The sequence below is a fragment of the Vipera berus genome, assembly GCF_964194415.1.
Source record: "Vipera berus genome assembly, chromosome: 2".
Classification (NCBI taxonomy): domain Eukaryota; kingdom Metazoa; phylum Chordata; class Lepidosauria; order Squamata; family Viperidae; genus Vipera; species Vipera berus.
Genome location: NC_138203.1, coordinates 211,696,598 through 211,984,955, shown reverse-complemented (window position 1 = coordinate 211,984,955; position 288,358 = coordinate 211,696,598). Strand labels below are relative to the sequence as shown.

At 38.7% G+C, this 288,358-nt stretch overlaps 1 protein-coding gene across 1 annotated transcript; it reads right to left on the bottom strand.

The window, feature by feature from the left end:
- Positions 1-73,079: 73,079 nt before the first annotated feature.
- SGCD (sarcoglycan delta) lies at positions 73,080-269,733 on the bottom strand (the record flags this gene model as incomplete). Its single annotated transcript, XM_081321261.1, has 7 exons — positions 73,080-73,253; positions 76,233-76,356; positions 125,920-125,992; positions 160,616-160,735; positions 167,281-167,368; positions 214,205-214,306; positions 269,548-269,733. The coding sequence occupies 7 exons, from the start codon at positions 269,731-269,733 to the stop codon at positions 73,080-73,082; spliced, it is 867 nt and encodes a 288-aa protein (XP_081177387.1).
- Positions 269,734-288,358: the final 18,625 nt, after the last annotated feature.

Here is a 288,358-nt window from a genome sequence, read left to right as displayed (position 1 = left end):
TTGCTCATGGATGGGACATAAGGCCTTGGACTGGGGCGATGGCATGCGTGCCCACAGAGAGGGCTCTGCGTACCACCTGTGGCACATGTGCCATAAGTTCGCTACCATGGGCCTAAGAGATGCGTTACTCTGAGTTCCCAAATAGCTTAAATATTTTTGAGTTAATTGGCACCTGTAGGTGAAATCCTTCTGTCTGAAGTGACTGGACATATTCTGAAGCAGTACATTCTTGAAATTTTGAAAAGGCACCGGAAAAAATAAGAATCCACAGAAAATAAAAAAATAGTAATTAAAAAAACACAGATTTCTGTTGAGCATCAAACCAGCCATCATATATTTGCAAAACAAGTGCCATAACCTTCTGCTACTAGAGCATTTGTAGTAAAGTTAGCTCTAACAGGTACGAGAGACTATGATAAGCATTAACTCAGATGAACTGGCATCCCTACCTCTGGAAAGTAGCCAGTGAATTGCTGAGGATAGTAATCAATCAATCAATCAATCAATCAATCAATCAATCAATCAATCCCAGTAATAAATTGTAGGGTGCCATCTAAAATGGACAGGAATGTTCTAGGCAATATAGCATGGAAAAGTATTATTTGGCAGTGGAACAGAAAAACACACTCTTAAGTCACTTTGACAGTGAGTGGGAGTTTATTAGGGAGCAATGTTTTATCTGACTTGGCAGGAAGGCCATGTTGCAGGCCCTGTCAGTCAAGGAGTGTTGGCTGGTGGGAGTTCAGTAGGAATGCTTTTTCTACTGTGGCACTGACCTCTGGAACCTCATCCCTCTGGGGATAAAGTTAACTCCAATCCTGCTGGCCTTGGCCTCGCTCAAACCTGTGGCCCCAGGTATGTGACTATTACCTTGGTTTTTATAATTCTCTAGCTGCTATGTGTATTATTTTGCATTTGTATATATTTATAAATATTCTGTGTGTGTTGTCTGTCTGTCTGTCTGTCTGTCTATTGTAAGTGCGGGGGAAGTATGTGGCTAAGAACTGGTAGCCAGTGAATAGGTGTAGATTTTATGCACCCAGTAATTAATCTCATCGTATGGTTGAGTTGAACATCAACAAGTCTTGTATGTGAGCTGTTTATCCATACAGGTGTGCAGTATTCCGCTACAGAGTAGCAAAGCCCAAGGGCTGCACATCGAAGAGTTGGAGCTGAAGCTCCCCAAGTTGTTCCGCATAGTTTTGGCAGAATGTTGTTTCTGCTGTTAACCTTGGCAGCCATATTCTGAATATGTTTTTTAAAAGACAGGGTCCTGTCTAAGGTGACCCCCAGATATTTTGGAGTTGCCTCATATGGGAGCAATTTGTTATTTAGGTATACATTGAGTTCTCTTTTTGCCAGTTTATTATTAAGGTGGAAACATGATGTGACTGTCTTACTTACGCTTGGGATTAACCTCCATTGGTGGAAGTATGTGCTCAGAGTTGTAAGGTCGGCTGTAAGTGCACCTTTTGTAACTTTGATGTCCTTGTGGCTATATGCTAATGCCAAGTCATCAGCGTAAGAGAACTTTGTTGATAGCGTGGGTGGTATATCGGAAATATATAAGTTGAATAAGGATAGGGCCAATACAGAGCCCTGAGGGAGTCCATTATTCAGATGTCTTTGCTTACTAATTTTATCGCCCATGATGACTTGAAAGGTCCTTGCTGAGAGCATGTTATTTATTAGGCGGCCCATGGTACTACAAGGGACAGCGTGGAGGAATTTACTTAATAGACCATCCCTCCACACTGTATCATATGCTGCTGTCAGATCCACAAATACAACAGATGTTTTCAATTTATTCTGATAGCTGCTTTCAATGTGGCTAGTAAGACTAAGGACTTGATCGGCACAGCTCCTCACAGCGCTTAAGCTGCTGGCTGAACATCAGAGCACTATACAAAAGTGGATGGAAGCATGGAGTACTATACTTCCCAAGATATTTCTGAGCATATGAATCCTAATAGTATACCTCCAGGATTTAATCTACCCCGACACATATGGGTGACATACAAAGGAATTAGAATGACTCATGGGGTGTGTGCTGATTCTCTGTATAAATGGGGAAAGACACCTTCAGCACAATGTGATTGCGGGGCTCCCCGACAGACTATCCAACATATAGTGAGGGAATACACTAATAGAAGATACCCAGGAGATTTTAAGGACTTCCTCTGCGTAACAACGGCAGCTACTGACTGGATCTCCAAACTCGACATTAAACTCTGAAATGTTATTTCTGTTTTCCTCTTAGGTTTTATAATTGCTTCTTTTTTAAAAAAAAATTGTTTTAACTGTTCTAACTTGTAAATATGAAGTGCTTTTAATTCTGTGTGTGACCAGCCATACACTAAATAAATAAATGTCTATCTATCTATCTATCTATCTATCTATCTATCTATCTATCTATCTATCTATCTATCTATCTATCTATCTACTGTACAGGTATAGTATAGTATAGGGGGTACCTTGCTCAATAGTAGTAACTGTGAGAGGGATCTTGGAGTCCTAGTGGACAATCACTTAAATATGAGCCAGCAGTGTGCTGAAGCTGCCAAAAAAGCCAACACAGTGCTAGGCTGCATTAACGGAGGGATAGAATCAAGAATAAAGAATCAAGATCACATGAAGTATTAATACCACTTTACAATACCTTGGTAAGGCCACACTTGGAATACTGCATCCAGTTTTGTTCACCATGATGTAAAAAAGATGTTGAGACTCTGGAAAGACTACAGAGAAGAGCAATAAAGATGATTAGAGGTCTGGAGGCTAAAACATATAAGGAACGGCTGCTGGAATTGGGTATGTCTAGTTTAATGAAGAGAAGGACTAGGGGTGACATGATAGCAGTTTTCCAATATCTCAGGGGCTGCTGCAAAGAAGAGGGAGTCAAGCTATTCTCCAAAGTGCCCAAAGGCAGGACAAGAAGCAATGGATGGAAAATAATCAAGGAGAGAAGCAACCTAGAACTAAGGAGAAACTTCCTGACAGTTAGAACAATTAACCAGTGGAATAACCTGTCTCCAGAAGCTGTGAATGTTCCAACACTGGAGGTTTTTAAGAAGAGACTGGACAGCCATTTGTCTGAAATGGTATCGGATTTCCTGCCTGAGCAGGGGGTTGGACTAGATGACCTCCAAGGTCCCTTCCAACTTTACTATTGTGATTATGATCTATCTATCTATCTATCTATCTATCTATCTATCTATCTATCTATCTATCTATCTATCTATCTATCTATCTATCATCTATCTATCTATCTATCTATCTATGTATCTATCTATCTATCTATCCATCCATCCATCCATCCATCCATCCATCCATCCATCCAAGTATACATACACACAAATGTGTGTGTGTGTGTGTGTGTGTGTGTGTGTGAATCTAAATTATTTTGGCCATGTTATGTGGGGAATTCACTGGAGAAAGCAATTCTGTTGGGAAGAATTAGTGGTAAAAGGGTATCAAGCCACCAAGGAACACAATGGCTCTGTTGACACCAGCCAGAGCATAAGGAAAACTCAAGCAGTGCAAGATCGAAAGATGTGTAGAAACCTGGTCCATAGAATCACTAAGAATTGGATATTACTGAATGGATAAAACTATCATATATTTTTATTTGTTTTAATGTTGTGAACCACCCACAGTCTACCCCTGCAAAAAATATTATAAAATTAGTCATGGTCACGTGATGACCCACTTAACGGCTGACATGACTTAGAACTATAATTCCGGGCTCAATTATCATTGTAAGTCAAAGGTTACCTCTAAGGTTACCTTTAGACCAGGGGTAGGCAACCTCAGCTCTTTTATGACTCATGGACTTCAACTCCCAGAATTCCTGAGTCAACTATGCTGACTCAGGAATTCTGGGAGTTGAAGTCCATGAGTCATAAAAGAGCCGAGGTTGCCTACCCCCTGCTTTAGACTTAATAATTATGATTAGTCAGGGGCTTGATTGCAACAGATTTAAAATTGCACCTTGCTGTGATCCATCCCTTTTATGTCTTCCCCATAAGTATGAATACTGAACAACAGAGATATCCTTTTAGTTGTATATTCTGAATTTGTCAAGCTGTATATAGTTTAGATTTTTCAGAGAGCTCTGTCCATTAATCTTTTTTAAAAAACCAGGAACAGTATATTTTATTGCAAATTATGCACTAGAAAAGGAATTGTTTTTGAAAGCAGAGCAGTTATGACATACAAGCACAAGGAGGATAATAAACCTGTTAGGCTTCTGTATTTACAAAGAGCTTTGGCAGCAAACAGGCATTCAAGCTTGGTTTAACTGTGAATGTCTCTCCTTTGTGTGTTTATAGTTTTTCCCCATCATTCCACTGATCTGTCCCAGGAGATTTATGTTTGCTGATAAGGGTGACTAACAGGTAAAAGGCTAAAATGATATATAGAATTTAGCAAACAATTTTTCCAAGTTAAATTGGCCCTGTGGAAGAGAGCAAAAATATCTATGATAATCCATGATAATCTCTGAATGCACAGCAATAGATATTTGCTTAATACAATATATGACTCTTAGTGATTCTGCCCTTCCTCTCATAACACTTCTATGAATCTCAAGAAAGATAGAGCACTCTGGGAATTTAATTGTTCAGAGCACAAGTTTCTGGCTTCTGAGATACTTCTTTGAAATGTGGGTCTAATTTAGATATTTTTCTTTACTTGCAAATATAGGCTTTGAGCTATGGTATTTTCTGAAAGCCTGTGTTTGCCTGCATGAATGGAAAAGAAATGTTAAAGTAGTCAGCAGAGCTGAACATCTTGCACTGTTCTAGAATGATTGATGGGCAAATTATTTTTTTTCCAAAAAAAAAGATACAAACCTGAGACAAATCATAGTTACCAGTTACCAGTGACATTTTGGTGCTGGATTCTCTTTTAAATTGTGTATTATGCACCTTGTTCAAATGTATGCAATGAACTCGGTGTGTGTGGGGGAGGAGTATGCTGTCAGCTATTGCCTCTTGCTGGTTCTTCATGTATTTATATATACTATGTCTACAGATATTTAAACTAGCTCTCTATACAATCTTCTAATCTTTGCTCATAAGTATGGGGAATAGAAAAGTTGGATTCTCATAGGGCTCATAACAAATACTAGGCAACCTGTGACCTGCTGGGTCACTGTTTCAAAGATATTTCCTTACTTAAACAGAGAAACAAAATGTCCATGAGTGGGCAAAAAGCAGTGGGAGTGGAGGTGATTTCCAACTTCCTGCTAGCTTCCCCATTGAGTTTCCTTGTGAGAAGCTTCCAGGGTGCCTCTGAAATCTCTTCTCTTCTCTTCTCTTCTCTTCTCTTCTCTTCTCTTCTCTTCTCTTCTCTTCTCTTCTCTTCTCTTCTCTTCTCTTCCCTTCCCTTCCCTTCCCTTCCCTTCCCTTCCCTTCCCTTCCCTTCCCTTCTCTACTCTTCCATTCCATTCCATTCCATTCCATTCCATTCCATTCCATTCCATTCCATTGAGCTTCCCCATTGAGTTTCCTTGTGAGAAGCTTCCAGGGTGCCTCTGAAATCTCTTCTCTTCTCTTCTCTTCTCTTCTCTTCTCTTCTCTTCTCTTCTCTTCTCTTCTCTTCTCTTCTCTTCTCTTCTCTTCTCTTCTCTTCTCTTCTCTTCTCTTCTCCTCTCCTCTCCTCTCCTCTCCTCTCCTCTCCTCTTCTCTTCTCTTCTCTTCTCTCATCTCCCCTCCCCTTCCCCCTCTCATCTCCTCTCTTCCCTTCCCTTCCCCCTCTCCTCTCCTTCCCTCCTGTCCTCTCTCCTAATTTTCTGCTGGCTTCCCAATTTATTTTGCTTGTAGGAAGCTTGCACAGAGCAAGTCAGTATAGAAGTTGGCAGGAAATTGCAGGTTCGAGGCTAACAGGCAGGTAAGTGGATCCTTCTGCGTGGGGGAGTGAGTGAGGAGGTTGTTGGTGTGTGGTGCTGAATGAGGTTCAGATAAGGAGTTCATGAGAAATGGGTAGCATACATGTTGCATGAGTGGACAGCAACGCATGAGTGCAGAGCAGCTGGGGAAATTGCACAGGTGGGGGAGATTTACTCAAGCAATTGCACAGGTGGGGGAGATTTACTCAAGCAATTTGTGACCATCCTTGCCGGCTTCTCCATTGACTTGTGGGAAGGGAACATTGGAAATGAGGCTCATGTGACTGTGGCTAATGGTGGCAGTGTGGCAGCACTGAAGCAACAGCAGCATGATGGCAGTTGAAGCTGCTACAACTTTCCCACATTTTATTCCCATGGAAGTAATGAGTCCTGGTGGAAATTACCTCGTTTGAGGTACCATATTTCAATAATTGTCACCCTATGATGCACTGGTTTACCCAACCATTCCCCCCCAAATTTGTCTGATTATAAAAGATATATAGGGATTAATCTGAAACATAAGGGAGTCCATTTGCTTCAGCCTCTTATCTGAACTGTATAAAATAATAATAAGTATATTTAACCGTTCAAGGATTTCCTTGAAAGAGAAAGGGCAAAAATGCATTCCATGTTTCCCCCTCCCACTTTTCCCCAATAAGTTAGTTTTCTTTGAATTAGCATTTACACTTAATAGAAAATATGTAAATAAAATATTTGGAGATGGAATTTGTTTTTAGGAATGAGAGAACAAGCAGGAAGTTGGGGGGAGGGAAGTCAACTGGAGTCCCAAAGACATGTCACTTTCTTCACCAATTGATACAATTCTCCAGTACACGTCATTGGTTCATCTCCATTTGATAGTGAAGCTATGGGTCACCAGGGTGTTTCTACTAACAAAATACATTATTGTCCTTGCTTTCCTTTGATATTCCATGGTCATCCATCATCAAAGTTGATTTCCTTCCCCCTACTTATTTACGAGATCTTTATTTTCTCTTAAAAGCTCTAACATACCTGACATCTTTTAAGCAGTTATGACTGAATCAAGAACAAGATTTCTTTTGCCTTCTGCCTTCTTTCTTCACAAACAAACAAACAAACAAGCAAACAAACAAACAAACAAACAAACAAACAAACAAACAAACAAACAAACAAACACTACTGTCACTTAAGGGTAAAAGGGAATCCATACTAGTAATCTGGAAACAGATGCATTATACTGGTATAAGCATCCATGGCTGGTATCTGTTGGGTAAGGAGCCAGTTTGGGGTAGCAGTTCAGGCGTCAGGCTAGAAACCAGGAGGCCGTGAGTTTTGGTCATGCCTTAGCACAAAGCCAGCTGGGGAACCTCGGGCCAGTCCCATTTTCTCAGCCTTTAGAAGAAGGAGGCAAAGGCAAAGGCACTTTTGAAATCTTGCCAGGAAAACTGTAGGCAGTTGCTAGGAGTCAACACTGACCTGAAGGCACATACGTACAAATAGACTTCCCCCACCAACCCCCAACCCAGTTGGGCAGTGTTGAGCTTCAGGGTTTCATGACAGTGGTCTAGACTGTGTATTTCCTGAATGATTACACCACAACTGTGGCTAGTATCTTCAGAGGAAGCTGGCCTACTATGTAGACCATGATTAGCAGATACAGGGACTGTCTGCACTCCTTTCTTTATAGTAAGGTGACTTGTCTTCTGATTTGTATTCAGCTGATTTGTGTATATAGGGAATACACCAAATATTTAAAAAAGAGAGTCCCAAGAGCCACGTGTATATAAATGCTATGTTCCTTTTGCACTTTCAACTAGAAGTGCAAGAAGTGTGGCCTGGGAGGATGGGAAATGTGACCTTTAATGTGTCCATGCTCCCAACTGTCCCAGGCTTCAAAGTCTTCTGTCAGCCATTCACTGTGACCACCTCTTATCACTATGATTGCCTTTGCCTCCTCTGTGTTCAGTTCCTTCTCTTTCTCTCCACACTTCTGTAAGTTTTGTGGACAAAATGTACACATATCTGATTTATGTATTTAGATTTTTTTTAAAAAAATATCATTAATGCTGATAAGAGTTCTTTTCTTTTTTCTAAATTGGAAAATCTAATCAAAGAAAAGAGCTCTGATAATGGGCATTTAATTATAAGATTAAAGTTACAACACAAGAATTACAATGAGGCCCCACTTTAAAAAGAGACACCTATAATAGGGAAATGATGCCATCAAAATTCTTCTTTGTTTCTTCTTTCTTATTCAAGGTATTCAGTGTTCATTGACAGCATGGATACCTTCTGGAACTTTACATTGTCTAGCATTTGAAAAAGGCGATGTCATGGTTCTGATGAATAAGAGAAATCAAACAAATTGCAGGCATATTGTTTTTCTAAAAAGTCTTAGTAATGATATGTAACATCGGCATGGAGGAATGCCAGAATCTGAAATCTCCTCCTCCCCAAACCCATCATATACACACACAATCCCCGCCCTTATCTACACGTTATAAATCACATTATCCAATTAGTTTTACATATGAGGGTTCACTTCCCATTCTGTACGTGGCTTTTTGCAATCTTATCACAACTTCCGGGTGATTCCTCCCTCCCAAATGAAGCAATTAAAATAACAGGCTGTCTCTTATATTGTCAGTGCAAAATCATGTCAATGTTTGCAGCATTGACATCCGGCTCCCCTTACAAAAGAACAGATCCTGTAATGTAAACAAACACAAGTTAGGAGCTGGCTTTTGGTTTGTTGGGGTGTTTCTCATAAAACTTTTTGATAAGTCTGCCAGCTTTCACATCGCTAGATTTCACCCAAATGGCTTCAGACAATGGGTATCCCTTCCATTGTTGTAGGTATTGTAATTTTCCCTTAAAGATTCTAGTGTCAACAATACATTTCACTTCATAATGTGTCTGACCCGCTACTATGAGGGGTCCAGTTGCTTTCTTAGGGGGAGGTCTTAAAGTGGAGGCTCGAAAAGTTTTCAGTAAGGTACAATGGAACACTGGGTGAATTTTCCCCAAAAGTCTGGGGAGTTTCAATTTTACTGCGACCGGGTTGATGATTTTCACAATGGGGAAAGGCCCCAAGAATTTCGGTCCCATTTTCTTGCTGAGTAATTTGAGATGTAAATATTTAGTTGACAGATAAACCTTCTCCCCCACGTGGAATGTTCTTTGGGGAGCCCTCTTTTTATCAGCTTGTTTTTATAAGTCTCAGAAGTCTTTTCTGATGCCGTTTTCATGTTTCTCCAAACCTCTTCCCACCCCCTCACCCATTGGTCAAGTGTCTGGGAAGCAGAGGTCAACTGAGGATAGTCAGGCATCAGGCTGAACTCTTTTCCTGTGGCTACTCTGAAAGCTGTGTAGCCAGTGCTGCTGTGAAAAGAATTATTGTAGGCCACCTTGGTGAAGGGGAGGAGGTCAGTCCAGTTTGTCTGTTGGTAAGAAACATAGAATCTGAGGTATTGCTTCACCATTTTGTTAGTGGATTCTGCAGCCCCATTGGTAGCTGGATGAAAAGCAGATGATAAGCCTTGAGATGATCCAATTAATTTAAGGAAATTCCTCTAAAATTTCACTGTGAACTGTACTCCTCTATCTGAAATTATTTGCTTAGGGGCGCCATGCAGTCGGTAGATAAGTTTCAGGAAAAACTTAGTCAATTGTTGTGTAGATGGGAGTCCTTTACAGGCGATAAAGTGAGCCTTCTTTGAAAACAGATCTATCACAGTCCAGATGACAGTATTTCCTCTACTGTTGGGTAGGTCTACAATAAAGTCCATAGCTATTTCTTTCCATGGTTGGGAAGGGTCTGCCACCAACTGCAGTAGCCCAGGGGTTTTCCCTGGAATTCTTTTCATGATGGCACATACGGTACAACTCTTGACATAGTTTTTCCACATCTCATTTTAGCCCCGGCCACCAAAATTCCCAGCGGATGAGGTGTAGAGTTTTTAAGTATCCAAAGTGTCCAGCCTGTTTTACATCATGGCTGTGTCTGAGAGCATTGAAACGAAAGGTTTCAGGTAGATACAATTTTCCCTCCATGTATGCCAAACCATCCCTGCATGTTAGGGAGGTTTGATTATCTTTGAACCATTGATCGGTAAGGAGCTCTCATTTTATCTCCTTCACTCCTGGGTCATCAGGATTAGGGGTTCTGCGAGGTGTGAGTTGTGCTGCAGGTTGTGTACTGGGGATAATTGCCTCTTCGCGTTCACTTTTGTACTGTGGCAGTTGGGATAGCGCATCAGCTAGGAAGTTTTTCCTTCCCGGTATGTACTTTAAATAGGGACGCGGTGGCTCAGTGGGTTAGGACGCTGAGCTTGTCGATCAGAAGGTCGGCAGTTTGGCGGGTCGAATCCCGAGTGCCGCGTAACAGAGTGAGCGCCTGTTACTCGTCCCAGCTTCTGCCAACCTAGCAGTTCGAAAGCACGTAAAAATGCAAGTAGAAAAATAGGGACCACTCCGGTGGGAAGGTAACAGCGTTCCGTGCGCCTTTGGCGTCTAGTCATGCCGGCCACATGACCACGGAGACGTCCTCGGACAAGCGCTGGCTCTTCGGCTTTGAAACGGAGATGAGCACCGGCCCCTAGAGTCGGAAACGACTAGCACGCATGTGCGGGGGAACCTTTACCTTTACCTTTTTATGTACTTTAAAGTAAAGTTAAAATGGTTAAAGTACTGTGCCCATTGCACTTGCTTTGGGGACAATTTGTGGGGGGTTTTTCGTGCCTCTAAATTTTTGTGATCTGTCCATACTTCAAAAGGCACCTTGCTCCCTTCTAAATAGTGTCACCAGGTTAATAACCCCCACCTAATTGTAAAGGCCTCCTTCTCCCAGACTGTCCATCTCCTTTCGCCTTCCGTAAACTTCTTAGAGGTGTAGACACAAGGTTGTAAGATTCCACTTTTATTCTTTTGTAGTAACACAGCTCTGACTGCCACATCACTGGCATCTGCTTGAATTACAAAGGGCTCTCCGGGGCAGGGGTGCTTTAGGACTGGTTCAGCCACAAATAGTCTTTTTAAATTCTCAAAAGCTTTCTGACAACTCATAGTCCGTGCTAGTGGTTGACCAGGTCATGGTTTTCCCCCTCCCTTACCTGTTTTGACTAGTTCTGTAAGGGGTAGAGCAATCTCAGCAAAAGATGGAATGAATTTACAGTAGAAATTGGCAAACCCTAGAAAGCTTTGGAGCTGTTTGTGAGTCTTTGGGGGTTACCATTCAATTATAGTTTTAAATTTGGCTGGGTCCATTTCGATGCCTTCATTGGAAATTCTATAGCCAAGATAATCTAATCGGGTTTGGTGAAATTCACATTTCGACAATTTGACATAAAGTTTGGCATTCAATAGTTTCTTTAACACTTCTCTGACCAGTCTTATGTGATCAGTCATATTCGTACTGTATATCAGAATGTCGACAAGATACACCAGAACCCCTTTGTATAAATGTTCATGTAGGACCTCATTAATCAACTGCATAAATACGGCTGGAGCCCCCTGCAGTCCAAATGGCATGACTTTGAATTGGTAGCTTCCCAAGGGGCAGTTGAAGGCCATTTTCCACTCATCCCCCTCCTTTATTCTTACCTGGTAACATGCTTCTCTCAGATCTAACTTGGTGAAGATGCTCCCCTTCGCCAGGTGGGTTAGTAAGTCTTTCAGGAGGGAAAGAGGGTATTTATTTTCCACACTCACAGTGTTTAGGCCTTTATAGTCCATGCAGAGATGCAGAGACCCATCTTTTTTTTCTTTGAACGACACAGGGGCTCCCACAGAAGACTTGGCCCATTCGATGAATCCCCTTAGTAGGTTTGTATCCACATATCACTGCATCTCCTCCATTTCAAGGGGGGACATAGCGTACATTCTTGGTTGGGGGAGTTTGGCCCCTGGTAACAGTTCAATGGAACAATCATTGTGGCAGTGAGGAGGCAAGGTATCACATTCTTTCTCACTAAATGCCTCTGCTAGGTCCCGGTACTCACTGGGGATGAGTGGCTCACCTGATGGCCGTAGGACAGCCATGTGCGCTTGCTCATTGGGTGGCTAAAATCCCCTGTAACATCTGTTGAATCAATGGGGGGATCGGGCCCTATGGGTAATCTCACAGTTCTCATTCCTTTTTCCCACCAGATAAATGGCTTCCATTTGTCTAGCCAGGCTAGTCCTAGGATCACAGTCTCAGACATCTTTGGAGCTACCATGAAGCAAATAAACTCCCAGTGCTTGCCTATTTCCAGGCGTAAGGGCTCCATTAATTGCGTGACTAAAGTCACTCCTATTAGGGAGCCATCGGCTTGCTCAAACCTCATAGGTTTGGACAGCAGCTTAGCCCTATGTCCAGTCTTAAGGCACATGAAAGGCTAATGATGCATTGGGAGCAGCCAGTATCAACTAGCACTTTCAGATCTACTTGTGCCCCTGCCTTAGGGATTATGAGTTTAGCAGGCAATAAAAAGGGTAGGATGCGTCGACGCACCATCGGGTCATTTTCTCCTTCATTGTCACTGTCAAAAGAGGGTAGAATGGGGGTGGATCCAGTCTGAGTTTCGGCCTCCTCCCGTGTGGGGGATGTGACCTGGATAACAGGTTCCTGTGTCATCTTGTTGGATTTCTCTCCCTTTAGCCGCTGTGCAGGTCTCTTTCTCATTGCTGGTCCTGGTCTGTTCTGCTGTTGGGGGAAGGGGACCGGGCATTTCGCTGCTCGATGTCCCTGCTGTCCATATTGGAAACACTTAATTGCCAGGTCTACAGGTGGCTTGGGTCTTTCAGCCATTACAGTAGTTGGAGATCTTTGTGGAGGTGATTGCCATTCAGGTTGTTCTGACCTTGGTTTGGGTTCAGGTAGGAGAGGCTTCTTATAGCGGGTGAGCTGAACATAGTGTCTTTTTTCAAGCAGAGGCATTTACAGGACCTAGTAATTTCATTAGAATAATTGAATTAGTAGCATAAGGCCACAAGCTTTGGCCCCCTTTGTGCATCTGTGCAATGTCATGATGTATGTCCCAAAGGGACAGAGTTTGTGTCATGATGGCATTTCATTATTCCCCACCCCCACCCCCATGCTTCCTTCTCAATGGATATTGCTGCTTGTAGGACTGACACAAGCTTCTGTATTGAATATTGAAATGTTGAATATTGAAAAAAATGTTCTATATATGTAAGTCCTTAAGCTTGTTTAGTTTGGATGAAAGTTGAAAAACGGAATTCTATCCCAAGGCACTGATTTACTTAAAAATCTTTGTTCATGTAACTGTGACTGTGTCAATGAATGAATGAATGAATGAATGAATGAAGCAATCAGCTGTGATGTTTCCAGTTCTGATGGTTTCAATTCAGATGGCAGAAAATACATTTGCTAATTGGAAAAAGGGTGTGGGAGACTTAAAAAGCAGTTTCTCTTTTTGGGTGGGTTATCAAATATATTTCTTCCCTCACTTGCCAGCTTGATTCAAATTAACTGGAAACCAATGGAAATATTAATCAGAACCTGTTTCATTCATCTCAGTCATGGGAAAGCAGGTGAACATTAAACATGATATTTTACAATGAAATTGATCTGCTGTACAGATATAGTTATTAAGGTTTCAGAACAGCACATTATTTTAATGGATAAAATGCGTGCTTTAAAGGCTATTAGGAAAGAGAACTCTTGAATTCCTTTCTCTCCACCCTTGAACGGCTACTGGGGTTAATTTTGTATACACTGTCTCAAATGCATGGCACATTAATGAAATGATAATTGAGCTGAGAGATGTGTCTCAAAAGCAAAGAACAAACAAAATGTTCTTCAGCTGTGGTTTTTAGTCAACTGAGGTACAGGTGCCACTATGAATAATAAACAGTTACGGCTGTTAACAAATCTTGCAAGGCAAGATTTGCAAGAGCAGAGGGATATAATTAGTTTTTCTCTATTGTTGTTTTTATCCATTTTTTATTATGCTCTTAATAAGTTATTAATAATTAACACACTTCAGATAAGCTTTTGGCACTTCCCCCCCCCCCACACACAGTAGCAGAAATAGTGGCCTTATGCGGTCATATCAGCGGTGGGATTCAAATATGTGAACAAACAGTTCTCTGTGTGGATGTTGCTTCCAGAAGTCCATTCTGGGCCTGGGCAACAAAAAATTAGCTACCAGTTCTGCCAAACTGGTGCGAACTGGCTGAATCTCACTGTTAAATAGCGGGTTCTTTGGTGCAGGAATGAAAATGAGGAACTGAGTACAGGGTAACTCATAGTTTATTTCGTGCAGAAACTGTACTGGGGAAAATGGCTACAACTAGCTGCAGTATATAGTCTAACCCCTAGGTGGCAGCCAATAGCTTTGAATCAACCATTGCCGCCTGGAGATAGCCAATTGCAGCACAGGAGACTTGTAGTCTGGGTTGCTGGAGAGCCATTAGCTGCTCCAGCAACCCACGTGGTATTCCTCAAGAGCCCAGTACATAACACCCCTCCCCTCTTAGAACAGACCATAATAACACCAGTTAGTCTCAACAATTATCAAGACACATTATCCAACACACTAAAGTAAAAGTGATAATAATAATAAAAAACAAAAAACAATGCAGGTTACAATGTTACTAAACAACGTCTGAATGAATAGGCTTTAAAGATGGCACTTTTAGACAGTTACATCATAGCACTAGTTTCTGTAGTATAGTGGCAAACAGGAATTACAACAATATATAGCTCTTTATTTTACAACGTAATCTGCAAGATATGAAGGAGGCTTGTTTCCCCTAGAGGAACTCTCGGAGTTCCTATGACTTTGTGGTCTACCAGCTTACCCAGTGGGCTGGGTAGGTTTGTGTCCCTTTGTGCTCCTGAGTCAAGGGGATTCGATGCACTCTGGCTGGCCTCTCCAGGTTGGCCCACCCCAGAGTCAGACTGTTCAGCAGAGTAGGCACAGTGGTTGCTGAAGTTTGGTTGGCTTGCTTCTTCAGGGGATCCATGTTGCATTCCAGGGCTCCCCAGTTCTCCCTCCGGTTCCACCTCAGTTAAGAAGGAAAAGTCCTGATAGTCCATGTGAGGACTGGCTTGGCCGCAAGTTTGAGGACCTTGGGAGGGACCTATGATGCAGTCCTCACTTAGTGGCCATTCTGGAAACCGTTTCCTGAGCTGATCAATGTGTCATCTGACAACTTGCCCTCCCTCCAAACCCCACTTCTTAAAATAGGGGTCCGGATGCCTTGGTAATTTGACCAGGAACCCACAGATTCCCATGTCCATAGTTCCTGGCCCAAACCCAATCGCCCATGTGCAGCCCCCTAGGGGGTTTTGGTCGAGAGGCTTCTGCTGCCACTCTATCTGGATGCAACCTGTCCAGTTTCGTGATCAAACGCCTCCCCCAACGTAGATCTGCAGGACTTTTGCCTGTAGCAGTGCAGGGCGTAGAATGCTGGCAGAGTAAAAAAATATGCCAATCTGTGATGCCAGTCACCTGTGACAATGAGCTTAAGTGATTCCTTCGTTGTCCTCACCATGCGTTCAGCTTGACCATTAGAAGACGGATGAAAAGGCACAGACGTTGCATGTCTGATGAGATTAGCTCTAAGGAAGACCTGAAATTCAGCAGCAGTGAATTGGGCCCCATTGTCTGAAACTAAGACATCTGGCAACCCATGTGTGGCAGAGTTTTCTCAGCACCTGGATGGTCCTAGCAGTAGTCATGTTAGGAACTGGAATTACTTCCAGCCATTTGGAGTGGCTATCCACTACTATAAGAAAGAGCTGTCCCTGAAAGGGCCTAGCGTAGTCTATGTGAATCCTAGACCAGGGTGTGTGCATTTCCTCCCACCTGTGAACTGGAGCCTGTGGCATTTCAGGCCTAGATTGCTGGCATGTATAACAACCATGGACTTGAGCCTCAATGGCCTTATCAAGGCCAGGCCACCAGAAGTAGCTTCTAGCTAAAGCTTTCATTCTGACAATGTCTGGATGGCCTTCATGTAATGACTATAAAACCCTGTCTCTTAGGGAAGTGGGAATTATGACTCTGTTTCCCCATAAAATGCAGCCTTTATGTGCAGATAACTCATGCCTCCTGACAAAATAGCTCTGAAATTCTGAGCCTGGACTTTTATCCAACCAGCCCGTGTATACCCATGACAACACTCTACTAAGTATTTTATTTGTGGCAGTTTCAGCAGCAATGTCCCCTGCATGGTGGGGAAATTCAGGTATGTATGGACAATATTCTAGCAGCTGGAACTGGATCTGGATCCATTAGTGGCAGTGGTGGTCTGCTGAGGCCATCAGCATGGCCCATTTCCTTGCCCGGTTTGTGAATTAATTTAAAATTGTATTCAGATAGGAAAATAGACCATCTCAACATTCTTGGAGATAGTATGTGGGGGGTTTGTTTGTCTGTTGTGAACAGTCCCAACAGAGGTTTGTGGTCAGTGTAGACCATGAAATCCCTGCCATATAAATAGTCACGGAATTTTTTTATTCCAGCAACGATGGCTAGGGCCTCTTTGTCAATCTGAGCATAGTTGTGCTCAGCAGAGGACAATGTCCTTGAGTAAAATGCTATAGGAACCTGTTTCCCATTTTTTTACATGTGACTTAAAACTGCCCCCACCCCATAGGGAGATGCATCACATGCAAGGCATACTGGTTTAGACTCTTTGTAGTGAGTTACAGTGGACTTTTCTGACAATAGTGCTTTTAAGTCCTGGAAACTTTTTTCATGTAAGTTAGTCCATTTCCATGGAGCTTTCTTATCTAGAAGCCTGTGGAGGGGCTCTGCTATTGCTGCCTTATGAGGTAGAAATGTGTGATAGAAGTTTAGGAGGCCCAAGAATGCTTGTAGCTCTCCTTTTGATTTGGGCCTAGGAGCCATTTTAATGGCCTTCACTTTAGAATCAGCAGGGTGAATGCCGTTAGCATCAATTCGGAAACCCAGGAATTCTGTTGAAGAAACCCCAATACTACACTTGTTCTTTTTTAATTTGAGGCCTGCTTCGCGAAGCCTCTGCAAGATAGCCCTGAGCCTATTGGCCAACACTTCTGGGGATTCCCCTGCAATAAGAACATCATCAAAATAAGGGCAGATGCCCTGAATACCCTTGAGTGTACGCTCCATGATTCCCTGAAAAATACCCAGTGCAACCCTGACTCCAAACTGTAAGCGTTTAACTTTGAAAGCCCCCCTGTGAGTCACAATCATTTGAGCTGCGGCTGTGGCCTCATCAACCGGCAATTGCTGATAGGCCTGTGCTAAATCAAGTTTAGCAAAAAATAGTACCCCCTGGCAAGGAGGCTAAAGTATGGTTGATCACTGGGACTGGGACAGCGTGTTGCTTGAGGGCTTTATTTAGAGTGCATTTATAGTCAGCGCAAATGCGAATTTCCCCATTGGCTTTAAGTGGAGTGAGCCCACTCCTCACCATCAACAGGCTGTAACATGCCCTGTTCTATGAGCTTATCGATTTCAGAATCAATTTTATGTTTTAAGGCAAAGGGGACCCTATGAGGCTTAACCCTGATTGGAACTATTTTGGTATCTAGCTTAAACGAGATAGGCGGGCCTGTGTATGTTCCTAGGGTTGAATCAAAAACATCCACATAGTCCTCGCATACTGACGTGAGGTCTGTAGTTTGTGTCCAGTTTATGCCAGTAATCTGAATACCTAAGGCATCAAACCAATCGAGTCCAATGAGACTCGTTCTCTGGCCCCCTACTACTATTACATCCAGGTGCCCCAAAAACCATTTAAACTTTATCAACAAAGTGGCTTCTCCCTTAACTTTAATGTGAGCATTTTGAAAGTCCATTAGGATTATATCTGAGGGTCTTAGTTTGGCCCAATTGTTACTGCGCCTACACACGAAGTTAAAAGTGTCTTGAAAAATAATTGAGACTGCAGATCCAGAGTCCAATTCCATCTTACATGGAACTCCTTGTAGCTCTACCATGAGCTTATGTTTGAGTTTGAGGGGGCGTCGAGCCCCGGTGCGGCATATGCTTCTACGGCTTCTGAAAAACCCCACACTAACTGGACCCTGGGCCCCAGTACCTCTCCTAGTCAGTTCCTCCAACTGGTCTTTGGGTGGTCGGTCTCTCTGGCGGGCTCTGCAAACCACTGCGATGTGGCCTGTCCTTCGTAAGCTCTGCACGTGGCTGATCGAACCCTGCAATTGGCTGCACCCCTTACATCTCGGTAAGAGAACTGCCTTGTAACTGTCCTCTCGCTGCTGGCTGTTGCGGTGTTGCGCGTTGGGTTGCTTTTGGAGTCAGTTGATTTCAGGTTCTTCTTCCTTGGAAGATTCTTCGGTGCGTTTGGCATCCTCAAGGTGGACCGTTTCTTCAAACTTTGTCGATTTGGCGGGCTGTACTGTTTGAACTGCACCCCCGGTGACTTCGTCAGCCATCACTTCGTCTTGTGCTTCAGAAAACGTTAAGTTTGGCCTAGCAAAGAGTCTCTGCTGAAGCGTTCTGTCCTGTAGGCCACAGACGAACCGGTCTCGTAGTTCTAAATTTGAAAATTTGCATAGGCGTGCAGCCTGCCTTAGGCCCACTATGAATTCCGAAGCTGATTCACCGGGTAGCTGCACTCTTTGGTCAAACTTGAACTGCCAAGCTATTTCAGACATCTTGGGCTGGAAATGCCAGGTTAGCTTCTTTTTGAGATCTGCGTAGGAGACTGCTTCAATCGGTGTCGGTGCAAAAAGGTTCTCGGCCAAATCAAAGGTTGCTGGGCCGCACACGCAGAGTAGCGTTGTGTCCTTCAGTCCTTCTTCCGTGATCTGATTGGCCCTGAGGTAGTTTTCTACTTGTGATAAATATGATGGCCATTCCTCCGGGTGTTTCACGTCGAATTCTCGCAGTTTTCCAACCTTCGGCATTCTTTCTTGCTGGTTCCTGTGTTCTTCCGAATCCTGCTTCCAGGCTCAGGGAATGAGTCCACTGAGCACGAGGTTGCTAGCGTAGCTTGCTAGCCGACCTTGAGGGTGGGGGAAATGCCTATTCCCTCCGGCATGCGCTGCCTTTCCCTCGTAGACTTCAACTCTTTATTCAGTGAAGCAGGGGATTTCTGTTCATGAATTGTGTAATGTATTGGGCCTTTTACTTGTACTGTTTTCACATGTCTTTGAATGCTGCTTGAGATTGCTTAATTGGGGTGTCTATGTAAGGGTTGCTGGCTGCCCAGACATGCAGTCTCCAGGACAATCATTGGTTGGCTCTGGGGTGGGAATAGGTTCCTTTAAACCTATTGGCCATCACCTAGTGGTCAACTGTATAAATAGCTGCATAGAAGTCTCTGTTCTCAGTTCTGTTCCTCTTACTACAATAAAGCAATGTTCCTCTTTGAACCCTCTTGTCTCACCTCTTGCTTCCAAAGAACTCACTACACAAATTGCTTACTTAAAAATGGTCTGCAGCAAATAATCAATTCAGAAATGAATATTCTTTGAGGATGACTGCAGGGAAAAGCTGATTATAGTCTTGATTCCTACAGGGGGAGAGCAAATAGGTCTTGTTAAGTCCGGAATGACGAGCGTAGACAGCGAGGTTGAACAAGAGAACGTTTATTGAATGCACATGGGTCAACTGGCTAGCAGCCGTTGAACCCTATCTTATATACTAAGGTGCCTTTTAACATAACCAATCCCCAGCCCAGAATCTCCCGCCGAGAAGGTAACAACCAATAACTGCCCCAGGTTTTCCCACCTAGGGAAACCACTCCCATTAACTATGGACACAACAGGTCTACAATGTTTTTCCCAGATTAATACACAGGAGTTGTTGATAAGGGGATGTGGGATGCAGATGAAACCAACTTTAAGCTAAAGTAGCATTTCAAAGAACTGAACAACAATTGTGTTTCCTTGTAACAATTGGATGTGAATAGTTTTTTATGTGTGAGAGTCAAGGCCATCCCCGGGAGAGTCTACCCCATCTTCTTATTTTCTCGTGGTTGCTTAGACATTAATAGAATCATTGTCATAATCTGGGACATAATCTCTAATTATAGCAAAGCAATGTTGAAGAACATTGGCTCACTATCCTTACGCATGCTAAGTATGCTTCTCAGCCAAATTTCATCTAAATTAAGGAAATTCAAGAGATAGCCACTCATCTCATTTCTGTGATTTGGGGCAACTAGCAATACATTAAAAAACAACCATTTTTTAAATAGTTACTATGATAAGGGATGCGGTGGCTCAGTGGGTTAGGACGCTGAGCTTGTCGATCAGATGGTCGGCAGTTTAGCGGGTTGAATCCCGAGTGTCGCGTAACAGAGTGAGCACCTGTTACTCGTCCCAGCTTCTGCCAATCTAGCAGTTCAAAAACACGTAAAAATGCAAATAGAAAAATAGGGACCACGACGGTGGGAAGGTAACAGCGCTCTGTGTGCCTTTGGCGTCTAGTCATGCTGACCACATGACCACGGAGATGTCCTCAGACAAGCGCTGGCTCTTCAGCTTTGAAACAGAGATGAGCACTGGCCCCTAGAGTTGGAAACGACTAGCATGCATGTGTGGGGGAACCTTTACCTTTACCTTTTACCTATGATAACATTTATACAATGCAGTTAAAATTCTAACCAAGTACCAGTGGGAACAGTCAAGTTTTTAAAGCTTTTGGGGATTATGTCACAAATCTGCATGTATGGCTCTGGAAACAGAATTCTTTGTATTTTACCAGAGTGTATATAATTTATTATTCTTTTAAAGTAGCAAGTTTGTAAAAAAGTAGCAAGTTGTAAAAAAGATTAATGAATTATGATTCATTAATCTGCATAGATCTATTACAGTGAATTTTCTTTGAAGTTTTAAACAAAAGAACATTACAGGAGAGAATGATTGGCTGTTTGTAAATAATGAAGAAATTGCTTTTATTGTGGTATTGCTAAAAGAAAGCTTCTTGATCTGCCTGGAATATTCGGTATAAAAAAGGCAATAGCAGTCTGAGCAAAATGAACTTCTTATTCCTGGTGACATTTCTGTGTGTTTATGAGAAAAAGCAGAAGATCAATTCAAGTCTGAGAATGAAAAATAGAGTAAGGGCAGCCAAGAGAACTGAAGTGAATTGGGGAGACATATTGGATTTAAGGATCTGATATGGGACTAATAATCTAACTAGTGTTCTTTCTGTTCAGTTTGTATGTTTGTGAAATGGACCCTAACATTTTTGGATGGCTGCATCTTTATAATTTCTCTTTCTTAAAGAAACAAAAGCAAGATCAGCATTGAGTCTGCAAGACTTTATCTTTCGGAGAAGTGTAAAATGGGCAAAGTTGATATGATGGGGTTTATTGTAGCTGTAGATGATCAGAAGTATTTTAGTTCTTGCCCTAAAACATAATTACAAAGAGGTGAGACCCTTTCTTTCTCTGATGTTTAAATCCTATGCAAAAATAAAACAAAACACACTTACTTTGTTCTGTAGGATATCAATTAGAGCTATGGTAATTCAAAAGAAATGTATGTTTATTATTTATGTGCATTTTTCTTTAGAATTAATTCAATTTGTTCAAAGCTGTGTACTGTCTCTACACCAGTGCAGCAGATTGTTAAACGTTTAAGAAATAATACATTGTTTGTCCAAAGGAAAAGACCATTATCTGCCTTAAAAAATGCTTTATAATTTGACCAGTGGGTGCCACTATTTTCCTATAGTTCAATTCAGAACTACAAGTTTAAAAGTAGCATGTTTATAATTTTGTTTATTGCCATTTTCCTGTCATATAAGTGAGAACAAGAATAATGACACTCATCATAAGATTACACCTTGAAATATCACTAGTAAAAAAAAGCTCGCTTAATTTTCTGAAAGTCATCTGTATAATTTCTCCCCCATAGTTTCGCTTTATATAAAATAGAGGACACCACTCTCATAAATTGCAGACAATTCCAAAACGACTCAGAGAAGCACAGAATTCTATCAACAAACACTAACATATAAACAATAAAATATAATTTTGGAAGACCAAGTTTGATGTAATATAGTGGTTAGGGTGAGAGATTACAAACAGGGCCACTGAGTTCTCATCTTATTTTAAGAATGAAAGTCAGTTTGGTGACTTTCACACTCTCTCAGTCCAACCCATCCCACAAAGTTGTGGAAAGTGAGACCATGAAGTATGCTATCTGGAGTTTTACAAAACAAACAAACCAACAAGTAATAAAAGCAGGATAACAAAGAAGAAAGAACAAGACGGAAAACAAACTCTGCTGAAGGAATCTATGTCATGCAAATGGAAGCAAATGGATGTCATGGCTATATTAATACACCTAACTTGCCCTTCTAAATACATAAAAAGGGTATTTGCTTACTCATATTTTGCAATACAGTTTTCCATGTCTCCCTAAAAAAAGAAAAGAAAATGTACACGTTAGAGAAAATGCCTTCCAAGCAGTGGTGGGATTCAGCCGATTTGCACTGGTTTGGCAGAACCGATACCTAATTTTTTGTTGAGTTCGGCAAACTGGTTATGATAAATCTGTATTTTCTGGAACACATCTGGTTGGAAAGGCTTTCTTCAGTCCCCACCACCCCCGCTTCGCCCTGCAGATCACCTGCCCAGGGGCAGTTACGCCCGCAGACTCTTTCTCTGCCAACTCTCCTGACCGGGGGGCACAAACCTTCCTCTGCCAGCCCTGGTATCCTTCCGCCAGCCTTCTGTTTCCACCACCAGACTTTCTTGCTGCACTTTCTTGCCACCCAGCACTGGCGCGCGTTTCCCTTCTCTGGGAAAACTACGCCAGCTGGAACTGGGTGAGGAAGGCCAGGCTCCCCTTCCTCAATGGAAGGAAGAAAAGAAGGAAAGAAGACTTAAGGACACCTGGAGAGGTGAAGGAAGTTACCATAAACCACCTTTCTCCCTTTCCTGGCTGGGATGGAAGCAGCCTATACAGGCTGCTGCTTTGTGGAAGCAGGTGCGAGCCTGGTGACCAAGGATCCTCAGGGAGGCTTGAGAAATTTTGTTCCTGGGTGGTGTTGGTTGAAACCAAACACCCTGTAGCAGTTTTCCATCTCTGCCTCTTCCTCAGGCGGCTTACTCCGCCGCCCACCCCTTTACTTTTAGCATTCAGGGAAGCCCGTGCTTTTATGTGTTCTTTAGTTGCTCTTCGGGCAGAGAACTGGTTATTAAATTATTTGAATCCCACCACTGCTTCCAACATACCTATAATAGGTAAAACTGTTCTTACTGAAGTTAGACCTTAAGAAATGTGGATAGAAAAATGAGAAGTTTTTTCAACTGCAGGTTGATTTAGAAATGGGACGGGACCAGTTTATGTTTGGGAAAATGAGAAAGTAAACAGAAATAAACAATGGATTTATATGTATCTGGTCACTCTGGGTAATGGGAAGCAGGAAAACCCACCTGCAAATTTGTAGAGATAGAAAATAACATAAAGATTGTAGAGAATGTATACTTCATAATAGAAGGAAAGAGCTAAGCATCTGATTTAAAGCAGGATTTGCTGGATTACTCACAATCTGAATCTACTTTCTGATTAATATTCAAAATGGTGTTGGTCATACAATTCTGGATTTACCTTATGTCTTTCTTTTTCTTCCTCTTTTTCTTGCTCTTTGTTGCTTGGAGATTTGTGAAAGTTGCCAGCATATATCTTTAGTGTGGAGATTTCCTGCCTGTGCATGGAATTGCCCAGAAAGATCTGCTGGTGGCTCATCAACTCAGTACCAAGCCAGTTTTCTGGCTTCCTTCAAGAACTCCAAGGGCAATGTCACCATGGTGAGTCTTTTCTCATCTGCCTTTGAAATCAATTCCCACCAGAATTATTTTGGGCAACAGTTCTCTCAAACTTTGAAAAGCAGAAATGGCATGGATTTTTCTTGAGCTTTTAAAATTTAAAATGAAAAAGGGTTAATTTGATTATATAGATGCTGATTGTGTTATAGGTCACAGGTCTTTTCATCAAGACTTTTCTTCTTTTATACTGTAATGTTGACAATTATTAGTCTTGGTTATAATTTAGTCCTATGTCTGTACTATAACATACTTAGTTACAGTCCCATGATAAACTTACTACTATTACTTCTACTAGATCATATAAATGTCTTTATGTTTCCTATCAGAGTAAAAAAAATCTCATTATATCTCATTCTACATGGCAAATCCTGCCATACATCAAAAACATTTCAGAAGCAGTAGAATGCAGCTTCCGAGATCTGCAAGTGGGCATCACACACTGCCCAGAGGCAACCATACGAGGATAAATTACACATTGTACAGATTGTTGAGCCCCATGGGCCTGACATACAGCGAGGGGGGAGGAAGAGCCCCACATCGGCTCCCCGCACTGCCTCTGAACTGACTGCCTATGAGCTGACTGCTGCGGGCCACACTGGGGTCCTGGAAGCTTCAGAGGGCGTCGCTGGGCTGCTAACCATGTTGCTGCCTCCCTGCCGGCCGCCGCTGGATCTCTGCTGGCCCCACTGCCTTCCAGCTGGCAGCCTGACACCTGGAAGGGCCGCTGTCACCGTAGCGAGCCTCCGGGCCTTGAATTGCATCAGATAAGGCTTGGGGACAGTTGTAGCCACACCGCCTCTCATGGAACCAAAAGCAGTGGGGCTGGCCATCTGGGCTTAAGGGTGGGGTTTGCCTGGACTACTTACCTGGTTTACAGCAGACTGTTGGACATTGGAGGGGGAGGCTGGTAGGACACGCGGAGGGTGGTGGGCAGAATAGAGCAGCATGAGCTGTTTTGCAAAGGATATTGCAAGGGAGAGGAGGGATTATAAAGGGTTGTGGGCAGATGCTGGTTTATGGCCTAGGGGTGGGGTCCTGTCTCCGGATGGCTATTGTAAGCGCTGGGAGCAATTTACTCCCAGTGCTGACTTTGCTTTTGTGCTTTTGAGCTGAATAAAGTCTTTTGTTTGTTGCATGTTCCTGCTTGTAAATTCCTGCTTTCATCCTACAAAGGATGTGTTTGACACAGATAGCTTGGAGGTGGGAGATGCTGCTAATGTATTCTACCAGATCCCCTCCATGGATTGCCTCTGCAACTATGGAGGACAGGTGGGGAGGAAGCTAGCCCTAACCACCAGATTGCAAAAACACAAGTGAGCAGTCAGACAGGGGAGACCTGAACTCATTGGTAGCCTCACATTGCAATGAACAAGGAAATACATTCAATTTTGCAGTTTTGTTGGATGAGCAGGTATTAAAACAGCCAGGGAAGTGATTGAAGCCTGGAAAATGGGCCCCTCATCAGTTAACAGGAGTGCTGATTTACCACCAGCTATCAAGTACTTAGGAGGCAAGGGCTTGGCAGCACATGGAAACAACAGCCAATGACAATAGCCAGCCATTGACACCTCAATCAACAACTAAAAAGCCACACATAACCAGGCACCATATAAATACCACACGCAGAATAGCCCAAAGCACACACTCTGCTAGAGAGAAGTTTCCTGACAATGGGTTCCAGCATGAGTCCAAAAACTCAGAAGACTAAATCTCTGGTCCTGGTGACTGACCCAGATCGGATCCTGTAGATTCTGGGACATGTATATTCGCCTTCATTTGTGATATATCTTTCAGTTTTAGAGGGCAGCTGAATAGGTACTCTGATAAACTACTGTTTTGTCCCAAGGATACAGTACATATTTGAATACATTTTATTTATTCATGCATATATTATGGAACGCTTTCATTACCTTGAATACTACGCAAACATTCTCTGGAACCTCTTTTTAATTAGTTTGGAAAGCAGCCGATCTTCAATGCTTTAATCAATTGCAAACTGCTGAAGTGTGGAACTCCGAGCCATGTTCCTTGAGCCAGGGGTCCAGCAGGTGGGAGTGTATTATTGTTTTTCCTGTAATTTGCACTCAGCAAGAACTGAACAATGGCTAAACTAGCAATAGGCTCACAATAGAGACACCTTGATGGTACCCCAATGGGGTTTTATTTTAAATAGCATAAAGATAATAAAGCTTGACAGAGGTGACAGACATAAATTTGATTTCCGCTGGGATTGCGTGTTATTCCTTTCTTGTTTTAAAAGTGAGTTTGAATACTAATACTATTGTTGGGTTGACTTTGTGTACTCACACACTTCTCACTCTGGGCTAACGTGGCAGAACTTTAGAGAACTAATGAGGAAACTTGCAGTTTATTAGAATGAGAATAACATTTTGGGTACTCATTGCCTTCTCTATGTAAAATTATATAGGCTTATTTTAAATAAACCAACTCCAGGGGTATCAAGCTGCCAGCCCATGGGCCAGACACATCATGGGGAAGCAGCGCCCACCCCACTGCAGGCAATGGAAAAACAATCCCAATACATCATGTGATGTCACGTGACATCGCGAGTTTGACATGTCTGAACTAGACTAAAGAAAGAAAAAGAAATCAAGAAGTGAACTTTAATGTTGTTTTGGACACACAGTGGTTATATTGCAAGTACTTCATTATCTTTATATCTGCTTCCTGACTGCCTAATTTTATCAGTTGATCAATTAGTTGTTGCATTCTGAAGCAAACTGGATTTCTTCAGCTAAGGACTTGCTCTGGTTCCAGGCTATTAAGACATTTTTAACTCTTAACTAGTTAATCAGTTTCTTGCCCTGTATTTTTACCCTCTCTCCTTTTGAAAATATCGAAATATAGATTGGAAGATTGTATTTGACTAAAAGAAGTATAGGTAAAAAGAAACATCTTTTAATTAACTCTTTCCAGTAATTTTTCAATTTTCTTTTTTCACATGCTGAAAATGCTGCCCAGAGTCACCTTGAAGGGGAGATGGGGGGCATAAATAAATCAAGTAAAAATATGTATTTTTTATTTTGTAGGAAAAGATAGTTTCTTTTTAAAAGTGAGGGTTCTTTCTCATTTATTACTGGAAACATTTCTTCCAAAAACACTAGGCATCGGTGTTGCCCACATGCTACATAGAAACCAAAAAACCCCTAAATTGATGTTTATAAAAATCACCTGAAGGTGGCAACATTTTATATAAATCCTGTATGGCTTCAGGCTGTGAGTTAATTATCATAGTTCAGAGGGCAGACAGAAAACCATATTTAAATGTATCATCCAGATATAAAAAGGTTTGAGGTATTATACGCAGAAACACACAGATGCACTTATGTGATATGTGAGTAATATTCTCCATTTATGCCTGCTTATTCTCAATAATTACAGCCAAATTATAACCTATAATAACTATGGGGATGTAGAAATGAGAACTGAAAATATTCAAACTATAACTGTGAGTTTCACAATGTATTCTTGATTAGTTGGGTAGATATCTATTGTGGATTCAGGAACTATCACTACAGTATTTTTTCTAAAAGAGGACTGTTATATTATCAGTTATTTAAAATACCATCTGTAATGTATGGGTCTGATTACAGTACAAGAACTACAGGAGGCGCTGTTGCTGGACAGCTCCGTTAAGGAGCAGGACTGGTGGGAAAACCGCGGAAGCCTATTGGCTGACAGCCAGGCGGGAAACCAAGGTTTAAACTTATTAGTCAGTGCCCACCTGGACAGGTATAAGAGGACCCAGGTAACCCCAGTTCCCCAGTCGTTACTACTACAACCTGCCATCCAATAAAGATTCTGTTGCAGCCATCGCCTATGCGTTTCATTGCTCCACGACTTAACAGTGGCGACGAGGATGGGATCCTGCTTCAATCGACACTGAGACAGCCGCAGCGGCAGCTGCGCACACCGGTCACCCCAGCGAGGGATAGAAGCAGGATCGGAACCCAGGAGCACGATCGCGGATGGATCAGACACTATGGCACAAATCGGACAGATACTGGTGTTCGATATCACACACCCAGAGCGATGGGAGTCGCATGTGAGTCAAGTCGAGCTGTTCATGAAGATAAATTGCATCAAGGACGATGACTTAAAGGTGGCAGCCCTACTCTGCACAAGCAGTTTGGACGTTTACGATGTAGCAGTGGGGTTGTGCGTGCCGACAGCTCCCGACAAAGTTCCCTACAGCGATCTCCTGGCGAAGCTGAACCAGCACTTCAGCCCGCGAATGTCAGAACTGGCATGGAGGTTCCAGTTTGTGAAGCAAGACCAGCAGCCGGGTGAATCAGCCGCTAACTTCATCGCAGGAGTCAGGCAAGTGGCTCTGTTGTGCAAATTCAATAATCTGGATGAGAGGTTATGAGACAGGATCATCTTCAGTCTCCGGGACCGAAAACTGCAGCAGAAACTCTTCGTATGACCGAAGCTGACGCTACAGGAGGTCCAAGATGAAATTCTGGCCCACGACATGGCTGAAGGACCAGAACAGACCGGAGCCCACACCAGCAGCCCCAGGGGAGGTGTTCACCAGGCAAGCGTGTACAGGGAAAGTGGTGACACCAATGACCAGGCCGAAGTGGACGCGATTCAGCCAAAGCAGGGCCAGTCACTGGCGCGACACAACAACCAGAGAGGCCAACAGACGATGGCAACCAACCAGGAGTGGAAGTTCTCCAGATGCAGCTGCTGCATCTCCAAGCAGAAATGCACCAGGTGTGGTGGCAACAATCCTTGGGCCACCTGCAAATTCTGGACAGCCAAGTGCAGGGCTTGTGGCAAGACCAGCCACATTGCAGCCGTCTGCCGGAACTATAACCGTAGCAGCCTGCACAACGTGGACGCGGAAGAGCATCAACCAACAGGTACCGGGGGCCAACAACAAATCACAGCAATTGACTGTTCCGAAGGCCGGCAGGCCATCTGTAACACAGGGACCCGCCATCCGCTAACTCAAAAAATCAGGCTGGACATCTGGCTACAAGGCGTCCCCTGTAAAATGGAGCTTGACTCCGGCTCGGCAGTCTCAGTGATCTCACACGAGACATTTACTCAAATATTCAGCCGGAGCAAGCAGAGGGCCACCTTGAGGCCATCCAGTCTCACGCTAACCGATTTCCAACAAATACCGATCAAAATCAGGGCGGAGGCTACCCTTACAGTGCGGTACAGGGGGTTCCAGGGGCAATTGGATGTCCAGGTGGTCAAGGGCCAGAGGACTAGCCTCGTGGGGTTGAACTGGTTCAAGGCCCTAGGCACTGGCATCACTGGAATCAATAAGACCCAAGCCCACAACATCGAATCCATTTGCAATGCATTTGCAGACGTATTCGATGAGACTCTAGGGAAATACACAGGGCCACCCATCGCCTTCAAATTAAACCCCAACGTTCCCCCCATTAAAATCAAGCCCCGGAGGGTACCATTTGCCCTGAAGCAAAAGATAGAGTGGGAATTAGATAAACTGGTTGCACAGGGAGTTCTAAAACCAGTCAAGGGAGCCGAATGGGAGACTCCTATAGTCACCCCACTCAAGGCAAATGGAGAGGTGCGGATCTGCACTGATTATAAATGTACTATAAATCGAGCATTAAATCAGCATCCTTACCTGGTCCCGACGGTCAGCAGCATACTCGCTTCCCTGCAGGGCGGCGCCATCTTTGCCAAACTCGATCTCGCACAAGCGTATCAGCAGCTACCCGTCGACAGGAAAACAGCAGATGCACAGACCATAGTCACCCACAAGGGGGCGTTCCGGGTAGACCGGTTGCAGTTTGGAGTTAGCGTAGCTCCAGGCATTTTTCAGGAGATCATGGAGCGAACGCTCAAGGGCATCCCAGGAGTATGCCCTTACTTCGATGACATCCTAATTGCAGGGGACAATGAGGAGGTATTGGTTGAGCATTTAAAGTCTGTTTTGGAAAGATTCAGGGCTGCAGGTCTCAAACTTAAAAGAGACAAATGCAGCATTGGGGTGACAGAGACTGAGTTCCTGGGATTCAGGATAGATGCATGCTCCGCGACTTAACACCATCCAATTGAGTTCTGCTGCCCTGGCTATTCATTCACACTGGATTATGAATTTCTCTTCCATGCTTTTCTGAGTTCAGCAAGCGTTGCACATTTGTAGCAACTGCTTGTCATTTCATTGTAAGATTGCAACATACATTTTTGTATGATTGCATCTCCAGCAGAAGGGGTCACAGGGTGCTAAGCAAAACTATGACAGCTTTTGTGGAAAATATAACACACTGGACGTTAATGTGTGAAGGCTCTTATTCTGAATTTCTGTATGTGTGAAGGTAATAATCATTTATAGTTCTGAAGCAGAAAGTTGAATTAGCATTATCTTTTCTTATAGTCCACACCCAGACTCTGGACACTGTGCCTCCACCTCTCTGACTGCAGCCTTTCTATTCACAGAATGAGGAAACAGTAAATCTGAATATATATAAGTAATATACTGAAGTACATATAAGCAGGGCGATAGAATCAAGTTCAGCTGAAGCATTAGTACCACTTTATAAAGCCTTGGTAAGACCACACTTAGAATACCACTTCCAATTTTGGTCACCATATTATAAAAAAAAGATATTGAGACTCTGGAAAAAGTGCAGAGAAGAGCCACAAAGATGATTAGGGGACTGGAGGGTAAAACATATGAAAAATGGTTGCAGTAATGGGGTATGTGAAAAGAAAAACTAGAAGTGTTTCAGTATTAAATTATTTGAGGAACTACAACAAAGAAGAAGGGCCAACCTATTTTCGAAAGCACCAGAAAGCAAAGCAAGAAACAATAGATAGAAACAAATCAAAGAGAGAAGCAACCTAGAACTACGAAGAAATTTAGAACAATTAACCAGTTAGAACAATTAGAACAATTAACCAGTGGAACGGCTTGCCTTCAAAAGTTGTGGGTGCTTCACCACCGGAGGCTTTTAAGAAGAGACTGGACAGCTACTTATCTGGAATGGAATAGGGCAGGGGTAGGCAACCTCAGCTCTTTTATGACACATGGACTTCAATTCCTAGCATAGGAATTACTGGGAATTGAAGTTTATGAGTCATAAAAGAGCCGAGGTTGCCTACCCCTGGTATAGGTTGAACTAGAAGACCTCCAAGGTCCCTTTCAACTCTGCTATTCTGCTAAATGTGAGAAAACAAGTGAAACCAAAACTGATAGTTTAATTCTTTCCTAGAACGTGTTCCAATTTCCTGTATGTGAACTGCCATGAAAGGCTGAGTGAATGATGACACCAGATTTTAGACATAGGTAACACATTAATACAATTCTCCATTCAACATTTAGTGCCTTGATATACACATCACAGGAAATGAAATGGATGTTGAACAAAACATGAAAGTGATTATTAAATTATTTATTTACCTGTATAGGTTGATCCCCAGTACCTTCTGTGGGAAAGGACTACCAGGCTTTGAATATCAGAGTGGCTTGTCCCATTAGATTTTCTATCTACCATCTCAATGAAGGTGATATTCATGTTGACTTTTCTTCTGTTTTGAGAGAAAAGTGGCTTTATTCTGAAGATCTTTGCTATTTGCCCTGCTACACAATAAAAAAAATCAAATTACAGTTTAGATATGCACTAGGTGTCTTTTTAGCAATAATTCTATAATTATTTCTTATTAATTCTAATCTGAATACCAATTATAACATTGCTTTTAAAGTACTAAACCCTTATTTTCCAAGAAAATTTTAAAAGATGTGTGCTGCTTGCAACATGTACTGTGAACAGTTGGAATGTGCCTAGAGACAAAGAACATGGATATTTGCCTAATTATTTTTTTAAGCTGGATTTTTTTTATTTTAATACAGTAAATGCAAGAATTTCATTTTTGCATTGCTAATTCTTTAGCAGACTGTCAGTATGGTAACCACATTTGGAAGCCTTCTGCTTGTTATACAGCTTACTGATGAATCATTAGGAAAATAAATTAATTCACTTTGCTAAATTAGAGGCATTGCCATAAGCACGGGAAATGTTAATAGGCATGTAGTCATGCAAAAATATTTGGATTTTATCAGTAATAAACACTTTGCAGATGAAGTAAGCATAACACATCCATAATCTAAATACAGAGCATGGAAGGAAAATAAAGTCTCTGTTCTCTTTGTCTTCAGGTTGTAATTTTCATGCAGTTTTCTCCCTAGGAACTGAACCTGATATGTGTATATTGAATTTCTAGGAAAATAAGTGCTTAGAGGTTAAATTCTTTTCTCCTGGTGAATACGAACATGGTCTATACAGCAATATAGTAAAGAATGATAAATGTTTTACAATCCTGTCAGCTCTGTTTACATTCTCCTTTTTCTTGTAATGTTGTATAACTGTATGATTGAATTTCTCAGATGTGGTATGTTCATTTTTCGGTTACTTCTCACACATCTAGAGGTTTCATATCTTCAAGGGATATTAGTTTATTGATGCAATCAGGTGGGGGCTTTTAGAAATAAGTGATGGAAAAGGACACTGCATTGCAGTTGTATTGGGAAGCAGCAGATGACTTTATTTTTTAAATGTTCACTGACTGAAAAACAAATTGGGACAAGAAAAGGAGAGAAACCCTAGAAAGTAATATTTTTGCATCAGATATATTCAGTGCTTTTTTTTGTAAAAGAAAAAGATGCCGGAACTCACACATGTCATACAACCCACCTTGCCTACCCTACAAGGTAGGGTAGAGAAAAAGGTGCCGGAACTCCGTTCTGAGCGTTCTATGACAAAAAAAGCCCTGGATATGTTTATCTCAGGAAAGAGTGGTATTTAGAAAATTCATCAAGTGTGGGTGTCCTCATTATATAATGAACAGCTAAAATTTTGCTAATATTGTGGCAGAGTCTAAGATAGACAATTCCTATTCTGGTATGTTTGATTTCAGCTATCGTAAGACCATCTTAGGTAGGAAATGTAGAAATTAAAGTCCAACACATTTGAGGGGCCTCAGGCAAGGGAAGTCTATTTTGAGACAAAATGACTTGTTGTGTAATAGAACTGTCTCAGTGAAATTCTTGGATACGACTTGTCACTGCTATCTTTTCCCAAACATTAATAGTACTATCATAAACCACTGAAAATTATTATACTGATGTTTGAGGTGTGGGGTGGCTAGAGAATAGAAAATCAGTGACTGAACTGGGCAACAATTTTTTTTCAAATTTTTTCCATTTTTTTTGCTTCCTGAAAAACTTTTGTTGATTATGATAGATTCCTTCAAACTGAACACACAACTATGATTTCAGAATGACAGTATCATGTAGGAATCTTGAAAAATTTGAAATTAATAACATCTCTTTTTTGACATACTGTGTGAGCTCAACAAGTCTGAAAGTATTTTGCTGGTGATTTTTATTTGTATTCAAGTGTCTGATGTATCTCACTGCAATGGTCAACCAACACTGATGAATTCCAGTTGCCCTGATACCACTTTTCCATTGAGGCAAAGTCCTGGTGAAATCTTTCACCATACTATCACTCACTGTACCTAGATTTTCAGGAAAGAAGTCCAAGTGTGAATTCAGAAAATGAATCTTCAGTGACACATTGCACTTCATGGTCTTGTATGTTGTAAGAAGTTTGTCAATCAGCTGAATGTAATTTGGTGATCTGTAGTTGCAAAGAAAATTCTCAATGACATCCTTAAATGCTTTTCAGGCATTTTTTTTGAACTGCTTGTCATTGATGAGACATCTGATGTGTGGACCAACAAAAATGTCTTCCTTAATGTTGACTTCAGTTACTCTTGGAAGCATCTGTCTTCATTAGCAAAAACCTTTACCTTCGTTATTCATCACATTTTTTTTATCAGTCTAAGGAAATGGAGGCAAAAATATCTTTGTTGGGTCAACAAGTGGTTCATTGTCAGGTTTTTCTGTGCTGGAATCAAATTCAGCATAGCTATTTTTTTAAATGTGACTCTTTTGCACACCTGTTCCATTCACATCTGTAACAACAGTACTTGGTATATCTGAACTACATTCCAAGTAGAAAAGACACTACTTTTAGATCCATTGCAGAAAAAAATTTCTAAGTAAATTGCAGGGATTTGTCCAGGCAGTGGTCAAGAATGAACACTTACTTAGAGGAACACACACACACACACACACACACACACCTATCTAGTGCTGTACATCTGAGTTCCCATGGGGTCATCCAGTAAGTATGAATATGGCCTCTGGGGGGCTAACCTTTCTGTTTGCCTTTTTCTTTTATAAAACTTCTCAGCACTGATTTTTATTTTCTTCCTTGAATGAAAATAACTGCTATACCCATCCAAAGTCTTACCAGGAATCTGGAGCGGTGATGAAACATACTTTATGCCTTTTTCCAGACTAAATGGTGATTATCCTTGGCTATTTTCTGAGCTGATCCTTTTTGTGGTCATATCAATATTCTTCAGATAGAAAATGCAGAAGCAAGTTTAGCAGATGGGAAAATATAGATCTTCCTAATATATTTGCTCTGATGAAGTAGTGGCTCTCCCTCTTAAACACACAACACACTCACAATTTTCTTGCACATAGAACATAATACTCAACATCTAGTGGTGTCTGGCAGATGGGTGTCAAAATGTGCAAGATAGCAGATACAATGTCTCACACATGAACAAAAGGAGCAGATTTCAATTACACCATCTGCCATCTTGCACAATTTAACACCCATCTCCCTGCAGACACAAAGGCACACATCCAGACCCAGATAACAAGCTAGGAGACTTAGCATATTTAAGACTGCCATCTTTTGATCCAAAATTTCAACAGCTCTGTTAAAACAAACAGAAACCAGGCATCCAGTTGTGGAAAGAAAGAAAGAATCTTCATCACCATTAAATACTGATAAACAAAGCCTGTGTTGCACTTTGCAAATCCCAAATCTGTTAAAAATATAAATATATATATATACAGTATATTGCTCAAAAAAATAAAGGGAACGGAAAATAAGACATCCTACTATTAAATACAGTACATTGTGCTGTTTAAGTGTTCCCTTTATTTTTTGAGCAATATATATGTATGTATGTATGTATGTATGTATATATATATATATATATATATATATATATATATATATATATATGTGTGTGTGTGTGTGTGTGTGTGTGTGTGTGTGTGTGTGTGTGTGTGTATATATATATATATATATATATATATATATATATATATATATATATATATGTATGTATGTATGTATGTATGTATGTATGTATGTATGTATATGTATATGTATATATACACACTTCTCCCAGAAGAACAAAGCTGAAGCCACCAGCCTGAGGATGAAGGATGAGATTTCGTCGAAACGTTGCTCTTACACCTTCAATTCTACGTGGGAAAAAACCAAAATGACCAAAGATCTACATACAAACACCCGCGAAAACCTCAGAAAACATATATTATAACATATATATATGTTATAAGTTATATATTTGGATGTTAGAATTTGGGATAAGTTGCTCATTGACCAATGATGCAAATCAGCAAGTGGCTGATCTTACCAAAACTTTAAAGCAGACATGTCAAATTCAAGGCCCATGGGCCAGATCTGGCCTGTGATGTGTTTGAGTATGTAGCAGGTGATTGAGTATGTAGCAGGGGGGGTTGAACTGAAGGGGTGGCAGTGCCAGAGAGGCCTCAGAGAGGGTCAGCTAAAGCTGCAGGTTTGCTGGGGCTCTACTGAGGCCCCAGGATTGGTGCATGTGGCTCCAGCTGATTGGAGCTTCTGGTGACCTCGGGGGTGGCCGACAGCCACCTACAGTCTTTGGGGGAAAAGTCAGATGGAGCTGTGGGAGATAGAATTACCAGTTCTAAAATGCAAAAATTCAGATCACCCCTATATTGTTGAAGAGGGTTTTTAATATCTTGCTGTCCTCAAATGGTTGTCCAGATTTTTGCAGCTGCTGAAATAAAAAGGAGATGAATGGATCAAACTAGACCATTCTTGACAATGTGCCATTGCATTCTACTAGCTCGAGTAGAGAGTTAATACTTTTGGCATTTCTTACCTACCATCATTTCTCATGCTAGTAAAGTTATGCTTAAAATCCTACAAGCTAGACTCCAGCAGTATGTGGATCGAGAACTACCAGAAGTACAGGCAGGATTTCGAAGAGGCAGAGGAACTAGAGATCAAATAGCCAACATACGCTGGATCATGGAGAAAGCTAGAGAGTTCCAGAAAAACATCTACTTCTGCTTCATTGACTATGCTAAAGCCTTTGATTGTGTGGATCATAACAAACTGTGGCAAGTTCTTAAAGAGATGGGAGTACCAGAACATCTTATTTGTCTCTTGAGAAACCTATATGCGGGCCAAGAAGCAACAGTGAGAACTGGACACGGAACCACTGATTGGTTCCAAATTGGGAAAGGAGTCCGGCAAGGCTGTATACTGTCGCCTTGCCTATTTAACTTATATGCAGAGCACATCATGAGAAAGGCAGGGCTAGATGAATCAAAAGTTGGAATTAAGATTGCTGGAAGAAATATCAACAACCTAAGATATGCAGATGATACCACTCTAATGGCAGAAAGTGAAGAGGAACTGAAGAGTCTCTTGTTGCGAGTGAAGAAGGAGAGTGCAAAACTTGGGTTGAAACTAAACATTAAGAAAACCAAGATCATGGCATCCGGCCCTCTCAATTCCTGGCAAATAGATGGGGAAGAAATGGAGGTAGTGACAGATTTTATTTTCCTGGGCTCCAAGATCACTGCAGATGGGGACTGTAGTCAAGAAATTAAAAGACGCTTGCTCCTCGGGAGGAAAGCCATGGCAAATCTAGACAGCACACTAAAAAGCAGAGACATCACCCTGTCAACAAAAGTGCGTATAGTCAAGGCTATGGTCTTCCCAGTTGCAATGTATGGCAGTGAAAGTTGGACCATAAGAAAGGCTGAGCGCAAAAGAATTGAGGCCTTTGAACTCTGGTGCTGGAGAAGACTCCTGCGAGTCCCTTGGACTGCAAGGCGATCAAACCAGTCAGTCCTAGAGGAGATCAACCCTGACTGCTCTTTAGAAGGCCAGATCCTGAAGCTAAAACTCAAATACTTTGGCCACCTAATGAGAAGGAAGGACTCACTGGAGAAGAGCCTAATGCTGGGAAAGATTGAGGGCAATAGAAGAAGGGGACGACAGAGAATGAGGTGGCTGGATGGAGTCACTGAAGCAGTAGGCGTGAGCTTAAATGGACTCCAGAAGATGGCAGAGGACAGGAAAGCCTGGAGGAACATTGTCCATAGGGTCGCGATGGGTCGGACACGACTTCGCAACTAACAACAACAACAACACCTACCATCCAGTGGTTCCAGATTGTTGCAACTCACATCTGGTAGCCCTAAATGAGGAAGGAGATAAATGGAACAAACCAACCTTGGAAACAATTTCTGATAGTATGTTTGGAAAGTGCCAGATTGGAGTACTGTTTTCCAATATATAATTCTGTATTTTGTTTTTTTCCCCTGGTCTTCCTTCATTTATGCTCATTAAGCAGTTATTACTAGTATTGGCAGTATTTTTTTCTATACCTAGCTTTTTTATAATGGAGCCTAGAGGTAAGGAATCTTTATTGTAAGCTACTCAGACTTACGTGAGATGTGAGGGGAAGAAATGTGATGGATGGATGGATGGATGGATGGATAAACAAATCTGAAAGCCTGTTGGAGTGGCCTATTCCCAATGTCAACAGAATCACTTTTCTTTCTCTTCTTCTCTTACCAATGCTGACTTGTTTTGATATGGCCTCAATATCCAGCCTTCTATACTTAGCAGGTTTGTGATGACTTTTAGGAAGTTGGAATCTTCCTGCAAAGTCGTATGAGCACAGAGCAGTCTCATTATCACAGCTACAGCATCTGCAGCTTAAGCTATTGCTTTGAGAAGGCTGCACAGTTTTCTCATCTCAAAACTAAAAGAAAAATCTAACCTGAGCAGCAATATCAAGGATGTCTTTAACGTTTCCTCTGTTGTTTTTTTCAGCTGCAATGACATTCCGGAGATTTTTTTAAAAAACTGTATCTTTTTAGGTGATCCTCTGTAGCTTTAGACCCGTGCTTTTCAACCAGTGGTACAGCTTTTCAACCTGTGGCAGGTGTTACGCAACCATGCTAGAAAAGTGGTAGCGGGCGAGGGGAATGGCAGCACCACACAAGCCTGAGCCAGAGATGGCTGGAGCTGCAGGACTGTCAGGGCTCAGTGGAAGCGCCAGGATCAGTGCTTCTTTGGGGCTGTCAGGGCCCAGTGGAAGCACCAGGACCAGCACCAGGCTCCAGCTGGAATGTGGCACTGATCCTGGCGCTTCTGCTGAATCCAGAAGTGCCGATCAGCTGGAATGTTGCAGCATCTCCAGGGTCTGGTGATTTTACATTCAGATGCTTGGCAACTGATTCATGTTTATGACGGTCACAGTGTCCCAGGGTCATGTGAAGTGACCAAAACCTGCTGCAACCACCCAGAAGACAGGGGGAATAAAAACCAAAAACTCACCCACCCCACCCCCGCTGCCAATCCTCAACAGAAATGCTCACAATAATGAAAACCTTGCTTGATGTCTTGCTCGGCTGTGGCTTGGGGGGCACTTTTTTCAGTGCCATTGTAACTTCGAACAGTCATTAAGTGAACTGTTGTAAGTCGAGGACTACCTGTACTTTATCACTTTTTTCCTTTTTTTTTTTTGGTCATCAGATTTTTGACACCTTGCTAGACAACGTGGTACTCGGATGTTGCCATATCCTAAAAGTGGTAAAATGGGTGAAAAGGCTGAAAAGCCCTGCTTTAGACCAAACATTCCAGCTCTCACAGCTTTAAAGGCTGTCTACTGGTGTGTATCCCAGCAGGCAGAACAATTACAAGGAGTTTGTGAGTCCTAGTTCTGCTTTAGTTACAAAGCCAGCTGGGTTGAGTTTAGGTACCATTTTCTCTCAGCCCTAGGAAAAAGGCAATGACAAACCACTTCTAATTTGATTAAAAGTTTAAAAAAACAAAGATAAAAACTAATGGAAACTAATATAAAAAGAAAAAAGAAAGAAATTAAAAAGAAAGTTAAACATGCAAGAAAAAAAGTAAAAGAAAAAATAGAAAAGGAAGAAAAAAAGATGTAAAGAAACGGCCTCCAGTCTTCTCTATGCCAGTTCGAAGTATCATTCTAAATTTACCTCTTTCTCTAAAGTTACCTCATAACTCTCATTTTTCTATAATTTTTGTTTCTTTGGTTTCCTAATTTTTAAAATCATTTGAATCGGTGTATGTTACTGGATTTTATAGCATAATAAAATGACCCTTCTTGTCACATTTCCAACATGTATTTGAAGTCCCTTTATACATTCTAGACAGTTTCTCTGGTGACATATACCAACAGTACATCGTTTCATAAATGTTTTCTTTAAGATTATAATAGTGAAAATTTCAATCCTTTCCCTTAGAATATATGTATATTCTCACCAAAACTTTTAGCCCATTTTTTGGTACATTCTTTCAGTTATTCTTGTTCTGTTTCAAATTTCAATAAAAGTTTATACATTTTAGTAATTATATGTTCATTATTTGTATACAATTCTATTTCAAAATCAGCCTTACAATGTTCAGTGCCATATTTTTTTTGTCTTTTAAATCCTTCTGATAATGGTAAATTAAAAAAAAAACCATTAGCAACTATACTGTATCTGCCACCAATTGTTCTCTTGATTTTATTTTGTATTCCTCTTGATAACATTCTAGTATCTTGTGATAAGTTAGCCATCTGTTTTTTGCCTATTATTTCTTGTCTGTAAAATGCTTCTTGAACTAAGAACCACAAAATTGTTTTTAGATTCAACCTAGATTTCTATTTGCTCCATATTCTCAATGTGGCATGTTTAACATAATGATTTTTAAAATCCACATTAACCTTGACTTTATGATGCTGCAAATATCCAACCAAATCCAGTGGTGGGATTCAAATATGTGAGCAACCATATGTGTGGATGCCACTTCTGGAAGTTCATTCTGGGCCTGGGCAACAAAAAATTAGCTACCGGTTCTGTCGAAGTGGTGTGAACCAGCTGAATCCCACCACTGCCCAAATCTCTTATCATGTCCTTGCCAACTCTGAAAGTCTTCTGTTTCTCAGCAACAGCCACTCTGTCTTTCAAACCAACAGCAAATCAGGTCTACCCAATCTTGCTCTTCCCTTTACATTTGAAGAACCTTATATTTAACTCCATGATTTTTTTTCCTTACCACATAAAGTAAGCTTAGATGCAATATATCCTTTTGTCACTGTTTAAGTAGCACATCAGTTGTCAAAACAGGTATAGTCTGAAACAAAAACATCATTCTAGGCAAGACATTCGTTTTTATCACAGAAATTCTCCCTAGCAACGACAGCTGTAGTTTTTCTCATCTTAACATGTCTTTTTAAAACTTCATTCCATATTTTAACACAGTTTTTAAAAACTAATATACAATTTATGTTTGTAATGGTGATAGCTAGATATTTCATTTTATTCTTAATCATAAAACCCATTTTATTTATCAATTCTGTCTGCTCCTTTATTTTCATGATTTTTTAGTTAACATTTTAATTTTCTGTTTGTTAATCTTAAAACTACTAATGTACTGAATTCTTTTAGTTTTCCCATTAATGTTTCAATTCCCTTTAAAGGGTCTTTCAAAATCAACACTAAGTCATCTGTAAAAGCCTTAACAAGTTTCTTTTTTACTCTTTACTCTCACAATCCTCTCATCTTATATTATATCCCTACTCAATATTTCAAGGACTAAAATAAACAAGAGATGGGCATCTCTGTCTTGTTCCTTTTTGTACCTCAAAAGGCTTTGCTAGATCTCCATTAATAATGATTTGTGCTTCCTGCAAAATATAGATTGATATGATCCATTTTATAAAGTTCTATCTTCCAAAACTTTCAGCAAGAAATCCCAGTTCAAATTGTCAAAGGCCTTCTACATGTCTAAGAAAATCAATGCAGCTTGTTTTTTTTTCATTATGTTGCTTCGGTATTCCAAAATGCTCAACACATTTCTAATATTGTTTTTAACTGTTTTTTAAGGTAAAACCCACATCAATAACATGTGAATAAATTCTTGCAAAATTATTTTCAATCCATCAGCCAAAATAGTTGTAAACAACTTGTTGCCATTATTCAATTAATGATATCAGACTAGATAGGACAGTCCTAAGAGAATTTGTAGTATTGAGGTCAGATATGGGCCAAGACTTGTTCATTCGCAGTAACCACTACATCCATTAACATTGTCCCTTTCTTCTCCCACATTTATTTGCAAGAAGAGATGGGATGGGGAGTAATTGCCAGCTTCAGAACTAATAAAGGTACACATTCAGAATGGGACAAGGAGAAGTTGCCACATGAGATTTAATTTTGCTTCATAAATTATATGTGGCTGAGTTTATGATTTGGTGATGTATGATTTGTATATTTACCCAATGACTTGTTAAATATATACAGACTTTTTCTTGGTTCACAGGTATATTGTTAGCATGCATGAGTTGCCAGAATAAATTTCTGGCATAGCTTGCTAGGTCTGAGAAGGATTCCTTCTTCAAATCCTTCACAGTCAGATCTTTTCCAAATAGGCTGGGGGAAAAAAAAAGAGCTATAATGAAGACATGAACTACAATGAACCATATTGGATCTTTCTTTAACGAGCTTCCACCCATTGCTTCTTCTCCTACACCCAGGAGATTTGGAAAATAAATCCACCCCCACCTCTTTGTGGCAGCCCCCATGTACCAGAAGACAGCTATCACGTCACCCCTAATTCTTCATCTTGTTAGGCTAACATAAATAATTCCTTTAATTGTTCCTCATACAATTTATCCTGCGGACCTCTTATTATCTTAAGTGCTCTTTTCTGCACTCTTTCTAGGGTCTCAGTATCTTTTTGTGTTGTGGTGACCAGACTTGGACGTAGTATTCCAAGTGTGGTCTCACCAGTGGCATTATTACTTCTTGTGATTTTGATGCTATCCCTCTTCTGATGCAGCCTCGGACTGCATTGCTTTTTTGGCAGCTCCAGCACACTGCTGGCTCAAACTTAAGTGGTGATCAACCAGGACAACTAGATCCCTCTCACAGTTACTACTGTTTAGCCAGGTACTTCCTATACTATACTTGTGCATTTGGTTTTTCTTGCCTAAGTACAGGACCTTACTTTTCTTATCACTGAACTGCATCTTGTTGGCTAGGGCCCTACGCTCAAGTCTGTCAAGATCCTTCTGAATCTTTAGTTATCATCCAAAGTGCTAGCAATTCCCCCCAACTTGGTGTCATCTGAAAATTTGATGAGCTCTCCTTCTATCCCCTCATCTAAATCATCTATGAAGATGTTGAAGAACACTGCCCCCAAAACAAAACCTTGAGGTACTCCAGTGCATGCTTCCCCCCATGTAAATTTAGTTCCATTGGGGAATACATGCAGAGAAGCATTTTATATTTTAAATATTTTATGTTTTCTGGTTATCCCAACTTTATCTCCAGTAATATTATGGGTGATAAGGCTTGTACTGTAACTGGGATAATCTGATATATTATTGATACATTAGTGGATTGAGATGGCTAATGTGATTGAAGATGAGTTAAAGGATGGGCTTGTAGCACCACCTAGACTCAGTTGTGACACATGGAGATTCAAAGTCAATGAGACAGCCACAAGGGAAGTTTTCTTTGGAAATACTTTGTCAATTTGGAAATATGGAGACTTTTAACAGACTCTGATGCAATCAATTTTGGATGCAATGAATTAAATTCCATCGGTAATTGTTATACAATTGTGTGCAGCAAAATTGATTTTTGGAAGATCATGACTTTTAGTCCCATCTTAGCCATGAAAGCCAGCTGTGTGACCAGTGCCAGTCACTCTTTCTTAGCTCAACCACCTCACAAGTTTGCTGTTGTCGAGTAAATAGGAAGAGAAGGTGTATTGGATATGTTTATCTCCTTATTTGTAAAAATAATAAAGGGATACAAATAAATAAATTCATCAACTTGTGTCACTTTCTATAATTTGTGTAATGATGTTCTCATAGATGATGTATTTTTGAATTTAATACACAGCTGCTCCCTCAACCAATTCATTCAACTAACATTTCATGGGTACATTCTTTTTTTCCAAAGAGGCTATCAATTTGAAGCAGACTAATATGGAAAGAATGTTTGATTTTGATCCAATAGCTCAATAGTTGCAACTTAATTTTCAGTCCTCATTTGCATCCCTTCCTGTGTGATCCTTTGGACTGTGCTCAATTGCAACTCTTTCTTGGTTCCTGATGTTCTAGTTCTGCATCTGTTTGGAAGGCTGAAAGATATTATAGGTAGCATACTTGGCTCATAAAAAGCAATAGTAGCCATATTGTGCTGTAAGGCAGAAAAAAAATAGCCAATATCTTTCTAGGATAACCTAAGATAACAGAAAAAAGGGACAAATTTTACAATTTACAGAACCATTGATTGGTATTGTACTGCAGAATTCATGCTATTTGAATGAAGCAAAAACATTCAGAAAGAGGTTTTATACGCTCCATTACATGGATTCCGCAATTCACAAGGTACAGTAGTCCTGGGATATTAGGTGAAATTGGATCCTTGTTGCACCTAATGCTAACAAATACATTCAGTCAAGGAACATTGTTTTAAGCCTGGATAACAATGGAATAATGGATATGGTCACTTAACTGGTTTATAAGCCAAGCCATAAGTAACTTGTATTCCATAAACAGCTCTAACAAATATATACATTAATTTTGATGGATTAATGGAAAAAGGTATGCCTGGATGACATCCTAATATTAGCAGGCAACCACAAACATTCACAAGCAGCATCCAAGTCATGCTTTCAAAACTAGTTTCCAGGAAACAAAAACACACTTTACCAGACATTTTTTTCTCTTTTTGTTCATAACGGCTTGGGCTATTCTAATATTTTAACCTTTCATTGCTTTCAGTCTTGAGAAAAAAATAACCACGAGCAAGGCAGTAATTATTTTCTGCAAGTTATACATGCATAGTTAAAGAAAAAGGATGCACTACCTGAGAGACCAAATAAGAATGGAAGTAATGAATGCTTTGCCTGTAAATTGAGTAGCAGGAGGTGAGGAATCTCTGCACCTCTGTGAGACATGTCTGCAAGACCCCTGGATAAAGCTATGTGCTGCAATCAGGACCGTCTGTCTGCTTTCTCTTTTGTCCTTGAAACACAATGGAGCAATCAAGTTGTGATCCCACTTTTAGCATGTCTGAATTGCACCCAGGAACAGCTGCTGACCATGAGATTATCAATAATGCCTTGGTGACCATTGCTATTTTTGGGGAGGTAGGTGGGTGAGGAAGAATATAGGGCTCACAGTACCCCAGGCCTGTCAGATGACTTTGCAATGTACCAAAACAATGGATTGCAGAGTGCATCTGCCTATTTTCCTTTTCACATACAGATGCGCAGTATTTGCTGAGCAAATATTTGGTAGGAAGAAAGGAAAATGTTGAGTTTCCAGTGCTTTGTTTTCTTTTGTTAACAGCCTTGTCAGTCACTGTTTTTCATAAGATGAACTGCCTTCATCTCAAAGGTTTTATTGAGCTGTCTAGCAAGAAAAAAAAATTCACTAAAATTTATACTTTCCCAGATTTCAGTGGGACATCAGTATTATAGATAATTTATTTGTTGTATTTTAGCACTTTGGGCTCATAATTATGTGGCAAATTCAACACGTCTGGGAGAGATTGTTATGTTACATATAATTTGTACTGGCCACACTTGATTTGCCTATTTAGGATCAAGTGTAATGACAGATACTACTATTACTAAATATTACATATGGTGACATGAACAATGTGTCCCAAACTGAACATATGTTATGTTTGAGCTTAAAATAAAACAGTAAGCATATTCGTGTAACATTCCGAGGGCTACTTACCACTAAAACTTTGCCTCCTCAGGGTGCCTCCGGTCAGAGAATGTCGGCTGGTGGCCCCCAGGGGGAGGGCCTTCTCTGTGGGCGCTCCGGCTTTATGGAACCAGCTGCCAGTCGAGCTCCGGATGGCACCGGACCTTCCCTCCTTCCGACGCGGTCTGAAGACTCATCTATTTGAACAAGCCGGCCTGGCCTGATGGGGGACGTGTTCGGGTTTTAATGGGTTTTTTATATTGTTATTGTTTTTAACTGGGCTATTATTTAATTCTTTTTAATTTTTGTATTCTCTATTTATATGTGCCCTGTTCACCGCCCTGAGTCCTTCGGGAGAAGGGCGGTATACAAATATAATAAATGTTAAATGTTAAATGTTAAAACTGCAGAATGATTTTAACAGACTGACAGAGTTGGAAGGGACCTTGGAGGTCTTCTAGTCCAATCCCCTGCTCCGGCAGGAAACTCCTGTACCATTTCAGACAAATGGCTGTCTAATATCTGCTTGTAAACCTCCAGTACTGAAGCATTCACAACTTCTGGAGGCAAGTTGTTCAACTGATTAATTGTTCTAACTGTCAGGAAATTTCTCCTTAATTCTAGGTTGGTTCTCTCCTTGATTAGTTTCCATCCATTGCTTCTTGTCCTGTCTTCAGGTGCTTTGGAGAATAGACTGACCCCCCCTTCCTTGTGGCAGCCCCTCCAATATTGGAACACTGCTATCATATCATCCCTTAAACTAGACATATCCCATTCCTGAACCAATTTTCATAGGTTTTAACCTCCAGTCCCCCAATCATCTTTTTAGAGAAATGGGTGAATGCTAGAACTGATTTTTTTAAAAAAATGTATTAAAATAAATTTCCATCGAAAACAGAGACAACTGTTCTTCTCCCACTGATTGAACCAACAGATCTGAAGTTAATAGGAATCACAAAGTTACCCACCTCTAGTCATCTCTAGCTGGAGTTTGTTCCCAGTGTAAGTGACCAAGAAATTGCAAGACATACATAGCAATTAAACTATTTAACATTTTCTTCAACTAGCACATCCTCTCTTTGAAATTATCTTATTCTATAATAATAATAATAATAAATTTGGAAGGGACCTTGGAGGTCATCTAGTCCAACCCCCTGCTCAGGCAGAAAACCCTATACCATTTCAGACAAATGGCTGGCCAGTCTCTTCTTAAAAACTTCCAGGGTGGAGCATTCACCGCTTCTGGAGGCAGGTTGTTCCGCTGATTAATTGTTCTAACTGTCAGGAAGTTTCTCATTAGTTCTAGGTTGCTTCTCTGCTAGATTAGTTTCTGCCTGTTACTTCTTGTCCTGCCTTCAGGTGGTTTGGAGAATAGCCTGACTCCCTCTTCTTTGTGGCAACCTCTGAGATATTGGAACACTGCTATCATGTCCCCCCTCATCCTTCTCTTCATTAAACTAGACATATCCAATTCCAGCAGCCGTTCCTTACATGTTTTAGCCTCCAGTCCCCTAATCATCTTTGTTGCTCTTCTCTGCACTCTTTCTAGAGTCTCAACATCTTTTTTACATCATGGTGACCAAAACTGGATGCAGTATTCCAAGTGTGGCCTTACCAAGGCATTGTAAAGTGGTATTAATACTTCATGTGATCTTGATTCTATTCCTTTGTTAATGCAGCCTAGCGCTGTATTGGCATTTTTGGTAGCTGGGGCACACTGCTGGCTCATATTTAAGTGATTGTCCACCAGGATTCCAAGATCCCTCTCACAGTTACTACTATTGAGCAAGGTATCACCTATACTATACCTATACAGTTGGTTTTTTTGCCTAAATGTAGAACCTTACTTTTTTCACCACTGAAGTTCATTTTGTTAGATAGCGCCCAGTGTTCAAGTCTGTCCAGATCCTCTTGTATCTTAACCCTATCTTCTAGAATGTTGGCTATTCCTAATAGCTTGGTGTCATCTGCAAATTTGATGAGTTCCCCATCTATCCCCTCATCCAAATCATTGATGAAGATGTTGAAGAGGACTGGGCCCAGAACAGAGCCCTGGGGCACCCCACTACACACTTCCCTCCATGTAGATGCAGTTCCATTGAGGACCACATGCTGAGTACGGCTGGTCAGCCAGCTACGAATCCATCTGGTGGTGATGCTGCCTAACCCACATTTTTCTATCTTATCAAGTAGTAGGTTGTGATCTATTTTATCAAATGCCCTACTGAAGTCCAAGTAAATTATATCCACAGCATTCCTCTGGTCCACTAAACTACTTTTGTAATTTTGTAATCTACTTCTTTTGTAATCTAGCAGCCAGCAACCAGACACCTGTAAAAACATTTTCTTTGTGGATGTTTTTACTTGCAGATCATTGCTAGCCACACTAAAAAGAATTATCAGTGCTTCTTACCCATATTAATAACTTTGCAACACATAAAGATGAATTTCCCCCCTGAGTCATTTTTTCTCAGCCCAGTCCACTACAAAGGATTAGTATTAGGGAGGAGGAAAAGGAGTGCACTATTTTGAACCCCAGCAAAAATTGACTTAGTTTTCTTATTGCCAATTCATAGTGCAATTCTATACATATCTATTTCAGAGGGAAAATTCCTCTGAGTTCAGTAGGGCTTACTCCTATGTAAGTAGGTACAAAGTAAGCCAACAGAGAGAAAAGCAAATATACTTTTCTATTAAGTGTTCACTCAATAATTTTGTAAAGCTTTGAAATGTCAGAGCATGTATGTAAAATTATATACCAATGATATCAAGGATTACCGTGGAATACTGCAGGATATTAAAGTAATATGGTGCTTTTTTGTGTTTAATCAAGCTCAACGTGTGTTTCTGCATAGAAGTCACACAGCGTAACTATGTATAGCCTTTGAATAATTTTAGTATCATAAATCTAAATTGGACATTTTACAAAAGGGCTTAATGTTGCTTATCACTTATTATACCATAAGCAGACAGAAACGACAAAATCAGTGGACTAACGCTGCAGGGAAAAAACAAGCTATCTTGGCAAAAAAAATGGATTCACTTATATAATAACGCACGTGTGAATTTTTAAGATATTTGCAGCTGAAAAACAATGTTACTGGAACAGATGCAGTGCTTTGAGGAAGGGACTGAAAATACTGCTGTTTTGCTTTGTGTGGAAGTAGACCTGATTCAGGTATCATTTCTGGTAATGATACCACGGATTAGTATGACACATCCAACATCTCAAATAACAAATGGGTTAAGTTATTAATGTAGCATCTTTGAAAGGGAAGCAGTAGAGCCAGGTTTAGTACTACTCAGTATTTTTGTTTAAACAGATTTCTAGGAAGCATTATAAATGTCAGAAGAATATGATTTTGCAGAATGTTGACATAAAGAAGAGCCAAGAAGGATTGGGGTTAACAGTATGCATTGGCCCAAGGATCTCCTGGCAGAAAAAAAGAGAAGAATTTGATAGGTATAGGAAAGATGTGAAAGGCTGGGCATGTGGACAGAGCTAGGTCTATTCTCTGACAAAAACTTTACAAAATACACTTCTGCCAGCTGTAGCTTCTGTGCTAAGCAGAATTCAGGAGAAAGAAAAGTGAGGGAGAGACTGGCTTTCAGGATTGATTTAATTAGATGTTGGCTTAAAGCTTTTCATTGGAAAGATCCTAAAACTATGGCTTCTTTGGGTACTATTCAAGTGGAGAAAACATTATTGGAGAACCAGGATGACCAGTTTGGTTAGTGTTAGTATGCTTTGAATGAATGCCCTGTGTGAGAAGCTTCACACATGAAAGTATAACATACAGTCAAGACATCCCATCACACTGGTATCCCAACTAGGTTAATTTGTTTTTCCCTTCAGTTTTCTAAACACTGTACTAGAAAGTGAATCAAAAACATACTGTATTTATGTATGACAAAGCTTACATGATTGTTAGTAACAAAAAAGCCCTGGATCTATTTTTTAAAATTGTGCTAAATTTGCTAAATTTTAAAAGAGTGCTAAATTTGTATATGGAATGAGTTTTCACTCTATATAACTCAGACATATTCTGACAAATATTCCAGAAAGCACCCTCAGGTTTTCAGAATAACAGAATAACAGAGGTGGAAGGGAACTTGGAATTCTTCTAGTCCAACCCCCTGTACAAGCAGTAGACCCTGTACCATTCTGGAGAAGCAGTGATGGAACACCCATGACTTCTGAAAGCAAGCTGTTCCACAGGTTAATTGTTTGCACTGTCAGGAAATTTCTCCTTAGTTCTAGGCTGCTTCTCTCCTTGAGTAGTTTCCATCTGTTGTCGTGTCTTCTGGTGCTTTGGAAAATAGGTTGACCCCTCTTCTTTGTGGCAGTCCCTCAAATATTGAAACACTGCTATCATATCACCCCAGTCCCTCAAATATTGGAACATTGCTATTATGTCCTTCTTTTCACTAGACTAGACATATCCAATTCCTGCAACCATTCTTCATATGTTTTAGCCTCCAGCTCCGTAATCATCTTTGTTGCACTCCTCCCAGAGTCTCAACATCTTTTTTATATTGTGGCAACCAAAACTGGATGCAATATTCCAAGTGTGGTCTTACCAAGGCATTACCAAGTCTGGGGAGATACTTCTGGATCCTGAGCATATTTTATGGGATGTTGGCTATTCCTACCAGCTTGGTGTGGTCGGCAAATTTGATGAATTCTCCTCTGTTCCCTCATCTAAATCCTTTATGAAGTTATTGAAGAGTACTTGAGGTACCCCACTGCTTACTTCCCTCCATGTAGTCATAATTCATTTAAGAACTGAAATCAGCTCTTTTAAAGTCTAAGTATGACTTTGTTCTATTGCTTGTGTCTGCATTATATTGAATTTAATATGCCATGGTTACTCTCCACAAAAATTCCTGCAACTTCAACCCCATCTATCCTTTCATCTGTTAGTAACAATTAAGTCCAGTACAGCCGACCCTCTAGTTCTCTCTTTAACCTTTTGGATGACAAAGTTGTCAGCTAGGCTCATAAGGAACCTGTTTGATCTCCCACTTGATGCAGAGTTGGCTTCCCAGTTGATTGTAATTAATGGCCACCATTACTACTGTGGTGTGTTTCCTATATACATTAATTAACTGATTAGCAAAAAGTTGTGTGGCTTCTAGTATAAAGGTAAAGGTTCCCCCGCACATGCGTGCTAGTCATTTCCGACTCTAGGGGCCGGGTCATGCCGGCCACATGACCACGGAGACGTCTTCGGACAAGCTTCTAGTATACACCTATGAAAATGTGATTCTTTTCCCTTTTTATATTAAACCATATGCCTTCAAGGAGGTTTTCATCCTTGGTTTATGCATTTCTGTACAGATACAGTGAATTTTCTTTTACATGTAATGCAACTCCACCTCCACTTTTGTTAGATCCCTTTCTTTTGAACAGTTTATATCCTTCCAGCAAATATCTATGGAGATTCTCAGTCATCCAGGTCATAGCTGTCCCAAAGATTCTGCTTTTTCATGAAGAAACGGGACTTTCTTGTTTTTCTTTGAAGATATTTTGTTTTTCATTTTCAGCTCTGAGCTGAAGAAGCTTCTTGGATGAGAAGCGAAACGTCTTCAAAGAAGAACAAGAAAGCCCCATTGCCTCTTGAAAAAAGCATCTTTGGGATCCTTCCAGCAGTACATTCCAATCATGAGTATCATCCCACAATGTTTTGGTATTGACAACAATATTATAAACACCTCATATATTAGTACTTCAAGTTCACCCTATTTGTTCTCCAGTTTATTCCACAGACCTATGCTTTTTCTTTGCTTTCCCTCAGTCCAAATTGTCCCGTAGAACAGAGACTGGTTGCATTTGCTTTACTTACAAAGAGTGTCATGTTGTATTACTTTCATCCTACTATGGCCTTGCTGGACTGGTCTTCTGAAGAGGAAGAGCAGGGGATGAAGTAGAGCCAGGGAGAACCTAGGGAGAAGAGGTGTTTCTACCATAGTAGTATTGAAATAAATGACTCCATTCTGGTTGAGGCTGACCTACCCTCCCAGGACTCCCTACTCAGAAAGCTGATTCTGCAGTTTGGATAGTCTGGCTCAAAAGCAGGCCAGCAGAAGAGTGGACTCTAACAAGTAAGGTGCCTCAGCTTTGTATTCAGATGGTGGCTCAGCTTGGTTTATTCATTGGTTTTCCTCTCTGAGGGAAAATGCCAAGAACATCTTTTCAAGCTTCAGCTCTGTTGTGTTTACCTGGTTGTGTTTTAAACTCTAAATTCCACCTCACTGTGTCTCTTGTCTTGTCCCTTGGATTTGTCACTTGCTTATTGGGTTCATGATCTTGATCTGTGCCAAGTCTTTGATTATATTACACTTGCTGCCTTTAGATATAGGGGGGGAAAAGAGAATCTAACAGTTCTGCCTGAGTTTGCATATCACTGGACTGTGGTAGGCAGCTTGTTGGTTGGTAGAAAACACCAAATATTTTTATCTGCCTGGATGCTTTGAGGTACATCTAATCCTGATTCCAGATTGGTATCTTGTTGCGCTGGTAGAAAACACTGGGTATTTTATCTGCATAGCTGTGTGGAGGTACATCTAATCCTGAATCCAGACTGGCATTATCAGTTTTGCTCTTCACTCCCCTTCACTGAGTAGGTGGTAAAGTTAGGTAATCTCCAATTTCCACTCAAATGATTTTTATAAAGGCAGCGAGAGAAGAGAAGGAAAAATTAAGTGAAGCTGTAAACATGAAATCATAGTTTAGATCTAAGGAAATGACAGCTACATTGTTAAGAAGTGAGCCTTAGTTACTACAGTAGTGAAACCAAAGGCTCTATAATGTGCATATCCTAATTTTTTTCAGCTCACTGCCTACTGCCCAAATGGCTGTCCAGCTTGAGCAATGTGCTCTTCAGCTAATTAGTTTTTATGCTGAGGGGGAAAAATAACAAGGCAGTCCTTTAATGTGCAACGTGGGCTTACTTTATAAGGCTCTGCAACGTTAATGGCATTTAACAGATCATAAATGTGACTTAATTGCAAATAATTCACCATAACTTATGTGGAAATCTTTTAAGATTCTAACCTTGCCTTCCTCGTAGCTAGTTCCCTTTGGCTGTTTATATTTAAGGCCGCCTTCCATTCCCCCACAAAAGATTTCAAGATTCATTGGTATGTTTGAGCATTCAGAAGGCCTGATTGGCCTCACTCTGCCTTCCCTACATGGGTGACTATCTGCTCCCAGAATTCCAAGCCAGAGATGATGAAAGCAGCACTAGGTCAGGAAGGTTAATATTACCAACCATGCTTTAAATGCCATTAAAGTGAAATTCTCCCTGCTGGGTTTGTGAAGTTAGTTGTACAGACAGATGAAACAATAACATGCAAAACAGAAAAACTGTGAATGGTGAAGGGATATTGCACCAGCTTTGTAGAAGCTGCAGTCAGTGCCAGAGACAGAAATTAATACCTATCAACAATCAAATCAACAGAATTTGGACTTTCATAGTCCTTGTCTTTTTAAACATACTGCTGTTTAAAAGATACGCTCTTTATGTAATTTTCTGGTACACTAGTTTCAAAATTCAGATTATATGTCCACTGTGCCATTAAGATTTAATTGAAAGGATTGTTAATAACAAAAGTTATTATACTCTTATTTCTATGCAATTTAATATGCAATATTTGACCCATCTTACTATAATGGAACAATAAAGGAAGGTGGGCACTAAAGGAAGCTCAAGATTGCTCAATTAATCCATACATTGATAGTTTCATTGCAGAAATACCCTGATTATTGCTGAATTTGCAAAGGGAGATGTTAAAGAAGCTGGAATAGACTAAAGTGGTTTAAGCATGTAATTTTATGCTACGGTGGTAAGATTTGTCTTCAGACTGGATGATCTAGATTAGGGATAGGGCATAGCTGAAATAGATTAGAAATCAGATTCCTGATATTTTTGAGAGCTTTACAAAAATACCTGAATTGGCAAGGATGATATTTCAAGTCCCTTGTTTGTCAGAATGCAGGGTAATAGTTAAAGACCTGCCATTCCCAGTGAGAAAAATCCCACTCTCATTATTAATTCCAACCAAACTCCACTATGGCCCATTCCAGCTAGTCTTTTAGGATCTGGGTCAATGTTTAAAGGTGAGAATGCCTTCCTTTCTTCTTTCCTTAAATGTTTCACCTTCCCCTTAATATTCCCAAACACTGGTAATTTTGAAATGCTGCAGATTGTCTCCTTCTGCATTACAGGACCTTCCTCACCTTATATTTTGGAGTGTGTCAAGGAAAAGGTTATCTGGTCTAGCTGTTATATATCATTAAGCACAAGTCTAATAGGTCTGAAAGAAACAGTTTGAATTAGTTACACCTTGGAAAAATTTAGAGAAAGACTAGGCTGAGAGGCAGTTTATTGAGCTGGAGCTCTGGAACAATTGTAAGGTGCATGTTTGATTAAAAACAGTATGGAGGAGCAGAAGTTGTTTGGATGCTGATACCATGAATCTCCATTTTAGTGTCTTAAAAATGAGATAGGCATACATATTTACAAATAAACAATCAAAACATGCTTACAACAACCTGCATAACTGAGAGAGTGACTAGTGTACAGTATGATGAAGCACCAAGTGGAATGGGATGAAACACTATGAACAGGAAGATGATATGTATGAACGTCCCATGATATAACTTATTAACTAGTGGGTGTCTAACAAAATCAATTGATTCTCTCTCTCTCTCTCTCTCTCTCTCTCTCTCTCTCTCTCTCTCTCTCTCTCTCTCTCTCTCTCTCTCTCTCTCTCTCTCTCTCTCTCTCTCTCTCTCTCTCTCTGTCACAACTTTATACAACAAACTGTGGCTTGAAGCAACAGAAAGTGGCTATAAAATAAAATAAAATAAAAATACTGGTTAGAAGTCAAGGAGATCTGTATTCGCTGAGAGAAGCTTGTTAATCAGGGCTGAAATACAATGTCCTATATTTTTTTAAAAGTGTTTTCATGACTGAAAGTAATATGTTTCATACGTTTTTCCTCAGTGAATATTATCTTAATTTTTCCAGGTGAAAAAAATGTACAAATCTCCCATTGTCTTCAATTGCTTTAGTTACAGTACATTTATCCCCCAAAATAAGCCTTTTTAATAGGGGGAGAATTCCTATTCAGTGAATGGAGAGGTTTAATTTACTATCAAGGAAAGGTGTGGCAATGAGGTATGTTTCCTTATTTGCTGGTTGGTGTCTATTGGAAGGGAAAGGTCTGGCTTAATAATGTAGTTACCTCACTGGGTTAGGAGGCATCAGATGAAACAATGGATATAAAATATGAGTTGCCACTTCTTTCCTTTAAAGAAGCAATGAAGTATTTTTCCTGCATAATGTACATATATAATGGAGAAATGTTTCTTTCTTTGATATGTCATTTCAGCAGAGGAACATTCACGTTGGAGAAATTAGAAACCTAATAGGTTGTAACCAATGCCACCGACTGTGATGAATTCACCTATGTCTCCAACATCAGGCCTCTTCAGGGTGCCTCCGATCAGAGAATGTCGACTGGTGGCCCCCAGGGGGAGGGCGTTCTCTGTGGGTGTGCCAGACCTTTGGAACCGCTTGCCGGTTGAGCTCCGGATGGCCCCCAACCTTCGCTCCTTCCGGTGGGATCTAAAAACCTATTTATTTGAGCAATCCGGCCTGGTCTGATGGGTTTGGGGTTGGGTTTTTAATATGGTTTTAACTATTGTATATATCGGGCATAAATTATTTAATTGTTTTTTAACTTTTGTACTTTGTTTTTTAATATTTATTGCCCTGTACACCGCCCTGAGTCCTTCGGGAGAATGGCGGTATAAAAATTTAATAAACAAATAAAATAAATCTAGATCTCTTAGCATCTATCCTTGCTTGGTGAAACACACAAAGCATTCATTCAAAGCCATATTGCCTTGGAACCAATCCAGATAATCATATGAAGCTATGAAAGAAACTGTAGTTAAAATACTACTGTTTAATAATGACTATTAGATAATTTAGTTTTCCTTGTTTCATGTGACCTGAAAAATATAAATACTAAATGTTAGTGCTCCTTGGAAACAACATACAGTGGAAAAACAGTATCATAGATCTCTTTATAACTCTTTAAGTAGATACATGGGGGAGCTCAATCAATAATTCCTAAGCATAAAAGCTATGCTTCAAGATTGCTCTCTGTTAGAGACATTGTGCCTGTCTGTGAGCTTCCCCAATGGGACCATTTAAGTTAATGGAAAAATCTAGCTGTTTGAGTTTTACCAGGATTTGGTAGCAACTGTTTTTCTATTCTGCCTGAGGAAGAGTGAACTACCAGGCTCTTATACTTTATTATTTACCCTAAGAGGGGACCAGCTCACCAACTGTTAAAAATCTGGGAACGCAATGGGAACCAACTGATGAGGTAATAGCAACATCTGTGGTTACTTGAGTCATGTTCATGAAGCTTATGGGGATTCCAAAAAGTTTAAATCTTTTAATTTCTATCCTTGAGTGAAACCTCTAGCTGTAAAAAAAGAAAAAGAAAAGAAATATAAACTGTTACCTTAGAACATAAGCCAGAATGCCAGAAAAGTATACTAGAAAATAGCAACTATGTTCTTGCTCTTGAAAATCTGTATTCTTTTTTCCCCCCAGAATACAAGTATCTCCTTGCTGCTCTTATGTACTCTTCCAGAATATGTTTCTGCTGGGATCAGTTGAATATAGCATATGGAGAAAAAATTGAAATATAGGTCTGCCTCAATTATAAAAGCTAAGTGCATATGAGTTGTAGAGCCAGGATCATTCCAGCAACCCAGAATTAAGGAGAAACTTCCTAACAGGGAGGACAATTAACCAGTAGAACAGCTTGCCTTCAGAAATTGTGGACGCTCAGTCACTGGAAGTCTTTAAGAAGAGTCACTTATCTGAAATGGTATAGATTCTCCTGCTTCAGTAGGGACTGGACTAGAGAACCACTAAGATTCTATTCTATTCTATTCTATTCTATTCTATTCTAATTCTATTCTAATTCTATTCTATTCTATTCTATTCTATTCTATTCTATTCTATTCTATTCTATTCTATTCTATTCTATTCTATTCTATTCTATTCTATTCTATTCTATTCTATTCTATTCTATTCTACTCTTATTCTATTCTATTCTATTCTATTCTATTCTATTCTATTCTATTCTATTCTATTCTATTCTATTCTATTCTATTCTATTCTATTCTATTCTATTCTATTCTATTCTATTCTATTCTATTCTTCTGCTCTAACATATAACACATATGTTTAGTTTTATTTATTTCTAAAACAAGTTTCTATGGCCATCCCACTCCAGAGCAACTTTGCAAAGTTTGTGACCAGTCTGCTTTCTGAAAGGGTAAAGAGTATAGGTGACATGGCATTCTAGTTCCTGGCCCTTTAAGGGGCCACCTCACAGCCCTCACTCAGATTCGGCATACAGTGAGACTGCCTTCTATCATCCCTTTCATGCAGCCAGTATAGGTCTGGCCTTTCTGATTCTTCTTTCACCCCTGCAAATATGCTTGCTTAGGCAATGGTCCTGGAATGAAATTAATAACAGACTATTCTCCCCTTCTTCTTGTACATGAATGAAGACTCAATCATCCAGGCCAAAAGTATCTAAAAGGGTTAAATCGTGGCATCTTAAATCATCGAGTCTTCATTAACATATTGAAATATGTTATGAAATCCTGCAGTTGGTGTGACAAGAGTTAGTAAATTCAAACAACTCTCTGCCTATTTTTTTTAAAAAATTGACTGATGAAGTTACTTGGATGAGTAACGAAACTTCTCAGATTAACAAATTTTGGTCCAGTTGCCATGATTTAACTTTTATAGATACTTCTTCTTCTTGATTTTGCTGCAGTTGATTATAAAGCACCGAGGCATTGTAAAACCGCAGGCTACTTCTTGAGGGGGAAAGTAAGGCACTTCTTTTATGGATGGTGTTAAGCGAGTGGCCTTTGATACTTCTACTACTTAGGGAACCTTTAATGTCTTTAGTGCCCATCTGTAGTCATTGTTAAGAATGTATCTCTCCCATCTCTCCCACAATTCCAGCCACTGTGGTAACATACAGCCATAGACATAATGATTGGGAAAAGTGTGTCAGAGCTGCTCCCCCAGGTTAATTTTCCCCGTTCAGTTCCCCTCCTTTAGTCCCTTATTGTGCAATTGTAGTTGAATAAATACACATACAAATATCTGGTTGTAAATGTCTCTGGAGATTTTCAGTCATTCAGGTCATGGTTGTCTCAAAGGTGTTTTTTCAGGAGGCAACTGGACTTTCTTTGAAGACGTTTCGCTTCTCATCCAAGAAGCTTCTTCAGCTCTGTCTGGATGGTGGGGAATGGAATTTATCTATGTCCTCAATGTCACCTGCATGGTGCAAATGGGCGTGAAGTCTTATTGGAACTTCTGAAAGGGACAGTGCAGTAGACATCATCTATCTCCAGTCCACAACACAGTCCTTTCAGCAGTTCCAAGAAGGCTCCACACCCATTTGCACTACTCAGGTGACCCTGATGACACAGATAAACCTCCAGGTGGCCTCAAAGACTCTCTAAAAGAATGCAAATGACCAGCTGTCTGCAAGGAATATAAATCCTCCCATCCAGTCAGAACTGAAGAAGGTTTTTGGATAAGAAGTGAAACATCTTCAAAGAAAAAACAAAAAGTCTTGAAAAAGCACCTTTGGGACCTGATTGTAAAATTACCAGTCTGTTGTTACATCATTAGCTAGCAATAGGCTTTTCCATGCTACATGTACACCATCTGTACATATTGTTTTTTTTAAAGTGGCTTGTTTAGTATGTTTTGAAAATATTCTTGGAGCAGAGCACAAATATTTTTTTCCTTTTGGAATGGAGTGTAAGATGCAAGGGATTTTTGCTGTTTCAAGCTCTGCAGAATCTAGAGATAAGTGCTGACTGGTTCATGTATCCCTTGCCAGTTCTGAAGGCTGTAGTGATGAAGGCAGATTCAAGACAATTTGCAGGGATTACAGAGTGAGAAAAAAAGTCACGTGACAATGCTCTTGGCTGTCAGTTATAGCTCCTAATGTTCAAACACTGGGAAAATAGTTGATGGCTGGAAATATTTGCAGCTTTTCAGCCAAACCTCAAGACATTAATCTTAGTGTCAGTGAGATTTTGCTTTTGCCAGATAAATCACTGCACCAGATGATAGTTTTCTAAATTATGTATCTGAGGAATATTTGAAAATTTCACCCCCACCATCTTTTTCTGAGAAAGAGCAGATGGTGCCAACACATTCCAGCCTCACAAGGCAGTTGTCATTTTGCAATTACACCAGTGAATGTATTGGTGAGATAAAAACAAAGGCCTTGCAAGGAGGAATGAAAACTGTTTCTGGGGGGTGGGAGAACCAGGCAATTGCTGACAATTGTTGATTTGCAAATGTAAACATAATATGGTCCTATTAAGACAGGACAGTTCTTTTGGAAAAGAAGGAAAACAGAGCTTCCTTGTATTTTAATGTAACAAACAGGCAACTTACAGTTCAGTTTTTGTTTTTGTCTTCATGTTTGGTTGATAAACTCACATTTTAATTAATAAAGTGGGAAGGAAAAAAGACTTTTCCAGTGGCTGAAGCTGCCAAAATCCATACCTAAGAATACAAAGACTTGATCAGGAAGAATAAGAGGGCCTGCTTGCAATTCTCTCCAACCCCTGGCCTGGATTTTACACCATTGTCACTTCAATATTTCCCATCTCTATTGTGTTGGGAAATCCAGCACTTATATATATAAGAAATTAACATTTTAACTTTGGGAAACACATTGTTCAAAGTTACTAGTTAGCCCCAGCTTGTGTCAGTTCGCAATAAGGGTTATTTTGTGCATTATATTTTTAATGATTTGGACCCAAGGAATACAGAGCTGCTTTTGGTTTCATGCCACAGCCTTGGAGTGGTATAATTTCAACAGGTATACATTGGGAGTTCACCTCCTGAAATGTCAGATGCAAAATTGATGTATAGTAGTTGCTAAGAACATGTTTTAGCAGTTTACTATTCATTTTGGAATTAAAGGTAAACATTTTATAGCCCTATACACCCCTTCGGCCTTCTGATTTGGGAGCAATGTTAAGGTTCTGTTTTATTTACTTTAACATTTTATTCTTTACATATAGTGATATATGTAAATTTATAAACTGCCCAGAAATGGGGGGATTAAGGTGGCATAGATATTTAAATAATATTATGTACATTAGACATAATCATGTTCTCAGTTGAAATGCAGTGGGAAAGAGCCTTGGTGGAGCAGTGGGCTAATGCCTCCTTAAGTAACACCAGCTGCCTGCAATTAGTGCAGGTTCCCATCCCACCAGGCTCAAGGTTGACTCAGCCTTCCACCCTTCCGAGGTAGGTAAAATGAGGACCCAGATTGTTGGGGGCAATTACCGGTAAGCTGACTTTGTAATAATGCCGCTTGGGGTGTGTGTGAAAGCCCTAATAAGCAGGCATATACATAGAATGAAGGCTACTGCTAAGCTTGTAAGCCGCCCTGAGTCTTCAGAGAAGGGCGGGATATAAATGGAATTAAAATAATAATAATTAAAAAATAACATTGCTTCATTATGTGTTTAGATCTGTTGTGATGGGAATTAGAGTAGCATAGGCAATAATTTTCAGAAAAGTTAGAATTCAGCTGGAGTTTGTATAGCATTTCTACAGGAAATATTTTAACAAGCACAACAGCTTTCTTTCTGGCACAGAAGCAGCATTGCCTTTTGGTGTTTGAGCATATTACCTTACTTTTTGGATGCTCAAGTCTTGATTGAAATGGAATCTCTTATCTTTGATCATTTTGTGGGAAAAGAAGTCAACTGTTATTCCCTGACATACGGAGTACATCAGACCAACCTTCTACTTTATCTGTAGAACATACTAGAGCTTTATTCAGACTCTAGAATTGATGTTGGAAAGAAATTCTATAGCATAGCCATTGCCAATTATTATTTTTTTTAATTTTTTTTTAAAAGCTGTAGGATGTGGAAGAGCTACTGCTGATTGGGTAAGACAGACACATTAGCAGCTTAAGCTAATGTAAAACTTCATTGTTGTTAGTTGCGAAGTCGTGTCCGACCCATCGCGACCCTATGGACAACGTTCCTCCAGGCCTTCCTGTCCTCTACCATCTTCTGGAGTCCACTTAAGCTCACACCTACTGCTTCAGTGACTCCATCCAGCCACCTCATTCTCTGTCGTACCCTTCTTCTATTGCCCTCAATCTTTCCCAGCATTAGGCTCTTCTCCAGTGAGTCCTTCCTTCTCATTAGGTGGCCAAAGTATTTGAGTTTTAGCTTCAGGATCTGGCCTTCTAAAGAGCAGTCAGGGTTGATCTCCTCTAGGACTGACCAGTTTGATCACCTTGCAGTCCAAGGGACTCGCAGGAGTCTTCTCCAGCACCATAGTTCAAAGGCTTCAAAACTTCATTAGCATAGATTAATAGATCCAAAGGAGTAAAAAGAATGGGTTGAATTGAGGTTGTTTACTATTTTAATATATAAGTAATTTATCTTATATAGAGAAACATTAAGAATGCATTGAGCCTCATCTGCTAACTTACTTCTCCATAATTTTGTTTGTATACATAGTGTTTTTTAAACATAGAAGTGAATAGTTATTTACCCTTTTCCAAATATGTTGGTACATTTGTGAATATGGAAAACTTCTGGATCAGGGCAAATGTTTTTGAAAAGATTGACCATTTATAGCAATTCTTCTTCATAAAATATTTTATATATTTATTTATTTATTCAATTTGTATGGCTGCTCATCTCAACACTGATTCTGGGCAGCAAACAAAATTAAAATAAGGTAAAAACAATGGCAACAATACAAAAATTAAAATACACAGCAGCTGAGAAAATATCATATCCCATAATCACATATTGATGTCAATTTGTTTTTATTATGATTAAAAATGGAGCCACATTTTCTTAATAATAATTATTTTATTAATATATTTTACAAGATTGTAGGTTGAAACCATTTTAAATACAAATCTTTTATACAGAAAGTGTAATAAAGTTAAAATAGTTCCTTGTGTAATCATAGCATTATTGCAATGCTTACAAAATTTTGCATAGAGTGTGCAAGGATTGATGTTACTTGATAAAAAAGTTTTATTTTTTTCTCACGCAATCACACACATACATAAATTAATAATGAAAAATAAAAATCCAAACAAAACATGAACATTTCAATTAACAAAACATGATATAGAATTGTTGGGTTTACATAATGAAGGCTTTGATGTCAGATAATGCATTTTAGTATAACAGATGGAACACTCTGATGGTGTTTTAATGCTACATTCATAAACAGTTAGGATTTTGACAGTTTTAAGTTTCATTGCTTAAACCAGCAGAGAATGTATTCTGCTCTCAGTGCTCAATAGACAGTGTTTTAGTTGTTCTTAACACTAGTAATTATGTGATACATTAAGGACTGCTATCCAGACAAGGTAAGCTATAAAATAAGGGGTAACTTATGATCAGGAAAAAGACTGATCTGTAACCCCCAATCAATGTTATGTAATTTACTAATCCCAATAGGATTATGAACTGTGAACTCTATAAATCAATCTGAGCTAATAATAAGATGCTTGATCGAGATTTAATCATGCTTAAAACAAAACAACTGAATCAAAGAGGAAAGTAAGTGTAGGGTAATTTAAATTCCATTGATTTCAACTGAATCAGTTGGTTTGGTGATTTCATTGAGTCTATTCCAAGCATGGCTAAATCTGGATTCAATTTATTTTTAAACACTTACAAACAAACATCTCAGCTTAATGCTACATCCCTTTGTCCACAGGTTACAAAGGTCAAAGTACAACTAGGGACTGGCAATCTGTGAGTGCTTTTATGCCTTGTAAAATTTCTAGAACACTAGGGTCCGGTTGCTGTTGGAAACAGGTTGCTAAACTAGATAGATCTTTGGTTTGATTCAGCCAAGTTCTTTGTTAACCACATATGAACCAGATCTAATTTTAGGATTTAAACAAAGAGTCTGAAAGTATTTCAAATATCACTTTAAAAGAACATTTGAGCCTCTCCCATCATAGTAGTTTGCATATGAACGGTATCAGTGCAAAACTGTGAATGAAAAGTCAATACTAAATGAATGATTCATGCAAACCAATGGGAAAATTTCTACTGGTTCTGGATGTGAAAAGTTGAAGCAAAAAAACCACAGATAATATTATGTAGCTAATGAGCAATTTGTCCTTTCAATCAAATTAAGCTGAACATCAGATCAGTTTTAAATCCTAAAACCTCAACTCAAAGTTGAGGACTGTAAAGATGAAACCATATGAAATAATAATGGAGGAGGTTGAGGGCAACTTTTCGAAATGAAATGTGTACAATATAATCTTAAAGAGTTTATAATATTTTAGATTAGTCACATGAATGTATGAAAAGCAGTATTACTGAAGGAGAAAAACAAGTAAGCTATTTAACTTAAATAGAAATTATATGCCGATGGGAATGAATGACATGCTGCTAAACACAATTGTAGTGGTCGTAAGGAACACAAATGAAAAGCTGTGCAAATAAGAGAGGATTCCATATAAAGCATAACACAATGCTTATATTTTCTCCCCATCCCACTATGATTCTAATGCAGCTATTGTTGTGCTGTAAGCTACTCAGCTACTTCCCACGGTGATGGACAAATCAATACTATGGTAGCATGATTTAACATTCTGCTCACTAAAGGCCTTGACAAAGGCACCAACAGGTCTTTACAGAGATGTTCTGCAGTCAGTCTGTCTGTCTATGTCTGTCTCGCTATATGTCTATATTTGCTTTTTAAACAAATTGTGGAAAGCATTAAAGAGCTCAATTGAATTCCTCTTTAGTATTAATATTACCGGTACTTAATCTTTGTCATGGATGGATGGCAATGAATTACAAAACAAGAATAAGCCTGACTGGAACTGAAAATATCAGTCTGAATATTAGTGAGTATACAGTTAGATGTTCTTTCAGGACCACTTGCCAACAGTAAGTGTAATAGATAATCTTACTTGTTTCTTTAAGAATGAACTGGAGCATTTAGATTTTATTATAGTTATCTTTTAGCATTTAGCATGTAGAGATAGGCTATACATGATTCAGTACAGGCTTAGCTCATTTGTTGCAATAAAAAATGAGCACATTTTTGCTTTATGTTGGCTTGTGCCAAATCTAAAATCTAAACACCTATGTGCCCTTGGATGCCTGCTTTGGTGCTCACCAGCTCAGTCCTTCCTCCCTCCCTCCCTCCCTCCCTCCCTTGAAACTACGATGAGGCAAAGCAAAGGGCCAATCTTTACCATCATTGTTATTTACAAGAATGATTCTGGACACCAGACAAATCCCATTAGTTTTCTTAAAAAGTAAACAACGGTAAAATGTCACCTTTTGTGACCAGCCACAGCCACATTGCAGTTTGGTGGTTTACTGTGATGGGCTTTTATATATTCTTTGTCTCAGTAAGAAAAAAGATAGTTATCAAATATAAGAACTGAAATAGATATGATAGAATATTTGGAGTGGAATCATTTCTCTCACCCAGTAGCAGCTGGGGGCATTTAAATTTTGATTACAGCAATGGTGCTATGCTGGAATGAATAAGCATGGAAGTAATTGAACTTTATCTCCTGCTGGCTTGTTGGTTTACATTTTGCCACCTAATTTCTCTTAGTCCATTAGTGGACTGACTCTCATGCCCATGTTCCTACATCATCCCTGCAAACTGGTTGAAAGAACAGGGCAGGAGCAAAAGTTAGCTTTATTCCTCAATGTTGATGCTCCCTTCAAAGCAGACTCCCTTCTCTATATAACTGATTAATCATTGATGTGCTAAATGTTCAGAGGTGAAAAATAAAATGTTAGAAGAGCCAATCATAATTTTTGATACTTTTCAATTATAAACCCATATTGACAGTTTGTTAGCAAGTTTAGGTTTACATCAGGGTCGGGCAATCTTAGGGTGGCTGGAGGGCTGATTTTTATTTCAGATTTTATGGGGGAAAGAGTTTTAGATTGTAGGATTAATACAAAATAGAGCAGGGGTGTCAAACTCAATTTCATTGAGGGCCGCATAGCATTGTGGTTGCCCTCAGGGGGCCAGGTGGGTATGGACTGGGTGGGCATGGCCTACTGGGTGGGCTTGGCTAGAGTGCGTATGGCCTACTGGGTGGGCATGGCCAACTCTACATCGTTTGCATCAAGGGTGCCTATGGGGGCCTGGGTAGGAGTGGGACAGATCTGAGGGTCTCTGGCAGAAGGAGGGTCTCTGGGCCAGGGCCAAGGCAGTGGGGGCCATTCCCTTACTGTTTCCAGGATGGCTTCATGGGCCACATGAAACCACTTTGCAGGCTGGATCTGGCCCCCGGGCCTTGTGTTTGACATGTCTGAAATAGAGTAACCCATCTACATGGATAGAGCCAGGACTTTTTTGGATGAGCTACATTAATATTATTTTAAAATTTACATTATAGCTTTCCTGTGTTTTGAGCAAGACAGTTGGGCCTGGGGCTACTGTAAAGGCTTCAAGGCATGCAGAATGCCCCTTCTTGGTACAGTTATGCAGAAGAACAGGAAGAAGTGGAAATCATTCCATTTTGTTCACAATAACATATAGAATAATATGCAATGTTGTCAATATTTTTGTAACTACAGTATCATAATTTCTTTGTTCGAAAAATGGTGCTCATAAACTCTCTAGCATGATCATAGCCACAATTTAGATCCAGTTGCAGAAAGTAACTTATGTTTTACACAAATATTATATTAAAGTTGTCTAAAAACAGGATCATTTCTTTGCTCAAAACTCACTTTTTTGCCCTCTGACTTCAGACTGCATTAACACATATCAGTGTACATATTACTAGCTTGCTGCTGCATTGATGTTGATGGTAGCTTGATGGTTGTAATATGGCTGGAAGAAACTGTACAAAGCAAAATATACTGTTTGTGGTAATATTTGGATGTCTGTACTAAAACTGGATATATCATTAATAGCTATCTCATTAAGCATCAATTATATATTATATCAATATGGGTAACTATAATTATCCAGTTCAAAATAAAAGGTCTACTCTCAGAAACACAAATACTAATTTTATTATCAGCATCCGTAAAAATGAACCAAAGAAGTCTTCAACTGAAACTTATTATGGTAGTATAAACAATAGGAGACACGAACATAGTGCTCTCTTTATAAACCAGTGGACTTGTATGAAAAAAATTCCCATACAATTATTTATGATATGCATCATTGTTGTTTTCAGATTGAAAACTGCTTACCGATGCTGCTTTGCTAGAGAAAAATCTTGTAAAACCTTACAGGAACAACACTGCTTTAGAAAGCAGTAATGCATTTACCAGTATAAGCCTCCTTTTTTTGGTCTTATCCATGATTAGGTCTTTAGTATAAAATGAAAGCAGATGCAAACATGAATATAGACAAAATTTCTGTAACAACCTAAAAAGGGATCTGACATATTGTAGGCAGCAAACTTATTCCTACAATTCACCATAAAGAAACTTTTAGTAGGGCTACAGCATGTTTTTTTTAAAGAATTGGATGGATTTTTCCTAAAGCAGCCCAACTTTATTTCAAGTATTTGGTAGTGTAGGGTCCACAAAGACGGGTTTTGAGTGATTGCATTGCCTATAGAAGAGAGGTGGGGCTTTGATTGTTCACCATCATGACTTTTGTTCACACACAAACAGAAACACGCATACCATGGATGTCCCTGCAAAGAAATAAAGAGGCATTAACTGATACATAACCTCGGGCAAGTATTGCAGGCACAATTGGCAAAAGAAATCTCAGGACCGTATAGGTTGGAAACATGTGAAAGAGGCCTTCATCCTGCAGTGGATAGACAATGGCTAAAATGATGATGATGATGATGATGATGATGATGATGAATGTAAGTCATTTGATTTGGGTACCATCTGGTTCCCGAATGATGCTGGGCAGCTTATAAGCTAAAGTCCAGCAAACATGTCTTAGGTAAAAGTCATTTTTCCATTTTGGCTAGCTAAATGCAGCTTTAGCTTAAGGAGAAAGCAAGCTACTCAATAGACAATTCTGCAATAGTTTCATTCAGAAAGATAGCATTGGAAGCTTCATAAATTCTACTTGAGAGTACTTCTGTACAAGATGCTTCCGGATTGGCTCAACATTTATGAACCTATGAACTTTGAACCAATTTACGCTGAAAATTATTTTTAGAAGGAAATTGTAGACCTCTATGAGATTTGAAGGACAATGGTTTCTCCATAGAAGAAAAGTAAAGGCTGCTTCATTTTTAAATTTATTTCCTTTTTGATGGAGTAGCAATAAGTTAAATTTGTTGCTACAGGACTTATGGCAGCTTCTGTTGGAACAGTAATGCTTGTTTTCAGCATTTCTGAGTTAACAGAATATGATAATAGGACATTTGCCAACTACTTTTGAGAGATTTGGGAGAAGAAATGGCAGAGGTGTGGAAGTACCTTGATTTGGCTGACGTATAGATAAGATCTTATTCAAGGCAGGATTGAATAACTTCATAGGTGCATACTTCAAGGCTTCTCGGCAAAAGTATGTGACTAGTTTGCCACTGTCTTCTTCCAGAAAATTTTCAATTTTCAATTATCTAGAATATATGCCTGGGATTCCCCAGCCATATAATAACCAAATACATGTGAGAGCCAGATAAGACCAGCCAGATGCTGCTACCTGTAAGCACTTCTGCATAACTGCATCATGAATCAAAGAAGTGTAATTAGATGAACATAATAACGTAAATGAGCAAATAGTTTTTCTTTTTTCTTAGCAGATTTTTTTAGCAACCTATGCTCCTTGTTCAGATACTCTGCAATTTGAAAATAAGCTTAAAACAAACGCAAGCATTTTGATGTACATTCCAAAGGCAGAGACAATTACCAAGAATACCATTCATACTGGAGAAAGAGTTATTTGATAGCGCCTTTGACCTTTGAAGCATAATCTATTTTTTCCCACAGCTCTCAATTTAGAATTGGGGATATGCATGGATGTGCTACAGCCTTTCCTGTCTGTGGTGGGGAAAAAAAAAAGCAGCTATATGACATGCCAAGTATAGCTATATGCTTAACACTGCAGTCTTAATAATAACTACCTAAATCTAAATTCTATTTATTTTAGTGAGTTTGACAACAAATAAAGGTGTGTAGGAATATAGCCTACATTTATCCTTTAGGCTTGATTATTACTGTCTCTGCCTTTCAATGCCTTGGTGATTTTCTATTAATGGCAACTTTTGGAGGTTTACATATACTTTATCAAAGTGAAACTATAAGCTTGCTGACAGCATTCAATTTCTTCCACATCAGAAATATTTCAAAGTCCCCTTAAATCTACGTATGTTATTTACCTTTTAAAGGATATTAATTAGGAATACAAGCTACAGCTTTTTCAGCTCGTTTTACCACAGCATATGTGAAAAAAGATTTGAACTGTGAGGAAGAGCAGATTTTTTAAAAAAAGGAAAAATGGCTAGGATGAGGAATGATTTGGTATGTTTAGCCTGCAGAAGAGAAGATTGCGAGAAGACGTGATAGATATTTTCTGATTGGCTATAATTCAAGACAGAGTAAATTGTTCCAATTTGTTGCAGAAAGTAGGATAAAAAAACCCCATGGATTTAAATTCCAAATAGATTTTTTTACAGGCTGTTCAAGAATGGGCTGCACTCTTACATTCTATAAGTCTATGAGCTTTATAATTAGGGTTTCCATGTCACACTGAAGCTACTTCCAACTCAGTGTCAGACATGCCAATGCTGTACCTGAAGTTTAATCCCTATCTTAGGAATTAAAACCACAAGAAGAAACTATGAAGGTACTGTATATAAATATTCAACCACAGGTAAGTCTAAAGTTGATTTTCCATTCTGTTTTCCAGCTTTTTAGCACAAAGACCAACTTCAATAAATACATCCAACTGAGCAAGCTTCCAGTTGTGCAAATTTCTAGAAAGCAACCAAGACTTGAAGAGAGACGTTATGGGCCTAATAGGCTCACAACTGTTCCCCATATTTTGCCTATTTGTCTCCCAGAGAATGACTCCAAATACACAGAGGCTTTAAATTCTATTACTAGGGAAGCATCAGCATTAAAGAACAATTGGAACTATAATACTTTAATACAAAATTAAGCCTCTTGCTTAATTTTGATTTTAGTGCTCTTTTATAACGTAATTGATCAAACAGAAACGTACCACAATAAGCAATAATAAGAAATAATAACTTTACATGGAGCCAAAGTTTGTGCAGGAGAATGCATGGATTTTTAAACTCTAGACAAGAATTCAAAACTTTCTCAGGTGGTGGGCATCAGTGTGTTGAACACATGTTGGAAGAGTTGGCTATCTCATGATTTTTCTCAATTTTTATTCATTACTTTTTAAAAAAATAGAAATGCTTTAAAAATGTGATCATGGAAGGAAAGGACCCTCGGCACCCTTTACCGGGAGTATCCATGAGTGCTATTGATCTTTGCTTTGTAACTATCAAATTAGGAGGGATATCAAATATCATGCAGAGCAAAACCATCCTGCTTGTTACAGGATCTGCTAAAACTTTTTAGACAGTGACTAGCCATTCTTTTTCTTCTTCTTTTTTTGGAAAATTCCTGACAAAGGGAAATTTAACACTGCATGGGCAATCTATTGCATTGGTTGGCAGCCTCTTACTATCAGGAAAGTCTTCCTCATGATTAAACTGAATCTTTTCCCTTGTAGTCTCAGTCCACTGGTACTGGCCCTACCCTCTGGGATGACACAGTACAAGTCCACGCTCTCCTCTGCACTGCTATCATACTGTATCTTATTTCAATGCCATCTTATGTAGGCTACACGTATCCAGGCCTATGCTTATGTAGGTATGGATATAGTATTGTAAGATAAGTTGTTTCATGATTTTATAGATAGTTGACATGTTATATGAGCTTAACAATGACTGTACTGTACCCAACAACATGATCACTAGCAACTGTATCTGTATGCAATTTGTGTATGCTTGATATTTTGGGATCTTTTCATAGCAAAATGATTTCATTAATTGCCAGCTACTCATCAGGACACAAAATGGTTTAATTATAAATAACCATTATCCAAATAGTATTCTATTTTTAAGAATATTGTTTCACTGTGACCATTTTCTAAATGATAAGTTTTCATTTCAACTTAAAGATTATAATGATTGTTGAATCAAACCAAATCAGAAAATAATGCAAACTGTTTCCATTTAATAGGATTAGGTTGCTACTGTACAGACCATAGATATTAACCATGTCTACCATACTTCCCAGATGTGAAATTGTTTTAAATTGTCCCTGAAAGTACTGCAGGCCTATCTTCTTAACCATTGGGTTTATGGTTGGTTCAGGTATACTAAATATAAGAAGAAGAAATTTTAAGTATATCAAAAAGAAATAGCTGTAATGTAAAATGAATAACATTGCGACTGCTTGAAATCACATACATTTAATGTGAATGGGAGAATATCAGGTAAGGTTTTTGATACTAAATCCTTACTGAGAAAAGCCTTTAGATACCCATAGCTAGCATTTCAGCCTATTCTTCTCTTAGCCTGACTTCAGTGGAAATCCACCATTCATATTTATTCATCTTGGCAATCGAAAATGAATACTAGTGGCCATTGAGAGAAAAATAGACAAAAATGCTAGTGAAGATAGCATACCAACCTTTCTTGGGCTGAAATAATCAGATAAAGCCAATAAAGTAAAATAAATCCACCAAGACTTCTGTAGAGTTCATCAAACTCCAAGGTTATTAAATGGCAAAACTGGACAGTTTTTTCACAGAGCAATCACTAATAGAATTTGAGGTGACCACTCCTCAAGTAATATGTTAGCAACAATCCCTTTAGAGTAAGAGGGTTTTTTTCCCTTTTGCAATTACTTTCCACAGAAGCCTGTAGCAATATCTTCTAAAATTAGAATTGGGAGAGATAAAGGAATATCAGGAGAAACTAATGTTATTCCTTATTAAAATAATAAACATTTGTTAGATGTATCAGTTTTTTAAAGTATTCATAAAACATACGGTATAAGTGTCCAAATTTTTGATATATAATGTCTTATTTAAAAGCATTGACATTGGTACAAATCTTAACTTTATATGGAAGGTATTTGTGACTGATCAAAATCTGAGTATACAAATAGATAAATAATTGCAATTGATCCCTATATATTTAAAATTTACCAATTACTTATTTTAATACCAAATCCTAACACTTTGAACATATTTTGTCTGTTATTGGATATTGTTTCTTTTGGAAAAAACAATATACAGTACACAATGGGAAAAAGTTATTGATTTAACTTTTCAACAATTGGAATAGTTTGGAGTATGGCATCCATCTTTCCGATGACTGATTTTATAAATTTACCTGCAACGCAGGCAAGTATCTGAGCCATCTTTAAGAATGCTAATTGTAAAAGCATGGTGTGTGTTACAACCACTATTGCTGTTAAAAAATGACAGTCATTCTATTGTTGGGATTTTATGTACAATTATACATTGCATAAATCATACTTTGAAGATTTAAACTTCCTACAACTTAGATTGGGAAAGAGTAAAGAAAGAGGAAATGTTTTCTATGACTATATGTAATTTTACAAATATCAAAACACCTTCTTACATATGATTTTAAAAGAACAATAACTTCAAGCCTAGTAGTGTTTAGCAAAGGAAGCAAATAACTATCTTTTTCATTGAGAGCTTTTGCTGCTTTTGGGATGGCAAACTTCTCCCATATTTTAAGGCAGCCTTCTCTAACCCAATGTTCATTAATGGCTATGTTGGTTGAATTAATGGACTTTATAGTCCAGTTTATGTGACTGGCATTTGTTTGTGGGGAGCCTAATTTAAATTACTAACTAAATTCGGCATCTAATCTTAGATTCTAAAGACTATTTGATACCTGTTGTGAATGACTTGTTTGCCTTACTTTTGCTATTGTATTTCTTCTCTCTCTATAAACATTCTTCATTACTGTCAATTTAGTTAACAGCCAAACTAAAGATCAGGAACCAAATTAATATACAGACTAAACTAGCAGAAAGGTAAGCCCTTCAGAAATAAAGAAGCAAATACCCAGACACCTGCAGTTCATTTCATTGTTTGTTTCCTTATCAGTAAAATTGATAAGAAGAAAAGATAAAACCTCGTCACATTGCAATATGACTATTTTCCTTTTCAGCGTTGAGCTCATTTACCATCTTGTGCACCCTGACAAATGTTCCTTAATGAAATGGGTCTTAGAGTGGATCATTATTCAGTATGAAATGAACAACAAAAGCAAAAACACAGTTCACAATTTGATGATTTGAAGTGGTACCTTCAGTATAAATTTAGATGTTCATTACTCAGACAAAAATAAGATTGAGGTTACCAGTGCCTCTGAGCCTTGGCAGTTTTAGTAAGTCTACCTCATAAGTCCGCATTCATCTTCCAAACACTGCAGTCACCATTCTCTCCAACATTTAGTCTAAAATATCAGATAAAATGGTTTTAATAATAAGATAAATATTGATGTGCTTCTCCTTGCTGAGTGCATTGACTTAAGGCATAGGCACAAGTCTCCCTCTTTTAACAGAGATGGTATATAGTTGTGTCCCAATACAATTATTATCCTGGGTGACCCTCTTGCATTTAAGTAGCTCAAAATGTACTTTGCAACAACCACTGAGTTAGCCAATGCATTAAAGACTTAATATCATCATTAAGGCTGCACCCTTAAATATATTTTATGAGTAGGTAAACTTCGTAGAGCATATTTGACCTTACTTCTGAGTAAGAATGTCTAGGATTGCACTGCAAATGTAATCTGTAACTACACATTTTACTGTCCATCAAAAGTGCACTTTACTGGTGTCTTCAAGTCTTTTTAACCAATGACTTGAAGCACCTAATTATATTTAGAAATGGCTTAATCCAAACTACTGAAACCAGTGAGAATGTTATCTAAATTAAATTCAACTGACTTGCTAGGAAGTTCTTGGTGTGCTCCAGATCAGAAAACCTCAAAGCTGGCTCGAAGTTTGAAGCTTCTTAGAAGAGTAACCAATAACTCATGTGTTTCCCCCAAATCTCAGAAGTTATAGACCAGTTCTGTTTCCTAGACTATTAAAATGCATTTGGGGATCAGCTAAGGAATCAATTTCATGAATCACGTGCCTTTGCCATGATAGAAGGTGCAGAGTAGTGATGGATAGAACATAACTCACTTGCTTCCTATCACCCTTTCTGAAGTGTAATTCATTTTAGGCTTTTGGTTTCAACAGTACGATTAAAGAGGTTTTTCTTTTTGCTGCTGCCATTGTTCCTTAATCATTATTTTTTAAAGAGTTATTTTTAGGATTTTTTTTTTTGCAGGGAATGTTTGTAATGATCAGATGGTTTCCCTCCAAGACACCACTCCCAGGCCCATCTTGAAGCCTCTTCTGATGATATAATATGTGGTGGAGCAGTGGTTAGAATGGAGCATTGCAGGCTAACTCTGCTCACAGCCTGGAGTTTGATCCTGACTGGCTCAAGGTTGACTCAGCCTTCCATCCTTCCGAGGTTGGTAAAATGTGGACCCAGATTGTTGGCGGCAATATGCTGACTCTGTAAACTGCTCTGAGACTGGTTTGTTTTATATATGTTTTAAATTAGTTTTGTTCTTCTGTTTACTGAAAGACTTTACTTGTAATCTGGATATATTCTACCTTCCTTTTTGGTTTCTTACCTTCATGAGTCATCTGAGGAGGGCTGCTATAAGTTCATCTTTGCTTTTTTGGTTTCATATTTAGGTTGTCTTTATACACAGTACTCTTTCTCCACAGATACAGATATCTATATGGCCATAGAAGAAACCAACAACATAGGAATTGTGTTCAGCATCATATAAATGTAATCTCTCTATCTCCCTTTCACAGACACCTGGGGAAGACGCAATTGCAGATTTAGTGCCTTTACACATGGCAGATTAAACTTGGGTGCAGTCTCTTGTGACATGATAGAATTTGTCCTTAGAGTTATGAGGATTAATTGTTATTAATTGTTATTGAATTAGCCATTAAATTTGGAGAGGCTTGAAAACTTGGCAAATGGAGACATACATCCAACAATCTGAGTATTCCAGAAAGGATCTGCATCCAATTCACTCGAAGTTCTTACATTTTGATGTAGGAATGATAAATGCCACACCAAGAGGGTCACCCTGGAATTTCTTGTACTGAAACCCCATTTTATGAAAAGGATATATATATATCTATATATACTTATATCTATATATATCTATATATTTATATATTCACACACACATGCACACACACGCCCCCTCCCCCCAAACATACACACGAGTCTTTGATAGGCTTTCTGTGTTCTAGCAAAATTAAGTGGCAGCTTAACTGTCTTGCCATGAAGCCTGCTGCAAACAGTCTCTTTCAAAGGCAGATACTTGGATTTATCTGGCAGGTGGAGCTAGATCCAGCCTGGGACAGAAACAGCTTTCCATTGGAGCATACGCAGAGCTCATAGATTTTTTGATTGGATCCAGAAGGGGAGTAGGATCCCTGAGGCAATCTAGGTAGTTTGATTTTTGAAGCCTCCAACTTTATCTGAAAGAGAAGGAGGAGAAGATGAAGGAGGAAGAAAAAATGGAATTCTACTTTTGGTCAGGTTCTTGATTTAAAATCCATGATGTAAATTAACTATGCCTTTCATTCTGTAGCATACATATGTATTCAGTAAAGGCTGAATTTAGGCTAATATAAACACAGACACATGATCAGGAATATGATTATGCCTTTTCATGCACTAGGTATTAAGTAAGAATGGACAAATTTCAATATGTCAGTCTGTATATTAGTTTGGAAAGTATAAATGAAAATCCAAGCTATATTGTTCCCCTATAAATGGTAAAAGTATAACTTTATTGTTTACATAAAAAAATCTTCACTGCTAGAATCCCTTAATAATTGCCATAACAATGTACAGTTTTCTGCTCTTTCTACATTGTTATTTGTGGTCTTGGATATCATTTTATTATTCTTCCTATGACAGTTTAATGATGCACAGGAATCCATTGTTTGAAATATATAAAATATATGAATTAAATTTTCCATAAGCAGATATTCAGTGCTAGAAAAGTGCAATATTATTAGATTACAAGTGACCAACAAAATGTGCAGTTACTGGGATAAAAGATGATTTAAGCATAATTAATCATAGCAAAAATTAGCTAACATTTGAATTCCTAAAACTAGATTTCCTGGTTAAGAAAAGTTACAGTTGCAGTTCACCCAGATTAACTTTTAATATTTAATTTTTAAGGATATCCTATTTGGCACACACCACTCTCAATGATTTCCCAGTTAAAAAGTGTCTGCTTTGATGATGCATTTTCAAAATGTGTACAGAGAAGCAAAGGCAAGGGAAGACAAGGGGGAATTCAGGCAAAATGATAAGTGCAAATAGGATTTATCTTGAACTGGGTTTTATTGAGACTCACTTTTTGTATCTATTTTCAGTGTTGGGGCACAGTGAGATTCTAAAAATGTATAGTGTTTTCAGGTGCTCTCTTGGCCACTGTATTTATAGCTATTTCTAGCTCTCTGGACCAAGGCATCTAGATCAGAAGGGACTGTTTCTATGTTTGCTTGAATTATTTCAATGTTTACTTCACAAATTAAGTGCAACTTGATAGTTGCAATAATCTTTAGGAGTAATTATTATTTGAATGGTAATTAAGAGCTTTATGGAAGCTGCTTGGAGTTTACCAGAAAGTTGTGATTACATTAAATCTGTCTGCTAGGGGTCTAGGTCTGTATCTAGACGCTAGAAGGCTATTGCGCCTATTGTTATGAGAAACAGGACCTTTGGATATGCCCTAATAAATAGGTACAGATAAAGAGCAAAGTTACGCTACTGTTGTTATAGTCTATGTGCTGGAGATGAAGGTTAGGGAAACTCGGATCTGGAGGCTGTTGCCCAGGGTTAGAGCTGGAGGTAAGCAGTACGTTTGAAGGTCCTGGTGAGGCAAATGATTCTAAGGCAAGAAAATAGTCTATAGAGGAAAAAATATGGTCAGAGGAAACATGGGAAGTTTCTTTTCTCTGAAAAAAAAATAGTGAAATAAAGCTGATTTGAAAGTAAGTTGAAAGGTAGAAGAAAAAAAAGCAGAAGGATTTTGGTTTTGTAGCATTGTGCTCAGTGGAGATTCCCTCCTCCTCAAGAAAGAGAGAAGAGAATCTGAAATTGCATAGGAGCAAGTATTTCAGCTGGCAATAAGTTGGCCAATGGAAAACAATTAGAGAAAAATGTGTTGCTAATTAGGGAGAGAGAGTGGGGAGAGAGCTGACAGTTTTGGGCAAATAGTGATGGTAGAGACTGAAGAGGTAGGGGGGAGTGTTGGAATTGTTTGGAAGTGGACAGTGCAAGTGGACAGTTTTAAAACACTGCCATTACAACAGTGCCATTACAACAAATGTGTAGTTCAGCTTTTTCATGAGTAACACTTGGAAAAGAACAACTTGGAGCTTGTGCATTTTTGAGCAAGGTTAACTGCTTGTTTGTCTATGAGATAAAAGGGAATTCAGCACCTTTGCTTATTTTTCCATCTGTATGATACTTTTAACCTGTATACATGTTCATTCAAAACAGCACTGCCAATTCTTCTAGAAGTATATCTACCACTTACTGATCACACTAATGTACTGTGAGTTGTAGATATAGTATTCATTGAACATTACACTGAGACCTGAAAATTGTTTCACTGTTTCTCCAGGTTATAAAAAGGCTGTTTCAAAAAGTGGAAATGACTTAATCGTTCTTCTTTCTTGATCTGAAGATTAGAATGTCTTTGTTACCATCATCAGTGTGGAAAACAAAATTTAGGAGAATAGGACACTACCTCCATGGTTACATGTTACTGATGGAGCAAAATGAGAGGTAGACCCAAGCAACCACAAATTTACCTTGGCTTGGTACACTGACTTTTGGGTAATGCGAGTTATTCAATTTGTGAACTATCACTGCAAATTCCTAAATACCTTCAAAGATCTAAAGAGTTTGTTTTAACCCATTAAAAATACTTCCAGTCTTTACAGATCAATAGGGGTGAGTTAATCCTACCTCACCACAACCTAAACGATACAAAAGGGGTAATTATGCTGGTCAAGAAAAACTCACTTTAAATTGTCAAACAAAATGGGAATTTAGTGGTACTACTCATTTTTACAGCTACATAAATCTGTTTCCCATAATCATTGCTATTTTCCCAGCCTTTTAACACTAATTAATCAACTTGCCACTTTGTATGGGAGAAGTACAGTTTGCATCCAATGAGTTCCATCATCTTGATGAGGAACTTTAATATATTAGCTATCCATATTGCTTTTTAGAAGCAGTGCTAAATGAAATTGCCAAGAGAATTTCCAGTGCTAAATGGAATTACCATCCTATTTTTTAAATCTGAAAATTGCCCTAAATGTGCCAAGCTCTCTGTTCTGTACTCATTGCCAATTAGACAGCCTTGACAATAAACCAAAAGCAGAGTCCTGATCTCAGCTCTGAGGTGTACTGAACTTTCTCCATACCTCACCATCTTTGGATTGCAGCTTAAGTTCCGTCCTGCACGTTGCTTCCAGGTTGCCAGCCTCAGCATTGATCAAAACTCCCTTGGGAGCCTCCATCACCAAAGAGCGTGTCGGAGACTCAAGTCTGTAATATCAAAAAGGGCTCACATCAGTATCTGTGTTTTTGAGGAGGAGGAGGAGGAGACTTGTTTGCAACTTGAAAAGGTTCAATCTGAACTGATGCTGAATCTAAGAAAATGCATTTGTTTGGAAATAGCACTTAGCACTTAGACTTATATACTGCTTCACAGTGCTTTACAGAGTCAGCATATTGCCACAAACAGTTTGGGTCCTCATTTTACCAACCCCAGAAGGCTGGAAGGCTGAATCAACCTTTACCCGGTTAGGATCAAACCCCTGGCAGTCAGCAGAATTAGCCTGCAATACTTCATTCTAACCACTGCGCCACCATGGCTCTTGAAATACTAGTAGTATTTCAATGACATGATGTTATATTTTCTTCATCCATTCAAGGTAAACCTTTCTATAGCAAGCATTCATGACACTTTTTTTTGCAGATGTAGGCCAAGAAGGAAGAAAGTAAATGTGTGTGAGAAAGTTTTTTAAGAAAAAAATAACCCAGGAATGAAGTGTTCCAAATATATACTGTTTTAACTTGGTTTCCGGGTGCTACACCAGCCTCGGGCTCAAGGTAGGGGCGGAGGAGTGGCGATAGTCATGAAGGAGACCTTATGTCCGCGGGAGGCCACCGTTGTCCAAATAGTCGGGTGTGAGTCCCTCCTCCTGAGATGTGGCCCTAGAGCTCAGTTGGGCTTGCTGCTGGTGTACTTTTCATCTAGTCGCACAGCAGCAGCCCTGCCTGAGCTTCTCGACATCCTCTCAGGGTTGGTGATTGAGTTCCCCAAACTTATGGTTTTGGGTGACTTCAATCTACCATCCCTGGGGGGATCATCTGAGTTAGCTCGGGAGTTCATGGCTTCCATGACAGCCATGGACCTGATGCAAGTTATTCAGGGTCCAATTCATGGGGGGGGTCACACGCTCGATTTGTTTTTTCTATCTGGATGGTGGTTAGATGATCTGGGTGGGGGTTCTCCAATTGTTATGCCCCTGTCATGGACCGATCATCATCTCCTGCGGTTGGTCTTCCATTTTGCCACCCCCATCGTGGGGTTGTTGAACCAATGAGATGGTTCCACCCTAGGCGCTTAATGGACCCTGAGCGGTTCCAGGCGGCGCTTGGGTCCCCACCTGCCTCCTTTGCTCACAGCTCAGCCAATGCCCTAGTGGAAGCCTGGGAAAAGGCAGCCACGGAGGCACTCGACCGAGTTGTACCCATACGGCCCTTGACCCGGTGCAGATCCCAATGGGCTCCATGGTTTTCTATGGAGCTCCGGGAGATGAAGCGTCGGAGATGGGGCCTAGAGAACTGTTGGAGATCCAGCTGATCTGAATCCAACCGGTTGCGACTAAGGTCTTTTACGAGATCTTATCTCGCGGCGATGAGGACGGCAAGGTCTAACCACTTTGCTACCCTAATTGCGTCCACAGATAATCGCCCGGCCACCCTGTTTAGGGTGACCCGCTCCCTCCTTAATCAGGAGGTGAGGGAGGAGCCCTTGCAGGGTCATGCCGAGGAGTTTAGTCAACATCTGTCGGACAAAATCGCTCGGATCTGGACCGGTTTGGACTCCGACTGGGCAGAGTCTGACGATGAGGACATGGGCAGTCTTGTCGATGTTATCTGGGAGGAGTTCGATCCTGTGACTCCTGAAGACATGGACAGGATCATGGGGAAGCTGAGCTCCACCATGTGTTTATTGGACCCATGCCCCTCCTGGCTGGTTTATGCGGCCCGGGATGGGACACGAGGCTGGCTCCAGGCAGTGATAACTGCTTCCTTGAGTGAGGGTAGTTTTCCCGCCGCCTTGAAGGAGGCGGTGGTGAGACCCCTCCTTAAGAAGCCTGCCCTGGACCCAGCTGTATTAAACAACTTTTGTCCGGTCTTCAACTTTCGCTTTCTCGCAAAGGTTGTTGAGAGCGTGGTGGCGCATCAGCTCCCTTTGTTCTTGGAGGAAGCTGATTATCTGGACCCATACCAATCGGGTTTCAGGCCCGGGCACAGCACGGAGACGGCATTGGTCGTGCTGGTGAATGATCTCTGGCGGGCTCGGGACAGGGGTTGTTCCTCTGTCCTAGTCCTGTTAGACCTCTCAGCAGCTTTTGATACCATCGACCATGGTATCTTGCTGCGGCGTCTCAGGGGGTTGGGAGTGGGAGGCACAGTTTTTCAGTGGTTCTCCTCCTACCTTCTGGGATGTTCGCAGTCGGTGTTGGCAGGGGGGCAGAGGTCGACCTTGAGGCCTCTCGTTTGTGTAGTTCCTCAGGGATCGGTCCTCTCGCCTCTCCTGTTCAACATCTATATGAAGCCTCTGGGTGAGATCATTCGTGATTTTGGAGTTGGGTATCATCAGTATACTGATGATACCCAGGTTTTCATTTCAACCCCAAACCCCAAACCAAAGTGATGCCCTCGACGTGATGTCCCATTGCCTGGAGGCGGTCCGGGTCTGGATGGGGAGGAACAGGCTTCGGCTCAACCCTGACAAGACTGAGTGGCTGTGCGTGCCGGCATCTCGGGAAATTCAGATTATTCCATCTCTTACTATGGGGGGTGGCTTATTACCCCCTGTAGATAGGGCTCGCAACTTGGGAGTCCTCCTAGATTCACAGCTCTCCTTAGAAGATCATATAGGAGCTGTGACTAGGGGGGCCTTTGCCCAGGTTCGCCTGGTGCTCCAGTTGCGGCCCTATCTGGACCGGGATGCCTTGCGTACAGTCACTCATGCAATCGTGACCTCTCATTTGGACTACTGCAATGCTCTCTACATGGGGCTGCCCTTGAGGACCACTCGGAGGCTTCAACTGGTGCAGAATGCAGCCGCGCGAGTTGTGTTGGGGGTCTCCCGATACTCCCATGTTACACCTCTGCTCCGCGAGCTGCATTGGCTTCCAGTTGCCCTCCGGGTGAGATTCAAGGTGCTGGTGATGACCTATAAAGACCTACATGGCATGGGTCCGGATTACCTATGGCAACATCTGCTGTTGGCGTCAACCTCCCTCCGTCCAGTGTGCTCCCACAGAGAGGGCCTCCTCAGGGTGCCACCGATCAGAGAATGTCGACTGGTGGCCCCCAGGGGGAGGGCGTTCTCTGTGGGCGCGCCAGACCTGTGGAACCGCTTGCCGGTTGAGCTCTGGATGGCCCCCGACCTTCGCTCCTTCCGACGGGATCTAAAAACTTATTTATTTGAACAAGCCGGCCTGGTCTGATGGGTTTGGGGTTTGGGTTTTAACATGGTTTTTAACTATTGTATTATATCGGGCATAATTATTTAATGTTTTTTAACTTTTGTACTTTGTATTTTGATATTTATTGCCCTGTACACCGCCCTGAGTCCTTCGGGAGAAGGGCGGTATAAAATTTTTATAAATATAAATATATATATATAGATACTACACCATGAATTTCTCATATGCATAAAAAATTCGGAATGCAACATGAATATATTTTTATGTGAATTGGGTGGCCATATAGATTTTCTTAATAAATATTTTTTTTGCTATTATAAGTCACAAAACTTGTAACAATTCCCAACAAAGTAGCTCTCTTCTATATGTATGTGATAGCCTTTTTTGTATTCTCCCTACTGGTACAAAAACAATTAAGAAGCTCTTTTTTCAGCATGTTAGTTTATCTTTAATCTCTTGAATCAAAACTGGAAAAACAGAAATAGAGCCCCTACAGGGCTGAATTTTAAGAGGAGGGATGGAAAAGGCTTTGTTCAGATGGATCAATACTTTTCATTCAAGGATAAGAACTAAATCTACCAGATCTGATAACAAAAATCAAAGTGGCCACTTACCAGTAGCAAAAAGATACAGAAAATTACTACTAGTCATCTGGATTTTTAGGGCTCAATCTGCTAGTCTTAATTTTTGTTTGTATGAAGTATACGATGGTGGCTACTGTTATCCAATAATCCTACTAGCTAATTAGCTGATACATAACTGATATTATGGAATGATTTCAGTATTTTGCATTTTCCCACACATGTTTTCGGGCCATCCAATTCACTGGACAAAAACAATATAAAAATTACACTGATAGATATTATAGTGGGGAAAAATATACTTTAAGTCAATGAACTCTCAAAAAGGCCCTGGGCCATTAGCTTTCTGCCAAAAAAATTTTTTGGAGGGAGGGCTCTCCAAAGGGGAAAATAAATATGATCCCACTAATGATGGTCTGCTATTTACTGGGTAATGATTTGATTTGTTATCATTCCAAAAGGAATGAAAAGCACCTGCATTTTGTTCTTTGTTTTTTAAAAATTATTTCTGCAAACAAAAAGCAGTCTTGAATGTAGGCTGACATAATGTGGAATATTTGGACTTTATTAAGATACTAGCACAAAATGTCTATATCTCTAGGTCAGGAATGGCACCATCTGTTCTATGAAACCCACAGATAGTTATTTATAGCCCTGATTTACATTAGATAGTGGCAAGCACTGATGTGCTTGTTTTCAAGCCACACTCGCCGCCTTCTGTTAATATTTAAAAGCAATACTTTAAAAATCTTTAGATCTTTTTTATTTTTATCAAACACACTTAGAAAGGATATTGAAGCTTTCACTGTGGCCTTTAACACACAATTTTCTTGTGGTCAGAATCATAGGGAAGTTGCTGGATAAGCAACAGTGCTAAAAATAATTATCATGAAATGCAAGCATGTGACAAGTCGACTAACTTGCTTTTCATCAAATAATACTTCATAGAATCTGATGAAATGGGCTCCAAACTACTTAAAGTTTATGCCATAGTAGATGTGTAGTAAGGTTGTATTTTGATAATACGTTAACTCCTGATCACTGGGAGGCACTACACAACTACTTTTCATCCTTACTAGGATTCTTCAGGCATAGGAATCCTCCATGCCAGTCTCCAACCCATTAAAGTGCTGAACATAGTATGGAGGTTACTTATCCTTGAAGAGTCCCAGTAAGGATGAACTGATTGTGCAATATCTCTGTTGGTCACAAGTTAATATAACATTTAAACTGTATAAGCCTCCCTTAAGAGCCTTAGGCATAATAAGTACATAAGCCAGTGAAACTTTTGTAAGATCCCACAATTCCTGTACCAGGCATGTCTGCAAGAAAACAAGCTCAGAGACCACAAGTGAGAGTTCAACTGTGAGCTGCAAATATTCTCTTCCAACAGTAGATTGTTAATGCTATTGAAAAAAATCAGATGAATGCCACCTTGTACAGACTACACAATAATACATATACACACAAATTATTACTGTACCTCTTAACAAATATCCAGAAATAAAGGGCATTTGTCAAGGTGAGAGAGATGAATTATTGTGATTATGTTGGGAGGTAAGCATTCCTTTATAGTTATTCTAAAAACAACTATAATAAGTTATTATTTGAAAGAGGTATTACTACTATTTGTAGTAGTACTAATAGAATTTATGGGATTCTCAACTCCCAACATCTCTGGGAAGCATACAGTTAAAATATAAAAAATTAGGTAAAGTAAAGGTAAAGGTTCCCCTGCACATGTGTGCTAGTCATTTTCTGACTCTAGGGGCCAGTTCTCATCTCCGTTTCAAAGCTGAAGAGCCAGTGCTTGTCCGAGGACGTCTCCATGGTCATGTGGCCGGCATGACTAGATGCCAAAGGCGCACAGAACGCTGTTACCTTCCCACCGTAGTGGTCCCTATTTTTCTACTTGCGTTTTTTTACATGCTTTCGAACTGCTAGGTTGCCAGAAGCTGGGACAAGTAACAGGCGCTCACTCTGTTACGCAGCACTCGGGATTCGACCCGCCAAACTGCTGACCATCTGATCGACAAGCTCAGCGTCCTAATCCACTGAGCCACCGTGTCCATATAAAAAATTACAACACTCAAAAATAATAAGTGATGATCCCCAAGACAACATGCAACCAGAAAATCCATTCAGTAGGGTTCAGCCTACACACTTCCCCAAAAGATAATTTTGAGATCTTCAGACTGGCAAAATAGTCTCTTCCCAACTATTTGACATCTCACTCGAAATTTAGCTCCAACCTATATTTTACTCATACTGTTTTCCTGTTTATACATTCTGCTTTTTCCTAACGTTCTAATCTCTGTTTTTCCCCCTTTTACTTTCTTAAAATATATTTCAATGAAAGAGAAGAAAAAAAGTAGGAAGAACAGTTAACACAGGCCAGCAAGCTTGAGCTGGTACAGAACTCAGTTATGGAAATCAGCATACTGGATATATGCCTTGCTATACTCTGTTTTGACTGTTTTCGTGAGTGATACTAAATACTTTGCTTAAATACCCTTTTCTTTCATGTTTGTTTCTAGAAAATTATAATCTTAACTAGTCAGATGGCAGACAGTACATGGCACCTGCCTACCTTCTAAAGAAATATCTTTGCATTGTCACTAAGCTCTACAGTCTCACATCCACAAAGAGCAAAACTTTCCTTTTCTCAATTTGAAAATTCCTAGAGTAATTTATTGGAGGTCAACCTATCAGGTTGTTCTGTGCTTTCAGAGATATTCATTCTCTTGAAGCAATCATTACTTATCCAGATTTCTAGTTTTCATTTCCTGCATCATAGGGAGCCTCATTAATCATTTCAGAAGGAGGACACAGTTGAGATCATCATTTTTGCAATACTCCCATTTTTAATGGTACACACAGTGGTGCTTTTGTTCTTCCTTAAGTACCATAGACCTGAAATGAATCTTCAAAAGTATGTATAATTTTTAAACAATAATCTTTGCAAGAAAAATTGAATTTGCATATTATTGTGAATTCTTCTTCAATTCACCAACAAGTAATGCACATTTTAGTTATAGTATATGTTTTAATTAGGCAGCTTTTATTTCAAAATACTAATATTCAGACATAATAGCAATATATCAAATATTTTCAAATCCTATTACATGTCTAACAAATGCTAAATGTTGCTTCTTATAGTTGTTGTTAGGTTTTCAAAGGATCATCTCTGAAATGTTGGAAACTTCTCAAGAATTTTGCAGTATCCAAGAATTGCTGTAGAACTCATTCTTAAATCATTAGGGTCAGCTATGAGATCAAACCCTGTAATCATGGCTAATGCATAGAAAAGGAAAGTTGGAAACTGGGCATAACTTATCAAACACGGCTGGATTTAGGAAGGTGGCTTCAGGCACACTACTACCTCTTTCAAGGTTAATAGCACTATGTCCTCCTCTAATGAATCTCTCATATCAAGTGCTAATGCTTTGCCTGTGTTCGAATAGTAGCATTCTAACTACTAAGGACCTTATGAGCCAGTAGTTAGAACGCACTATTGCAGTCTACTTCTGCTGACTGCTGACTGCTTTCATTTCTCCAATTTGAGTCTCACTGACTCAAGGTTGACTTCAGCCTTCCATCCTTCCAAGGTCGGTAAAATAAAGACCCAGATTGTTGGGGGCAATATGCTGACTCTGTAAACTGCTCAGAGTGGGCTGTAAAGCACTGTGAAGTGGTATATAAGTCTAAGTGCTATTGCTATCTACTTCCTCCAGCTCAACAGGTTCAAAAGAATACCAGATTATCACACATTTACTTATCACCATTCATTTGGCCTCTAGAGTTGAGTTGATATGAATAACTTTATCAGCTAAGAATCTGCAAACTAATGAGGCATACCTGTAGGAGCTTTGTCCCAACATGCCCATAGAAGCCCTTCATTAGACTTTGGTTCTGCCTAATCTCTAGAAGCTCCAAAGGCAGTAGGAGAAACTTGCAGTGGGGGGAACAGCCCAGGTATAAGGGCCATCTATATAGAACTCTACATGGAAAAAGAGATGCCTGATGTTCAAACTGGATTTAGAAAAGGCCAAGGAGCATGAGACAATATTGTGATACACAAAGGATAACTGAGGAGCTCAAAGAATAACTGAAAGAAGTTAGTATATGTTTTATTGATTATAGAAATACCTCTGATTGTGTCAATCATGTCTAACTGGGGGACATACTTAGGAAATGGGAATTCCAGAACAACTCATTTTCTGTATCACGACTATATACACATCTAGAATGCAATGTCTAGATGAAGAACACAGTGAAACAAACTGGCTCCAAATTGGCAAAGAAATGAGACAAAACTATATGTTTTTCCCTTATTTTATTTTACCTACCGTATATTATGAATATATACAGTATTAAGGGAAGCAGAATTGGAAGAATATGAGTGTTGAAGGACCAGGTTAGTTGCAGATCATCATGGAGAACATCCATGCAGTTGCTAAGAGATGCCACTGATTTGGTGGCCAATAATCAATCAATCAGTTTATGCTAGGCTGTATCAAGCTACCATAAAAGGAATATGGAGCTTAGAGTTTTTGAGATGCCCATAAAAAGAAATAAATATTAATTACAATAGCAGAACTTTCTTAATCATCGTGGCTCATGAACTGCATATACCCTTATAAAAATACCAAGATAATCAGCCTCTTTGTAAACATGCCCTCAATATCATGGCACACAATAAAATATTTATCAAGATCATTTATTGCATGGCACTAACATCAATCTTGTTTTCAATTATGTTCTAATGAAATGCACCAATTACTGTTTGAATGGTGACATACAATTGTAATCTCATTCAACAGATAAATCTTGCTCAAACAAGCTTTTCAGTATACTTTCTTCCACAATATTAATTACAAATATAAACAAAGATGCATTATCATCTTGGTATTCTGCAATAAATCCAGGAATTTAGTATAACATGTTCTTCTGTATGACAACCTTAATCACCAAGCAGTTTCCAACAATTATGCTGCACATCCATAACAAAATCCAAGGTTTGAGGCAGTAGATTCTGAACCTGTTTCTGTGACTTATTATTTGAAATGATCTACAACTCCTTTTACATGCAGGTAAGAAAAGATGTTATCTATTATAATATTTAAACTCCTTAAAAACCTCAAGTTTAATGCTCAAGGCTTAGGCTTTCTGATGTATAAAGGATGAAAATTCCATCATTGATAGTCACTGAGATAAATAATTGCAAACATGGCTTAATTAAAACTATAGCACTGAATCTTGATGATGTTAAAACTCAAAAAATCTAATGAATCCAGTAATCTCTCTTGATTATGAGTTAGATATTTTGGATCAAAAATTATTTTAAGCCTCCCTTTACATTGCTAAAATTTCGACCAGAAACACGTAAATGGGTTTAACATACTGAAATTAATGTATAAAAGAGCAAGAGCCTGGGAGTGTTTGGATACAGAAGGTATGTGCAGTGTAACCTACAGTATATACGTAGCTATTTATATTATATATGCCAGGGGTGTCAAACTGGCAGCCCGTGCACGGGCCAGATGCATCATATATAGGCCACACCCAACCCAGCTCCACAAAGGCAAAAACGTCGTGATACATCACTATTGAGTTTCACACCCATGATATATGCCAACATCATTCACTGGAGGTAGCTTTCACTCAATACATGGAAAGTAAGCAAGTTCTTGACAGGGATAAGAATTTGAGGCAGATTGTTTCTACCAAAACCTAAAAAGACTGAATATCCTTGGGAAAGGACACCCATTGATCTATGCACATAGTCCTTGATTGTGAACATTTTTTGCCCAGGTATTGAGCAAACCACTGTAGTTGTTAAGTGAATCAGGCAGTTTTAAGTGAATCTAGCTTCTCCCATTCACTTTGCTTATTGGAAACCACCTGGGAAGATTACAAATGGTGAGCATATAACTCCAGGACAGTTCAAATGTGTGCCAGTTGCCAATTGCCTGAATTTTAACCATGGGTGACCCTGGGGATGCTGCAATGGTCATAAGTGTGAAAACTGGTCATAAGTCACTTTTCCAGTGTCACTGTAATTTTGAATGGTCACTTGAATGGTTGTAAGACAAGGATTAACTGTATCAGGTTTTCTGAGTTGACCTCTTCTTTACTGCTATTCATCCCCAAATTATACTGGAACAATGGAATTAAAAACAGAATTTGATTTGTATTTGTCTTTTTTTTCTCTCTCTCTATGATTTTAGGACAAAGCTAGGACTTGGAATATTATCTGTAAATTCATTTTATTTTTGAATTTAGGTCCTTGTGTGACACAAATTTCCAGTGGCATCTCACATAAACAAGAACATGATATTTGCAAGTGTAGAAAAATCTAGCATTTTGCAGAAAAATGGTTTGAGATATCTGCATGCCCTCCCATCAACCTTGGAGAAAAAGGTCAGAAATCACCATGTAATATAAACAAAAAATTCTACAACAACCACAAGAAAAGCACCAAATGTTGTATGGCAAACTATCTCCTCAAAAGCAATACATTGCAAGTATATTAGCAACATTTGAAAAACATTTGAAAACAAGGGAAAAACAGTCTTGACTTTAGATCATCAATAACAATAAAGGTGTAGAACAGTAAAAGTTCTGCAAAGGTGATCTGTAGTGTGATTACTATATATTTATTTTTTTTACCTGACACTCTAAATTGGTTTCTCTACAATCTCTACACCAGTAATAAACATAGCCCAGTTGTTCTGCTGGAAGATGCAATAAAAGTATAGAAGCAGCAAATTTTGCACTTTGCTATATCAGCAAAGATGATGATAGAAAGTCTTTATGGTGTGCAAATGCTGGCAAAGACCTAGTGGATAGAGTATGTTCTGCTGCAAGAAATAAATATTTGTTGAAATAAATGAAAACCTGTAGATAATAGCATCCATCTCCTCACTTGTTATATGAAAATGATAATTGGGCATATTAGGAAGTAAATGACAGTAAGCTGAATGCAATGGAAACGGGCTGCTTGAGAAGTGAGTGTATTACAAGAAGGTCAAGAATGACTTGGCTGGTGCAAAAATAGTACAGTATGTTAAAGAAGTTAAATCATTACATATCCATTATTTGTTATTGCTTGCATTTTAATTTTCTTGTGTTGGTCTATGACCTTAATAAAGATTTTGATTTGAAAGTTAAATGTGGAAAAATAAGAGAAAAAAATTAAGAACAAAAGCCACTGCACAAATCAATGTATGGGCATGATGGAAGCAAGTACACAAAGACATGGAGATGCATAGAGAAGGTGCTGTTATAAACCAGATGTTAAACCTTTTTCCAGTATGTACACTCTACATTGCACTGCTTGTCCTGAAAAGGAATAATATGATTGGTATGTACCTATGAAACATTTTTGGACAGTCAAAGGCTGCAGATAGTACAAACTGAGATTTTTACAGATAAGATATGTTTAGAAGAAACTGACTGGGAAGGAATACAAAAGTCTAAAAGCATTCTACATAAATGCATCTTAACATTGGCTTTCTATATTATCCAATAAATGTTGCTCTGGGGATCCTGATAGCGAATAGCAGTAGAGAAATGCCTTCAACAACCAAAACTGAATCACGGAAGATGATAAAAAGGATGTGAGTTGGAAATTCGCTATTGAAATATATACTGAAATATAATAAAGTAGTTATATTTTTAGTGCATCTCCTGCAACATGCTTCCTGCTTATTTATTTCAAGATGGAATTGGCAAGTTGTAAAGACTTATGGTTTTCTTGAACATGGTATAAATTTCAATGTCATGAGCCCATATCAGCACTCTTCCTCTTATGAAAGCCTCACAAATCTGATAGGAATCATATTTGTGAGGCTTTTGAGGATCTTTGAAGGGAAGATCTACTGGGGATCCATAGCTAGGGGGTGGAGATTTGTTTCTAAGCTTGATGCAGAGATCTGCCTACACTTCCAGGGATGCAGATGCCTGGAAATGCAAAATCAGAAAAGATTGCCAAGCATAAGAATGGTCCCTTGAAGAGAAAAATTTCTTAGGACTAATTAGGTTTCTATAGCAGTGAAGGAGTGATTAAAATGTTTGAAATGGGAAAGGGCTTAAGTTATCTCAAAGTCATAATACAAAACAAAGCTTGGAATATTTCCAAAATGACCAGAGGTTTTGCACACCTCTATTAGTAAGAAGCATTTCTTGCTGGCACTAAAAGATTAACAACTGTGCCTTGAATACAGAAGCATTAAAAGCCTTCAGTGGTGGAACAATGTATGACATTATTCTCATGGTCGGTGGTTACTCTTTAGCTGCTCAGCTCCTATCTCATGAACTCATCCATGCCAAGTCTTCAAGCCCTTCACAGTATGTTTTTCAGAATACAATCTGACAATTTTTGCCTTGGTTCTGCTTTCCCTTTCCGCACGTCTTCAGAATGAGTTCTTAGAGTCATTGATTCCTGACTAATTGGAGCCACAACCTTAAAAACATAACAGTCAGCAACTGTAAACTTAAAATCTAAGAGGAAAACCAGCAATAATATATAAGCAAAATAATAATATGTAATATTAGTTATTTACTAATATGTAACTCATGGAGATCCCAGAAAATCTCGATATCTTAAGGGAATAGCCCTGTAGAACTGGACCATACCCAACAGACTCAGGTTTTAGGAGACCATTTGGAAGAAATGTCCCTGAATAGTGAGATGTTCTGACTTGCTCCAGGTTTTTTTGTGCACCAATCAGAGGTTGCCCCAGCTGACCTACAAGGTTTTCTCCAACAAAATATAATGACTCCAAAGAATGTGGAAAAATCCTTAGAATGGTAAAACCTCAATAGCCACATGTACAATTGCTGATGAAAATGGACTACACTCATACTACACAAACTGCTCCTGAACAGTAAATCAGGGAGCTTTTGTCTTGTTTTTGAAATGTACTACTGTAGCCCAAAGATATATAAGCTATGATTCTACTTTTGTTCAGGACTGCTCAGCAAACTACCAATGTTTTGGTGGAAATGTGATATACACTTTTTTTGTTGTTTGCAGGCCTAATAAAACTGTTGTATCTTCGGAATGATTTGGTTGCTTTAGGTCAGTGGACCCAACCTTTCTGGCTTGGCAGCCTGGCAAGGGAGATAGGGCAAATGGGCTGTGTGAATAGCAGCCCAGCGTGCACATATGTGAAGCTTAATTTGTGCAAGGGATGGGCTGGTGCTCATGTATGCATGCATGCCAGCCTCCCGCTCATACAACTCGAGCTGTGTGCGTGCTTGTGCATGCCAGCTGGCCATTCTTGTGGCCTGGTTGCAAATAGGCCATGGTTCAGTAGTGGGCTGCAGCCTGGGGGTTTATGACCCCTGCTTTATGTGACCCAGGTCTTAGGTACCACACCTGCTTTTTTCTCTCTCTCTCTTTCCCCTTCTCTTCTGAGGATCTGGGTTTGCTTTAGAAACAAATAAGCAAAGCAAACACATCTAGAAATGATGACTTACAGAAAAAAAGTTTAATCGTCGTGGGTTAGTTCTTGCAATTCTGTGACATTTTGTACATTTTGTATGTTTAAAATCTTTCAGTCACCCAATGAGATTAAAATTATTCCCCATACTAATTCATTGTATGTACTTTCAGAAAGAAAGGTCAGCTTGTTATATTTGAAGATAACTGAAGGAGAACTATGGAAGAAATTATATCAATTTACATCAGACAATTATTTCTGGGATTGCCTGATTCCTTGAAACTAGAAACTTACATCTTACAGTATGTTTAAATGGAAAATGAACAAGACATACACCAATTTCAAATAGAACTCTTTTTTTCAAAATAAATGACAACATGGAATCAACAAATGCACCGACATTAAAATACAGTGGCATTGAACACAGTATTGCTCTGCAGTTTAAAAATGGTTTTCCTATTTATTTTACAAATAATACTTGATGTAAAGAATGAAGATGCCCATGACAGAAAAGGCAGCTTTTGGTTCAAGAGAATCTACAGAGGAACCAGACATTTGACTAGTTCCGAAATGTTTCTGTGTTTCTATAAGGAAGGAGAATGCACTAGTAGTTCAAAAAGCCACAAAGTAAACTAGCACAATTACCCAAGTAACGTTAGTTATTTATGGTAATATGTAGATATTGATTGTAGCAAAAAGGCAAAAGGTCTATGGAGATTCTCAATCATCCAGGTCATGGTTGTCCCAAAGGTGCATTTTCTAAAATTCAATGGTGAAAAAAGTAAGGTTCTACATTTAGGCAGGAAAAATCAAATGCACAGGTATAGTATAGGGGGTACCTTGCTCGATAGTATTAACTGTGAGACGGATCTCGGAGTCCTAGTGGACAATCACTTAAATATGAGCCAGCAGTGTGCTGCAGCTGCCAAAAAAGCCAACACAGTGCTAGGCTGCATTAACAGAGGGCTAGAATCAAGATCACGTGAAGTATTAATACCACTTTACTATGCCTTGGTAAGGCCACACCTGGAATACTGCATCCAGTTTTGGTCACCATGATGTAAAAAAGATGTTAAGACTCTAGAAACAGTACAGAGAAGAGCAACAAAGATGATTGGGGGACTGGAGGCTAAAACATATAGGGAACGGTTGCTGGAATTGGGTATGTGTAGTTTAACGAAGAGAAGGGTGAGGGGTGACATGATAGCAGTGTTCCAATATCTCAGGGGCTGCTACAAAGAAGAGGGAGTCAAGCTATTCTCCAAAGCACCTGAAAGCAGGACAAGGAGCAATGGATGGAAACTAGTCAAGGAGAGAAGCAACCTAGAACTAAGGAGAAACTTCCTGACAGTTAGAACAATTAACCAGTGGAACAACCTGCCTCCAGAAGTGGTGAATGCTCCAACACTGGAAGTTTTTAAGAAGAGACTGGACAGCCATTTGTCAGAAATGGTATAGTTTCCTGCCTGAGCAGGGGGTTGGACTAGATGACCTCCAAGGTCCCTTCCAACTTCTTCTTCTTCTTCTTCTTCTTCTTCTTCTTCTTCTTCTTCTTCTTCTTCTTCTTCTTCTTCTTCTTCTTCTTCTTCTTCTTCTTATTATTATTATTATTATTATTATTATTATTATTATTATTATTATTATTATTATTATTATTGGTAGCTGGAATTTCTTGGGGTTTTTTTTTCTTTGAAAACATTTCACTTCTCATCCAAGAAGCTTCCTCAGTTCTGCTGTACTGAAGAAACCTCTTGGATGAGAAGTGAAATGTTTTCAAAGAAAAAAACCCAAGAAAGTCCAGTTGCCTTTTGGCAAATGCACCTTCGGGATAATATATCAGCAATGTATATATAACATTAGATTTTCTGGCTAGTACACTAATTTATAGTGAATTTAAATCTGGACCCCTGTAAGCTGTACCTCCTGAAGTGAGTTTATGTTGTGTGCAAATGTTAACTCAATCTGAAGAGCTCTTTGGGTGATGAATTGCCTGTAACCTGAGAGCAATTTCCAAAGTTCACTTTAAAGACTTGACTTGGTAATGACATCTGTGGCATGCTCATTTATGTAGAATCAATTGATAATGATCCCACTAACTTAAGTCTTCATTAACCATTTGATTTCTTTGGGCTTTGACTTCTCTTTTAATTAACTTTAATAATACAACAAAAATATCCAATATTTAACCCCAGCAAATGTATTATTTGAAATCCATAGATTATTTCAGATAATAGACTTCTGAAAAACAGATGGAAATTAACTGAAATGTCTGTTCTCGTACTGTGGTTAACTTTTTTTTGTTGCTCTCAGTAGATGTTATTTGGCCAGACAGGACCTTATTTTTTTTAAAAAAATCAGAAATGTATGCTGTTGTTTTAATGGGAGGAAATGACATTAATAAGACATTTTTTTAAAAAAAAGATCAAGTTATACATTTTTTAACAAAATTGATTGAGTTTTGAAGATTTGATTCCTCAAATCCAGAAGGGAAATTGGTATTTAGAGCATAATTTTGAATATACTTACTAAAAATTAATTCTAATATTTTTGTCTATGTATAAATGCAGCTGCAAAAACTTTTGATTTTTTTTAATGAAATAGCTAAGAGATATGGTATATAGAATTAACCTCTCTACAAGTGGAGCCAGAAGATGTCTCTTTAAGACACTCTTAAAATTTAAGTAACCAATCTTTGGTGTCAACAACTGAATTCTGATCAAAACTGTACAACATCACTGATCCTGCAAACTAAAAGTATCCTGAGCTTCTAACAATTACCACAGAGGCTAAGAACATGTCAGGAACCATATGGAAATAATAGCCTTTTGAAGAAAAATGGCAAAATACAGATACCATAGTAATTTCATAAATTTCATCTGAATACAGAATATAGAATAACAGAATTGGAAGGGACCTTGGAGGTCATCTAACCCAACTCCTCTCTTGCAGGAGTCCCTATATCTTTCCAGACAAAAAACTCAGCAGAACTCGAATAATAGAATAATAATAATAACAATAAAACAATAAAACAGCTTACATTCTATGATGATACCTTTAACATTCTATGATGATAACTTTAACTACTGCAACGCTCTCTACATGGGGCTGCCCTTGAGGACCACTCGGAGGCTTCAGCTGGTGCAGAATGCGGCCGCGCGAGTTGTGATGGGGGTCTCCCAATACTCCCATGTAACACCTCTACTCCGCGAGCTGCATTGGCTTCCGGTTGCCCTCCGGGTGAGATTCAAGGTGCTGGTGATGACCTATAAAGCCCTACATGGCTTGGGTCCGGGATATCTGAGGGAACACCTGCTGCCGGCATCAAGTTCCCTTCGTCCAGTGTGCTCCCACAGGGAGGGTCTTCTCAGGGTGCCACCGGTAAGAGATTGCCGGCGGACGACACCCAGGGATAGGGCCTTCTCAGTGGGGGCGCCTGCCCTTTGGAACCAGCTGCCAGTGGAGCTGAGGACTGCCCCCGACCTCCGTTCATTCCGCCGGGACCTTAAGACCTGGCTCTTCGAGCTCTCTGGCCCAGGTTGAGGATTAATCTTATTTTAACTGGGGTTTTATTTATACAGGGACAAATTTAATTTTTTTAAACTTGTTTTTAACTTTTGTATTTTGGTTTTTAATTACCCTGTAAACCGCCCTGAGTCCTTCGGGAAAGGGCAGTATATAAATGTAATAAAATAAAATAAAAAAAATAAAATAAACAGTATCCAACAGCAATATCAGCCTGTACCAAGTCCTTGGGAAGGATTTGATAAGTGGATAAAAATGCCAATGTCTAAACATCTGACTGACTGAGCGATGAATCACATTGATATTAATATTGCTATTACTATAATAAAGGTTATGAGTTAATATAAAACAAATTATGGTGATATTAGTGATAATAGTGCATACAAAGCCTGAATTGAGAAGATAGTCATAGACAGCAATACCACTTCTGCAAAGAAGCTGAAGAAGCAGTGGACCACCTAGTTAACTGCTCTAAAAAGATTGCACAGATTGAATACTGATGGCATGACTAAATAGCAACAATGATGCATTGGAATATCTGTAAAAATTACCATTTGCCTGCAAGCAAGGACTGGTGGGACACAAATAGACAAAGTAAGAGAAAATTAAAAGGTTAAAATGCTCTGGGACTTTACTCAGTAAAGTCTAATACGACTGCCTGTGAATGAGGAGCTTTTATAATATTGTCAACCATTACAATTGCATGGATTCCAAGGCTAATATATATGCTAGTAAATATTTTCTCCACTGGAAAGAGAAAAAGATGATTAAGATAACCAGGCCCACAAGTTAAATATCACAAATGCAATCTTAGCACTCACACATTCTTCTCCACAAAATGATGTTTAGGTTTCAGACACTGGAGTAAATAGGATATTAAGAAATCCCCAGTGGTTTTCAGAAGTGTGATTGTGTGTCAAATGCAATAAAAAACTGCCCCTTTTGTATGTGTGCCACATCCACAAACAAAAGAACTTAAGAGTATGATGCTACTTCTGGCATGTTGCCTGTTTGCACTCCACCCTAAATGCTTCTGAATCCCCTATATCCCATATGTAGTTCCTCCTAAAGGAACTAATTCATCAGACTTTGACATATCCCTATTTTCCTATGACTACTGTTCCCAAGTGATGCTGCTTACTCAAACAAGCTGTATTAGTTCATTTCTTACAATATAGCATTTAAGTCATCTGTGGCTGTGGTTCCCTCCCCACCCTTTTAGTGGCTATACAAAGAAATTTAATATCCTATCACCAATTTGAATCATTTCAGGGATGCAGTGCTACTAATAAACTCGAAACAGTTTACAGATTTGTTCTGTTGTAAGAATTATAAAAGAAAAACCTTCTCAGCAAATCAGTTATCATACCTTTTATTTTAGAGGTGAAATGTTTAAATAAAACATAATTTAATAACTGTTAACTTCATTTTGCTTGGTGTGGATTAAAATGAAGTAAGTAAGTAAGTAAGTAAGTAAGTAAGGAAGGAAGGAAGGAAGGAAGGAAGGAAGGAAGGAAGTATGAATATATCCCTGCTTTCCTCCCCTATTTGCATTGCAAATATTGACTCAGTAAGTCCAGTTCTGTAGTCAATGAACAGGAGGAAAGTTTTGTTATTGTATTAAAATAAGTGTTGTGTAGTGGGTTCTGGAGAGCAGGAAGAATGCCGAGATGATGAGTACAGCACGGCAGATCTTTATTCGGTGGAGTGACTGTACTGGGGAATAGGGGTTACCTGCCCTCCTTTTATACCTGGCCAGGTGAGCAACCGGCCAATCGGTTTGAACCTCTGTTTCCCACTGAAACTGGTTTCCCGCCAAAACAGTTACAGTTCAACGCCCCCTGGTGGTGACTGCTATGTAAGTGTGTATGTGTTCTTTTCACCTGGATACATAACAATAAGATTGTATCCATATTCAGTGTTCAACATGCTATAATATTCTATAAACTCCTTGAGTGACTATTTGAACCAGTGGAAACATGTTGGTGATTATACTGCTTTATGGATGGATGCATTTGTAAATTGTGTTTTTCCACATTCTTTTCTTTTTAAATGTCCATTTCTTTCCATCCTGTTTAAGAAGAAATGTGTGAATTTTGGAGTTTCAATATATAAAATAACAAACAACTTCCTCACTCAACTGTATCCATTCAGAAGGTGAAGAAAAAGGGATGTGGTATATCTGCCAGCTGTGTAGTGGTGAATGATGAGAAGCCTGGCAGAAAATCCTAACCCAGTCCTGCAGATATGGCTTAATAGAGATTCACAGTTATCCTTGAAACAGATGAAGATTCAAATCTATTTCTAGTTACTTGATAAATGAACCCTCAGCTTGACATCTCCCAAATTCATTCTTTTTTTAAAAAAAAAATTCAATATTTCTATTTTTTTCAGGATGAGCATTTTCTGAGATTGTTGATTCAGGGCAAAGTAGAAATTGAAATACTTAAAGTTTAGACACTTTATAGATTGGACAGAATATCGTATCCCATTTTGTCTCTAAAAAAATATTGGGTCGGAGAGAAGAATTAGAGATGAACTTCTTGGGAGTCACCAAAATAGATTTCAACTGATAACATCACTTGAAGTGACACTTAATTCTTTTCTGTCTAAGCTCTATGGTACAGATATGTAACTTATGGTTTTCATGGCTTTAAAGCTGTCAAAGGCTCAATTAGAAAATATCTCAATCTACATAATAACAAAATATGTAAATAACATAAAGAAGAGTATATAAACCTTTTCCCCGTCTGAGAATACTCACTCAACCCTCTCTCATAGATAAGATGATTCCCATCTGGCCATTTCAAACCTGAGGAAATGAGATCCAATATTTGTAGATAGAATGCATTACAAAAGAGATGAGTGTAAACCCATTATGAGTGCTTATACACTGGTTCTGTAAATCATCTTGAGCTTGGAGGCATAACAGGAATATAACTATATGAGGAGGGAATGAAATGAAAGCTATAAGCATTTGATTTTGGACAAATTCCAACAGAAGATTTTAGTTCATAGTCAAGTGTTTCAGCCACCATTCCACTTCTTTCTGGCCCAGTCTTCCCTGTCTATTCTTATTTGTTTGGATGACCTTGAGAAAAGAAAAGTATTGTTTATGAGGATGGGTATTGAACAAGATGAGTTCAAATTTATTCCAATCCTATTATCATGTCCTTTTTGTTGTGTCACAAAATAATGTGATGTCGAGAGAAACAGCCTTCCTTTGGAACTCTAAGAAGCAATTTAATTATAGAATCTCCTCTTCCTGGAACAAGACAATTTTCTTCTCCCAGTTTCAAAAAAATAAAAAATAAAAATCTTAAAAATGTACAGTTTTTCTCATTTTTACCCTTCCCTCACTGGGGATTATTTAATGTCTGTTGTATTTGATTCCTTTTTATTTTATTAAAAACATCTTAAATATTTTATAGTAAAACAGAAATAAATAAGTTCCTTTCTGCAGCAGGTGGTAAAATCAAAGTAAATGCCATGACTGAGATCCAATTCCATTTATCTGGATATATGTCCCATTGACTTACATAAGCCTACTTTCTGTGTCAGTACTACATAATGTATAAAAAGGAAAAGTAGCTGTAGATCTTAATTCTGTGATATCATCAAGGAGATTTTTTAAAAAACTTAGTTTGTCCCAAGTCCCCTAAAGTATTCTTTTTTATAATATATTTTATTAATTTTTTAACATGGTCACCTTAATATTCTGTAAACAGTGTGTTTTCTGGGTTTACATTTTAAAAAAACATTCGCTAACAATTGATTTCTATGATCTATAATCCACATAATAGCTTTACTTGATTTCTTCTTCTTCCCATAATGTTCTCTTTTACCAACCTTAAGTTAATACAATTCTTATTATTTTGATAGATAACAATTGAATATAATTTTTTTCTAATATTTCCACAAATAATAATCACATCAATATAATATTTCTTTTCTATCTAGTCATTCTGGTTGCCTCATCATAGATCCCATTTACAGTTCTTGTTTACATTTGTTTTTCCCACAATATTCAAGACATTTTTACTGGTTAAGATTTTCTCAAAGTTAATTACATTGGGGGACTTCCGGTCTTGCACAGGAACTTCCGGTCTTGCACAGTAGCACATCAGTCAAGGGATATCAGGGCTCCATGCCCTTTGGCTGAATTTCTTCCTGTTAGGGCACCCTAAATGGGCCAGAAGCTGCCCTGAAGAGGCAGAAAATAAAGAAGGCAGTCCCATGGATCATGGAGAGATGGTGGTCGACCCAAACGGTCCAGGAGAAGCCTTCCAGAAACCAACAGGAGAAAGGCTAGCCTAACTTCAGAGTCTAGCCCAAACTAAAAGCAACCAAAGTCAAAAAACACTATTTTAAGCTGATTGTAAACTGCACATTTGAATCTGGATAAGATAATTGATTTTCTCTATCCTATTTATTAACTTTCCTGGAAAAAAAATTCCCAAGAAGCAAAAAACCTCCGAATGTAAAGAAGGGCGATTTTTGTCCCAACTTTATACTAACAGAAGCGGTGAATTAAACCTTTCATGGAGGACCAAAACATACAGAAATGAAATGAATATATAACCTCAATTTGGATAAGTTTGGAATTGTTGAATGGTTAAGATTCTCATTTTAAAGGCAATTTCCTATTTTGATAATTTGAAAAATAAACTGGTGCTGACATTTAGTGGTGGATAAAGACTACAAGAGCTATAGCTTTTATACAGGACTTAGCAAAATCTGGAAAAAACTAATCTGTGCTTGTGACCTTCAAAGCTATAACAATAGAGAACAGCTGTGACAAAAAAAGAAAACAATTTGCGTTGCAGACAAAGAGAAGATTACAAACTTCAGGAAACTTTTTTGAACCTTTTTGAATTATAAATATCTACTAAACTATGACTCTAAAGCTATTTGCAGAGAAAAGAAAACCTCGATTCTTGGCCACTATGGAAAATCAGAGACTTGCAGAAAGAACTTATGAAGAAAAAATAAATACCTTTCAAGAGGAGACATATGAGATGCTGCAACTAATTCAAACAACAATGACTTCAAATCACAAAGAAATCCAAAATAACTTTGAAAACATAAACCAATTCATCTACAATTTAACTTTACAACAAAAAAATATCCTAGGAAATAACAATAGAGAAGGAACAGATAAAACAGATAACTGAACACAGATTCGAGGATAGAGACTCAAAGATGGAACTTAACACAACAAAGAAGTATGATTTAACCCAAGTAAAAAAAAATATTGGTTTTGGAAAAGGCAACTTATACTTTAAGACCACAAGACAAATTTGAGGATAAGAAAAAAGACTGGTCAAAATGGATTGCAGAGATGTCAGGAACACCACTATAAGTGGAAAGACAAAAAATGATAAGAGATACGGAGAGAAAAAGAAAGAAAAAGATTTTCAACAAACATGAAAGAACAAATGCCTCTTACAAAGATATTGTACTTGACTTATTTTTTATATCTACAGTGACACCTACAAGAATATGGAAAGACTCTTTGATTCAGCAGAATATATTGATTAAAGATACTGGGCAAAAGAAGAAGTCCAAAACTAAAATTAAGAAAATAGATGATGGGACTCATCAGAGAGAATATTTTAAAAAAGAAACACCTGTTTGAATATGGTTAAAGAAATACACCCCTTCCTGGATTACTGCCTTGTCATGGCGAAGGGGCTAGCGTAATTCTATGAAGCTATGAGCTATGCCGTGCAGGGCCACCCAAGATGGAAAGGTCATAGCAGAGAGTTCTGACAAAACGTGATCAACTGGAGAAGGAAATGGCAACCCACTCCAGTATCTTTGCCATGAAAACCCTATGGACAGTACCAAAAAGCAAAACGATGTGACGCTGGAAGATGAGCCCGTCAGGTTGGAAGGTGTCCAATATGCTACTGGGGAAGAGCATAGGGCTAGTACTAGTAGCACCAGAAAGAATGAAGCGACTGGGCAAAAGCCGAAAGGACGCTCAGCTGTGGATGTGTCTGGTGGTGAAAGGAAAGTCCGATGCTGTAAAGATTTCTTCTCCATAGGAACCTGGAATGTAAGATCCATGAATCAAGGAAAGCTGGACGTGGTCAAACAAGAGATGACAAGACTGAACATCGACATCTTAGGTATCAGTGAACTAAAATAGACAGGAATGGGTGAATTTAATTCAAATGACCATCAGATATACTACTGCGGGCAAGAATCCCTCAGAAGAAATGGAGTAGCCTTCATAGTCAATAAAAAAGTAGGAAAAGCAATACTGGGATACAATCCTCAAAATGACAGAATGATCTAAGTTCGAATCCAAGGCAAACCATTCAATATCACAGTAGTCCAAGTCTATGCCCCAACCACCGGTGCTGAAGATGATGAAATTGACCAGTTCTATGAAGCCCTACAGCACCTTATAGGACTAACACCAAAAAATGATGTCCTTATCATCATGGGGGATTGGAATGCTAAAGTAGGAAGCCAAAAGATAACCGGAATAACAGGCAAGTTTGGCCTTGGAGTACAAAATGAAGCAGGGCACAGGCTGATAGAATTTTGTCAAGAGAATACGATGGTCGTAGCAAACACTCTTTTCCAACAACCCAAGAGAAAGCTCTACACATGGACAACACCAGACGGTCAACACAAAAATCAGATTAACTATATGCTCTGCAGCCAAAGATGGAGAAGCTCTATACAGTCAGTAAAAACAAGACCAGGAGCTGACTGTGGCTCAGACCATGAGCTTCTCATTGCAAAGTTTAGACTTAAACTGAAGAAAGTAGGGAAAAGCACTAGGCCACTCAGGTATGAATTAAATCATATCCCTGTTGAATATACAGTAGAGGTGACAAATAGATTTAAGGAATTAGATCTGATAGACAGAGTGCCTGAAGAACTATGGACAGAGGTTCGCAACATTGTATTAAAGGTAGCAACCAAAACCATCCCAAAGAAAAAGAAATGCAAGAAAGCAAAATGGCTGTCTGAGGAAGCTTTGCAATTAGCTGAGGAAAGGAGGGAAGTGAAAGGCAAGGGAGAAAAAGAAAGATACGCCCAATTGCATGCAGAATTCCAGAGAATAGCTAGAAGAGATAAGAATGCCTTCTTAAATGAACAGTGCACAGAAATAGAAGAAAACAATAGAATAGGGAGGACCAGAGATCTTTTGAAGAAAATTGGAGAGATGAAGGGAACGTTTCATGCAAAAATGGGTATGATAAAGGACCAAAATGGCAGGGACCTAACAGAGGCAGAAGAGATTAAGAAGAGGTGGCAAAATTACACAGAAGAACTATGCAAGAATGAGCTTAACATCCCTGATAATCACAATGAGGTGGCCACTGACCTTGAGGCAGACATCCTAGAATGTGAAGTGAAGTGGGCTTTAGAAAAGCTGAGCAACAACAAAGCTAGTGGAGGTGACAGTATTCCAGATGAGCTATTCAAAATCTTAAAAGACGATGGAGTAAAAGTGCTACACTCAATGTACCAGCAAATTTGGAAAACTCAACAGTGGCCACAGGATTGGAAAAGTCCGGCAAGGCTGTATACTGTCGCCCTGCCTATTTAACTTATATACAAAGCATATCATGAGAAAGGCAGGGCTTGATGAATCAAAAGTTGGAATTAAGATTGCCGGAAGAAATATCAACAACCTAAGATATGCAGATGATACCACTCTAATGGCAGAAAGTGAAGAGGAACTAAAGAGCCTCTTGTTGCGGGTGAAGAAGGAGAGTGCAAAACTTGGGTTGAAACTTAACATTAAGAAAACCAAGATCATGGCATTCGGCCCTCTCAATTCCTGGCAAATAGATGGGGAAGAAATGGAGGTAGTGACAGATTTTATTTTCCTGGGCTCCAAGATCACTGCAGATGGGGACTGTAGCCAAGAAATTAAAAGATGCTTGCTCCTCAAAAGGAAAGCCATGGCAAATCTAAACAGCACACTAAAAAGCAGAGATATCACCCTGTCAACAAAAGTCAAGGCTATGGTCTTCCCAGTTGCAATGTATGGCAGTGAAAGTTGTACCATAAAAAAGGCTGAGTGCCAAAGAATTGAGGCCTTTGATCTACGGTGCTGGAGAAGACTCCTGCGAGTCCCTTGGACTGCAAGGTGATCAAACCGGTCAGTCCTAGAGGAGATCAACCCTGACTGCTCTTTAGAAGGCCAGATCCTGAAGCTAAAACTCAAATACTTTGGCCACCTAATGAGAAGGAAGGACTCACTGGAGAAGAGCCTAATGCTGGGAAAGATTGAGGGCAATAGAAGAAGGGGATGACAGAGAATGAGGTGGCTGGATGGAGTCACTGAAGCAGTAGGCGTGAACTTAAATGGACTCCAGAAGATGGTAGAGGACAGGAAGGCCTGGAGGAACGTTGTCCATAGGGTCGCGATGGGTCGGACACGACTTTGCAGCTAACAAGAACAAAAGTAATAGAAAGATTTTGGATATGAATTTTACTTTAAGAGGGAGGAGTCCCTCAAATAACATAGTACTCTTTCTTCTCTTTTCTTCTCTTATTTCTTGATATGAATAATATAAAAGAGTTAGAATGGCTTATATATAAGGACATATTGTAGATATTTAAATGTGATTGATTTTAAGAAAATTACAATGGATTGGAAAAAAAATGTTTTGAATAACAGTTAAAAGACCAGATGACTAGATTTATTAAATGGAATATTTAAAGATTAAATATATTCTTAATTATGGTAAAAAGAATGAACATTTTTTGAAAATAAATATGTATTAGCTTAGGGGAAACATGGACTTTCAGTAGTATACTATCTTTTTATCCCTCTTTACTCTTGTTCTTTTTTTCTCTTTTTTTAGTCTTATTTATTCCTTAAGTAAGGTAATAGTTATGGGAAGGTTTACATGAGAAAAATAGAATCAAATACCCTAAAGTGTTATATCTATCATCCAGGAAAAAACTATAACACCAGTCATACCAGTTTATGAAGTATTTAATTGATCAAGTGACTTTGTAATTTCTGATTTCTAAAGTCCAAATGTGTTTTTTAGGACTAATCTTTTGTAATTTTGTTTCTTTTAATGTAATCCTGTAAAATGGTTTCTTAGTTTTGGAACTAACCTTCAGAGGACATTTGCTTTGGTGTAAAAGTAATGAACCAATCACATGCAAATTAAAAACAACACAATGTAGGAAAAATGTTCTATTGTGAGGGCTGGGAGAACCCCTTGTCATTTTAAGCCAATTGGTCACATGAAAGGCATGTTATAGTTAACATAGCCTTCACAAGAAGTACTTGGACTTGAATGAAATACTGCAAAAACACTTGCTCACTTAAGTCATTCATTAAATCAGTATAACTGACATTATAGGAAAAAAACAACTAATGATTATACAATACTTTGTTTTGGTAAGGGTGGGTGGAAAATGATTCAATCAAACTAACTCATTGGTTAGATTAACATGATTATGAGCCTTGGTGGAGCAGTGGGCTAATGCCTCCCTAAGTAACACCAGCTGCCTGCAATTAGTGCAGGTTCGCATCCCACCAGGCTCAAGGTTGACTCAGCCTTCCATCCTTCCCAGGTAGGTAAAATGAGGACCCAGGTTGTTGGGGGCAATAAGCTGACTTTGTAATAATGCTGCTTGGGGGGGGGGAAAGCCCTAATAAGCAGGCATATACATAGAATGAAGGCTATTGCTAAGCACATTGATTTGTGCTTTAGATTGTAAGCCGCCCTGAGTCTTCGGAGAAGGGCGGGGTATAAATGGGATTAAAATAAAATAAATAAAAAAATATTTTCAGTGTTATTGGAAAGTGTGGCATATCTAAATGGATGCAAAATTACCCAAGAAAGCATTGCATTGCCATAACAATAAAAATTAGTTTTCTTTAAGTGAAATTTCATTTCTGCTATCTTTGTATACTTCTTGGTAGAAATATAGAAGTGGCTTACAACTGCCTTCTTCTATTTGTGTTTTTTTATCTGCCAGTTATCCTACAAGTTCAAAGAATTCTCCCATCCAAACACCAGCTAGGTCCAATTCTGCTTAGTTTTTGAGCCTCAGTGCTGCCATCCATTAAGACAATATCATTCTAATAAAATAAAATCCAGTATGATCCAGATCTGTTTGGTTCAAAGTTGGGACAGCAGCATGTTATTATAATTTCCATTATTTCTACTTTAGACAAGATGTTACATAAAAAAACAAAATCTGTTGCCATATGGACAGGTTTTCTTTTTTCTTTTTATTGCACAGCAATGCTTCCTGAATCCTTTTACCCCTTTCTTCCATTTTAATTAAATAAAACTCAAGTTGTCTGGTAATTGCCATTATGCAATGAAGAATCTGTATAGCAGGTATCTTCACAAACAGATCAATTTGAATGGCTGTAATTTAGCAAGGAGATCATTATAAGCATAGCCACAAGACACAATTCCAGCACTTGCTGGACAGATATTTGGCGCCATCATGCAAGCTTGCTAAATTGAAATTGCTTAATTCTCTCATTAGTTCTTCTGCTGCTGCAAATTATTTGGGCTTGAAACTTTTATTTTCCAAGTTGTGAAGAACATCTTTGAGAACTTTTTTAAAATCCTTTTTAGGAAAATTTGGTTTGTTTTATTGTTGATGCAATTTGCATGGTTTGTTGTATAACAGAAGAATATTTAGCTTGGAAAACAGCAAAAGCATAGAAGAAGCTCTGAATGACTCCCCCCTAAATCACTATAATATGAGAAAGGAGAAGATTCAATCAGGCTTTCAAGATTCTGTTTTAATATTCTACATAATTAAAGCATAGTTGTAATCAGAATTGTGGATTTATTTCCTGACCTAACTTATCTCAAAGGAATGGCAAAATTTGGATGCATGACATTTGACCTCTCCTGGTCTTGTTAGATTGTTCACTGTTCACAGACCATGGTATCCTTCTGCCTATGAGGGTCACATTGCTATATTTGTTCTACTCCTTCCTAAGTGGGAAATTCAAAACAACAAAGATAGGTGGGTGTTCGTTTGAACAGTTTAATATGTTTCTGTCATAGCCCAGGCTGAGGACACACTGGCCCTGGATCTGGTGCAGAGGAAGCTGCTCCACCGGAGCCTGTGGAAAATGTCAGTTTCAGAAAGTCCAGAATCACATGAGGTGATCAAACAAAGGCATCACCTGAGCAGCTGGAAAAGTTAAAGGAGAATAACAACCTAAGGAATAGAGATGAGAGCAGAACAATGAAGGTCTATTAGGCTCCTTGCCAAACAAAGAAGTAATCTCTTCTGATTAGGGACAGCAGACTGAAGTCTATATAAGAAAAATAAATTTAATTTTAAAAAATGAATAAAATAGCTTGGACTAGAAACAAGAGACTGTCTTGTGACTGTCTGTCCACCAGTATTTGCATGACACTGGTGTGGATTTTACTCTAGAACCTTTGATCTTTCAACTGGATGACAAACTTGACCCTACCTCTTTGAAACGTGGACTGATTTTGCACACTCCTTTCTTAAAACAAATTATGTAAGCAAGTCTTTGTTTTTGTTTACATTTTCTTGCCTCATTGTTTGTTAGTTTTACTTCAAAGCTGAAGAGTAATCTCCTGAAAAACTGTATGTGCATGTGTGGTTGAAATCAATGGTGGGATTCAAATACGGTTCTCTGTGTGGATGCCGCTTCCAGAAGTTCATTCTGGGCCTGGGCAACAAAAAATTAGCTACTGGTTCTGCCAACATGGTGCGAACCAGCTGAATCCCATCACTGGCTGAAATCTAAAATAGGACAGCTCCTATACTGGGTAGTGCATAAGCCAAAAAGATTTGGCTCTTTCCCACACACTATTTAACATCTGTGTAATGTCATGGTGAGGTGTCACCAATATAAAGATTATGCCCAAATATAGATATCTTTATCCTGCAGGAAACAGGAGTTGTACTGAATGTTGTGTCCTGATGTATAGAGGATAATAATGGATTGAATGCAATGAAAAAGGTGAAGCTAAATTTCCTTTAACAGCAATGAAAAAGGTGAAGCTAAATTCCCTGCAACAACAAGTTGGGGTTGCTATTTATCTAGAAATCTTTGCTGCTGGTCTGTATTTTCCCTCTGGATGAGATCTGAGATTCTCTTGGATCTATGGCTCCTCTTGCAATTACAATTGATTCAGTGGACAGCAAAGGTTTGGCCCAGCTTCAGTCCATTGTGGTCCTTTTTAGAGTGATGCAAAAAATGCAACATCCCATATCCAAGCAAGTCAGAGCTTTGCAATATTGCATCTATGTTACAGGTACTGTATTGATTACCAATATGTTGTTGAGTTCAATTTAGGATGCTGGTGTTAATCAATAAAACTGTATATACCTTGGATCTAGGTCATTTACTGAAGTCATCAGTATATGTTCATAGGATAATTATGAATCAGTAATTGTTTCTCATTGCTGGAATTTATAGATTGTTTTCCGTCAATGGTAATGTAAAAATGCTGGTTACAAAACAACTAATTTGCAAAAAGAACAAGGCTGAATCAAATCTGCCACACCAGATATGATACTAGGAAACCCAGGAAATCAAGCTAACTCAAAATGTATTTATCAAAATGTAATTTTTTTTTACAAAGGGGGTTTTATTATCCTGATTTTGTTTGTTATCCTGCTATACAGAAAAATTATATCTTCTTATAAGAGGAAAATGTGTTGAGAATCTCTTGCTTATAACAAGACAATCATGATTACAAGTTAGCTTTATATAAAGTTTAATATTTATTGTTAATTATTTGCATGCTTTGAGAGACAGTTTATCATATTAAGTGCCTTGTTTAAAGAAACATAATTTTTGCTATGAAATATGTTTGTGAGGATGGATTATTAAGTCAGTAAAAGCCTGATTGTCCCTCTATATGCTAGGAGCTACTCAAAAAGCTATTTCTAGAAAACAAGTAAAATAGAAAAAGATATATTAACAAACCAATGGAACTATTGTGACACTATTTACTATCAAGAAGACATAAGTTAAAAAACATAGAACAAATATTACAGAGACTGTCACAGAGCTTTATAAAGAAATGATAATCTTTAAACTCTGAGATCATACATGAAAATATTCAGTAATTCAGTAATTTTTATAACTTGTCATTAATATCTATTCAGAAAAAAATAATCTTATACTGAATGTAGGACAATTAAACCATAATGGGAAAAAAATATTCTCAATTTGGCATTATGTGTGACTTGACTTTTACTAAGTCAAGTGTTTCGAATTGCAAGCAGTGGTTCATGTCTATAACAAGAAAAATTCATCCTCCCTGTTGTAAAATGTTATGTTTTGTTTTCCGTCCTCATTATTTTGAGCATAGGTGGATGCTTGTGAGGTTCATGGGAGAGGACTAGGCTAGTGGATTTTATTTCAAATTCCCTTTCATGGTCTTGAATTTTCTGAATACTGAAGGCGGCTTACAGCGGCTTACAGCCGCCTCTTGTCTATGACTGCATACAATATTGCATCTCATTACTTAAGGATTTTCCTTTCTTCACTTTTTAACTCAGACCCTGGTCTCCATTTTTTAAATTTATTTTTAACTTTATGAAAAAATGCTGAAATAGGAAAAATGTAGTGTATATTTGAAAGAATGAATAGATGTTTAACTAGGAACGATCGAATTATCCATCTTTTCAGTTTCTGAAAAACATTCCATTCTGAAAAACATTCCATTCTGAAAAACATTCCATTATAATATAAGTTAAAAATAGGTGTGATTGTGTGTTCATTCATAGGGTATGAATGACCACACAATGAATTCACCTTCCATTTCTGTCTACATAAAGATACATATAATTAGAGTAGAATATTGCTGATTCTTCTGCTTATGTCATGTTGATTATTGCTATCTGTTGGTGAGTCCTTGAAGCAATTTCTGAATCTATCTATTCTGATAATCCCATTAATTAAAAGATTTGATATGTTCATAGATGACGCTTGTGAAAGACATACAAATGTCCATTTTTTGGCATAAAAAATTAATTTAAGAAATGATTAAAAACCTGTTTTAGATAATTCATAGTTCCATGTAAAATAACTTTTGCTGGCATGGATCACTTCAGTTTGCAGACAGGAACTTGACTATCTGCAGGCTTACAGGATTTCAGTGTACATTTTAGATGAGAAAACCCCTACATATATGCAGGGGAGAGTTTTTCAAGAGAAAAGGTTTAAGTTTTGTTTTTCTTTGGTCTATTAATTTTGATTGGACAAGGAGCTGGGTTCAACAAATAAATTAGGATAATTGCCTATGAGAGGCCTTAATTAGAAAAAAAATGATTTAGTGTTTCTGACAGATGCTCGCTCCAGTTTATGCCTCATCCTGTGGGGAAAAAAGCATCTTCTTTTTCTGTCCTCAGATGAATTTGTTTCATTTGCAGCATGTATTTGGTTTGGTTTTCTTCAAGCCAGTCAATTGCATTCAGCAAGCAAGTGTGATAATCAAATTTCTGTCTCTGCATTTTCTACTTCACCCTTCAGTCCTATGATACTACATGAAATGTGTTTCTGTAGGAGTTATTTATCCAAGGGCACACTGTCTTTGTATGGTTGGAATGAAAATCAATTTATTATTTTATGTGCCAACAAAACCTCTCACAGATATATTTTACATGTATTTCAAACAGCTACTTTGGTTGATGGAGCAACAACTAAAATGCAGCTGTCAACTGCTGCTTTTACAGACTCAATCAAGATGTTTTCTCCTGCCCTTTGAATTCATTGCAATGTCAGCATTTCCATATGCTAATAGCAGGGAGCTGTCCTAATCTTCCTAATAAAAGAATGAGTGTGGCTTTAGGTTAAATATGTGTTCTTGTACTTAAACCTCTGGGAAATTGTATCATATTAGTTGATATAGTGCTCAAAATATTTGTGTTGGAACTAAATCAATCACATACAGAAGTTTATTAAAATCTAAGGTTAAATGCTCTGATATTAAAATACCTTTTTCTAGAATATATCCCCATCTTCTCCAGATCTGAAATTGGTCTAACTATGAATAATTTTGGATTTATCATGTTTGAATTACTGATTTCCTCAAAACTATGAGTTTCTGGAAAAACACTTGTTTGAAGTTGAATTTGCTCGAAAAGTTTTTTTTTTTAAAATATAGGTACATAAAGGAACCCCAAGATGGAAAGGTAATAGCAGAGAGTTCTGACAAAACGTGATCCACTGGAGAAGGAAATGGCAACCCACTCCAGTATCTTTGCCATGAAAACCCTATGCTTAGAATATAAATCTAAGCACTTTAGATGGCATATAACATCAAACAACAAACAAAAAAAGGAATAGAATAGGATAACAGAGTTGGAAGTGACCTTGGAGGTCATCTAGTCCAACCCCCTGCTCAGGCAGGAAACCCTATACCATTTCAGACAAATGGCTGTCCAGTCTCTTCTTAAAAACTTCCAGTGTTGGAGCATTCACAATTCTGGAGGCAGGTTGTTCCACTGGTTAATTATTCTAACTGTCAGGAAATTTCTCCTTAGTTCTAGGTTGCTTCTCTCCTTGACTAGTTTCCATCCGTTGCTTCTTGTCCTGCTTTCAGGTGCTTTGGAGAATAGCTTGACTCCCTCTTCTTTGTGGCAGCCCCTGAGATATTGGAACACTGCTATCATGTCACCCCTCACCCTTCTCTTCATTAAACTACACATACCCAATTCCAGCAACCGTTCTTTATTACATGACAAGGAACTCCATTTCATGTAATAATATATAATTCAATCAGAACTGTATTAAAAAATAACTCCACATGGAAAGCAAATAAAATTCAAGAAAGGCACCCATACCCTGAAAGCCCTTTAAAGCCCTTAAATTTGTTTTAACGTGTTCATGAAATTGTTGCAAGTAATGTCTGCTACTACAGAGGATATCTATCTTTAGTAAGATACTATGTAAGTTTTTATTTATTCATCCTATAGTAGGCAAATCTTCAGGGTAAATATGGTTTCATTCTTGTCTGAAATTAAAAGATTAATCTAAACAAATAGCATCTGACAGCATTATGCTGAGTAATGCCCTCCCACAGAGAGGGTCTTCTCAGGGTGCCGCCGGTTAAAGATTGCCGGTGGGTAACACCCAGGGGTAGGGCCTTCTCAGTGGGTGTGCCTGCCCTGTGGAACCAGCTGCCTGCGGAGCTTAGGACTGCCCCCGACCTCCGTTCATTCCGCCGGGACCTGAAGACCTGGCTCTTCGAGCTCTCTGGCCCAGGCTGAGAATTTTTTAATTTTAATTTTAACTGGTTTTTTTTATTTTTCTCAGGGTTTTATTTAATCTTTTTTAATTTGTTTTAACGTTTGTATTGATTTTCTTTTAAATGCCCTGTAAACCGCCCTGAGTCCTTCGGGAAAGGGCGGTATATAAATCTAAATAAATAAATAAATAAATAAATAAATAAATAAATAAATAAATAAATAAATAAATAAATAAATAAATAAATAAAGTCACTTCCGAAATAACTGTGCAGAGTCAAAATTTACAATTAAACTTAGTATGAAGCTGATACCAATGGTACATTTTATTTTCAGGATTGTTATTTGCAGTTAATGTGGTATGATTGATTGGAGTTGATCTTCTTGCCCAATATTAACCTTTTTATCATCTGATGTAGATTATTTTCTCACCCAAAGAAATTTACATTTGAGAATTTAATAAAACTGAACTCCAGTGTGCAGACATATCCATACACAGAACACAATTCACATTTCAAGTCCTTCTCCCAGGTTATTGACAAGACAATCAAAAAGAACATTTCAATCATTTTTGACACTAAACATCAAAGAGAAACTTTAAAAATGACATTTCTTTTTTTAAAAAAGTGCTGTGCCATAATTTCATGGGTATTGATTTTAAATCTGAGTTATATATTGTAAAATCAATCCTTTCTAACTTCTCTGTCTATTCTGCAGGTAAAAATGTCCAATACTCTTCAAAGTTAGACAATTTTGACAAAACAAGAGTGGCCCTGATAAACAATAGAGACACTGGCAGAGCAAGCTAATGTATACAAAGAGGGAGTAAATCTTTTTTCGGTAGCACCAGTGAAATTACCTAGCCTGGTAATGAAATGGCTGCAAGCAAGCAACCAAGCTCAGAGAGTACCAAGGGTTCCACAGTTCAACTCTGAGCTACATATATTATCTTCTACTGAAATACAACGCTCTCTTTAACAGAAACCTAATTAGCCCGAGGGCCATTTGTTTAAATCTGCATGGGCTTACACATGCTATTAAAAGATAAAATCACTCTAAGCTGTAGGGTGGGGACAAGAGGAACAGGGCCTCTCTCTACTTGCACTCAGACAAAACAGCTACAATTCATACTAAGGGTAGCTTCACTGAGATAAAGAGTCTGTAGACACAGTTGAAAGATTTGGATTTCACACTGTTAAGTTTGCAAAACACTGTCCTTAGAAATGTTGAAAAATCCCACTGTATTACAACATAACACTTAGTTCTTGCAGGTTTTCACACTGTTATGAAATAGCTATTGATTGCTGCTGCAGTCAACAGATGGAATGTTTAGAGCTGGATATTTGTTGTCATAACAACAGTGGATTATCAGCCAAATAATTTAATTTAATGATTCTGCAAATGCTGCATAATGCAACCGACAGTTATTTGACTACTAAGTTACAAAGGTCATAGTGCAATGCAAAGTAGCCATGTATTACATTAAATTACACTTTATGCTTTCTAAATATGTTATTTTCTAAATTTCCTGGATACTTTTCCAGAGTATTTAGATGACTTAGTATGGAACACACAATATAGCATTTATATAAATATCTATATAAACCTAGCAGTTCGAAAGCACGTAAAAATGCAAGTAGAAAAATAGGGACCACTACGGTGGGAAGGTAACAGCCTTCCGTGTGCCTTTGGCATCTAGTCATGCCGGCCACATGACCACGGAGACGTCCTCGGACAAGTGCTGGCTCTTGGGCTTTGAAACGGAGATGAGCACCGGCCCCTAGAGTCGGAAACGACTAGCACGCATGTGCGGGGGAACCTTTACCTTTACCTTTATAAATATCTATATCATGATTCTAGGTTATGACATAAGAGAATAGGATAGAAAATAGTACTGAAGACAGAATCAAAATCTCTCTCCCATCTATCTATCCATCTAGAGCGCATGTGCATAAAGATTCATAGAATGCTGTAATAGATTATTTCAAGCATTGGTGGAATATTGGTGAAATGATTTTTAAGATTCTTCTCAAGATTATGACTTAAGAGGATAGAATAGAAAATAGTACTGGAGATACATTTTAAAACTTGAGTGGGGTTGCATTTATGATGGGTGGGGAATGGATTGAAGTCAGTGTCATCCATAACTGTACTCAGGAAAAGGTGGGTGGCAAACAGAAAATGCAGATCTAGCATAACTAATAGTTATTAATTAAAGAAATGTTTCTAAGTTATATTCCAAGACTGATTCCTTTTTTATTTTTTATCATCAGTCATTAGAGTCATATCTAAATTTGTAAGAAGAAAGAACACCACACATCAAATTTTGCCCCCTAGAATAAACATGTATCCAATATAGGCTAATTCAGAGAAAGGATTACATAATGTTCTTCAAGAGGTGATACACTTTCCTTCGAATCTGTAATCCTATAGTCAAAAAAGGCAAGAGATTTACATGATCTGAAGAGAAATTAGACTATGCATCTTATCATCTTTACTTGGTATTAGCTGATAAAATTCTGAATTGTGACATAAATAGATGATAGAAGTAGACAGATAGACAGACAGACATAATGTAGGCTGTTATATATTTGATGTGAACAAGAGTAATAATTTATTTCACAGCTTTGTTAGAAACATTATTAGCTGCAACAACTTGCCATACTTCAGAGGAAAGTGTGATTACAATAGTGATTGGAAATTTAGATATTCATTAAAAATACTACACAGTACTATAACACAAAAACACATTTATTGCACATTGTTTCTCTAGAAATATTTTATTGCAAAAAGGAAATGATTGGTTTTCCTCATTTCATGGCAGACAAACTTGATTTCTAAACACAGAAAAGACAGTAGTGAATTAAAAAAAAAGTAATGCTGATGAACTTCAAACCTATTTGGAAGTTAAAGTTTTAGGCCCTTCTAATGTTGAATTCCAGAAGCACGTGAGGATATATGGTCCTTTTGAAATACTTGGAAGCTTTACCTTCTTAAGAAAATCTCCTATACTGAGATTGAACCTCGTATTAATGGAGTAGCTAACAATGCCATTTATCAGCTCAGTAGTTCATAAGGTACAACTTTATCTAAAGAAAACAGATCTTGCACTTCACCTTGATTACATTAATCCTAATTATATCTAGAGATCTGAGCAGAATTACTTAAATGGTGTGTTTCAACTTGAAGGTTCTATGTTTCTGTTATAAACTGCTCTATACCTTTGCGAGCCAGCTTGGTCTAGTGCAGGGGTAGGCAACCTTGGCTCTTTTATGACTTGTGGACTTCAACTCCCAGAATTCCTGAGCCAGCACAGTCCACTAGTCATAAAAGAGCCAAGGTTGCCTAGTGGTCAAGGCACCAGGCTAAAGAGTCAGAGACCAGGCCTTAGCCATGAAATCCAAGTGGGTGACAAGTTGGCCAGTCACTCTCTGTCAGCCCAACTCGCCTTACGGGGTTGTTATTGTGGGGAAAATGGGAGGAGAAAGGAGTATTAGGTATGCTCATTGCATTAAGTTATTTGTAAAAATAATAAAGATGGGAGACACATAGATAAACTTAGTTTGGAAATTTTAGGCTGTGGGTACTACCTAATTGCTTGCAGAGATTATTAACAGGATTAGTATCAACTTCATTCACTACTAATTCCTATGGACATTCTTATAAGAATGGGATCTGGAGAAAGTTAACCCTATTCAACCTAACTTGGAGCAGATGAATACAGAAGAAAGTGTTCTCATAGATAACCTGATCCAGAGCCATTGAGTGGCTTGAGGTGAAAACCAGTGCCTTGAATCACATCTGGAAGCCAGCAATAATTGCAGCTCCTAAAGAAATAGAACCTAAGTATATTGGGACATATTTATCACTGCCTAGGCCACCCCATTTTATATCAGCTGTAGCTCTGAAAGCCAGCCCCAGATAAAGTGCATTACAGTAACATTTTAGAGAAATAATCAAATTGTTCCTTTATTCCTAAATAATTAGGACATCATATTAACAGGCTGTGCTGCCTCCAAACCTTTTAAGAGACAGAATCCATACATATTTTTTGTTATTTCCTGTATCTGACCACTCTTTATCATAGAGATAGGTAGGCATTATTATGGTTGTTGACGAACCTGTGTACACATATATAAAATACCTAAAATATACATTAAAGATAGCAATTAAAGTAAGTTGCGAGTTAAAGAGGAAGAAAAGAAGGGAAAAGAAAAGAGCTCATCCCAAAGGAAGTGAAATCTTTATGCCACATAAGTTTCACTACATTCGAATATTCTTACTACAGAGCTTGTAAAAGGTAAAGGTAAAGGTTCCCCCGCACATGCGTGCTAGTCGTTTCCGACTCTAGGGGCCGGTGCTCATCTCCGTTTCAAAGCCGAAGAGCCAGCGCTTGTCCGAGGACATCTCCGTGGTCATGTGGCCGGCATGACTAGACGCCAAAGGCGCACAGAACGCTGTTACCTTCCCACGGGAGTGGTCCCTATTTTTCTACTTGCATTTTTACGTGCTTTCGAACTGCTAGGTTGGCAGAAGCTGGGACGAGTAACAGGCGCTCACTCTGTTACACGGCACTCGGGATTCGACCCGCCAAACTGCCGACCTTCCGATCGACAAGCTCAGCGTCCTAACCCACTGAGCCACCGCGTCCCTTACAGAGCTTGTACCCACATCCTTAAAAGTTTTGGACCTTGCAGTAGAGAGTAGTCTATATATGACAAGAGTTCCTCATGTACAAATGCCACAATTTCCTCTTAATCAGCAGCAATGCAGTTGGCATGCTGAGTTCTCAATGAATAACTGAGAACCTTTCCCACTTATTTTCCCCACAGATGTCCTTGTAAAATTTCATCTCCAGAAGGTCATGTGCACTTCAGGGAAAGATGAGTTTGTAATTAAGTATTAAATATTTTCACTAGTCTGAACCTGCCTGCCATGGTATATGAATTGGCTCTTATTATTTTAATGGACTGCATTTACTATCCCCTTTTTTCCTGGACAAAGTTTGTAGAGGACAGTTAAAATTGTTTGAAATGTTTCTCACTCCCCACCCCCACCCCAAATATTTACATACATTTAGATATTATTAAGGGACGCGGTGGCTCAGTGGGTTAGGATGCTGAGCTTGTCAATCAAAAGGTCGGCAGTTTGGTGGGTCGAATCCCGAGTGCCGCGTAGCAGAGTGAGCGCCTGTTACTCGTCCCAGCTTCTGCCAACCTAGCAGTTCGAAAGCACGTAAAAATGCAAGTAGAAAAATAGGGACAACTACGGTGGGAAGGTAACAGCCTTCCGTGCGCCTTTGGCGTCTAGTCATGCCGGCCACATGACCACGGAGACGTCCTCGGACAAGCGCTGGCTCTTCGGCTTTGAAACGGAGAAGAGCACCGGCCCCTAGAGTCGACTAGCACACATGTGCGGGGGAAACTTTACCTTTACCTAGATATTATTATGTGAACAGAAATGACTGCAAATGAGATTATCTCTAATTCTTCAGGATTAAATGATGACTCTCATAAGAACATAACATTTTCAGATGTAGAACAGTTAATAGAATGGTTGGACTACTTCTATCATAAGAAAAGATTTATATCTTTTCTTAGCTAAGCAGGACATAAAGCAAAAATTGTCGGGATGAAAACTCAGACGACTATACAGTAGTGTCACAATGGTATAGAAGGGGCTCTCCTTTTTGACATTACAGGTAGTCCTTGACTTACAACAGTTTACTTAGTTACTGTTCAAAGTTACAACAGTACTGAAAAGAGTGATTTATGACCATTTTTAAGCATCCCCATGGTCACGTGATCAAAATCAGATACTCGGCAACTGACTCATATTTATGATGGTTGCAGTGTCCCAGGTCATGTGATCACCTTTTGTGTATCTCTGCCAAGCAAAGTCAACAGGGAAGGCAGATTAACTTAACACCCGTGTTACTAACTTATCAACTGCAGTGATTCACTTAACAACTGTGACAAGAAAAGTCATAAAATGGAGCAAAATTCAATTAATAACTGCCTCACTTAGCAACAGAAATTTTGGGCTCAATTGTCATCACAAACTGAAAACTACCTGGATAGGAAACCACATTCTGACAAATGTAAATGGAAACAGTGAGAGTTCGAGGGATTCCCCTTCTCCCAACCTATTTGTCTTTCTTTGAATATCATAGAAGCGTACAAAGACCACTCTGCTGTGGGATATGCATAAAGATGTTGGAGTTGTGGTAAGGAAGCAATTGGCGGGACATTAATTTCATGAAATCTTATTAAACGTTGACTTGAATCTCTACTTTTAGCAAGTAGCTACATGGCTGATGCAAGGAGACTTTTCAATCAGTTACTATGACAGGAATAGAAGATCTCTTATATTAACTTGCTTTGGGTTCTCTGATGGAGGAGAGTGCATGCATTTACTTGCTTGCCTAAAAACACATTCGTAGCACTCTTGCCCAGAAAGGCAAAATAACCCCCCAAACCCAATATTAACAGCATTAATCACCAGGACAGTAATGTTATATTAGAGCCTTTAATATCTATTATTGATAAGCCTATTAATAAATAAATTATCTCACAAAAGCCACAATCTAATGTCACAAGCAGCAAAAAGGCCAGAGATGATTTGCAATGTTTCTTGTAGGTGACAGTCTTTCATTAAAGATGAGATTTCTTTTTAATAATCCTCTTTTAGCTCTATGGATTTAAAACTGTTGTAGCCATTTCCTTTCCAGAGATAGGTTTATCTGCAAATAAATCTAAGCTTTCCCAGCTCCACTTCTACCTGAAATTATTCACTTAAAGCTCTCTTAGGATCAAATGATTTTTGTTCTGCTTGCCTTTATTTTATGCTTCTCTCTCCTGCTAAGAAGGAGGATACATTTCAGATGTATTTGTTTTCAACCTACAGCATGCAGCTTTTGCTGGTACTCATAGCAGTTATGAAAAAAAATTCTGGTCTTTTTGAATGGGCATGAAAAAAGACCCCACTTATTCATGTCATCCTGAAATATAATAACTATTGTCCTGACTTATGTGAATGAACAGAAGGTACTGAAAACAGTACTTGGGGCCAGTGATGGGATTCATATATGTGAACAACCGGTTCTTTGTGTGGATGCCACTTCCGGAAGTCCATTCTGGGCTTGGTCAACAAAAAATTAGCTACCAGTTCTGCCAAACTGGTGCGAAATGACTGAATCCCACCACTGCTTGGGGCTTAGAAAGGTTTTTTTTTTTTAAAAAAAACAACAGTTGGGAATATATGCCAAGCACATTTGTTTATTTGAAGTTACAACAGCACTGAAAAAGTGAACTTTGACTGGTTTGACTGTTGCAGCATTCCCCACAGTCCCGTGAACAACATTCAGGTGCTTGGCAAAATAAATATATTTATTTATTTATATTTATATTTAATGTTTCTAAATTATCCATCTCCCCTGTAATGTATTGGCTATAACTGTTTTAAATCACTTGCTTTAATGTCTGATCACTTTCTTAATGTCTGACCTACATTCTGTGTTATGTAACAGTTGCTGTTACTGAAAGCCAGACTTGCTGTCTCCAGGCTGATAATTAGGTTTGGGGCAGGAAACTGTTACTTTAAACCTATTGGTCACCGTCTAGTGCAGCAGCCATTAGGGCTTGCTTCTGTTCTGAGTTAATAAACTTGTTTGCTGTTTCAACACTTCATCTCGCTCAATGCCAAAAATATAACAGTTGTGATGAAGGTGGGATGTGCTGCTCCATCATAAGAGTCTGAAGTCACTAGGGGGTGGGGCCAGCACAGAGCCTGGCAGGGACCACATTCCCCCCCTCAGTCTGCCAGCAAGACATGCTGGAGACCACCTCACCCTAAGGATCCTTCCTAGGGCCTGTGCAGAAGCCAGCAGCACAAGCCAATGTGAGCAACAAGAAACACAAGCAACTCACCATGGCGAAAGTGGGGAAACTCAAAGAGTTTGACGTCACACACCCGGAGAGATGAGCATCTTATATTTTCCATGTTGAAAACTACGTCTGTGCCAACCAGGTTGGCGAAGATGGGCTGAAGGCCACGACTCTCCTCTGTGTGTGCGGCCCCACCACCTTCGACATTGCTGAGAACCTGGTCACCCTGAGGCCACTCGAGTCCATCACCTATGCGGACTTGAAGAAAAAGCTCTCAGACCACTTCAAGCCCAAATTATCCATCATAGCATGGAGGCACTTTTGAGCAGCGGCAGCAACAGCCCAGTGAGACTGCTACAGAATTCATTGCCACTCTTCGTCAAGCATCCCGACTCTGCAATTTTGAAGGAGTCATGGCGGACGAAGCCACCAGAGGGGCCGTGAAAGTGCTACGGCCCTCCAAAAACACTTCAAGCACTGAAGCCATCCACCATGAAGATGCCGAACATATAAAAGACTCCAACTCAGACTACGAAGTCAACAAGCTACAGAATCACCAGGAGAAGGGACCATGGCAGTTCCATTCCTTAGATGCATGGGCTGTGGAGACCGCCATCAATGCCAGAATGCCGATTCTGAACAGCAACGTGCTGGGCATGTGGCAAACCAGGCCACATCACCGCCATCTGCCAAGGTCGCCAGAGGGACCATCAGCAGGAAGACTCATTCAGCAGAGGTACTGGGACTTCGGGGCAACACTGAGTAGGGTTCTGCTCCAGTCAAAGGAGTGTGTTTTGCATTGGTGCCCACCGCCCCCTTAAGCAAAAGCTTCGACTTCAGGTCAAGCTTCAGGGAGTTCCATGCAAAATGGAACTGGACACAGGCTCAGCCATGCCCATCATCTCCATAGGAACCATCCAGCACATATGCAACCACAGCAACAGATGGATCAAACTTCAGCCATCTAACCTTCTGCTCACAGACTTCCAAAACTCCCGAGTGGCTGTCAAAGGCGAAGCCACACTGCTGGTGAATTTCAAGGGGTTTACAGGCCTGCTAGATGTTGTAGTGGTGGAAGGCCAATGCATGAGCCTCGTAGAGCTCGATTGGTTTGATGGATTGGGCATTCAAGTAACCGGCAGTCACCAAACACAAGCAGCAGACTTGTCTTCAGTTTGCCAAGAATTCACAGATGTTTTCAGTTCCAGCCTAGGGGAGTACAAGGGTCCTCTGATAGCCTTCAAGCTTGATCCCCTGGTAACACCAATACAGATCAAGCCTCGTCGAGTGCCTTTCATTTTAAAACCCAAAATTGATGCAGAGCTGGACAAGCTGGTCAGTCAGGGGATATTGCAGCCCATAGACAGTGTGGTGTGGGAGACCCTCATAGTAATGCCACTTAAGGCTAATGGAGAAGTACGCATATGTGCTGACTATAAGTACACCATTAACTAGGCACTTCAACAGCATGCTTACCTGGTGCCAGTTGTCAGACATATTTTGGCGTCATTGCAAGGAGGCCGCGTGTTCGCCAAGTTAGATTTGGTGCAGGCCTACCAACAGCTGCTGGTGTACGAGGCCACGGCAGCCTCCCAAACCATAGTCACCCATCAGGGGGCTTTCAAGGTCAAGTGCCTACAGTTTGGGGTGAGTGTCGCCCCAGGGATTTTCCAGGGAGTAATGGAGCGCATGCTCAAGGGCATTCCAGGGGTCTGCCCCTACTTTGATGATGTTTTCATTGCCAGGGAATCTGTAGAGGTTCTGGCTGAACAACTTAGAGCTGTCCTTCAGCGGTTCCACACAGCGGAACTTAAATTGAAAAAAAGAAAAGTGCAAGATTAGGGTAGAGTAAACTGGGTTCCTTGGGTTCCACATTGATGCAAATGGCATTCATCCAGCGGATTCAAAGCTGAAAGCGATTCAGCAGGCCCCAAGCCCTAGGTCCAAATATGAGCTTCAAGCCTTCTTGGGCCTTCTTAATTTTTATCATGCATTCCTCCCATATAAGGCTGCAGTGGCAGAGCTGTTACACCAGCTCTTAGACAAAAAAGCTCAGTGGCAGTCCACGAAAGAAGTTTCCAGGCAGTCAAATCACTGCTGTCCTCAAAGTCAGTGCTCACTAATTTTAATGAAAAGCTGCCAGTCTGCATCGCATGTGATGCATCTCCAAATGGGGTTGGGGCTGTTGAGCCATTTGTCGGCTGATGGGAAACAGTCTCCCATCGCCTATTATTCGAGGACCCTGTCATCTGCAGAGTGCAATTACGCGGAGATTGAGGCCTTGGTCATTGTGGCGGGGGTTAAAAAGTTCCATGACTATTTGTATGGCCAACATTTCATGGTCTTTACAGACCACAAGCCACTTCTAGGGTTGTTCACTACGAACAAGCAGACACCTCAGATTCTGTCTCCTCGAATGCTGAGGTGGTCTATATTCCTTTCAGGCTACAGCTACAGGCTGATTCACAAGCTGGGCAAAGAAATGGGCCATGCAGACAGCCTTAGCAGATTGTCCCTGCCACACGTGGATCCAGATCCGGCTCCGGCTGCACGCATTCTAGCTATACAGGATTTGCCAAAATCTCCTCTCCATGCTGGAGACATAGCTGCTGAGAGAGCAGCTGACAAAACAGCCACGTGTTAAATTGGGTACCCACAGGATGGTTGGACAAATGTCCAGGGCCAGAATTTCAGAGTTTCTTCATGAGGAAAGATGAGCTTTCAGCTCATAAAGGGTGCATTCTTTGGGGAAGTCCCCAGCTCTTTAAGGCCTAGAGTTCTTGAATCTCTGCATGAAGGCCATCCGGGAGTAGTCCAGATGAAGGCACTGGTGAGGAGCTACCTTTGGTGGCCAGGGCTAGATAAAGCTATTGAGGCCCAAATACATGGTTGCTACACATGCCAACAATCCAGACAGGAGATGCCGCAGGCCCCTGTCCACCGATGCGAGGACACTCACACACTGTGGTGAAGAATCTACATCAATTTTGCTGGGCCTTTTCAGGGACAGCTGTTTTTAATAGTGTTTGACAGTCACTCTAAATGGTTAGAGGTTGTACCAATTCCCACTATGACTACTGCCAGGACCATCCAGGAACTGCACAGAATATTTGTAACACACGGGTTTCCAGATGTCTTAGTCTTAGACAATAGGGCTCAGTTCACTGCTTCAGAATTCCAGGCCTTCCTCAGGAAAAATCTCATAAGGCATACCACGTCGGCTCCCTTTCACCCGTCATCGAACGGTCAAGTGAAATGCATGGACTGCACAACCAAGGAATCCCTGAAACTGATTGTCACAGGGAATTGGGACTACAGACTGGCCGATTTTCTACTCTGCCAGTGCACAACACCCTGCACCGCCACTGGCAGGAGCCCAGCTGAGCTACAATGGGGCCAAACTGGAAAGGCTACAGAGTCACCTTAGACACTGCACAGCCAAAGGCACCAGGTTTACAAGTGGGTGACTGGTTTTGGACCTGGAATTATAGGTAAGGGGCTTTTTGGGTGGCAGCAAGGGTTGTTAAGGTGTCAGGACCACTCTTCTACGAGGTGGTCCTGGAGGATGGGTGAGTAATTCGCCGGCACATTGACCAGCTGCATTGGTGGCTAGCACATCAGTCACTGCTCAGGACTCCCAAGAAGGCTGAACACAGGGCCTGCATGACAGCAGTCCAACAGAGCAGCTTGCATGCTCTGAAAGAAATCTTGCTCAAGAAGACAGGGGACTGGCCATAGAAGAGTCTCCTTTGGACACACAGATGGTATCCGCTGATCAGGACAGGCAAACTGTGCTGAGAGACAGCCCTGCAGACTTTGCTGCAAAATTAGACTTTGGTTTGGGCCGACCGGGACTGGCCAGCCAAAGGAACTCAAGTCAATCCGACTCCACTGGACCTCAAAGCCCTGGTCTACCCAGCCTGGCAGGCAAGCAGGTAGACCAGGAGATTCTTGTGACCCTTAGACATTCTGAACGGTCTAGAAGGCTGCCTAAATATCTGCAAGATTATGTCAAACAATTGAGAGTTTGAGCTATCTAGGGGGAAGGGGTGTAATATATTGGCTATAACTGTTTTAAATCACTTGCTTAATGTCTGATCACTTGCTTAATGTCTGACCTACATTCTGTGTTATGTAATTGTTGCTGTTACTGAAAGCCAGACTTGCTGTCTCCAGGCTGATAATTAGGTTTGGAGTGGGAAACTGTTACTTTAAGCCTATTGGTCACCACCTAGAGGCTAACTGTGTAAATAGCTGTGCAGCAGCCATTAGGGCTTGCTTCTATTCTGAGTTAATAAACTTGTTTGCTGTTTCAACACTTCGTCTCGCTGAATGCCGAAAGAACCAAAAATATAGCATCTCCTATGACAGTTGCACTGTCCCAGAGTCATGTAATCACCGTTTGTAACCTTCCCAGCTGACTTCCAATGAGCAAACTCAATGGCAGGAGAGGGGGGAACCCAGATTCATTTAACAACTGCAGTCATTTGCCTAACAAGTCTGGCAAAAAATGTTGTGAAATGTGGCAAAATTCACTTAACAACTGCCTTGCTTAGCAATTGAAATTTGAGGAGTACCTGTAGTATATGAATTAAGAGCACCTGGTATAATAACAAATGAATTAAAAAGATTTGGTTTTTTTAAAATAATCTGATTAGCTCATATATGCCAAGCAATACGACCAAATATAAAAAGGACTGATCATGGGAACAGGATAATAAACATGTAACCATACTAGATACAATCACTGTGTAAAAGGCGGCTCTGTCAATAACTTTCAATCTCCAAGTTTCTTCTTTAATTCAGCACAGATCACAGAGGTTGTTGAACTGAATCTATACATACTTGTACTAACAGATGGTAAGCACAAATACCTCCATATTATTTTTCTCCTCATATTCCCTACCAGCTGGTATTGAGAGGCATACTGCCTTTGATATTGGAGATAATATATAGCTATTATGATTAGTAAGCAATGATGGCTTCATTGGAATGAATAACTTATGTGCTTCGTTGTATACATGCTGCCTTTCAGTATATACTGGCAAACTGTTGATGTTATGGTGCTAGAAATCTTTGTGATCTTTTTATTCTACTTCCTTTCTTGATTGGGACAAATTAGCCACAATCCTTTTATTCTTCCCCTCAATAGTCAAGCAATGAACATATGCTGTGCAGCAATTTTGTTGGAGTAAGAAAAGGACAATGGTTATTCATGTCAAAGAAGCTGAAAAGCAGCACAAGACCTGCTATTTTTCCTTTATGTTAAATGACAACCATGACACTCACTCTGAAGGTTTATTACAAACAATGCTCCACATTCATTCTAATTCTCATTCACCCAGTGCTTTCAACATCTCTGATGATAGCTAAGAGGCAAAAACAGTACAGTCTCTGTATTTTTTTTTTTAAAGTGACCCTCATTTGCAAAGAACAATGATCCAGGGATTATAGAATTTCTGTGGAGAGTGATGGTGAGGTAATCACCTGGAACTTATTCTTCTGCATGATACACAAGGCATCAATAAAGGCAACAAAGATGGAGAAGATGAAAGAAACTGAAAATATCGATATATGTGCATTTCAGGACTCAAGCAATACAAATCAAGGAATTACAAGAGCTTCAAGCATTGATCCAGTGAAGGTACAGGAGTGCAATGCAAAGAGAATTAGGATCAGTGAGACATGATGGTGCACCCATGAATTTTTTGCTTTTAAGACATTATTGTAGAAATCACGCGCTTGTTTCACAGTAATCAGCCTGTACCTTTTACCTTCATACATCACCATCAGCCCATCTGGAATCTCCCATCTGAACCTTATATCTCTTTGCTTAAGCTCTTGCACAAGAAATGTATAGTCCTTTCTTCCCCTTAAAATCCTTGGAGGAATTTCCTTTAAAACCAAGACTTCTTGTTCAGCAATCACGACCTTAGCATCATAGGCAGCTTGTATAACTTGATCTCTAATTTCTCTTTTTGCAAAATAAACCACCACATCTCTAGGCAATTTTCTCTGTCTAGCAATCCATGAATTCACCCGAAACACTTTGTCCATAGCTGCTCTTATTTCAGATGCTGGCTGGTTCAATACCCCTTCGAGAGCCTCAGAGATCAGCTGCTTTAAATCTTCTTTAACATTCTCTTTTAAACCTCTAATTCTGACAGCAAACTGCATCTGGTAATATTGGGTAAGGCTTAACTCCCTTTCCAATTTGCCTCTTACATTTTCATTCTCCCGTGCTTTTACTTCTAATATAGCATTCCTTTGAGCCAAATCATCCACTTTTTCATCTAAATCTTCCACACATTCCGCCACTTTATGCACTGAAGTCAAAATGTCTACCCTCATCACGCTATACTTCTGTTCCATCCTCTCTTCCATTCTTTCCTCGAATTTCTCCAATTTCTCCTCCATCTGTGCAAATTTATCAGCAATTGATTGATTAATTGATTCCAAAAGTACCTGGGCATGTTTATCCAGAGCATCTCGCAAATCCTTCGATGTCAGCACTTCAGGAGGGTGCAACGCCTGTAATGATGATTGTTGCACCGGCGAGGATCCTCCACTCCGGAGAGTTTTAGAGGGAGGTTTAGCCGCCATCTTTTAATCCTCAATTATGACGCACTTTTAATTAAAGTTTAAAAAGTCCAACAAGTTCGAGAGTATAGTAAAATAATCCTCTTCACCTTTTTCCCTCTTGTACCGCTCTGCCTGCTCCTTTAAATCATAGTCCTTTCTTCAGGCAGGGATGGTTCGCAGACGCCTGGCTCTGCTCCAAAAAATTCGGAGCAGAGACGACGGCCAGCTGGGAGCAACCCAGGCTTCGGGGGAGTTCGATCCTTCAGCCGCCCAAGCTCCAAGCTCAGGCGGCCTCGGAGAACTCTACCCCTACCTGGGGCCTCACCCCCTCCTCTTCTCCCGAGGAGGGGGCTTCAATTTTGCCCGAACAGCTGATTGGCGCTGTTTCGGGCGAAAAAACAAACAGCTGAGCCGCGGGCAGCCAGGGGAGGCTGTCTTCGGCGCCGCGCCGCCACCAGAAGACGCACCCATGAATTTTTTGAAGAAAAGCACATATTGCCATTGGTCTCATCAGTTTATATAAAGTCTGAAAATGACCAGCCTTTAGGTAATTCATAAATCCTTGTAAAGAAGTTATAATGTATGGTTCATCTCTAGATATGCCAGTTGGGTTTCTGGGAACTGGTGCAACATACAGTGTATTGGAGGCATCAGGTTGGAGAAGACTGATGGAGAGGATTTGCATATCACCAGGTCATATTGTGAGTCACTTTGTTAAATGAAATCTTCATATAAGGAGTGATATAGTAATGAATACTCTGTGCCTTACTGTCACTGTTTAGTCATTCTCAACCTTGCCAACTTGAAGACATGTTCAAGTTGCTGAGGTTGAGAAGCACTGGTCTAGTTAAAACTCCCTTTTTACAACCCCATAATCCCTTAATTTGGTGTAGAGTAAGGGCAACTGGGGAAGGGACGCGGTGGCTCAGTGGGTTAGGACGCTGAGCTTGTCGATCAGAAGGTCGGCAGTTTGGCGGGTCGAATCCCGAGTGCCGCGTAACAGAGTGAGCGCCTGTTACTCGTCCCAGCTTCTGCCCACCTAGCAGTTCAAAAGCACGTAAAAATGCAAGTAGAAAAATAGGGACCACTACGGTGGGAAGGTAACAGCATTCCATGCGCCTTTGGCGTCTAGTCATGCCGGCCACATGACCACGGAGACGTCCTTGGACAAACGCTGGCTCTTCGGCTATGAAACGGAGATGAGCACCGGCCCCTAGAGTCGGAAACGACTAGCACGCATGTGCGGGGGAACCATTACCTTTACCTTTAAGGGCAACTGGATGGAGCTGAGCATTTACTGGCCAGATGCCCTTCCTGACACCACACAAGAAATTCATAATTTTTTTCTTTGTACCTTAGGAGAAAGAAACATCTGCTGCTACCTAGGATTGAACTCTCAACCTTCCTAGTGGAAGGGGAGATCTTCACCACTAGGCCACCATCTAGCTACCGCTTTAAAATAATTGTGGCCCTATATCAACAATGCTTACTTTTTATGACCTTTTTATTTATCTATCATTTACTATAGTTGGAATTCAGCTGCTTCAGCTGCTGGGAATAAATTTAGCTTCTGTATTTGAGAGCACTGTTTCTATAAAAGTGCTGGGTAGGTGATTGCCAGGGCCTTCAGCAGGTATCCTTATCCCAGCTGCATTAAAAGTTTGGAAGCAGGCAAAAATGAATAAAAAGAAATGTAATGGTTTGTGGATTGTGGCCTGTCTATTCTTCTTTTATACAGGATATGTTTTTCCAGTACCACATAAATCAGGTTACTGATAACTGTCATGGCTATATAGAGGTATCAAGTTTTTTTATCTGTATAGAAAGTAATTTGACCGGTGTACCACTTTTCTCCTTGCTGACATTCTTTGATACCTGGAGGCCATACTCAATCGTTACTGACCAAAAAAAGACCTTTCTAGCTCCCCCCCAAAAAACCCCCCAGCACAAAAATAAGAGTTTTAATTCCATGAGCCAATGCTCTTCTAAAAATTCAGATTTACTTGAAGTATAACTGTTTTCTTTTATTCAGTGACATCTGTGCAACTGCATGGTCCTTAATTACTTCAGGATTTGAAATATCACCAGCCAGAATGCACAATTCAAGCAAGGTACCTTTGAGTTTACATTAGAACTAAATGTCAGAGTTTACCTTAGTTCCTTGAAGGGGTCTGCCCTGACATTAGGTGTTTCTATAGATTTGGGGAACACTGTGCCTTCTGCTCCTGAAACCACAAAACAGAACACAAGGCATAGCTGTTATAAACTGTTAGCAGAGGAATGGTATGCAAATCACACATCACATATTTTACAGTTGTCATAACTCCCTTCCAGAACATACATACTACAATCCCAAAAAATCCAGAACCAGGATAATGAATATTTTTGCAGTCCTATATAATATAAAAATCAATTTCCTTTTTTTCAGTACTAGGGAGGAAAAGAGGACATGAGCCTTTCAATTTCTTCCAGTTTTTAATTTTTCTCATCTTAAATTTGCTCTCATGTTTGCAGTTTTTTAAACGTATATATTTTAAGTATCATGAAAGTACAATGCTCACCCTGATGTTTGCCTTACTCTGAAGAATAAGAGGTGGGGAATGATTGGGGAAAGGGGAGTATTTGTATCTTGGTATCCTTCCAAATTCTGAATCACTAATGAAGAGTTAACATTAGACTAGGAATGCTTCAGAAATGTTCTGCTTTGATCTGGACATTTCCTAAATCTGTCAAGATGTGCCTAATTTGGTTTGGGATTTGGGATTCATTCACTAATGAAGGAGTTTTCGTTTTGATAGACATGTGCATGAACACAATCTGTTTTTAAAAATTGTATAAACAAGATATATTTTCTTTGCCAAGCCCTTTTTTACCTAAAACAACTGCTCTTAATAACCTACACCCAAATTCACAGTGGGTTTATTTGTGAAAGAAATAGTACAGATCAAAATTTCTCCCCAACCCCCTCCCCACCAGCAGGTATCCCAGTCACTCCATTGTCTTCCTCTTCCCACATACAATATAGGCTTGTGCCATTTCCCCTCCCCTCATGATCTTCAGGGGAGCATCGTTGGAGCCTCTTCCTCCTTCTTCTCCCTCCTCCTTCTTAAGTGACCCTTGAAACTTTCTGACTTATACAAGTTTTATTGAGTTTTTAGTTCTACATCCAGGTATTTATGAAGCAATACGGTGGTTGGGTAGTTAAAAGTAAACAATAGTAAATAACAAAGTCCTCTGTAGATAGGTCAAGTTACATCAACAAGAATTCCTTCTCCAATTCCCTTAGTTATGATAGCATAGTCAAATTAATCAAATTAATACATTTCTAATTATAACACAATCAATTAGAACAATTTTCATTATATTTTCACATATACATATCCATGTCCTGTTTTTACGTTTTACCTAATTGGAATAAGATAATCCGAACTAGCCTATAATATATAAAAGAAAACTTAATTCTTGGGTAGCCCACATTTCCCCATTTCATTATATAGTAATTATCCTGTCTAAAATACATATATTGTTCATTTCAGTGCATTCTTATGTTATGCAAATTTATTCTATTTAACATCTTAATAGTTCACTAATTATTGAGAAAATATCTTTTGTTGTATACTTCCAAATTCTGTAATATAAGTCAATTCTAATAGCTTTGCTTTCCTTTAAAGGTCTAAAAGTTAAGTATAAAATCAATGTGTATCTTTTAAAGATTCCCCTTAGCCCATTAAGAAAATTTTTAGCTCTATCATTACAACAAATATATTCTATTTAACATCTTAGTAGTTCATCCATTTTTTAAAATAATATCTTTTATAATATCATTGCAAATTCTATAATATAATTCAATGTTATGTTCTGATAGCTAATCTATTTCATTATATAGTAATTATCATATCTGAAATGCATACATATGCTATTTGTCATCCTTACAATTCATCTATAGTTAAGAAAGTATGTTTTATTATTTGTAGCTAATCTAGATCCTAAATATAGACTCAGTTTATATCTTTTAACAATTGAGAGAAAAATTTAAGCTTTATTATTGCAAGTCCTAACACCTACCACAGAAAAAGAAGAAAAAATCATTCATTCATTTATTTATTTATTTTAATTCCATTTATATCCCGCCCTTCTCCGAAGACTCAGGGCGGCTTACAAACTTAGCAGTAGCCTTCATTCTATGTATATGCCTGCTTATTAGGGCTTTCACACACATCCCAAGCGGCATTATTACAAAGTCAGCTTAATTGCCCCCAACAATCTGGGTCCTCATTTTATCTACCTCAGAAGGATGGAAGGCTGAGTCAACCTTGAGCCTGGTGGGATGCGAACCTGCACTAATTGCATGCAGCTGGTGTTACTTAAGGAGGCATTAGCCCACTGCTCCACCAAGGCTCTTTGCATTCTTTAAATGAAACTTTCTGTCACTGTGTTGTGGGTAGAGAGAAAACAAAGGGAGATGTAGAGCATGAGGAAAACTGCACCCACACTCTCCATTTTGGCATGCCCCCAAGGGCCCCCTCCCTCCAGCGAGCAATAGCTCTCCTACTGGCATCTCCCAGCCAGCCCTAGCTTGCCAGCAGGCATTTGAGTTGTTCCTCCTTCTTCCCTCATCAGCCACTGTCATTAAAGAGATTTCAAATTTCAGTCTTGGTTCCAAAGCAACCAATGGTTACTTACCTGCTGGATCTTGCCACCACCAATTGGTTGCTGGAGCCTGAGAAAGGTGAGAAAGAGGCTGGGGATATGCCCATCCATCTTCCCTTGCACCACACAACCTACGGGCTTCTGGGAAGTTTATTAAATGGTATGGTGGCATTGAAATAGCTACAACTTTGCCAGGTTTCAATCCCACAGGAGTCGTGTGTCCTAGATATTGGACACATTCTGTAAGTTAGCCCATTTGAGGTACATTGATTCAAAAGTAGTTGCTCTATGGTACATCATTTTATCTAATCGAAGGTTACAAAGTTTAAAACAGATATGAGAGTTCAGAATCTATATATATAGATTCTATTGACATGGGATTTATTTAAAGGTATGAGGACTGGATCAATCAAGACAGGAGAAATTTTCACTCTTATTTTTTTTAATTGAAATTGTTAAAATGCACAGTGAAAGTAATTTCACTTTCTGTTTAGCTGTGCAAGAATAATTTACAGTTTATAACAAAGTTGTCACCATCTGAACAGATGTGTGTGTGTGTGTGTGTATAAGTGTTTTAAGGAATATAAATAGAAAATGAAAAGTTATTTTGATTTTTTTTAAAAAATAGGTATTTAGAAATATTCATTTTATATATAATTCAGATAAGTAGTTTTTGCTGTATTAAAGGACTAGCTAACAACTAGCAAATAAAATATTAACAGCGGGGAATAGAAATAAAATAATGTCTAAAATATCAAGCAACCATTTCCAATGAAATTGTTAAGATTTAGTGCAACTTCCATGTATGGAGTTATTAATAATAGGTAAATCTACTTCTAATATATTTTTGCGGAGACACAACTCTGAAATGATGTATAGATTTATTTATTTTTCCTTGACTCTATCCTTATTATTTTTAAATGAACTCTATGGTGATGAACAATAAAAGTATAACATACCTGAAATAATATAGCCTATTCACACATAATAACATAATAATCAACATGTCCATAGTCCACTTGTATAGAGAAGAACAATAAACTCAATTTAAAATTGTTGGGCAAACAAAATTATTGTGCAATATTGTGAAAAATTCATAGTATTTGCAACAATGGAATTTCCTTAGATATTCTAGAGTCAGATAACACACAGAAAAGGTCTTCTCTTTTGTTTGAAATATTTTAAGGCATCTGGATGGTAAATGTTTTAGAAGAAACCCAAGTCAGAATTCCTGCTAATGAATTTGAATAGAGTCATTCAAGAGCAACTCTATGTGATAATAATATACCAAAAATTTACTCTTGAATAATTGTAGCCAAGATATCTGTATTTGGAAACACCTGCTGTTGGTGAAATAGCTGAAGGTAGTACAAGGTATTATCTATTAACAAAACCATCTTAGCTGCAATGGCTAGATCAGGGGTGTCAAATTCGTAACGTCATATGACGTGTTGTGACGTATCGTGACTTTTTTGCCATTGCCGACAATGGGGTGGGCGCAGTTTCGCTATGATGCATCTGGCCTGCAGGCTGGCAGTTTGACACCTCTGGGCTAGATGAACGACATCATAGATTTGAAAAGGCTGAAAACTGATTTCCTGGAACAAAAAAGACAACACAGTGTCTCTGCTCATGCTCCTTTTATTATTGTGGAGAATTACAGAGTTGACCTTAAAAAAGAAATGTGATAATTCTAAAACATAATTAAAGGCTGACTGAGGAATTCTGGGAGCTGAAGTCCACAAGTCTTAAAATTGTCAAGGTTGCAGACCCCTGATTTAATGCCAGGAAAACTGGGGAACATAAAAAGTTAGCTTTTCAAGACTGATGTCAGCTCTTAGAGTTACGCCAAGTCAGGAAATAGACTCCACAAGAAATACTTGATAGATACGAGTCATAGAATCTGAATCTGGAAAGCCTGATGGTGTTTTCCCTTTCCCCACTCTCTTGTATCAAAGGAAGTAAAAGTGGAACAGTTTAAGTTTAAACTTTATTAATATTCTCTTTCCCTGGGCTTAAATTTTGTTTTGCTAACCATCACATGCTCCTCTAAAGTCATGTGTGTGATTCTCTACCATTACTGCTCATTGGTTCATTAAATCATCTAGACTGTGATCCAATTGCACTGATGCCAATACAACTGACAGTTTTTTGCTCCAAACTTCTATTTTATCACAAAAGGCCTGTAAAAGTTAGTGTGACCTCTAGAGGACAGCAAACTGTTTCTGTATAGTTGTCATTTAGTATTATCTGGAGAACCTCAGCCCCCAAACAGTAGCTTATCCAAATCTTGTATCAGCTGGTATCATGCTATGCAATTTAAAGATAATAGGAGATAGGACAGAGCTTTGTAAGATCTGATAATTTAATTACCAGAGACTATTGTATTTATTTATTTCAAGCTTTGGATTTCTAAACTCAATGTTTATTGTTTTTTAAATTACTCCATCTGTATAATTAACACAAATAGCATGTGTTAATAGCAAAATGTTGAAATTCCAGTCTCAAAATTGCACTTTCAACCTGATTACGTCTATTTAATTGCAATAGCTACTAAATCCAAATTGAGCTTATTTCCCAGTAAAGGAATAGAAGCTACCTCAAATGTCACAACACGTTTAAAAAAATCATTCATAAATACCCAGAAATAAAACATATTGTGCAAAAGGTAAACTGATTATTACAGTTCCAATTGCTTTATTGTTCACAATTAAATGCAATCTAAGAATCTTCATGATGGATAGAGCCTTCAGGAATTTTAACTTCAGCTGTGATCAGATGGAAAACTGAAGTTATGTCAGCACCTCTAGAAGTTTCTGAAGAAGAGGAACCAGCTCTAAAAAAGAATGAATACATTTGAAAAGCAGAATAATAAAAGAAATGAAGACTATATTGGGAAATAAAAAGTTGACAAAGAGATTGAGGAGATCAGAATAAAGTGTCTGAAAAGAAAATATGGGAGTAGAAGGAAAACAGAAAGAAAGGGACTGAGTCCGGTTTGTGTCCGTGTGTGCCCAGGATGGCATCAAAGACCAAAACTGATTGAAGAACTGAAGAACACATACTGTACATGTTAAATGTTCTTATTCATAAATATATGTAGCAAGATAAAACCTTGAGGGAATTCTAAGCACATTGATTTGTGCTTTAGATTGTAAGCCGCCCTGAGTCTTCGGAGAAGGGCGGGATATAAATGGGATTAAAAAGAAAATTCTACCAACCACATCCTAAGTGGTCGAACTGCAAATTCATAAATTAAACTTTCTAAAACTGACTCTGCAGGAATAAGCAGCACCCACATCAGATAAACTTTATTTAAGTATCCTAAGAAGATCAGTATTATTTATGTTACCTTGTTTTGTCACATCATGTCATTTTTAGACCAGTAAAATAAAACTGAGCAGACCAGAGCAAAGCACTGGCCCCAATATCGCCCTGTTCCTAGGGAGACGGGGATCATTCCAGGGACTGCCACACAATAGGGAGGCTTCCGGGGTCCCACAGTATGACAGAGAGAATGGGAGATAAGGCTGCATGACTCAGGGATTCTTTAGCAGTCCATAGAGCCTTGGTGGAGCAGTGGGCTAATGCCTCCTTAGGTAACACCATCTGCCTGCAATTAGTGCAGGTTCGCATCCCACCAGGCTCAAGGTTGACTCAGCCTTCCATCCTTCCGAGGTAGGTAAAATGAGGACCCAGATTGTTGGGGGCAATTAAGCTGACTTTGTAATAATGCCGCTTGGGGGTGTGTGAAAGCCCTAATAAGCAGGCATATACATAGAATGAAGGCTACTGCTAAGCTTGTGACCCGCCCTGAGTCTTCGGAGAAGGGCGGGATATAAATGGAATTAAAATAAAAAAATAAAAATAAGATATTCAATATAGATTTTATTTTTTAGCTAGATATCTGTAAACTACAAAAGAAAACAAGAAAACATTTCATTATCACTCCTCCATCTTTACTGAGCACAAAGCAAACCCTGTCAGATTGTTGATAAATCAATATGTCTTATTTCTTTTGCTATTAGAAACATTTTTTCACTATATTGTGAACAAGGGGGAAAAGTAACCCTATGGTTTGGTTTAAAGTATTGCTTTAAGCTAAGCAATTGATTTTGTAGTTCACAATTCTATGTTCCCAGTAAAATATAGAAAGCAAATAGCAACAAACCTGTGTATTTTACACAGAGGCTCTGGACCGAGTTGTACCCTTGCGGCCTCTGACCCGGCGCAGATCCCATCGAGCCCCATGGTTCACCGCGGAGCTCCGGGAGATGAAGCGTCAGAGACGGGGCCTAGAGAGCCGTTGGAGATCCAGTCGATCCGAATCCGACCGATTGCGATTAAGAATCCTCACCAGGTCTTATCTCGCTGCGATAAGGGTGGCAAAATCCAACTACTTTTCCACCCTCATCGCGTCCGCAGATAATCGCCCGGCTGCCTTGTTCAGGGTGACTCGCTCCCTACTGAACCAAGAGGTGAGGGAGGAACCCTTGCAGGGTCGAGCCGAGGAATTCGGTAAATATCTGCTGGATAAAATTGCTCGGATTCGAACCGGCCTGGACTCCAACTGGGCTGAGCTGGAAGAACAAGACATGGACAGTCTTGTCGACGTCATCTGGGAGGAATTTGATCCTGTGACTCCTAAGGAAGTGGACAGGATTATGAGGAGGTTGAGCTCCTCCACATGCTTACTGGACCCGTGCCCTTCCTGGCTGGCTTATGCAGCTCGAGAGGGGACACGAGGCTGGTTCCTGGCGGTCATCTCTGCTTCTCTGAGTGAGGGTCACTTCCCCACCACCTTGAAGTAAGCGGTGGTGAGACCTCTCCTCAAGAAGCCCACCTTGGACCCATCCTCATTGAATAACTTTCGTCCAGTCTCCAATCTTCGCTTCCTTGCGAAGGTTGTTGAGAGCGTGGTGGCGCACCAACTTCCTCAGATCCTGGATGAAGCGGTTTATCTAGACCCGTACCAATCGGGCTTCAGGCCGGGCTACAGCACGGAGACGGCATTGGTCGCTCTGATAAATGATCTCTGGAGAGCCCGGGACAGGGGCCATTCCTCTGTCCTAGTCTTATTAGACCTCTCGGCGGCTTTCGATACCATCGACCATGGTATCTTGCTGCGACACCTCAGGGGACTAGGAGTGGGAGGCACGGTTCTGCGTTGGTTCTCCTCCTTTCTCCAGGGTCGCTCGCAGTCGGTCTGGCAGGGGGACAGAGGTCGACCCCGAGGCCTCTCGCTTGCGGAGTCCCTCAGGGGTCGGTCCTCTCGCCTCTCCTGTTCAACATCTACATGAAACCGCTGGGCGAGATCATTCGCAGCTTTGGAGTAGGGTACCATCAGTATGCTGATGACACCCAGCTTTTCATCTCAACTCCAAACAACATCAGTGATGCCCTCGACGTGATGTCCCGCTGCCTGAAAGCGGTCCGGGAATGGATGGGGAGGAACAGGCTTCAACTGAACCCGGACAAGACTGAATGGCTGTACGTACCGGCGAGCCAGGATACTCAGAACATCCCATCCCTTAACATCGGGGACAAGTTACTACCCCCTGTTGATAGGGCCCGCAACCTGGGTGTCCTCCTAGACTCGCAGCTCTCCCTGGAAGATCACATAGGAGCTGTGACCAAGGGGGCCTTCTCCCGGGTTCGACTAGTTCGCCAATTACGGCCTTATCTGGACCTGGATGCCTTACGTACAGTCACCCATGCCCTTGTGACCTCTCGCCTAGACTACTGTAACGCTCTCTACATGGGGCTGCCCTTGAGATCCACTCGGAAGCTTCAACTGGTGCAAAGTGCAGCAGCACGGACACTCTTGGGAGCCTCCCGATACTCCCATATCACACCTCTCCTCCGTGCGCTGCACTGGCTTCCAGTTGCCTTCCGTGTGAAGTTCAAGGTGCTAACAATGACATACAAAGCCCTACATGGCATGGGTCCGGACTACCTACGGGAGCACCTTCTGCCAATGTCAACACCCCACCGTCCTGTGCGCTCCCACAGAGAGGGCCTCCTCAGGGTGCCACCGCTCAAGGAATGTCGGCTGGTGGCCCCCAGGGGGAGGGCATTCTCAGTGGGTGCGCCAGCCCTCTGGAACAGCTTGCCAACCGAAATCCGGATGGCCCCTGACCTCCGCACCTTCCGGCGCGACTTAAAAACGTACCTGTTCCAGCAGTCCGGCCTGGCCTGATAGCTCTAATTGGGGTCCCAGTTTGTTTTTTCCTATTGTTTTTTCACTATTGTTCAATCTGTATACCTACCTTATTCTGTACACCGCCCCGAGTCCCTCGGGAGAAGGGCGGTTTATAAAAACAAATAAATAAATAAATAAATAAATAAATAAATAAATTTTATCTTTATTCTAAAGGGCAATAAATTATTCTTTTATTATTTACAAAAGAATTTTATTACAACCTCACTATACTAAATCTTTCTTTTAACGCTATGTTATATATCAGCAACAAATGTTCATAAATACTTTGAGTGGAAAATCCATAAAGCTATTTCACCTTTATTTTAAGCTCTGTGTAATGCTTCTCTAAAATGATTTCATCAATGATGAGTCCATCTGCTGGCTTTCTGCACAACAGCCTAATTCCACACACTCAATCAGGAATTTATAAAGCATGTGACACTATCTGTCTAAAAGGTTTTGAGTTACTGTAATGATTTGGCCAATGCTTCCCCCCCTCCCCCCTGCCCAGTCCTATATTGGTGTGCAATGGGAAAACCAATCTGCAAAACAAACAGTGATTCCCCCCAGCCCATTCTCATATAAACTTAGTTACTATAGTTACAATGAGCAAATTGCTTCTGTGAAAGCCACATGTTATGTGAAGAGAAAGCCCCTCTTAATGCTACTAAATACCATAACTATTCTATAAATTTGTGTCAGCCTTGTGAGGTCAGATAAGATCAGATAAGAAGCATACCTTCACTGTAAAGCCACATTAACAGAATCTTGCAGGATTCTGAAAGTACATGTCCCCCCCCCCCGCCTTTACTTTCCAGGGAACCAAAAAGGGTCCTAATTTGCTATGCCCTTGTTCTTTCTGCAGGCTCAGCTGCCTCTTACTTGTTGCCTGATATGTAGCTCTTCCTCCTGTCTTCCAAGGTCATTCTCGCATACCATTATATCTGGATCTGCCATTTCACTTCTAAAAGCTGATTTGCAAATGTCAGGTGTCTGTTTCTTTTTAAGAAGCTCATTGGTTGCGTGCACATTTAAACTGCCTGTTATCCTGCAGTCTAGTGTTTTTTCTCCTACTCACAATATTTGCTGTTAAATATTCAGAAGGGAAAGAAATATCTACGGGAATATCTACCCTAAGGTCTTGCACTGTATCTCTGGAATGTATATTTAGAAATCTTTACTGAGGCTGCATCCATCTCACTCACTGTTTCATGAAGCTACTTCACCATGTGCCATCTTGGAATGAAATAAGTTCATCATTAAAGAAATACAATTTTTGAAGTAGTTTAAAAACCTAATTAAATCCACATCATTAAGATCATCACTGATCCTCTTTTTCTGCTTTTACCATACGTATAATGTAAATGTTCCATTCCCACTGTGTTTGACTTTTGTTTCTTCTGATATACCCGAATATCACTTTCCTGTAACAAACTGAACCAAAGTATCATCATGCAGTCATTTTCACTTCCTTCTAAAAACATTCATTCCTTGAAACAGTCAACGTATAAAGTTAACTTATTACCCTTCTATCAGCATTGTCACATTTTAAAATTTCTTTTCCCATTTCCTTAGTAATATTCTACCAAGAAGCACACATTAATCAACTTGCACTAATTTCCATCACTTCCTATCATTCACTATCTTGGCTGATGTGTATATTTATATTGGATGCCTTTTATTGTTTTTATTGTTTCAATACTTTTGGAATTGTAAGCTTCCCAGAGTCATTGATAGAGATGGACAGCTACAGAGAGCTATAGAAACTGAATAAATAATTTTACTCTATTTCCTTCAATTATTAGACTTCAATACATTAATTTTCAGATCTATTACATAATATAAATATTTGCTGTAAGTCATTCGTGTTGTCAATCACTTGATTTTGCCTTAAAGCAACAGAACCCATATAGCAATTTCCTAACTAACATGACTGTAACATCATCACAAATATTTCTTACAATTTTTTTCTTACATATTAAATAAATTAAACAACCAAAAGAATGCCAAATATCGTTGACTTATTTCCTGTTGTGTTTTTAATGCTATAAGTACTGCCTGTTCCAGCAAGATTTTTTCCTAAAAACAAATGCACAAAACTGGCTGTCCTATAGCCACAGATCTCCTGAAACAACATAAATCACTTTTTTTCTGGTACATAATCAAAAGTTCCCCACAAGAAGGCATAACTTAGATTGTGAAAACATTTAACTTGAGAAACAAGCCCAAACTGCAAGTATTTCAAACTTCCAAAAATTATTTCTCCCTTTTCAATGAATAATTGCTAGCAGTAAATTTTTCTAAAAAACAACAACAAACTATTTTAGAAAAATGAACATATGAGACTTTTTATGTCCACCTGTTCACTTTTTTTGAGTCAATTCACAGCAGTAGAATAAGGACAAAAAACCCCCTAAAGACAAAAACAGATATGACCAACTATGGATCCTTGTAGTTTGCAGCTGTCACAGCATCCATGTAATCAATGTGGTTGCATGGGAATTGGCTCACAATTATGTCAGTCGCAGTATTTGTGCAGTCATGTGATCATCATTTGTGATCGTCACTGCCAGCTTCTGACAATCAGAGTCTGCAAAGGCAAAATCTAGTTAATTAAGGTTCTTATTGGGGTCTTCCTAGAAATAGTACCACAGTACCTTTCCAAATAGGTACTTCTCTGCTAGTTGTAGAAGGAATTGAGATTATTTTGCAGATGGAAGTAGGTGAGAATAAGAAGAAATGCACAGTTTGGGGATCCCAATGTGATGCGGACAGTTCCCCAGGCTCTGATTTAATATAATATTTTAACATTCTTTTAATTGAAAATGAAACTGGAAGCTAACATAAAAAAATAACAGAATAACAGAGTTGGAATGACCTTGGAGGTCTTCTAGTTCAGGCAAGAAACCATTTTAGACAAATGGTTGTCCAATCTCTTCTTAAAAACTTCCAGTGATGGGGCATTCACAACTTATGGAGACAAGTCATACCAGTGATTAATTGTTCTAACTGTCAGAAAATTTATCCTTAGTTCTAGGTTGGTTCTCTTCTTGATTAGTTTTCATCCATTGCTTCTTTTCCTGCCTTTCAGGTGCTTTAGAGAATAGCTTGATTCCCTCTTCTTTGTGGCAATCCCTGAGATACTGGAACACTGCTATCATATCACCCCTAGTCCTTCTCTTCATTAAACTAGACATACCCAATTCCTGCAACCATTCTTTATGTTTTAGCCTGCAGTCCCTTAATCATCTTTGCTGCTTTTCTCTGTACTCTTTCTAGAGTTTAAACATTTTTTTTTTATTTCATGGCAACCAAAACTGGTTGCAACATTCAAAGTGTGGTCTTACCAAGGCATTATAAAGTAGTATTAACACTTCACATGATTCCTTTGTTAATGTAGCCTAGGAGTGTGTTGGCTTTTTTGGCAGCTGCAACCCATTGTTTATATTTAAGTGACTCTAAGATCCCTCTGGCAGTTATGTGTTGCCCAATGAGAAGAATGATCCTGAGTCTTATCATGGACACATCATCAGTTTTAGAAAATAATAGCTACTATTCTAAAGTTTGACTTTAAAAACAATTTAAAGGAAAGGTGGGTTGATCGTGGCATCAGCTTTTTGACTTCTGCTAAGTGGGTATTTTATACTGTCCACAGCAACCATGAAAACAGCCATTTTGTGACTTATCATCTGTACTTTGTGATTTGATAAAACCTGTTGGCTTCCAGAGGTATTGCTTTACAACTTTTAGAATGACAGGAATTATAATCTGACATATCAAGATAAACTGGTTCCCTGCAAAATTAAATTTAACAGTGAGAAACTAAGCAGTAGGTCTCAGTTTTCACTGTCACAGTGTGAAGGAGAGAAGGGATTGAACTGGACTAATTTCATTTAGATAGAAATTAGCTGGGAGGCTTATACTGAAAAGTAATTTGGAAGTTTGTTTTGATCAAAGGAATATAAATCAAAAGTGGTGTTAGCAGAGACTACTTTTAATATTCTGTATGTTCCTTATTGGATTGCCCATTCAATTACTGCTAGAACATTGACTGTCCTTCATTTGTTGAGATACATTTGTCAGAAAACTAATAATATTGAAGCAAGTCAGGGCAAGGATCACTGTCTCTGTTGCAATATTAGCAAGCTACAGAGCAGGCAGGTTATGATTATGAATACCATTTACTTATTATTGTAAATCTATATGTGGAAGTGCTTGTGAAGAGGCAAAGAGATAAAGACACACTGTTTTTGAAGATGCTTCGGACTATTTTTTTTTCACACTCTGTCCTGCTTTTGCTGCCTGAGGACAAATTTATTCATTCAGCTACTGCTTGTCCTACTGTGGTACTGATTAAATGAGAAACAGACTGGAAGACAAAGCAGAGCCTTTGGAATTAATGTCAAAACTTCTCCTACCACCAGCCTTAATAAGTTTAAAAACATATTATTTGCAATTATGCTGTGCAATTCTTACAAATATCTGCTTTTGAATTGATTCAGATGCATTTAAGTCATGTGATAAGCTCAATGAAATCAATGGGAATTAAGTTAACGATTTCACTTAGACTGGATCCAATCTTTTAATTCCATTTTAATGGTACTGTATGTGTTGCCCAATGAGAAGTTTCACCCAGTGCACTGAGCAGTGAGGATACTTTCAGATTCATTATATCAAATCTATTTTGAAGATTTCTGTGCAATGTTTACTTTTATGAAAAAATGTCAAAAATCTAAACTACTGGAATATTGGACAGTCACTGTTTTTCAAAGTACACAGAAATAAATGTCACTGCCATGGGGAGTCCTGAGTATAGGATTCCTACACTCTTCAGGGAGGCTTCTTCCATAAATATAGAAGCTGACAAGAAAAATACTAAAAAATTAACTGCTGCTGTGGTTCGTTCTTATTACAACCTCTTCTAGTTTAGTGACTGAATTCTGTTCTGATGACTTTGTTGTTAAGTGAAATAGTTAAATGAACATGTGACACACAGAGAGGCATGTTGTGAAGATCACTGGTTGCTGCCATCTCAGATGAAGTTATCTTATTCAATGTCCTGTTTCTGACCCATTTTCCCCCTTTTTTGTCCCCTTGCAGGGCAGAGAAGATTGCTTAAATAAGCTTTCTTCTCCTGAGCTACTGTTCTCCATAGTACAGCCCTTTCATAAAAAGTGCTAACTGCAAGTTAACAACCTCACCTCTATGAGCTTAATTACTTGATTAGAACTCTTCAGTCTGTTTACACTGCTTCCTGAAATTGACTGGGCCTTAATCAGTTTCACACTGATTGCTTTTGTTGTCAAGTGCATGAAATTGGGTTGTAAATGCATATACCAGTGGTAGAATTATTTTTTAAATTATTTATTATTGTTGTACAGGGAGTCCTCGAGTTACGAGTGTAATGGAGCCTGCCCATTCAACTTGTAACTCGAAAACTTGTAGAGTGAATCTCGTACCTCAAATAAAATCACTCCCTTCCTCGTTAAAATGCACATGGCTCATTAACCACACATGAGGTATCTCAGGGTGGGGAAGGCCATGGAGGGCCTAGTGGTGGAACAAGCCCCCAAGGCCTTTCTGACCCACTAAGATACCTCATGTTTTCCCCTCCCTTCCTGCCATGCCGGATTCACCTGGAAAAGATCCCTCTCCTCTCTGCTGCGGTTCCTGCTGCCGCCTGGATCTTAGCCCGGGGGATGCTTCTGCAGCCCTCCCGCAGCCCAATCTGGGCACTGGAGGCCTTTTCCAGGCCGCTGGTGCCCAAATCTGAGGCTGCCAAATCCTTCCACCACCACCCTGGCCTGATATGGGCTCCGGAGACCTTTTCCAGGCCACCAAAGGGCTATGTAAGGTTCCTCCGGCCTCAAATCCGGGCACCAGTGGCCTGGAAAAGCCCACTGAGCATGGATTGGACCAAGGGTGTGTGTGTGTGTGCAGAAGCATTCCCTGGCCTCAGATCCGGGTGGCAGCAGCCTGGAAAAGGCCTCCAGAGCCCAGATCAGGCCACCGGGGGGGGAAGCATTCCCTGGCCTCAGATCCAGGTGGAAGCAGCCAGGAAAAGGCCTCTGGAGCCTGGATCGAGCCTCCAGAGGCATGTGGGAGCATCCCCCAGCTTTGGTTCCATTCTCTGTTGCAGAGAACAGAGGCCTAAATTACCATGAGATCACACGAGATCAGTAGCGTGAGATCTCGCCCCACTGATCTTGTGTTTTCTTGCATTACTTTAGTTCTCCATTCTCTGTGAATGCACCGAAGGCCTGGAGCAGCCAAGAAAGCAAAGGATCTCGATCTTTGCAGGGTGAGTATTGAAGGACTAGGGAGACCCAGGGCAAGGGTAAGGAGGGTGGGAATAACCAGGGTGAATGTTGCAGAGCCACTGCAGTCACTTGTAAAGGCAAACAACTGCCGTGGTGCTGCAATATTAGTAATTTCAGGACTTGCTCATAAGTACTAGGGGGTGATCATCACGTAACTTTGAATGAGCATTAAGTAACTCAGGGATTACCTGTATTTATAAATGGCTGTTAACCAAGGTAGTTGTTAAATGAGAAGTGGTTGTATTGGTAAAGACATGATTTGCTTTTGTACTGCCAATTTATCACTTTCTCTAGGACTCACATCATCTTCTGCCACACTTTCTTATAAAGCAAATAGAGGAGAAGTAAATGGAAGCACAATTAAGAGCTAAGGGACTCAAAGTCAACGTATCTATGACATTCAGAAGAATTTTTAGTTATATCTGTGGATTTTTTTTAAAAAAATTGGACTCTGCTGCTTCTTGTTGATAGCATACATTGTCCTGAAACTATGCTTATTCTGTCCAATTCCATATTGTAAGATGATCTTGGAATCTATCTGCAAGATGGGATCATAAAGTAACATTCAACATTCAGCTTGGTTGAGATACTTCATTTCTTCAGTTTTATCCAAAACAATTGTGTTCAGAAGTGCACCAACTTGAAACAGTGTACTAATCCACCTTGTACCCTTCTTGCACTTGTTCTTTTTGTTTGTGTTGTGTAGCCAGTTCTTTGCAGCCAATAAGCGAGACAGAAGGTTGGAAACAGGAACATACTTTATTGAGGCAAACAGGAACAGAACTGAAACAGAGGCTGCTGCACAGCTACTTATACGGTTGGCCACTAGGCGGTGGCCACTAGGTTTAAAGGAACCCATTCCCTCCCCAAATCAACCAATGATCTTCTTGGAGACAACAAGTCTGGCTTAGTCAGTGACTGTTACACAGACACACCATTGAGCAACCTTAAGCAGCATTCAAACAGACACATGAATCAGTTCAAGTAAAAATCCCAATACATTACACCTCTCCCCCCTAGAATGTACACACATTATTTAAAAAATATAATCTTGTAGATATTGGTGTGGTCTACGCTACCATTCAGAATGCCTGGGGGATCTAGGCAGCTCCCGGTCTACCAGCTTGCCCACTGGGCTGGGTAGACCAGGACTCTTGGGCTCACGTGAGTCAAATTGACTCGAGTTCCTTTGGCTGGTTATTCCTGGCCAGCCCAAACCAAAGTCAAATGAGGTAACTGTGTCAGCGAAGCTGCTGCCTTGTTCAGTTTGACCTTCCCCATCAGGAGACCCATGTTGTACTCCCGGACTGTGTCCATCTATGACCACCTCCCCGTTGAAATGACTGAATGAGTCCTCAAAGCGTGTGAACTGCTCTGTTAGGTTGCTAGTTGCCAGCTCTGGTGAGGTTCTCGCTTCATGGCCGTTCTGCAAAACGCCTTCACAGCCAATTAATATGTCAGCGAACAACTCGCCCCCCATCCAGAGCCACCTCATAGGAAAGGGGTCCCAAAATTTTAACAATTTTACCTGGCACCCACAAGTTCCCATGCCCGTAGTTCCAGGCCCACACCCCATCACCCACTTGCAACCCCCTTGGTGCCTTTGGGCATGTGGTGTCTGCTGCTACCCAGTCAGGATGCAATCTGTCCAGTTTTGTGATTAATCTTTTTCTCCAGTGAAGCTCTGCTGCGTTTTGCCCGTTGCTGTGCAAGGCATAGTGTGCTGGCAAAGCAAGAAATCAGCCAGCCTATAGTACCAATCCCCTTAAACAATGTGCTTGAGTGACTCTTTCATCGTACGCACCATGCGTTTAGCCTGCCCATTAGTCGAGGGATGAAAAGGACGCGATGTTGCATGCCTTATGAGGTTAGCCCTCAAGAAGGCCTGAAATTCTGCCGCTGTGAACTGGGCCCCATTGTCCGAGACTAAGACGTTCAGCAGCCCATGTATGGAAAAAAGCTTTCTAAACACCTGGATGGTCCTAGCAGTAGTCATAGTAGATATAGGAATTACTTCCAACCATTTAGAGTGGCTGTCGATCACTATCAAAAACAGCTGTCCCTGAAAGGGCCCAGCAAAGTCAATGTGAATCCTTGACCACAGTGGATGAGTCTCCTCCCATCAGTGGACAGGGGCCTACGGCATCTCTGGTCTGGACTGTTGACACATGTTAACAGACTGTTAATACCTGTGTACTTGGGCCTCGATAGCTTTATCTAACCATGGCCACTATAGGTAACTCCATGCCAATGCCTTCATCTCGACTATGCCCGGATGGCCCTCATGCAGAGACTGGAGCACACGGTGCCTTAATGAACTGGGGACAATAACCCTGCTCCCCCATAGAATGCAGTCCTTGTGAGCTGAAAGCTCATGTCTATGTGTGAAGTAGCTCTGGAACTCTGGCCCCGGGTTATTTCCAGCCACCCTGTGTGAACCCATGACAACACCCTGCTTAAAATTCTGTCTGCAGCTACATCCCCGGCATGGAAGGGTAGTTCACGCAAATCTTGAATTGACAAGATGCATGCTGCTGGATCTGGATCTGGCTGTACGTGTGGCAATGGCAACCTGCTAAGGCTGTCTGCGTGGCCCATGTCTTTGCTGGGTTTGTGAACCAGCCTGTAGCTGTAGGCTGACATAAAAATGGACCACCTTAACATTCTAGGGGAAAGTATTTCAGGCATCTGCCTGTCTATGGTAAATAACCCCAACAATGGTTTGCTGTCAGTGAAGACCATGAATTCCCGGCCATACAAATAATCATGGAATGTTTTCACCCTGGCCACGATGGCCAGAGTCTCTTTGTCAATCTGAGCATAATTGCACTCAGCCAAGGACAATGTCCTTGAATAATAGGCAATGGGGACTTGAGTCCCATCATTTGACAAATGGCTTTGTACAGCCTCCACCACATAAGGGGATGCGTCACATGCAATGCATACAGGCAAGTTTTCATTAAAGTGCGTAAGCACTGAATTTGAGGACAGTAGTGATTTTACTGCCTTAAAACTATTTTCCTGAACCTTAGTCCACTTCCACGGGGTGTTCTTGTCTATGAGCCGGTGTAACGGCTCTGCCATTGCGGCCTTATTAGGAAGGAATGCATGGTAAAAATTCAGGAGACTCAGGAACACCTGGAGCTCTCCTTTGGATCTGGGGCTAGGTGCCAGCTGAATTGCCTTCAGCTTGGACTCTGCAGGATGGATGCCTTCAGCATTGATACAGAACCCCAGGAATTCAGTGGAAGGAACCCCAATCTTACACTTGTCTTTCTTCAACTTGAGTCCAGCTGTGCAGAACCATTGAAGGACAGCTTTGAGCCACCTTGCTAGCACCTCAGTGGACTCACCGGTGATGAGTACATCATCAAAATAGGGACAGACCCCCAGAATACCCTTGTGCGTACGCTCCATAACTGCCTGGAAGATTTCTGGGGCTACGCTAACCCCAAATTGGAGGTGTTTGACTCTAAAAGCCCCATGTGTCAAAATTGTTTGTGCAGCCACTGTGGCCTCATCCACTGGTAACTGCTGATAGAGCTGTGCCAAATCTAACTTAGCAAACATGGTAACCCTTTGCAGCAATGCCAAAATGTGGCTAATGACTGGCACCGTGTACGCATGCTGCTGCAGTGCCCAGTTAATGGTGCACTTGTAATCAGCACAAATCCTGATCTCCCTGTTGGCCTTAAGTGGCGTGACTATGGGAGTTTCCCATTCTCCCCCATCTATGGGCTGTAGTACCCCCTGACTGACTAGCTTGTCCAGGTCTGCATCAATTTTGTGATTAGTGCAAATGGCACTTGATGGGGCTTAATCCTAATGGGCATTACGAAAGGATCAATCTTAAAGGCTATTGGAGGGCCCTTGTACTTTCCCAGGCCTGTGTCAAAAACATCTGTGAATTCCTCGCTAATTTCGCCCTTGTGTCTGGTGGAATCCGGTTACTTGAATGCCCAGTGCATCAAACCAATCAAGCCCAATTAGGCTTGTTCTCTGGTCCTTCACCACAATTACATCTAGGGCCCCCGAAAACCCCTTGAATTTTACGGCCAAAGTGGACTCGCCCTTGACGGCCACTTGGGAATTCTGGAAGTCAGTTAGAATGATGTCGGACATCCTAAGCTTGGCCCATCTTTTGCTGCGGTTGCACACGAACTGGAAAGTCTCAAGTGAAATAATGGATACAGCTGAACCAGTGTTCAGTTCCATCCTGCAAGGAATGCCTTGCAGCTCAACTTGAAGCCAAAGTTTTTGTTTAAGGAGACGATGAGCTCCTGTGCAGCAGACAATCCTGTGGTTGGAGCAGAACCCTACCCTATAATGCCCCGGGCCCCCGGTACCTCTCCTGAATGGCTCGTCTGATTGACAGTCCTTCTGGTGACCTCTACATATGGCTACAATGTGGTTGGATTTTCCACAGGCCTGACATGTGGCTGTCCTAAATCTGCAGCCTGCTCAAAGGTGGCGGCTGCCACAGCCCAAACACCGAAGGAAGGGAACTGCCTTGTAAGGCAACCTCTGCTCCTTGTCTTGGTGTCGTTGTATCATGTCAACGTCTTGGTCAGAGTCGATATCTTGTGGTTGATTGGTGTCCTCATGGTGGACGGCTTCTTTATGTGGAGTGCTTTTGGTGGGCCGCAATGCCTTTATGGCCCCACCAGTGGCTTTGTCTGCCATAACTTCTTTTAAAGCTTCTTGTAGCAAGAGTGTCTTCTTCGCGAAAAGTTTTTGTTGGAGCTCTCTACTCCTGAGTCCATAGACAAGACAATCTTGAAGCCGTTCTTCCAAGTCCATGAACTGGCAAAGACATGATGCTTGTCTGAATGCTGCAATGTACTCTGTGGCCATTTTGCTGTGTTGTTGTTCTTGCTGTTTGAAAGCATGCCTCCATGCGATCACCGACTGGTTCGGTTGGAAATGGTCGCTGAGCCATTTCCTCAGATCCACATAATGGACTCCAGCTGTGCCGGTGCGACTAAGTTCTTGGTGATGTCGAACGTTGCAAGCCTATACACACAAAGGAGTGTGGTAGCCTTCAGGCCACCTTCGGCGACTTGATTTTCTCAGGTAGTTCTCCACTCTTGCGATGTAGGACGACCATCTCTCTGGGTGCATGACATTGAATTCTTTGAGCTTTCCAACCTTCAACATGGTGAGAAATCTTTGCGGATCATGTCTCATGTTGCCTTGTGCTGCTTGCTTCTTCGTAGGCCCTGGGACTGGTGCTCAGGGTGGTTTGGTGTCTAGCGTGGCTTGCTAGGCAAACCGGCGGGGGGGGGATGTGGTCCCTGCCAGGCGCTGTGCTGGCCTCACCCCCTAGTGACTTCAGGCTCTTTCAAAGAAGCAGCATCCCACCTTCATCACCAGTGTTGTGTAGCCAGTTCTTTGCAGGCAATAAGCGAGACAGAAGGTTGCAAACAGGAAGATGCTTTATTGAGGCAAACAGGAACAGAACTGAAACAGAGGCTGCTGCGCAGCTACTTATATGGTTGGCCACTAGGCGGTGGCCAATAGGTTTAAAGGAACTCATTCCTGCCCCAAATCAACCAATGATCTTCTTGGAGACAAGAAGTCTGGCTTAGTCAGTGACTGTTACACAGACACACCGTTGAGCAACTTTAAGCAGCATTCAACCAGACACGTGAATCAGTTCAAGTAAAAATCCCAATACATTACAGTTTGTATGCAGCATGGAGATTGGCTTATACAGGAGATTTCAAAATTGTGACTCTGTTTCCTTTTTGCAAATGGATTTTCATAACTGAGATGAGCAAAAATGTAAATAGCATAAGCATAGAAAACAAGCATTCTTTAGGTACGGCCTTTCACTTCAAACAGAGCTGTAGGAAACCAAATAAGTACACAATAGTTTCTAGATTTCTTGATCTTGAACAATAAAACTTACATTAAGGCCTGACTATACCTAGCAGTTCGAAAGCACGTAAAAATGCGAGTAGAAAAATAGGGACCACTACGGTGGGAAGGTAACAGCATTCCGTGCGCCTTTGGCGTCTAGTCATGCTGGCCACATGACCACGGAGACGTCCTCGGACAAGCGCTGGCTCTTCGGCTTTGAAACGGAGATGAGCACCGGCCCCTAGAGTCGGAAACGACTAGCACGCATGTGCGGGGGAACCTTTACCTTTACCTTTTATACCTTTATAAAAATAACAAACACACAGGGTAGTTATTAGTTGCTTGATGTGTGTGGAAAATATTTATGGAGATGTGTTGCTTCCCCCCCACCTTTTCTCTCACCTAAGTATGCATTACAAAACCTCGGTGAGAATACCTGAGATGCAAAGCCCTGAGACAATAAAGAAAATTTATACAAAGATGGAATTATTAAACCATCATATTCACCTTCCAAACTAAGCCAAAAGGCAAGGCAGATTATTTCTTCTTCACCTTCTAGAAAGAATGCCAGCTGCTGGGGACGTAAGGCTGCACAAAGAAGCAGCTTTTGGAAACCAGGGGAAAGAATCCTATTAGCTTAAAGCTATCAGCTTTAATTCTATGAACACTTACAAGAAACAAGCCCTACAGAATTATATTACATATGAGATATTCTGGTCACTACATATTTAAATAAATCCTGTAAATATATTGACAAAGACATTTTACAAATAAGAACGGTAAGGTTAACTGCACAAATTATGAGCTTGCATGTCAGTGGTTCTTGATGTACTTAACTATCACATTTTGAAAAATATCAAATACAAGTTTTTACCCATGTTGTCAGGCTGGGGGAGAGTTACCATCTCTTTGCTGAACCTTCAGCCCCCCTGCTGATTTAATCAGGCAGCAGGATGCTGAGCTCACAGTTGTAAGAGATAATTAGGGTTTCCTTGTTGGAGGAGTAAGCTTCCCTTTGCTTAAAGGAGGAGGTGGTGAAATCTTTATTAAGTAAACCTTCCCTTCACGTGAGTTGGGAAATTACTGGCTCTTTTAAATGTATTGGGTGGGGGCCTTGCCCTATGGAAGCTGTTGATTATCCTAACCCAATTTAATGAAGCTGTTACATGGGGTATGGGATTTTGGCTGCTACATGGATTTTTTGTGATGGGAACTGGATGCAAGGAAAGGGAACATAGCCATGTTAGTACTTTTGAAGCTTCAATATTTGCATAAATCAATATAAATTCCAGAGTTAGATACCATCAGCATGTTGATGATACCCAGATCTAACCAATCCTTGCCACTGAATTCCATGAAAGTATTTAATTTCTGTGATAATTTCCTTACTATAACAGTAGAGTGGATAACCAAAACACAGAAGGAAACCTAAGTTAATAAACAATTGTTGATAAAAGAGCTAAGCAAGTGAGGTAGGGAGAAGGAAACTTAAGGAAGACTATAGTGCTAAGATCTCATTTCCTTCACTAGCTGGTTTCAAACCTGTTTACTGGTCTTTATGCCCACTATTCGTTTTCTTTTTTGGTTGAAATCTGCATTGAGCTGACTCCTTTGGAAGTTTGTCTAATCTCTACCTTCCTCTGGACAGAAAGTAGGCTATAAGTAAAATTTTAATTATAAATCATAATTATCCACAAGTGTATTTTAATTTTATTTTTACTATATTGAATAGTGCTTGATTAAACTCAAAACAACCAATTTCACTTTAAACTAAGTTAGCTGACGAATATATAATTTAATTTAATTTATTTTAATGATTATGTGGCTGCCTGGCTCTGGGTGATGTACACAAATTAAAACAACTACACCATAAAACCCATGATGGTCAAGGTTACAACAACAAATTCCAAATTGCTAATTCAAAACTCAACCTTAATAGCAGAGCTTCTCTAATTTTCTGGCCTAAATGCCTTGGGGACCAGCAAGGTGTCCAGAACCTTGTGAAAGTGAGATGGAGCTATGCAGTTCTTCAGAGGGATGTTCATCCACAAAACAGATTTGCAGAGAAGGCATGACCCCTGGTTTCAGCAAGATTACACTATTTGATAAGGGGAGCACAGAGAATGTTTTCTCTGCAAATCTGGTAGGATGAGCAGAAATAATGGAAGCAGGGATGTGGTCCTATAAGTAGCCTTGGCCTATGCCATGTAGGGCTTTATAGGGGATAAACAGTATCTTGATAGTGAATAAAAAATTTCACTGATGACATAAGATATATTTACCACATTTCAGCTAAGTTTAACAATCTCTTTTTGTTGTTGTTGTTAGCTGCGAAGTCGTGTCCGACCCATGGCAACCCTATGGACAACGTTCCTCCAGGCCTTCCTGTCCTCTACCATCTTCTGGAGTCCATTTAAGCTCACGCCTACTGCTTCAGTGACTCCATCCAGCCACCTCATTCTTTGTCGTCCCTTTCTTCTCTTGCCCTCAATCTTTCCCAGCATTAGGCTCTTCTCCAGTGAGTCCTTCCTTCTCATTAGTTGGCCAAAGTATTTGAGTTTTAGCTTCAGGATCTGGCCTTCTAAAGAGCAGTCAGGGTTGATCTCCTCTAGGACTGACTGGTTTGATCGCCTTGCAGTCCAAGGGACTCGCAGGAGTCTTCTCCAGCACCACAGTTCAAAGGCCTCAATTCTTTGGCACTCAGCCTTTTTTATGGTCCAACTTTCACTGCCATACATTGCAACTGGGAAGACCATAGCCTTGACTATACAGACTTTTGTTGACAGGGTGATATCTCTGCTTTTTAGTGTGCTGTCTAGATTTGCCATGGCTTTCCTCCCGAGGACCAAGCATCTTTTAATTTCTTGGCTACAGTCCCCATCTTCAGTGATCTTGGAGCCCAGGAAAATAAAATCTGTCACTACCTCCATTTCTTCCCCATCTGTTTGCCAGGAATTGAGAGGGCCAGATGCCATGATCTTGGTTTTCTTAATGTTAAGTTTCAAGCCAAGTTTTGCACTCTCCTTCTTCACAACAAGAGGCTCTTTAGTTCCTCTTCACTTTCTGCCATTAGTGTGGTATCATCTGCATATCTTAGGTTGTTGATATTTCTTCCAGCAATCTTAATTCCAACTTTTGATTCATCTAGCCATGCCTTTCTCATGATGTGCTCTGCATATAAGTTAAATAGGCAGGGCGACAGTATACAGCCTTGCCGGACTCCTTTCCAAATTTTGAACCAATCAGTGGTTCCGTGTCCAGTTCTCACTATTGCTTCTTGGCCCACATATAGGTTTCTCAAGAGACAAATAAGATGGTCTGGTACGCCCATCTCTTTAAGAACTTGCCACAGTTTGTTATGATCCACACAATCATAGTCAATGAAGCAGAAGTAGATGTTTTTCTGGAACTCTCTACCTTTCTCCATGATCCAGTGTATGTTGGCAATTTGATCTCTAGTTCCTCTGCCTCTTTGAAATCCTGCCTGTACTTCTGGTAGTTCTCGATCCACATACTGCTGGAGTCTAGCATGTAGGATTTTAAGCATAACTTTACTAACATGAGAAATGAGTGCAATGGTGCGATAGTTTGAACATTCTTTGGCACTGCCTTTCTTTGGAATTGGAATGTAAACTGATCTTTTCCAATCCTGTGGCCATTGTTGAGTTTCCCAAATTTGCTGGTAAATTAAATGTAGCACTTTTACTGCATCGTCTTTTAAGATTTTGAATAGCTCAGCTGGAATACTGTCACCTCCACTAGCTTTGTTTTTGCTCAGCTTTTCTAAGGCCCACTTCACTTCACATTCTAGGATGTCTGCCTCAAGGTCAGTGGCCACCTCATTTTGATTATCAGGGATGTTAAGCTCATTCTTGTATAGTTCTTCTGTGTAATTTTGCCACCTCTTCTTAATCTCTTCTGCCTCTGTTAGGTCCCTGCCATTTTGGTCCTTTATCATGCCCATTTTTGCATGAAACATTCCCTTCATCTTTCCAATTTTCTTGAAAAGATCTCTGGTGCTCCCTATTCTATTGTTTTCTTCTATTTCTTTGCACTGTTCCTTTAAGAAGGCATTCTTATCTCTTCTAGCTATTCTCTGGAATTCTGCATTCAATTGGGCATATCTTTCTTTTTCTCCCTTGCCTTTCGCTTCCCTCCTTTCCTCAGCTATTTGCAAAGCTTCCTCAGACAGCCATTTTGCTTTCTTGCATTTCTTTTTCTTTGGGATGGTTTTGGTTGCTACCTGTTCTACAATGTTGCGGACCTCTGTCCATAGTTCTTCAGGCACTCTGTCTATCAGATCTAATTCCTTAAATCTATTTGTCACCTCCACTGTATATTCAACAGGGATATGATTTAATTCATACCTGAGTGGCCTAGTGCTTTTGCCTACTTTCTTCAGTTTAAGCCTAAACTTTGCAATGAGAAGCTCATGGCTTGAGCCACAGTCAGCTACTGGTCTTGTTTATACTGACTGTATAGACCTTCTCCATCTTTGGTTGTAGAGCATATAGTCAATCTGATTTCTGTGTTGACCGTCTGGTGATGTCCATGTGTAGAACTGTCTCTTGGGTTGTGGGAAAAGAGTGTTTGCTATGACCATCGTATTCTCTTGACAAAATTCTATCAGCCTGTGTCCTGCTTCATTTTGTACTCCAAGGCCAAACTTGCCTGTTATTCTGGTTATCTTTTGGCTTCCTACTTTAGCATTCCAATCCCCCATCTCTGAGAACAGTTTATACCTCTTCTACCCCGACCCCCGGATTTGACCACGAATGTTCAGCATGAATTAGACACAAGAAATACTGTAAGGAGTCTTCTTCCAATGATAGGAAAGTGATTTCTTCCCTTTCTTTTGAGTTTACCAGAATCTTAAAAGTGTCAGAACAATATTTCACTTCTTTTCCAGGAAGTGGATTCCTCCTATAAGATAACATGAGACATCCCCTTTGGCAATCAAACTCATTACTGACTGCAAGTATCCAATTGTGCAAGTTCTTCAAATATCCCATTTTCTCCATGACATGGAAAAAAAAGTTGCTCTCTTCAAAACAAGTCTTTTCTTCCTAGCTTCTGAGAAGAAAAGCAATAATTCCAGGTGTGTATTGCTAACTAGCCCTAATCCATTTTATCTACGCACATTTGACATGCATATAAAAAGGTGTAGTGAATCTGCAAAACAGCACAGGTTAATCTTTTTGCAAAAGAATTAAAAGGGTAGGAAGATGGACAATTTTCTATTGCCACAGAATATTAAATAGGGCAATGTAAAGTCTAATTACTACAAGTTCACTTCCAAAACGCTAGTAGCCCTTTTGGCCTGGGGCTTACCATAGTGGCAATGGCCTATCCATAACTTATTTCACAACAGTTTTGATATTGTGTAGCTCTTTAATATTTAATATTTGATATTGTGTAGCTTTTCTTTCTGTAATGTATTGGGCTTGCTTGTTAACACCACGTGGTAACGGCTGGTAGGTTGCTAGAGCAGGGAGCTAGCTAACGGCTCCCAGCATCTCAGACAACCCATCTCCAGTGCTGCTATTGGTTGCCCCTAGGCAGCAATAGGTTGCTTCAAACCTATTGGCTGCTGCCTAAGGGCCAAGGTATAAATTGCTGCAGCTGCAGCCGAGTTCTCTAGTTCAGATCCTGCAAGAAATAAACCATGCTCTTTGCTGAACTCACTCACCTTGTCTTCATTCCTGCGCCACAAATCCAGTACACAACACTGGCGATGAAGGTGGGATCCTGCTTCTCCGTCGAAGCTGAAAGTCACTAGGGGAGAGGCAGCGCAAGCCTGGCGGGAAAGCAAATTCCCCCCCTATGGTCAGCTAGCTAAGCCACGCTAGTGACCATGCACTCAGAGGACCAGTCCCTGGGCAACGGAGAGGCAGGAGCCGAAGACACTGAGATCCAGCTGCAAAGACCAGCAGAATGCCCAAGGTCGGAAGGCTGCAAGAATTTGACATCAAGCAACCAGAAGGATGGCCCTCGTACCTGTCCCAGGTTGAAAATTACCTTCAGGCGAACCAGGTCACAAAGGACAGACTGAAGGCTGCCACACTGCTTTGTGTGTGCAGCCCAGCAACGTTTGATCTGGCCAAAAACCTGTTTGCGCCCACACCATTGGAATCGATTTCCAGATGTTGAAGAGTGACTTTGAAACCGGCTCGTCTGTGGCCTCTGCAACAGAGAGCTGCAGCAGAAACTTTTTGCAAGAGAAGCCCTGTCATTCGCCAATGCCCAGAAGAAAGTCATGGCGGATGAAGCTGCCGGTGGAGCCGTCCGAACAATCCAGCCTGACAGAAAGATGCTACGCAAAGAAGCCGTCCACCACAAGGACGCAGAACTCACTGAGGACTCAGAAAGAAGACGCCAAAGTCGACAAGTTGCACAGACAACCCGAATAACAGCTCCGCAGCAGCAAGTGGCAAGAGACTTCTTACAAGGCAGATTCCTTGCCTAGATGTCCAGGTTGTGGCAGCCGCCACCAACGCTTGGACTGCAGGTTCCGGACAGCCATGTGCGGGGCCTGCAGAAAAACCGGCCACATCGCATCAGTTTGCAGAGGTCGCCAGAGCGACTGGCCATCGAATCACCAGTCAGAAGATCTGACCAGGAGAGGTACCGGGGCCCCGGGGCTGTTCAGCATGGGGTTTTGCTTAAGCCATAGAAGTGTCTGCCGTACCGGGGCCTGACACCCCCTTAAACCCAAGTATAGACTCCAGGTGGAGCTGCAAGGGGTCCCCTGTAAGATGGAGCTGGACACAGGGTCAGCTGTTTCCATTATTTTTCTGGACACATTTAATTCCATGTACAGTCGCAGTAGGAGATGGGCCAAGCTTAGGCCCTCTGACATACTTTTAACAGATTTCCAGAACACAAAAGTTGTAGTTAAGGGTGAAGCCACCTTGGCCATTAAATTTAAAGGGTTTTAAGGGCACCTGGATGCTGTTGTAGTAGGGGGTCAGAGAACGAGCCTAATTGGGCTCGATTGGTTTGATGCACTAGGCATCCAAGCAACCAGTATCAACCAGATACAAGTCGCGAGTCTAGCGTCAGTTTGCGAGGACTTTGCAGATGTGTTTAATTCAGCCCTAGGAACTTACACGGGCCTGACAATAGCATTTAAACTAGACTCAAACATGCTTCCCATCAAGATTAAGCCTCGCGGGGTCCCCTTTGCCCTCAAGCACAAAATTGACACGGAACTAGACAAGCTTGTGGAACAGGGCGTGTTGCAACCAGTAGATGGTGGGAAGTGGGAAACTCCTATTGTAACACCACTTAAAGCCAACGGAATAGTCAGAATATGCACAGACTACAAATGCACAATTAACCGGGCCCTTAAACAGCACGCATACCCAGTCCCAGTGGTGAGCCACATCCTGGCATCTTTGCAGGGTGGCACCACATTTGCAAAATTAGATTTGGTGCAGGCCTATCAGCAACTACCTGTTGATGAGGCCACGGCCGCAGCACAGACAATTGTGACCCACAGGGGGGCTTTCAAAGTAAAGCGCTTGCAATTTGGGGTCAATGTAGCCCTGGGCATTTTTCAGGGAATCATGGAACGCACACTCAAAGGCAACCTAGGGGTTTGCCCCTATTTTGACGACGTGCTTATTGCCGGAGAATCCACAGAAGTGCTAGCAAGGAGGCTCAAAGCTGTCCTGCAGAGGCTGCGTGAAGCAGGCCTCAAACTAAAAAAGAGCAAATGCAGTATTAGGGTTCCCTTGACTGAATTTTTGGGGTTTCGCATTGATGCTAATGGCATCCACCCAGCTGAGTCCAAAGTAAAGGCCATTCAGATGGCACCTAGCTCTAAAACAAAAGGAGAGCTGCAAGCATCCTTGGGCCTCCTCAATTTCTACCACGTGTTCTTTCCTAACAAGGCTGCAGTGGCAGAGCCACTTCACAGGCTCTTAGATAAAAAAGCTTCTTGGATGTGGACCAGCATTCACGAAAAAGTTTTTAGGACCTGAAGGCACTTCTGTCGGTCAGTTCCACTATCACTCATTTCAGGGAGTCTAAACCAGTCTGTTTAGCATGTGACACATCCCCATACGGGGTGGGGGCATCTTGAGTCACTTAGAGAAAGATGGAATCCAGGTTCCCATTGCATTTTATTCAAGGATGCTGTCATCTGCTGAGCGTAACTATGCTCCAATTGACAAACAGACATTGGCCATTGTAGCTGGAGTTAAAAAATTCCATGACTACTTATATGGCAGGGACTTCACGGTCTTCACAGACCACAAACCATTATTGGGGTTATTCACCACAGACAAACAGACACCCCACATATTATCCCCTAGAATGCTGAGATGGTCTATTTTTTTTATCAGTTTACATGTTTAAGCTGATTCACAAACCCGGCAAAGAAATGGGCCATGCAGATGGCCTGAGTAGGCTTCCACTGCCACAGATTGAACCAGATCCGGCCCCAGCAGCCCACATATTATCCATTCAGTATTTTCCAGAGTTTCCCCTCCATGCTGGGGACATAGCTGCAGAAACAACAGCTGATAAGACACTAAGTAGAGTGCTTTCTTGGGTGCACACAGGGTGGCTAGATAAGAGCCCAGGCCCTGAATTTCAGAGTTATTTTACTAGAAGACATGAGCTATCAGCTCACAAGGGTTGTATCCTATGGGGGAACAGGGTCATAGTCCCCACCTCACTAAGAGACAGGGTCTTGCAATCACTGCATGAAGGTCATCTCGGTATTATCCCTATGAAAGCTTTAGCTAGAAGCTACTTATGGTGGCCAGGTTTAGACAAGGCCATTGAAGCCCAGGTGCATGGATGTTACACATGCCAGCAATCAAGGCCTGAAATGCCGCACGCTCCAATTCACAGGTGGGAGGAGACTCACACTCCCTGGTCTAGAATTCACATAGACTTCGCTGGGCCCTTTCAGGGACAGCTCTTCCCTATAGTGGTTGACAGCCACTCTAAATGGCTTGAAGTAATTCCAGTTGCTAACATGCTAAGACCATCCAGGTGCTTAGGAAACTCTTTGCCACACATGGGCTGCCAGATGTCATAGTATCCAACAATGGAGCCCAATTTACAGTGGCAGAATTTCAGGCATTCCTGAGAGCAAACCTCATCAGGCATGCAACATCGGCCCCATTTCACCCTTTTTCTAATGGACAAGCTGCATGGATGGTCTGGACTACAAAAGTGACAAAAGAGTCACTGAAGCATATAGTGACTGGGGACTGGCATCACAGATTTTTTTACTTTGCCAGCTAGCTAACGGCTCCCAGCATCTCAGACAACCCGTCTCCAGCGCTGCTATTGGTTGCCCCTAGGCGGCAATAGGTTGCTTCAAACCTATTGGCTGCCACCTAGGGGCCAAGGTATAAATTGCTGCAGCTGCAGCCCAGTTCTCTAGTTCAGATCCTGCAAGAAATAAACCATGCTCTTTGCTGAACTCACTCGCCTCGTCTTCATTCCTGCGCAACGAACCCAGTACACAACACTTTCCACCAACAAACAAATAACAGAATAACAGAGTTGGAAGTGACCTTGGAGGTCTTCTAATCCTGCTCAGGCAGGAAACCCTATACCATTTCAGACAAATGATTGTCCAATCTCTTCTTAAAAACCTCTAGGGTTGGAGCATTTACAACTTCTGGAGGCAGGTTGTTCCACTGATGAATTGTTCTAACTGTCAGGAAATTTTTCTAGGTTGCTTCTGTCCTTGATTAGTTTCCATCCATTGCTTCATGTCTTGCCTTCAGGTACTTTGGAGAATAGCTTGACTCCCTCTTCTTTGTGGCAACCCCTGAGATATTGGAACACTGCTATCATGTCACTCCTAGTCCTTCTTTTCATTAAACTATACATACCCAATTCCAGCAACCATTCCTTATATGTTTTAGCCTACAGTCCACTAATCATCTTTGTTTCTCTTCTCTGTACTCTTTCTAGAGTCTCAACATCTGTTTTACATCGTGGTGATCAAAACTCGATGCAGTATTCCAAGTGTGGTCTTATCAAGGCATTATAAAGTTCCAAGGCATTATTAATCATTCAGGATCAATGGATCAGAAAGTAATTGGTGAAACAAATAAATTTTGGCTTCACTGCACTAGTTTTAGATAAAGTCCCACTGTTTAAAGTGATATTTGCTTAGTATAGAATTGATGTTTAGTAAGAAGCAACACTGGATTCTTCAGCTATGGGATTTATTACACCAGATTGGATAAACATCACAATAATCAAACTTCAAGCTTTCTCAGTGGGCATATTTATTCTTCTCATCAGGGTTCCAATGTCATTATGTTTGAAATCAATGTTTACTGAATGTCTGTTGTTGTTATTGTTGTCCTATAAGCTAATTTGATTGCAGTTTCTTTTCTTAAAAAAACTCTAATTTAAATTACTTCATCTTTCATTAAAATGCTTTTGTGCATTGATAATAATATGACATTGGTAATGAATGACCAAGTGGCATGTAGAAGGCATATTTAAAACTAATCCATAGTATAAAAAGAACTAATTAACAGAATAATGTTTTATGATTACCCTTTATTTATTAGTGCTCTAATATTCAATTTTCATTAAAGTAACTAACAAATGAACATGAAAATTAATTTTCAATGTTTTCTTATTAAAATATAACTTAGCTACAACTGTTGTTGCTTCAATAGAAGAAACAAATCAGTTTCTTTTTTAAAGAAATAAGTTAATAATCCTAAAACAACATCACCAACAAAATGATTTACAAGTATAATTAAGGACCACTCAGAATTCTGGGTTTCATTTTACATACTTGCTCAGGAATACCTGCATAGAGTTATGAAAACTCTTCTACAGCTTAGAGTTGCCATTGCACCCTTAACCAATGGGGCAGAAAACACCAGCACAATATCTATATCCTTAAATAATCCTGAAGAAGATCTATGCGGTTGCGATGAGTTGATGCTGACTTGATGACACATCAACAGTCAAGCAATATATTCCTAAACATTTCAGGCATGTATCTGAAAAACCTCTCTGTACAAATCAATAAAAGATTTAATTTTGTAAATTCATCTCTCTTTCTTTGAGAAAATGACAGATCAATAATTTAAATTACTTTCTTAAACACACATTTATTTCTCTACTTTGAGACCAATGATTTATTGATATAAAAGTGATTCACAGTGGCTGAATCTCCAAACATGTCTAAAATGCAACTAAATTTGCATTGAGACAAAATAATTTATACTGAACATTTATTAAAGAATTTAAAATAATCCTTTTAAAGTATGTGATCAATCAACTTCTACTACTTTTTTATGAATATATGGCAAATTAAAATTTTGGACCAAAGTTTTTATTTTAATTAGATATTTCAATAAACTTAACGAATATGTAACAAATGAAGTCTGGCCTGAGAGGGGCATACCATCTCTTCAAAATCTTGCCTTTTGGTCCACTGTCCAAACTCTATGCAATCCTGGGAAATATTTAAAGCCATATATTTTCATAAAGAAGCTGCCCCACTATTCCAACAACAGTTTTGGAAAATCTATAGCAGGGTCTTCAAACTTGGCCCTTTTATGACTTGTGGACTTCAACTCCCAGAATTCCTCAGCCAGGCATATTGGCTGAGGAATTCTGGGAGTTGAAGTCCACAAGTCATAAAAGGGCCAAGTTTGAAGACCCCGGTCTATAGCTTGGTCATAAAATACATGCTTTGCGAAAGCACCAAAATTAAAATAGTTAATGAGGAATTTAACAGCTGAAAATTTTGCGAACTACAATCAAGAAATATTAAGCTAGCTTATAATGTTCTGGTCCTTGTAGTACCAGAACATTCATCTTCATCTTAAACATTGCTAGAATCACATCAAAGTTAGTTACAAATTAAACATAGTAAAAGAAGAATATTTCAAGGACAGACTGTAATATATTCTATGCTCATCATGGCTGTAGTTTGCAAAACAAAATATAAGTTAATGCCTTCTTTTTTAAAAAAGATATATCTAACTTTCAGATGTTTTAAACAATGTTTTCCCCTCCTTGCCTTGTTTTAATGCTGGAAAAGATGCAAAGAATTCAAATAAAAAAAGAGACAACCTTATTACTTTTTTTACTTGAAGGCCCCAGAACTGCTTTAAAGAGTAAATTTCAGATCAAGCTTTGAACAAGTACAAAGGAAAGGAAATAATTATCATTAACCAGATTAAAAATAGAATATGTACCCAATCGTTGCTGCTTTAACATCTCCAAAATAACTTTCCTGCCAGATTATAGCTTATTTATTTATTTATTTTTGTAGCAAGGTCATGAGAGGGAATAATAAGAGTATCTGAAGACTGGTCATGCAGAAAAGAGGAACCTGGACTTTGTCAATGCTGAAATAACTTATTAGTAGACATTTGCCACCCTATGCTAGTTTGATTATAATCAACATAAGAAATAAGTATAACACATATCAAGGTGGGCATTAAAACTGTTATAAACTTAGCTTTGAAAGGAAAAGTTGAAGACATATTGCTGCAAACCTAAGTACCACATCACTGAAACTATAAATAAAAAAAGGATTATTGGCTTTTTGAAGTTTATAAAATATAAATATTTTTAATAATAAATATATACCTATACAAAACTCTTAGAAAAGATACTTAAAATAATAATTCCCCCTCTGGAACTAATTATTGGTTTATGAGGCATGAGTGAAACCAGCTGAGGCAAATGTTAAAATCTTCATCAAAAGTAGAATAAAGTATTTGTTGCTGTTGTCAGTTTGTACTATTTCACAAGAGATTCTGGAAGTTTCAAAAGTATGCATAATTGGGCTGTTTTGTGAAAGGTATTTGAAAGCATAAAAATATGATTGCTAATATACCTGCATTATAAACATTGGGGGAAGAAATTGAAAATATTATGTTGTGAGTGGGAAGTGAAAGTGGAAGTCAAATTGAATGAAAATGGAATTCTGCAGCTGACTTCATATCCTTAAATATCCTCCAGAAGGCTTCCAATTCTCCAAAGTGGGTTTTAAGAATGTGCAGAGACATAGATAAGAAGAAAAACAAGGGAAATTCCATTTCATAACCAGACATTTACTTATATAAAACAGAATTCTATTTTATCTTCCTAATGGCAACTGTTGATGCTATTTTCTACTGCCTAAGTGAGAAAGTACTATGGTTTGGGGATCACAAATGGAAATGGACTTAACATAAGCATTTAAGAAACAGACTCTAAATAATAATAAAACAGCCTACAGGGGCTTAACTACCATCTTGCCCCAAGGTTTAGCAGAACAGCCAAATTATTTTAAGTGATTTAAATAGTCTTAGATGTGTACTTAGATGAAATAAATTGCAAGCTTCTAAAGCGATCTACATGCTGGCAAAACCAAATGGCTTTAATGCAGAATATTAGATTGGAACGTGCAGCATTGCTATTTCCATTACTGAAGACAGAATGCCATTTCATTTTTAAGCTTTAAGGCATAAAAACCATTTAGAAATGGGTTTAGATGGGATGGCGTGGCTTACTTGCACACATCAGCTTGCAAAAAGATGAGAAGCAAAGATGTTTGTCTTTCATAACACTGCTTTGGAATATATGCTATGAGCAAGATGATGATCACCCTGACTGATTTCCCAACATCCTTATCCTAAAAGTCTTTAATAAAGAAAGCTGAACATATCATGAAATCACAAAATACATCTGATCAATTTTTATTGAAGCCATGAGAGAAAATTCTTTCATAATGACTGTAAAAGAGATCATATACATAAACTATTTTGAAAGTAATCAATATGCTGATAATAAGAGAAGCTTAGATGAATATTGTTTACCTAAAACTTTCAGTCTTTCTGCTCCAACGACCACTTCATTATCATCTGCAGAAAATAACAATTTCCCTGAAGTGGTTAGCACTTGAAATTTTTGGCTGTAGGCTTCCACTGCTTTGGGACCTAAAGAAAAGAAAGAATTTAGTGTCTATATGACTAATCTAAACCTGGAAATTATACATAACTAATCTTTATTGAGAATAATGAATAGAGCTTCATTGAGTAGGTTATGCTAATAAACCTGAATAAATTATGTTCCTTGAAATACTGATAAACATGCCTGCCTATATTCTACTATATTTACAGTATGTTACTTTAAATTAGTTAAGCATGTATTTTGCATTTGTATTCTTTAAAAGAAAATCAGTACTCTGTTGTTTGTTACTGACTTGAACACTCAAAAAATGTTATCAAGTTGTCATTACAAGCTAAAAATCCATGAAATTATGAATCAGGAGCTTCAACAGTTCTGGTAAATGAAGCACTGGTTCACATGTATCTCATAAAAGAAAAAAAAGGAAAGATGTCTGGTAGAGATAATCTGAAAAAGACTGACTGAGTAGCACGGAATCTGTTTTTGTATTATATTTTTGCAGCATATTATAGATGCCATACAGTAACACAGCTCACCTCTGACAATACCATTAAGACTAGAACTTGGTTCTCCTTTGCATAAAATTCTCATTTAGAAACTCAGGGTGAAATTCAAAGTATATATATAATTATCACAATACTCATATGCCATCCATCCCTGCACATCCCCAGGAGACTTACAAAAACACAAAAACAATTGTAGAAAGATAAATAAAAACAAGAAATAAAAAATCATTTGAATAAATAAACATGTTTTAGTCTATTCATACTCTGTTTAAAGAGGAAGCTTGTTGCACATTTCATAACAAGGGCTTACCATACAGAAAACTGAATTTATCACTGATATTTTAAATGTACCTCTCTCGCTGGATTTAGGTAAACTATTTCATTCACTTAACTAAAGCAGATGTTTAATAAGAGGCACAGATTCTCTTGTTACTGAATACCATTGGTAGGAAGATACATTTTGTAATCCCCAGAATTACCTTCCATAACATATTTGACGAATTTATCAATCAGTGACAAAACACATTCAGTGAGTGTTAGTTGCACCAGTGGGAACTGGCTGAAGTAATTTCTTTTCCTTATTTCTGAGTAAGAGAAAATATTGAACAGAGCTCTATTTAAGAAAGTCTCTCCATCCATATCTATCTATCTATCTATCTATCTATCTATCTATCTATCTATCTATCTATCTATCTATCTATCTATCTATCTATCTATCTATCTATCTATTCATCATCCAGTTCTCATCAACCATTTTAGCCAAAGAAACTTAATTGACTAGAGCATTTTAAATATTTTCATTTTTCTTTCAACATTATAGAAAATGTCATTTAGCCTGAGCTCAATTTATGTTGAAGAAAAGAAAAATATGTCCTATAAATATTTGAAATACAGCAAAAAGGATGATTTTCAACAGCAGTTTATTCTTTTCCCCTAACAGAAAACTAAGCCTCAAAAAAGCCTCTTATATTTCTAATAAATCTACTTTGAATAAAATGCTGGAACCCCTTCTACACAAATCTCCATTTCTTTGACACAATTTCTGACTGCTCCCATCTTCTAAAAAAATATAGGCTGCTCTTCATTCAACATAAGGTTGGGCATCACTTCTATACCTGTTAAAGTTATATTGCTGCCCTTTAATCAGGAGGAAAATAATATTTAAACATGCTATAATACATGCCTTTCTTTGAATACATTTTGCAAAAATTGATCTGTAACAATATCCACATCATACTGTAACTTAGGTTTCTCCTTCTATAGATACGTATGCCCTATCCCAGTGGTGGGATTCAAATATGTGAACAACCAGTTCTCTGTATGGATGCCGCTTTCAGAAGTCCATTCTGGGCCTGGGTAACAAAAAATTAGCTACTGGTTCTGCCGAAGTGGTGCAAACTGGCTGAATCCCACCACTGGCCCTATATCACTTCTGGTCAACAATTAATATGTAAGGAGGCTGTGTTACAATGAAGTATGAATAAAGTTCATAAGGAATACATGGTATTTGACACACAACATAGCTGTGTAGTTCAAGGAATAAATTAGGAAAGAAATTCATTCAAGCACAACAACATGGCCCACCTACACAGATTTAGGAATGAGGGAAAAGTTACTTCCATTCTAAATATAGTTTTCAATTAAATACTTTTAGTACAGTTGAATTATATTAACATTGATAATTACTTGGCTAGCATTTTGCACTTCCAAAGATGAATGTATTTTTATCCTTTTAATATATTTTGTGTTGGATCACCACAGTGAAATTAGATTAATTTTTGCATTACTTCAATAAAATGGAATCCACGGTGAAAAGGTTTATATACTGTAGTATTGTTGCAACTGCAAATATACCTCGCTGACACATATTCCAGTTAGTGTTGCTATCCTATTATTTCCCAAAAGAGCAAGGTTAAGACATTATTATAGTATATTATATTACCGTTATTATTGTAATTTTTAAAGTTATGTGTAATCGCAGACTCTGTGTGGTTCATCACTTGCAGGATAATTTGGGAACTGATTTTTACAAGTTAAAGTCAAAGATCAAGGTTAGGAAATAATTAAATAACTCATATTCAAAATCTTAATATGATTATATAGTACTGTACTGTAGTACCACAATGCTGAATATTATTACATACTATTCAAATCAGATGTGACAGGGTTGAAGGTAACTACTTGGCAGCACCATTTCACAAAGGTAGCAAGAATTAATAACCAAAGATATTATTATGAAAACTTTGTTAAATGAATTTTTAAATTTGCATAGGCACATGCAAATAAGTAGACTCATCACTTCTTGCCTGATGGAAGAGATACTTCTTTCATTGATACACCTGAGATTTTTTTTAAAAAGATCCTTGCTTGTCAGAGTGGATGTGACCATCCTTCTCAGGGAAGAGATAGGAATTAATCTCTGCTGGGTTACTCTGTGCTAGAGTTATTGAAGACTATATTTGTCTTTTTGCATGTACTAATAAGGGGAAGATTTTTTACACTGTCCCTGTGCCCATCTTTTACCTGTCCCATAGTTAGTTAAGTGAGTCTATATGTTTAAGGAATAAAGAGAATTTCTTCCCTCTTATCTTTCTCTTCAAGATATAACTTAGACAGAAGCAGGGCTTTCCAATCCTGTCTATTTCTTAATAAATCTAGCCTTTTGTTGTTGTTGTTAGCTGCAAAGTCGTGTCTGACCCATCGTGACCCTATGGACAACGTTCCTCCAGGCCTTCCTGTCCTCTACCATCTTCTGGAGTCCATTTAAGCGCACGCCTACTGCTTCAGTGACTCCATCCAGCCACCTCATTCTCTGTCGTCCCCTTCTTCTCTTGCCCTCAATCTAGCCTTTACTTCAAATAAAATGAGTATTTGCTAGCAATCACCAATAACTGGGCTATGCATTATACTAAGAACACTGTGTTGCATGTGCTTATTTTTGTCTGCTTATATTTTGGCATGTCCTTTCACAACAGCATCTACTGTAACAAATCTCTCACAATAGCCAGCTAAGTCTAAAAGGTGAGGACAGAGTGGCCTAATGGTCCAAAGCACTAGCTAATAGGTTGCCCACTTTCATGGCAGGTTATAGTAGTTGAATGGTACAAAAGTAGAGATTCTGAACAAGCCTTCCCTTGCAGATCCCTTAGTCCAGGGCTTCCCCCTTCTACTGGCCATGGACTCTATTAGGAACTGGGCTGCAAAGCTGGAGATGAGCAGCGGGTGAGAGAGCAAAACTAGAACCATCTCTCTCTGGTCCATGGGAAAAAAATATCTTCCATGAAACCCCTCCTTGATGCCAAAAAGATTGGGGACTGCTGCCTTAGTTGACAAGTCATAATAATAATAATAATAATAATAATAATAATAATAATAATAATAATAATAATAATAATAATAATAATAATAATAATAATAATAATAATAATAATAATAATCTGAAATGAACTGGATATCAACATTGGACTGCACTAAGCCTCTTTCCTGAAGAAGATGGTCACACATCCACTTTGGCAAGCAAGGATCTGTCTCAAGAAATCTCAAGTGTATCAATGAAAGAAGCATATTGTAGATTTGGCATTCCATTAAATGGAATTGGTGGCCTGAAGAAGGAGGGACTCTGTATATTTTCATGCACTTGTTAGGTTAGCTTGATTAGAAGGGTTAACACTAATTAGTGTTAACTAAATTATTACACAGATTAGAAGGGTTAAAATGCTGATAGGTTTGACTAATCTCATGGAGTTCTTCCTGCTTTCTTTATTTGTGATGGTGTCACTTCTAACCCTGACCTTTGCCAAAGAAATCTCTGATCTTTTAATTATCTTGGCCTTTTACCTTTGGTTGATTACATTTTTAAGTATTAGTCATGAAATTTTTTAAAATGGTATACTAATAGTTTTAGGTTATATTTTCTTGTTTCTTGTTAGCTACTTTGAAAACCCCATGGGTAGAAAAGAAGGGTACAGAATGAAAGGAGTCAATTCAGAAATGGTACTTTTTAAAAATTTCCACTTACAGCCCAGTGCAAACCAACATCACACTCTACAGAGAGGGACACCATTATATAATTACTTTCCTATGACTACTCCACAAAGCTCATTACATTTTTAATTTTAGTCTTACTTAAATTGCTGTACTTATTTCTAAGTTAGCATTGTTTTTATGGGCATGCATAAAAAAATAAATCTTCTTGATTCTGTTTAACAAACTCAGATATATGTTTTTATATCAGTCTATAATTTATCTAAAGGAATTATAACAAAACCCTTTCCCCCATGTAACAGAAAATATCTGAAATTTTCAGATTTATAAAATATCTACACTGTTGATTCCCGTCAATCTCTATTTTTCCCCAAGATGCAGAATCTCAAATTGGAATGTTTAAAGCAAACTACTGAAATCTAACAAAACCCACAGAGCACATAGTTACAGGACTGTACCAAGCTGGAAAAAGATAGTGAGTTTTGTCAGTACTTCAGATTAAATTCTCCTTTGAAGCTGCTGCATGGAAAAATGAGAACTTCTGCTTCTAAAGCTCAAAGCAAAGCTACTGTGTTTCTGGGGTCCTCCAGTACAATAGAAGAGTCTGCCTGTGAAAACACTGGGCAAAGTCTCCAGTGTGACTCCACCACACCCGTCCATCTCTGAGGAGATAGAAACTAAGAGTGAGAAAATACAAATTTCTTCCTATCAGGGATGCTGACATTATTTATATATATTTTTTTATTTACAAAACTGGAATGCATTTATGAAGAATGATTAAAGGTAAAGGTAAAGGTTCCCCCGCACATGCGTGCTAGTCGTTTCCGACTCTAGGGGCCGGTGCTCATCTCCGTTTCAAAGCCGAAGAGCCAGCGTTTGTCCAAGGACGTCTCCGTGGTCATGTGGCTGGCATGACTAGACGCCAAAGGCGCACGGAACGCTGTTACCTTCCCACCGTAGTGGTCCCTATTTTTCTACTTGCATTTTTACGTGCTTTCGAACTGCTAGGTTGGCAGAAGCTGGGGCGAGTAACAGGCGATCAACAAGCTCAGCATCCTAACCCACTGAGCCACCGCGTCCCCTTAAGAAGAATGATTACATAGCTACAAAAACTGCATGCAAATACACTGGATGTGGCTTCCTCTGTTTTGCCTTTCTCGATTAAATATGTCCTTTCATGACTCTCAAAGGCATTTTTGAGAGCCTCTCACACTCCAGAACTTTTGGCAGATGGCACAAGTCTTCTATTAGCAATACCACCATGGTGTTTGTGATTCCTCTTATTATCTACTATTATTCAGCTGTTGGTGCAACTCTTCAGGTTCTGCCTGCCAACAGCAGATGAGTCACCAACCATATAACCAAAGCAAGTCTGACCAAGGCTCTTTATTGAATTACTTACCCTGCTGTCTGGAAGACAAAACAACCCAGGTGGTCTAATTTCACCTAGAATGAATGTAGTTGCATGGTTCTCATCTCCCAATCCCGGGCTGTATTCTTTAGTGCTGTTGCTTCTAGTATAAAAGCTTACCCATGCTTAGAAGTGACAGGTCTGCTGGGGAATTTCAGAAGCATCTACAGTACTTCCCTGTCAAACACTGAGTGTAGCATTTTGTGAACCTCAATGGTACTCATCCGCACGAGGGATTTTAAAAGATTTTTAGAAATCGTTTAAAGACGGAGAACCTCTGTGCTATGAATATTAATCAGGAATGTTACAGTTGTTTCAGGTACATGTAAAGTACTCAGGGATCATCTTCTGCCTGTTCCAAATCCTTGAGACAGCTGGCACTTTACTAATTAATATTTATAACGGTATCAGAAATGACAATTCTATTCTGAAGTCCCGCTCGAATAAGGGAGCGTTAGTTTCTAGATCTGGGAATTCTCTGTGTCCCGAACATGCTTGCTTCTTTAGTTCACATGCAGGGTTTTTTTCTTTTTCAGTTATGCAAGGGCAAGCTGGGGTCCTGGCTTGTATTGATGGAGGTATATTACTGATGATTATTCCAAGGGCTAATGCCCGCATCATCATGCTCTTTTGGTTCCATTTTTCTCTTCCCCAGATATTTCCCTTGCCTTACCTGTTACCAGACGTGTAAGAACTTTACTCTCCTCATTGAGAATGTTCACTGTAACATTTTGAGCAGACTGGAAGTACAGAGGGTTGCCCTACAATAGGAGCACAAGAAAAAGAAATTAATAAGGTGGACATCACTTCCCATAAGAAAGTGCACTTTCTTTTTTTTTTTTTTTTTTAACTGCAAAAATTTTTATTTTAGTTTTAATGCTTATACTCAGAATTGTACAAAACAATCTCTTACAGAAATGACATTTGATCATATAGCCAAATACATTCCATATACTGATGCCATTCTAATCCAACATTTTAATCTGTGCCATTTCCATTTTCAGAGATACAGTTTATATCTTCTGGTGCATTTCATTAATCGGAAAATTCCTGGATTATTTATCTTCAACAGAATTTAAAATAGGGTTAACATTAGAAAAGTTCTAGTAATAACAGTGTAATAGCAAGACAACATTTCAAATATAATTTTATAAGGCAACCAAATATCCGGAAATATAACAACAACAAAAAGCTGGCAAGGTTGATTCAAAAGTTAAAAAAATCATTTTCAAACAACATACACATAAAAAGGTCATACATGTTCTTACTAGAATAAAAATGTGCACTTTCTGACCCTCTTCCTAACCCAGTAGGGAGGAAATGCCTAACTCAGTTTTATACGTATTCAGTAAAATTTTCCATGGCTTCTTTTCAGTTGCTCAACTGAAATGCCTGGAAAACTACAGCACTGTGCTTACTATATGACCAACTTTTTTTAAGGGTTAGATTTGCTTCCATGTGATGGCAAATTACATTTTGAAGTTTGGTCTGAGGCATAGTCAAAAGTGATTTGCCTGGTATTGGTAAGAAAAAGAAAATCTAAACAGATAGAAGGATAAAAAAGATTGAATTGAATGTTGAAGGTTACTACTACATTGATTTGGTATCGTTTCATGTGCATTTTGAGTTACTTTTTCCTATGCCACCTTTTTTAATTTTTTTTAAAAATAAAGTCTATTAGACTACTTGCCAACATAAATTGCTAACTGCTGTCAGGATATAAGAGATTTGCCTCAGATTGGCAATTTTTAAGTGCATCTTTAAAAACACAAAGTGACATTCAAACCTAAAAGATATAATTGTGGTATGGACATGGTTACCAAATGTTACTCCATTATGTCATAGTCCAAGAGAATTTCCTGCTACTTGCAGATTGAATCTTCATTGGAAAAAAATGAAAATCATCAAAACTGAAGGAAAACATTCATATGGGCTAGCCAAAATATTTTTTTTTAAATCCTAATATCTTTTTTCTTTAATGTATCTTTAAGATGCTTGTGTTCAAAATGTGGTGTGATACTGACACGTATTTATTGCATATAAATATATAACTATGTAATAACTTCTTTAAATGATGAAAATATGACATACTGATCAAAAAAGTAGGGCCATGATTTACCGGCATACAAACTATCCTACTGGACATTTTATAGTGAAAAATGGAGACTGCTTCCACTGCCTGATTTTGGTATTACCAACATTTTGGCTCTACACAGCTGATTAAGATCAAGGAAGCAAGAACTATCAGAATGATCTCTTTAAACTAGTTAGGAGTAGATACAGTATCCTAGAAACTGTGAGAGGGATTTCCCATCCCCATTTACAATAAATTCATAAGTCCCCATTAATAGTAAATCCATAAAGCAGAGTTTCTAAATGATCTGGAACACAGCTTCACAAGTTTATCTCCACCTGGGCTAAGTTACACTGAGATAACCCATCATTTGATTTGCCCATTCTCTTTAGATTGCTTAAGTGTAGTTTCTCTTCCATTCCTGTCCTGGCTTGTCCAGAAACTCTCATACAACTCCCTTCTCTTGTTCCCCACCCCTGTTCACTAAGGAATGAAAAAGAAGATTCTGTTAACTCTTTCCTGTCCAGAGAGGGGTCAGATGACTTTTCAACCCAAATTCCACTGGGAAGATACAGAAAAAGCAGGCATGGCTGCCTGACTCTTGTAAAGCAGTGTTTTAGCCTAAGAAAGAAGACTAAGATGGAACTGGGGACAAGAACAAGGATTATATTTCAGTCTGAATCAATAACCATTAACTAAATGAAGACAGCTTGAAGGGGTTGAAGGGTTACTACAGACGCACAGGTCGGGATGCATGAATATTAGCTGCAATTTCCCAAGATCTATCAGGATAAATCTACTGAATTAAGTATTCCAAATTTGCCCATCATTGTTTAAAATCTAAAATACACTCTACTTCCTGCCATGAAAAAAGGGAGGGAATGAGGGTGGGATTACAGAGCAACATTGTCTTAATAAACTGTAGTTAATAAAGAATAGAAATCAATGGAAGGCCAAATGGATCTTCACTGAAGTTGGCACTTGTAAACAAAAGGTGACAGCTAATTGGTGTGGATAAAGAGAAGGGGTTGATAAATTTTGAATCTAACTTGCTTGAAGGGCAAGAAGATGGCAAAAAACGTAGTTGAAGCCACATAGCAATACATAAGCACTCTTGTCTATGGCCATCTGTCATATATTTATGAGCCACTGTGGCAAGGTCCAGCTGTTCCTTCAGAGGGAGTTGTGCTGCTTGCTGTTCCCAGGAAGATGCACATGCCTTCATCTGAGAAACTGCAGATGAGGGAACCTTGGAAGATCAATGGTACAAATAACAGCTATAACACATCTGGATAACTTGTGGCATGCAAAGAGTACTTATAAGAAAATTCTGAGCACAAAGTCCAGCCAATTGACCTGTTTATACAAGACATAGCAGTTTAAGTATTGGTAAAGGGTTGTGTTGGTTCTCTCTGTCCCCCTATCTGTCTTCAGGGGATTGGTGGATGATAAATGTATTTTCATATGAAAAAACTAGAAGATTTCCAGAAAGGAATGTAAATTGGGCTCAATGATCCAAGATCATATGATTGATCAGATACCTATAATGAAAGACATTGATTAAAAAGAACTTGACAGATTCTCATGCAGAGAGTAGTCACATACAGGTAGTAATTGATCTATCTTAGTAAACAGATCAATCACCATAAAGTCAGACAGATAAGTAATAAAATCCCATAAGATTTTATCCCAGGGTCCAGCCTAAGATGGAAGGGGCTCAATCAGCCTTGCCTTGACAATAGGCATGATAAAAAGAAACACAGTTCTAAGAATCCATCTGGATGTGAGGCCACCAGAAATCGTTAAATAATAGATGGATAGTTAAAGCAGGGTTATATCTTAGGTCTTAGAAAAGTGACACATTAATATGTCTACAATATATGAATATTGTGAAAAAGAGCAAAGAACTATGTCTCCTCAACCCAGTCTAGATATATGGATACTATTGTTGCTATAGTCTCAAATTCTCTAGAGCAGGGGTGTCAAACTCGCAATGTCACATGACATGACATGACATATCATGACTTTTTTCCCCATTACTGGCAATGGGGTGGGCACAGTTTCACCATAAAACATCCGGCCTGTGGGCCGACTGTCATGGTTCCTATAGATGAAACCCATCAAAAGAACTTTGAGGCAAGATTCTTCCTTAAAGAATATTTTATTTGGGAAGCAAAGTTTTGGCACTACATAGTTGAACCCAAAAACTAAATTCCCTTCCCCTGGATACAAAGTAGCAAAGTGCAATTCCCACCCCCAATAAACTGTCATAAAGCACATTTCCCAATTAGCTTAAAGCGCAGGCTTTTTCCTCAGCTCCTTAGCCTGCCAAAATGTTGTTGGCTTGTCCTTGGGTTCCCATGGCAGCATTATTATTATGGCTAGCTGAGCTTTCAACACCCCCCCACCCCGCTGCACCTAATTCTTAAAAGCAAGAAAGCATTTTCATCAGTTGTCAGAGCAGGAACATCCAATTGGCACTGGCAGTTTGACACCCCGGCTCTAGAGGATCAAAATTTCTAATGTTTTGGAAAGTCAGTGGCTGAAGATGGGATGGGGGAAGTGAAAGATTCAGGTTTCTACATAGTGGTGGGAGGTTACCAATTGATTTACTGATTGTTTATGTCTGCTCTTCCAATTTTTTTCCAGCTTCCCCTCAATATCTCACATCTGTTGAAATTAGCAGCAACTTTCCATGTTCTGATCAGAAATCTAATGCCAGTATCTTATATGTTTTCAAATAAAGATGCCAGGATCTTTCCTGCTCTTGGTTTGCAGACTGGATGACTAAATCCAGGAATTGTTCAATTAGTGATCAGTACCATCACAGTTCACAACATAAACTATTTGGTAGCAATACCCTCATGTAATGAAAAATGATGCATTGCATTGAAGCAAGTGAGTATCTCTGAATTAAAGAATATAATTAGGTGTAGATTTGTTCTGCTAAATGCAACCTAGCTTTTGCTTTTAAAACCAAATGAAAAGACAAAGTTCAGAATATAAACATCATGTTACATTTGGGGGGAGGTAACATTACTTGACTTGTCATCTTCCTGGTTGAATTTATTCAGTACTATGAATTACAGATAGTCCTTGGTTAATGACAGCTTGAAGTGATAATGGCTCTGAATAAGTGTTACTTATGATTCTCAAAGTTCAGCTGTTTCAGCACCCCTGTGGTCATGTGATCATGATCTGGGCACTTGGCAACTGGTTCACACTTATGACAGTTCCAGGAACCCATGGTCATGTGATTCCCCAACCTTCCATGATGTCTTTTCAGAAGCAAAGTCAACATGGAAACCAACAAGAGAAGTTGGAAGTTGGTCCTTTATGTGATCCTCACTCCTACCACTTTTTTCCTGAGAAGCCTGGCCTCATACTTCAATGTGCATGCCTACCTGTAGCACTCTCTTCCCGCATTCAGCTGTGCACATCTGGCTGGTTGTTCTTGCATGATGCCACAGCAGCCATTTTACCCATCCACTGGCCTGCCAGACTTATAACTTTCTGCCAGCTTCCCCATTGACTTTGCTTGTTGTAAGTGGAGCAGAAAGTTGCAAGGAGGTCCTCACTTAACAGTCCATAATCCTCACTTAAGGACAACAATGTTGACTGCGGGAATTGCTGTCCTTACAACTGCATCGCTTAGCAATGGAAATTCTGGTCCTAATTACTGTTATTAAGGGATTAATTTGAAGTATTTTGTGTGAGCAGAGAATCATGGTATAGTTCATAAGGCTGGTACATTACCAGTTTGCAATTAGCATTTGATATAAAGACAATGGAACAATTCAGATATATAGATGAGGTGTTAATAACCCCAGACTTGGGGGAAAATAATAAATCAAAATCACATGCAGATGAAATCAGTGTACAGCCCAATGTTCAAAATCTTCTCTATCACTTATGTATAGAACTGTATTTTTAGGTACATTTCAAGAACAATGCAACATAAACAAAAGGATTTCTTATGGGAGATTCACTTCAGAGCAGCGTCCGCTAAAGCTAAACTCTGGGTCATATATTTTAATCTTCAATCATTCCTAGGGCACAATGTACTGGAATGGGCAGTGCATCATCTGCAGATGCTTGTGGATTTATAAGATCATCATCCACAATTGCTGAACTGACTACCCGATAGAAAAATGTAAAAAATACCGTCATCACTCTGACCCAAAATTATTCACTACTACTGTCATCACATAAAAAACACACATTTTTCTATGCCTACTCCATCCACATTTTAAAGCAGCCACTGTTTGTTGCATTCAAAACCTGTGAAATTATCTTATTTTGGCACAAAGTCTATAGTTAAAGAGATGGAGTGGAGCAAGCTTGACCTAAAAAGCTAGGATTTGAATAAGACAATTAAAAAATAGCCTACCCAGATCTCAAACAGAAAGATCACAATTCGTAAGATTCAGATACAGCTTAGCTGCTGAACATGACAAAGGTTTGCAGGAGTTCACAGCTGATTCTGGAGGTTGAAAGCCTCCATATAAAAGAACTTGGTGGGCTGCTCTCTTCTTTAATGCACAGGTGGTTAAGCAGAGTCCAAACCATTTAGACACCTAGGATGATACAACAGGAAATGCCAAGTGCCAATTGTAATGGCAAAAAAATAAATAAAAAATCAGCCTTTACTATAATTATAAGAAAAGTGTTGATGAAGAACAGATACAAGAGGGTTTGGCACAGTGCTTAAAGCTAGAAACTGGAGACCATGTGTTCTAGTCCTCCCTTAGCATAACTCTAGCTTGGTGACTTTTAAAAGCCCAAGGAAGAAAGGCAATAGCAAACCACTCACATATACATATACATATACATATACATATACATATACATATACATATACATATACATATACATATACATATACATATACATATACATATACTTATACATATACATATACATATACATATACATATACATATACATACAATATACATATACATATACATATACATATACGTGTGTGTATGTGTGTGTGTGTTATTGATTTTTTTTAACATAATCACCTTAATATGTGGTAAACTGTGTTTTCTGGGTTTGTATTTGCAAAACAATCACTAACAATTAGTTTCTATAATCGATAATTCACATAGTAACTTTGCTTGATTTTCTCTTCTTCCAATAATATTCTCTTTACCAACCTTAAATTAATACAATTCTTATTATTTTGATAGGTAATAAGTATAAAGATTTTTACAACATTTCTACAAATAATAATCACATCCATATAATGCTTCTTTTCTACCTAGATATCTTGGCTGCTTTGTTATAAAATCCTGTTTACAATTTTTATTTAAATTTGTTTTCCCCACAGTGTTCAAAACATTTTTACTAGTTAAGATTTTCTCAAAGTTAATTACATTTAAATATGTAAGTCTGTTTTCTTCATACAAGCCATTCCCAACACTTTTACATTTCTCATGTCTTAAAAAATAAAACAAAATACAAAAAAGAAGAAGAAAGAGAAAACAAGGAAGAAGAAAGAATAAGAAAATAGTATACTACTTAAAATACATATCCCCTCTTAAACTTATACATTTATTTCCAATTTTTTCTATTCTTTTTTAACTATAATTAAACACAGTGGTGGGATTCAAATATGTGTGGATGCCGCTTCCAGAAGTCCATTCTGGGCCTGGACAACAAAAAATTAGCTACCGGTTCTTCTGAACTGGTGCAAACTGGCTGAATCTCACCACTAATTAAACATATGTTTAGTCTTTAAATGTCCTTTATATTAACCATCCCAAACATTTTTATGTTTCTCGTTTAAAAAAAATAAAAAAGAAGAAAGAAGAAAGAAAAAATACTATATTACTTGTGGGGTTAATCCCTCTTAAACTAAAATTCATTTATATCCAAAATCTTTCTATTTCTTTAACCATATTCAAACAGATGTTTAATTTTTAAATATTTCCTCTGATATATCCCATTATCTAATTTCTTAATTCTCACTTTAGCCTTTTTCTTTTGCCAAATATCTTTCTTAATCAATATATTCCATTGAATCAAAGTCTTTCCATAGTCTTGTAGATGTTGTTGTTGTAAATATAAGAGGCAAATCAAGTAAAATGTCTTTGTGGAAAGATTTTCTCCCCCTTTGTATTCATTGAAGTTCTTTTCCTTACTTTCTCTCTTGGTTTCTCTTATCACCTTTTGTCTCTCCGATTCTCATGGTGCTCTTGACAGCTATGGAATCCACTTTGTCAGAATTTTTTCTTGTCCTCAGATTTATTTTTTAATCTTAGAGTATAAATTATCTTTTCCATGTCCAATATTTCTTGTGATTTTTTCCCCACTTGAGTTAAGTCATACTTCCTTGTGTTAAGTTCCATCTTTAAATCTCTTTCCTCTAATTTATGTTCAATTATCTGCTTTATCTCCTTCCTCTCTATTGTTTTCTGAGAGTATTTTGTTGTGAAGTTAACTTGGAGATAGATCCATTTATGTTTTCAAAGTTATTTTTAATTTCCCCGTGGTTTAAGATAATTGTTGTTTGAATTAGCCTCCTCTTTTACACTCTGTATTGTTGCCACCATGGAAAAGTAGCTTCCAACCCAAGGAATGTCGTGTATTAACAGTGTATCTGAATCTATGTACTACTAAAATTCTCTTATCTGTAACCTTTAACTGGGCAAAATAATAACAAACATTTTTCAACCAAGATACCTCAAATAAGATATCTTACAGAATGCATCCAAAATCTGGGAGCCATCATGACTCACATGGAATTGAAATTTGGCAAATTTTATAAAACATTTTGTGACATAAAATTATCACGAAGCCTTTTATGACATAATTATTATTACCTCCCGTTGATAGAGCATGCAACCTGGGCGTCCTCCTGGATTCACGACTCAGTTTTGAAGATCATATTGGAGTCATGGCTAGGGGGGCATTTGCCCAGATTCGCCTGGTACACCAGTTACGCCCCTTTCTAGACCGAGATGCCCTACGTACAGTCACCCACGCACTCGTTACCTCCCATATAGACTACTGTAATGCTCTCTACATGGGGCTACCCTTGAAGACCACCCGGAGGCTTCAACTGGTGCAGAGTGCAGCTGCACAGGTAGTGATGGGAGCACCCCGATACTCCCATATTACACCCCTCTTGCGTGAGCTGCATTGGCTACCAGTTGCCCTCCGGGCGAGATTTAAGGTGCTGGTTCTTACCTTTAAAGCCCTACATGGCTTAGGCCCAGGATACTTGCAGGACCATCTGCTGCCGGGAACGAATTCCCATCGCCCAGTACGCTCACACAGAGAAGGCCTCCTCAGGGTACCGTCGGCTAGACAATGTCAGCTTGCGACCCCCAGGGGAAGAGCCTTCTCTGTGGGAGCGCCAGCCCTGTGGAACCAGCTCCCCCCTGAGCTTCGGATGGCCCAAGATCTCCAGTCCTTTCGCCGCGGCCTCAAAACACTCCTTTTCCACCTGGCTGACCTAGACTGACAGGGATTTTAATTATATTTACAATTCTAACTTTATTCTTTAATTTATTTTAATTTATTTCAAATTTTATTTTTTAATTTACTGTACAGAGACCTTTAAGTTTTGATGTTGTTAGCTGCCCTGAGTCCCTCGGGAGATAGGGCGGGATATAAATCCCATTAATAAATAAATAAATAAATAAATAAATAAATAAATAAATAAATAAATAATACAAAATATTATAAAATACTTTCTGCAGTCAATTTCTGATGTTTGACTGTGCTATACAGTTTAACCTTGACTACTTTCAAGGCAGATACATCTCTGAACACCTTCATGAATTTTTAAGAACTTTCCAAGTACATTAGAAGCTTTACCATTGTTGAAGGCACTAAGGAATCTGGTGAGGAAATATCTCTGAAACAATGTCTCAGCTAGTCATGAGTTGCCTAAATTTCTTTTAAATTGGTGCTATAGTCATTGGTGACTAATCTCAGTTTCATTACCACCATTTTATAGTGCTGCTTTTGACACTTCCATATAGTGTGAATGAACCAGGATGTGATTCAGGCAGATTGTGGCATTTTAAACCACAATTAGTCACATTTGGTCCTTAACAAAAATGAAGTTGCAAACTGAGAATTTGAAAACAATTGCTAGACAAATTTGAACTACCTTATCTGCTGCTGTAAAACTTCAGGCAGCCACCAATTAAGATTTTCCACATCTCTTTTCTATCATCCAGTGACACTTGAAACTTCACAATCCAGATATGGCAGCCCTATGCAAATAGAACTGGTATTTGTTCCCACAGGTCCCCATTTAGAGTGATGTATAAACACAGAAAAACTGACAATTCTGGAATCACATAACTGTCTTCACAATGAAAAAAAAGTCTTTTCTCATAGTAACTTTTGATTTTAAACCCTCTGATACTGAGAGAATTCTGTAACTTTCTTTTACTTTTGTTTTTTTTGTTCTGTTTTCCTCTTTGAAAAAATACTGTTTGGAAAGCATTCTACCCATTCTGCTTCTCTGCTTTAATTAGATGAGCTGTTCTGAAAAAGTCGGTGGCCTTTCAATCTCCGTTACTAACAAGAGGTTTTTATTACTGATTTACAAAAAATAATAATAATAATAATCATGCTTTTTAAAAATAACTATTCCACAGAGGAGCAAAGGTGCATTTCGAAACACTTAATTCTTTCCCCTTTAAAGATGCTTAGTTTACATATTCAGACCTTTGCTTCTTGTGGTTTTTCAGAAGGCTCACTTTGTCTGATGAAAGAGCAATAGTTGCAACCGTCTGTAAGAGATTTTTCATGCTGCATCTTAATTTCCATAATTCACATGATTAAAGGCTAAAACAAGCTAACAAGCAAGGCTGATACTTCGTTACAAGACATTAACATCCAATGCCTTGTGCTAAACCTCATGGATATTTTTATCTTGTGATAGTGAGTCTTTCATATTTATTTGTAGCACCCAGTGTTTCATTTCTTTTTTTAAAAAAAGTAATGAGAATTCTCCCCCAACACTGACTGCAACTGACTGCAAAAATGGTTGTTTATAACAGGATGGATACTGCATGTTCTCACTGTATGAAGCCCTGCTGTATTTGGAAGAGTGACTATTTGTACAATAATAATGACGGTTGAGAATCAACAGCTGGTAGTATATCTGGCTCATTCAACTGGTATTTTCATGGGTGAATTACATAGCATTCAAGAAGTGTGCGAACCAGAACTTTGTCTCAGCATGACATCACAATCAATTATCGTAGTATGTTTATATCAAATAAAGGTATGACTGAATTCTGATCCCTACAATATTTTTTGTAGCCTTTTAATTTTAACGGGGTAAAGATATTGTTGTTGACACATCATAGGAGTGCAGCATTTGTTTTTAGCAACCAGCAACAGCTGTTTCCAAACACTATATGGATTTTTGCTAATTTTTTCTTCTTCTGATAAACAAATGCAAGCATGGAGAGCTATGAGCAAAACTAGCCATATCAGAGTGCTGAACTTTCTCTCAGATGGGCAAGAAAAGACTATGGCTTTCCTGAAATTCAGGTGAAAATGTATGGAACAATTAATGATGTGGTTTGAACATGAAATAGGTCCCATAATTATATCAAGAGTAAAAGCAGAAAACATTTTTCTTCAAACTAGAAACAGCTAGAAAATTTCTTACCATTCTAGCTTTTCATAGAAATTGTTTTGGACTTCAGAACAAGGAGTGCATGGCTGCAAAACATATTAATTACAGAGTGATTCAGGTATAATTGTATGCTTGAAATCCAGCATCTGAAAAACCACAGGATTTCCTGTACCTGGAAGTTTTACAGAACACTTAACAAACACACACATTCTGCTAGTAAAGGTATGGTAATAGAGAAACACAAACACAGCAGGATGAAGTGGCACAGAGAAAGATGCTTGTACTGGAGTATAAGAACAGGCCCTAACCTGGTTCATTGATTTTAACTGTTCATACTTTTACAAAAGGGCTGCAATTTACTCACAATATGATGGCTGGGATAGGTATGGACAGCCTAAACTACAGTTTCTTAGAAGGTAAATACATTTGCATCAGACTCAGAAACAGAATGTTTTATACATTTAAATTAGGAAAAATAATTCCTGTGGAGTCCTTGATATTCTCTGAGCTTGATTATGTTGAAAGCAAAATCTTCAGAGCCCAGTTCAAGCTGGGAAAAAACGAAATGGAGGCTGCTTAGGAAAGAAGGTTCAGTTTATTGAAGAACAGAACAGTAATAGCATGCAGTTCTGGGAAAGCTGACAAAATGGAGCTGGGAATTATGGACTTTTATACTTTCTTTGGGCTTTGGGTTGGCAGAGGTATTGAATTATTTTAAATATATAACTAATCATCTGGTAATTTGCAGAAAACAATAACCTAATCAAGGAACTACCAAGGAAAAACCACTACCTCATAAACACTGGCAGGCAAGGTACTTTATATAAATAGGGAGAAAACCCCACATTTACTAGTACTGATGATGTTACCTAGTCAGGTAATTCAATGTTTGAAAGCAAACAACCAAACTCAGAGAGCACTAAGACTCTGCAATTCAACCCTGAGCTACAGATATTCTGTACAATTGGATTTTCTTTTCTTTTTATATTGAAGGAATCTTGTAATGATAACAGATTGTTTATATCCTTTCTCCAAAACACTGAAGAATTATTTAATCCATCATTTTCTGTTCCAAGAGAACATTTATTTCACTAAGGCAAATTTCATCTTGACCAAACAAAACATCCTTTTTATACATGGTAATTTTGCTTTCTTTGTGAAAGAGGATTCATTCATTCCATTGAAGTAAAACTCCATCACCTTCAAAACACACTCTCACACAAAAACACACATTTCTAAAAGAACATCCACCACTTTCTCACCTAGAAACAGAATGCAATGTACATTTTTCCTCCCACCTATATCCAGCCAGGTTCTTTCTCTTCATCTTTTGCCCCAGATTTCTAGTAGAAGAAATCCACTCATTTTGTTGCTCATTCTGCTCTGTATTCAGCAGAAGTTTTCATAAAACTGACTTCTTTACTGGAACCTGGAATCTTATAATAGAATTCTAAAAAAATCACATTTCTCTTTAGCTTTTTGTACCAGCCTCTCATTAAGGCTTGCCACTATGGTTTCATTGTAACATTGTGTGGTTGGCATGTACCTGTATTAGTTGTTCCAGAGACTCAGTTCATTAAAATATATGAGACACATTGAAGAAAACAATATTTGAAGTCTAGTAGCAGAATGTGAGCTGTTCCTTAACAATGGAAGAGCCACTCAACCAAACAGGATATTTTTTGCAAATAGAAAGAAAAGGAATTGATTGATGGTTATTAGGCTCAATATAGTAAGTACCACTTAGTGTCTTTTGCTTCACTTCCAAAAAAAAAATATCTTTTTGGTTAGAAATGATAAGCTAGGTAACCAAGGCTCATCCTTCTTAACGTTTATTAGATATTTCACACTGTGCATATTTCTTTGATGTAATTTATAGAAAAAATACAAAAAAGAGGAAAGCAATTTTTGTATGTTGTATGTTTAACTACAAATTAATAATAATTCAATCTTCATTTTTATTTTATTTTTTAAAAAGCTGGTTAAAGACTATAATGGAGCAAGTTAAATGTAATTCACAGGCTAAGTGAGCACAAATTATCCTGAATTTGAAAGAAGGAACAAAGGTGCCTTTTAAAATGTACTGTTACAAAATTAACCAAAAAGTATATTAATTAACAATGAAGAAAATCTATTAGTTTGATTTGGTTTCATTAAAGAAAATAATATATTTGAAAAGAATATGAATTCAAGAGAATATCAATCAAATAGAAGAAAACTAAAGTTGGTAGATTTGGGCTATGGAATTCTGGAAAGCCATTAGATAACAGCAAAGAAATAATAGAAAACTCTTTTTTCCTATCATCTAGTGGCCTTCTAGACTTTTAGAGCAATTGAAATATGGTAATGAAAATTGCTTTAACTTGTGCCACACTGTTAGAACAATGTTTTAGATTTAACCAATTGTAAGTGCAATACAAAGAAACCAGAATTTTAACAGAAAACAATGTGATAGTCAATACAGAATACTACATTTAAATTAAACTTGGTACAATCAGAAACACATTACAGTAGTGTTATTTTGAATATATTTGTTTTTAGTTATTCACATATTTATTAGGTTTTGACTTTACATTTTGAAGCTTTTAGCATGATGTTCATGTAACTAAACCATGGGGGGTATTGTCAAAATATATATGCTTTAAAAAAGAAGAAGCATCACAGCCTGTGAATATGATGGAAGAGGTAATGGAAACATACAAAAATGAGATCATTATATCCCACATCCATTTTTAAATATTTTGTTAAAAACCATTCTCTCTTTCTTAAAGACAGAGTTAAAATGTTATCCAGAATTTTTTCTTCACTGGTACAGTAGTGATCTGGAAGTATGTGGTAACAGTTTTGATTTGCAATATCTAAATTCCGGTGACATTTTTCAAAACTGTCTGTAATGCACTACTCCATCTTACATGCTGTACTATCATTATTTTCAAATGCCTCCATTTTTTTTAAAAAAATGCCTCAAATAACTCTTCACTTAGATAACAATCAAATCAGAAGTTTAAGGCTTCTGCTTGCAGATCAACAGGCAATGAACACATCATCCCAGTGGCATTCTTCACCTCCCAAGAATGAAGAATTGACTGTTCATCATTCAGAAAAAGTTACCTGCAGGGAGCAAACTCTGAAACTTTACCTGCAGGTTCAGTTAAGGATAGCAGCATGTAGCTCAAATGGTAACAGAAAGTTCTAACTATATTTGTATAGCAAATTGTTTACCTCTCCCACCAGTCCAAAAATCTGTTGGCCTAAACTGTCAGCCTTTCTGGGTAAACCAGACAGGAAACACAGCTAAAGGAGTTAATTCTATTTTGTTGTAAGGATATGTTAACAGAATCTTGCACATCTGAAGGTACAAATCTCTCTCTGTCACTTTTAATCATCTGAACAATTAGGTGGGTCCTTCCTAAGCGTCATTCTTCTGTTCCTCTTGTCTGTTTGTTTCCTAAGCAGTATTTCTTCCCCTGTTCCCCCCAAGGACATCCACACACTCCATTACATACAGTAAACAGAGGGTTAAATTTCAGAGTATCCTTTGCCTTCATTTTATCTCTTGAACAAAGAAAAAATATTGAGTAGCTATTTTCCTTGTAATTAACAAGAAACATTTTCTCATGGGAGAAAATTATAGCATCATCCTGAAGGTTCTAACTAAAACTATGCCAGAAATCTAGAGAATAACTCAGTGACCTACAGACTGGAAGAGGTCAACCTACATAACAATACAAAAGAAAGGAAACTTAATAAAATGCATAAATTATTGTTTTATTTCCTTAATTTCACATGCTAGCAAAATAATGCTTGGGATCATCTAATACAGATTAGACCCCTGTGTGGAAAGAGAAGTGACAGATGTTCAAGATGGCTTTAGAAAAGGCTGAGGAGCAAGAGTCATAACTGCTGTTATGTGCTGGATAATTGGGAAAGGAAAGGGAAAAGGAAGGGAAGGGAAGGAAAGAAGGAAAGGGAAGGGATGGAAAGTGAAGGGGTGGAAAGGGAAGGGAAGGAGGAAAGGAAAGAACATGAAAAAGAAGTTAGTATATGCTTCACTAATTATAGAAAGGCCTTTGATTGTGCTGATCATGCCAAGCTTTAGAATATGCTTAGAGAACATCCCAGAACATTTGGTGCCCATGAAGCTTGTACTCAGGTCAGGAAGCTATAGTCTGAACAGAATATGGCAAAATAGATGGCTACAGACTGGCAAAGGAATGTGACAAGGTTGTACACTCTTCCCTTATTTATTCAGTCTGTATCCTGCTTATTGAGGGAAGCTGAACTGGAAGAAGATATACATAGTCTAAAACTGGAAGGAGAAACATCAATAACCTCTCCTTAAGCTTGATGTCACAATTCTGGTAGTTGGTGGAACATGCAAAAGATATTTAAGAAAAGGATAAAGTTTTGTCCGCAATTGTTTTTACTGGGCATTATTACTGATACTACTGTTGTGGACACTAAGTTGATGTTGAATTTAATTACGGCAGCAAGACTTTTAGTAGGGCAATATTGGAAGAAGGAAGAACTGCCGACTATAGAAGAATGGACTTTAAAAGTTTCCAACCTGGCGGAAATGGCAAAGATCTCAGCGTACTTGAAAGACCATTCGCAACAGAGATATATTGTGGAGTGGAAAAAATGGATTGATTATATCCAGAATAAATATGGGACTAAAAAGTTTCATCTAGCATTTGAATAAGTATTGATGTGATATTTATATTGCTTGTAGTTATTTTATTAGAGTTAAAGTGCGATAGAGTTAATAGTTTATTGTTGTTTGCATAAGGTAGATTATGATTGTTTGTATTTTTATACCCTGTATTTAGCTCTGGGAAGTCGGGGAGGGGGTAGGGGGAAGGGAGGGAGGTGTTGGGGAGGGTTGGGGAGAGGGGAGGGGGTTGGGAGGGGTTTTGTTTTGTTAAAAATAAAATGTATTGTAAAACTTTTCAATAAATAAAACAATTCTGGTAGTTGGAAATGCAATTGATCTGCAAGTTCTAATAAAGGAAGTCAAGAAGTACAGTGAAAGAATAGGATTAAGATCAAATATAAAGAACATCAAACTTATATATCAAACGATATAATAATCAGTCATAGAATCAACAATGAAATTTTTGAAATGATAGTTTCAAAATAGTTTCAGTCTTTTGGGATCAACTATTAATAGTAGAAGAACCAGCATTCAACCACAGACTAGGATTTGGTAGAATAGCAAGAATGGCCTTAAAAAAGGAAAGATGCCAGGATGAGTCTATAACTCACAAAAATAAAAACTGTGCAATAATTTTCTTCATGACATTCTATAGAAATAAAAGTTGGGCTTTGAAGAAGCAGGATAGAAAGAGCATTGATGTTTTTGAATTTTGGTTTTGAAGAAGATTGCATGGATAGCAAAGAAAAGAAACAAATGGATCACTGAACAAATTAACCAGAGTTCTCACTTAAGGAGCTAATAACCAGGCTCAAATTATCATATGTTGGCCATATTATGCAAACATCAGCTCCCTGGAGAAGTCTATAATGCTGGAAAAGGGGGAAGGAAAGAGAGAGGACAACCAGCAGCATAATAGATGGACCCAATAAGAGCAGCAGTGGGGACACCATTGGAAGACCTAAAGGACTAGGCTGGGTAAGATTGTCTTGGAGAAAATCTATTTGGGTAGCCAGAGTCAACATATGAAAGCAAATATTGGCTATGAGTCCAATCACTCATAGCCAATAAAGAATTCTATTCTACAGTATTCTATTCTATTCTATTCTATTCTATTCTATTCTATTCTATTCTATTCTATTCTATTCTATTCTATTCTATTCTATTCTATTCTATTCTATTCTATTCTATTCTATTCTATTCTACTCTACTCTACTCTACTCTACTCTACTCTACTCTACTCTACTCTACTCTACTCGTCTGCTCTAACATATAACACATATGTTTAGTTTTATTTATTTCTAAAACAAGTTTCTATGGCTGGGCAGTCACTTGTCTGAAATGGTATATGTTCTCCTGCTTGACAGGGAGCTGGATTAGAGGACCTCCAAGGTCCCTTCCAGATTCTATTCTATTCTATTCTATTCTATTCTATTCTATTCTATTCTATTCTATTCTATTCTATTCTATTCTATTCTATTCTATTCTATTCTATTCTAGTCTAGTCTAGTCTAGTCTAGTCTAGTCTAGTCTAGTGTCAACCAAAACTAATTGTTCAGAAGTCACTGTATGCAGACTGTGTAAATATGGCATGTATTTAAATTTTTCATCTTTGAAAATCCCCATTTTTAAGAACCCAGCAATGCTGTTATGGAATCATGCTGTTTGAAAAGGATGCACATGCATTACATTCATTCAGCATCCTGAAAATTATTCACCCTTCCCCACTCGCACACAAAATCAAGTAAACAGTTACCACAAAGAGAAATAAATTGATGATGAACCAAATTTGAATTATTTGGATCAAAAGATGTGAACAGGAGATAGCCTGACTCCTATAGGCTGTAGAAATTTACAACAGAATAAGCTCACATAAATGTATTTTCAAAAGGGATTTGTGAAGAGTGGAATTTGTATGCAAGCTCATGTCTCCAAATTTTATCCAGATCTAATTAGGTTTTATATCTTACTGCTATCATTTCTGCATAAAACATGTTCCCCAATCTCTAGCTGTAATGGCTATTCTGCATAGCTAAAAAGGGGTACTGTAGGATCTTCCCAGCTGAATAGAGTGTTATATTTAGCCAGGGATCATTGAGTTTATATTAAAAGACAAGTATGAAGGATGCTGCCTATTCAACTGTCCTCAGGCTGATTTGAGTGGTCCATTGAATACTTAAGAAAGTCTCCAAGGTTTTTCACCCAATCAATTGAAATACTTCAATCAGCCTAAACAGGAGTAATGTAGGCCCATTTCTAACTTCTAATCTCAATCAAATTAACACAGTTAAAGAACTAGCAAACCAATTATGAAAGTGGAACACAACCACAGAACCTGCAGTATTTAGAATGGAATAGAATAGAATAGAATAGAATAGAATAGAATAGAATAGAATAGAATAGAATAGAATAGAATAGAATAGAATAGAATAGAATAGAATAGAATAGAAAAGAATAGAATAATAATAATAATAATAATAATAATAATAATAATAATAATAATAATAATAATAATAATAATAATAATAATAATAATAATAATTTTATTTATATACCGCCCTTCTCCCGAAGGACTCAGAGCGGTGAACAGGCCAAATGTATAAAATACAAAAAATACAAAAGTTAAAAGGAATTAAACATAATGCCCAAGGTAAAAAACAATAAATAAAAATATTAAGAACAATAAAAAACCCAACCCACCCCCCATCAGGCCAAGCCGGCTTGTTCAAATAAATGCGTTTTCAGATCGTATCAGAAGGAGCGGAGGTCGGGCGCCATCCGGAGCTCAACCGGCAACCGATTCCATAACTCCGGGGTGCCCACAGAGAAGGACCTCCCCCTGGGGGCCACCAATTGACATTCTCTGAGCGGTGGCACCCTGAGGAGGCCCTCTCTGTGGGAACGCACATGGCAGAGGGAAGTTGATCCCAGCCGCAGGTGCTCCCTAAGGTACTCCGGACCCATGCCATGTAGGGCCTTGAACACCATTACCAGTACCTTGAATCTCACTCGGAAGACAACTGGGAGCCAATACAGCTCACGGAGTAGAGGTGTAACATGGGAGTATTGGGAGATTCCCAACACGACTCTCGCGGCTGCATTCTGTACCAGTTGGAGCCTCCGAGTAGTCCTCAAGGGCAGCCCCATGTAGAGAGATTGCAGTAGTCCAAACGAGAGGTCATGAGCGCATGAGTGACCGTACACAGGGCATCCCAGTCTAGATAGGGCCGCAATGGCACACCAGGCGAACCTGGGCGAAGGCCCCCCTAGTCACGGCCACCATGTGATCTTCCAAAGTAAGCCGTGAATCTAGGAGGACTCTCAAGTTGCGAGCCCTATAGAATAGAATAGAATAGAATAGAATAGAATAGAATAGAATAGAATAGAATAGAATAGAATAGAATAGAATAGAATAGAATAGAGCTGGAAGGGACCTTAAAGGTCTTCTAGTCCAGCCCCCTGCTCAAGCAGGAGAACCTATACAATCTCAGACAGGTGATTGTCCAGTCACTTCTTAAAAAACTCCAGTGATGGAGCACCCACAATTTCTGGGGCTAAGCTGTTCCACTGCTTGATTGTCCTCACTGTCAGGAAGTTTCTCCTTAATTCCAGGTTGCTTCTCTCTTTGATCAGTTTTCCAACCATTATTTCTTGCTCCAGGCAGTGAGAGAGATTTTCTACCATGCATGAACAATTTTTAAGAAAAAGATGTTGAGACTGGAAAGAAGGGAACTGCAGTTTGCAGTGAGATTATTTAGCCTAACAGTAACAGAATAGTCTTCCTGATGTTTGTGCATTCCTCATGGATTGTCTTATATCTCCCAGCATTAATAGCCAGTTTGATCTAGTTGCTGATTGTAATACTGAGATTGGTCACCCAACTTATTCAGAAGACACTGGCTTGATTAGAACAGCAGTGAGAATAAGCCTCAGTCACGTTCAAGTCAGATGGTATTTGATAAACAAATGAGAAAATATTGGCTAAATTCACATGCAGGAACCTGGGATTTTCTTTGCAACCTGTATACATACAGAATTGTTTAATTTTGCATTGTATGGTGCCAAATTCCCGTTCTTTGATTTCCGAATATATGGACAATGCAGCAAACATATCTGGGAGCAAGTGAATTAGGAAAGAACATTTGTTTTGAGGCCATTCAATATTGGGTGTCCTAATCTGAAATAGAAACATAATGGATTATTACCAAAAAGGGAAGGAATCATAGATCAGTAGTTTAATATAAACAAGTGCTTAAATGTTTCAGACAAATGTCTGCAGAAAGAATATAAACATAATATCCAATGTGTCAAGATTATAGTTTTCTTTGGAACTTCAGTTTCATTCATCGCTCTCCCTATTTTTAGTATAACTTGCATCTACCCAAGCCAGCATGCTCTTTGATAACTGTAAAAATATAGAAGACATCCCATCTAAACTTATGAAATAATTGTTCAGGGAATAGATTTTATTGGAAAATTACTGAACAGTCCTACAGGCTTGACTAACATAGCTAATAATGAGAACTGTTGGGAACTGTAGTATAATTAAACAATATTTGAAGGTCTGCATTGTATGCTTGTATTCTCAACAGATGAAAGTAGATTGCTATGATTGATTTAAATAATTGATTTATAGGGCCACCAACTCAAATACTATGACTCTGAGAGGCTTACAACAGAAAAGCAAACTAACCCCAAAACCATGCAATATTAAAATATATCTATATAAAATATAAAATGGTGACAAAACACAATAAAAACAGTTAAAAGAGGACACCACTTAACTAGAAACAAATTCCTGGGGAAAAAGTTAGGTGTTATTGTCTTTTCTAGAGCTGAACAGAGTTGGGCCTGTTATGTATTGGGGGGATAGAACAGAAATGAATCCTTTCTAGGTCCCATAAAATGTTAAATAATTCAAATTTGGCTCATCATCAATTTATTTCTCTTTGTGGTAACTGTTTACTTGATTTTGTGTGCGAGTGGGGAAGGGTGGATAAAAGTGGGGAAGAGAAAGGTGGGGAAGGGACCTTGGAGGTCATCTAGCCCAACCCCCTGCTCAGGCAGGAAACCCTATACTATTTCAGACAAATGGCTGTCCAGTCTCTTCTTAAAAACTTCCAGTGTTGGAGCATTCACAGCTTCTGGAGGCAAGTTGTTCCACTGGTTAATTGTTCTAACTGTCAGGAAGTTTCTCCTTAGTTTTAGGTTGCTTCTCTCCTTGATTAGTTTCCATCTGTTGCTTCTTGCCCTGCCTTTGGGCTCTTTGGAGAATAGCCTGACTCCCTCTTCTTTGTGGCAGCCCCTGAGATATTGGAACACTGCTATCATGTCACCCCTAGTCCTTCTCTTCATTAAACTAAACATACCCAATTCCAGCAACCGTTCTTTATATGTTTTAGCCTCCAGACCTCTAATCATCTTTGTTGCTCTTCTCTATACTCTTTCCAGAGTCTCAACATCTTTGTTACGTCGTGGTAACCAAAACTGGATGCAGTATTCCAAGTGTGGCATTACCAAGGCATTGTAAAGTGGTATTAATACTTCATGTGATCTTGATTCTATCCCTCTGTTAATGCAGCCTAGCACTGTGTTGGCTTTTTTGGCAGCTGCAGCACACTGCTGGCTCATATCTGAGTGCTTGTCCACTAGGACTCTGAGATCCCTCTCACTGTTACTACTATTGAGCAAGGGACCCCCTATACTATACCTATACATTTGGTTTTTCTTGCCTAAATGCAGAATCTTACTTTTTTCACCATTTAATTTCATTTTGTTAGATAGCGCCCTGTGTTCAAATCTGTCCAGATCCTACTGTATCTTAAGCCTGTCTTCTGGAGTGTTGGCTATTCCTGCCAGCTTGGTGTCATCTGCAAATTTGATGAGTTCCCCATCTATCCCCTTGTCCAAGTCATCGATGAAGATGTTGAAGAGCACTGGGCCCAGAACAGAGCCCTGGGAAACCCCAGTACACACTCCCCTCCATGTAGATGCGGTTCCATTGAGGATCACATGCTGAGTATGGCCGATCAGCCAGCTACGAATCCATCTGGTGGTGTTGCTGTCTAACCCGCATTTTTCTATCTTCTCAAGTAGTAGTTTGTAATCTACTTTATCAAATGCCTTACTGAGGTCCAAGTAAATTATATCCACAGCATTCCTCTGATTCACTAATTTTGTTACTTGGTCAAAGAATGCAATAAGATTTGTCTGGCATGATCTGTTTTTGGCAGACCCATGTTGGCTTTTAGTAATGACTTTGTTTGCTTCTAGGTGTTCGCTGATTCATTGTTTGATTATCTTTTCCAGAATCTTCCCAGGTATTGAGGTCAGGTGGTGTCCTCTTATTGTAAAAGCTTCAACATTCCAATTTTATCTGGAATCTTAGTCCATTTATAACTTTCTGGGATCAAAATTTGTTTGGTTTTTTTTGCTATTCATTTCAAATCCTTTAAATTATTAAGTTTATGATTAACATTTTCTTTCATTCAGGTTTAAAGGCAGACTTACCCATCATTTTCAAACTTTCTATTTCAAGCATCTCTAATAGGTTAGAAATAGTTAATGAGCTTTTTCAAAAGTGATTAGAAAGTGACATTTGTGAACTTAGTGTCTTAATATTCACTGCAGTTGTGAGCAAGATGACTAATCCCATTGCCTCCTGGCACTTAAACCCATGGAAAATTGTCCTGCAGTCTTCACATGGAGAGTAGCTGTCTGGAGCACATGTGGGAAATCTCCACCATGTCTTTATCTGGAAAGTTTCCAAGTAATTTGTCTATTCACTGGTTCCTTGCTCTTTGCTGTAGTTGTCAATTCTGCCAATGTCTACCAAGTCATTGTTAAAAAAAAAAGTGATACAGGTTAAAGTATTCCCAATTCCCTGGTTAGTAAGATCCATGATTAATTTGATTTTTTTTTTACAGAAGGTCCTTGAGAAGAGGATCTGTTTGAAGCAACACAAGAACCTGGAGGAAATGATTTATCTGGGCTTCCCCACTTTCAGCTGAATTTCAGACCTGGTTACAACATTGAGAGGGTATTGACTGCACTTCTTGATGATTATGTCATCATTTCTGCATCATCTGACTCTGTTTACAATAATTTAGTCACCTCTCAGTTGGATTGTTATAATGCTCTGCATGGGACTGCTCTTGAAGAACATTTACAAGTTGCAGTTTTCCAGAATGCAGTGGTATGGGAGTATGGATTAAGTAGTATTCTGCAAAGATGTGACATAAACTTATCCAAATAATTATGTTTGATTTTAAAATGTTATAGGATATAACCATAAAATATTTGCATTTAATTAACTGAAACTTCTTACTGTGTTTTGAACTTGTGCCAAGAACTAGAAGAAGACTCAAATAAATCAGTTTCAATCCAATATATCTCTTTCTACTGGCTAATGTATAAGAAATGTTCTTCCACATCATTCAGAATATAGTTGTTTTCAAAGTCTGCTTAATTAGAGACAAGGTGACAAATTATAGCAAGAGAGATTGGCTGCTCAATGGCCTTTGTGAGAATGAAGTAACAACCACCATGATTACATCAAGATAAAAACAGATTTTTATTGCAGTTTTTTTTCTATCACAGCAATGCGTGATCAAGGACCTGATGAAATACAATGTCAGATTTATGAAGACTAAGGTTTCCTCAAATTAGAAGCTATAAGGAATACAAGTTACACTGATTTTGGTAACAAAATTGTCAAACATATGCTTTATAAATAGGCTGGTAATGGTAAAGTCTGTTCAGGTAAAAGATTATTTTATCTTTCAAGGCTTCTCCCTGGGTGCTTGCTGTTGCTGCTTGAATGACTAGTGATTTCCTATAGTATATGTTAGCCTCGGGGCATTACTTATCCTTATTTGTCTTGCCCTTAAAGGAATCAAACTTTATTTACAACATGTATACTTTTTGCTGATTTAGGAAGAAGAAAACTTAAACACTTAAGTACAATTCTATCATTAGATATGCAGGCATGATAGATTGCTATGTGAGTGTCGTCAGAGGTCACTAGAGAATGGAGGTAGAAGGAAGTGCAGAAACTTCTGAAGACAGTGCAAAATGCTTTTATTAGGACTACATTAATCTGAATGTGCACTCTACAATATTTTGACTATTGTGCTGATGGCTTCTGACATCTTTAAAAGGTATTATCTGATTCTCTTTTCAGAAACTAAGGACATAATGTTGCCTTTCTCATTTGAAAAGGCCGTTGCTTTAACTTGCTATTTTATCTTCAGAATACTTCCAGCATTTCAAATGGCCCAGATTGGTTGTTTAAATGAGATATAGGCTTTTTTGTATTGATGTCACTTTTATGAACTTCATCCACAAAAGTTATTTTAAATGTATTCTTTTGAAACTATGCAGGAGTTTTGTTTTGGTGGTCCCTTGGCAGTTGGGCCAAGAAGTTAGGCAGCAAAAGATTTGTTTAGTTGCTGTTTTGTCACCGATTGTGAATTTTCTTTATACTTCAGGCATATTTTCTGACAATAGTTTCTAGATGTTTATCTTAACAAAATGTATTGGGGTTTTTTTTAATCTTTTATTTTCCATCTAGAGTCAATGTTGTAAGAAGGGCATCCAAAGAAAAGAAAGAAAGAAAGAAAGAAAGAAAGAAAGAAAGAAAGAAAGAAAGAAAGAAAGAAAGAAAGAAAGAAGAAAGAAAGAAAGAAAGAGAAAGAAAGAAAGAAAGAAAGAAAGAAAGAAAGAAAGAAAGAAAGAAAGAAAGAAAGAAAGAAAGAAAGAAAGAGAAAAGAAAGTTTCCCAAGGACCATCAAGAAGGAGAAATTGACAAAATTTTGCTTACTATTTTTTCTGATCCCAGTAATGGACAGTCCTGCAAACTGATAAAGAATCAATCAAACAAGAAAATACTGTCTATTAAAAGAAAATACAACATATTATCACATTGTCTAGTTCACCTCATCAATGCAACAATGAAGTGTGTCATTATGTGAAACCAGAATGACAACATAGCAATAGGCATAAAGTGACCATGCCAAAGACAAGATCAACGCATTAAAAGAAAAGAGACTAAGTACTAACAGCAGAAACAGACCATGATTCTGCCTGTTCCCCAAATCACTGTAATTGTCTTTTACCACTCTCTTTGATCTGATGATCTGCTGCAAAGTAAAAGCAGAACTCTGGTGATGATCTACCCAGATGCCATTTGCTAAGGAGGACTCCACCTGATTAGTCTTTCCCAATTAAATCAAAACTCCTGATTGGACTTCCGGATGGCAAGGTGTCGCCGGAGGCAGCCATTCTTCGGCTGTCAGCCTCGCGGCTCCGTAGAGCCGCCGAAAACAGCGCCGATCAGCTGTTTTGGTGGCTCGGAAGCCCCCTCCTCGGGAGAAGAGGAGGGGGTGAGCGCCCAGGTAGGGGTAGAGATCTCCGGGGCCGCCAGAACTTAAAGTTTTGGCGGCTGAAGGATTGAGCCCCCCCGAAGCCTGGGCATGCTCTGGACTGCGAGGCGCCTCTGCTCCGGGTTTTTGGAGCAGAACAGGGCGTTTGCAACCATCCCTGCTAGCAAGGAAGAACTTTTGAGAACGAGGACGCAGGCAGAGCGATGCAGGAGATTTTGGTGAAGATGGTGTTTTGATCTTTAACTCAATGGACTTTGCTGAGCTCGTAAGTGGAAGTGCGTAGCTAACAATAGTGGGTGAAAATGGCGGTTATATCTTCTAAAGTTCCTGCTCTGGTGCAGCAGTCTTCGTTGAAAACTTTATTGTCCCCTGCACCCGTATCTGCATCAGCTCTTACAGTAAAAGATTTGCAGAATGTGCTGCAAGAGACTATGGAAAAGCAAATGCAACAATTTGCTGAGATAATGGATAAAAAGTTGGAGGAGAAGTTAACAGAAAAATTAGCTAAGGTTATGGATGAAAAGATTACAGAGAAATTAACAGAACTGAGAGCAGACATTTTATCTGCATTGCAAGGCATGGCTAAATGTATTGAGAATTTGGATGAAAGAGTGGAAGATCTTACTCAAAATGATATTAGACTGGAAGCAAAAATGACAGAAACTGAAAATGTGGTAGAGAAAATTGATTATGATTTGATCTCGACACAGTATTATCAGATGGAGTTTGCTTTAAGGATTAGAGGCCTAAAAGAGAATCCTAAGGAAAATTTGAAGAAAATGGTTTCTGAGGCTTTGGAAGGGGTGCTGAGACGACCAGCAGATGAAATAATGGAAGATATAGACAAAATTTTTCGTGTTAATTCTTGGATTGCAAGACAAAGGAAATTACACAGAGATGTGGTGGTTTATTTTACAAAGAGAATGATTAGAAATGAAGTTATCCAGGCCTCCTACAATATTGATTTTGTAATTGCTGAGCAAAAAGTTCTGATTTTAAAAGAGATCCCTTCAAGAATTTTAAGAAAAAGGAAGGAATTTGCTTTTTTGACACAAGAATTGAGACGACGTGATATCAAGTTTAGATGGCAGATACCAGTGGGTATGGTGGTGACCTATGAAGGTACGAGGCATTGTTTTACTACGGTGATTCAGGCACATGATTTCTACAGTAATGTTTTAAAAGCAGCCCCCATACCATTTTTGGAATCTACAAAGAAAAAAGGTGAGAGTCTCAACGATACAGAGAGAATCTACAAGATGCTGAAGGAATAATACAGACAGATGAGAAAGTTACAGGAGTGGATCAAATTTCAGTATCACTGGAGGACGCCAGAAATTGGAAGAGGCGTGCTGCTTCTAGACGAATGAACCAAGCCTGAAGATTTGGTTGAATAACTGCAGGAGATAATAATGTAATAAGGATTATGGGAATTGAAATTGTTAGAAGGGCTAAATATTTGGGGATATACTTTTCACCCTTATAAAATAACTATGTAATATTTTATGTTGCTTTAGTTTTAAGATGATTATGAAAATTTAATTGGGAAGATTTGTAGTAGTGCTTACTGATATTTTGTAGGTTATGATTTGCTATTTGGTTGGTACGTATATTTACGGTGTGATAAGAAGGTGGATATTGTGTGCTAGGTATATACTTTGTGATATGCTCTGGTGCAATTTTGGGAAAAATTATAGATGAAAGTTAACTTGTCATATTTTTATGGGTAATAATGAAACAGGTAATAGAAAATATAAGAATGATGTGATTATATAAAAAATTTTAAGTTTGGAAAGTAATGTATGGTATTTTAAGTTGTATAATATATTAGGAGAAGGAAAGGTTGTATAAATTTGATTTTAGTATGGAAATTTAAAGCCTAGTTGGAAAGAAGAATAGTTTTTAATAATTGATATAAATTGTTTTATCTGTGATTGTTTTTATTGGGTATTATTGATATTACTGTGGTGGATATTAAATGGATGTTGAATTTAACTATGGTAGTAAGATTTCTAGTAAAAAGGTAAAATTACCGACTACAGAAGAATGGATTGTAAAGTTTTTTTTCGGAGGATATGGTAAAGATCTTAGTGCACCTGAAAGATTATTTGCAACAGAGAGATACTACGGAGCAAATATGGGACTAAAAAGTATTATTTTGCATTTGAATAATTATTGATATGATATATATATGTTTGGAGTTTATCTATATGAGTTAAAGTGCGATAGTTTAAATAGTTTAGGATTGTTTGCATAAGTTAGATTATGATTGTTTGTATTTTTATACCCTGTACTCAGCTCTGGGAAGTCGGGGGGGAGGGGAAAGGGAGGGAGGGGTTGGGGAGGGTTGGGGAGGGGGAAGAGGGTGGGAGGGGAGGGGGTGGGAGGTTTTTTTTTGCTAAAGATAAAATGTATTGTAAAACTTTTCAATAAAAAAAAACCTCCTGATTTTCTGTGCGCAGAAAAGAGAAAGGACTTGCATCATGAAGGCTGTTGTTATTCTGCCCTTCCTTTCCCTCTTGCTAGCAGTAGAGGAGGATGGGGAGGAAGACCTACTGAGATTTTTGTATGTTGTATTTATTTTCAGTGTGAGATATAAGTGAGATAGCATACGTTCACTTGAGTATTAACTAATGTATCAATGAATTAGAGTCAAAAGTAGTTACTGATAATGCTTTAATCACAAGACCTTTTTCAGAAATTAAGTTATTTTTTGATAGTAAGTTAGAGCACCTTTCTGCAACCTCAGAGCACTTCAGACAAGGATCTTGGAATGCATCGCCTTGAAAAGAATGAGGAAGGACGTAAGAGCAATTTTTCAAGGTAACTGATGATCCTTGTGGCTATATACAAGATGGCATTTCATGGATGGTTTTGGATTTTTGCACTGAATCCACGTTGAACTCAATGGCCTAATGACCTTTTTTAATCCAATCAGTGCAACATCAGATGAGAAATAATATGCAAAACAAAAACAAAACAATTTAGTATATGTAAGCTTATAAATCTTTATTATATTTTTAATCTTTAGCCAAAACAAATACACCTAATGAAAAACAAAAGTATTACTATTTTAGCTGGTCATTTTTGACAACTCCTCAGCTTTTTCCATCTTTATTTGTATTCTCTTTCAAAGATTGTCATGCGGAAGACACACAGAAGATTCTTTTACAGAAGATAGCAATATGTAGATTTGTCAGCAATTGATATCAATAAAACAAACTCCCAAATAGTGAATGGTGATCAACTCTAGGCAAATTGACCTAAGCAATTCATTAGTAGATGTAGATCCATACAGTGGAAGCTGAGTATCCAATGATTTTCCTGACTGGGGAATTTCCAGGTGTGTGTTTGGAGAATTATACATATTAAATGTTAGTACATCTGGAAAAATAAAAGAATAGAAAGATCTACTGTAGTCAACATGCTACTCTGCAAATTTGAAGTGAGCAAGGAATTAGACCAGGAGTGTCAAACTCGCAACGTCGCGTGATGTGTCGTGACCTATCATGACTTTTTTCCCATTGTCGGCAATGGGATGGGCATCCAGCCCACGGCAGTTTGACACCCCTGAATTAGACAGATCATCTCTGTTCTATCTCTATGATAATGTGAAAAAAGTTCAGTCATTTCAATTGGTATGCCAAGAAAATATGTAATAATTTAGCACACTGACTTTCAGATACTGTAGCAGAAGCTTCTAATTGTAACAAAATGTAATGTATAAGAGCAAGTAAGTCAGACTACTGTTTATGGTTCATAGGTTTCATTAGATAATGTATTATGGGATATAAAATATGTTTACAACTGCAGTGAAAACTGCTCCTGCATATAATAATCTGGAAGTTATCTACCACAACTTCAGGAGAAGAATATTTGGATGCTGTTGTGTTTCAGGATCAGCCTGTGGGTTCGGCAGTTGGGTCGGATGATTCAGAGGAGGAGGAGGGGGGTGTTGGAGACCTTGCTGAGGATAGTATTGAGGCTCCGCAGAGCCCTCAGCCAGGCCCCTCCCATCTGGTCACGACGCAGACCCAGCTGTGTGAGCCTGACAGCGTGGATGAAGATGACCCACAGCTGGCCCTGTTCAAGGACGCCCGACGCAGGAGGCAGTCAATCAGGAGTAAACAGAAGAAGGCAATGGGGCACCTCGGAAGGAGGCAGAGAGAAGCCACGCCCTGAACTGTTTAAAAGGGGAATGTGTGGGAGGGCTGGTTTGCTGAAGGCAACCGTTTGAATAGCTCCTGTTTCATGGTTCTTGTTTGCTGTCTTTGCTCTGTTTGCTCTGTTTTATGTTAATAAATTTGGCAGGCTTAGTTCCAGCCTCTTGCCATTTTGTAAAAGGGGTTGTCCCTGCCTTTTCTGCAGGGCCGGTAGTAGGCTGGTACAGAACAGATGCTTCAGGTCAGCTGTAATCTTCTTGTAAATCAGATTACAGCAACCTTTAAATTCCCAATTTTGTATTTTGCCACAGACTTTGTAGGGGTGTGTAAAAGCTTCAAAGACAGGCTTCACTTTGCCAAAGAAGCACCTACTTAATGTCCCATTGTGAAACAATGTGGTCTTCTTGTTTACACGTGCTTCACTCTGTTTTGGAGTGATATAACCTCTTCTCAAGAGAAGCCTCCAAGAGAAGCCTCTGAGAACTGAGAGGACCTTCTCCTACTTCTGCCAAAGTGTTTGCAGGTAGGCAATATTGGCAAATGCTTTGGGACATCTGTATGTGTACTGAAGGTGGCAAGGATAAAACCTCTTATGAGATCTTCACTTATATTTAGTGTATGATTAGAACGAGGGCTTTTTTTCTCATAGAACGCTCAGAACGGAGTTCCGGCACCTTTTTTGGATGGAACCTTATAGGGTAGGCAAGGCAGGTTGTATGACATGTGTGAGTTCCGGCACCTTTTTCTTTTACAAAAAAAGCACTGATTAGAACATGACAGAAGAGAAGTAAACATATAAACACAATCCACGTAATTCTACACAAAACTTCTATGGGGGTATGGCAATGGCCTCATAACTGGATGTTCAATTCAGCTATCCAGGCGATCAGTTCTGGTATTTCTTCATGCAGATGTTCTAGGGAACCAAAGAATGCATGTTGTGGGCAATATTGCACAATATGTTTAATATTGTGACACAATAGTTAAAATGCAGTATTGCAGGCAAATTCTGCCCAGAATCTGATGGGACTCAAGGTTGACTCAGCCTTCCATCCTTCTGAGTTGGTAAAAATGAGGACCCAGATTGTTGGGAGCAATATACTGTGTTGTAAACCATCCAGAGAGTATTGCAAAACACTGTAGGGCAGTATGTAAGTCTAAGTGCTGCTGCTATTGCTAATAGTTTGCACATCATCACCACAATTGCAAAAAGGGGAATCTTTCCATCCCCACTAATACAGGACAGAGGCACTTCTTCCAGTATCACACCTTTTAGCAAACATGGTAAAGGGCTTCCATGTTGGCCCACTTTAGATGCCCCATAAATAAACTCACAACCACTAAACCTGAAAGTACTTTGTCCTGTGCTGGTGGAGAAGACTGAGGGGAGTTACTTCCACAACACTAGTTTAAGCAATTCAAGGGCACACACATCACTGAAGCAAATCAGATAGTCTCTTCATTTTGACAAAGTGGATCATGCAGCCGCCACAGCATGAATCACTTTGTCAGAATGAATCTATGATGCATTGCACAGACATAAAAGCTAGCCCTCTCCATCCATGCATCTTAGTTGGTGATGAACTTTAACAGTGCTGATTCTATCAACATCCAGTGACAGAACACATGATCATTTATCTTTTTAATTCCTTTCCTCTCATATTTAATTTTGAGGAACTTGTGATTTGAAGATTAATCTATTGCTTAAGAGAGAATCTATGACAAATTGCAAGGCCTATCATCAAACTTTCTGATTTTAGGCATTTAAGTATGTATTTGCATCCAAATAGCTCTGCAATAGTCTAAACAGGAATTTACCCTTGAAATGCTGGAAATGTTGTCTTTTAGAATCAGGTGAACCCAATGGGAATGTATAGGCAAATCTAAGGCAGGTAGTCCACTTGGACTAATTGATGGACATTAATAGGTACTGATTATGCTGCTCATATTGCATGAAATTAAAAAGCTTACAAATGTCATGAACCATTACCCTTCCATTTGAAGAAACCTAGAACATGTTAGGAGGATTTAATGAAATTATTGTCATTATGCTTTGGGTAGCCTCAATGATATTGCAGTTTACCTACTTAACTAGGTTTACCATTACTAACATAAATATATATATATTTTCTCCATCAAACTCATACTTTAAACAGCATGTTAATCATCAGCATGTTTTCTATCCTTTTGTAAGCTTCTCAATGAGAGGTCCTTCCCGAAGACTAATAAATAAAATAAAATACAGTTATACAAGGGTTTTGTTAATTTCTTATCTTAATCTAAAGCACAATAAAGATTTATAGTATTTCAAATGGAAAGTCTGATTGAAATGCTTCTTCTGTAGCTTTATCTTTAAGAATGAGAAAATTTATTACAATGGATACTTGGGAAAAGATCTGGGTGAGGAACGTAAAATTCACGCAAGCCCAAAACCTAAGAGAGAACTTTTATAAAATGTTTTATAGATGGCATTTAGATCCTAAAAAGCTTGCAAGTATGTATCCGAATTATCAACCTAAATGTTGGAGGTGTGGTGGTGAAGATGCAACGTATTTTCATATATGGTGGACCTGCAAAAAGGTTAAGGCTTTTTGGATAAAAATTTGGTGGAATATGCAGAAGATCTTTAAGCAAAGGATAAAGTTTTGTCCGCAACTCTTTTTGTTGGGTATAATTACAGATGCTACTGTTGTGGACATTAAGTTGATGTTAAATTTAATTACAGCAGCAAGACTCTTAATAGGTCAATATTGGAAAAAGGAGGAACTGCCGACTATAGAAGAATGGACTCTAAAGGTTTCTGACCTGGCGGAAATGGCAAAGATTTCGGCTTACTTGAAAGATCATTCGCAAGAACGTTATATTATGGAGTGGAAAAAGTGGATTGATTATATTCAGAACAAATATGGGACTAAAAAGTTTCATTTAGCATTTGAATAAGTTTCCTTTTCTTTTTCCTTTTTTTTTTATATGTAACATTAGTATTGCTTGTAGTCATTTTATATGAGCTAGAGGGCGATAGACTTAATAGTTTATTGTTTTTAGCATATGGATGTTTATGATTGTTCTTTGTTTTTATACCCTGTACTTAGCTCTGGGAAGTCGGGGGGGGGGAGAGGGGGAATGGGGGGGAGGGATAGGGAGGGTTAGGTAGGGGTGGGGGGAGGGGGGATTGTTAAAGATAAAATGTACTGTAAAACTTTTCAATAAAAAAAAAGAATGAGAAAATTGAATTTCTCATTAAATTTAGTGGCAGAAAAAGAGGGGGCTTATTTTGAACGCAGGAATGAAAGAGCAGTTTTGGTGTCATTGTTAGACTTTCAAAAACAAAACAAACATACAAAAAACCAGAGAAAATTCTGGAAGAAATAGTAAATTGAAGATGAGCAGAATAAATAGCTGGTGAGTAGATAGGCTCTAAGTAATTTTTCTGGACAAAGAGAGGACTTGAGATCACCCACAAGTGCTCCATACAGTTGCCTTTCTCAAGGAAACTGTAAGTCTTTGGTAGGTTTGATGGAAAAGCCATAATAATAATAATAATAATAATAATAATAATAATAATAATAATAATAATAATAATAATAATAATAATAATAATAATAATAATAATAAGAAGAAGTTGGAAGGGACCTTGGAGGTCATCTAGTCCAACCCCCTGCTCAGGCAGGAAACCCTATACCATTTCAGACAAGTGGCTGGCCAGTCTCTTCTTAAAAACTTCCAGTGTTGGAGCATTCACCACTTCTGGAGGCAGGTTGTTCCACTGGTTAATTGTTCTAACTGTCAGGAAGTTTCTCCTTAGTTCTAGGTTGCTTCTCTCCTTGACTAGTTTCCATCCGTTGCTTCTTGTCCTGCTTTCAGGTGCTTTGGAGAATAGTGCCCAGTGTTCGAGTCTGTCCAGATCCTCCTGTATCTTAAGCCTATCTTCTGGAGTATTGGCTATTCCTGCCAGCTTGGTGTCGTCTGCAAATTTGATGAGTTCCCCATCTATCCCCTCATCCAAATCATAGATGAAGATGTTGAAGAGCACTGGGCCCAGAACTGAGCCCTGGGGCACCCCACTACACACTTCCTTCCATGTAGATGCAGTTCCATTGAGGACCACACGCTCAGTACGGCCTGTCAGCCAGCTACAAATCCATCTGGTGGTGGTGCTATCTAACCCACATTTTTCTATCTTATCAAGTAGTAGGTTGTGATCTACTTTATAAAATGCCTTACTGAAGTCCAAGTAAATTATATCTACAGCATTCCTCTGGTCCACTAATTTTGTCACTTGGTCAAAGAATGCAATAAGATTTGTCTGGCATGATCTGTTTTTGACAAACCATCAATTTGCTAAAACCACCTTTCAAAAGGACACTTTCAAAAAGACTTTTTCTAATCACTTTTGGAAATTGCTTGTTAGTTGCTTTTCAGCTATTAGGAATCTTTGGATCAATGTTTAACAGCAATGGGCGTTTTCTTCAAACTTTAGCAACAGAGGTTTTAAATACAAGTTTAAGAACTTAAATATATTTTGGAATAAACAGCAAAAAGGTATTTAGAATCTAGGTTTTGGAAAATTACAAATGGACTAAGGATTGAGATGGATTTGAAATAAGATTTAAAATTATTAGAATTCTTCCAACGGAAAAATGTTTTTGTTTTGAATTCTCTTTAAAAAAATGATACTCGTGAGAGAGGTGGCCTTAAATTGCCTAATTTTAAATTATATTATGAAGCTGCTGCATTAGTAGGAATAAGTGACTGGATTAATTTGACGCAAGGGAGGTTATTAAATCTTGAGGGCCATGATTTGTTGTTTGGCTGGCATGCATATTTGTTGTATGATAAGAAGGTAGACAACGTGTTTAGGGTGTATATTTTAAGGCAGGCATTGCTGAGAGTTTGGAAGAAGTATAGACATAAGTTAAGTTGCAAGATACCATTGTGGGCAATTCCAAAACACGCAATAGAAAATATACATGCTGGCTTTAAACATGATGTGACTACGTACAAGGAGATCCTCAGTTTGGAAAGAAATGTTTGGTGTTTGAAATCATATAGCCTCTTGCGAGAAGAGAAGGTTGTTCAAAATTGGTTTCAATATACTCAGTTACGGGCCAGGTGGAAAGAAGACCAGAAAAATGGATTTACAATGACTGATGAAAATTTGATAAAGCAAATTAGAAATCAGGGACCAGCACATATCAAACGGATATATCTTGCATTGATAGAGATTGACTCAGAAACAGAGCTTGTTAAGGATTGTATGATAAAATGGGCCCAAAACATCCAGGAAGTTATCACAATGGACACGTGGGAAAAGATTTGGGTGAGGAACGTGAAATTTACTCAAGCTCAAAATCTAAGAGAGAACTTTTACAAAATGTTTTATAGATGGCATTTAGATCCTAAAAAGCTTGCAAGTATGTATCCGAATTATCAGCCTAAATGTTGGAGGTGTGGTGATGAAGATGCAACATATTTTCACATATGGTGGACATGTAAGAAGGTTAAGGCTTTTTGGATAAAAGTCTGGTGGAATATGCAGAAGATTTTTAAACAGAGGATAAAGTTTTGTCCGCAACTTTTTTTGTTGGGAATAATTGCAGACGCTACAGTTGTGGACACCAAGTTGATGTTGAACTTAATCACGGCGGCAAGACTTTTGATAGGCCAATATTGGAAGAAAGAGGAACTGCCGACCATAGAAGAGTGGACTTTAAAGGTTTCAGACCTGGCAGAGATGGCGAAGATTTCAGCCTATTTGAAAGATCATTCGCAAGAACGCTATATTATGGAATGGACACAATGGATTGAGTTTATCCAGAACAAGTATAGGGTTAAGAAGTTTTATGTAGCATTTGAATAAGTCTTCTTTCGTTGTTTTTTTCTCTTTTCTTATCTTAGTTTTTTTTTATACATACTCAATATTATTAAGGCTTGTTTTATCCTTTATAAGCTAGAGAGTGATGGATTTTAGAGTTTATAGTTGTTAGTATATGATTGTTTATGATTGCTTTTTATATATATACCTTGTATTTAGCTCTGGGAAGTCGGGGGGGAGGGGGGGAGGGGGGGAGGTAGGGGGGGAGGAGGGAGGGGGAAGGGGGGATTTTTAAAGGAAAATTGTATTTTAAAACTTTTCAATAAAAAAAAAATGATCAGAATCTGAAGGTTGAACACCACAGGGAACCAGAAGGAACTAAAGATTCCAATTAAAGGAGAAGAACACTTAAATTTGAGTTACTAATATGGAATGGAGCAAAATACTTTAACATCAGATGTATTAAAGGATATTTATGAACAATGGATGCAGAAGTTAATTTTAAGTTCAATAGATAACGTCTAAAAATGTTAGGAGAGAGGAATAAATTTTATCCAAGAAGACAGAGACTGCTCTGAACATAGATTGAAGAATGGCACTCTACAAGAATGATATGGAAAAAGATGCTACACTGGATATACAAGTAAAATCAGCTAATGTCTCAATAATTAAAAGGAATATACAAATAACAAACCGAAAGAGTGGCCTGGATATTGCTCCTATATTAGATTTACAGAAGAAAATTGTTAAAGTTTTGAAGAATTTTATTTTATTTATTTTATTTTATTTATTAAATTTTTATACCGCCCTTCTCCCGAAGGACTCAGGGCGGTGTACAGGGCAATAAATATCAAAATATAAATACAAAAGTTAAAAAAGAAGTTAAAAAGGATTAAATAATTATGCCCAATATAATACAATAATAAAACTGTGTTAAAACTAAATCCAACCCCTAACCCATCAGACCAGGCCAGATAGGTTTTTAAATCGCACTGGAAGGAGCGAAGGTCGGGGACCATCCGGAGCTCAACCGGCAAGCAGTTCCATAGGTCTGGTGCGCCCACAGAGAACGCCATCCCCCTGGGGACCACCAATCGACATTCTCTGATCGGAGGCACCCTGAGGAGGCCCACTCTGTGGGAGCACACTGGACGGAGGGAAGTTGATGCCGGCAGCAGGTGCTGCCGTAGGTAATCTGGACCCATGCCATGTAGGGCTTTATAGGTCATTACCAGCACCTTGAATACTTGGGAGAAAGTATGTCAGCCCTCCCAGGTAAAGCAGATAGGAAACATGAGAATATGAACTAATCTTACTTTATTGTACATTTACTTTATTTACATTTAAAGAACCTTGCTAATCTGAAAATACAAGCTTCCCACTGCCACTTTTAATTGCTTGACCCACTAGGGTGAGTCCTTTCTAAGCCTCTTTGTGAAGCCCCTGGGGGCTCCTGCCTCTCTTGCCTGATGCTTTGCTTGGCAGCATCTGTTCCCCTCTGTTCCCCAAGGTCACCCACACATTCTGTGACATTGAAAAAATAAAAATGAAAAGAAATTTTAAAAAAATGAAAAGAAATTGAGTTCTAAGACATTATTTAAAGGGGTTTAACAATCAAGATTATTAAAAAATAAAAGAGATAAGCATAGTGGGTTTATTTGGAAAAGACCAAAATAGTTAATAATAGATACGTTATCTCTGATGATCCTTAATGGTGTTTTGCTGATCATGACTGAATGATGAGACTTTAATGATTTGTTTATAGATAAGAGATGGAATATGAGAAGAGATCATTTGTTGTATATTAAGAGAAGGTGATATGTCATATTTGTGATAAACGGGAAAGTCATTTATTTAGATATTTCCTTTCTTTTTCTTTACTGTATTATTTTTTTTTCTTTTCTATTTTTTCCTATTTTTTGCCCTTTCTATTTTCTTTATTCTTTAACTTTTGTTTGTATAGGTTTTTATCTTTTTAGTTGTAATTTTTAATTACATTACAATTAAAAAACCTGAACGAATTCTCCTGCTATAAAAATGCTTTTACTTCTGCAAACTGCAAACAGAGGAGCAGAACTAAGTTTCAATATTTGTACATGTTAGCATTTTTAAAATTAAAAAAAGTTGGAAAGCATATACATGTGCATCAAATCTAGTAGTTTCTGCTTGAAAACTTTCACTTACGCTATACAAATGTCAATAAGGATTTTATATCAATTTGTGATGGTTGTATTTAGTTGACAGTTCCTGCAATAGAAACAGCTGCCACATTAATGGTCTCTGCTTGGTTTATTCTTCTGGTTGTCTATTCCTTATCTTGCTGTTTACATTTCGCCAGAGGCAAAAAAATATTAAACCAAAAGAAGCATTTCAAAACTTCCCGCAATGTAAGAGAACTAACACTATTGCCTTGAAACAGAGATATACAATATCTCACCTCATAAAGTTTCAGTAGCAAGTAGCTAGATATTGCTGTGCAAAATATTCATTTATTACTAGCAGCTGAGTAGAATGTTTTATGAATTTACTAGTGTTTTAAAATACAAATATCATGCACTAAAACCAAGAAGCAACAAATATTAAATGTGACTTCATACTACTGCCTTGCTCTACATTAATTGAACTGTTTTACATTTCAGAAAGAGTATGGCCTTAATTATTCAACGTATTCTCAGAAGATTTTACTCTGCAATCCAATGCTAAAAAAATTATCCTCAACGTATAACCAGTTGTTTAATGACCATTTGAAGTTACAATGGCCTCTGAGAGTGTGCTTTGCAGCCATAAAATACTTCTGGCTATCATAAAACATTATACCACCCCCTGCAGTGACGTGATCACAGTCTGGGTGATGGCATTTGCATGTATAAATGGTTGCCAAGTGTTCCATGATCACTTAATCCCCATTTGCAATCCTATCTGCTGGCTTCCCCAGAAAGTCAGTGGGGAAGCTGGCAGGCAAAGTTGTGAGTTTCTGCACCTGCAGAGAGGACTTCCTCTAATTTCTGGGGGCTGGCTGAAAGAGAAACTGCTTGGTGATTTTTCAGATCCTGAAAAATCTGAGTTCTGTTCCTGCAACCCACCAGAGCAGTCCCCTTGTGTGCACAGAGGAGAGCTGAAGTTCTCTGGTAGGAGGCAGAAATAGAACTCAAATCCAAATATCTGAGCTGTGTTTCTTCAGTCTGTTGGAACAACAGTTCCTTTCCACACATAGAGGGGAGCTGATCTCAGCAGGCAGTTCTTTGCTCTGTCCATTTATGATCAAGGAGATTTTTCAATGACTGCAACAAAGACTGCTGGGATTGAATTAGTTATATGGGCATCTCAGTTAATAAATCTTTTAACAACTAGGATTACAGTCCCAATTATAGTTGTAAGTCCAGTACCACCTGTAAATGGATTTTTTGTTAGAAGAAATTGAACATAGGGCTTAAAACTACTTTGATATTTCATCAAAGGATTTGTCCTTGAGGACATTTGAGGACACAGATAAACCTCCAAGTAGCCTCAACGACTCTCTAAATGACCAGCTGTCTGCAAGGAGTAGAAATCCTTCCACTCCCCATCATCCAGCCAGAGCTGAAGAGGCTTTGTGGATAAGAAGTGAAACATCTTCAAAATAAAACAAAAAAGGACCGGTTGCCTCTTGAAAAAGCACCTTTGGGATAGCACAAGGAAAACAGCTATCTAATGTCCAGATTGGGGATGCATTTTGGAAAGAAAGTTTATATAGTATAGGTAGCTTAGCCTTGCTTTTACATTAAATGAAACAGGATCAATTTCTGTGCTGAATGTGGGTCATCATAAATCCATAAGAGGATTGGCCAATATACTGTTACATATGAAGAAAGGGTCCTAATACTGAAAGAAAGCAATAAAATATCAAATTATCCTTCCGCCTTATTTTTACCAATCTCCATGCTTGCTTTCCCCTTCCCAGATTGGAAAATTACAATTGTAGAAAATTACCGCGGGAGGGGGGGGCAGAAGAATTCAGAATTCAAAAGATTTATAATGCTCTGAAATCTATTCTATGGGCCTCAACAAATGAGAATTCTATATTAATATTATTATAAATTATTATATTATTATAATAAATAGAAGAAACAATACTGAACTTCATTTCTATTCTACTAAGAAGGTTACAGTCCTACATCTTAGAGTTAGACTTGCTGGATATTATTGTTATTCAAATTAGTATTTTAATGTTCAGTAATAAGCATACCTTTCTTTTATTTCAAGAGAGCTTTGCTCTAAGAACAAATAAAGCAGTATAATAACCTGAACAATGAAACACATTCAACATTAAGATTTTTCCTTGACCCGTATTTTAACATTATACAAGTGAGTTTGCAAAATTGTTATTTCCCAGAAATAATGCCTTATTTTATATTTTTTGTAGAGCAAAGTATGTAAGAAATAATAAAAGCAGGAATCTTTTATGAAGAGAAACACAGAATAGGAGATTAACCTTAATTAAGTGAAGAATAGGCCTGTGAGAATCAGGCATTGATTGATTCAGATTCTTTGTTCAATTTGTAAAAATAATATTGTTATGTTTGCATATCCTAATAAAATTGTGAACTGGATTGATTCAATTCAGATTTCCAAAACCAGTTTGGAAAAAGCATATCACAAGTGCATCTAAATTATTTGAACAGATTTAGAAGGATTCATTTTCCAAAATTAAACTGATTGATTTTCTCTGAAATCCTTCATGGGGATGGAACTGAGTCTATTCAGAGGAAGACAATTATTTCTTCCTCAGCTTCTCAGTCCTGCAGAATTAGAACGGTAAGAAAATGAAGCTCCACTCTTCTTTAGTCTGGTGTAGGGAAAATACAAATATCTATGCATTCTTATTGTATATCCACAGAGTAGAATGAAATCTGCAGGTTAGCAAGAAATTTATAAAAAGTTCCACAATTTTACAAAACTCAGCATCCAACTATCTGTCTGTCTGTCTCTGATTTTTTCCTGTGGAGTCATATTGAAACAGAATGCAACTTCTTTTGTAGGAACTATCCATGCTTTACTTTAGGCAAACTGTATTTGTACATTTCTGACAATACAGATGACAGAAATGCCTTTATTATATGGGTTGTCATGGGGCAAAATGAGCCGAGGGGGTTGGGTAGCCCATTCAGGAGCCACACTGACAGTCTATTAATAAATCCTTTGAAAGGTATTTGGGAACATATAAGAAGCATTTCTTTTCCATCTTCGGAAATCGCTCAATATACATGCATAACTTTGGAAGCCAGGAACACTTTCAGAAGCACTTTTGGTCAGTCTTGAAAAACTGCTTTAATGACTCCCAAAGAAATGATTTGTAAAGCACTTCCAAAGCATCTCTTTCAAAAATTTGCATACCTATCACATGGCATCTTTACAACTGACTCAGGTTTGTATAATTTGGGGGATTCCAAGGAAGAAATGGCGATCGGTTCCTTTCCACTGTGCCAAGATGAGCAGCATAAGACATGATAGCCATGCTATTAAAACAGTATTAACATAACTGCAACCTGGATTAGGACTGCATGCTGAATTTCTAAATTTGCAACTTAGTGTGCAACCAAAGGAACAGATAATACAGCTGCTACTGTATTTACTCTGAACTGCACCCATGTTGTTTGCTTTTATTTTGATAACTCAAAATACAGGAAGAAGGTTCCAAGGCATTCAGGTGAGATGGATAGTGTAGAAATATGATAAATAAATAAATAAGTACGAATGGTCCACCTGAACAATTTATGATACAGGAGATTTGTTCAGAAGTAGTGATGCATTTTCTTGAAAGAAGCCTCCAGGTATCTACTACATGCTAGGATAAACCTGAACTTATTTTGGTCTAGTGTTTACTGACCTGCAAAACACTGGAAGCAAGGATTTACTTCTGACATTTTTTAATCACTAAAGGCCTCTCAGAGTTTGTGAAAACTACTGTCTTCACTTTATGTAGTCTTGAAAAGGTGACTGATTTCTTAGATTATGATGTTTTCCCTTTTTTTTAGCTTGACCAAAATGTTATATTCACTGTGTAAATATATATTAAGCAAAGCTAAGAGTACTAGCTAGTCGCTTATAGTAAATTAGAGTGGAAATTCCTGCTGCGGTTGGGTGCTTAGCAACTAAAACTTGGTAGACTTATTTAGTTATATCAGAAAGAAATATAAGCCATGATGTTCTCATACATAATAATTTATTCATTTGACAAAGGATAGCACCTATTACAGATTCTATTCATGTAATTTGTGTATCTAGATATTTATCTGATCCAAATTACTGAATATTTAGCATGCTGCAGAAAGGAAAAAAAAACAACAACTAAAAATTCATTAATAGACATCAAGGGTCTTGCAAGATACTGCAGCAGTTTATCAGCACAAGACAGAACATACAGTATTTACACTTTTGTAACAAATATGGAAACTTATTTCTTAAAAAGGATATATTCTAACATTATTACATATGGCAGTTCATATATATGAGGAAATGCAAGATTATAAAAATTTCATGGAACATACAATTAACAAATTATGTTAAGATTAATTTTCACTCAGACTTTGTTCATGCAATTTTTAAAATCTAGCAGATGGTTTTTGCATTAGACCACAATAAATTATAACACTTATAAAGACAGTTGTGTACCAGGAATTGCAAAGAATCCAGGCTACAGATGACCCTTCTGATTTTTAATAATCTCTATAATTGATGTACAGGCAAAAAAAATACACAGATGTCTAATGTGGTTTCTTGATGAAGCACAAATCACTTCCATTTACTCAGGCAATGCTTCATGGTCCAGTTCATTTCTTAATTAAAGACATCAAGATGCACACAAATGGCATTGAAAAGAATGTTTAGTGTGCTAGATATTCAGCTGGGGTTTTGGATACTTTGCTTGCTTCTCTAAACCCTGACTTATTTATCATTTCCCTTTAAAACATGGCTAAAACAAATTTAATCCCCATGTAACTAAAGTCATCGTGGCTTCTCCCTAATTTGTTTTTATTATCTGCTTGGAATATTAAATTATGTTATCAAATATTGGAAGTTATACATAAAGGATTTTTGTAAAAAGAACCAGTGGGATTATAGCTAGGCAAACACAGCCTTCAAAGCATCAAATGTACATTAAAATGTAGAAGAAATGTTTCTTTTAGTAACTGCAATTAATGTACAATTTAACAACTTTAGAAATATATTTATAAAACTATGAAAGCCATTGTTACTTCTTTTGATTTTTTTAAAGTGAAATCATTTATATGGGTCAAAGATTTTCTGTTATTCATAAAAATAATAAGATGTGAAGATTTCCTTATTAACTGTTCTTTATAATTGTTTGCTGTTACTTGGGTTAATTTACAACCAATTTGCAAATGTTGTATCACACTGAATATCCCACAGAACATATTAAACAAATCATCTTAGGGATATTTCATTAGTTATTGTGACTAAATCAAACACAATGTAATATAGGAGGCAAATTAATATACTCCAAATTAAACAGGAAATATGATCTCACTTTGTATCATTTGAAAATCAAAATCTATTCATGTTAAGGCTATTGTTAAATAAGACCATCTTATATGTTCTGGGGTGCACAAATTATATTAAAAGCTGTCATTAATATTCAATCTATTATTTCAAAATATATTTTCACTTTTTTTTACAAATATTTGGGAAATTAAATATTTTTATATATAATCCTTATTCTCTGTCCTTCAAAGCTTATAGTCATTTACTAATGATTTTTCAGGATATTCTAAGCAGCCATTGTCCATCTTTCTCAGCTAATAAGAACCAAGGAAAACCCATGCATGCTGTTTCTCAAATAAGGAGATATATTTAAACATAGGTAACATGATAAATTAAATAACAGTTCCTTAGAGTTGTCCTTAATATCAAACTACTACTCCTAAGCACAACAGCTTGAGATATTGACATGAAAGCCTTTCAAATATAAAATGTTTGAGCTCAAAATGCCACATCATCTCTGATTTGCTGGGAATGGGTCTGTATGTGTGAGGGATAATAATGCATTTCCAAATAATTTTTCTGTGAAACTCTGCAGCTTCATATTCAAGAAGAATGTTGGTGGCTTGTGGGGAGCAGAATCGAATCAAAATTCTGAAAGTTATACAAAACCAATACTCAAAGCAAATTGCCTTTTGACGAATGAGAAAGCAGACTTTCTCAGGGAACTGCAACTAGTTTCCAAAGGATGCATGGCACAAATATTTACAAGAGATTTTTTTAAAAGGGGATTCTCAGTTCTTAAGATCTGATGAACTATGACCAAAAAGGAGCGTACAGTATATGAAGTTCCTCAGCCTGATTTTTCATCTCTCTCTCTAATGTTAGCCAACATAGAATCTCTAGGATTAGAGAGAGTATAACAATTTATTACTAGAGACAACAAAACAAATCAAGATAATTATATCCCTTGCTTGTGAATCTGCCACAGCATGTAACTGGCACTACAGAAGGGGAGTATTGGACTTGTGGAATCTGGTGTAAACCAAGAAGGCTGTTCCATTTGTTAATATATAATGTTGCACATTCTTCCTTCTCCTGCAGAATCTGACTTGAACTCAATAAAGGCTTCCTAGAACAGGGCTTTTCAACCAGTGGTATGCGTACCACTAGTGGAACACGAGCCCCTGGCTGGTGGTATGCGAGCCCAGCCTAGCTAATTACAGTGGGGGAGTGAACGAGTCAAAACAGAGCCACACAGACCTGGAGATCAGCTGGAGCTGCAGAGCTTGCCAGAATCCCCAGGATCTGTGGCGACATGCTAATTGGAGCTTCTGGTGTACCCCGAAGAGAAAAGGAGGAGGGCAGAGAGAAGAAAAAGTATAAAAGGGGCAGACCGGCCTGTTTTCAGAGGAACAGCGAGTGGAGTGGCGAGCGAGGAAGGGTGAGTGAGCAAGTGGTATGTTTGGGGGGGAAGGGCTAGCAAGCGAATGGCTCCTGCCCAGCTCACTTGCAGAAAGCATACTGCTTGCTAAGTGAAGCCCCAGGATCAGCACCGGGTTGCCCGCTGATCCTGGGGCTTCACTTAGCAAGCAGCCTATTTTCTGCAAGCAAGTGAGCCGGGCAGGAGCCCACAATCGGCTGAGCTGTGCTCAGAAGTCACTTTGAGAAACTTGTTTGCAGAAAATAGGCTGGTTGCTAAGTGAGCTGGGCAGGGGCCCAGGATCAGCATTTCTCAGCGTGACTTCTAAGCGTGGCTCAGCTGATCCCGGGCTGCTGTCCAGCTCACTTTGCAAGCAGCCTCTTTTCTGCAAGCAAGTGAGCTGGGTAGGAGCCTGTGATCGGCTGAGCTGCGCTCAGAGGTCACGCTTAAAAATGCTGAACCCGGGCTGCTGCCCAGCTCACTTGCTTGCGGAAAAGAGGCTGCTTGCTAAGTGAGCTGGGCAGGGGCCCAGGATCAGCGTTTCTCAGTGCGATTTCTGAGCGCGGTTCAGCTGATCCAGGGCTGCTGCCCAGCTCACTTAGGAAGCAGCCTCTTTTCCGCAAGCAAAGTGAGTTGGGCAGGAGCCTGGGATCAGCTGAGCTGTGCTCAGAAGTCGTGCTCTGAAATGCTGATCCCGGGTTGCTGCCTAGCTCACTTGCTTGCAGAAAAGAGGCTGCTTGCTAAGTGACAACGAGGGAGGGAAGGAAAGAAAGGAAGGAAAGAAGGAAGGAAGGGACAATGGGAGAGATGGAAGGCACCGATCCCAGTCCCACTCCCCTCCACCAGAGATCCACAGATTCCCCCCCCACAGGCACCCCGCAACCTGAATGATGAGTTGGTCATGTCCCCCCGGCCATTGATCACATGACCCTGGGACACTGAATGTTATAAGTATGAATCAGTTGCCAAGCATCCTAATGTAAATCACATGACCCTGGGGATGATGCAACAGTCATAAGTGTGAAAAATGGTCATAATTCACTTTTTTCAGTGCCATTGTAACAGTCGCTAAACGAATTGTTGTAAGTCAAGGACTACCTTTACTTTATCATTTTTTTCCTTTTTGGGGTGTGTGTGTCATGTTTTTGACACCTTGCTGGGCGACTGGTGGGTGAAAAGGTTGAAAAGCCCTGTCCTAGAACACAGCTAGACTCTATATTTAAACAGAGCCACTTTAGCCATTGATGATCAATATAACAGTGTAATGTTCATACCTGCAGCAGTTTAAATCTGGTGGGGGTTTGTTCCATGTTAACAGAACAGCCTGCTTTGGTTTCTGGGCCTTGAGGCAAAAGGCCAGTGGACCATTGGCACGGAATGGGACAACTTGCCCCAGCCAACTCGCTACAGGACAACTTGCTGTGGGACAATTCAACAATTCAATTTAATTATATAAAATAGTTTAAAAAAATATTTTAATTTTTGTCATTCACATTTCATTTTGTCCCTCCTTTGATAAAGGATTCCATTCCTTTATTTCTTCAATATCAGTATGTATAACTCTTGTCCTGTGGTGAGTTGGAACATGGCAAGTTGGCCGTGGAAAGTTGTCGTAAATGGAACAATCAGCATTTCTGTTCCAACCCCCCCCCTTTTCTCTCAGAGGAATTCTTCTGCATGAAATAATAACTCCCATAACTTCTTGCCTTTACAACAGTGGTCTTAATGTTCAGTTCACATTTGACTATAAGCTAGTTGTCCTGTGATTGATCCACTTTTTCAGTTAACAGGGGAAGAGAGATTGCTTCAACAAGCTAGCTATTCTTAAGCTGCTTTCCTGAGCAGTGTGCTGCTTGCTTACCAAGCAGGAGAAGTGAACTAACAAGCTCCTCTTTCTGACCTTAATCAGTTGATAGATATTTCTTTTCTCCTCCCATGTGGTTCATGCCTCACTGCCAAATGACATAATAAGGGAAATTACTTGTGCTACTGTGTACCTTTCTACGGGCTTTCCCCATTGTTCACCTAAATGTCCTTTTCTTCTCCTTTAGAAGTTAAGTAATAGAGCATCTGTTTTCAGTGTTTAAAAGATTTAACAGAATTTAACAGAATAACAGGGTTGGAAGGGACCTTGGAGATCTTCTAGGCCAGGGGTCAGCAACCTGAAACAGTGAAAGAGCCACTCGGAACCGGTTCCCTCACAAAAGGAAAAACTGGGAGCCACAAAAAATGTGTGCGCATGCACGTACATGCGCACATGTGCAGAACAGGGTTTGACTGAAGAGTGGAGCCAAGGCGAGATATGCACCTACCCTGCATATTTGAATTGGTTGAACTTTTTTAGTCCCACTTTTTTTTTTTTTTTGGACTGCACATGGCAGAGGACTGAGAGCCGCAGGAGATGGCTGAAAGAGCCGCATGCGGCTCCGGAGCCGCGGGTTGCAGACCTGTGTTCTAGGCTAACCCCCTGCTAAACCTATACTGTGTCTGACAAATGGTTGGCAAATCTGTATTTAAAAACTTCCAGTGTTGGAGCACCCACAACTTCTGGAGGCAAGTCCCATCTCACTGATTAATTGTCCTAACCGCCAGGAAATTTCTCCTTACTTCTAGGTTTCCTTCTGGTTACTCTTCCCTAGACCAGGATGAACAGTCCAAGGGATAGAAGGAAGAATGGGGAGCGGGCTCTAAAATCTGGTCCCTAAGGGCAACCCTTTGTAACTAGATGCCATGACGTTTCCTGCTTGCCAATTTCGCTCGTGGTGGATAACCCATGATGCTGTAAGTACTGCATTTTCATTAATAAGCCCTAATTAATTGTAATTATACTGACATCTTTTCTTGTGTTCACCTTTTTTAAAATCCAACCTGCAAATTCTAAATTTTCAGGTTAGAGTTCAAAATTGCAGCCGCATTAGTCATGATGTAGTAGTGACATATTTTCAGTGGTATCAAGAAATAAATATTTTTAGAAGTTCTGGCTGACTTACTGTCCTGGACCGGATTTCTTTGGCGTAGAGAGGTTTCAAGAATTCTGAATCTCCTTCTAGCGTTAAACCTTTTTCTGTAATCCTTAGGTTTCCCATTCCATCCTGAAATATATAAAAGGGTTCCATTACTATGATTTCATAAAATCAAGGTTGCAAAAAGAAAAACAAAATCTTAGAGAAAACACCACATAAACTTTGCTATTCAATCTTTCTTTTGGCTTAGGTTTTGTGAGAAAACTGTTTCAAACAAGCTTAAATTCATGTCTTTAAATCAGGTAAATGATGTCATCTGGGAGAGAAGCTATAAAAATGAAGTATTCTGCACACGGGATGACTTTCTGTCTGCAAGGCTCGCTTTTTTGTTTATTAATAACCTCATTTGGCACAAACAATTTTACAAATATCCTATATAGTTTAATATCCTCATCAGAATTCTACAATAAAAAAATAAAATAAAAATAATGTTCAAGTGCTGAAAAACAATTGACCAAAATGAATGTTTTTGTGCCCCCCTTAATCTATAGTTTTTTTTATTTTACTTTGTAAAATTTAGCACAAGGCTGAGCATCATTCTTTGGTGGATGGCTACATCTCCTTAGAAATCTATAGATGATTACATGTAAATGAATGCTAAGGCTATTATTGTTTTCTCTTTTGCATCCTTCTTCTTTTATGTCCTTTCACATGAACTAGATTAGAATGAATTGTTGTTGACAAAGATTTGAACTGATAGTCTACAGAAAGTTTTGAAGTTAGGCTGAGGACTAATCCTTTCTCTAGCCATTAAATTTGATAGTAAAGCAGATTATCAAAAAACTTGTCATCTGCCACACCAAGCACTGGTTAAAACAATTCTTATGGTTTAACTGGTGGTACCTAATCCCTTGAGGTTCTATTTCTAAGGATCTTGTCAACAACTCCAGTATCCAGAAGCTTCAGAATACAGGGTGTGGGCAGTTATATGCACACATAGGACAATGTACATTAGGCCTCTGCTTTGTGAACTGCATGACTTGTCAGTGTGCTTCTGGATCCAATTCAATATGCTGGTTTGTGGCATCGGACCCAGCTATTTGCAGGTCTCCTTTTTCCTGTTTATATCATCTTGGACCATCAGATCTCGCACAGAAGGCAGGCTGCAGTTATCTTTGGCTAGGAATCAACATTTGTTGGGTTCCAGAAGAGGTCCCATCTCTGCTGTGGAACCCACTTTATGGAATATCCCCCCTCCCGCAAATTAGATTTGCTCCATGGCTTTTGATATTCTGAAATATGTCCAGTCCTGGGGCTCCCATGGAACTGGAGACTGATCTAGAGTGCTCCATTGTTGAGGAAGCCATTTTTATTTCCTTTGAGTATGGGATTTCCAGTTTTTAGGATATTTATTATGATCTTTTATGTTTATATTTGCTATTTTTATATTCATGGTTTTTATCTATTGTTGTGCACTGCCAAAAATCACCTTGGATGAGATGGGTGGCTATATCAATTTGATAAACAAGCAAGCAAGCAAGCAAACAAACAAATAAAACTGACAGGCAGGATTAAAACAGTAAGAAGTAGTATTGCGTCCCCTTCAGTTTAATTGTTTGTGTATGAACTGGTTTAAAGGTTCTTGGTGTTGGAAAGAATGGTGAAGTATCAGGGGATCCTAGGTCCATCAGTCAATTTTTATTTTGGTTGCAGATGGGTATAAAATATATGGAATTACAACTATTCATAGAATAAGGATTTAATACATGAAATTAGATATTAATTCCTCTCCGTGATGTCTCGTTGCCTGGAGGCGGTGAGGGTCTGGATGGGGAGGAACAGGCTTTGTCTAAATCCTGACAAGACCGAGTGGCTGTGCATACCGGCATCTCAGGTTGTCCATCCTATTCCATCTTTATCTATAGGGGGTGAGGTGTTACCCCCCGTAGATAGGGCTCGCAACTTGGGTGTCCTCCTTGATTCACAGCTCAGTTTTGAAGATCATATAGGAGCTGTGACCAGGGGGGCTTTTGCCCAGGTTTGCCTGGTGCGCCAGTTGCGGCCCTACTTGGACCGAGATGCCCTACGCACAGTCACTCATGCGCTTGTGACCTCTCGGATAGACTACTGCAACGCGCTCTACATGGGGCTGCCCTTGAATAGCACTCGGAGGCTCCAGCTGGTGCAGAATGCGGCCGTGTGAGTTGTGATGGGGGTCTCCCGATATTCCCATGTAACACCTCTGCTCTGTGAGCTGCATTGGCTTCCAGTTGTCTTCCGGGTGAGATTCAAGGTGCTGGTGATGACCTATAAAGCCCTAAATGGCATGGGTCCGGGTTATTTACGGGAGTACCTTTTGCCGGCGTTAACTTCCCATCGTCCTGTGCGCTCCCACAGAGAGGGCCTCCTCAGGGTGCCGTCGGTCAGGGAATGTCGACTGGCAGCCCCCAGGGGGAGAGCATTCTTTGTGGGCGCGCCTGCCCTCTGGAATCAGCTCCCTGTTGAGCTCCGGATGGCTCCCGACCTTCGCTCTTTTCGCCGCGACCTGAAGACTTGGCTATTTGAACTTGCCGGCCTGGACTGAGGGAATGGGATTTTAGATCTTAAATTTTAAAAAAATTAAATTTTAGAATGTGTTTTATTGTTTAGGGCTATTTGGTTTAATTTCATTTTAATTTTTGTATATTATGTGTTGTTCATAGTGTTTTAATTGCCCTGTACACCGCCCCGAGTCCCTCGGGAGAGGGGCGGTATATAAATCCAAATAAAATAATAATAATAAAAAACTCCTCAGAGATTTTATGACATAAGAAATTTAGTGTGAATTGATTAGCAGGTTATATGAAGTCATAGGAATTAACACTTAACATACAACATAATATCAACCTTACAGCCACAAAACTGAAACTTTGACACTAAGGTTTAATTGTATGAATGGTATTTACTGACAGTATTAACTGTTAAGACTATCAGGGCCATACATTATAAAAGAATAGCATAACATGAATAAAATAAAACACCTTAAAGCAGTTAGCCAAACAATGTAGAATATTTGGTATAATAAACTAAGCTTTTACATTGGCAGCATAAAAGTGTATATAATATTTGATGTATTTACTGTGATCCAAAATCAAACACGTGGAAGAGAAAAAGAATGATCAATGGGCACAAACAGCAAGCATCAATATGAGAAAAGGTAAACTCGGGGTTGGGATGTAGAAATCTATCCAAGGGAATGCAGCAGCTCTCTCTCCTAACATTGAAGAGTTTGAGGAGTCTGATCAGTACACCACTTGAACAACCCAAATATATTTTCACTCCAAGCACACGTATAGTATTGTGCATAAGCTAGGATTGCTGAAAGCTAACTGGCAAGAGGTTTACTCTTCTTCTCCTCTTCTTAGGCTGCAGAATTCTTGGAGTTGAAATCCCTATATCCTGTTATATCTCACTCACTGAGAAATACTGATCTAGGGAAGACATTCAATGCAATTCCATGCAGTTTAGATGAATCATTCTTAGGTGTTGTTTTTTTTACCCTTTCATCTTATATGCCAAATATGCCAAATTCATTCATAACTTTAAAGTTAGACTACTTTGAAATGACCCAGAAATCACACTACTTCATTCTAATAAAAGAAAGGTAAAAAAATGAAATAATGGAAAGAAAACCAGTAAACCAATAATAAAATTTTTCTCTTGCCAAACACAGAAAAGGGAAAATACAGCATTAATTCATTTCATCCATGCTCACCATAGAAACAAGAAAGCATACATTAATAACAAGGATGAAATGAAGATTTCATTTTAAAGAAAGAAATCTCTTTGAGGAATTAAAAGCTCCAAGTTTACTTTGTCTGTCTGTCCTGGATATATTATGGAAAATATGGATTTTTACTGAGCATATTTATATCATGCATAAAAAGGAATTTTAACATACAGATGAAAATGCTTGCCTATTTAATAAAGAAATGATATAGGTTTAAAGAAATGTAGTAGATTCATAATTCTTCAAGGGTTTTTTTCCCAAAAATAAATCAAGTGTTGTTTTCTATCTGTGATCAAAAAGAGAAAGAGATGAAAGCAGTTCAGGAGTCCTGATAGCTTTTACCACTTCCATTACATCTTTATGTCTTACTTACTTATGTGTCATCCGCCCTAAGGTTATGCACTCTAAATTTATGTACAGATGGGCAGTCTACAAGCGTGCATTGCATATAGTCTCTAATAACCCATTTTCCCTTTGCACATTTTCCCTTTTCATGATTATCAAATGAATATGACCCAGCAGTATAATATAGCAAACAAGATAAATACATTTTAAACCACATCAAGAGAAGCATAATTTCCATATTTGTATTAGTGTAGTTCTTATTTCAATTTTGATTAATTATACAGGTAGTCCTCAAATTTGCCTTATGATAACAGGAAGCTTTTGTTCTCCCTTCATAAATATTGCTTTTATATTTCCACTGATCAGATCTTAAGTTACTAGTATATTTTGTTTCCTTCTTTTTAACTGAAACCAGGGGTTTTGAGATGCAGGAGGGAAAAACAAAAACAAAACCACTGTTAATTTTAGGACTCTCAGAGACCCATAGGTAAAATAGGAGGCAGCTTTTGGGAAGAGACTGCCGAGTCTCTTCAGCATATAGGTGAATTATCCCTGGAGTTCATGCAAAGGAGGCTGTTGCAAAACTTACATAAAATCATGAAAGTTGGTGTGGCAGAGGAGAAAAGAAAGCAAGGGAAAGAAAAAGAAAGTGGATTTAAAAATAGCAGGATAGGGATCTGCTCCTCTGCTTACAAGAGGGCTATTTGTGAGCAAGAGATGGAGAAAGTATTAAGCATTGGAGAAAGTATCAGAACAACAGTGGACAGCCAAGTCGGGATGCAGTAGAGGATTGAGAAGTTTTACATGGGAGGAGAATCACTGTGTAGGTCTAAGCCAGGAGAAGGAAGACAACAGGAAAAAGGTCTGACTTTCAGTGTGTTTCTTCTCTCCCTCTCTCTTGGCAGAGACATATAGAATAAATATATTTTGGAAGGGTGGAGGAAATCTGCTTTGGTTAATTGTTCATTCAATCATTCAACATAGTTTAAAGTTTCGATTTTACCTGTGCATTAAGTACATAATATTAATGCTTCTGTACACAGTTTCTAATGATACTATTAAATATTAAAGGTTCACAATAAGAGGTGTGTGAATTTTTTTTCCTTATTTGATGCCCTCCCCCTCCTCACCCCTCAGTACTGTGAGAAGATTTAGTAGCAGACATGAAGAGAAAAAGAATTGAAAGATACCCTGCTTTGGATTTTTTGGGAAAACAGGGACTGATTTCAGGACTACAGTAGAGACTGCATATTATTTTATATTCTTAACTATCATGATTATCTTACAGACTTCTCAGTCTAGCATTGTTTTAACTTCTCAGCTATGGGAACCTAAGCTAGGTTAATTCCAAAAATTGTGCAGTTAATTTCTAAAATTCAATGGGAAAAATACTTTCCAGCAAATAGAAAAAGTTGAATCCAAGTCATTGGAGAAAACTAAAATAAGACTACTTCTTCTAGAGATGATTCAACTATATATTTTCAACATAGAACAAAACTTCTGTTAAAACGAAAAGCAAACAGAATATGTTAGAATTACATATAATTCTTTCCTTGGGATTTGTATGTACTACACTAAAACAGTAATTAGAGCCATACCATACTCTGTAAACCTAAGTAACTGCTCTGTGATTAAAGAAGACATAGGGAGCTAATTCATTCATTCTGCTGTTATGTTAAATATATACAGTGTGAGAAAAATGGCAAAGGTTACACGCACTGGAATGCCATTTCTGATGGTATAAAGTTATAATAGGGAAGTTAATGGTTTCAGTTGTTAACCTTGAACCTGTTCAGGCAGGAGAATAATATCCATAGTAGCCTTTTGACAGAGTCAGCATTATCAGGTATACTTTTCCAACTTAGATGATAGATCTTAGAGAAGAAAATCTTTTTATATCCATTATTATCCACATTTACCAGGATGTTTCTAATTGGAGAGTACTTATGAAAAGTACTGTAGGCCTTTTCCATTTCCCCCTCCATAATAGACTTTCAAGAGTAAGGAAAAAATGAAATAAAATAAAATATGGTATACTTATGAATGGAAAATTATGGTTACTGCCACATGATGGTGTTCCTTGACTGCAATCATTTGGATTTTCTGTGAAATTTTAATTCTTCTGTTGTCCTCTATTTTCTCTCCATGAGAATAATTAGCAATAATGATTTTCAGGATCATTTTCTTTTTACAACATGACCACACGGCTGTTGGCCAAATATAACTGAACATCTTCCTGCTCATCTGCAAGACTTTTGTTTTCTTCAAGCCACCTGAAAATTGTATTCTTGTAATGAAAAAGCCTATTTTGACTTAGTCCTATTTTACATTTAAACATCCATTTTAATTAAAGTACATTATAATATATTTGGAATATAATATACTACATGTAATGCACTACTTCTAAATCAACAAGTAATTAAAAAAACACTATCAGATAGCATTTTCAGAAGCTGTTTAGACCTCATACAAAGACATATTTGAATAACTTTTGCAGATGGAGCCATAAATCATAATCAAGTATAGATGAAATCTATCTTTTTGTCTCTATGAAAGAACCAGATTCAGCAGAAACTGTTCATCTTCTTTTTACATATTTGCTTTGATTGTTTTATTCTTGGTTCCTGTTGCTTACTCACTGAACCACATGACAAAAATTAATCTAGAAGGTAAAAATACTAACTGAATATTGCCATATCCAGGATTAAGAGAAAACAGAGGAAAATAGTTTTTAATGCAGCTGATAATTAGAAAGAATACCAAAATATTAAAAAAAAATCCTTACCTTCAAATACATTTTGAGCGTACAAAAATAATGCATTATTGTATGCTCAAAATGTATTTGAGGATAAGGACAATAAACATATGCTTGGTAATGTTTGCAGTTATCGCATGCCAACTTTTGCTTTATTCAATGAGTACATTACAATCCTAAACTGGCCAAACTCATTTTCAACTTGGAGAATCTTATTTTCACAAATTCATTAGTTTTGGGATATTCCTAGCCAAAGTTCATCTTTAGTGTTTGAATAAAAGTTAACAGGATTTGGATACATTCCATTTTGGTTTGTAGACTATTGTCATAATTTTGTTTCCTAAGGTGGACATAAAATCAGCTAATATTTTTCTCTCCTTGCTGGAATACTTAGCTCACTGCTGGATTCAACTTTTATTTGAAACCTTGGTCATTATGCTGTTTGCTTTAGTGCAAAATCCAGCAGCCATTTAATGACTGTAGACCGATTTCTTAAACAAAGAAAAGAAAGTGTAAATTGTGCTTTCTAGTTAATTTTGCAATTAACTTAGAGCTAGTAAATATATTTTTAATGGCAATCTATAATGGAACCTATACAAATAAAGCAGTTTATTTTATGGCTCAGATAATCCTTTCCTTTTGCTTTCTGTATAGATATTATATTACATTTCTTATATTATTCTTTAATTATTATTATGAATACCAGGATTCTATCTTAAACTGCTGCCATGTCAGACCACAGTGCTAGGATATACTAGACAAAATTACTGTGACTGTTAAATATATTACCATTTTACACATATGTAAAAGGATTTAACTACTGGCATATATAAAGATAGAATAAGAATTTGAAATGATTAATTCTAATCAATTTCACATTAGCTTCCCACTTTGAAAATTGTCCCCAAAAGCTAGTAAAATATTCCTGGTAATTAGCAACAATTTTTTTTTAGGAAATAGCATTAAACTGTAGTTATATAGTTAATACTTTATATTTCTATATTTAATAAATATGAAATGAATATAAATAAATTCTATATTTTTCATGCTACTAGGGTCTTATGATCATCCCAAATGCATCCTTTTATTTATAATGGAGCATTCTAGTCTAATGCAGTATTCTGTTCTTAGAGACACTGTAAAATTATTCATTATTAAAATGAATCCTGTCTGTATTATTGCCATATTCCCCAGTACTGATAGTAAGATTTTATTCACTAAATTAGTTCACTAAGCTAATAGGGCTATGAACTGAATATACTGTATGTAATGCCTACTAATTTGGTAGGGCTTAAGCAACAACATAACAAGTTACCTCCTACCTATTCAATTCCTGCATTATTTATAAATTATTTAATGCTATAAATAAACTTGTCCCAAATTCCATAAATGGAGGCAAAATTGTATAAAACCATTATTTCCTATAACAACATTGTCTACTAATATCAGAATCATGTCCCTTGAAAAAAGGATTATTTGGGGATTTCTGAATACCGAAAAGAGATCATAAACAGACATATAAAATACGAAGATATTTTTCCTATTAAATCTGGATCAATGATATTAAAGTAGACAAGAAACATCAGATGTTATTCTTCTGTCTATTGACAAAAGGTTGTCTAAGATATTAAAAATAAACAATTATTCCCTATTTATATTAATGCTTGTTAACAAAATGAGCAAGAAGTAGCTTTTCTGATAAATAAAAACAACTTTAATTGAAAAGAAAAAGTGAAAAGAAATGGTCATGCAACCCTGCACACACACACACAAACACCTGGTATAATAAAGGTCTAGGTAGCATTTCTTATTTCTAAGCCCAAGTACATGGTACAAGCACAAACGTTTTTCAAGTTTTTCAAGTGTTGCTCTATGGTGCATATTTTGATGTCAGTATAAATAAAATGAATGTGTTTTTATGACTATGTTTGTACAGAGCCAGCAGTGTGCTGCAGCTGCCAAAAAAGCCAACACAGTGCTAGGCTGCATTAACAGAGGGATAGAATCAAGATCAAGTGAAGTACTAATACCACTTTACAATGCTTTGGTAAGGCCACACCTGGAATACTGCATCCAGTTTTGGTCACCACGATGTAAAAAAGTTAGAACAATTAACCAGTGGAACAACCTGCCTCCAGAAGTGGTGAATGCTCCAACACTGGAAGTTTTTAAGAAGAGACTGGACAGCCACTTGTCTGAAATGGTATAGGGTTTCCTGCCTGAGCAGGGGGTTGGACTAGATGACCTCCAAGGTCCCTTCCAACAACTTCTTCTTCTTCTTCTTCTTCTTCTTCTTCTTCTTCTTCTTCTTCTTCTTCTTCTTCTTCTTCTTCTTATTATTATTATTATTATTATTATTATTATTATTATTATTATTATTATTATTATTATTATTATTATTATTATTATTATTATTATTATTAGATGCCCATCAGCCCTTTTCAGATAACTCATTTTAAGAGTTTATTTGGGTAGGAACGTATTTTCAATCAAATTCCCTTATCTTGAGAAGCAACTCAAACATTCTTTAAGAGATTACTAACCAGCAGTCAAAGAATGGGCTGTACAGTAGTATTTATTAGAGTAGCAATTAAAGCTTTGGAAAACCATATTTATATGCCATTCCATGTCTACATCTGCAAAATATAATACCATGCACAAAATGTTCTTTCCTGTGACACTCTACAGAAGCTAAAGTTTAATTTTGGAAAAAAGTGGGATAGAAAGACCTTTGATGCCTTTGAAATGTATTATTGCAGAAGGTTCTTGAGAATACCAAGGACAGCTAAGATGACAAATAAATAAATCAGAGAACAAATAAATCCAGTTTTCACTCAGGATAGCAATTATCGTGATAGCAATTATCACATTTTAAACCATTATGTGAAGTCTATAATACTGGAAAAAAGTTATTAAAACCCGATTTGGAATTTAGCCATCATCACTATCGATGTTTCCTTGGTAGTAAAGTACCAGCTTCTTCAATAGTTTACTTCTGGTTTATGCACAAGATTAACCAATTACATGAAATGAAGAAAAAAGAAAACATCATACAATTATTTTGGACTAGTGCACAGGTCTGCAACCCGCGGCTCCGGAGGCACATGCGGCTCTTTCAGCCGTCACCTGTGGCTCCCAGTCCTCTGCCATGTGCAGTCCCCCCAAAAAAAAGTGGGACTAAAAAAGTTCAACCAATCAATATGCAGGGTAGGTGCATATCTCGCCTTGTCTCCACTCTTCAGTCAAACCCTGTTCTGCGCATGCACGCATGTACGCACATGCAAACACATTTTTTGTGGCTCCCAGTTTTTCCTTTTGTGAGGGAACCGGTTCCGAGTGGCTCTTTCACTGTTTCAGGTTGCTGACCCCTGGACTAGTGTGTATAGACATCACTTTATTAAGTGTGAGATACATTTGTAACTAAGAGTGCTACTTAGTTCTTTCAGAGAAGCTGTATTTTATCCCTTGACTGAGCTAATTTTCTACTTCGACAATCAGCTGTCTTACACACCTTCTTTAATGAATACATGGTCCTCTGATTAAATTAACATTTTTGTCTATCTAATTAGCCTGAAAAAACCCTATGCTGAACTGATCCAAGCAGCTTCATTACTGTTCACCAGTGCATGTTAGCTTCCCATCACTATGAACTCAATAGACTAATGGTCAGGAAAACATTAAGTTTGGTTAATTTGGCTTTCCTTGCCAATCATTATGCCAATCAAGTCTTTGAATTGACCCTTTAGAATAGAGACAGATGCTTTAATCTTACTGATGAATTCATTAGCTTCCATCATTCTACTTGCCAGGTTTGTGGGATAGGAATATAAAAGTGAAGCTGATGAAGTAGACTCTTATTATATTTTAGTTCATTCTCTTTTTTACCAATGTTCTTAGGTAATGTCTGATCAGAATTATAAATAAAACTATGTTTACTTATACTTGGGTGCATCGTTAAGTACAAGCACCAGGAGGTTAGGGAAGTATAAGTACCTTAATACTTGAATCATCAGCTAATAAAGAGAATGAACCAGGTGAATAGATTGCTGTCACTAAAAGCAAGCCTTAGCAGAAACTTATGATTCATAGCACAGGTGATTAGAGAAAGCCCCTTAAGTCAATGGAACTCTTAGATGTCAAGTATAAATATCATCTCTTGCTTGCTGAAGAATGGAAACATTATTATTCACCTTCAGAACTAGCTATTCAGTCAAGCAGATTCAAGTTCAAAATAGAACATGTACTTGTTGATGAAATGGACTAAAAGCTTCAATTTGACTCTTTAGCACTGTATGAACTAAGCACTATATGAAGTAAGAACGACTGCATGAAATACATTTAAAATTAATAATTAAGTGTCAAGTTTCTTCTAGAGATAAATGTCAAGTTTCCGACGTATGGGCTTTTCAAATTACTCTGAGGCATTGTTTACCTCAGTGTTTTTCAACCAGTGTTCTGCGGCACACTAGTGTGCCGCGAGATGTTGCCTGGTGTGCCGTGGGAAAAATTGAAAAAACACTGACCTAGGAGACAGCGGTGAGAGGAGGAGGAGGAGGAGGAGGAACAGCCGCGGGCGGGGAGCCTTGGCTAAGCTGACGGCCCTACTTCGCTGGAAGCAAAAGCCCAGGAAAAGAAGTGGGCTCGACCTCTCTAGGCACCAGGGCTCCACGGCAGCGTAGCTCCGCCCCCTTCTCTGGCTTCGGAGGGTCTCTTGCTGAAGAGAGAGAAGCTGGGGAGAGGCGACCGGCTCGCTTATCGGAAGAGGACGGACAGGCGGCCAGCCCGGCTCGCCTGAGCTGTCGCGTGGTTGGTTGCCTGCAACGTTCGAAAAAACTCTTCTTCCCCAGCACGCGCCGCTTACTCCTTACTCCCCGCACGGCTGAGGATGCGAGACTCCCGCCTGGTCGGCTGCCTGGCTCCGCTTTCTTTGCTCGCTGCGACCCCTCGCCCCAGCCCGAAATAGAGGGATCTGACCGCTTCGCTCTTGGAGGCTTCGCTTGCGTCTGAAAAATTACATGGCTGATTTTTTTTTTAACCTGTCCTTTTGATACGTTGCATAATAAAATGTCCTTTGGACCAAAGCAATTAAAAACCTTTGGGGTTTCCCCCCCCCCCTGGAGTGAAGTGCTTTTGATGGTAAAGGTGAGAAAGAAAGAAAAAAGGAAGGGAAAAAAGGAGAAAGGGGGAAGGGGAAAAGGGAGGGAGAAAGAAAAAAAGGAGAATAGAAAAGAAAGAGAGAGAGAGAGGAAGGGAGGAAGGAAGGAAGGAAGGAAAAAAAGCAGGAAGAAAAATTAAAAAGAAATGCAAGTAGCTTCCAGTTTCCACAACAGGTAGAAAGCAAGAAATTGAGAGAGGGAGGGAAAGAAAGCGGGAGAGAGAAAGGCAGGAAAGAAAGGAAGGAAGATAGAAAGAAAGAAAGAGAAAAGAAAGAGAGAAAGAAAGAAAAATTAATGAAGGAGAAAAATGCAGAAAGAAAAATTAAAAAGAAATGCAAGTAGCTTCCAATTTCCACAAGTAGAAAGCAAGAAATTGAGAGAGGGAGGGAAAGAAAGTGGGAGAGAGAAAGGAAGGAAGGAAGATAAAGAAAGAAAAGAGAGGGAGGGAAGAGAGGGAAGGAAGGAAGAAAGAAAAGAAGAGAAAAAAGAAAATACAGAAAGATAAATTAAAAAGAAATGCAAGCTTTCCTTTTCCTTCACAGCAAAAACAAACAAAAGCCCCAAAATAAAATAAAATAAAATAAAGAGAATAATAATAATAATAATAATAATAATAATAATAATAATAATAATAATAATAATAATAATAATAATAATAATAATAATAATAATAATAATAATAATAAGTTGGAAGGGACCTTGGAGGTCATCTAGTCCAACCCCTTGAGAACACAGGCCATCCTCGACTTACGACCGTTCATGTAGCGACCGTGGGGAGGTCCAACGGTGCAGAAAACGGTGGAGTGCCTCATGATTTTTTTCATGAAACAAGTGTGCCTTTGCCCAAAAAAGGTTGAAAAACACTGATCTAGTCCAACCCCCTGCTCAGGCAGGAAATCCTATACCATTTCAGACAAATGGCTGTCCAGTCTCTTCTTAAAAACTTCCAGTGTTGGAGCATTCACTACTTCTGGAGGCAGGTTGTTCCACTGGTTAGTTGTTCTAACTGTCAGGAAGTTTCTCCTTAGTTCTAGGTTGCTTCTCTCCTTGACTAGTTTCCATCCATTGCTTCTTGTCCTGCTTTCAGGTGCTTTGGAGAATAGCTTGGCTCCCTCTTCTTTGTGGCAGCCCCTGAGATATTGGAACACTGCTATCATGTCACCCCTCACCCTTCTCTTCGTTAAACTACACATACCCAATTCCAGCAACCGTTCCCTATATGTTTTAGCCTCCAGTCCCCTGTAATATCTGTTGAATCAATGGGGGGATCGGGCCCTATGGGTAATCTCACAGTTCTCATTCCTTTTTTCTACCAGATAAATGGCTTCCATTTGTCTAGCCAGGCTAGTCCTAGGATCACAGTCTCAGACATCTTTGGAGCTACCAGGAAGTGAATAAACTTCCAGTGCTCACCTATTTCCAGGCATAAGGACTCTGTTAATTGCGTGACTAAAGTCCCTCCCATTAGGGAGCCATCAGCTTGCTCGAACCTCACAGGTTGGGAGAGCGGCTTGGCCCGTATGCCCAGTCTTAAGACACATGACAGGCTAATGATGCATTGGGAGCAGCCAGTATCGAGTAGCACTTTCAGGTCTACTTGTGCCCCTGACTTAGGGATTATGAGTTTAGCAGGCAATAAAAAAGGTAGGATGCGTCGACTCACCATTGGGTCATTCTCCCCTTCATTATCTCTGTCAAAACCGGGTAAAGGGGGGGTCCAGTCGGTGAGCCAGCGTCCTCTTGGGTGGGGGATGTAACCTGGGTAACGGGCTCCTGGGTGGCCCAGTTGGACTTTTCTTTCGATGGCTGCTGTGCTGGTTTCTTCCTCGTTGTTGGATCTGGTCTACTCTGCTGTTGCGGGTAAGGAACTGGGCAGTTTGCTGCTCAATGTCCCTGCTGTCCAGATCGAAAGCACTTGATTGGCGGACCTGTAGGTGGTCTAGTCTTTTGGCAGTAGCAGTCGTTGGTTTTTTTTTGGGGTGGTGGTGGTAGCCATCTGGATCCTGGTTTTGGCGTAGCTTCAGGTGGGGGAGGCTTTTTATATTGGGCAAGCTGGACATCTAACTTCACCGCTGCCTGGTACCATTCACGCAGCTGGTCGGGTACAGCTCGGTAGATACATGCCAGAGAAAGGTGGTCATCTCACCCTTCTCTAAAAAGATGAATTATTGATTGCTCAGGCCATCTCTCTATCTGACCTGCCATCTTTTGAAACTCCTGCATGTACTCTAGGGCAGGCTGGCCAGCTTGCTTTATCTTATGGATTTGTTCTTCTGCTTTGAGGGCAATGGATGGGTCCTCAAATCTTTCCCTCAGCCCCAGGAGGAAAAAGGTGGGGGTCCTCCAATTCAGGGGCCTGCTCGTTATATAAATTGTTCAACCATTCAGATGCTTCTCCCTTTAGGTTGGATGCAATCACATCGACCATCGCACCCGGGTCCGGGTAAGAGTGACCCCAGCGATTCAAGTGAGGGTGTACTTGGTTAAGGAAAAAAATCAGTTTCTCTGGGTCCCCATCAAAGGTTGCTCTGAAGGGTGCGCTCATCATTGCTTGCTGGGGGCCCCATTGCTGCTGCTCCCCCCTTGGTTGTTGGATCAATGGTTGCTGGGGCCCCCGTTGTTGTTTTTGTGCCCCCAGTTGCTGCTGGCCCCCTCCTGGTTGCACATTTGGGTCCTGCTGCTGCCACCCTTGCTGTTGTCCTCCCACCAGCTCCTGATCTCCAGGCTTCTGCACCACCCCCAGCTTTTGCAAGGCTTCTATTAGCTGGGGCAAGCTCAGAGGTTGTTGGCCTTTCACTTGAGGGGGATTCCCAACCTCCCATTGCTGCAGAGGCCCCAGGCTGGGGTCCTCTGTTTCTATGGGTCTGGAGGGATTGGCAGGGGATTCCTGGATCTGGTTGGCAGTCTGATCTGCAGACAGGATTTTCCATTCACCCAAGTATTCAATCTCAGCTGGTCTGGCTGCTGCGAGGCACCTGGAGTCTCTGCTGGGCTTAATCCACTCTGATGACCAGTCCAATTCTCCTGGTTGTTTGGGTCTAGCTCCCAGCTGGGAGGATTGCTGAAACTTTTTCCCTGCTGGCTTCTTCGCTGGCCCTTCCCCCACTTGGGTGGCTGCTGGTGCCAGGGAGCTGGCTTCAGGCAATTTTACTCCCTCCATTATGGAATCTTCCCCAAGTCTTTGCCAGACTGCCTCCCGATGGGGGGTCGGGACTCCCTAATTAGTTTAAAAAGTAGTGTGGATTCCAGCTTGATGTCACGTATCTGACATATGGGCTTTTCAAATGACTCTGAGGCATTGTTTACCTTAAAAGTCGTTTATTAGCCTAATACACTGGCGAATGCTTGCTCAAAGAAAGCTGGAATCTGAAAACTCCGCCCCTTGCACAATATATTAAAACACAATTCTCCACCTTTCTAATTTTGTCATTAATCATATTCTCCAATTAATTTAAAGACTCAGTTTCCCTTCTGTTAGAAAACCCGCCGAGGCCTTATCTTCTTTAGTTAGAGAGATGGTCTTGAAGGTGCAATCCTACTCATTCCCCCTCTCAACCTTAAACTAAATCTTTTAAAGCAATGCACAAGTTTAACATATGAAATGGCTACTTCTTCATCTCTTGTCAAGCAATAACATTCAATGTTAGCAGTGTTGACATCAAAAACAAAAGGCTTGTTGATTTTGGGGCATGTCTAACAAAAACTAGCCTTGCCATTAAGGACTAAGAAGTGTAACCTTAATGTGTTTTCTCTTTTTATTCACAGTGTTGTGCTGAAAATGCTTCTAAAGATAATTCCCAGGAGTGGTGGAAACAAATGAACAGGGAAAGGATAATTTCCTTCAACATGGGAATTGCAAACTATCAAGAATTGCTGGTTGTGGGAGGAAGAGCAGCAATATTCTCTTGCATATTCTCATGATACTTGGTTAGTTGGGATGGTAACAGGAATCTGGGTCTATATCATTTTGCTGAAAATTCATATGCATTAAAATGGGGTTTACAATGTTGTCTTTAGTACATTATGATCCTCTAAGAATGTCTGCCTCCCATGCAACCAGTATTTTTATCTCTTCAAGATTAAAAAAAATAAATCCATCAATCAGATATTAAATCAACTTTAAATTAGAAAAGTAAGATTACATTAGCACTAATTGGGACTGATTTTGGAAACAATAGAAAGTAAAATATTATCAAATTAGTGGTTCACTTCCCTTTATTACCATTTACTTATTTATCAAATTTGCATGGCTGCCCATTTCACAAAAAAATGACTCTGGGTGGTGTACAGCATGTATTTCAAAAAAGCAATAAATATATAAAAGCATTCATTATTAAAAACTATCAACACAATAAAAAGCAATACAGGATGATATTAATCACAGTAAGTGAGTCATTGCAAGATCTGTTCAGTCTCTTGGAACCCTCAGGTCTGATGGCCCAGTAGTCAGTTGTTGAGGGACTTGCAAATGTTAAAAGGAGTAGACCTAACCTCACTTCTGGGTGGAGAAAATCCCCCAAAGTGGGCGCCATGACAGAGAAAGTCTACCTCCTGGGACTGGTTAAATACAGTTCCCTGAAAAATGGGACCTGCACCATGCCATCTCTGCTAAACCTGATTGCATGGGCAGTTATAATTGGGAAGAGGGGATTAGTCAGATAACTGGGCAAGATGCCATTAAGGGCTTTAAAGTTAAAATCAAAATGTTGAATTGGACCCAGCTGAAACTGGCAAACAATGGTCTGTGGCTTGTCTCCCACCACATCTCCCCATGCCCATCACCACCATAATGCTTGTCCATTCCATTCAATGAAAGCCCCATTCCCATATCTAGGCCCCTCATATCCCAAAACTTTGAACTTTCCACTTTCTTCACCAGCCATCACTAGGAGGAGAAGCTGGGCACCCCAAGGCACTGTAGTTTCACCATCTCTCAAGCTCACCAGACTATCCACCAACCTCCTCCCCAGATCACCACTTCATTGCAATAAACTCTCACATCCAAGCATTGACAGATATCTCTCTCCTGCTTCTCTCACCAGCAGACAGAGGGCTCCCCTCCAATTCACCTTTAAAAACTTATTTATTTGAACAATCTGGCCTGGTCTGATGGGTTTGGGGTTGGATTTAGTTTTAACACACTTTTATTATTGTATTATATTGGGCATAATTATTTAATTCTTTTTAACTCTTTTTTAACTTTTGTATTTACATTTTGATATTTATTGCCCTGTACACCGCCCTGAGTCCTTCGGGAGAAGGGTGGTATAAAAATTTAATAAATAAAAAATAAAAAATAATAATGTATTTATCCTTCTGCTTTCACTCAGAGGAATGAATCAAGAAACTCACACACACACACACACACACACACACACACACACACACAGAGAGAGAGAGAGAGAGAGAGAGAGAGAGAGAGAAGCATCTAAAGACAACTGTCCTTTGTTGCCCCCATGAGCTGATGGAGGGCTGTCTCCCCGTTACTCCCAGAGAAAGGAGAGAAAGGAGTTTCCCCCAGGCAATTGTGGGAAACTAACATTCCAGCATGCCAATCCTTCACCAATAGTGTTTGTTCCTCTTCAGGCTACAGGAGAAAAGGGGGAAAAAATCACCCTTCCATGGGGGAGGGGAGAGGTACAGTCATCTGCTACTCTACTGCAATTCCTCCACCCAGCCACTGCCTTTATCTCCAAAGGCCAACATCTAACAAGAAAGCATATGTAACAAAAGATGGACTATTTCTATAGTACTACTGAGTTTAAAAATATGGTTGGTATGCAAAGAATGACAGCAGCCCATTATCTTCCAGGGTGGGCCTTCTCTGGCCCACTCCTCAGCCCATTCCTCCAAGAAGCAAGCTGAATGGTTCTCCAGAGCAGCCCAAGTAATCGCAATAGATCCTTCAAAAGGACCCAAGTCAATTTAAAAAAATGCCACAAAATTCATAAACGTGGTCAGCACAGTCAGTATGGCCAGTGTCATAAGACAGCAAGTGCTGCCATCCTCCACCCTGCAGTCCTCTTCCAGCTTGAATAGATCTACATTGCTTGAGCAGTCCAAAAACCTGGCTTTCATTCAGGTTGATAAGGCCCACCCTAGAAACTTCCCCTCCAAACAGACACAGCATGCAGAACAGAAAATTACAGCCACCTTTGTACCCAAGATGGGACTAGAACACACGGTCTTCTAGTTTCTAGCCTGATGCCTTAGCCACTACACCAAACTGGCTCTCGTGTATTATTTATGATGTTTCAAATGATCACGCATTTCTGCCTGTTCAACTTTCTAATCCAAATGCATATACCATTATCAACACAGATCATAATTCAAGCTGTGCTGTTCCTGTGGTTCAAACTACTAACAGGTGCAATATGTTATGAATGCAATTCTTTCAACATTATGTAAGCTCACATGCATTACTTAAATTAGGAAGGCAATGACATATTTATATCACAATTAAAATGTTAAGTATTCCCTCAGGCACTATTTCTCCCAGTTATTTTATCTAAAAGTGAATTAATCTTCTAATATCATGGAACCGCATAATAAAAATGTTTGGTTCTTTAAGATTTAAGTTGATGCTGTAAAAAACTTTTTTTAAAAAAGAAAAACAATACTGTTTCAAATGACAAAATACAATTGTTCATTCTGTACCACAATTGTGATTTCTAAAGTGAAGTGAGATATACTTCAATAATATTATTTAAAAGGTAAGATGTGGAGAGATGGGCAGCAAGCAAATTTTAAGAATAACATAAATGAAATAAAAGCATGCATCCCTCTCCTGCTCATTTCTGCATAATTATCTTGTTTTGTTCAGTGGACTGTTTCTAAGCAAGTTATATTTAGTTGCAATATTTGATTACATTTTACTATGTTTGAGTTAAATATCCTTTTAGAGTTTTTATAATATATATTTCTGCAAAACAAGTCACTCATTTCAATAATTAAGTTTACCCCAGAAGGAGATATATGTTTCCCAAAAGTGAAATGTAATACAATATTAAGCATGAGGTGGCTGGATGGAGTCACTGAAGCAGTAGGCGTGAGTTTAAATGGACTCCAGAAGATGGTAGAGGACAGGAAGGCCTGAAGGAACGTTGTCCATAGGGTCGCGATGGGTCGGACACGACTTAGCAGCTAACAACAACAACACTATGTGCTCTCCAATTTTTGAAAAATGCACTTAGCTTCATAGTAACTAGGTTGTCAGGATCTGAAAACAACTGAGAACCAACCATTTTCTTACATATTACAGGTAATCCTCAATTTCTGATAACAATTGGGTCCAGAATATCAGTCATTGAGTGAAGCAATTGTTAATCAAGATGTCCATGTTACTGCTTCTCTCAATGACGACAATCCTGGCTTTCCTGGCTGCAGTTGTTAAATGATCATGGGTTGTTAAGTGATTGTGCAAGGGTGCCCCAAAGGGTTGGAGAAGTCCTGGGAAACCTAGTGCCCAATGGCATGTGGAAATATGCCACAGACCAGGAAGCCCAGGTCATTTCTCTACCCCACCATGCTTTGGAGGCATGGCCTCCCACTTCACCGATTTGCCTTTTCCTTTTTCTGCAGTTCTTAAAAGAGTTTCTCTAGCTTTCAGAACAATTGATTTTGCTAGCTTTTGGCTAGCAAACTGTCTTTCTAGCCTTCAAAAATGATCACTCTTACTAGGTATAATTAATGGCTTTTTTTGGCCAGAAAGTCAGCAAAGGTGGGATGAGATGGGATAAGTAACCAGGAAGCAGGCCGACAACTCCAGGGCTGTGGCAACTTTGCAGGGTGGAGAGCTGAGATGAGGGAAAGAAATAGATGAGTGAAAGTTGCAGTGACCCTGCAATCAATGTCTTTTCCTTCCTTCCTTCCTTCCTTCCTTCCTTCCTTCCTTCCTTCCTTCCTTCCTTCCTTCCTTCCTTCCTTCCTTCCTTCCTTCCTCCCTCCCTTCCCTTCCCTTCCCTTCCCTTCCCTTCCCTTCCCTTTCTTTTTTATTACATTTCTATAAAAAATAATTTTGATCAAATGACCATGTAGATGATGCCAGGATTGTAACTTTGAGTAGGGGGTCATTATTCTCTTTGTTTGGTGCCAGTGTAATTTTGAATGATTGTAAAATGAATGGCCATAAGTAAAAAAAATTACCTGTACATAATTATTTCATAAACAGGTACATTCAAATGGAAAAGAGTCAAGTGTAGTAAAAGAAAAAAGAAGCTGTTTAAAATGAAACAACATTTCTAGTTCTGAGAGCAAGCACTGGAGCCCTGTTCCAGTTGAGTTTGCATTCAGAGTTATTGCAGGTGATCACTTTGTCACAGATCTTTTCAGTACTCTGGTAGTGGATCCACACCAAATATCCCCCTTACACTGTACTGTTTCCTGTTCAAGCAAATGGGTGCTAAAAAATTAGATAAAGGGATTCAAGCCTCTGTTTATCAATCTGTCCCTTATCAGAATAACCACAAAGTAACAACAGAATGAAACCAAATTTCAGATAGGGAAGAAGCTACAAAAAACAGAGATATCATTCCAAAGTAATTCAGATTGGTCTGGGGCTGGTATTGAAAAAGATCCTAAAATATTCTTCCTATGCATCCTTAGACAGCTCCAGCCTTAACTTCCCTCCCTGCTAGTACTGTGACTCAGGGAAAGCATATGTGCAGCCTTTCCATGTCTTCGTGCACATGTTGCGTCTGCTCATATTTAGGTTAAAAAGAATCTCAGAAACCATGTTCTGTATGTTCCCTATCATGGTTGGATTTATAGACTTATTTTGTTGCTTTTTATGCTGCCATTTCATAAGTAATAGTACCTCCATAATATTTTTCATTTTTCTTATCTCTGCTATTTAAAATTATTGGTTATTAATTGCTGACTTTGTTATTTAATGAAATTATTTGACTTTCTTATATTGTTCCCTGCCCAGAGAACTTTTATTTATCGATTTCCAAATACTATTGATTGTACAGTAGCAGTGGTATTAAACATATCTAGAAGCACAATAAATTGGATTAATCACTGCAAAATCATCACAACATTTGTCAATTACATAGAAATATAGCTTTCATAAGTCATTTCCTTTACATGTACCTTTTGGAGAGACAGTATAATCATGATTAAATCGAACCAAAGAAAAAAAATGGATACGATAGAGGGCTTATTGCATTACACAGCATCCCTTTCATGTTTGAATGAGATAATCCTTTTACAGCACAGCTGTCAAGAAAAATATATCATTTTTATAGATATTGGCTGAATGGTACAGATTTGGACTTTTCCATTTTCTGTATGTTCATATTTCACATCTTATTTAGTGTTTTGAAGAAAGATGGCAACAGAAAGTTTTCAAGAAAACATACACTAAACTTATTTTTTTCAGATTTTTTAATTTTGAAATCAATTGAATTTAGTATTCAAAAGAGATGAGCAGTCGGAAAGTATTTTTTCAATCCTCTGAACATTGCTCCATTATGCATAGCTACTCAGAGGCAATCCCATTGTATGTTTCAAGAAGGCTTAGTCAGAGTTCAGACATACTGTAATTCTAAATTTCAGATAATGCAATACTGAAGTAAAGGTTTAATTGGAGCAGGATCAGAACAGATGGTGGAATAGCTTATAACTTTAAGCTTAAACGTAGGCTTAATTTCAAAACATTTACAGTAGTATTGGGTGCAAACAAAGGAAATGTATAATCACGTTTGCTTCAAACAATAACTCCTAAAAATATTGATCCATATTTCTAGTACTTTTTATAACAAAAGGAACTAGCATAAGCTTGGCATGCAAACATTCTTGGATTTAATTTCTGTTATTTTTTGAAATAGCTAAAAAAACAATCCTGTTTGTTTGAAATCTATAGGACAGACTTCCCCAAACTTTCTGGCCTTGTAGACTGGTCGGGAGAGATGGAAGAGGGAATTGCTCTGCAGGAGTGGCAGGCAAGCACGCATGTGCACAAAGCTCCATTTGTACGATCGATGGGCAAGCACTCCCATTGCTCACATAAATGGAGCATGCAGGTCCCCGCTTGCCCACTATTCATAAGTGGGGATGCGTGCAAGCTTGTCCACCACTTTTGCAGCCCGGTTCCAAAGGGCTCAAGGCCTGGTAGTGGCTGCAGCCTGGGGGTTGGGGACACCTGCTATCGATAATAACACACTGGATGTACCAGTAATCTAGTTTGGATTATAGGAACTTCATATATGGTGGGACTAATTTCTATGATTATATTATATATATGATTATATTATATTCTACCTTATATTTCAGTTCCTCTATAGTGATGCCTTTGACTTATGCAATCTCCTGAAGATGGGTGTCACTACTATCACTCACTGTGCATTTCTTTGGAAGAGTTACAACTGCCACATGAAGTCTACTTTGCAACACCATAGCTCATCTTTAAAATATTTTTCAAAATACATTAGAAAAGTTGACAAAATAGGACTAAGAGTATAGACAATTTGCAGGCCTAGATACATAATGTTGCTCCCTAGACATCAGCTTCATCTCCCTTATTTGAGCCATTACACATTAATTTAAATTTATTTATTTACCAAGCTTGTAGGCCACCCATCTCATCAAAGTGACTCTAGGCAGCTAAATTAATGGACAGTAGATGCCATAAATCATAGCATCTTCTGTCTTACAGACACAAAGCTATCTGGCTACAGTAGTTTCAAAGCAAGACAGATAATTTCTAGTGAGAAGTATTGGTGAATATTCTACTGGCAGCATGTTAGCGATATTCAATATTACAGTAGTAAAAATATGAAACAACACAATGAAGAAGATTGACCCTTTAAAGCTGTTTTCAATAAACATATGAGATATAGCTCCAGTCCTGGATGGTGAAGACTTATGTTGAACCTTTTCAATGCACATTTTTCAAATTCAAATTCACAATAGAGTTGAAGGGACACTGGAGGTCTTCTAGTCCAGCCCCCTGCTCAAGCAAGAGACCATTTATCATTTAAGACAAGTGGCTGTCCAGTCTCTTCTTAAAAACCCCCAGTGATGAAGCACCTACAACTTCTGAAGGCAAGGTGTTCCACTGGTTAATTGTTCTCACTGTTAGGAAGTTTCTTTTTAATTCCAGGTTGCTTCTCTCCTTGATTAGTTTCCATCCATTGTTTCTTGTCTTGACCTCTGATGCTTTGGAATTAAATTATCTCCCTCTTCTTTATGGAAACCCCAATCAATCAAATCCCAATTAATTAAATCCCAACCATCCCCAATCAATGTATATTTTAAAATTTTCACAGATTATAGGGACACTGATGCACTTAAGCACTTTCAGTTCCTATCCTTATGCTACAGTATCAATAGTCCCTGTGGTTTTTCTTCCCTATTTCTTACCTAAAAATGTGAATCATATAATAACATATAACATATATCATATAATAACATGGAGGAGTGCAGTAGGGAGTAAAAAGTAAAATAAAAAAGTGATATGGAACAGTTGCAGAACTTTCAAACCTATCTGTAAATTGACCAACTAATACTCTCTTCCTCTTAACTATACTTTATATCAAATGAGAATATGACAATTTTCTGTAATATGGCTTTTGTGGGATGCATGATTATGGGCTTTGTTTGGAATACGAAAACCAAACCTTGGCCAGCTTATTTGTCATTCCATGACAAGTCCTCACATTTATTAAATGTTGAAACAATTCTATTTTTAAGAGAACATTTTAAGTTCCTAATCACATACTGGTCTGTACTATGTATAATTAAAAACAGTATGACGTATCACGTTGACACTGATTGCTAAAGTAAGCCTCCTATGATGATACACATATTGCCAGTGCCTGCACTTTGCCCTGAAATTTAAAAAAAAAAGAATCAACAGCTAAAACAGCTTTTAACTTAGGAAAATGCTACTTCAAAGGAAAATTGTTATTGAACTACATTAGAGAAGGCCATAATTCCTTTCCTTTAATCAAGATGTGTAATTTATTTAAATAATGTCAATCTCAACCACTCTGTTGAGAACTAGTGAAAATCTACAACTGCTTTCTCTGTATGAATTTTTCCTACTCTTCAGGATAGGATTTGTATGTAATTTGGCAAATACTGCATCAAATCCAGCAATTATTTCATATATGATTGACAAAGAAAACAAAATTGTATATGTGAAAAATACAACTTATTTTTCAATACAAGGGAATATATGTATCTCAGGATTGCAAGCAAACATCAAGGTCAGAGACTACCAAGGAATCTATAATTTATGCTACCTCACTAGTGAGTTTATTCCTTCTTTACTCCCTTATTTTCTATTTTGTTGACAGATGTTTCCAAAATGGGAGAGTAAATGGCTTAAAGAATCGTGAATAGAAGAATTCCACTTAAGCAGAAGACATATCAAGCAAGCAAGTACTGGCAAGACCCATACACCCAGTGGTGGAATTCAGCCGGTTTGCACCGGCCCACCAGAAGTGCATGATGCCACTTCCGGAAGTTCATTCTAGGCATCGGAGGATCAGGCCTACATCACATAATAGAACCGGTTGTTCAGGTATTTGAATCCTACCACTGCATACACCTTGGGAGAAAATCCTGCCAATCTCCATGCATGGAACAGAATAAATGTGGACATTTATAAATGGAGTTAAAACAATGTATTATTCTGTTTAAGTTCAGTGTGGAAAGCACATACTCCTTTACTTTCTTCGGAGACATATAATATATTATTTCAAGCCACAGGCAGAACAGAACATTTATATTCAATGCTTTTTCAAAAGAGCTTATTCAGAGTTTAGCTTTAAAAAGCTATGCTTCCTTTATGGCAGGAAATGTACTTGTGCAAATACTGACAGTTCAAAAGAGTGTCTTCAAATTTTAAAAATTAGGGGAACTAATGGGGACATTTGAAGGTTTTTTTTCTGTTTGCACAGATGAAGGAAAAGAATCTGACCCAGTATTTCTTTTCTTTGGCTGAATTATTCTAGGAAACATTTCCTAAGTGAATCCATGAATTGGTATTGACCTTGGGGCACTTTCAAATTACATGAATTCATTTGGGTTTTGGTGTTAAACCTGAAGGCGATTATCAGAGCTGAGGGTGGCATACTTATGTGAAAAGAAAAAGTGTTATGAGTATTTGCTAGAGGCATGATTCCTCAGTCTGAAAGAGAAAGTGATCATGATGGACAGTACACAGGCTGCATGATCTCGGTGGAACTCCAGTGTAAAGGTGACATAATACAAGTATTCCATCTCCATCTGGGATTGTAATGTTTTCTCTGTTTTCTAAATGACACACTCACAAGATCCTGTCCTGTCCTACAAATTCAGGGTCATATTCATAATATGAATAATATTCATAATATAGTAAAAGGTAAAGGTTCCCCCGCACAAGCGTGCTAGTCGTTTCCAACTCTAGGGGCCAGTGCTCATCTCCGTTTCAAAGCCGAAGAGCCAGCGCTTGTCCGAGGACATCTCCGTGGTCATGTGGCCGGCATGACTAGATGCCAAAGGCGCACAGAACGCTGTTACCTTCCCACTGTAGTGGTCCCTATTTTTCTACTTGCATTTTTACGTGCTTTCAAACTGCTAGGTTGGGACGAGTAACAGGCACTCAGTCTGTTATGCAGCACTCCGGATTCGACCCGCCAAACTGCCAACCATCTGATCGACAAGCTCAGCATCCTAACCCACTGAGCCACCACATCCCTATTCATAATATAGACATGGAGAATAAATTTTACTCACTACGAATAAGAAACATCATTTTAAAAGCAATGTGCTTCCATTGGTATATATATATGTTTAATTAATCTGGAATTTGAGGAGCAAGCTTTGGGCTTTGATGGACAGATCTGCTAAGATTAAGACAGTGCTTTTGTGCTACTATCTTTAATAAACTTGTATAGTTTTAAAGAATCTGTAGGAAAAGTGAAAGTGGGAGAGAACTGAACCCAGCTTTATTCAAGTGCTAACTCTTTTGGAGAACTATGCATAGGTTCAACTGATTGTGAACACTGCCTTCTTTTAGACTTCCTATAGAAACCATGTGGAATTTGGAGAGAGACAGGGCAGAATTTCATGATCTTTCCTCCTTCCCATGAATATCTTCCCCAGTTTCAGGCAGGGGTCAAAATGGTACAGCTTTTCCCACCTGGTTCCTTCCAGATATACAATATTTTTTATTTCCCATCAGTATTTGGTGAAGATTGTTATGTACAAACTGCATGTATCCTGTGTATCCACGATTTCAGGTCAGAGAATTCATTTATTCGTTACCTCCCGTATAGATTACTGCAATGCTCTCTACATGGGCTGCCCTTGAAGACCACCCAGAGGCTCCAGCTGGTGCAGAATGCGGTCGCACGGGTTGTGATGGGAGCATCCCGATACTCCCATATTACACCCCTCCTGTGTGAGATACATTGGTTACCGGTTGTCCTCCGGGTGAGATTTAAGGTACTGGTTCTTACCTATAAAGCCCTACATGGCTTAGGCCCGGGATATTTGCAGGACCGTCTGCTGCCAGGAATGACCTCCCATCGCCCGGTGCGCTCACACAGGGAGGGTCTCCTCAGGGTGCCGTCGGCTAGACAATGTCGGCTGGTGACCCCCAGGGGGAGGGCCTTCTCTGTGGGAGCACCGGCCCTGTAGAATCAACTTCCCCTTGAGCTCCGGATGGCCCCGGATCTCCAGTCCTTTTGTTGCGGCCTTAAAACATTTCTCTTCCATCAGGCTGACCTGGACTGATGATAGGGATTTTTAAATAGAATATTTTTAATATTTTATCATCTTATCATTGGGGCTTGTTAGTTTAATCTTTTTTAACATTTGTATTATTGTGTTTTATTGTTGTTAGCCGCCCTGAGTCCTTCGGGAGATAGGGTGGCATATAAGTCCCAAAAATAAAATAAATAAATAAATAAATTATTCAGCTGGGTCTTTTGAGTTGGTTGATTATTATTGTAGGTATTATTTATGTATTTTAAAAATTGCTTTTAATTGTTTTATATTAGTTTGTGTTTTCGTGTGTTAACAGCCATGGGTGCCTTAGAATGGAAATCCAAATGAAATAAGAAGTCTCATTTATGTTCTGAAAATGAATATGACTGTCTGATCCAGATTTTTGTACCCTAACCATTCCTTTAAAAAAAAACAAGATAATTACAGCTGTAGATGAATAAACTCTGTGGCATTTTCTGCATCAACCAGGAAACCAAACAAATGGATCATCAAATAAATCAAACCAGAGTTCTCAATCAAGGCACTAATGACCAGGCTCAAATCATCCTGCATTGGACTCATTATGCAAAGACCCAACTCTCTGGAGAAGGCTCAAATACTGGCAAATGTGAAAGAAAAGAGAAGATAATGATCAGCAACAAGGGTTCCCTTTCAGAAGACCTGAGGAACCAGATCAGAGACAGATTATCCTGGAGAAAATCCATGTGGTCACTAAGAGTTAGCACCAACTTGATAGCATATAGTCATTATCATGAAATATGTATTGTTAGCCAAGGGAACACAATTTAACATTTATTGATATGGCTTTAGGCTTTCCATAGTACTACAGTCACATTTTTCAAAGCACTGGACCTGTTGTCATTAGGATAATATTTAATAACGTCAAGGGAAAGTAACTCTCTTTTTAAAGTCATATATACATATAAAAACATTAAGGGTCTCCTTGCTGGATTATACACATAGTTCATTCTGTCAAATATTTGGCTTGTTACAGTGACCAGTCCCTAAGAAAGGTCCTCCCAGGAATTAATATTCAGTGAACCTGGGGACTTATTAAAACCTGCAGCTGGTTCCTGCTATAATATTCACAAGTTTGTTTAATTTCATTTTAAAGCTTTTTAAATCAGTAACCACAAATGTGTTTTGTGGTGCTGTGGAAGTTCCATGAAGAAGTACTATCTTTAGGGTGTTCCAAACCTATTGCTAGCAAGTTTTACTCAGTGAATATGTATCACTTGATGAAAGTATTCAAATGAAAAATGTAAGGTGTCTAGCTCTATTACAAAAGAACCACAGCAAAGAAAGACTGATAAAATGATCGATTTAATCCTATTTAAGATGGAAGCCATATATCACTCTTGCTACAGATCTACACTGTGAAGTCAAAGCTAATGGTGTCTAGAAAAGTTGTTGATATTAATCTTGAGTTGAACTGCTTTTATTTACAATTACATTCTGTATGCTCCAGGTACCTTCTGCTAAAAGTTACCACCTTTTGGGATGTAGGAAGTGTCAGGGAATTGAGTGGCCAGTGTCCAAATGGAGTCAGAAATGCTGACACAAACTAGAAGTTTTATATAATTAAATATATTTACAGTAAATAATATAGGCAAACAGGAACATTGTCAGGTAAATCAACTCAGCAGGAATATCATGAGGTAAATCATAGAAAGCACAAACAAGAAAAGGGCAGGAAACAAGGAAACTCCCAGCAGCAACCAAACACAGCTTAGGTTGCCCCATGCAGTGGCCAACTCTCTTCAACCAATAAGCTATAACTGGGTGTTCTTACTCATTGTTCACTGCTCCAACTATTAAATTTTAAATATCTTAACAGGAAGCACTCCTGCTCTGTCATGCCCCCCTCCAAGAAGTACACCTGGCGGGCTCTCTCATGAAGTTTTAAAAAGCCCTTAAAACCTGACTTTGGATTTAATGCATCTGTGGAGCCTTGTCATGCTTTGTTTTAGTGGTTGCTTTTAGTATTATATTTTGTTAGTTAGAGTCCAAGGGAGAGGGTGATTATAATAAATTTATATACTACTACCTCTACTACTATTATACAGGTAGTCCTCAACTTGGCATCAGACCTCCGATCCTTCCGTCGCGGGTTGAAGACCCATTTATTTGAACTAGCGGGTCTGGCCTGATGGGGGTACTTGGGTTTTTTTATAGGTTTGTTTTATTATTCTGGTTTTAACTTGGGCATTAATTTAATTATCTTTTAATGTTTGTACTGTTGTTTATATTTATGCCCTGTGAACCGCCCTGAGTCCCTTTGGGAGAAGGGCGGTATAAAAATCTCAATAAATCTAAATCTAAATCTAAACTTATGACCACAACTGAGCCCAAAATTTCTGTTGTTAAGTGAGACATTTGTTAAGTCAGTTTTGCCCCATTTTATGACTTTTCTTGCCTTAGTTGTTAAGCGAATCACTGCAGTTGGTCAGTTTGTAACTCGGTTGTTACGTGAATCTCGCTTCCCCATTGACTTGGCACACAGCACCGAATCAGTTGCCAAGCATCTGAATTTTGATCACATGATCATGGGGAATGCTGCAAGGTTGTAAGTGTGAAAAAAGGTCACAAGTCACCTTTCAGTGCCGTTGTAACTTTGAATGGTCACTAAATGAATTGTAAGTCGAGGACTATCTGTACTCTGCTGCTGACAGTGTTTTGAAACAGCATCGTTTGCAAAATATTGTTTAGTACTAATCAATAGGAAGATTCTTTCCTCATGTTGCTTTCTAAGCATTAAATATTCATCATGGCTTGATGCAATACACTTAATTGTAAGATACTTATCCTTCTATAGTTCAGCTTCTTCAGCAGATGGTCACATCTGACTTAATTTGCCTAAACTCCAAAGGCAAACTGGGTCATGCCCTGTTAGCTCCTGAATCGGAGATTACTAGCAGATTCACAGTCAAATGCTACATTGGAAAATTTCCTTCTTTTTTATTTATCAAATGTATCAAATAAAAGAGTGAGTTTGGCCTAGTGGTTAAGCCACCTGGGAGATCATAGAGACTGTGGTGGCGCAGTGGTTAGAATGCAGTATTGCAGGCTAATTCTGCCGACTGCCAGCAGTTCGATCCTGACTGGCTCAAGGTTGACTCAGCCTTCTATACTTCTGAGGTGGATGAGGACCCAGATTGTTGAGGGAAATATGCTGACTCTGTAAACTGCTTACAGAGGACTGTAAAGCAATACTAAGCAGTATATAAGTCTAAGTGCTATTGCTATCATGAGTTCAAGTTTCGCCTTAGCCATGTAGGCTGGCTGGGTGACTTTGGGTCCCTTTTTTGTCAACACAGGGTTGTTGTTGTGGGGAAAATAGGAGGAAGAAAATGTGTTGGCTATGTTCACTACAAGGGACGCGGTGGCTCAGTGGGTTAGGATGCTGAACTTGTCGATCGGAAGGTCGGCAGTTTGGCGGGTCGAATCCCGAGTGCCGCGTAGCAGAGTGAGCGCCTGTTACTTGTCCCAGCTTCTGCCCACCTAGCAGTTCGAAAGCACGTAAAAATGCAAGTAGAAAAATAGGGACCACTCCGGTGGGAAGGTAACAGCGTTCCGTGCGCCTTTGGCATCTAGTCATGCCGGCCACATGACCACGGAGACGTCCTCGGACAAGCGCTGGCTCTTCGGCTATGAAACGGAGATGAGCACCGGCCCCTAGAGTCAGAAACGACTAGCACACATGTGCGGGGGAACCTTTACCTTTACTATGTTCACCACCTTTAATTATTTGTAAAAATAAGAAAGGCGTGATACAAATAACATGAATAAATATGACTGGTCATCTCATGAGAGGTGATTCTGAATGACTTCATGAATAAGAAGGTGGCAAAAAATGTCAGTACTGTTCATCAAGGAAGTGGAAGGCCATGAAGTCCCAAGGAGTTGACTCAAACCCAAGAAGTTGACCTCTTGAGGAAAACCATTGTTGAATGTGTCATTTATTGAATTACTTTTTCCCCATATAGACACACTAATAAAATGAGCCCATGAGATACAGTGGGACAAAATGTATTTAGTAAGCCACCAATTGTGCAAGTTCTCCCACTTAAAAAGATGAGAGAGGCCTGTAATTTTCATCATAGGTATACCTCAACTATAAGAGACAAAATGGGGGGAAAGAATCCAGGAAATCACATTCGTACATTCCTCGGTAAAATAAGTATTTAGTCACCTACAAACAAGCAAGATTTCTGGCTCTCACAGACCTGTAACTTCTTCTTTAAGAGGCTCCTCTGTCCTCCACTCGTTACCTGTATGAATGGCACCTGGTTGAACTTGTTATCAGTATAAAAGACACCAGTCCACAACCTCAAACAGTCACACTCCAAACTCCACTATGGCCAAGACCAAAGAGCTGTCGAAGGACACCAGAAACAAAATTGTAGACCTGCACCATGCTGGGAAGACTGAATTTGCAATAGGCAAGCAGCTTGGTGTGAAGAAATCAACTGTGGGAGCAATTATTAGAAAATGGAAGACATACAAGACCACTGATAATCTCCCTCGTTCTGGGGCTCCACGCAAGATCTCATCCCGTGGGCTCAAAAGGATCACAAGAACGGTGAGCAAAAATCTGAGAACCACATGGGGGGACCTAGTGAATGACCTGCAGAGAGCTGGGACCAAAGTAACAAAGGCTACCATCAGTAGCACACTACGCCGCCAGGGACTCAAATCCTGCAGTGCCAGACATGTCCCCCTGCTTAAGCCAGTACATGTCCGGGCCCATCTGAAGTTTGCTAGAGAGCATTTGGATGATCCAGAACAGGATTGGGAGAATGTCATATGGTCAGATGAAACCAAAGTAGAACTTTTTGGTAAAAACTCAACTCGTCGTGTTTGGAGGAGAAAGAATGCTGAGTTGCATCCAAAGATCACCATACCTACTGTGAAGCATGGGGGTGGAAACATCATGCTTTGGGGCTGGTTTTCTGCAAAGGGACCAGGACGACTGATCCGTGTAAAGGAAAGAATGAACGGGGCCATGTATCGTGAGATTTTGAGTGAAAACCTCCTTCCATCAGCAAGGGCATTGAAGATGAAACATGGCTGGGTCTTTCAGCATGACAATGATCCCAAACACACCGCCCGGGCAACAAAGGAGTGGCTTCGTAAGAAGCATTTCAAGGTCCTGGAGTGGCCTAGCCAGTCTCCAGATCTCAACCCCATAGAAAACCTTTGGAGGGGGTTGAAAGTCCGTGTTGCCCAGCGACAGCCCCAAAACATCACTGCTCTAGAGGAGATCTGCATGGAGGAATGGGCCAAAATACCAGCAACAGTGTGTGCAAACCTTGTGAAGACTTACAGAAAACGTTTGACCTCTGTCATTGCCAACAAAGGGTATATAACAAAGTATTCAGATGAACTTTTGTTATTGACCAAATATTTATTTTCCACCATAATTTACAAATAAATTCATTAGAAATCCTACAATGTGATTTCCTGGATTCTTTCCCCCCATTTTGTCTCTCATAGTTGAGGTATACCTATGATGAAAATTACAGGCCTCTCTCATCTTTTTAAGTGGGAGAACTTGCACAATTGGTGGCTTTTTTGTCCCACTGTATGATCCAGATGTAACAGGTACACTTGAAAGAAGCCTTTCTCTTGAAAAAAAAAGTAGGATTAATGGCTTTAGCATTAATGGCTTTATTTTCAGATTTGTTCTTCATGCCTTTGGCTGTACAGTTAATTTTAGATTGTCCCACTATTTTCATATTCATTCAAAACCCTCTCTTTCCAAAATGACACAAAGACACTCACATTTTATGAGAACATATTATTAAAACACTGAGTAGTAGCATATTTGGACTTGATACATTTGGAAGAAGTTATGGGTTATGGGTTATTACTTATAATGTAGCTAGTGCTGTATCTATAGAAATAAAGTCAGCTAGAAAGAATTAAAATGAATTAGTATGAATAGATGAGAGACTGTATATAATACTAGAAGTTCAGAAATAGGCATAGAAACATGAAATAATCTTTAACGTAAAATGTTGAGCTGCCATTAAAGTAATTCCAGCTAATTAATCCTAAGGGTTTTTATTAATAGATTGCACAATTACATTTGGCAAGCCAAAAGGAAAGGAATAGAAAACAAGCTAGAAATCACTTTCTCTCAACCCAGCCTAACCTACAGGGTCATTGTTATGGGGGAAATCAAGAAGGGAGTGCCATGTATTCTGCTTTAAACTTCAGAATGAAAGCGGGATATAAATAAATCCATTTTTACCAGGCAAATTGATATTTTCTCCCTGACATAGTTATTCTCAAAGGACACCTGTTTTTTTTAAAGAAACAAAACATCACCCATGGAAGCCAGCTTTCTTGCACTCAGAAATTTAAAATGTCCTTTATATACATACTGCTTTAACTATAAAATATTTTATGATTAAGAATCTAAAACCAAAAGGAATTTAGCCTACTTAGGCAACTTATAATTGGTCTTTGACTAGAGGCAATGTGAACATTTTGATTTGACTGAAGCACAATTTCTCATTCTGAATGGAACTAACCTGAAAAGCAAACAAATGTTTCAGCTTTCTTCTTCTTTTTATGTATCTGTGTGAAGGGGAAATCACATTTTCAATAATCCAAAATAGCCTGAGGTTATGAATGACAGATACCTCCAGATAATCATATCTCATTGTCCTAAAGGACCAAATCCTTCCAACTTAATGTCTCCAAAAATAAATGTAGACCGGAGAACAACACAGGCAATTTATATTTTAACTTCTATGAAGATTTTCTTTTTTTAAAAAAAATTACTATTGGCTTCTGATCTGTCCATCATCACAAGTTCATTTATCATAAATGTTAGGCATGTAAATGTATGAAGATGTACCATTAATACATATTTATTAGTGAAATCTAAAAGTTAACAAGATTCCATGAAAGTGCATAAATATTTGGCCACCACTGAGATACAAAACTACTAGATAAAATGTCATAGTTCTGAAAATTAAAAGGACCAAACAGAAACAACAGCTCAACTGTTCTGCAGTAATATCAAACCAAGTGCATGAGCAATTGAATCAGATTAAAGAAAGATGGAGTGGAAAAAAACAACAGTATTTTTTTTCTTTCAAACTGAAGGATCAGAACATTCACTCAATGCAAAATAAAGAAAGGTAGTTTAATTTAACTTCACTGTTAGCAATGGCACCACAGTTTCCACTAAGCTGAATGGCTGTAGGCTAGACACAGGATCTTCTGGAGCAGAAAACTCAGAAGGGGAATTCGGAAAGTTGAAGTCCAAGCGTCTCAAAGTCGCCAAGGTTGAGAAACACTATTCTGAAGAATAGAATACTCTCTTCTGCTTTCAACAACTTTCACTATTGAAAGGGACACTTTATCCCATTCCTAATAGGAATGTTGTGGCTCCCATACATTTCAGAATTGTATTTCTAAAAGAAAAAAAAACCTGTGGAAAGGATTTGGCTAGTTCTGGTGTGGGTAACCTCATGTGCCTGTTCCTTTTCTAGATGGAGTCTCCCACCTGACATCTTCTGCATGATGCCTTTTTTTTAAAAGGAGAGGGTCCCAATTACCTGCAACAGTGTCACACATTGATATTATTTATTGTGTTTGCATGATGTATTTGATGTTTCTTAAAATTGCATATACAAATAACAATTATACTTACACCTTGGAAAAGTCAGTGTTAGACATCTATCTTGTTCTGAAACTTTGAGCAGAATAAACCTTTCATTGCAGCCAGGGCATAAGATTTTTTATATTTTCCCAAAGTAAGATCTATGATTCTGTCATACTGAAATATATGTACAGGGGGATATTCTCATAAAATTATGCCATAGCAGAAACTGAAATGAACCTGGTCACAGCAGATATTACCTAATCTAAACCTAAAATATTGCTGAGTTTAAAATTCTCTGTACATACGTGCATGAAACATAAAGCATGTTACAATATTTAAGTTTAGCTATTAGGATTTTGAGCTGTAGAAAATGACAAAACAGATGTGGATTCCATATAGCTGAGCTACTGTGCTTTGAAGATTAATTTCCAGGCAGTAGGATTCTGTTCTTTCAATGTGCTAAATCTGTTTTTGAAAGGGCAAGACAGAACAATTGGAAAACTAGATGTTCTACAGTACTCTGACCTCTTTTAACTCCATCTCATAACAATATTCTACTTTAATCTGGCACTTAATATTGTCTCATTGTGTGCAAAACAGTGTTCATTGTTGACCTATATTTCTGGGACTGCAAGCACAGTGTACTGAGCTGCAAAAGATCCATTGCCTCTCATGTCCAGTGGCAACAGGTCCGTGGGAGAAAAACGTAATTACTCTGCAGTCATTTCAGCAGATTCAATGTGTATGTAGAGTGACAGATGACAATGTATACATTGTCTGAAACTTGCAAAGTTAATTAGTTTGTCTATAGTAAGACATATCACTGTCAGAATCCCATCTGATATAAAGAACAGTACACACTCATAAGATTTTAAGAGATTAAAAAAATAAATTTAAAAGTTTACATTATCTTTTTTTTAAAAAATGAAAGGTACTTATGAAAGTGAATATAATACCTACAGTATTTCACTGTGCATTCAAAAGCATCTTTTTAAAAGCAGAAGCTTAAAATATCACCAATTTCTTACACCGCCAGTTTCAAACAATTTTTCCAGATATGAGTCACTTGTGCCCTCTTCACCTTGAAACAATAGATGATTACTGATACATATAGCTTACTGTTCATCTATGCGTATGTGTATAGTGTTGATAACATCTTTTTGTTGTCTGCTTTCCTGCAGAATCCTAGATGCTCACAAATCTTCTCAATGGAAAATATAATTTTGGCACACTGCGTTTCTGATGACTTGCTATTTGGGAAAGTGAAGGTTGAGCTAGCAGTGCAATAGGATATATATTCATAGTGTTTGTCAGGTGCATCTTAACGTGCATCTACTGAGGATTACAGGTGCAGAATTTCTGAGAAAATTCTAAAGTTTTTCATGCATCACAGCCATCATCTAAGCCCCTTTTTCTGGTACGTGGGAAGAGATCACAGCATAATTCCTTTGAAACATCTGGCAGGGGAGGAGGAAAAGATGACAGGGGTACAAAGTCTAGGGAGATGACAGAAAAGTTGCCTCAACTGTCTGACTGCCAGTTTGGTTAACATCTCTTCAGGTAGGGAAAGGAAACCCAGAAAGAGTGTAAATTCTTTTTATCTCAGCCCTCAGAGGAGTAAAATAAAGGTAATGTTGACAGCCCTAAAGCAATAGACAGTAAGTATTGGTGGTCAATTTGCACCACAAGCCTACTGAAATAAGGATTTAAACATTCCCAGGAATGTCAGATTCTTTTTAAATGTATTTCTCAATGCTTTCATGAGTCTCAGGCAGGACTTGTAATGAAGAGATAGGAAACATCCAGGCAGAGTTGGCATCAGTTCAACAAGAAAGCCCATACTTCTGGCTAAACAAACATTTATGATGCAATTCATATGGGATGTAAAATGAGAAATAAAATGTTTTTCAGTATTTCACACTGGCACTGTACTCATAAGGCTGGGCCAGCTTATCACTTATTACAATGATAAGGGGAAAAAAAATAAAACGGGGTATGGTATGAAACTTCAAAAGAATGACTGATGTGGCATTATCTCTATTTAGATAATGAGGACATTTGAGGTCTCTTCAACTACAATACAGGACTCTGAATTTGCCCCCTTATAGTTTGTCATTAGGAGCACCTCTGACTTCATTGATTTAATTATACATCTTTTAATTATGTCACGTTATTAAAACTTAGTAACAAGTTTTATCTTAATCACTGTAATCCTGCAACAATAGTAGCTTTGAACAGTTATTCTGGGCTCAGCATTTAAATAATATGCAGATGACCAAATGACTTCAATGGCCTGTTACAGCATAAGCATAATCACTGACCCCTTAAAGGTGACATTGACTTACTTTGAATTTGCAATGCTTTTTAAATAAAGGCTTATCTAATTTTCCCTAGCTCATATAACAAAAGTCTTCCGACACACTCTGAAATAAGGCTGTGCTTATCCTCTGCTATAGAGTGGCACCATTTGAATTAAAAAAAAATTCTACTGCATTTTGTGAAACAGCAATTTTTTTAAAAAAACAAAAACAAAAATAAAGAAATGCCTATTATGGAATAGATAAGCATCTGTTTTTGAAATATAGGGTAATATTTTAAGTCACAATTAGCTTTTAAAATAAAGTACTTCAAGCAAACTTACCCAAACTCCATAAGCTAAAATATAATTCCACTTCTTAGGTGAGCTAAAAAGATGACAATGGGAAAGTTGAAATTTATTCCAAATGTCAAGTGGCAATTGTAATGCAGGAATGGCTTCAATCACACTAAAGAGGCAGTTTCTATACTAACATTTAATAATTACCTTAACGGTATGGTACTCCACAAAAATTGCTTTCTTATCAATTTGTCTACAAAATTGAATTCACTTTATAAGTGCTGCCATTCTAAGTAACGAGGCTGGGTTTCTATATTCTTTTCAGGTTTCTTTGAATTAAGATTAAGTCAACAGCAAAAAAAGGGGGGAGTAAACTATTATTTATTTATTTTATTGATTACACTGTACTCCACATTTCTGCTTGGGCAAATATTCCCAGCAGCTAAGAGATTTAAAACAAAAACACCACAAAGCCTTCTCCCTCAGTATAATCTTTTACTGCAAATCTGAGTTCATGTGTTCATATGAACATATGTTTTTATGTTCACCTAACTCAGTGATGGCGAACCTTTTAGAGACCGAGTGCTCAAACTGCAACCCAAAACCCACTTTTGTATCATCGGGTGCCGGGTGGGCATGGCCCATTGGGTGGGCGTGGCCCATTGGGTGGGCATGGCTGCTGTGGTAACGGCAGACTGGGTGGGACTAAAAAGTTCAGTCAATCAATTCCAACTTTGCGAGATCTTTTTTTCCCCACAAGAAATTGAAATTGATTGATTGAACCTTTTTTTTTTGCACACAGCGGCAGAGACCTAAAGCGAAAAGGCTTTATAAAACCCAGCTGAAGGCCTAGGACTGGGGTGATGGTGCGTGTGCCCACAGAGAGGGCTCTGTATGCCACCTGTGGCACGCATGCCATAGGTTCACCACCACGGAAACTAATTGTGGAAGGGGAAGGTTATCAAGTTTATTGAAATCTGATGGTTTTAGCCAAATAATAGGGCTGTCATGTTTAACCTACGCTAGATGAAAGCAGAGTGTTCTCTGTAGTTCTTGGTTGCCATTTAATGGACAATCAGAGTTTCGCAATCCAGACACAATAGTTCTATTACATGATCTAACCTAACTGTATATGAGGAAATATATTCCTCAGCTCTGGGAAGTAATCATCCATCTCAGTGTACTGAAGATGACTATAGACATTCTGTTTAGCTCATGGTTGTCATGTTCACGCTACCTTTGTGGTTTGAAATCTCTTCCAACAGCTGGAACTCTTATATTTATTGTCCCTAGCTAATGTGCATACTGACTCTAATGACCATGATGACAGCTTTCTAGAAGTGCTTCTTCATTAAGACTGTATTCTGCAAGCCCCAAACATCATGATGCAAGACTGTATTACTGCATAATGGCTTCTACCTTATACTGCAAGAGATGTCTGTCTATCTAGACCTAGAAACAAGGTACACGCTGTTTGAGTGAGTTTCTCAGAGGTTGGGTTTAAGATGGGAGGTCATACAAATCTTTTAAATAAATAAATAAAGGTTCAGAAAAGAATCATCCTTTATGTACAGAACTACTTCACATATATTAATAGGATATCATGCAGTTGGTTTGGTATGCGGTGATGTGCAGACCTTATCATGATGAGTTAGCAAACAAGGCAATCCTACTTTTTTAAAAAATGGTTCTGTTCAGAAGGTGATCCCTGACACTGATGAACATATTCAGACAGTCTCATGTATGGGCTACAGCTTTTTAAATATAAACATTAAAAGCAATTCACTAAATGCTATTGTTGCTACTATTGCAGCACAATTGTATGTTTAACATTGTACTCTAATAATATGATGCTCTTATTAGTTTCTTTGCAATGTAGATCTCCCCTTATAATACTCACCATTCCTAATAATTAGATCTGAATCATTTTGAGGCTGTGATTCTATAGTTATTCTCCATGCTCATCAGGAGAATTTGCTTTGAATTAAGGTAACTCTCAGTCTTATTCTGAAACTGGTTCATGTTTCACCTTTGGTGCTCTGGTGCATGTGGAGATGTGAAATTATGTGGGAAGATTACCATAGGATGTTACAAACTTTATAAGCTTCTTTTCTGTATATGCAGATCAGAGTGCACAGAAAGGAAAAATGAAAAATAAACAAGTATGTTTCTTGAAAACCTAATAATTTAGTTTCTGTCACAGTCAATTATCTGTTAATGGATACAGCTGGGAAAACTGACTTTTACATTTATTTGTACTATTCATCTTTCACGTTGCTATATAATCTTTGAGTCCCAAAACAGATACTTTAACACGCTGGCACAGTCAGGAATTTAAGTTTTTCCGGGAACAAAGCAAAAATTATTCTGTCACTTCTGTTACTACTAAGCTATGTTTATATTAAGATTGCCAATTTTTCCAGCTTCACCTTCATTATTCTTATCCACATGGTTAGAATAAATGCTAAAGTACTATTTCATTCAAAATAAAGTTCAGACACCATAAGTTTTTCCTGCAGATGTTAATGACCAGTATTAGTCAAAAGAGTCATATCTGCAAAATGAGTAGGCATTTAAACCATTAAAATGAAATGATATTCTATGTAGTTTCACATTAAGAAAGTTGTATCTAGTGTATTTCTTCAAGAGATATTGAATTCTTCCAAATTATTTCCCACATATCACTGTAAACTGAATCACTGCATAAGCTTATACATCTCTCCTTCTCTCTTGCATGGGATTTGATTAATGAATTTTTGACAACATCGCATGAAATTTTGTCAGTCCTTACTTTTTTATGTACTCTTGAGATGACTATCTTCAGACTGAACTGCAGTGTCTTATTTATTCTAAATATTTACTTAGTTCCTTAAATTCGTAAACAAATCTTAAATTTAAAGTACAAATTAAATTGGCATAGATGAAATTGTCAGTTTGAATCTCTTTGAATTTTTCAAGCTTACGCTTGGTTAAACCTTTTCCTGCTTCACTTTGTTATTTCCTTTTTTTTAAAAAAAAGGTCTGCATCGAAACAGAAATAAATTTTCATGCACACTTTGCTGACTACATATATTACTGTGTACCCTTTTGCTATATATATTTGAAAGCAATTTTCATAATATACTGCATGTAAAACTGCACAATTTGTTTGCTGTGGCATTTTTCATTAATACACATATTGGTGCACATTTTCCCATCTATACTTGATCCATCAAATTTGGACACTACATAGCTGGGAAAGGTTGATGTATTGTTGATGTATTAATATTACAGCCCTCTTTAAAATGATCAGATCATTTCTTAATTGAAAAAAATGGTACAGACTGAATATATCACAGTGAAATTAAAAGTACCGATGACAAAGAGAGTTGGACAACACTACTGTGGAACAGACTTAATGGTCCCAACCCTGTTAGCCTTTCACAAGACACTGAATATTTGACTGTTCCCCCAAGTATTTGAGTCATGGGAGAAATAAGCATTGCTACTTTTGGAGATTAGTTTTTTAATAGTTTATCCTTGGGCTCTAGGCTTTTTTTGGAGGGGTCACTTGAATGATACGGACATCTACATGTGTGATAAACAAACAAAGGAACAAATACATAAACAAATAATTTTAATTTTAACTAGAATCCTTCATTCTTTGCTTCAAGTTTATTCCATCCATCCAATATCCACACCCTGGGTAGGAATGCTGATATTTTTCTCCCTTGTATGTGATTAGGGCAGAGGGAGAAATTGCAAGGTACCAATCCCCAGCATCAACCATCCCTGAGAAATCTGGATAGTATCATAGCTACTGACCTTTTGTAATGTTGTCAAAGGGCACTGAGGTTCCCCCCCCCAAGAACTGTGCAGCTCTAGTGCAGATCCAGGAAGGCTGTCCTTTCTTCAAGGAGTCATTAAAAGATAAAGCAAGTGCAGCCATGCCTGGCCCAAACTTTTCCAACTTTAGATCCAAGTACCAGCACATTCCTAATTGTCATCATATTGCTATCGGTGTTATCTTGTTGCTATCCTGTGTTATCTCCCTCTGTAAAGCTTACATTCATTGGTTCTTCTCCTACACTTGGGAGCTTGGGAGAATAAATCTACAGCCTCTTCCATCTGATACCATTCATGTATTTGAAGAGACAAGGAAAGTAATTATGGCCAACATCATTGCAGATTTTTTTCAGAAAGACAAAACCATTTGCAAGGTCTAGGCACCATAGATATACTGGAAAAAAGCAGAAGAAACAAGTAGAGAATAACAAGAATTTCTCTTGCTAATCTGGCAATCAGATGAAACAAAAGAGTGCCAAGAATGGTTTTCAAGAGATTTGAACTTGTGTGAAACTCTCATCTTGAAAGGAAAGGGATCAAGCTGTGATTCCCTGTGTTACTCTAAAAGAATCTTCTTCAATCTGATAACTGTAGATGGTAAGAAATCTAAACTAACACAGGTGTCTTCACAGTATAGATCTTACAAGGAAATCTGTACAGAGACCACAAAGAAATGAAATGTGATTTTTCTATAATGTACCTATATCTCCTCTATTATTTCTCTTTATCAATTTCTCTCCATCCTTGTCTGGGTTTTGGCTTTTTCTACTTCTACCATAATATTCTCTTCTCCAAAGAAGCATGGCATAGCATAGCAGGGAGTGGAAAATGATCAAAAGAACCATCTCATTCAGAAAGAATGACATTCCAAGTTCTATTTTTTGCCTTTGGCTATCACTATAGATTACAGGGGGAAAAAATCCAGCTGAGAAAATAGCTGCATGTTAAATAGAAGGCTCTACACAATGCAGGATGCCCTAAGGAGATACTATACAAATACCCATAGTGTAGTATAATCCCATATTCTACATCTCCCTGACAACCAAATCTACTCACTAGTATTCTAAATTCCTGCATTCCTGCATATAGCAAGTTTAACTCCTGGAAGGATAAATGCCTATCTGAAAAATTAATGATTTAAATTGCTTTGTTTAAAAAAAAATGTTTAGCAACCTTTTTTAAGGGACCTGAAAATTATTGTATACAATATGCCATGAAAAGTATCAGAAAGACCCAGATTCTTTTTCTTCTTCTTCTTGTGCCATATCCGGTATTGGACATTGGCGATCATGTTGGCGATCCTGTTTTTATCAGCAGCCACACGAAAAAGTGCTGCTGAGTTTTGTTCAAACCAGTCCCTTAGATTTTGAAGCCATGATGTTCTTCTTCTGCCTGGACCTCACTTGTCTTCAATCTTTCCCTGGAGGATTAAATGGAGCATGCCGTATTTTTCTGGATGTCGCATCACATGTCTGAAATATTCTAACTTTCGTTTTTTAATTGTTTTGATGATTTCCCTTGGCTTTCCAAGGCGGCTTATCATCTCATTTCTGATCTTGTCAACCCGGCTTATATGTAACAGCCACCTGTAAATCCACATTTCAAATGCTTCTAATCTCTTCAGGTGGCTTTCTGTCAGAGACCAACTCTCTACTCCATAAAGCAGGATAGAAAAAATATAACATCTGACAAGCCTGATTTTCAATCTTAGGCTTATGTCGTGACTGCAGAAGACCTTTTTCATTTTGAAGAATGCTGTTCGAGCTTTCTTTATCCTTGTCTTTACTTCAGTGGTCATGTCTCAGTTTTCATGTAAATTAGAACTGAGGTGCGTGATCCTTTCAAGTTTTTCTAATGGTATTCCTTCCGAATTTATTGGTGATAAATTAACGGGTTGTTTGCTGACAACCATGATCTTGGTTTTTAAGGTGTTAAGCTTTAAGCCCTATTTTTCAGATATTTCTGTGACTGTTGATGAGGTGCTGAAGGTCATCATGCTTACTGGCAAGCAGAACTGTATCATTAGCATATCTTAAATTGTTGATCCAAACACTGTTTACCAGCATCGATGTTCTTCAGTGCCTTGTTGAAGATTGACTCAAAGTAGATGTTGAACAACAGTGGAGACAGAATACATCCCTGTCTGACCCCTCTTCGTATTTCTGCATCAGCTGAGTATTTTTGGCCTGGTCTCACATCTGCTACCAGATTCTTAGTTTAATGGTTTGTAACTGTAATGCCTCAGCAGATAGCCAACCTTGGCTGATCTTAGATGCTAAGTAGAACCATTCCTTTTTGGAGCCTTGACTGTACATGGGTAATTGGGATGACCTCAGGAATCTAGGTTGTTGGCAAAAGTGGGAGAACTTTCTGAGAAGAAGGCACTAGCAAACCATTTTTATCATGCTGCTGGAACATCACATGGATTTTGGAAACTTTGACTCAAAGACACCTTTACCTTTATGTACAACAGTACCTTGTATAGGTACTTTAAAGGTCTTTCAAGAGAAGATGGGGAGATACAAGAGCTGCCTACGGTGATCCTTTGTTTCTGTCTATTTTGCCACCTACAGTGGCCATTTCTGTTCTTTCTAAGATTCACTGGACAATGGTTGCCATGGGATACTGTACATTTTCTCTCTTAAAAGACAGACTTTTTCTCAGCTTCTCAGAACAACTCCTACAAGTTGCTATAGCTAGGAATAAAGAGAATTTACTTAGGGCATTTTTCAAAATTCATTTTGTCAGCTGCAACATAAGCACTTTTCTCATATTTACATAGCAATGGTGGTTTGTTTAACAAAAGCTTCAAGTGACACAATAGAATGTACAAAATGAAAACTGAAGTGCTGTTTCTTCTACTCCTACTTCTACTTCTAGCAACAATAAGCATGATGTGTGTGTGTGTATACTTACACATACATACATACACACATACATATACACACACAGAGTAGCACTCATTGTTTGATATATCTATTTTATCTATATATTTACACACACATACACACACACAATTCCTTGCAAGAATATTACATATTCCATAAGTCAAAAGGAGTGGGGAAAATTTCCTTTATGTTGAGAGTAGTCATTCATTTTAGGATGCTTTTCATTTGGTTGTATGAGCAATACAACTGGATTTTAGATCAAGAATAAGTATCCAAACCCATGTTCTAGTCATGTAATGTATTTATTTAATTTATTAATCAAATTTATATATCTGCCAATCTCCACAGAAGACTCTGGGCAGCTGACAAATTATTAAAAACAATATAAATCAGCTAACTAATACAAGTAAAAACAATAAAACCAAATAAAGTGGTTATGTGGTCAGTGACAGTGAGTGAGTGTCCATATAAAGTTTCATAAATAAATAAACAACAAACAAACAAATAAATAACTTTTGGGACTAGGTACTCAAATGTTTATTTCTCATTTTACCCAGTAGTAAGTATGACTCTGACTAATACTTGTCTGTATTCCATTCCATATTGTAGAACAGAAGGCTACAGTTTTATATTTTGTCTTTTATTTTTTTTATGCTACAGTTACATTTCTTCTGTTGATAGGTTGGTAGGCTATACATACATTAAAGAAAATCTATTTTTTCTACACACACACACACACACACACACACAGAGAGAGAGAGAGAGAGAGAGAGAGAGAGATCAAAGTTACCTACTTTGATAAGATCAAAGTTACCTACTCATGCAACAGCAAGGAATTACAACAAGTGCAAAGGAAGAAACCTCAACACAACTCGCTCAAGAGCTAAGTGACAATAGGGTGACGCATATGATGGGGGCGATTTGACAACAACAAGAAACATCCAGACATGAGCAGAGCAGGAAGGGGAGGCAATAACGGGAGGAGAGAAGGCACTTGAATCTAAAAGCACGCAGGCGGATGCGATGCGACTAGAGAGAATACGATCGACCGGGGTGGGTAGACCACTGATGCGCTCAATGAGCAGAGTGCTGAAACAGCCAGCTTTATAAGCAGACTTTCAAACCTCTGTTTTTTTACTCTGATGACGTTAGCAGGGGACCGATGAAAGCTTGGCAAATAAACAGTTGTTTTTTACATTTATGCGGGAGGTTGATGATTTTTCTACTACTAACATATAGTTGGCTTTGTTGCTCCTGATGTGCCATATTGGCCGGTGTCCGCCTCAATTTTAAGATTTTCCCTCCCCCGCCTGTTGCATCCACTGGCCACACCCATCCTGCCACGCACGGCTGCTTAGCATTGTTGCTGGATCATTCCTCCTACGACTATGCGACAGCTTAATGATGCTACCAGATGAGACAGGAGGAGAGATAATCCAGCAACGACACTGAGCAGCCGTGTGCAGCAGAATGGGCACAGCCATTTGAAAATTCTATAAGAGTAGCGTGTGAGTGGAAATTAATTTAGCAAAAGCAGTAATTAATTAATATGGAAATTTCTATTATTTTAAATTACTAAGAGATACAATAAACAGCAAAAGACAGAAAAGAAAGAGAAAAGGAGAAGTTCAATAAGATATATAATTAAGAACTGCAAAAATAAAAAATAAAAATAAGGATGCAATGTTTAATAAACATTTAATTGTAGGCTGCTATACTAATGGGGACTTAATGCAAAAGATAATCTTAATATCAGATTGCTGATATTGTACAGCATTTTAATATGTAAAATTACTATACATTAACATACTAATTTTACATCTTAAAATGCTGTACAATATCAGCAATCTGATATTAAGATTATCTTTTACTTTAAGTTCTTATTAGTATACAATGGAATGAGGAACATTGTCAAGTGAACAGAATGTTATAGTGCAGAATGAATGAATGAATGAATGAATGAATGAATGAATGAATGAATGAATGAATGATTACTGGGATACTATTGAATACAATAAATAAAAATGGAATGTCTTTTCTGGATCACCTGATCACCTTAAATTCATAGAATAATTGACTTGGAAGTAGTCATTTCACAACTTCAGTCAATGCAGAAATCCAAATCAAGCTGAACCCTGACAGATGGTTGCCTGACGTACTCCTGAGAATATCTAATAAAGAGAAGCCAGTTACCTGTCTGGAAATAAGTTCCCTTCTAAGGTTGCTCTAATACACTTCCCATCTCAATCTTTTTTTTTAAGGTTGAATCTTTCCTGATTCCTCAGTCTCTCCTTATAGAACCTAGCCTCTTGAGTATCCTCATTACTATTTTCTGAGTGTCTTCCAGTTTGCCAGAATGTTTCTAAAAACTGGCCGTCTGTACTTAATATTTAAAGTGGGAACCTAAAAAATGTAGAGGAACTATTATTTTGTATATTTGGAAAATTTTGGATAGTGAAGTTCATATACATGGCAAATAAAAGGGTAGGTTCAATTATGAAAAAGTGGAAGATGTATAATAAAACAAATAACCTTGAATTACTGAACATTTTCCAGGGGTGCAGAGTTAAAGGTTGATTGTTGAGAATACTAAGAAGGTATGCAATAGAAATATAAATAAATGCTTAACAAATGGTTTAATATGGAACAGGGAGAAAAATATCAAAATGTGATGCCTCTTTGTTATTTAATACTTTATGGATACGTGTACAAAGAAAATATGTGGCTATGGAAGAGGTTTGTTGGTTAAGGATATTTTCTTTAGAGTGTAGCTGATAAGAATTAAAATGATTTGCAGTAAATGTCAAATAGCTTGTACAATGCAACAAAGAGTACGGATCTAAAAATGAATGTACTGGCAAAGAAAATGGATGAAAGAATTGTAATATATATCTTGATAGAATGTTTTCTAGAGGTGAGAATTGAGGAATACTAAGAGATAAAAATGGTGGCAGAAAGGAAATGGGTAGTATATGGTATGTTGGAGGAATAAATGATTGTTGAAAAAATATTTTAAAAATTACATAAATAAGAGCATGCTTCTGCTGACTTAGTTACATGGAAATTACACTTGGATATGTTAGAAGACCCCTTCATGGATTACTGCCTTGTCGTGGCGAAGGGGCTTGCGTAATTCAATGAAGCTATGAGCTATGCCGTGCAGGGCCACCCAAGACGGACAGGTCATAGCACAGAGTTCTGACAAAACGTGATCCACTGGAGAAGGAAATGGCAACCCACTCCAGTATCTTTGCCATGAAAACCCTATGGACAGTACCAAAAGGCAAAACGATATGACGCTGGAAGATGAGCCCCTCAGGTCGGAAGGCATCCAATATGCTACTGGGGAAGAGCAGAGGGCTAGTACTAGTAGCACCAGAAAGAATGAAGCAACTGGGCCAAAGCCGAAAGGACGCTCAGCTGTGGATATGTCTGGTGGTGAAAGGAAAGTCCGATGCTGTAAAGATTTTTTCTCCATAGGAACCTGGAATGTAAGATCCATGAATCAAGGAAAGCTGGACGTGGTCAAACAAGAGATGACAAGACTAAACATTGACATCTTAGGTATCAGCGAACTAAAATGGACAGGAATGGGTGAATTTAATTCAGATGACCATCAGGTATACTACTGCGGGCAAGAATCCCTCAGAAGAAATGGAGTAGCCTTCATAGTCAATAAAAAAATAGGAAAAGCAATACTGGGATACAATCCTCAAAATGACAGAATGATCTCAGTTCAAATCCAAGGCAAACCATTCAATATCACAGTAGTCCAAGTCTATGCCCCAACCACTGGTGCTGAAGAGGATGAAATTGACCGGTTCTATGAAGCCCTACAGCACCTTATAGAACTAACACCCAGAAATGATGTCCTTATCATCATGGGGGATTGGAATGGTAAAGTAGGAAGCCAAAAGATAACTGGAATAACAGGCAAGTTTGGCCTTGGAGTACAAAATGAAGCAGGGCACAGGCTGATAGAATTTTGTCAAGAGAATACGATGGTCATAGCAAACACTCTTTTCCAAGAACCCAAGAGACGGCTTTACACATGGACATCACCAGACGGTCAACACAGAAATCAGATTGACTATATGCTCTGCGGCCAAAGATGGAGAAGCTCTATATAGTCAGTAAAAACAAGACCAGGAGCTGACTGTGGCTCAGACCATGAGCTTCTTGTTGCAAAGTTTAGGCTTAAGTTAAAGAAAGTAGGGAAAAGCGCTAGGCCAGTCAGGTATGAATTAAATCATATCCCTGTTGAATATACAGTAGAGGTGACAAATAGATTTAAGGAATTAGATCTGATAGACAGAGTGCCTGAAGAACTATCGACAGAGGTTCGCAACATTGTACAACAGGTAGCAACCAAAACCATCCCAAAGAAAAAGAAATGCAAGAAAGCAAAATGGCTGTCTGAGGAAGCTTTGCAAATAGCTGAGGAAAGGAGGGAAGCGAAAGGCAAGGGAGAAAAAGAAAGATATGCCCAATTAAATGCAGAATTCCAAAGAATAGCTAGAAGAGATAAGAATGCCTTCTTAAATGAACAATGCAAAGAAATAGAAGAAAACAATAGAATAGGGAGGACCAGAGATCTTTTCAAGAAAATTGGAGAGATGAAAGGAACATTTCATGCAAAAATGGGCATGATAAAGGACCAAAATGGCAGGGACCTAACAGAGGCAGAAGAGATTAAGAAGAGGTGGCAAAATTACACAGAAGAACTATACAAGAATGAGCTTAACGTCCCTGATAATCACAATGAGGTGGTCACTGACCTCGAGCCAGACATCCTAGAATGTTAAGTGAAGTGGGCCTTAGAAAAGCTGAGCAACAACAAAGCTAGTGGAGGTGACAGTATTCCAGCTGAGCTATTCAAAATCTTAAAAGACGATGCAGTAAAAGTGCTACACTCAATTTGCCAGCAAATTTGGAAAACTCAACAGTGGCCACAGGATTGGAAAAGATCAGTTTACATTCCAATTCCAAAGAAAGGCAGTGCCAAAGAATGTTCAAACTATCGCACCATTGCACTCATTTCTCATGCTAGTAAAGTTATGCTTAAAATTCTACAAGCTAGACTCCAGCAGTATGTGGATCGAGAACTACCAGAAGTACAGGTAGGATTTCGAAGAGGCAGAGGAACTAGAGATCAAATTGCTAACATACGCTGGATCATGGAGTAAGCTAGAGAGTTCCAGAAAAACATCTACTTCTGCTTCATTGACTATGCTAAAGCCTTTGATTGTGTGGATCATAACAAACTCTGGCAAGTCCTTAAAGAGATGGGCATACCAGACCATCTTATTTGTCTCTTGAGAAATCTATATGCGGGCCAAGAAGCAACAGTGAGAACTGGACATGGAACCACTGATTGGTTCAAAATTGGGAAAGGAGTCCGGCAAGGCTGTATACTGTCGCCTTGCCTATTTAACTTGTATGCAGAGCACATCATGAGAAAGGCAGGGCTAGATGAATCAAAAGTTGGAATTAAGATTGCCGGAAGAAACATCAACAACCTAAGATATGCAGATGATACCACTCTAATGGCAGAAAGTGAAGAAGAACTAAAGAGCCTCTTGTTGCGGGTGAAGAAGGAGAGTGCAAAACTTGGGTTGAAACTAAACATTAAGAAAACCAAGATCATGGCATCTGGCCCTCTCAATTCCTGGCAAATAGATGGGGAAGAAATGGAGGTAGTGACAGATTTTATTTTCCTGGGCTCCAAGATCACTGCAGATGGGGACTGTAGCCAAGAAATTAAAAGACGCTTGCTCCTCGGGAGGAAAGCCATGACAAATCTAGACAGCACACTAAAAAGCAGAGACATCACCCTGTCAACAAAAGTGCGTATAGTCAAGGCTATTGTCTTCCCAGTTGCAATGTATGGCAGTGAAAGCTGGACCATAAGAAAGGCTGAGCGCCAAAGAATTGAGGCCTTTGAACTATGGTGCTGGAGAAGACTCCTGCGAGTCCCTTGGACTGCAAGGCGATCAAACCGGTCAGTCCTAGAGGAGATCAACCCTGACTGCTCTTTAGAAGGCCAGATCCTGAAGCTAAAACTCAAATACTTTGGCCACCTAATGAGAAGGAAGGACTCACTGGAGAAGAGCCTAATGCTGGGAAAGATTGAGGGCAATAGAAGAAGGGGACGACAGAGAATGAGGTGGCTGGATGGAGTCACTGAAGCAGTAGGCGTGAGCTTAGATGGACTCCAGAAGATGGTAGAGGACAGGAAGGCCTGGAGGAACATTGTCCATAGGGTCGTGATGGGTCGGACACGACTTCGTAACTAACAACAACAACAACAACATGTTAGAAGAAGCACAAAAGCACCTTAGGCTGAAAAGTTGGAAAAAATAGCATAGCTGTAGGACATCTGACAGACAGCCACTAGCCTCGGTTTAAACACTTCTTGGAAGGAAGCTCCTCCACCTGCCTATGAAGTCTATCTTATTATTGAATAAGTTTGTCCAATCTTCAACTGAAATTGACTTTTTATGAGTTTTAGCCCATTGGTTCTTATCCTACTTTTAGAATATTTCTGAACAACTAGCCTCATCTTCTGCACAACAACCCTTCAGATATAAAACAGCTGTTACATCTGTAGGAAGACTTCTCTTCTTCCATTGTAAAGCATATCCAGTGTATGCATTGTTACATGAATGTTTATAACAATGGAAAGATAGAGATACATGGAACAGCTGGGTGTAAACTTTTGCTTTATTTTCTTATCTCCTACCTTTAATTTCTTTGGCTTACTATATCTTACTTTCTTTCTGAGCTTTGCATAACTTTTCTTTATCATCTATCTATCTATCTATCTATCTATCTATCTATCTATCTATCTATCTATCTATCTATCTATCTATCTATCCATCCATCCATCCATCCATCCATCCATCCATCCATCCATCCAAGGGAGGTGTCAAGAAACGCCCAATCTGGACTCTTTGCACTGCAGGAAGTAGCACAGACCTGATCTCCCCCAGAATCCTTGACATCTTATCTTGCTGTTCCCAAGAGAATGCAGTCAGTCTGTATTTTTGTGACATAGTTGATTAATAATAAAATTTCTCTTGAGACTTTTCCCAAGTGGATCTAGTTGCTTTTGCATGACAGGTTGAGCTGACGGTCTCTATTTCTACCAGTAGTAACCTACAAAATTGTTTCTCAAAGAAAGAAGGAAAATGCCTGAACATTTGATTACAAAGTGATGCAGGCATGGCGGTTCATATTTCAGTGCATGTTAATAAGTTAATAAACAATGACAGGCCAATTCATTCTGTCTATTAAAAAAAGGAAGTAGAACTTCCAGTCTCAACTAGGTTCCCCTTTGACTAGACTTTACTATTATTTGCTATTTAGAGCAAATACTGGTTTATGCTTAAGATGGCCCAGGAGATACAATTAACAAGAAATACTCCTAGGTGATTAGATTTTATTCAGGAAGAATTTTAATGAAAAAGTAATTAAAACAAAGTCCATTACTTTAAATATTTAATGTCCAACACATCTTTCCTACTGCTTTATCCCATGATTGTCCTTACAAAACTATAATGAAACAGGTAGCTTTTTCACAAGAGAGAATAAGTATATTAAAAATAACTTTTCCTAACAAATTAAAAATTATCTCTAAAATAAAGCAAGGTAATGATAATAGTTGGCATTTAAATAGCGCAAATTAGCATTTATTTTATAAAGCATTTAATCCTATAGCTGGATTATTATACAGAAATTATCATCCACCTTTTATTGGGGTCACTAACATTACTGAAATAATAAAGTATATAATTGCACATATCAGTGTCTATATAGAGATACTAAATAGTAATACAAAGTGCCAAAAATGTTACACTGAACCTATTACACCTTATCAGTAAAGTGTATTCCAATGGCTTAGTCTGCTGTTAATAATGATAACAACGTATGGCATATTAGCACAAATGTGACTACAATAATCATTGTTATTGGGTCTTTGTCCGATATCAGGTGATGCTCATGGAACTTATCTACCAGCCACAGTAAAATAGGGTGTGGGCCAATGCTAACAAGACCCATACTGCAAAAGGAGATTTTTTTTCTGCAAATGAGTTTTCTGAATCTACCCTCAAGAACTGCTGATGGCAAGATATCAAGTTGTATTAGCATAAATGCCCTGTCGAATTTTAGAACAGTGAGATGCTCAAAGCATCTAAGTGATAGGGTTTAAAATGATTCTTATGACATCTCAAGCTCAACTCTGAATTTGAAGTTCCATGTTCAGAAAATTTTTGGTCATGATCTTTTGTTAAGATAAAGCCAAAACACTTGAGGAAATATCCATAGTGCAGCAGTTTGTCAACATTGTCTCTTTTCAGGAAGATTGATATTGCAGCTATTGACCAGACTTTGAGAAGCCAAACCTTGTCATGGAAAGTTAAGCCTTAGCTAATAACTGAATCTTTATTTCAGCCACTTACTTCCCTTACCACCTCTTTTCCATGGGGATGAGAAATTATCACTTTGTTAAAGATGGTAAAGAACAGTTGAGGGGAAGACTCCACAATTTTTCTCCTTGGCGCAAGCAACACGTGACTAATACTGGATGCATGCTTGCATTGCTCACTTTCCTATTCTCTGTCATCTGTTACTCTTCATATTTCCTGAATGCTTTCCTTTCACCAGAGGAGAGTACATTGCCAAAGAAAGTGTGAGAATTAGTTCATGTAGAACAGGGGTGTCAAACTTGCAACGTCACGTGACGTGTTGCAATGTATGGTGACTTTTTTTTGCCATTGCCAGTAATGGGGTGGGCACAGTTTTGCTATGATGCATCCGGCCCACAGACCAGCAGTTTGAGACCCCTGATGTAGAGCAAGAATCTCCTTTTGAATCAGACCCCAGTTAAAACATGCTCAGTGTAAAGCTAGAGAATTACTGGAAGCCTGGTGCACTGGCAAATTAGCCATCAATAGACACATAGACATAAACAATATCTAGATACTGTGAAAAGAGACAATCAACAACCCAAAAGGGAACAAAAAAACCCAAACACCACCCCACCAGCAATCAGCACTCAAATGAGCATAGATTAACACCAGTCCAACAATTAAGTGAACAATAATGCAATCAAGAAACTTGCCAAACAAGTCAACAATAAAGAGCCTAATCAAAGAACCTCTAAGATCACCCCAGGGAAAGCCACTAGAATATAAATTGAGAGCAAACCCCACTCCTTATTAGCACTGATGATGTTACCTAGTTTGACTAATGAAATGTTTGCAAGAAAACAAGCAAGCTCAGAAAGCACCAAGCACCTCATTTCAACTCTGAGCTACAAATATTCTCCTTTATTAATTTTACTCTGTAGTCACCATGAAAAGCTTGAAAAACAAAAAAAATAATCAAAATAAGAAAACTGCATTCCAAGAAGCAATGATTTAATATACTTTACCACCCCAAAGACCATGGACACCCCTATTTACTGGTTTGAACACTGTTCTGTAAATTGTGCCATCTACTAGTCAAAGTTGCACATTCAATAATTCATAAATTCAAGCCCTCTCCTATTCCAAAAATGTACACAAACATTATATGGCCAAGGAGTAATGTCAGCAGCTTTGTCCAAGGAATAGATCAAACGTGAAAAAGTTCTTGAATGTCCAGCTGCAGGGTGAAGCCATTAATGGGTGGGAACTACTCTAGATGAAGGTGAGGTTGCACATGCTTGCGAATGTAGCCATTCTAGCGTTCCTCCTAAGGCTACCCAAACATTCTGCTGGGAAAAGCTCAAGGGTGCAACAAAAGCTTATAATAGTAATACACAAGAATAATACACAAGAAGTTATTTGAAAAAGGAAACTTATGGCAAGTACTTTCAGTTTTACATACTGCAAATTTTGAACCAAGCATCCAAAATGAGAAGAAAGTATATGTCACACAAACACATAATGTCTACTTATTTTACTTTGAACTTCATGTAATCTCTTTCTTGGGTTTTGGGATATCTCAAATTATATATATATATATATTGAAAACACACTCCCACCCAATCAGAACACACCTAATCCCCCACCCAATCAGAGCACACCTCCACCCACAGAACACACCCCCTCTGGCAGTTTAAAAAAGAGGAACAAACAGCCACTACCACATGCTTCTCCCAGAAGAAGGAAGCTGAAGCCACCAGCCTGACGATGACAGATGGGATTCCGTCGAAACGTTGCTCCTACACCTTCAATTCTACGCGGGGAAAAACCCGAATGACCAAAGATCCACATACAAACACCCGCAAAAACCTCAGAAAACACACACACACACACACACACACACACACACACACACACACACACACACACACACACACATATATATATATATATATATATATATATATATATATATATATATATATATATATATATATATATATATAATATATGTGTGTATATATATGAAATCACTCCAAAAAGAATTAGATGCATTTTACAATTATGAGACAAATATCTCTGGGATCTACCCATAATAGTGCCCATGATACTAGAGTTTTCAGAGCTCACTGGTCAAAAAAGACCCAGATTTCACAGGGGTCTCATGCAAGAGTAGTATAACTAAGCTGCAAATTGTGTTTGTCAATAGAAAGTTTCAGTCCCCAATTAAAAGGTTCTTAGATAGCATTCTATCTGACTTGGCAGATGTTAGCCTAGATAGATGAAACTGTGACATATGCCAAATGAACATCTCTATACAATCACAGTTGTAAATGTGTTTTGTCAAGTCTGAGGAGATCTAGAAAATGCAGAACTAGACGATACAGATTTGTGAGTTGTGATCTGAATCAGCAATGTATATTACTACCATGCCAAACTGGTTAAGGATATATATGTTTAAAGTAGCCAAACCATGGTCATAGACTTATTAGGACAAAAGCTCTGAAGTTCTACTCAATATTGTCCATATCCAGACCACTATTTCTAAGGCAGACATCATTTCACCAGACTATGTAACAGTTGTGTGCATATACCGGAGGCATTTTAAAAACACTTTTGGTCCTTACTTAGGTATCTCATTTCCCCCCAAGTGTTTACTTTTCCCCCTTTTATGCTCCACAATCAATCTAGCACATTTCAAGCAACTAGAGAAAGGGTGATTACTTTGATGTAAGAAAGAAAATGAAAGGAGACTGTACTGTTTCTTTTATACAGATATTAAAATCTATAACCCTGTGAGGGCTGAGAGAGTGAGTGATTGGGCCACAAACAACAAGCCAGTTTTCATGCCTAAGGCAGAACTAGAAGTTACAGTTTCTTGGTTTCTACCCTGATCCCTTAACCACTAAACCAAACTGGCTATAGCAGACATGTCAAACTTGTGACGTCATGTGACATCGTGCAACATATTGGGATGGTTTTGCCATTGCTGGCAATGGGGTGGGCACAGCTTCCACATGATGCATCTGGCCCACGGGCCAGCAGTTTGATACCCCTGGGCTATAGGGAGAACTCCAAAATTAAAGTACAGATCATCATGTGAATTAAGAAGAGAGAAAGTAGATCCACCTCAAGTCTAGCCTATGTCTAATGCTTGAGCTCATTTTAACCATTCTTGAGATCCAAATTGTTAATTACTATTACAGCTGTTATATTCTAACATTAAAGCCTGAAGAAAATTTGTTATATACAAGTCTTTTCAAGCAAAATATCATCTACTTACAATTGTGAAATTCATAACTTTGAGAATCCAGATGGTCATGGCAAGATTCACCAGGATTAAAATCATTAGAAGTAGCACAAAGAAATAGAGGCACCTCTTCCTCCAACCATAAATTCCCACTTTGTATACATGTGGTCCTTCTGAGCTCTGCATGGTGCTTCTCTGGGCATACTGTTCCTGAGGCATCTGGAAAAAAAAAATATAACCAGACATCACAGGCATAAACTGTAGGACATGTTGAGACTAAGTATTCCTTTATTTAAATGATTTAAATGGCTGCCGATCTCAAAACAGTGACATGAGGCAGTATACCAGGATAAAACAATAAACACACCACAAATCTCTAGGTGACCAAGATTTATTTATTATTTATTTATTTATTTATTTATTTATTTATTTATTTATTTATTTATTTAATTAATTAATTAATTTTTATACCGCCCTTCTCCCGAAGGACTCAGAGCGGTGTACAGGGCAATAAATATAAAAACGAAATACAAAAGTTAAAAAACAATTAAATATTATGCCCAAATATAAAACAGTAATTAAAAGACATATTAAAACCCCAACCCTAACCCATCAAACCAGGTCAGATTGCTCTAATAAATAAGTTTTTAGATCGCGCCGGAAGGAGCAAAGGTCAGGGGCCATCCGGAGCTCAACCGGCAAGCTGTTCCACAGGTCTGGCGCGCCCACAGAGAACGCCCTCCCCCTAGGGGCCACCAATCGACATTCTTTGATCGGAGGCACCCTCTTTAATTATTAATAGTATAACCTTAACCACAGGGGTGAAAAGCTAACAGGGTCAGGACCATCCAGATGTTTTTCTAAGTGCGGACACAATTTGTAAGTCCAACAAGATGGTGCCTGGCATATGTCCTTTCCAAAATCTGGTGAGAGAAACAATGTAAGTCCTAAAAATAGCTTCTTACAGCTGAATATAAAATAAAGCATTTTGGAAATACTTGTGAGGATAAGATACCTTTTTTGGCTTTGTGACTATAATACAAGTACAGACTCTTCATTACTGAGCTGCAGAAGCCTAGTTTTAAAAAATGTAGTATAAAAAAATCATATATTGTCAAAATAGTATTATTAATAGTATGGTATGTTCTCCTTTCTTATTTATTCCTTTTTGCTAAAATGTAAAAAGTACAAATCTAAAGAGGAGATGGGGAATAATTTAATATTTAATATTGATAAAATGAATTGACCTAATTCACGCTTGCCAGAATTTTTTAAAAATGGACTTGTATGCAATCATTACTCAGATTTCATAACTCACTGGATTTTGCAATTATATTTTTGCAAATACAAAAATTATTTTTAAAGAAAAATATATGTTAAATAATACGTTATGGAAAATAACATGGAAATGTACCCATCAGTTGTTTGACAGTTTTTAGTTTTTAATTTAGGTATTGACCTAAAAAAAGAGTAAAATGGATTTATGAAGAAAAAAAAAATATGTGAGATTGATCCCGATCAATGAAAAAAAGGCTTGATCTAGTTGTATTTGGGTCAGAAGCAACCAGGAAACACAAGGACTGTAGTAAGGGCTCAAGCTAGACGAAATCTTTATGTGAAAATTGAGCAGATGGACCCTATCCTGAGATCAGAAAGAAAACAGCCATGCATCCATCGACTCACAAAGCCAAGAAGGCCTAGGCTTTAAAGTCTGGAGTAGACATATATAAAGAGCTTGATTTCTGAGGTGTGTGTATGTGTGTGTGTGTGGGATACAATTTCTGTGCAAATACAGCATTTAGATCATGAACACTATGAGCCTATAATAAAGCATAATCTAGTCATGTCTTCTCTCTGAACTTCTGCTGTAAGCAGATTGCTAAGTGTCTGGGCAGTCAAGATTTATAGCTGAATCTACTAACTAGGAAGTCTGACCAGGGCTTTGCAATAGACTGGGAAGCAAAGCAAACAAATATGAAACTTCCCTAAGATAGCTTTATGAAGATGCACTGCAGATGCTATTTCTAGTTCTCCTAGAAATTCCCTATTAAGTCATTTGTTTCAATAACTTTACTATATATGGTTGCATTATAAATGAGAAAATGAACAATCATTACTTGAAAAGAAACAAAACAGAAAAATATCAAAATGTTTAAACAGCTAGAAATTTTATGATATGTTTGCTTATTTCCCCCTTCTAGCTTGCTCCCAAGCTATTAAATTCACGCAGAATGGTGCTCAGTGTTTACTCTTTCCTCCTTCAGGGAAGAATTCACTTTCTTCTTTACTGGCTAGGCCTGTTCAGTTTGAGTTAGTTTTAACAGGGATTTTAAGTTGGGTTTTTTTTTTAAATTCAGTTACCTTAACTGCCATATAGGCAGAAATCCTAAATGCATGTGTGTGCCTTTAATTTGGTGTTGACTGCTGGTGATGGCCTGCACTGATCTGGACTGCCTGGACTTGCAAGTTTTCTTGGCAAGTTTTTTTTTTTTGGGGGGGGGGAGTGGTTTGGCATTGCCTGCTTCTTTTGAAGGTTGGCTGAAAGAGAATAACTGGCTGAGGTTCCCTCAACTGGCAATGATACAGTTAGACAGAGAGGTGTGTCTGGTTTGTGTGTTTTGGTGTGTCCCTAGAAGTGTGGGAGGACAGGTCAAGAGAGCTCTCAGTGGCCTTACCAAGAAAGAGCAAATCACTAAGAAGAAGAATCAGCGGAGAATGAAGAGCAAGGGTGGATCAGTCCTCCCATGCTTTTATGGACATTCAAAACATACAATCTACAGCAGGGTTGTCAAACTCAATTTCATTGAGGGCCGCATCAGCTTTGTGGTTGCCCTCAGGGGGCCGGTTGGGTGTGGCCTGTGTGGGTGTGGCCTACTGGGTGGGCGTGTCTAGAGTGCGTATGGCCTACTGGGTGGGCATGGCCAGCTCTACATTGTTCGCATCAAGGGTGCCTATGGGGGCCTGGGCAGGAGTGGGATGGATCTGAGGGTCTCTGACAGGAGGAGGGTCTCTGGGCCAGGGCGAAGGCAGTGGGGACCGTTCCCACACTGTTTCCAGGATGGCTTCGCGGGCTGCATGAAACCACTTCGCGGGCCGGATCTGGCCCCCGGGCCTTGTGTTTGACATGTCTGATCTACAGTATACATGCCTCTCTGTCCAACTGTATTGTTACCAGAGACCCCCAACCTTCAAAGAGTTGGTAATAAAGCTTGGACGCCTCATAGAGGGAAATAAATACTTCATCAACTACCCACTATAGTGCCTCCAAAGAATCAAAGATGTGACAATAAATGAAGATAAAACTGTGATCTTATTTAATGTCACGGCAGTCCTTACATCCATAGTCCTAAAATTGACCAAACAGGATCCAATCTGAGTGGGTCACTGGGACCAGAGGTTTATTCTTCCAAGCTTTTGGACCAGTTCTGGAGCCCATCCTCAGAGAACTTATCACTCTCCAGCATGTGTGCTAAACAGTTCATGACAGCTCTACTACAAAGTACACCTGCCCTAACCAAATACACCAAGATTGAAAAGAACCAGAATTGTGGTTCTCATCAACTTTTGCCTAATCACATACTTTCAGTTTGATGGACAAATATATCAACAAAACAAAGGAACCCCCAATGGATCACTGCTTTGAGGAGTCATAATGCATTGCTTAGAATCTATAACACTCTTACATATCCAGAGAATGGATCTTGTAGGCAGATGATACCTTCATCATAAAACAAGAACTAACTGTAGAACACACATAAGACTTCTTCAAAGGAATACAATTTATAATAGAAAAAGAAAACAACAACATGCTTCCCTTCCTGGATATACCTTTTATGGACCTTCGCTCCTTTCGCCGCAAGCTAAAAACATACTTTTTTGAACAAGCTGGCCTGGCCGGATGAAGGGATTGGGGGGGGGGGGTTTGTTATGGTTATTTTATTGGGTTTTAAAGATGTATTTTAGTATGTGGGCATTTATTTAATCTTGTTTTAACTTTTGTAATCTGTATTTTTATTCTTGCCCTGTTCACCGCCCTGAGTCCTTCGGGAGAAGGGCGGTATAGAAATAGTATCAAATAAATAAAAAATAAATATTCTCATGAGCAAAGGCAATGATGGTAAATTAGAAACACAAGTCTGTCATAAAACTACCCACACTAACCAAGTGCTCCATTATCAAAGTAACAATCCAACCTCCCACAAGATAAGCTGTGTAAGAACACTACTTAGACAAGTACAAACACACTGCAGCAACCCTGAACATCAGAAAAAGGAAACAAATCATCTATACAACATCTTCCAAAAAATGGATGCCCATGCAACTTTGCTCACTCAACCCAATGAAGTATAACCCAAGCTGTGAAAAGTATAATACTGCTATACATCAAAAATATCTCAGAAACTATCAACAATTACAACCACATGGCATCACTGTACCACTCAAACCAACTAAAGCCCTGCAAAACATCCTAAGTAAATCAAAAGACCCAGCAAACCCAGAAGAAAACACAGGGGTCATCTACTACATACAGAGTAAGGACTGTAGCAGCCAGTATATGGGACAAACAGGCATCCACGAACACCAACCAGCAATCAGAAGACATGATGAAAACTCCTTAATTTCACAACACACGGATAGAAATTAACACCAAGATTAACACTAGATCAATCAAAAAATAAACAATGCCCCAATCAAGGAACTACTGAACTCTGACAAATGAGCTAACAACAAATAACACCCTAATCAAGGCCACTCTCACCAACACTGAGAAGGCAGGCCACTAGTATATAAAATGACAGCCAACCAGACTCTAACACTGATGATGTTATCTAGTTTGATAATGAAATGTCTTCAAGAAAACAACCAAGTTCAGAGAAAACCAAAGACTTCACATATAGAAAAGTCCTAACCAAAAATTTAGTGGACCATCTATTGCAATTGCTTGAACTATGACTGAGACTTGAACATGTCATGCATTTCACCTGCTGGCTCTTCATCACAGCAGAGATCATTTACCAATGTTAAACTAAGTAAAGTAATACATGTTACCATTGAAAGAAAGGATCCCATAAGTGGTGGTATTATCTGTACATTAAAATTTTGTTTAGTCACAATCCTTCACTTTTCACATTCTGGACAAGCAGTGGTCATGTATCCTAGCAAAAGATGTTACATATGTGCATAAGCGTAGTCAGTAGCATATGCCTTTTTAAAAATATCAAACATGCAAAGAAACAAAAATAAGTCCAAAATATCTGTATTACATCCAGAAATGCCAACTTTGCAACCAATATTTCTCATCCATAACTATGGAACCCTAAGGATACCTGCATACATGCAAATGCTTCTCTGGGATCAGTAACGCAGCAGGGATTGCTTTTTCCTTCCAGTAAAAGATTGCTGGGAAATACCAAACATGGCCTTAAGAATTCCAATGTTTGTTACAAATTTTTCTGGATGTGGTTGGAAAGAGGCCTAGAAATGCCAGCACAAATACATCACACTTGCTGAACATGCACACGCAACTAATTACAATCTTCAATTATATGTGATATATCTAAAATGAGATGTCTCAACTGCAACTTGCAAACCTTTCCGTTTGGGGGCAAAACAATCCAGGACAAGCTGATCAGCAGAGCTTAGAGAGGACTCATTAACACAATTTTTGGGAAGGAAAGAAACAGAAGGACAGTTTAACATCTTCCAGTTGATGCTATGTTATGTAACATCTTCTGGGAGTTGAAGTCCACGAGTCATAAAAGAGCCAAGGTTGCCTACGCCTGGCCTATTGGCTTTTGAAAGCCAATAGGAATTGCTGTTGAGCGCCTCAAAAGACCCGGCTAGCAAACATTGCACAGGCAAGTTGTCTGCAATGAAGGCAGGAACTTTGCACCCCTCCCTGCTGCCCAACTACACCATCTCAACTAGGTAAGTAAGATATTATTTGCAAATAGGATGGCAATAAACAATTTAGGCTGCATTTACATCAGGGCTTTTAAACCTTTTCAGAAATTGTACCACTTTTAGGACATGACAATAATCAAGCACCACCAGTGCTTAACAAGGTGTCAAAAACTTGATAACTAAAAAAAAAGTGGGGGTGGTATTTTGGGTTTCATTGGTTAGATTCATTTATTGTTATAGAAATGGCTAGTTTATAATATTATAGAAAAGCAAAAAGTTGAGGTTCAATGTTAATGCTTCCTTCTACTCCTGTAACAGAGGAAGTCAGAAGTCAGTGCCTTTTCTTTTTCCCTTCTCCCCCTCACTTTTCCCTTTTTCTCTCACCCTTCATTCACAAAAGCCCCCCCAAACTCACTCACACTTTGCTCACAAAAGCCTCCAGTCACTCTCACTCACTGCTCCGTCTCTTTCAAAGGCACCTCATTCAGTATCTCCCCCACTCACTCTGTCTCTTTCAAAGGCCTCTTGCTTGGTCACTCAATTACTGCCCTGTCACTTTCAAACACCATTTGCTCGTTCACTCACTCACTTACTGCCATGACGCTTCCAAATGCTTCCAAATGCCACTTGCTCGCTCACTCATAGCATTTGGAAGTGACGAGACAGTAAGTGAATTAGTGCCAGTGCCGGAGGCCATCAGCTATTTGGTGCCGGAGACCACTGCCACGAGGAACACAGCTTTGGGTCGGGGTTCAGAGCAGCTCCGGGTGGGGGCTCAGCACGGGCTATGGTGTGGCAACTGTGAGGAGGGCAATCCCCATGGCAAGTGGCTCCAAGCTGCAGGGGCAGGGGTGCAAAGGACAGGCGGCAATGCCGTAGCAAGACACCAGCATCGCTCCCAGTGACAGCACCTCTAAGTCTTTTAATTTCTTGGCTACAGTCTCCATCTGCAGTGATCTTGGAGCCCAGTAAAATAAAATCTGTCACTACTTCCATTTCTTCACCATCTATTTGCCAGAAATTGAGAGGCCCGGATGCCATGATCTTGGTTTTCTTAATGTTAAGTTTCAAGACAACTTTTGCACTCTCCTTCTTCACCCGCAACAAGAGGCTCTTTAGTTCCTCTTCACTTTCTGCCATTAGAGTGGTATCATCTGCATATCTTAGGTTGTTAATATTTCTCCCGGCAATCTTAATTCCAACTTTTGATTCATCTAGCCCTGCCTTTCTCATGATGTGCTCTGCATATAAGTTAAATAGGCAAGGCGACAGTATACAGCCTTGCCGGACTCCTTTCCCAATTTTGAACCAATCAGTGGTTCCGTGTCCAGTTCTCACTGTTGCTTCTTGGCCCGCATATAGGTTTCTCAAGAGACAAATAAGATGGTCAATGAAGCAGAAGTAGATGTTTTTCTGGAACTCTCTAGCTTTCTCTATGATCCAGCGTATGTTGGCAATTTGATCTCTAGTACCTCTGCCTCTTCGAAATCCTGTCTGTACTTCTGGTAGTTCTCGATCCACATACTGCTGGAGTCTAGCTTGTAGGATTTTAAACATAACTTTACTAGCATGAGAAATGAGTGCAATGGTGCGATAGTTTGAACATTCTTTGGCACTGCCTTTCTTTGGAATTGGAATGTAAACTGATCTTTTCCAATTCTGCGGCCACTGTTGAGTTTTCCAAATTTGCTGGCAAATTGAGTGTAGCACTTTTACTGCATCATCTTTTAAGATTTTGAATAGTTCAGCTGGAATACTGTCACCTCCATTAGCTTTGTTGTTGCTCAGTTTTTCTAAGGCCTACTTCACTTCACATTCTAGGATGTCTGGCTCGAGGTCAGTGACCACCTCATCGTGGTTATCAGGGATGTTAAGCTCATTCTTGTATAGTTCTTCTGTGTAATTTTGCCACCTCTTCTTAATCTCTTCTGCCTCTGTTAGGTCCCTGCTATTTTGGTCCTTTATCATGCCCATTTTTGCATTAAACGTTCCCTTCATCTCTCCAATTTTCTTGAAAAGATCTCTGGTCCTCCCTATTCTATTGTTTTCTTCTATTTCTTTGCACTGTTCATTTAAGAAGGCATTCTTATCTCTTCTAGCTATTCTCTGGAATTCTGCATTCAGTTGGGTGTATCTTTCTTTTTTCTCCCTTGCCTTTCACTTTCCTCCTTTCCTCAGCTATTTGCAAAGCTTCCTCAGACAGCCATTTTGCTTTCTTGCATTTCTTTTTCTTTGGGATGGTTTTGGTTGCTACCTCTTGTACAATGTTGTGAACCTCTGTCCATAGTTCTTCAGGCACTCTATCAGATCTAATTCCTTAAATCTATTTGTCACCTCTACTGTATATTCAACAGGGATATGATTTAATTCATACCTGACTGGCCTAGTGCTTTTCTCTACTTTCTTCAGTTTAAGCCTAAACTTTGCAAGAAGAAGCTCATGGTCTGAGCCACAGTCAGCTCCTGGTCTTGTTTTTACTGACTGTATAGAGCTTCTCCATCTTTGGCTGCATAGCACATAGTCAATCTGATTTCTGTGTTGACCGTCTGGTGATGTCCATGTGTAGAGCCGTCTCTTGGGTTGTTGGAAAAGAGTGTTTGCTATGACTATTGTATTCTCTTGACAAAATTTTATCAGCCTGTACCCTGCTTCATTTTGTACTCCAAGGCCAAACTTGCCTGTTATTCCAGTTATCTTTTGGCTTCCTACTTTAACATTCCAATCCCCCATGATGATAAGGACATCATTTTTTGGTGTTAGTTCTATAAGGTGCTGTGCTTCATTGAACCAGTCAATTTCATCCTCTTCAGCACCAGTGGTTGGGGCATAGACTTGGAGTACTGTGATTTTGAATGGTTTGCCTTGGATTCGAACTGAGATCATTCTGTCATTTGGGAGATTGTATCCCAGTATTGCTTTTCCTACTCTTTTATTGACTATGAAGGCTACTCCATTTCTTCTGAGGGATTCTTGCCCGCAGTAGTATACCTGATGGTCATTTGAATTAAATTCACCCATTCCTGTCCATTTTAGTTTGCTGATTCCTAAGATGTCGATGTTCAGTCTTGTCATTTCTTGTTTGACATTCTAGCTTTCCTTGATTCATGGACCTTACATTCCAGGTTCCTATGGAGAAAAAATCTTTACAGCATCAGACTTTCCTTTCACCACCAGATACATCCACAGCTGAGCATCCTTTCGGCTTTGGCCCAGTCACTTCATTATTTCTGGTGCTACTAGTACTAGCTCTCTGTTCTTCCCCAGTAGCATATTGGACACCTTCTGACCTGAGGGGCTCATCTTCCAGTGTCATATCGTTTTGCCTTTTGGTACTGTCCATAAGGCTTTCATGGCAAAGATACTGGAGTGAATTTCCATTTCCTTCTCCAGTGGATCACGTTTTGTCAGAACTCTCTGCTATGACCTGTCCATCATGGGTGGCCCTGCACAGCATAGCTCATAGCTTCATTGAATTACACAAGCCCCTTCACCACAACAAGGCAGTAATCCATGAATGTGACACCCATTCTATTCTTTTGAAATACAACAAAAATAGATAACAATGTTTATGAACCTGTGGTGTGTGGAAGAGGTGATAGATCTACTGAACAATATTAGGCTGCTTACATGAGTAAGTAGAAGTAGAAGACTGAACTGAAAATATCTCTGGCATATGCTCATTAGCAGAACTCAAAGCAGAAAGCAGCAGTCTGTAGATGCTTAATGAGCACCTAGGCTACCAGTTAACTTAATCAAAATGTAAATGAAATAGAACAGCTTATGTTTGTTCTTTCATCTCTGATTTCAGAAGGCAATTAGTTCTTAAGATTGTAAGAATCCCCACGTTCTACACTAATTGTACAATCCCCACGTTCTACACTAACAATACAGTCACAACTGAACAATGAAAGTTTCAAATAGTTGTTGGTGCTAAATTAACAGTCTGAATTCTGTTGCCTCTTCTTCAGTCCAGACAGAGAAGTAAATGCCATGACCAACTTAGGCAAGGAATCTGCAACACTAACTTTATTTATAATCAGCCCAATGCCAGGACCACAGCTTCTTCAGGTCTGCTGCAAGCAATAGGAAAGAAAATGGCAAGATGCCACAGAGAGGCTGATTGAAGCTGTAATCTTTTACCCACTTAACTGGGAATAAGTCCATTCGGCTCAGTTACTTTACTTCTAACCTTTTAGCAGTAAATCTCACTGTTTCTAGCTTATTATAACATCTAAGGCCACAGTGGTAAGATTTATTCTGGTGGAGAATTGTATATGATGTAATTGGTAGGGTTCTATCTTCTGATCCTGGGGGTGTAAAAAGGAATATTTTTGGTTATTTGATTGGGAAGTGTTAATTGCCTAAGAGTTGTGTGCTAATTGCCTGACTTGTGCAAGGGCACTATTAGAAAGGTGGAAAGAATGTAAGACATAGATTCTACTCATGAAAGGAACAGCAGAATGTTATTTATATACCTATTTTTTTAATGTTTTCTTCATTGAAGAAAATATATGAACATGTACAAGAGAAAACACAAAAAACAATAAAAGAATACAATACCCCACTATTTAGCAAATAAAACCCCGAAACTATATTATTGGGGGGGGGGGGGAAACAAGGATATATTTTTTTTGAGATTTCCACTTTCCTCCTAGAGTTGTAATCAGAACTTGATAGGCACAGAAAGAACCTTGTTTACTCCTACAGAAATATCACATGACAATTTGATGGGATGTAGGGCATGAAAACCTAATGCAAAATGAAAATGATAAAAATGTGACAAGAACAAATGTACTGAAAAAAATCCCTCCCCCCCTTTTAAGAAGTTAACCGTACAGATATTTTAAACTGCACGTAAGGCTTCATAAATAAGATTTTTGAATCCAAAGGGAGTGAAATTCAGCTTATGGGCCATCTTGACTAGATAAGTAAACTATGTTTTTCCTCTAACGGGAAAGCCTCTCATGAAAATGGCTATAGGCAGATATAAGACCCTTTACAACATAATAAGGCAGATTCCAAATCATAAAAAAATGTGTTGTGCTATATGGTTTTTCCCATCACTCTTGATCATATGCAGAAATATTTTACTTCAGGAAAGTACAGTGCAATACGAAGTTAAAAATATGCCTTTAATATTACAATATTAAGTGGGCTGCTCCGAATTTTATGTATTTGCTGCCTGAAAAAACAGATTGTAATGAAATCAGCAAGAAAACAACATACATGACTTCTCATATATTCTGACTGGTTTTGCTTTCTCTTCTGGCTATATTGTATGAAAAGGCACTTGCTTTAAAAATTATTCACAGACATTTATTTTACACTTTGTATTTTTTTTGTGTACTGGAAATAAGTTTTGGAGTAAAAACACATGATGTTTTTAAAACTGCCCTGCTGAATTTAAAGAAGGTCCCTCTGGTAACAAATAGCAAACACCAAGTGTGCATAGGTTTCCATAACAGTTTAATTATTTGAAATACAGTACTAAAAATAGCCCTAATTGTCAGTGAAGTTTTATCTAATTCATAATTCCTAACACATTTTGACATCCATGCACTAGTTTTGATTTTAAAAAATACGTATACAGTCAGACTACAGTCAAATGTATTCACCTTTGTATTTCATCTCTGCCATAATGTAAATACATTTGAAAAATATCAGAAATGAAAGAAACATCAGATTCTACAGTTCAGAATTATTATTTTTAATTCAAAAAGTATTTCTCTGCGGTCTTCTTTTATTAGCTTCTATTTTCTTTTTGATTTCCTGTTCCATAATATTTTTTTCCTGACTGTAGAACCTGGTGTTGGTGTCAGTGAACTGGGTTTCTTAAGTTAAAACAACAATAACAAAAAAACAAAAATTACAAAGTATACAATTTGCTCTTGGAAATACTGTAGTTATCACCAAATTTGCTGAATATCCTTGCATGTCTCTAAAGAGGGAGGGAGCGAGTGAGCGAGTGAGGAGGGAGTAAGAAGTCAAACCATAGAAGGATGTTTTTAAGAAGGAAGTGCTGGGGAGTTCATATGTATGTAGCATATGGAGTCACATCCAAAATACTGTATATCTATTGTTTAAGTAGCAGGAGGAGGAGGAGGAGGGAAGAGGAGAAGAAAGAAAGAAAGAAAGAAAGAAAGAAAGAAAGAAAGAAAGAAAGAAAGAAAGAAAAAAGAAAGAAAGAAAGAAAGAAAGAAAGAAAGAAAGAAAAGAAAGAAAGAGACAAGAAGAGAAGGAAAAGGAAGGAAAGGAAAGGGAAGAGACAGAGCAACACGAGAGAAAGAAGAAGGAAGGAAGGAAGGAAGGAAGGAAAGAAAGAAAGAAAGAAAGAAAGAAAGAAAGAAAGAAAGAAAGAAAGAAAGAGACAGAGAAGAGAGAGAGAAAGAAGGAAGGAAGGAAGGAAGGGAAAGAAAGAAAGCAGAGCAACAGAGAGAAAGAAAGGAAGGAAGGAAGGAAGGAAGGAAGGAAGGAAGGAAGAAAGAGAAAGAAAGAAAGAAAGAAAGAAAGAAAGAAAGAAAGAAAGAAAGAAAGAAAGAAAGAAAGAAAGAAAGAAAGAAAAATCCCAGGATTTTAGTGACTTTAAAGCATTATACATTATTCTATGAAAATAGGTTTGGTGACAAACCATTTCAGAGGTCACCAAAAAGAAATAGGGTGAGATGGGGTGTACTGATTGTTAAAGTGACTGTGAGTAGTTCAATATCTCTGATTCATGAGATCTGTCTGTTCACAGAGAGAATTAAGGTTATTAAACTAAATTTGATTCTGCCTGTTTTTTATCATGCACTACAGAAATGTGCATGTTTGAATTTGATGCACTACAAAAGTATTTTCATGTTTTACATTCTTATATGTAAATACAAATGTGCACTCCAATGTGTTTGTGACAAGTGTAAGTGTAAGTGTAAGTGTAAAATTCCTTGTGAACTGCCCTGAGTCCTATGGGAGAAGGGCGGTATATAAGTCCAATAAACATAAACATAAACTTAAGTGTGACATCATAGATATGGATCTGGCTATGGTTTTCTGCCATGTATACAGTGACAAACGTTGTTCACTGTCCTGTAATATAATGTTAGGAAGACTCCAAATGGCACTAGATATCCCTTTAGGAATGAGATATCCCTTTAGGAATGGGGCCAGCAGAACATTAATTCTCATCTCAGCCATCTCCCCTTCCACTTGAGGCACCACAATTGAAAAAGGACAAACCAGAATGAGTTCAGAGGACTATCAAGATGGCAAGGGATCTGGAAAGTAAAGCCTATGAGAGTCTAGATAAGTTTAGCCTACAGAAAAGACAACCAAGGGAAAATATTTATTTATTTAACTGCTTAATACATTTATAAGGCTGCCTATCTCAAATACAGGATTTTGGGAAACTAATACTAGAGCCTTGGTGGAGCAGTGGGCTAATGCCTCCTTAAGTAACACCAGCTGCCTGCAATTAGTGCAGGTTCGCGTCCCACCAGGCTCAAGGTTGACTCAGCCTTCCATCCTTCCGAGGTAGGTAAAATGAGGACCCAGATTGTTGGGGGCAATTAAGCTGACTTTGTAATAATGCCGCTTGGGGGGGTGTATGAAAGCCCTAATAAGCAGGCATATACATAGAATGAAGGCTACTGCTAAGCTTGTAAGCCGCCCTGAGTCTTCGGAGAAGGGTGGGATATAAATGGAATTAAAATAAATTAAAAAAAATAAAAAAAATAATACAAGTAGTCCTCAACTTACAACAGTTCATTTAGTGACTGTTCAAAGGTATAACGGAACTGGAAAAAGTGACTTATGACCTTTTTTCCCACTTAGGACCGTTGCAGCATCCCCATGGTCACGTGATCATAATTTGGACACTTGGAAACTGGGTCATATTTATAATGGTTGCAGTGTCTTAGGGTCATGTGATCCCCTTCTGCAACCTTCTAATAAGTAAAGTCAATGGGAAAGCCAGATTCACTTATCAGCTGTGTTACCAATTTAACAACTGCACTGTTTCACTTAACAACTATGGCAAGTTTGGTCTCAAAATGGGGCAAAACTCACTTAACAACTGTCTTGCTTAGCAACATAAATTTGTGGTTGTAAGTTAAGGACTACCTATAGTTAAAATGGAATAAAAATGAGTAACAAAGAACCCAACAAAAATTTGAAACAACATAAATAACATTAAACAGTAGCAGAATGCTCACGATACCACATCTTCAATATAAATATGACCAAGAAACAGGCTCACACATACAACCAAAATCAGACCATCTGGGTCAGGGCAAGTCTAATCTGGCATGTTAGCTGTCTTTCACACATAATTAAATTTAGGACTAGCAAACCCTTCTAGAAAGATATAGAATCATTGTCCTGAAATTGCTTTCTTTTCTTATATTTTGGATTATTGCTTGGCCTGTTTAATATCCTGCCCAGCCATCAAAGAAGCCAGGTTTCTTGAAATCTGAATTTCTTTACCATAAAAAAAAATCAATTCTACATAATCTATAGATGTTCTTTTGCCTCCATTTGATTTGATTGATGTATTTTGCTTAGTTCATTTTATAGTCTGTATAAAAAAAACATATATTTTATAGTCTGATTATCTAGACCCCAGGCTTCTCATTTAAAATTAATCCATCAAATATACCTACATTCTGCCTTTATTTATATCTACTACAGACATTATTTCCCTTTAACCTACTTCTTAATAATAATTGCTTAATAGGATTTAAACTATATTCCAGAGTGATCACTTGTTTCTTAACTTCATCTAGTACCATAGTGACTTTTGCTATTCTATCTAAAAGTTGACTGTAAACCCCTTCTCCTATACCTCTCTATTCTGGATTTTCATTCTGCTCATATATCTTACAGTATTAATATCAGCACAGGTTACATAGTTCTACAGCCCAATTTAACTGCTGCCAATTAATACATAAATATGGCTCCTACTGCCCATATATTATTAATTCAGCTTTTTTTATTTTAATACAGCTTTGCCTCTTAAGACAAAATAGAGCAAGGGATATGCTCATGGTAGAAGAAAAATACTGAGAAAAATAAACTTTTCTGCTACTGTAAGCCTAGACAAACAAAAAAAAATGAAAGAGTTGTTACATGCTGTGCAACCACTTTTAAAGAAATAGCAAACAGGCCAGCTAAGATTTAATAGTCACTGGTGAGGAAAGGCAATAAACTTTAATCCTCCAAAACAGAACATGGAGTAACAAGACACACATTCACTTTTCATTTGCAGGAGGGAAGCCCGACTTTTAAAATAATGTGTTCAGAAAATATTTATTTAGCAAAACTTCTCATGAAATGAAAAGTAGCAGGTGGTGTTGAATGGAGTAGCTTGGAGGGAAAAAAAAGTTTCTCTGAAACTTTCTTGAATTATATGATAGGGCAATTCTATTATAAATAATTGTATTATTTTGCCCCAATTCTGGGTAACCACAGAAAAATAAATAGGATTGTAGCATTATTTCTTGTGATTTACAAATGAACTGCTTAGTTAAAAATGCTCCAAACTCTTCAGCCTGTGCTTCATAGTCTCTTTGTAAAGTAGCTATATCTGAATATTTTAGCTGCACTGATAGCAATTTCTGAAACATATTAGCTGATCCCGTATTCTATATAATAAGCAGAACTGTCCAACTTTCTCTAGCTCATCCATACACACCACTATGTAAACTTTAAAAACAGTATTATGTACTGTTGAGGGAAAGGTTTGACAAATATGTGTGCTGACTTAAAGAGAATGCCCCCCCCCCCCGCAAGAACTTCAGTAGAAGTTTGAAAGTTAATCAGACAATCCCTCTCCAAATGTAGTGGTAGATCTCCAACTTCTTTCTCCATTAAGTGAGCACCCTGACGGGCCCCTATTCTTGTAAAACAAAAGAGCAGCAATGCCGAGTAAAGCTGTGTTAACAAAGAACAAAAAGCCTCTTACCTCTTCTGGTGGGAAGCCCAAACCAAAATCCGGGATATGCCACAGAGAAGGTGCCGCGTTGCTTTCAGAGGAGCGCAAGGCCTACCCTGGGTTCAGAAGCTGCCCCTGTCAGATTTTCCAGCAGCAGAACTGTGGCCAAGTCCCTGCCCAGCCCGAAGAATTTCCTGAACAGCATTCCCCTTCTTTCTCTAACTGCTTTGAAACCACACTCTGTCTTTTACTTCAATGAAGCTTTGTCAGGCCAAGTTACAGCTACTGGTCTGGCTCCAGATAGCAATTGAAAACACATGTGTTTTGCATGAAAGCCTCCCCACATACTATCGTGCCTCTGCGCCAAACACAGGGGACTGGCATGTTTCGCATTTGGAAAGCTAAAGCCAATCATTTCTGCAACAAATGTAGACAGCTATTTTTATTTCAAGACTGCTCTACGCTTCTCCTTTATTTTAGCCTTGCAAACCATGAGAAACTTTTCTTAGTGTTAACTTTTTCCCCCACCAAACCTGCAAAGAAAGAATCAGACTCTTATGCAGTCCACCACCACCCTTTACCTAGCTTTCTCATGTGTTTTAATTTCAATTGCATAAAGCGAGGTTTATTTTTAGAAGCTCTAGGCTCTGCTCAGCACATTGCTGTGTATCTTAATCTTGACATGTAGTACTGTAAGCTGAATATACTAAAAATACTACAATTATGCCTGAGCATTTGGATTCTTCTCTACTGTGACAGTCTCTCACAATAATTCCCAAAACATTTTTTTTAAGATTGCCTATAGGAAAGTTTCAGTTTAGTTTAAATTATGGCAGAGACATATGCTTTATCTTTTGTCAAATGGCTCTCCTTGATATTTTTCAGTTCCCTATGATATCATAGATCTAGGTTTGTTTGTTTTTTAAATCTTATTTTTCTGCTACTTCAGATAACATACTCCTCTGCTCTGCTCTTCTCACCTAACTTCCACCAGAAGGGGAAAAACAGCTCTTTACTGTGTATTTATTCCATACATGTGTATGGAATAAATACGCATTCAAAATCAAATAGTGAATGGTACCATTTCTTACTCATTTTCTATACTATGCATAGCATTGCTCAATCTGATAGGGAGTAGTAGGATGGGGTATGTTTCTATTTTTTTTTCATGCCGTCCAAAAATTTAGAAATCTCAGAAAAGTATTAAATCTAACTGAACTGTCCTGTTTGATTTATGAATGAAACCAGTTCTTTTAAATGAGTCCTCATGCACACTTATATATGTGGCAAATAATTTTGGTTCGACTAACATGAACATAAGCTTTTTAATAACATTTAAATCATTTGAACATAACTGTCAGCCAAGTTCACCTCTCATTTAAGGTGGCTGCTATCTATGGAGTTCTTTCTATAGTGAACATTATTTTTGCAAATAATACACCTACATAACAGACATAAACTTATGATTCACACGCTATTAATCAAACAAATCCATATATGCATTTTAGAGGCCAAAAGATTTAGATCAGGCCAGGAATTTCTGTCCTGCATAGTAAATAATGACTATAAAATTCCCAGAAGGATGGTGATGGAAGCCATGTAAAGTCCATTACATGGGAACATGACATGAGTAACATATACATATTTCTTTGCTCTGAGAGCTTAAGGGAAGGTTGCCAGCACGTATCCTTTGGATATATGCAAGAAACCAAGATGTTTGTGGGGGGGTGGAGCATGACAAATAATTTCTTTTCTCTCTTTCAGCCCCAAGAAGCAATCAATAGCAATCCTGAAAAACCTTGGCAAGAAATCTATAGGGACTTGTCCAGGAATGTTCCAGGAGTAAATACTGACTTGAAGACATAAACAAACAAATAAATTGTACAGTACTAGTTTTTATTTAGTAAATCACATGCCATATTTACATTATTTATTCAAAGTGGCTTTTAAAAGAATAATGATAATTTATAAAATACATTGTTATTTAAAAAACCAAGGTTATCAGTATCAGTATATATAAACAAAAACCATGTTTCTTTATGGAGATCAAAAGCCAGAATAAGGTATTACAATATTATAGAAAGACAGGCAATTCTAAAGTGGGGCAATTTGTGTAGCCTTGGTAATACAGCTGAAAGCAAGAGCTGGCTTTTCATGTTGAAAATGCTTGACCTCTGAAGTTAAGCATGCTTTTATTTGACTCAGTCATTGTATAGAAAATGAACTAAAATTGACATGTAGGCAATACTCACCCAGCTAGCTTAAGTTATTATAAGCGTAGGCTACAGAGCACTGAATGCTTGGTTACTAATATGATATCAGAGTTAGGTTTTCCTGAAAATTCAGGTACAACAACCCAATTTTAAACAGAAAGGGAATTACTCCAAAGTATGTTCAGCCTTCTGAAGCATATGTAGATATTTTGGCCTGTCTCTCTTGTCTCCACAGGTTACATTTATCTGAATGCCAACAACATTACATTGCGTTCATGAGTAAAATTCTGGCATCATTTTAATTATATAAAAATACATATCATTATTTAAAAATACATTTTAAAAATATATCTACTTGCTTCTTCTCCACCCCTCCCCATTTTTTTAAAGTGTATTGACTGAAGAAAAGGTCCAGGGAACTCTTTTTTGTTGTTGTCATGTTTTGCTTGGTCCTAATAAAGGCTATGACTTAGCTATGGATTTGTATTCCTCCTCGCAACCTCCAAATTGCATTTTTTTAATGTCTCCTTTAAATGGCACTCCAAGGGTTCTCTGTTTATGGGGCCATTTAGCCCATCATTATATATTTTAACTGTTGATGACTCTTTGAAGGTATCTGGAAGGTGCCCTATTACAAAAGTCTTTTTTGTGAATACGCCAGGTATTTATTATGGCATTCAGTTGACTACCTAGATACCTACCCCCAACTTTCCATAGGGCTAAACCTTTTATTAAAGAAACAGTCTTGTATTATTGTATTATATGGTGTTGAGCTATCATATCTGGGCTATAAAATCCAGATAGGCAGTAGATGACAGCA